The sequence below is a fragment of the Urocitellus parryii genome, chromosome 16 (assembly GCF_045843805.1).
Source record: "Urocitellus parryii isolate mUroPar1 chromosome 16, mUroPar1.hap1, whole genome shotgun sequence".
NCBI lineage: Eukaryota > Metazoa > Chordata > Mammalia > Rodentia > Sciuridae > Urocitellus > Urocitellus parryii.
In genome coordinates, this window is record NC_135546.1 from 13,833,876 (window position 1) to 14,104,938 (window position 271,063).

At 41.6% G+C, this 271,063-nt stretch overlaps 5 protein-coding genes and 1 long non-coding RNA gene across 30 annotated transcripts; 4 read left to right on the top strand and 2 right to left on the bottom strand.

The window, feature by feature from the left end:
- The first annotated feature begins 15,729 nt into the window (after positions 1-15,729).
- On the top strand, positions 15,730-40,296 carry Thumpd3 (THUMP domain 3 tRNA guanosine methyltransferase). 5 transcript variants are annotated; one of them, XM_026383103.2, is made up of 10 exons: positions 15,730-15,786; positions 17,433-17,721; positions 18,989-19,066; positions 27,405-27,878; positions 30,042-30,172; positions 31,883-31,952; positions 34,615-34,730; positions 38,685-38,795; positions 39,729-39,852; positions 40,014-40,296. In XM_026383103.2, the coding sequence occupies exons 2-10, from the start codon at positions 17,467-17,469 to the stop codon at positions 40,164-40,166; spliced, it is 1,512 nt and encodes a 503-aa protein (XP_026238888.2). In that variant the 5' UTR covers positions 15,730-15,786; positions 17,433-17,466; the 3' UTR covers positions 40,167-40,296. The 5 variants fall into 5 exon arrangements, with proteins under 5 accessions (XP_026238888.2, XP_026238889.2, XP_026238890.2 ...); XM_026383104.2 differs by having other exon boundaries at positions 15,785-15,803; XM_026383105.2 differs by lacking the exon at positions 15,730-15,786 and adding an exon at positions 15,815-15,876.
- Positions 40,297-44,281: 3,985 nt separating this feature from the next.
- Positions 44,282-51,170, bottom strand: LOC144250586 (uncharacterized). Its single transcript, XR_013342515.1, has 3 exons — positions 51,113-51,170; positions 47,279-47,348; positions 44,282-45,622 (listed from the first exon to the last, which is right to left on the bottom strand). It is a non-coding gene; the product is annotated as an uncharacterized LOC144250586 (long non-coding RNA).
- A 169-nt stretch (positions 51,171-51,339) lies between these two features.
- Positions 51,340-127,817, top strand: Setd5 (SET domain containing 5). Of its 16 annotated transcripts, none has more exons than XM_026382954.2 (25): positions 51,340-51,652; positions 79,022-79,081; positions 82,315-82,501; positions 87,527-87,632; positions 87,959-88,167; positions 88,506-88,564; positions 89,079-89,257; positions 90,211-90,249; positions 93,569-93,811; positions 94,281-94,429; positions 94,816-94,933; positions 95,800-95,909; positions 96,796-97,045; positions 97,474-97,557; positions 98,326-98,583; positions 99,975-100,295; positions 100,702-100,944; positions 106,285-106,408; positions 113,940-114,187; positions 119,545-120,015; positions 122,915-123,213; positions 124,361-124,494; positions 124,963-125,051; positions 125,122-125,172; positions 125,353-127,817. In XM_026382954.2, the coding sequence occupies exons 3-25, from the start codon at positions 82,431-82,433 to the stop codon at positions 125,959-125,961; spliced, it is 4,464 nt and encodes a 1,487-aa protein (XP_026238739.1). In that variant the 5' UTR covers positions 51,340-51,652; positions 79,022-79,081; positions 82,315-82,430; the 3' UTR covers positions 125,962-127,817. The 16 variants fall into 16 exon arrangements, with proteins under 16 accessions (XP_026238739.1, XP_077649543.1, XP_077649542.1 ...); XM_077793412.1 differs by lacking the exons at positions 51,340-51,652; positions 79,022-79,081 and adding exons at positions 83,322-83,546; positions 87,052-87,244 and having other exon boundaries at positions 82,415-82,501; XM_077793415.1 differs by lacking the exons at positions 51,340-51,652; positions 79,022-79,081 and adding exons at positions 83,322-83,546; positions 87,052-87,244 and having other exon boundaries at positions 82,415-82,501; positions 88,016-88,167.
- A 17,728-nt stretch (positions 127,818-145,545) lies between these two features.
- Lhfpl4 (LHFPL tetraspan subfamily member 4) lies at positions 145,546-173,209 on the bottom strand. The gene is made up of 3 exons (XM_026383129.1): positions 172,804-173,209; positions 148,912-149,148; positions 145,546-145,646 (listed from the first exon to the last, which is right to left on the bottom strand). The coding sequence occupies exons 1-3, from the start codon at positions 173,207-173,209 to the stop codon at positions 145,546-145,548; spliced, it is 744 nt and encodes a 247-aa protein (XP_026238914.1).
- Positions 173,210-193,879: 20,670 nt separating this feature from the next.
- On the top strand, positions 193,880-242,022 carry Mtmr14 (myotubularin related protein 14). Of its 6 annotated transcripts, none has more exons than XM_026383073.2 (19): positions 193,880-194,142; positions 195,374-195,522; positions 203,257-203,365; positions 210,432-210,507; positions 210,843-210,903; positions 212,724-212,846; positions 214,800-214,873; positions 218,985-219,055; positions 219,622-219,696; positions 223,905-223,971; positions 225,416-225,501; positions 225,746-225,822; positions 226,060-226,096; positions 228,282-228,352; positions 229,058-229,116; positions 229,282-229,420; positions 230,131-230,310; positions 238,005-238,160; positions 241,159-242,019. In XM_026383073.2, exons 1-19 carry the CDS (start codon positions 193,987-193,989, stop codon positions 241,340-241,342), a joined length of 1,950 nt encoding a protein of 649 aa, XP_026238858.1. In that variant the 5' UTR covers positions 193,880-193,986; the 3' UTR covers positions 241,343-242,019. The 6 variants fall into 6 exon arrangements, with proteins under 6 accessions (XP_026238858.1, XP_026238862.1, XP_026238861.1 ...); XM_026383077.2 differs by having other exon boundaries at positions 238,010-238,160; positions 241,159-241,248; XM_026383076.2 differs by lacking the exon at positions 238,005-238,160 and having other exon boundaries at positions 241,159-242,021.
- Positions 242,023-245,565: 3,543 nt separating this feature from the next.
- Positions 245,566-268,746, top strand: Cpne9 (copine family member 9). Its single transcript, XM_026383069.2, has 20 exons — positions 245,566-245,633; positions 246,177-246,217; positions 246,347-246,393; positions 246,477-246,580; positions 247,035-247,071; positions 247,538-247,614; positions 253,836-253,899; positions 254,009-254,112; positions 254,260-254,364; positions 255,782-255,823; positions 256,139-256,214; positions 256,322-256,375; positions 257,024-257,085; positions 257,921-257,967; positions 258,382-258,563; positions 258,835-258,962; positions 264,994-265,096; positions 265,627-265,684; positions 266,355-266,428; positions 268,425-268,746. Exons 1-20 carry the CDS (start codon positions 245,566-245,568, stop codon positions 268,608-268,610), a joined length of 1,659 nt encoding a protein of 552 aa, XP_026238854.1. The 3' UTR covers positions 268,611-268,746.
- The last annotated feature ends 2,317 nt before the right edge of the window (positions 268,747-271,063 follow it).

Consider the following 271,063-nt stretch of genomic DNA (forward strand, 5'->3'; position numbering starts at 1 on the left):
ATCCCTAGATCAGAAGTATCAGCATCACTGAGAATTTGTTAGAAATGCAAATTCTTGGTCCCACCCCAAACCTACTGATTTACTCTTGAGATGGGGCTCAGGAATCAGGAATTTATAAACCTGTGTTTTCAAATGTGTTTCACAAGGGCCTAAGCCAATGAAATACTCCATCAAAAAGCCTCTGTGAAAATACAAGTCTTGGGAAATACTGCATATTAAGGTACATTAACATCTCAAAGCTATGAATCATCTTGCAGGGTTCATAATTTTGGCAATCCTGGCATTTGATCATAGAACCTGTTTCTTACATAATACTTATTATTTTCCCATGGAACCAAAGTTTCACATAACACTGAGGAGTACAACTCTGAGCCATGAAAAGATAATATAGTTTTGGAATGTGGAAAGGGCCATGAAAAACAAGGTAAGAGAAAAGTGACAACAGTGTGTAGTGATATTAAAGGAGGAAAAGAAGCTGAGTGTATAACACAGTGGTTGAGCACTTGCCTAGCATGTGCAAGCCCTGGGTTCCATCCCTAGAACTGAAAAAAAACAAAACAACAACAAAAAAAAAAAGAAAGAAAGTGAGTGAGGACCTAGAAGCAGAGAGCCCAGCAGGAAACCTTCACTTCAGAGGCTTGCCTTGAGAGGGAATAGGGAAGAAAAGGAAGATGGTGAGATATTTTATGGAAAAGTGCTTGCATATATGGATTATAAATAGAAAAGAATGGTAGAAAATTTGGGACCTTATAAGTAAAAGAATAAATAGCCAGTGATGAAGAAAAAAAATGAGGGGCTTGTAGGCTTAGTGGTAGAGCGCTTGCCTAGCATGTGTGAGGCACTGGATTTGATTCTTAGCACCACATATAAATAAATAAAACAACCAAAAAAAATTTTTTTTAAGTTTTTAAAAATGAAAGGAAAGACTGGTTCAGGGTCAAAATATGATATGTTGAGCTGGGGATACAGCTCAGTCATTGCACTTGCCTAGCATGTGCAAGCCCTGGGTTCCATCAAAAGAAGAAGAAACAGTCTTTTCCTTTCTCTTCCATATTGGTTTGGATGTGAGGTGTCCCCCCAAAGCTCCTGCTAATGCAGGAATATTCAGAGGTGAAATGATTGGTTGATGAGCACTCATCAGTCCATCCTAATTTGCATAGACTAACTGGGTGGTTACAGTAGGCAGGTGGGGTGTGGCTAGAGAATATGGGTCATGGAGGCATCCCTTAGGAGGGTTTATCTTCCCTGCAGCCCCTTTCTCTCTCACTCCCCAAGCCCACCCGCTCTCCCTTTCTCTCCTTCTTGGCCACCAAATCCTGAGCTGATTTTCTCTGCCATGCTCTTCCACCATGACACTCTGCCTCACCTCAGGCCCAGAGTGATAGAGTCAGCCAACCACAGAGTGAATCTCTGAAACAGTGATCCCAAAATATGCATTTCCTCCTCTGAATTGTTCTTGTTGAATATTTTAGTCACAGCCACAAAAAGCTAACTAACACAATGATACTGCATGTGCTTAGCATTCATGAGGCCCTGGTTCAATCCCCAGAACCATATACACAAAGAAATGATATGTTCAGTTTTCAATATGTTGGGTTTGGAATCATGGTAGACAGAGAGTCTGTAAGAAATATCCAGTAGTTTTTGGAATTCTGAGATTGTGTAAGAGTTATCAAAATTTTAGATTAATTTGGGAATCATCAGCATAGATTTGGAAACTAAGTCACTATCACCCTTTTCTCCATTTCCCTCATCCATGCCAATCCCTTTTCTTTAAAAAGGGATTTGTTCTGGGGCAGGCATGCTTCAGGTCTTCTTGAAAAGCCTCAGAAAAAAATCACAAAATTATATTCATTCCTGATCACCACTCTGAGCTCCATGGTGGTACCCAAGCTCCATTAGTTCAAGGCTTATTTCCTTGAACTTCCTGCTAATGGTGGAAGGCATTCCTGAGATATGCACGAATTAGCTTTGGAATTGCCCCACATTTATGACACACAAGTCAACCAGGCACTGATATGTCACGCTCTCCTTGTTGCATGCCAACAGTAACCTCTACTACAATGCCTACATATTATATAATACCAAAGCTCAAGGCGTCCCACACCAGCAGCTTATGACAAATTTCACAAACTTAAAAAAAAATGCTTGCAATCTTCTGGATGCTTGTACTCATGAATATGTTGAATATTATTGTCAATCAACTCAGCAGTTACTTACCAAGTGCACTCTGTGTATTTAGCCGGAAGAAACACACAGTCTTTTTCTTTCTCTTCCATGTTGGATCTCTGAAGTCACACAGTGTCACATTTGAATCCTAGCTGCAACCCAGCTGCATGAATTCTGAACAGTTGCTTAACTGCTTCAGGCCTTGGTTTTCTTATCTACAAAAATGGGATAAAAATGCCTTATTCACTTATTTATGCATCTAAGCATGCACCCATTCAACAGGTAGCTTTGGGCTCCTCCCATGTATCAATGGCAATGCCAGGAGTTGTGTCCTCTCACAGTGGCAAAAAACACATGCATGATCCCTGCAGTCATGGAGCTTAAATCTCACCAGATTCTTAGGAAAAATCAAAGAAGATAATGTATGAAAATTACAAGGTACAATGATACATGTATAGAAGGCACTTAATAAATGCTAGTTTCCTTCCTATAGACCAAGGGACACAAATTCAAATGCTTATGGTGGCTAACATAAACATGTATTGCAGTGGGGACTCTGGCAATCTTATCTGAAGAGCTCACGTCTTCACTAACTGACAGTGATTCACTCAGCATCAGCGAAGGGATGAGGGTCCAAGATTCTTCCAGTTTTTAACGATAAGCAAGAAAAAAAATCCCTATCTTTAAATGTTGGCATCTGTGGTGGTGCACAACTGTAATTCCAAAGGCTCAGGTGGCTGAGGCTGGAGGATCACAAGTTCAAAGCCAGCCTCAGCAACTTAACAAGGCCCTAAGCAACTCAGTGAGACCCTGTCTGTAAATACAATTTTAAAAGGGCTGAGGATGTGGCTAAGTGGTTAAACACCCCTAGGTTCAATCCCTAGTACCAAAAAATAAAATAAAATAAAATGCTGGCAACTAATTTCAAATCCAGAATGGACCAAATAAAATACATCTGACTATGAGGCATGGTGGTACATGCCTATAATCACAGGAACTTGGGAGACTAAAGCAGGAGGATCACAACTTTGAGGCCAGCCTAATCAATTTAGCAAGAGACCTGTCTCAAAATAAAAATAATAAGGGTAGAAAAGCTTTAACCCCCAGTATTGAGGGGGGGGGGGAATCTGGTGTAGGGAACACGAATTTGCAAGCTAAACCTGAGAAGTCAGGGCATTCAAGTAACTTCCAATTTAAATATTCTCTGAGACATTATGCAGGAGGGTTAATGGACTCTCAAGTGAAATCCTTATTGCACTCCAGCTCAATCTCAATCAATCAGCCTAATTCTTTTCATGCTCCGCTGAAACAGGAACCTGGAGTGACAGGATCATTATCACTAGAGGAAAGGAAAATCTCACCATGGGTCATCAGCTTGCATCACAGAAATGACTGTAAGGGCTAGAAATGAGGAAACAAGGGAAGATGCTCAATAGAGAGCAGGGAGGCCCTTGCAGTTCAGGAACCCAGTTGTGCTCATGGGATTTAAAGGTGTCCACTGAAGGGATAATCCCAATATACCATGGACATTCAGTCAGCACGCTGAGGTTATATTTTCCCAGTGTGACATTGTTTTCCCACTTCCTTCATCTCTGACTCACTCTTTCCAGTTCAATCTATTTTGTTTATGGATTTCAAATCTGGCACCATTTCCCTGAAGAGCTCACAATTTCCCTCTGTCCTCTCTTCCTCCTCCTGCTTTAGAGGAGGGCAGATGGACAATCAACAATAAACAGATGCAAAAAAGATAGGGATATTTGCATTGTTTCAGTGTGGGGCTTTAAATGAAGCTGGCCTAACAGACAAAAAATGAGCTGCCTCAACCCTTCTGGAAGAGTCTAAGCATTGCTAAGTCTTCATCTTACTTTATAAATCTAAGTAATTATAATTGTGTGCAAGAGACCCATATCCCTCTTGAAAGTGTTTCTTATATTCAGCCATATGACAGTAACTGAGCATTCCACAAGACAGAGATGATCCTCATAGACCTTAGTCAGTCCAGAAGTCCATCATATGCCCTGGGAAGACCCACATCCAATAGTCTTCTCTCACCTTTTGGTAAGTTTCAGGAATAACGAACCTGGTATCTAGCCCCATTCCTTGATATGCATAGGACACAAGAGTCCTATGGAAGAAATTCTGAATTCAACCCAGAACTGAGATATATGATCTTTTGAGATGAACTGCGGAACCCTAAAAAATATATAAAATAAAAAATAGGCTAGACTGTCAGAAGAGACAATGGGACCACTAAGGGAAAACTGCCATAAATGAAGGAGTCTGGCAGGGTATTTTTCTTAACCTGGGCTACCATAACAAAACACTGTAGTCTAGGTGGTTTAAATAACAGAAATTGTTTTCTTCACAATCCTGGAGACAGGAATTCTCAGATCAGTGTGCTAGCATGTTTGGATTTTAGTGTGGGCTCTCTTCCTGGTTTACAGAGGCAAGTGTCCTCACAGGGCTGAGAGAGGGACAGAAAGAGAGACAGAGAACCTTCTTCTTTCTTATAAAGCCAGAGTCCTATGGCATTGGGGCCTCACCCTAATACCTCATTTAACCTTATCTTCAAAAGACCATATCCCCAGATACAGTCACTTTGAGGATTAGGGATTCAATATATGAATAGGGTGGGGGAGGGGACATTCAATATTAGCAGTGGGCTATACAGAGCAGCATTATGTGAATATTATGGTTGCCTGATTATTACCCACCCCAGTATGATTGTCTTCCCACCCTTCACACTCAAGTACTCTTTTGCTCTGAGAAAGAAAAACCTGAAGTATAACACAGAGAACTGTGTCACTAGGGCTCATGAGAAGAAAAGTGTTTCCCAGCTGCTTATGGAGATGAAAAAATACAGGAGACTGGCATTCTAGGAAGAGTTGTTGGGAGAGAAGAGGTCGGCAGCAACACAGGCTCAGTCCACGGGCAATGTGTAGACTGTCAACTAGAGGAAGCTGGCACACAACATGGAAAGCAGTAGGACAAAGAAAGAGAGCTGATAACACTTGGAAAGGCGAGTGCAGCACAAGAGTCCTATGGAAGAAATTCTGAATTCAACCCAGAACTGAGATATATGGCTACAGACATTGTAGTCAAAGAGGCGAAAAGTCAAAAAGACAAGAGCAGCAATGCCACCCAGAAGAGCTGCATCTCTGATGGCATCTGAGAGCTTCCAGTCCCCTCTTTGATTTCCTAAAGCCTTCTCACTCCCTTTCCTAGAGAGAATCCTTTGAGAACAGCCTCTTAGGAAAAAGACTAGGCTTTCTTCTAATCATGGATTATGGCTATAAATGTCACAGATATATTCACCAGCTGGGCAGGCCACAGGACATTTGTGCCACCTGAATTTTCCTATCATCCTACCAAGCATACATTCATGGAATCCTATTATTCCAAGCTGCCTGAGAACCTAACACTTTGATAACAATAGTAGTAGCTCTTGCTGTAATCTGAATTACAAGTAAAGTAGAGCAGCTAAAATAGATATTGTGATTGTAGTTTATGAGAATGAAAATGACTTTGCAGGAATCTGAGTTTGATGAGATCCTATATATGGCTGCCAAAAACCTCTACATTGTCAAATGTCAAGAACACTTCAGTACTTAACATTACTTGGCTTTTCTAGTATCTGCTATTGTCAACAATTTCTTTATTGCTGACATCTTCTCCTAGACTTCCTTTTTCCTCTGAACCTCTCTGGCCACTTTTGATACACCATGGACAAGTATGGTACAGATGAAAAGGAGGAGGAAAAGAAAACTCTTTTGAGTATGTGCCTGTGGCACAGGAAGGATTTGCCTTAAGGAGAATTTAGAAACACTCGGCTTCCCCAATTGCAAACACAGTTAATTGAGGGTTAAATTTGCTAGGGGGTACACTTACTCCTGAACTTTAGTCACAATTCCACCAGGAGACAAAAGAAACTCTAGAATCTACTCCTTTGCCATTTTTCTCCTTTGCTGTGCCTGTTGCATGGTTTATTCACAGGTTTCATAATAAGCTGAAATGAAAGCGAGCTTGAACTGGTCCAACTGGTCATTCTTGCTGACCTGGAACCCAGACTATCCTTCTAGGTGCTGGCTTAGCTTACCACTCCTCTTCAATCTTTTCAGTAGCCTCCTTTTCCTTGTCCCACCCCTGAACTCTGGCTGTCACACAGCATGCCTGCCCAATTCTTTACTGTGTACTATCCAAGCAGCCTTAACAATCACCCCAGTTTTAACATGATAAATATTGATGATTAACATCAACATTTCCCTATTTTGTATCTATCTATAGCCCAGACACCTCAGCTCCAGACTCATGCACTACTTATTAGCACAGGTCCATAAAACCCTCAAACTGCCCATCTCCAAACGTATATATTATATAAGATATATTATCTCCTTCCACAATCCAGTCCTCCTCTTGTATTCTTTTTCTTGGTCAACTGTACCTCCATTAATTTAGCTAACAAGCCAGAAAGCTATCATCAGAGTTGGCTCTGAGTTTCTTTAAATGCATATTTGAAAGCATAACAAGGACAGCAATGAGTCACGTTGGCTCTTTTGAAAGACCAATTTTATTGGACATGAAGGTGTGGTATGTTTATTGTCCTCATAGGACTTCTGAATATGTCTAAATCAGCTTTTTCTTCTTTGCCCACACCACAATGACCTTGTTTCTTAATTGCAGTGTCTTTTGCATAAACCACTACAATAATTTCTCATCTAATCGCCTTTATTTATATTCTTCTAACTGCTGCCAAAGTGATCTTGTTTGTTTTAAGCATATGTAACTACCTCTTTCTTTTTATGGAATACACATTTATTGTTGACATTTCAGAAAAATCCTTACTAGAACAGATAATTATTTTTAGCATTGCCTTATATATACTACCAGCCATTTTCTATGAATAAACATACATCACTGTTTTTTTGTTTTATTTGTTTTGGTATGGGGGATTGAACTGAGGGGTGCTCAACCACTGAGCCACATCCCCAGTCCTATTTTGTATTTTATTTAGAGACAGGGTCTCACTGAGTTGCTTAGTGCCTCATGATTGCTGAGGCAGACTTTGAACTCGAGATCCTCCTGCCTCAGGCTCCTGAGCTGCTGGGGTTACAGGTGTGCTCCACTAAGACTGGCAAGGCATACATCTTTAAATGAAAAGGATTATATCATGTGTACTCATATGCCCTAATTTTAAAAAATCAGTCTTGTAAACAATTTTTCTATGTCATTGTCTCCTTGTTATGATTATTTGTAATGAAAACATAGTATATTATTAGATGAAAATAACATTTCTATAATCCCATATTATTGGGACCTTCAGGTTTCTTTCTATATTTCCTAATATTAAAAAATACACTTGGAGCTGGGGTTGTGGCTCAGTGGTAGAGCGCTTGCTTAGCATGTGTGAGACACTGGATTCAATTCTCAGCATCACATATAAATAAATGAACAAAATAAAAGTCCATCAACGTCTAAAGAAAATACACTGTACCTCAGCAAAAGGGAGGCACTAAGCAACTCAGTGAGAAGCTGTCTCTAAAAAAAAAAAAATACAAAAAAATAGGGCTGGAGATGTGACTCAGATGCTGAGTGCCCCTGAGTTCAATCCTGGGACCCCCCCCCACAAAAAAATACACTGTAGCCGGGAGCAGTGGTGCATGCCTGTAATTCCAGCAGCTTAGGAGGGTTATGCAGGAGGATCATAAGTTCAAAGCCAGCCTTAGCAAAAGCGAGGTGGTAGGCACCTCAGTGAGTCCCTGTTTCCAAATAAAATACAAAATACGGCTGGGGATGTGGCTCAGTCGCAAAGTGCCCCTGAATCCAATCCCCAGGACCAAAAAGAACACTGCAATAAACATCTTTGTACATATATCTTAACATATTTTTCTCCTAGGATTGGAATTTCCAGGTCAAGGAGGCTGCATATTTTTAAGACTTTGAACCTCTTGCCAAATATTCTCCCAAAAAGGTTTTATCTGATTATTAAACTTTCAATATTAGAGTGATCATTTTAATGTACAAATCTTTGCTACTCAGAGATCTGGAATAAGTTACAAGTTAAATTCAGAAAATCAGAAGAGGCTCAGGAACAAAGCTGCCAGATGGGTGCAGTGATGCCCCCTATAATCCCAGTAACTAGGGAGGCTAAAGCAGGAGGATTGCAAATTCAAGGCCAGCCTCAGTGATTTAGCAAGACCCGTTGCACAATAAAAAATATAAAAGGGCTGGGGATGTAGCTCAGTGATAAATTACCTCTGGGTTCAATCCCCGGTACAAAAAATGAAAGAATGTCTCCAAGCAAAGTTATAACCCATTAGAATCTTCTGGATGAACTGTGAAAAGATCCAAAAATGCATGTGTTTTCTTCAATTATTAAAGCAAATGCCAAGCAAGGCTAAACGACATATTTTTACCTATGACTAAGTATTTAATAGCCTTTAATTATTAAGGGTAATTAAAATTTTATATTCACACACACACACAAAAGTGCAGTACTGCCAATTATTGAAAATTCTACCTTCCACAGAAAGTTTGGCAAGATGCAAATTTCCTGCTGCACATGTGAAAACATAGGTTGCTGGAGTTTCCATAATTTCCAATATGAATTTTTTTCTGTAGTAATCCAATGTATTTTGAGTTTCAACTGCAGCCCTCTTATGTCACACGTCAAATAATTTTGTTTTTCTATCTTTTGGTCATTTTATTCCTGCATAAATACTACAATATTACTGTTTAGAGTTGTTATTTTGTTCTTCTCTCATTTTTAAATTTTTTTTTATTTTTTTAATTTATTTTTTTAAAGAGAGAGAGAGAGAATTTTTTTTTAATATTTATTTTTTAGTTTTCGGCGGGCACAACATCTTTGTTTGTATGTGGTGCTGAGGATCGAACCCGGGCTGCACGCATGCCAGGTGAGCGCGCTACCGCTTGAGCCACATCCCCAGCCCTCTCTCATTTTTTTATTATCATTAAATTTTTTTCCCCATCAGAAGCAGAATTGATGAGATAGGCATATCTTGGGATCTTTTGGTCCAATTAAGTAAGAACCAATGGTCTTGATGCTTCAGAATCTCCCTTTCCTGGTTTAGGTTGGTTGACTAGATTTATGATGTTGGTTAACCAGTAAAGAAGCATAGTAAATAACTGCTTGTAAGATGATCAGATGGTTGGAGGGAAAAATGAGCTGAAAGGGGTCATCCTGAATGATGACAGGGTGACTCAAAGACTCACCTCTTCTACTTCCAATTCTCAGTTTTAAAACACCAGTCTTAGGTAACAGAAGAATATATTCAGGACTCTGTTAAGCATCAGCAGGGTTAAGAAATCTGAGCTAATTATGAGTATAATCTAAACATAAACAAGGCTGTGTTGAGAACTGCATTAATACTATTCTGTACTGGGCCCAAGCTACTCAGCCAGGGGCCAGAAGACCCACAATGTTCCTGATTTGAATATGAAAGACTAGCAGGAAAGAGAAGCCAGATCTTCCTACATGAGTTACTACCCAAGGAAACTGAGACATCTGTAAAATTGGTTCCTGTGATAAATTCAAAGCTTCTTATTTTTCCATTTACCCCTGGGAAGTCATGCTTTCAAAATGTACAAGATTTACCTTGACAAGCAACCTATAAGAGGACATGGAGGTCTGATTTCTACCAGCCCAGCTTGCATTTCTACAAGGATTCTGTAATGTTATCACCCTGAGAAAGAACTAGACCACTGCATGTTAGTACATTTCCATTTCCTTATGTAGAAAGAGGAGAAGAGAAAATTGGTTAAATTAGTCCTATTTGATTCTGCTCACATTTCTACTGCCAAGAGCAGCATGGTTACTCACCAACAGACACTAGAAACACCCACACGCTTGCAGACATGTACAGTCAGGCATTTGTTAGGTTTAATAAGCTTGCAATTTTCACTCATGTAGGACTCTGATTAAAATATTCACTAGCACCAGAACTGGACTCACCTCAATGGCAGAATTTTATAATCTAGAGATGAACTAAAGTATACAACAAGATGTATATAGGTCATATGTGAATATTATGGTTTTATTTGCTTGTTTGTACAAAGAACTGAGCTATATCCCAGGCCTTTTATTTTTCATTTTGAGACAGGGTCTTACTCAGTTGCTTAGGTCCTCACTGAGGTTAGCTTAGAACTTGCAATCCTCCTACCTCAGCCTCCTGAGTTGATATTACAGGTGTGTGCCATCATGTTCAACCTGTGTAAGAGACTTGAGCATCTTTGCATTTTGGTATCCGTGGGTATCCTGGAACAAATCCCCTGCAATGCCTAAGGATAACGTATGTTTGATCTAAGTATGCTGATTCCTTTACCCTAAGTCAAGCAGTATAGTTGTCCCAACACAATGTCTCCACGGCTGTTGCAGCTCAATAATCCTGAGCCTTTGTGACTTTATCATCGTCCCTGCTGACCTTGCTTCTGATCCTCCTTTGCCCTGGCCCCACAGTGCTGCTGCATGAGCTCCACTACTGAGGGATCCTGTCCCACTGTTGACACTCCTTTGTTCAGTTCTTGAACTTCCTGCTTCCTTTTGCAGCTGGCACTTCATGCTAAAGACCTGGTGGCTGCCTATGTTTATCTGCAACATTTTTCCTTGCTAATGCTCTTATAGTTCTTCTGATTACACAAAGGGAGAAGGGAATGAAAATTTCCCAGGTTCAGGACATTGGCTAGATTTGTCACCTATACTAATGCAATTCCGTTCATGCTTTCTGTGCTTTGAAAGAACCACATGCTTCAGCATAAGTAGCCACTAGGTGGCAGGGGTGTTTCACTACCAGCTCATTTTCTTTTCCTGAGTTGTGATTTCAATTACTGCAAAAATATAATTCCATTCAAAATGAATGAGTTGCTTTTTAAAAAAATCAACGTATTTATCAATATGCAGTTCAGAAAGAACCAATAAATTTCAGACATTTTCTTTAAAACTCACTGTAATGTCACTAATTACAACTTGAGCTCTCACAGAGGTTATATTACTGAAGTTTTTACAGCCATTGGCTTAAAAGGGCATGGGAAAAGTAAATACCAGGACTTGTTTAGGGCACGGCCAAAGCTGATTGTTTTACCCTCTAGTTGTTAACAACCCACAGGACAAAGGTCTTTTGGGTTAAAGGTTCATGGGCTCTTAGGCTATCATATCATTAATAGGATTGTGGACACATCTCTCATTTCTCAATGAGGTCCCAAAAGGGTTGGGGGGATGGGGCAGGGAGATGGAATTTCAGTAGCTTATTGAAAGAGAAGCAGGTGTAGTGGCATCCCTTCTTCCAATTACATCCCCACAGGAATCCAGCCTGCCAAGTGGGCTCCTCTAACAAAATGGACTGAAAAGTACAAAGAAAGGAGGAGAGGTAGAGGAAAGGCCAAGAGTGCTAATAAAACCCTTACCATATACTGTGGAGGACCAAGAGATGCTGTCTGAGGTCGACAGAACAAGTTGTTTAACCTATCACTTACACATATAAATTTAAAGTAGAGGAACAACCTGTATTGGGATTTAACTATAATGGCAGAAGAAGGAAGGGGGAGATAGAAAGCAGCAAAGTTAGTAGGCTAAACCTTAAGTATATAACAGAGTCCATAGAGAATAACTAAAATTGAAAGAACCAGAAATAGTACCTCAAGTATGTTATTTGAAGACAGGGAGGTGATCACCAAATGAACTAAAAGCAAAAGGCTAACTGTCCTTGTTTCTGGAGAAGGAGGATGGATCTGGGCAAGGAAATGGCTGTACAATGTGAGGACTTCTTTTTCTTCCTCCTCCTCCTCCTCCTCCTCCTCCTCCTCCTCCTCCTTCTCCTTTGTTTTAAGAATTTAACCTTTATTTTTTTTTGTTTTATGTGGTGCTGAGGATCAAACCAGGGCCTCACCCATGCTAGGCAAGCACTATACCACTGAGCTACAACTTCAGCTCCACACTGTGACTTTTTAAACCATGTGTTTTTTTTTTTTTTTTTAAATCTTAAGAAAGGGCTGGGCTGGGTGTATAGCTCAACACAGAGCACAACATGTCTGAGGCCTTGGCTTCAATCCCCAGCAGCAACACACACACCAAAAAAAGGCAATAATAGAATAGATAGATATCAGTGTAAAATTGATGTCTAGGTCCTTGGGAATAGCTTTCACTGAGTTTTTCATTTGTGTCAATACAAACTATGATATTTAAACATTTGTTTCCTTGGGGGTCACTTCACCTTTATGTAACCACTACTGTGAGTTAGAAAGAAATTAGAGGTTTCCATTTCCACACCTGTGTTATGAAATTTGTCAAAACCCAGCATTTTTCTTTAACTAAAGATCCATTTTAGTCAATATTTTCACAACAGATCGTTTTGGTCTTTCTGATTTAAACTAAAATACTACTGTGCTTTGCAATAAACCCTAAAGAGCAAATATGTCCATTTATAATGCCTTTGTGGTATTTTGGCCCAAGTTCTTTAGCATGCAACAACCTGAGCACTCTAGACCAGCAAATCTTCGAGGTGTGATCCTCAAACTTCCCGTTTTTATCTTCTTTTCAACCCCCCCCTTCAATCCATTAGCAATGACCAGCTAATCCTTCAAAATACACCAGCATTTGACAATTTTCATCACACCCAACCCTAATATTCTAGTTTAAGCCATTATCATTTCTCATTTGGACCACTGAAATAGCCTAACAACTGTTTAAAACCCAGTCTCAAGCCATTCTTTAGGCAGGAGCCAGAGTGATCCTTTTTAATTGTAAAGCATTATGATAATTTGTAAAACATTGGCCTATCTGAGGTACTCACTTCATTTCATCTTCTACCTTCCCAGACTTATTGACCTCTTGGCTTATTACTAGACTTTGTAGAGCATGTTGCTTCCCTTGGCCTGGAGTATTCTTCTCCCAGATATGTAAATGGTTCACTCTCTCATTTCTTTCAGGCTTAACTTTGTCAACTTATCAAAAAGGTTTTTGCTGACCTCCTGTCAGAAAACTGGCATTCTTGTCCTTCTCTTCAGCACTCTACCTCCATCATGACCTTGCTTAGTTTTCCTCCTTAAAACTTTATCACAGAAACATACATGTTTACTGTACTGTCTTTTTCATTAGAATATAAGCTCTAGGAGTTCAGACACTTAGTGACTTCTTTTTTTCATTGCTTATCCCCTGTGCCTAAAACATAATAGATCTTCAACAAATTTTGTTGATTAAATGACAGTCCCAAAGTAATACTAATGGTGGATACTGTGCCTTAATGCAACATTTCCCCAAGTTTGAGACTTGTTTGTAGGACATGATTTTAGATAGTATAAAGATATGCATTAACTAACACTGAATCAGGTCAAGAGAATATTTTCAATGTTTTAACCCCTCAGTATGTCAAAAAGTTCTCTCATTTAATGCTAGCTTGATGATTTATCTTTTTTGGGGGGCATGGTAATGGGGACTGAACCCAGGGGTACTCTATCAATGAGCTACATCCCGGCCCTTTTTAAAAATGTCTTACTTTGATAGAGTTTCACTTTATTTCCCAGATGGCCTCAAACTTACAATCCTCCTGCCTCATTCTTCCAAGTAGCTGTGATTACAGGTGTGTGTGACTATTCGGAGCTTAATAATTTATCTTTAAAAAATAGAGAATAGGTTTTAAATTTTAGAGCCTACTAAGAGTCTTTTGCAAGAACAGTATCTGGTCAGAATTTAATAACCCTTTTGTTTTCATTTTATTTATTTTTAATGGTACCATCTATTTTAAATATGTGCTTAAAAATGTGTTAATCTCATTTGAAACTCCCAACAATTCTAGGGTGGAAGTATCATTTTGCAGATGAGGAAAACTGATGGTAAGTGTTCCCTAACACCCAAGTTTCCTCTTTCATATGTTGAAATAAAATTCACATAACATAAATGTGCTATTTTTAATATTTTAAAGTATAAACTTCAGTATTTCTTAATATTCACAATGATATTCAACCATCACTACTATCTAATTCCACAATATTCTCATCATCTCAAAGAAAACTCCATACTCTTTAGCTCAAATGCCCTCAACCCTAAGCAACCACTAATCTGCTTTCTATCTCCTTTATTTGCCTATTCTGTACATTTCATATAAATGAAATTATGAATGTGGTCTTTAGAATATGGCTTCTTTTATTTAATGTGTAATGTTTCCAAGGTGCATTTCGCTGTGGCGTGTACCTGTATTTTAACCTTTCTTTTGACTAAATAATATTTAACTATGTGAGTGTACATTTGTCCATTCATCAGTTCATGTATATATTCACTGTTTCCACTTTTTGGCTGCATGCATAAAGCTAATGGGTCTATTTGTATGCAAGTTTTTGCTTGAACATCTGTTTCTAGTCCTCTTGTGCTTTGCCACCAAATTACACCCCCAATTCTTTTCTATTTTTTAGTTTGAGACAGGGTTTCACTAAGTTGTTGAGTCTTGCTAAGTTGTTGAGATTGACCTTGAACTTGCATTCTCCTATCTCAGCCTTCCTAGTCACTGGGAATAACAGGCTTGTATTACTGCACCAAGTTTAAATTTTTTGTCAAAAATCTTAACTGATTCCTAGTGTGGTGAAAACATTTTGCATTCCCACCAGCAATCTGTGTTCCTCCATTGCTCCATATCCTCACTAGAAGTTGGGTTGTCCAGTTTTTGTTTTTCAGTTTTAGCCTTCCATCCGGTATTACATTGTTTATTTGTGTTTCCCTAATAACTAGCAACGTTGAGCATTTCTTCATATACTTATTGGCCATTTGTGTATCTTTGAAAAACATCTAATACAAGTCTTTGTCCAGTTTTTAATTGGGTTTTGTTGTTGTGGAGTGAAAATTTCCTTTGAAAATAAGCTAACTTTTGGGAGGGAATTGTAGCTCAGTGGTAGAGTGCTTGGCTAGCAAGGGTGAGGCACTGGGTTCAATCCTCAGCGCAACATAAAGATAAATAAATAAATGAATGTATGTGTTCATCTAAAACTAAAACAAATTTTAAAAAAATTTAAAAAAAATAAAGGTTAAATTCTTAAAAAAGAAAACGAGCTAACTTTTTAAAAAATGTTAAACAATACCTTCACTGTAAAAACAGTTAAGGCGATACAGAAATCAGGAACTAGTTTGAGCAATACTTGCTAAGAGATTAAGAGCAAGAATTCTAGAGTCACACTCTCTGGGTTCAAGTCCTAGCTCCATCTCTAAATTGTTGCGAGTGGCATTTTTTGAGGGGAAGAAAGATATTTAACTCCTTTGAGACTCAGTTTCTCTGGCTTTAAAACGGGAGCGGCCCACACACTTCACAGTGGTTGAAACTGAAGAGATGGCGCATGTGAAACGATAATGCAGCGTTAGCACAACGAAGAACTCCACAAACGCTACCTACTGCTCTGACAAGCGACAAAGCCCTTAGCTCTTCCCACATAGTTTGCGGAATATCTCGTCCTCAGTCGCATAGAGTTTTCTACGCAAGCCCGTTTCTCCACGACCTTGTCCTGGCGCCCGCCCCTAGTGGAACCGCCTTGACCCGCGGCCCGACTTCCGTTTCCGGAGGAGGTGAGGCGACTTCCGGCGGCGTGACCTGAGCGCAGGTCCCGCAGGGTGACGGAGCCGGAAGGGTCTGTACAAGCGGCCGGTAACCGGGCGGCGGGTGGAAGTGGCTCTGCAGCCTCGGGAGGGAGGGAGAACCAGCTGTCGTCTTAGCGGGGGTGGGACTTCAGTCCTGTGTCTTGGCAGATCCCATCTTACTGCTTCTGCCTGGCCTTCACCCTTCCGCGGGACTCGCGTCCGTGGGCCCAACGGGTGGGAGTAGAGAGACGTGGGTTCTGCTCCAGTCTGCGCCACTGGTTAGCGCGCTCTGACCTTTGACAGGACACGTCTTCTCGCTGGTTTCAACTGTCTTTTATGTAGAAGATGCAGATCCTATTCACAGTAATACTTCTTTAAGAGCAGGAACTGACTTGCTAGCGTTCAACACTATCGCCTATCCTTGGCACAGCACAAAGCCTAGATACTCTTGACAGATTAAGTTGTTTTGAGTCATAAACCCTTTGAAAATCTGATGAGAGATATCGATCCCTCATCTTAACTCCTCCCTCGCCCTCTTAGCATACACCCATGCTCAAGTACAGTAAATTTGGTTTACTTTTTCAGATATTTCAGAGATCTGTCTATCCGTGGATCCCAGAGTCAGGCATGTGGTAGGCTTTCAAATATTTAATGTTATTAGTAAGTGTTCAGTTATTCTTTTAAATTCATGGGTCACCGTATACTTCACAAGAGGGAGGATGATAGGTAACTCATTAATAAGTTTTAATCATTGACCTTAAACTGCTACTCTCACTTAAATCTCCCAACAACTTAGGAGAGAGATTTATTTAATTCTCATGAGCTTGGGATAATTAACTTGCTTTAGGTCATTCCTCCTATGAATGGAAGAGGCAAGAATTCAAACCATGTCTATCTGAAACTTCAAAGCCCTGTGTTCTTAATTGCTAGCTAAAAGGACAAGATTGAGCCAGGTGTGGTGGTGCATGCCTGTAATCCCAGCAACTCAGAAGGCTGAGGCAGGAGGATTTCAAGTTCAGGGTCAGTCTCAGCAATTTAGTGAGGTCCCAAGCAACTTAGTGAGACCCTGTCTCAAAATAAAAAATAAGAAGGATTGGGGATGGGCTGAGGTGTAGCTCAAGGGTAGAGCACTTGCCTTGCATGCGTGAGGCACTGGGTTTAATCCTCAACACTATATGATAATAAAAAAGAAACTGTGTCCATCTACAACTTAAAAAATATTTTTTAAAAAAAGGTTGGGGATGTGTCTCAGTGGTTAAGCACCTCTAGGTTCAGTCCTCCAGTACCAATACATAAATGAATAAAACAAAGGACAAGATATAAAAATATATTTCGATGTGCTGTAGCAGCCTCTATTTCTTTTGTTAACTATTATAGTTATGAGATGACTTTAATCATCATAGATAACCCCAGACTAAACATTGAATGCTGTGAAATACTTATCTGTCTCCTTTTCTTCCATGGTTCCTGTATTGCTTGTTTAATAATGATAGCATGTTTTACAACCTGTACATTATGCCATTATATATTCTACTGTTTTAACTTTGGTGAATACTTAATCTATGCATTGACTGAATATGGCTGTATTGGTTATGTTGCCTTGTTCCTGCCCCCAAAACAGATGTTTTTTATTATAATTGAAATATGAGGTGATTTATGTTTGGGCTTTATTTCTTTTTCTGTACTGCTTTTAAAGGGATTGTATTAGTGACCTTGGAGTCATTGCTGACATGTCTGACATTCAAGAAGCTACTAACCAGCTCCTGGATGTGAACCTTCATGACAACCAGAGATCTGTACCAGTGACAGAAAGTAGCATCAGAAGTGAGTCCAAGAATCTCCATGTCACTATTGGAGCCACTGTTCCTACTGGCTTTGAACAAACAGCTGCAGAAGAAGTGAGAGAGAAATTGAGGTCACCATGCAAAATCAGCAAAGACCGGGGCAAGATATACTTTGACATTCCAGTGGAAAGTCTGGCTCAGGTTTGAATGAAGCAGAATATAAAATAGTTATCTAAATTGATCATTTTATGCTTATTTACTATAGACCCCTGCTCTTCTTTGCACTTTCCTAGATTAGGTGATTTCAAAATATCACTGCATTTTCTGTTTGGTACTGATTTGTAAAAGTCTCACTTTGTTTTTATTGTATTCTATATATTTATAAAATTCATTTCATAAATATATTTCAGTTTGCTATATTTTAGAAGTGACAGCAGCAGTTTGAGCTGGTTGAATTCACTGAAAAGAATCCTATGGAACTTAGGAAGAAATTCTGAATAGCGGCTATACTTTTTTTTATTTATCTCAGCATCTAGTTGAGATTTATAATTTGGTGATAAAGCATAAAAGCAGAGGTTTTCCTTCAACCTGTGTCAAAGATGTTTTTGCTCAAAAGTAATTAAGAATCACTACACTGAAGTGAAAATCAGCAAATTACTCACCTACTGTAACAAAAGCCATGATACATTTCATTACTACACAAGCAACATGAGGGCATGAGTTGTTATCTGTTTTTTTTTTGCCAGTATATCCCAAGCACTAAGTGCCTGGTATATAGTAGGCACCCTGGAAATATTTGTGGGATGAATTGGCAATCAAGAATTTTTACATCTAAATTTTAGTTAATACCCTCAACAGCTTCATGAAGGTAGGTACTGTAGTTGACTTCATGATTAAGCTTACGAAGACTGAGTACCTGACCCACATTCAACTGGTCATTGCTGAGCTGGAGCTTAGATCCATGCTCTTAGTGACCGTAGTACATGGTATCACCATAGAGAGCCATGAGGGAAAGATGTAAAGCTTCACTTGATTTTCTTCATTTTTCCTTTTTCCCCAAAATTCATGTTGCCCACATAACAATTCAAGCTTCTATCATTTGATCTGTCCTTCTCTTTCTCCAAGGAAAAGCAGAAACTGGTAGGTAACTGAACAGATGGAAGACTAAAAGATAGGGCATTTTTTAAATAAAAAATATAGATATCAGGATGGGATTGTGACTCAGTGGTAGAGCACTTACCTAGCATACATGAGGCACTGGGTTCGATCCCCCGCACCATATAAAAATAAACAAATAAAATAAAGGTATTGTGTCCATTTACAACTAAAAAAATATTTAAAAAAATATATGTAGATATCAAGTGCTTTAAAACCATTGTTCTAATTTTTAAAATATTTAATTGTTGATAGCTTGTGTTACTCAAAAGCTTTTTCAGAAATTAGTTTCTAACAGTTTTTTTCTCCCCAGGTTCATTGTCTGAGATCAGTTGATAATTTATTTGTGGTTGTTCAGGAATTTCCAGATTACCAGTTCAAAAATACAAAGGTAAGCTATCCTAAACATGATAACTGATTTTTTCCATCTTCCTAAAAGACATTATTTCTACTTTTTCACAGTCTGTCTGTCGTTTAATATTACTATTGCTCTTTGTTTTTATTTTATTTTTCTAGTACTGATAATTGAATCCAGGTCATTTCACATGCTAAGCACATGCTGTATCATTGATCTCTACTCCCACCCCTACTTTTATAATAAATAGTCAGACTTTCTTTTATAGCAAGAATTCAGAGATTTACTGACAGTCCATCTCAAAGTTTGCTTTTAAAAATCAGTATTGAGGCTGGGTGCGGTGGTACACATGGCATAGGCCTATAATCCCAGCAGCTCGGGAGGCTGAGGCAGGAGGATCTTGAGTTCAAAGCTAGCCTCAGCAACAGCCAAGAGCTAAGCAACTCAGTGAGACCCTTTCTCTAAATAAAATATAAAATAGGACTGGGGATGTGGCTCAGTGATCAAGAGATCCTGAGTTCAATCCCCTGGTACAAAATTAAAAAAAAATTAGTATTGAAAAATTATTTGACTTACCCAAGATGTAAACTTTAAATGAGCTTTGCTAACACATACACACACTCATTTCCAAAATAAAATTGGTTCCACAGTGAGAACTAAAGAACAAGTGATAGTTTGTGCCATCTACAAATAACACTTCCTCACTATTCTGTTTTTTCCCTGTTTTTTTCTCTAACTTCATTTCTTAAAATAAAATCAAAGTAATATTTAAACACTCCTTCAGTTGTTAAGACAACAGCCTTGTCTTCAACATGTATTTAGCATCTGAGTCCTAAATATTCAGCTGCTGCTTAAGCTGAAGGTTGAAAATAGATTGCAGTACAGCTTTAGATTTTTTCCACATTCATTTTTGGTCAGGTTTCTAGAGTCAGATGCTTAAATACTTTTTTTTTTTTTTTTATCAATGTTATTCCATGTCTTAGAATTATTCTTTCTTAAAACAGCTGTGAGTCAGGTACTGTGCTGTACAACTGTAATCTCAGCCACTAGAGAGGCTAAGGCAGCAAGATCACAAGTTTGAGACTAGCCTAGACAATTTAGTGTCTCAACAACTGTCTCAAAATTAAAAATACAAAGTCTGGTGATACAGCTTAGTAGTAAAGCACCCTATGATCAATCCTTAGTACTACACAAAACTAACAACAACAAAACCCAACTGGGAGGGTCGGGCATGGTGGCTCCCAGCAGCTCAAGAGGCTGAGGCAGGAGGGTCACAAGTTCCAAAGCCAACCTCAGCAAAAGCCAGGCGCTAAGCAACTTGGTGAGACCTTGTCTCTAAATAAAATACAAAATAGGGCTGGAAATGTGGCTCAGTGGTCGAGTGCCCCTAATTTCAATCCCTGGTACCCCCGCTTCACCCCCTACCAAAAAAAAAAAACCCAACTGGGATATGCTGCTTAAAAACCAGTCACACTGATATGAACATATAGTCTAGAAAAAAAATAAAACTAGACCTTAAAGAATTCACACTGAAAAACAGATTAAAAGTTTATTAACTACGAATGTACATTCAACCCTAGTAACCTTCAGACTTTGGTTAGTTATTGCTAATTGAATCATACCTATGAAACTAATGGATAACAGACAATCTATAGACAATTTTTGCTGCTAAGTATTTTGAAATTTTGATAGTCAATACTATACATACATACATGTTATCAGGTGGTTTTTGTTTTTTGGCTTTTTTTTTTTTAATTTATTTTTTAGTGCAGTAACTGGGTATTGAACCGAAGGCCTTATGCGTGCTAGACAAGCATTCTTCCACTGAGCTAAATCCCCAACCTTAAATAGGCATTTTTGAAAATCTATGTTTCCACATAACTTAACTAAGGCATTATTAAATAATAATTTAAAAGAAATCCTTAAATTCCTGCATTTTTGCATCCTAAAATTGGTATCGCTCTGGGCAATTTGGATCTCTAAGTGGAGGTGAATTTGATAATTATGGAATATTCTACATGAGTTAGCTTTTCAGAGTTGCCTTGTAAGTAACTGCAGAAAAGGTTCCTGGTAGAAGTCTCCAAGGAACAGCAGTAAGGATGAAGGCAGATTTTCGGAGGTGTGCAAAAGAAACTTCTGTGTCTGACCATGAAATATTATCAAGCCCTTCATTTTGTGAACTTCAGTCACAACATACCCGGGTAAAACCTCATTTTTAAACATGTGCTTCTAGCTTTCATGCTATTGACGATTGAGCTTTTTCTTTTTGAAGACTTTGCAGTATTGGGGACAAAACACTGGGCCTCACACATGCTAGGTGAGCACTCTACCTCTGAACTGTATCCCTAGCTGTTTTCATTTTATTTTCAGACTGTGTCTTAATGAATTGCTTAGGTTGGCTTCCAATTTTTGAACCTCCTGTCTCATCCTCCCAAGTAGCTGGGATTACAGGTGTGTGTGTCATTATACTTTCCCTTATCTTATAAAAAAAAAGCCTGTTAGTTTAATCATGAGTTCTCTAATTATTCAGATATCATGAATTTATTAGTTCCTCCCTTTTTAAAAAAAATGTTTTTTTTTTTGTTGTAGATGGACACAATATCTGTATTTTATATATTTTTATGCAGTGCTAAGGAACAAACCCAGGGCTTCACACACTAAGCTACAACCTCAGCCCCTCCCTCTCTTTTTTTTTTTTTTTTTTTTGAGAGGAGCAAGTCTATGATTTATATGAGTTGTTTTTTGCGGGGGAGTGCTAACCAGGGATTGAATTTAGGGGCTCTTGACCACGGAGCCTCATCCCCACCCCTATTTTGTATTTTATTTAGAAACAAGGTCTTGCTAAGTTGCTTAGTGCCTGGTTGTTGCTGGGGCCAGCTTTGAACTCATGATCCTCTTGCCTAAGCCTCCTGAGTCACTGGGATTATAAGCATGCACCACTGCGCCCGCCCTTATATGAGTTTTTAACAACTAGTTAATACATATACTTAGAATGCACTTGTATAAAGACTGAAAGGATTTCAGTGGAAAGTCTTTGTCCCTTTATCCCCATGCCATGAAGTTTCCTCACAGTAGGCAACTGCTATCACCAATTTCTTGGGTATTCCTCTAGAGATATTTTATGGATATATGTATTTCATTTACTTATTTACTCAAATGGAAGCATAGCATACATACTGTTTGGCTGTGGTTTTGTCACATTTACATTATACATTTTGCTTTCTATTTTTAAAAAATCTCTTTATGCACTTTTTTTTTTTTAATGTACTCAGGTTCTTTATTTTGATTTCTTTTCTTTTCTTTTTTTTTTTTTTTTTTTTTTTTTTAAGAGAGAGAGAATTTTTTAATATTTATTTTTTAGTTTTCGGCGGACACAACATCTTTGTATGTGGTGCTGAGGATCGAACCCGGGCCGCAAGCATGCCAGGCAAGCGCACTACCGCTTGAGCCATATCCCCAGCCCTTGATTCCTTTCTTGAGCAACTTGTTTTTGTTTTGTTTCTATCATGCATGTGTTTTCTAATAGTTTACAATATTCCTGTCTGGTTCAGGCCATTACTTTTATAAAGTCAACTTGATATTTTGTACTTAATCTACTAATTTTCATGTGTTTTTTTTTTATTCCCTACTAAGAGCAAAGATGAAATTGATTATTTTTCTCTTCCCTCTACCTTTCAACTTTATTATTTTTCTTAGTATTGACCTTTATGCCTTTAAATATATTTTATTTATCAAGTCTAACTTCTGTTCTTTAACCTTAGAGATGAGGAGCGTAGCATGCTTAAATTATTTCTCATCTTCTTTCACAAAAACCCTTCCAACCACATGCCAATTTATAATGTTTACCTTCTGTTTTACAGTTATAAACCCCACAATTTTTGGGGGGGTTGTTTTTAGTACTGTAGTTAAATAGATTAGAGGTGCGTTCCTACCCTAGTTATATTTTTCTTTTTTATCTTTTGAATGCATGCATGAAGTCAGAAATGTTTGTCTTTGACCTTTATATTTGGTTAATAGTTTGGTTATAAAATTTGGAATTTTTTTCCTTAAAAATATTATGGTCAGGGGTGGGGTTGTGGCTCAGTGGTAGAGTGCTTGCCTAGCATGCATGAGGCACTGGGTTCGATCCTCAGCACCACATAAATGTAAAATAAAGATATTGTGTCTACCTAAAAACTAGAAAATAAACATTAAAAAAAACTATTATGCTTATTCTCTTCTAGCATTAAATGTTTCAGTGGATCATTCAGGAAAAACTGTTACCAGCTGGGCACGGTGGCACACGCCTGTAATCCCAGTAGCTTGAGAGGCTGAGGCAGGAGGATCTCGAGTTCAAAGTCAACCTCAGCAATTTAGTGAGGTGCTAAGCAACTCAGTGAGACCCTGTCTTAAAATAAAATACAAAAAAGGGTTGGAGGTGTGGCTCAGTGGTTAAGTGCTCCTGGGCTCAATCCCCAGTACCAAAAAAAAATTTTTTTTTAATTTAAAAAACACTGTTACCAATTTCTTGTGTTGTTTTATGGATATGTGTTTAATTTACTTTTTGTGTGTGTGTGGTGCTGGGGATTGAACCCAGGGCCTTGTGCACGCAAAGCAAGCACTCTATGGACTGAACTATATCCCCAGCCCTCATTTACTTATTTACACAAATAGAAGCATAGTATACTGTATCTTTGCTCCTTGAAGGCCAGATTTTTTTTTTTTTTTTTTTTTTTTGGTAGCTTCAAAGTCTAATAAGTTATTGGAGTGTGTTTCATTGTTGACAGTTCCTTATCAGGATACATTAATCCATTTACATTTCTGGAACGTTTTCTTGATTAATTGAATATTTTTTGTTTTATCATTTTAAATCCCTTTTTTAGGGAAACCAGTTATACATATGTGGGATCTCTTTTGACTCTATTTTATATTTATCATTTTCTATCTAATTCTTTTTAACTTTTTTGCTCATTGTCATTTAATTTGCTTTGCTTTCCTCCACACTCTTTACTGTGTTTTCAGTGGTATCTTTTCTGTTTCTTAAATATTTATTTTTTAGTTGTAGTTGGATACAATATCGTTAATTAATTAATTTATTTTTATGGAACCCAGGGCCTTGCCCGTGCCAGGCGAGCATTCTACCACTGAGCCACAACCCCAGCCCCATTCAGTGTTATCGTACATGTGTTACTGTCAGTATGGTCTGTGCTAGTTTTATTTTTTCTATTCCACTTTTAAGTATTTTCTTTGAGTTCCATTTTCTTATGGTGGCCCTCCTCGTTTTCTTTCTGCTTTTATATCTCTGTTTTGAGCTCATATTTACAAAGGTATTTCCTCATTTCATGTTTTTGATGTCATTGGTTTTTTTTCCACATTTTTTATTTGTGCATTATAATTGTAATGTCATTGTGTTTGATCAGTTTTATCTGCTCTCTGGCATTACTGCTTTTTGACTGCTGTTTGTTTCCTGTTCATGTTTCCTCTTTTTTCCTTTTATTACTTTCATATAAGTCCTGTGCTGACAGGTTTTGATAATTGCTTATCTTTTAGTGAGGGAGTTCCTCTTGGACCTGCTATGTGTAAAATGTTCTTGTGGTGGGAGAAGCCATGTAGGTGTTCCAGGCCAGAGGGAAATCTTTCTTGTCAGACACATAATTATGGGTAAATGGGTTATTTTCTTCTTCTTCCTCTTCCTTTAAAAAAAAAAAAAAAAGAGTATGGCTTTATTGAGGTATAATTTCCATTCCATTGAATAAGCTTTTAAACCTTACTTCTCTTTAACCTCAAGGGATCAGCAGGGTTATTCATAAAGCACAGCACAATTGCCCTCTGTATATCCAGTTTGATTCAATCAACTATAGGTTGAAAATATTTGAAAAATGTTGGGTTCTTTACTGATAACAACTATTTACCAACTATTTATATTTTATTAGGTATTACAAGTAAGCTAGACATGACTTTAAAGTGTACAATAGATATACATAGGTTATGTGCTAATTTTGTGCCATTTTACAAACTGTAGAGTTTGGTATGTGCAAGATCTCCCTGGCTCTACCTTATCAACAGACTGATTCCAGCAATTATAGCATGTCTGTGAGATCTTTGTTCAGCTAACATTTTTCTCCCCTGCTATTTCTTGGTACAAACGGAGTTCAGTAAAGCTCCCATGTCCTTCTTTCCAGTTATTTCAAACAAAATTTGTTTGCTACCTGCTTTGTAGACTGTGCTTTACCCTTTGTCTGAGATCTGTAGACCTCCTCACTCTCCATGTCTTCCTGTACATTCTGTTTCACCTTTACTGCCCTTAAAAATCCTTGTGTTTTATTTAGTTCAAGGTTATAAATACTGCATTGATTCAATTCAGATAAGAGTTACAGGGGCTGGGATTGTGGCTCAGTGGTAGAACACTCGCCTAGCACGGGTGGGACCTTGGTTCGATCCTCAGCACCACATAAAAATAAAGGCATTGTGTTGTGTCCATCTACACCTAAAAATATATATATATTTAAAAAAAGATAAGAGTTATATTTGCTTTTTCTTTTAAAACAGTTTCTAAAGTTCCTAAAGATTCTATGACACCATGTTAAACCAACCAGTCCTCTAGAGGCCCATTATAATAAGAAAGTTATTTGGGGCTGAGACTGTGGCTCAGTGGTAGTGTTCTTGCCTAACACGTATGAGGCGCCCAGTTTAATTGTCAGCACCACATAAAAAATAAAGAAAGGTGTTGTGTCCATTTATAACTACAAATATTTTTTAAAAAAGAAGAAAGTTATTTGTAAGTAGAATTGACTTTGCTAACCCTGAAGTTTGATATTGTGTCAGCAGGTTTCAAGTTTTGCCAAATCACAGTTCTGTTGGTCAGCAATGATTTCTTTCTACTTTGATCTTTGTAACATATACTGTACGAGATGCAGTGGCACACGCCTGTGATCTTAGTGACTGGAGAGGCTGAGATAGGAGGATCACAAATTCAAGGCCAGCCTTAGCAATTTAGTGAAGCCCTAGGAGACTTAGCAAGACACTATTTCAAAATAAAAATGAAAAAGAATTGGGGATTTGTTTCAGTGGTTAAGCATCCCTGGGTTCCCTCTCATATAAAACAACAACAACAACAACAAAAAAAAAACCCATTAATTAATATTATAATTATTAATATCTGTGCTGTGTAATAGAACTTTCTGATGGAAATGTTTTATATGTTTGTGTCCAACATGCTAACCACTAGATGTTAGTGTGTATAATGTGGCTAAAGTAATGGAAGAACTGTTTAATTTTCTGTTAAGTTTAAATCATTTAAATTTCAGTAGCTACATGTGACTAGTGGCTGCCCTATTGAACAGCATTACTGTATACTTCCCATTTTAACTTTTAATCACATATAATTTAACAGCTGTTTATTGACCACCAGAACTGTTCTAGGTGTGTGACTTATAGCAGAGGTCAAGATAGATAAAGTTCTTTCCACCATGTACTTACATTCTGGGAGGAGCCTTAATGGTGAGCAGTACATAATCCTAGTAATCTTTACAGTGCTCAGCACTGCAAGAAAATAAAACAGTAAGAGAATGACTTGTAAGGACTTCTTTAAATGGAGCAGGTCTCTCAGGATGTGCCTTTTAAGTTTAAGTAATGAGAAAGGGGTCTACAATGCAAAGAGACCATGCAAAGCAAATATCTTCCAAGCAGAGGTAGGGAGAGAGAGTTAGACCTGAAACGTTGTAAGAGAAATAGACAGAAGTCAGAGTAAGTTGAGCTTTGTGACAAATTTAGATTTTCTTTCAGTGGAAAGCTGTTGAAGGGCTTTAAATAAGAAAGGGGTATTGCTAGACTGTTTAAAAAGTTGACTCTATTTAAAAATTAGAACATTTTTTAACCACATAAGTTTTTTTTTTCCTTTAAAAAAATTTTGTTTTTTAAAGTAAATACATAATACAACCTAAAATTCAAAAATTCCAAAAGGAAGAAGAAGATAAGTGTCATCCCTCCCCTGCCCTTCATCTACCTACCTCTACTCTTCAGAGATAATTTCTCACAGCTTAAATTTTAATAGTTTCTTACTGCTTAAATTTTAGCCACAGGATTGTGGCTCAGTAGTAGAGTACTTGCCTGGCATGTGTGAGGAACTGGGTTCAATTTTCAGCACCACATATAAATAAGTAAATAAAATAAAGATCCATTGACAAATAAAAAAGTATTTTAAAGAAAATTTTAAAATTAAAAAAAAGAAAGAAAATTTTTACCTTAAAATCCTGCTTCTGATCTAGCATTTTGTCTTAGGCTACCCTTCAGTGGCTTAATATGTATGTTTCCTTGTCATTGAGATTTGAATTTGCTTAATTGAAGTCATTATTTTCTGAGAGAAATGAGTGGGTTTCATTTTTGTCATTTATAGGAAGAAGTTTTAAAGGATTTTGAAGACTTGGCTGGAAAACTCCCATGGTCAGATCCTTTAAAAGTATGGAAAATGAACACCAGTTTCAAGAAAAAAAAAACAAAACGCAAGAAGATAAATCAAAATTCCAGTAAAGGGAAGATTGATAATGGACAAGGAGACAAATTAGATGAGAGAGATGTTAAAGAATTCACCAACAATGATTTAGATTCACACATCTTAGACTATTATGAAAATCCAGCCATCAAAGAGGAGGTATCAACATTAGTAGGTGATGACTTGGCATCATGCAAAGATGAGATCGATGAAGGCTCAAAAGAAGAAACTGAGCTTCAAACACTAAAGTTTAGAGTCACATGCAACAGGGCAGGAGAGAAACATTGCTTTACCTCAAATGAGGCTGCAAGAGATTTTGGGGGTGCTGTTCAAGATTATTTTAAGTGGAAGGCTGATATGACCAACTTTGACGTGGAGGTAGGTGCTGGCTCTGATTCAAGAAGATTTTTGTAGATTTGTAGACAAACTAGTATCAGGGGCAATTAGGCAGGGAGGATGTGGTTACAAACAGTATGTGCTGTGGAGAACCATAGATCTAGATCCAGATTTTGACTCTACAGTTATATAAAATTGGACGAGATTGAGCTTGTTTCATATAAAGCCAATACACCTTTAAGGTTGCACTGAAGGTTAAACAAGATAATGCATTTAAAGTATTTGGTGCAATACCCTGGTATATGTTAATTGTTCATTAGATGCAAGAAGTTATCAAGACTCAAGTTTTCCAATTTCTGATCTAATGCTTTTCCTCCATCATGTGGATTATCAGATTGTAAAAGTCAACTAGAATTTTAAGAATGTGTTTTTTGTGTCTGGTTGTAGAGTTTTGCTATTTAAAAAAAGAAAAAAATAAATAAAATAAACCTCAACCTCAAATCAGAACATCAGGACTAATAACATTCATCCTAGAGCCAGCTCTCCTTTCTTAAATTCTGCTAGGTTCCCCTACCCTGATACCTCTTTTTAGCATGCTTAGTCTCTTTGTAATTACCCAGTGGGTAATTCTTATGTGGGCAATAGGAACTACAGCTTTTAAAATCTCTGACAAATTAAAAGGCCCCTAACAGCTTACATTTTTACCAAGATGTCATTTCTGTTACTTTTGGGACATTTGAATCTGGGGCAAGTCACTTACTGCCTTTGTTTTTTGTTTTTTTTTTGCATGTCAGAGAACAATTCTCCATAAAGCTGGCATGAGAATGAATAGGATAACTAAAAGAATGATGTCCAAAAGTCAGCAAGGTAGCTCAGAGGACAAATTCTGAAGCCAGGCTACCTGTGTTTAAATTTCAACTCAGTTGCTATATGATTGTGGGCTAGTGACCTGGTATCTTTGTGCCTCAGATTCCTTATCTAGCTTGAATGGGTGAATATGAAATGAGGTCATGAGGATAAATTATGTAGAATAGTGCCTTGCGCATAGGAGTGTCAGCTGCTGTTATTGGTAAGATTATAATGAGGAAATTTTAGGTGAAAGATTGGGAAACATTTTTATTTGTAGTTTGTTAGGAAATCATATGGCAAAAATAGTACATTGGAGATCATATTGCTAAGTGAGTCAGATTTTTGAAAATACTAAGAAAACAATAGATTATAAAGCAAATGTTACACTGTTAATCTGGGTGAAGAATAATTAGGAGTTCATTATGCTAGTGGTCTTGTAGCACTTCTGTATGTTTGTATGTTTGAATTTTTTTTTTCAAAAAAGTTAGGAATTTATATTTAAAAGATAAGCCTTCACAATTCATAAACATTATAAAATGGGAGAAAATCTGGTTATAGTCAATTTATAAATACAGAGAATGAAAAGACTAAAATAAATTTTAAAATTAATCACAACATACTATATTATGTGAAATTTAAAAATTGCTGAAGCTAATTTGTAGTGGTGAGTATTGACTAGGAAGGGGACAAGGGGATTCTCCTAGGATGTGAGAAATATTCTATATCTTCATCAGGGTATCAGGGTAGCAATTATGTAGTGTATATATAGGTAATAAAAACTCACTGAGCTGTATACTTAAGACTCATGTAGGGGCTGGGGTTTGGCTCAGTGGTAGAGCACTTGCCTAGCATGTGTGAGGTACTGAGTTCGATCCTCAGCATCACATAAAAATAAATAATTAAGGGCTGGGGATATAGCTCAGTTGGTAGAGTGCTCACCCTTGCATGTACAAGGCCCTGGGTTCAGTCCCTAGCAACACACACACACACACAAAGTTGAAGTAAATACATAAAATAAAGCTATTTAAAAAAAAAAAAAAAGACTCATGTACTCTACAGTGTGCAGAGTATACCTCAAGAAAAAAGTATAAAAGCCTCCAAAGTATCAGTAATAAGAAACTGGGGACTATGGCACATTGATGTAATCCCAGCCAATCAGGAGGCTAAGGCATGAAAATCATAAGTTTGAGGCCAGCTTGAGACCTTGAGTTTGAGATCCAAACCCTGTCTAAAATAAAGAAGCGCTGAAGGTGTAGCTCAGTGGTATGGCCTCAATCCCTAGTGCCACCAAAAAGTCTTAATAAAAGTACAGTTTGAACAAGCTTGAAACTTACTTCTGACCTAACTTAATTATAGGTTCTCTTGAATATCCATGATAATGAAATCATCGTGGGAATTGCATTGACTGAGGAAAGTCTCCACCGCAGAAATATTACACATTTTGGACCTACAACTCTTAGATCTACTCTTGCCTATGGGATGCTCAGGTAAGGGAATGTATTTTTTGCTGTACAGATCACAAGTGGCACCTTCCTTTATATTTTCCCTTCAAAACACTGATATATTTTTTTCTTTCCTTTCGTAAGGTGTTGGAATTTAGTGGATAATGAAAAGGATTAAAAAAACTAATAATCTGTTTCCTTCCTTAATATCTAGTATTGACTCCTTGTAATATTAAAAATATCATTTAATCAGTTTCTCAGTTTTCTTGATTGTTAAATTAGGGTGATTAGTTTTCATCTGCCTCTTGAATGGCACAGTTACATTTCTGTTTAGAAAGGATATACTGTATGTTGGGAGATAGAGCAGATTTTGTTATTTCATTTATGTGCAGTAAAGCAGATGAAAGCAAAGATTTTTAGAATGTGCATAATGTGTAACTGAATCTAGAAATTTTATTCATATTTTTAAATGTTACACTGAACAGCAATCCAGGAATCATCCTGGAATTTTCCAGTTTTCAGAGTGCAAGACCTAGTTTTCCCTTTCCTTGGCCATTTTCCTTTTATTGAGTGCTTCCTTCCACCACTCAGACATTTATCTTTTCCAAACTTCTGATTTTGAAACTACAAAATGGGTTTAATGTGGAGACTTTTCGAAGGATTATTAATGAAGATTAAATGCAGAAACATATTCAAGATATCATTGTGTATGTGTGTGTGTGTGTGTGTGTGTGTGTGAGAGAGAGAGAGAGAGAGAAAACAAGTTTTGTTTTTTTGCAGTGCTGAAGATCTAACCCAGTGCATGCTAGGCAAGCCCTCTACCACTTAACTATGTTCCCAGCCCTCAAGATACCTATTATATGCAGTGCCTTACATGTCCTAGTGGTTAAATGACTATGTCCTTCCAATCTTTGCTTCCTCTTTTATTCTGCTCCTCATATTTCAGCACAGTTGGAACATATCAGTTCAATGACAATAATAGAAAACTGGGTCCATCTGATTAAGGAAGAGTTCCTAACCTTCATTCATTTAACAGACATTATTTACCACCAGGTATTATTGTAGGAGCCAGGGGTACAGAGAGTTATTTTGGGTGCAAATATTATGAACTTAAGTAAACTACTTTAGAATAAATAAAGTGATGATTATATCAGGGGATAGGCTGTTATAAGAAGTCATGTAGAATCCACCCCAAAACAAAAGACAAACAAAAAACCAGAAAGCCATGTCTTAAGAATAGAAACTAGATTATGGAAAACCCCCAGAAACCTAGGCAGCTGCTTTTATCTCTCCTGAGAGCCTGTGGACTCTTGACTCTGCTCATCTGGGCACATTGCTGCTCCCTCATATAAATATATATATTTCCCATTTCAAATGACCAGCCTGTATTACTGAGGGCTTCTTACTCTTTATTCCAAATTCTTGGAAGAGAGGATGTGAGTGACGTAGTTCATCAGCAATGGGTCTGCCAAAGACTCTGTTCCAATATGTTGAGGCATAGGAACAAGAAGGTAGAGCTGCACCCAAGAAGCTATCTTAGGAGGGATATAATTACCATGCATGAAGTAAGTAATGTCACAGAATATAAAAAGATTAGAAGGACAAGAGAATGGAAGAGAAACTTAATGTAGATTGGTGTTCCTTCAAGCTACTGTGATAGGTCCTTAATCTTTTAGCTTTAGGAATCATTGTAGAAGCCTTACCTTTTGGTTGAGCCTCTTCTCATAGGCTGTGTTTTGTGTTTTTATTCTCCAGGCTTTGTGCACCTCAACCTACTGATATAATAATTGATCCAATGTGTGGAACAGGGGCAATACCAATAGAGGTAATAACTTTTCTTTAGTTTTTAGATGAGCATGCAATCTGTCCAGAATGTTATTTAAAGTATCCAAGGACCAAGAGACCAGGTAGTGATATCTACTGACTGGATTACAGAGAAGGCTGAGAATTATAAGATGGTGAGCGCCCTTTCTGTAATAAATAATCCAGTAGATTGCACACGAAAAGATCGTTGAAGGCATAAGCATAAAGTGGAGGAAAGCATTTTTCATCTCTACATAGTAAGATTCTTCTTTTAATCTATTTATGTTCCTGGAGTGAATAAGTATAGTGTTTAAAAGGGAGATCTACTGGGATGTAGCTCAGTGGTAGAGCACTTGCCTAGAATGCACAATTCCCTGGGTTCCAGCCCAAGTGCTGTGGGGAGCATGGGAAGCAGCGGTATCTATAAGCATTATTTGGATTTTTCTGGGAAGGCTGACAAGGCTGCATACCAAATGCTCTTAAATAGCTTTCACAGTTACTGTGATGTTGAGAAGATACATAAAAACCACATAAGGCAAAGCAAGAAATGAAAAGGTATTTTCTAAGTAGAAAACATTTAACAGAGTTTCAATGAATCAATATCATGTATGCATTTAGAAAAGATTTAGATGGACTGTGGCTGTGGCTCAGTGGTAGAGTGCTTGCCTAGCATATGTGAGGCACTGGATTCGATCCTCAGCACTGCATTAAAAAAATAAAATAAATAAATAAACAAATAAAATAAAGGCATTCTGTCCATCTACCAAAAAAAAAAAAAAAAAGATAAGATTTAGAAAAGGAAGCTCACAGTAAAATAATTTAACCTGTGTGAAACATAATAAATTCTTCCATATAGTATATCAAAAGGCAGCCGGTAAAACTGCAGGAAGATCCCATAGATTCAATGAATAGGCAGAAACTGGACAGATAATTAAGTTCAAAGCAACCCACAAAGAGAAAAATAATCCAGACCGTAATTAGAAAATTATATATCCATGATTTGGGAGTTAAAATCCAGGAAGGAAATCATAGTAGTGACTATATGCTCTGCTAATAACAGCTAGAGAAATTACTCTTGAGACCTGCATAGAGAAAAACCCAAGAATAATTTGGGAGCCAGGCGTGATAGCACATGCCTGCCTATAATACCAGCTACTTGGGAGGCTGAAACAGGAGAATCAAGTTCAAGGCCCACCTCAGCAATTCAGCAATATTAAAAATAAATAAATAAATAAAAAGAACTACGGATGTAGCTCAGTGGTAGAGCACCTCTGGGTTCAGTTCCCAATACCACCAAAAAAAAAAAAAAAAAAAAAAAAAAATCTGAAACAAGACACAGTGGTGTTCTACAGTGTTAAACCATGATGTCTGTAAAATATCAGGTAAGGCTACTATATCAAGAAATGTACCATAGAGCTAAAGAACAGAATCAAAATGAAAGCAAAGAATTTTTTTGAGCCACTTCCATGTAGACATAAGGTACCAAGGTACAAGGTAGGAAAACCTAAGCTGAGGTATGATCAAAGTGAAAATTGTAAAAGGATTCACAAAGTATAAATGCAGATTTGTTTATGTAGAATATTTGCTTTAAAACTTGGAAGTACTATAAAATGCATCTTCTTCTGAAGTAGAAAATCCAGATTCACTTTTTTCAAAATATATGGGGTAGTCAGAATCATGTGAAAGACGTTTTAGACACTGTAGGTTCCTTCTACCTCCCTGCCCACCCAAATTCTGGCATACTTTAACATCCCTTTTGTTTCAAGTCATTGTAAGATTACAGACTGGAGTTGTCATTACTCCAAAATGTCTAGGCAAAATAAAGTTATGAAGTACTGTATTCATGGAGGGGAGGTGTGTTTCCATTCACAAAGGATATAGTGTTCGTTACTCTCTGATTTCATGTTCTGTTAATTTGCGTAGAAACATTGTTCAGCCTCAGCCTAGGATAGTATATCACCTCATTCCACAAATGATATGTGACAGCTTGGTATATAAATACCATGTTCTGCTGTAATTTTAAAATTACAAAATCCTTTCAGTGATAGAGTGATTATCATTCAGAAGCTATCTTGCTTTGATAATGGCACTTTATTTTGAAACTGTTAAAAGTTTGAATAGATAAGATTAACTCCCACAATCCAAAATGGTTATGGGTTTGGTCAGTTCTGTTTGGACAATTTTTTTTACACCATATTTATTCAGGGACTATAATGCCTTCTGTTTACCTGATACTGCTGATTGAGGGATTGAATAAAACACTAGTTCTGTCCTAGGGATTTACAAGTTTAGTTGGGAGGCAGACAGATATGAACAATTCGAAATGAAACAAGCACTGTGGTAGAGGTATGTACGCGTGCTTTTGAAGGGGTGCTTGAGAAGATAGTTGGGAAGTTGGGGTTGATATTAGAGGGTGTGACATTTGAACTGGGTCTTAAAAGATGAATAGGAGTTCAGCAAGCAAAGAAAGAACAGGAGGCATTTCTAGCAAAGGAACAGCAAAATTGACAACAAGCTTTGTTTTGCCACTTCAGAAAAGCACTGGGTTGGATTGTCTTGTTTATTGACAATGACTAAAATAATTTCCCCTTTGATATTTGTGTGTGTGTGTGTGTGTGTGTGTGTGTGTGTATGTGTGCATGTGTTTGTTACTTCTAGTTTAAAATACACTCTTGTCTTTTTAGGGGGCAATGGAATGGACTGACTGTTATCATATTGCTGGTGATAATAATCCCCTGGCTGTGAAAAGAGCAGCAAATAACATCTCATCTTTACTCACCAAGAGCCAGATGAAAGATGGGTAAAATTTTAATTTACAAGATTTTGTAGCATCTAGGAAATTACTTTTCATAATGAATTATGAATTCCTGCAATGGATTGTAACCTTGCCATTTTCTAACCTTTTATGTCTGTCTTCCTTTTTCTTTCCTTGTTCATACATCTATTTTCTCAAAGACTACTGTATAGATTCATTTCATTTTCTCAAGTTTTTAAATACATGTGTTTTTACAGTCTATTTTAAATGACTGCATAATATTTCATTATTACAATTTAGCCTATCTCTATTATTTGGGACTTCAGAGAATCTGAGTTGTAAAAAGACCTGAAAATCATCCCCATGATTTCTATGACTGACCTTTTTTTTTTGGTACCAGGGACTGAATCCAGGGGTACTTAACCACTGAGCCATATCCCCAGCTCTTTTTGTTTTATTTTGAGATAGGATCTCCCTAAGTTGCTTAGGGCCTCACTAAATTGCTGAGGCTGGCTTTTAACTTGTGATCCTCATGCCTCAGCCTCCCAAGACACTGGGATTATAGACATGTACTACCATTCCTGGATCTCATCCCCATGATTTCTAAATGTTCTATAGGAGATTCTGACCAGTGGCCCTCTATCCTGCTTAAATACCTCTAATCACTCTGCCCCTGAAGGCTGTTTATTTTGTATTGCACGGCCAAGTACTAGTCATTTCTTTTAGTGAACGTTTCCCTGTATACCTTTCACAGATTTGCTTTTATTCTCCCACTTGAGTCCATCAAGAAAAAATTATCTCAATGTCACATCATGACAGAAATCAGATATATGAAGGGCTATAGCCCACCCCCCAAAATCCTCTCTTCCTTTAGCAAAACATTCTTAGGCCCTTCAACCATATACCTTTTCCTCCCTTTCTTAACATGTGTATTCCTCACTGTTCTTAAGGCTAAGAGATCTAAGATCACATTTGGTTCTTTGTAAACGGCTTCTTACTAAACCATGCCTTTGATATTCTTGGTTTGGAAGTCTGTTTGCCTTTGGGAAAATTTGTCTGTTATCCTTTGAGATGTATGTAGTTTAAGTATCTTAGGCCCTAGTCTACTACTCCAAATTCCATTTGATACCATCTGTGTCAGCTTTTCATCATCTTTTGAAAGTCTTAGGTGAGTTGGGAAGAATTAGTTGTAATAATCACTCACTTGGCCTATAGTTTCTTACCAGAGGCCTCATCATAAGTCTGCTTCTCTGGTCCCTTCTGTGAATGTCCTTCATTCTTTGGTAAAACTGCAGAAGGTAATGAATGGTCAGCTGATTTGTTAAGTCTTACAGATGCTCCACATCCTGAATATATCACACAGGAAGTCATTATATCCCACAATTTGCCTTCAGAAACAGCTGCCTCCATTAATAGTGTAAGGTTTATATTTCTAAGTAGAAATCAATGTTTTTTAAATATAGTCATTTTATATAGATATTCCTAATTAGTACTGTACATGGTATAAGTCTGATACTATTTTATATCTATATGTTGATTATTTCCTTGTCTGATTTTTTTTCCCCCTGATAAAGCTTGCTAGTCTTTTGTTCTTTCATACACTATTTGTTCTTTGGTTTTCTTTTTTTCTTTCTATATTTTTTTTTAAAAGAGAGAGTGAGAGATGGAGAGAGAGAGAATTTTCTTTTTAATATTTATTTTTTAGTTCTCGGCAGAGACAACATCTTTGTTTGTATGTGGTGCTGAGGATGGAACCCGGGCCGCACGCATGCCAGGCGAGCGCGCTACCGCTTGAGCCACATCCCCAGCCCCCTTTATTTATTTTTAACATTTTTGGTCCTGGGGCCAGAACCCAGGAGCTTAGGCTAGACTAGCTCTCTCCCACTGAGCTATATCCTCAGTTGTTCTTTGGTTTTATGCTAGTGCTTGGGTTTTTTTTTTGGGGGGGGGGGCAGGGGAGTTGTAGATGGACATCGTGTCTTTATTTTATTTGTTTATTTTTTAATGCCTCGCACGTGCTAGGCAGGCACTCAGCCACTGAGCTATAGCCACAGCCCCTAGTGCTTGTTGTTTCTTTTTTCTTTTTAAAGAGAGAGAGAATTTTTTTTTAATATTTATTTTTTAGTTTTCGGCGGACACAACATCTTTGTATGTAGTGCTGAGGATCGAACCCGGGCCGCACGCATGCCAGACGAGCGCACTACCGCTTGAGCCACAAGTGCTTGTTTTTTAATCCCTATTTCACATTTACAGTTTTTGTTTTCCCCAAGTTGTACATTATGTACTATTAATCTTTTTTAATTATGAAAGGTTTTATTCAAGCTAGTTTTATTCTGATAGCTAATGTTAACCATATCCTATAGTTTTATAATTATTTTTTTTACTTTCCAAATCTTTGGTGATGCACTTGTCTCCCAAGTCATTTAGGACAGTACTTTTCAAACATTAATATATATATGAATTACTTGAGGATCCTGTTAACATTCAGATTCAGCAAATGTGAAATGAGACCTGAGATTCTTTTCTAGCAAGCTCCTGGGTGATGCTTATGCTACTCATCTGTGTACCAACTTTGAAGTAGCAAGTTTAGATCATTTTATATACACAGGTTTCTTAAAACTCTCTTATTATGATGAATGGATTCTTATGGTACACTTTTTTTTCATATTAGGTTTTGAGGCTTAAGCATATCAATTTTTTTCCAGACTGATTAACATTTTAAACAAATTATTTTTCTTCAAGTTTCTGAATATTTTATTGTTCAGGTTCTCTGGACTTTGACTTTTTGTTGATTTAGCCTATGCATTTTATTAATTATCTTAACTTTTACAATCTTTTGGTTATAACACATATTTTCAATAACTCTTTTTTCATTATGTAGGTTTGCCTTTATTGAATTTTTGTAAAATTGTTCTTATTCAGTATTAAAACCCTCAATTTCTGCTCATAATCTTTGATTTGCTTTAGTTTTTAGCCTGTGCATTATTGCCTATTAGTTTCTTAAAAGTTTACTTTATCTTAATGGGGAAGCTTTAAATCTTTTATATTTATTGTGATATTCATTCTGGCTTCCATCATGTTTTCAGTCTTACTTTTCTTCTTTGGTTTTTTTTTTTTTTAATTTTTAATATTTATTTTTTAGTTCTCGGCAGACACAACATCTTTGTTGGTATGTGGTGCTGAGGATCGAACCCGGGCTGCACACATGCCAGGCGAGCGCGCTACTGCTTGAGCCACATCCTCAGCCCTCTTCTTTGGTTTTTTAAAATACAGCATGAGGGGCTGGGGATGTGGCTCAAGTGGTAGCGTTCTCACCTGGCTGCGTGCGGCCCGGGTTCGATCCTCAGAACCACATAAAAACAAAGATGTTGTGTCCGCCGAAAACTAAAAAATAAATATTAAAAAATTCTCTCATTCAAAAAAATAAAATAAAATAAAATACAGCATGATGCATACATTTCTTCTTGTTTAATATTAAAATAATTACATGATTACTTATTTTCTATTTATGTACCAATTTTATATTTATGTCTAATACTACTAGATTTATCATACTTTATTCTTCAGATGTTAACTCATAATCTTTCTAGTGGTAATTTTTTTCCCAGTTTATCTGTTTCATTAATAACTATACAAGTTATGTAATTTACTGCTTTCAATGCTGTAAATTTGTCTCTTGAAGTTCTTTGTGACAAGCTCATTTTCCCCAATCTGTTTTCTTGAATTGTATATGAAACAGATGTCGACATCTTTTGATCAGTCTTAACCATTTTTTAAATTTACTTGTATATTTTCCCTTTCAGTCTTTATAATAGTTTTATCTTATGACCAAATGCTTTCTTCCTACATTTAAGATTATTGATGTTCTCATTGTTATTCTTAATATTTTATACTTTGCTATGAAGTCTCTTTTAAAGAAAATTATTTTTAAATATTTCATTACTTCAGAATATGTTAAAGCATATTAAAGCACCTATATTCCTTCCTTTGTCTCCACAGCAAACCATCCTGGGGTTTGCCCATTGATGCTGTGCAGTGGGACATTTGCAATCTTCCATTGAGAACTGGTTCTGTGGACATTATTGTAACAGATATGCCATTTGGAAAAAGGTAACAACTTTTGCCAGGCTTGGCAGTGCATGTCTGTAATCCCAGCTATGAGGAGAGCGGGAAACGAAGCAGGAAAATCCCAAATTCAAGGCCAGCCTGGGGGTGACATAGTGAGACACAGTCTCAAAAATAAGATTTAAAGGATTAAGGATGTAGCTCAGTGGTAGAGCTCTTGCTCTTGCTTGTTTTATTTCACCATTTTTTTCTAGTCCTCATTTGTCTTCTAAATTTCAACTTGAGCTTATTCTAAGTCAGAATATAAATTTTCAGTTCCTTTTAAGACTTAGAGGAGCCATTTTTCTAACTGAATACTTTTAATATGATGACACACCCATTTTGTTTCTTCTGAGAATTCACGAATATATATTAACTACATTTTGATACTGCCCATCACAGGAGACTCATTTTTTAAAATTACCTATAATTTACTTCCTGTTGAATTACATAATCATACTTCATATTAAAAGGATGAGGAAGACTTGATTCTGATTGTCCCTCAGGAAAAACGATTTGTAACCACTAGTTTGGTTTATATAGTTTGCTTAATATATCAATTAAGAGGACAAGTTGTCACTTTTTTTTCTGTTAAAAAATATGTACAGGGCTGGGGATGTGGCTCAAATGGTAGCGCGCTCGCCTGGCATGCGTGCGGCCCGGGTTTGATCCTCAGCACCACATACAAAGATGTTATGTCCGCCGAAAACTGAGAAATAAATATTGAAAATTCTCTCTCTCTCTCTCTCTCTCTCTTTAAAAAAAAAAAATATGTACAATTCTAAGTTATCTATTTTCATTTCACTGCCATATAATGGCAAAGCTCTATCTTCTAAAAGGCAACTATCATCCTTCAGTATGCATGAAATTTTGTTCAAAGTCTTAGATATTTATCTTTTGCAATAGTAAATGGTTGGCTTATCACACTTTCTATTATAGGATGGGCTCCAAGAAGAGAAACTGGAATCTTTATCCAGCTTGCCTTCGAGAGATGAGCCGTGTCTGTAGACCCGGGACAGGCCGAGCTGTTCTACTTACTCAGGACAAGAAATGCTTTACCAAGGTGCCTATGGCAACTTTAGGATCTTAAAGTAAACCTGGCATATTAGTTTGAGTAGGATGTTTTCTCTTTCACTAGTGTTTCTTAATTGGCAACTAAGATCCCTGGTTACTTTAGAAGCAGATTGTCAGCCTGATTATTTTATGTTTTTTGTGTGCACACAGGCATTATCTGGAATGGGACACTTATGGCGAAAAGTGCATACAGTCTGGGTGAATATTGGGGGTCTTCATGCTGCAGTTTATCTTCTGAAACGTACACCCCAAGCTTTTGTTCATCCTGTGGAACAAGATGGAGAGAGAGGAACTCCTTGGTAATGCATAGGATGAAGATGATTAAGAGTATTATACTTTTCAACACTGGGAATGTCAGCATGAAGAACTTTAGAGAAAAATAGTTATTAACAAAAGTGCAGTCTACTATTTAAACAAGTCGAAAGCTCTTCTCCTTGGTTAGCAAAATACAAAGTAATGTAATATAACTTTAAAAGAAAACATATTCCTTGGGGATATTTTGAAAAGGGTAGCTGTGCAATTAGTATTTTTCTTACACTGCTTTAAAGATGATTAGGGAAAAGCCTACCAAGGTACTCTAGGATCTAGGTTTTAGAATGTTTTATTTTTGTTGTGTCAAGTGGAAAGCCACCTTGGCCCAAAGGCAGAGAACATAGTAATCTTAAAATAGTGTCTTAAGCTACATCTTTCTACCTATGCAGCTTTGCTATTTAGTAGCTCAGTACTCTTTACCTGAAACTCAGAAAAATGAAGCACTATTACATTTTGTGAATAGTATTTGCCCCATGACAAGATGGAGTAGACCTATAGGAAAATTTACCATCTGCCTTAAAAATTAAAGTATGCATGTTATCCAGATTAATATACAGAACTAAAACAGAGGGGGAGAATTTATGAAAGGGTTTGCAAAGACACTTTACTGTTTTTTTTTTTTTTTTTTTTAACAGTACCAGAAACATAGATAGCTGAGGTGTGGGACCTACAAGCCAAATCAGTTTACAAGTCTGTTGTTTTTCAAGGCAACCATAAACATGTCTTCAGTACTTTTTTTGTTGAGAGAAAAAAATTAGTCTATGTTCAAATGAAAACTTAATTTATGGGCCATCTAAGTTTGTTATTTCCTCGTGGATTATTTTTCACATTTAGTTGCTTTTCAACTCACAGGAAGTTCTTCCTGAGTTTTGTGGAAAGTGAACCTCAATAGTCAGTCCTAGTAAAATGGTGCTTCCCTGGGATAAAAAGTAATTGAGGTTTTATGTGGAATTCTTTTACAGTGCCCAGTTTATTTTGAAATATCTGGCTGCATTCAGCTTATATTTTCAGTGTCATTTTAGTAATGTGATAATACTATTCCCTTTTGATGTCTCCATTTAGAATAAAAGGACAGTATTCTTCGAGAGAACTGTGTTCATTGTTTGTTCTTGAATTGGAAGTAAGACATTTTTATAAAGGTTTTATATCCCACACTGGCATTTTTACCATTTCATAGCTGCATTATAAAAGGGTTGAACATTAACAACTTTTCACCTGTGACACACCATTTAAATTTCAAACTAAGCTGGTCAGCAGCAGTCCACAGAACCAGAAGGTACAAGGACTGTTTTCACCACTGTTTACCAAGTACCTGCCACAGAGTGGGCATTTAATATTTGCTCAACAAATAATATTTCTGCATATTAGCATAAAGTAAATATATCAGCTTTGTGTTTGATTCATCATAGCTTTTTTTTTTTTTTTGGGTACTGGGGATTGAACTTGGGTACTCAACCACTGAGCCACATCCCAGCCCTATTTTATTTGGAGACAGGGTCTCATTGAGTTGCTCCTCGCTTTTACTAAGGCTGGCTTTGCCTCCCCAGCTGCTCAGATTACAGGCATGGGCCTCATAGCTTTAATTCTGTTAAATACTGTAGTAAAGCCATGGCCAGACTTTTTCAAGGTGGTGCAAATATATGTAGGCAATAATGTCACCTTCTTCCCTAGTGTTTTGTTATAGGGTGACCAGAATAGGGAATGGACTGAGGATCCCAAAAGCCCAGAATTGATGATACTGCTACCTACTTAATAGTTGTTTAAGAGAAAAATGAAAGGGACCATGGGAATGTGAAGAGATGGGAAAGGAAATCTATAATAACCTGAAAATGAAGTGAGTCAGACACCAGATATTACATTATTGGGAATAAGCCAATATTATTTGAGGGTAAAAAACAATGTAAACATTGAGAAAGATTTTACAAATCTAATGAGGATGGTTATCTCTGGAGATTTGACAGTGTACTAGAGTGGTTAAAAAGGGAACAACTGCTGGGCACAGTGGCGCATGGCTGTAATCCCAGCATCTCAGTAGGCTAAGATGAGAGTTCACAGCCAGCCTCAGCTATGGTGAGGCACTAAGCAACTCAGTGAGACCGTCTCTAAATAAAACGGGGCCGAGGATGTGACTCAGTGGTCAAGTGCCCAAAGTCCAATCCCTGGTTAACACCACCACCCCCATCGGCAAAAAAAGGGAACAACCACCTATAAAAAGACTTTGAGCAAACTGCAAAAACTGAGGACTTAGCCTGTAAATTTCAGATATGAGCTCAGGCCTGCACTGCAGGGATCAAAAGATAAATTGAAGACAGAAAAGGGGAACTATTATGAAAGGTTTATTAAGTACCAAAAGTATAATAAAGCCTGTGAGTACATAATATTCATTAGTGACATAGGCATAAAAAAGGGAAAATTATTTACCCATTCTCAGCATAGCCTTTTCCACATTCAAGTGAGGTGTCCTGCATGAAGGTCAGTGGGGATATAGTCAAAGTGTGACAACTGAGGGGGGGGGCGTAAATTTAATTATTGCCCCTTGGTAGGTTAAAACAAGTTCAGAATAAACACCCAAGAACATGTCTGTATATCAAATTTTAAAATGTGCAATGTGAAAAAATGTCAGATGCTTCATAATAGGCCTACCATATTACCCCTTACCCTTTTGTCCCGGGGTTAACATGTTTGCTAATCAGTTGTGAAGTTACAAGTTACTCAATGACAGATTTATAGTAGAACCAGTTTTTTACTAGGAAGGATAAAGGTGCTTAGTTTTTCTCAAGCCCTGAATTCTTAATTTGTAACTGCCTATTAGCCTTGTACATCCCGTCCCAAAATACACTTTTCTCAGAAACCTGCTCCTTGTCCTAGCATGCCCTTAACACAGTCATCCATGCATCTGTTTACCATGTGTATTACAGGCTAGGACAGCCACTTTTCAATCTTGTGTGGTCTCAGGCAGGATCCTTCCATATTCTTAAAAATTGAGGGCCTCAATAGCTTTCTTAACCCATATTTTACCATTAGAAATTAAAAAAAATTTAAATATTATAGCATTGATTTTCATGGCAGTAACTATTTTCAAAAGTAATTAGAAGAGTGGCATTGTTTTACATTTTTTGTAACTAAGTTTCTTAGGTCTGGCTTAATGGAAAGCAGCTGGATTTTTATCTTCTGCATTCAACTGATTGAGACATTGCCATTTTGTTATTTTTGTATTGGTTAGCTGGAAAATACAGGCTGAATTATGGAAACTCCCAGAAGTTGGCCCGTTTCACTATATAGTACCTAATGTCTTCAAGTATCAGCATATAAAAGCCCAACTGTCATGCTGAGAGTAGAGACAAGTTTTCTCAAAATTCTGATTTTCACTTCAAAGTTTGATTTTAATTGCTGTTGTTTCCTGAACAGGCTCACTTCTTCACAGTAGCAAACTACAAATAACACTTGTCATTCTTTCAAGTAAAAAATGGCGCTCCAAGTAAAACATTCAGCTTGCAACACTATTGCATGAGTAGTGACAACCACTGTACAAAGTACTTTATGCAAACTTTACATTCCCTCATTCATACCAACAAATTATACTGGTCACAGTGGTACACACCTATAATCCCAGCTATTTGGGCTTCAGAGGTAAGAAGATTCAAGGCCCAACTTTGTTAGGACCAATCTTGAAAAGAAAATTTTAAAAAGGGCTGTTATATAACTCATCATAAGACCACTTGCCTAGCATATGTGGGCCTCCCCTGGGATCAATCCCCAGTAGTGGAGTCCACATTTAACAAAATAATTTTATTGTTTTCATGTGAAAATTGGCTTCTGGGGAGGGAAGACACAGGGGGGGTCTATGTCTCTAGTTCTTTTGAGACAGGGTCTTGCTAAGTTGCCCAGGCTAGCCTCAAACTCCTAAACTGTTGATAGTACAGGCTATGCCACCATACCTAGAGAAAGTGGCTTTTTAATCCTTTTGGTTTTATTTTAGTGATGCATGGCAATGAAGGACTGACTACCAGTTTTATGTAATTGCCTTAATTTGTGCCCACAGTTTTACTCACTGTTGCTTTCCCACCATTAGTGCAAATGTCAACAGATAATTGTTCAGGATAAAGCATGAGATTTAAAAAGTAATTCCACACTTGGACTATTTTAGGACATGTAGTGTTTATTACCACACTTCCATATAAAGGTTATCTTTGATTACCTGATGCCGAGCAAATACAAGTAAAATAACAAGCTTAGCCATGTTTATACATCGTAAAGTGCAAGTACACTTCCACATAAGAGATTCAGAGTTCACATCTGCACACAAATCTTTAATATGACAAGTTGCTGTAAGGTACAAAAAAGGAACTACTATAATTATTTCTTATCATCTAGCAGATAATTAGCAACATGCACTATACCTCTTAAATTTCTTAGCTTTTTTGTATGTTTTTCCAGCCAATACAATGCAATAATTTACATCAGAAGCTTTTTCATTTCTGGTTTGAAACCTCTAATGATTTTTGTTTTCTTATGTCAACATTTAAAATATTCAATACCTTTCAAAAAAAACAAAAACAAAAACAACCAAGAACCACCAAAAAAACTGCAACAGTTTGAATTAGTTTCAAAATGACTCTACAACATAGGTGGTACCAACACTATACAAATTATTCTATTTCATAAGACATGCTACATTAAATTATCTCTAAAGCCAAACAAAAGACAGCTTTCATATTTTTATTTCATATAGTTTCTTTGGTCAGTTCTTCCCTCCTTCAAGTCAATTTGTGTTTAAATCATAGATGGTGAAAACTGAGGCTTGAACAAGTAGCCTTATCTTTTTTGAGCCTTTCAGTACAAATTACTAAATTCTAAAATAAGCTGTAGTTCTAAAATTTGGAAGTTTGGAGAAAATATTTAAAACATTGCAAAAAAACAAGATAAGATGTATGGGGCTGGGGCTGTAGCTCAGTGGTAAAGGACTTGCCTCCCATGTGTGAGGCACTGGGTTCGATCCTCAGTACCACACAAAAATAAAGATACTATATTTTCATCTACAAGTAAAAAAAAGAAAAAGAAAAAAGATGTATACCAAATTTAAAAATGTGCAGTGTGAAAAAAATGCCAGGATTTTCTAAGGCACAAGTAAAATGACATGATTTAAAGACAACTGCATGACATTGAGGTTGTAGGTTATAGAACATATAACCTAAAAATTTCTTTTTAAAAAAAAATTCATACCTAAACCTACCTGCTTGCCACCTTAGAAAATTCAAGTACATATATCATCATTCATGAATTAACATCCGTGACAATGTCATCATACACCATGTAGCATCTGCATACTTTCAAGAATGTGGAACAATTTACAAACACCATGGTATTATGAAAAGAATTTTCCTCCTTTTGCTTAGGCAACAGGGACACAGCCATTCATAAGTACTGTCTTGCCCTGAAGAGGCAACCTAAAGTAGGGGAGGAAAAAGATCAGTTACTCTCTTAATTAAAATTGTGAGAAGAGTTATGATAACAATCAAAGAGGAAGACCAAAATTGGTAGGAATGTGGGCATCAAAACTTTCCTTGAGAAGTCATTTTCTTCCTTTACTGACACATTTCAATTACAGAGAATGGTGGATTTTACTGTAATATATTCGCACATAAAACCAAATTTATCAATTTTAACTTTCCCTACCCTGCATCCCTTAAAATTTGATGTTTTGAGACCATTCTCCTTCCCAGTGACATTTAATTACCAAATCCTTTAACTTCCTTTCCATTGCGACTGCCATCACTCCTAAACCAGATCTTGTCTCACTTCACAAGTGTGAGCTTCTATAAGAGAACCTCCAAAGTGGTCTCTCTGCTTTCAAATATCTGTATCCCTACCACCCCATCTTGTATTCTATAGCCAGAGTAAACTTCACAAAAGGTTTCCAAGAAAGCAAGAGAGTACAAGTTGGTTAAGAACACAGATGGTTAGACGGACCAGTGTTTTCATCACTGGCTCTCAACTTGTTACCATGAGAAAGTTGTTAAGCATAAGCTTTAGTTTCCTACTCTGTAAAACAGGATTTTATATATGATGACCACACCAAACACATAGTAAATAATTCAGCACACCACTTCATACATAAAAGGCACTCAATATTTGCTTCTACCTATGTTTCCATTAGCTTTTGCCTATCACACTATTTATTTTAAGAAGCAGTACCTGATTTCTGGGATAAAACTTACATGAAAAGTATATAAATAGGAATGGCTATGAAGACTGTTGAGTTGACTAGAATGCATACACTAGTTGGGTGAGAAAATAACCACTTCCACAAACATGATTTGGGTATGCCCCAACAAAGCAGGAAAAATTCATCTGGTTTAATAATGACCTAGATAAAATATTCCATGCTCATTAGCAGTTCTCTAATAACCCAATTTCTTACTCCATCAAGAATGGGGAGTGGAAATCTTTTGGAGAAGTATGTCCTCTAATATAAATTGGAGTACTACTAGATAAACAAAATCAAGAATTCCCAACCTAAAGTCAAGACTCCTAGATTTGTGACCTACTAAAGTGCTCTTAATTAAGATTGGCCTCAAACTAGTCTTTTATCTTTGTGAAGTTGATCCTTATCATATCCTGGATTAACAACAATTGCAAATCAATTATGTAACTATACCAAATTCCTTTTCATTAAAAAGAAAGAAACCCTCAAGCCCCCAGAAAACTTTTACCATTTTTCTCTAGAGTCCAAGTATTTTATAATTTCATAAGCTTTTGTCTTAGGAGTACAGGAAATAGTATACCACTGCTTCAAAAGGAGATAGCTGGTTTATTTTAACCAAAAAGTCCAAAGGAAATGAAGCACAGGAAGAGGATGACTACAATGGTTAGTACAAGAGACCAAAGGAAGAGCAGAACAGTGGACAGATGCATTCAGAGACCACATGCTATCAGTTTCCTCTGTGAATAGAATTTGGGGAGACTTAAGTATGACCTAAAGTATGACCCTAAAGTTTCCAAGATAAAAAGAGCCTTGCTTCCATGTTTTATGGGTTAAAATTATTATTTGAAAACTAAATTCATTGGGGCTGGGGATGTGGCTCAAGCGGTAGCGCGCTCGCCTGGCATGCATGCGGCCCGGGTTCGATCCTCAGCACCACATACAAACGAAGATGTTGTGTCCGCCGAGAACTAAGAAAAAATAAATAAATGTTAATATTCTCTCTCTCTCTCTCTGTCCCCCTCTCACTCTCTCTTTAAAAAAAAAAAAGAAAGAAAACTAAATTCATAAATAAAAATCAATAAAACCAACATTTACTGAGTTCCCAACTCAGAATTTAGGCACTGGGGAAATCAGACATATCCTTGAAGAATGTAATTTAGTGAGAAAAACATGAAAATATCTTTTAAATTTTAACTTTTCTTGTTAAAAAAAAAAATTACTATTCTTTGCTTTTCAAAATGTTCTCCCTTAGTGGGGCAAAGTGGAGGAGAAACAGTTCAGGTGAGAAAAATTTTGAGGGACAAAGTACATGGGAAACATGTTATCTATTTTTACAGGTAAAAAGGCATAGCCCTGCAGTTACATCTTTACAGTAAAGAAATAAACATGAGCAGTGGTCCATGCCTATAATCTCAGCAGCTCAGAAGGCTGAGGCAGGAGGATCACAAGTTCAAGGCTATTCTCAGCAACTTAGTCAGAGACCCTCTCAAAATAAAAAGGGGTGGAGATGTGACCCAGTGATTAAATACCCTTAGGTTCAAAAAAAAAAAAAGCAAGGCAATTATTTTTGTGTATACTGAAGGTTTGAAGACCACTGTCCTAAAGAGAAATTTTAAGAAAACCCCCCTGCAATGTGTCTTACAATATACAAAATGAAATTTACAAGATACACATTAGCACATAAAAAAAATTTTTAGTATTAAGATACGCTGGCATTTATACATCCTCTGGATCAAAATTACTTTGGAGGTTACAGATACACTGTCCACGGTGGCAATTCTAACAAAATTTAAATTTTAGTCCTTTAGTTCTCCTAGACAATGTTAATCTCAGGTACTAGCAAGAACACAACAAGCACTTGAAAGACAAATAAAATATCAAACTTTATTAAAAACGTTCACATGCTGCTCACTCCATTTTACTTAGGGTTGGCTAAACATCAAGCAATATAGTAGTTTAGCAGTACAAAACCCAACAAGAGATTGGATCCTCAAGAAGCTCAGCACAGGTAATCATGTTCAAGCCACAATGACAACAACAAGAAATGCTATGACTCAATCAAGTATAAAATGCTAAAGGGTATCTCGGGGGACTGGCTCATATAACAATAGATCCTTCCAGACAAGTGTATCTGTTGTCTTAAAGGGTAAGGTGCAAATAGGACTAACATTCCAGAAGGAGACACCCTACAAAGATGCATGAAAGTGTCATAATGACTTGGGCAAAGAGCAAACATCTCTGTGTAAGTTAAGATGTTTGATCTGTGTATGTGGAAAACAGTGACAATAGAAAAAGCAGCTTAAAAAAATAAGGTTAGCAGCCAGGCACAGTAGTGCACACCTGTAATCTCAGCAACTTGGGAGACTGAAGCAAAAGGACGGCCAAGCTCAAGGCCAGCATGGGCAGTTTAGCAACGCCATGTCTTAAAAAAATTTTAAAAAGAGAGAAAAGGCTGGGAATATAGTGCAGGCCTAGCATGCACAAGTCCCTAGGTTCAATATCCAATACTGCAAATACAAGTCCAACTTGGGGTCCCTGTGTGTCACATTCGTGAGAACTAAATTCACCATGTAAGTAGTAAGGAGCAAGTTGAGTTTCAAGTCTCATTTTCCTGTTCTAGCATGGACAACTGTCTAGCAATATGTAGGATGAACCAAAAGATGCTAGTGCAGGAAGACACACCACTTTGGAGGCTATTATAGTGGCAACTGAACTTAGTTACTATCCAATGAGAACAAATATAAAGGGATGAATGAGTGGTATTCAAAAGAGAAAAGCAGATGTTGAATGCTGAGCCTCAGGTACAATTCTCAATAAAGCAGTATTCAAATTAGATGAACTGTGAAGAGGCCCAGGGGTAGAATCCCAACTAAGGGGGGAAAAAAGTAAAATAAAAATGAAGGAAAACATTCCAATAAAGTGCATCAAGGAGGAAGACTGCTGGGTATGAGGGAGGCTCCAGTTCAAGCCTAAATTTGTGGTGGAACCAATCTGTCTGGTTTCATGACTCATGAAGCTACCTACCTAAGATCAGGAGAGAAAGCCAGCAGTATGTGTCTGGAGACTGGATGAGCAAGTATAACAATGAAAAAAATGGGACCAAAGTCTTAGAGTTACTAAAATGCCTGCTAGGACGGATATGGAGGAAGAGAGGGAAGCACTGGGTTCTGAAGCAAAGGCTAAAATTTTACCATTACGATTTAATCCGAGATGCTGTACTTTGGTGGTTTAGCAAGGGTCTCAAGTGGGGTAAGTAAAAACTCGGGTGATCATACCTTTAATCTATCTCTAGGAATAATACTCCAGAAAGACCTTAAGTAGTAATAACCCGCAGTCTCACTGAATAAAATTAACCCCAGGCGAACGCCTAGGCTCCATTTTCCTGCTTCTCCCCTAGTATAATTACCTCCTCAAACAAACTCAAATCCGTGGGAAGACTCGTCCCTCAAATCTTACACCTGCTCAATTCCCCAGCAGGACAACGCCCAGGCACCAGATCAGCTCTTCTGCCTAGCCAAAAGAATCCCGCCCATAACCGAGAAGCGACTCGACATGGAGGCGATGATGAGATCACGCTGTGGGGAGGGGGAAGGGCGAAGGGATTCTTCTAGGCCCAGGGCGGTTCTTCCAGGCCCAAGGCGGTCCTTAGAAGACCGGAGGCGGCAGAACTCCCATAAAGGTATTGCGGCAGCTCCCCTCCCCCTACCGAGAAGGGTGCGGCCTTCTCCCCGCCTCCTCTACTGCAGCTCCCCCAGGATTGCAGCGCGCCCGCCGATTTTTGGAGACCATGCGCCTCCCGCCCACAAGCCAGTCGGACCGACCCCCGCTCCTTCCCCCACCCCCACGGGTGTCTGGAGCTGGTCGGGCTCGTCTCGCCCCCCTAGCGGAGGGGGCCCGGGGCGGAGCCGTGGTTGCCACCACCCAGAAGCCTGGGTCCGCAGCCCGCCCTCGCCTCCAGCGCGCGCTTCCTGCCACGTTGCGCAGGGGCGCGGGGCCAGACACTGCGGCGCTGGGCCTCGGGGAGGACCATACCAACGACCGCCTTCCTGCCACCCCCACCGGCCCGCGCAGTGGTTTCGTTCGCTTGGGACTCGAGCCAATAGCAAGGGCTAGTTCTCCCAGCAACAGTAGCCAATCAGATGATGAAGCCGAGCAGGCGGCGGGTAAACCGACTCCCCTAAAAGAAGGGGAGGGTAAGAGGACCCCACACAGCAGCCACTTTCACTGACCCTCCCCTTCCCTCCCCTCCCCCTGCGGGAGGCCGACCGCGCCCGCACGTCCACCTCTCTTCACCCCACCTATCTACTCGCCCCACCCACGGGGCAATGCGAGAGTCACCAGGCGGCTGCGCACTCTGGAGGCTGTAACTGACAGGGGCTTTACTCCAACCAAAACACGCCATTTGTGTTTTCACACACGGCGGGAGGAGAAGCGACCAATCAGAGACAAGAGGAGAACCGGAAGCGCTCCACCCTCTGCAGAAGCAATGGCTCCGTCCGGCTTCAAACCTTTTCCGCTCCCTTCTCCCTCCCCCTCCGGTTGCCGCAGGGCGGGCCGACCTCCCGCCCGTATCCGACCGACCACCCCCTTCCCCTTCCAGCCGTACAAACGTTGTGCCCCCGGCATCTCGCGGGAGAAGACGACTTCTCCAGCCATAGTGGGGCCACTTCAACCACCCATCCCTCCACCCAGTCCACCGGACCTCCCTCCCACCAGAGTTCCGCTCCCCTACCTAGCCGAGGCTCTCTGAGGAGCCGGAGCCCCAGAGCACAGCCTCTTCTCTAGGCGGCCCCGGCGGCTTCCGCTGATTGGCGGCGAGCTGGCCAATGGGTATGGGGCGGTGGGTGGAGAGGCCAATGGCGCGGCGGGAGGGGGCGTGTCCCGGGTGCCCCTGGCGCCGGCGCTGGGAATCCCCGTGCGGTCAGTGGCGTTTCCGCTCGGGCAGCGGGCTGAGTGAGCTGCCGCCGCCGCCGCCGCCGCCGCCGCTGGGGGAGGGGCGGCCGCCGCCCGCCTGCGCTCAGAGACTCACGCAGCCCCAGTCCCGCCAGTCCGCCAACACAGTAGTGCCGGCCCCCCTCCCTCCCTGGCCCTTCCCCCTCCCCGCCTTTGGCTCGCTCCGCCTTTTTGCCCCCCACCCCCACCTCACGGGTACGGGCCATTCCCGGCCAGGAAACGCCGTGGCGCCGCGTTGGGCCTAACTCGAGTCTTGCTGCCTCCCGGGAGTGCCGTGCGCCGCAGCCCGGGCCCAGGCCCCGGCAGCGCCTGGGACAAGGTAAGGGTCCGATAGAAAAGAGACACCAACCCTCACGACCGGGCCCCGGGGGGGGAGGAAGGGTCACCTCCTCCGTCTCCCCGGACTCGCTCTCTTCGGGACGTGGGCCTGGCTCTCCCCTGCACACAGCAGGAAGATGCTACCCCTTCTCCTCTCCTCGCCACCCCTACACGTCATTGCACCCCTTTTTCCAAGGGAAAAAGGCTCCCCGTGCGATCGAGTCGACCCCACTACCCTTTTCATGTCTTTCCTGGGTCAGGACGCTTCCCCTCCCCCCACGCCTCTTCACCCCTTTTCCTGGGAACTGCCTACTCCACGTTTACCTTTTACTTGAACATAGGCCTCTTGCTTCTCTGCTCTCAAAATACACGGGTGTACTTTTTTCCCCCCTCCTGTCCGCGAGCCCCCACCTCCCAACCCCCGTTCTCGAGGCCTTGTGACAACTCTCATAGCTCTTGGGGGCCCCGATCTCCCCTCCATGGTCTCCCTGGATGGCTTCCCTCTGGGTTCTGGGTCCCCACCTCCGATGGCTGCTTTCTATGCCACACTGAAGATATTACCTTTGCCACCCCCACCTCACATTCTTGGGCTTCCTGTGGCGTATACCCCTCTCTCCCAGAGATATTCCCCCATTGAATTTGTTGGGTTTCAGGCCGGAGCTGAGCCAGATTTTGTTGTTTTCCCTGCCTTGGGCGTGGAAAACGATCTTTTTAGAACGTCTTTAAAGGCAGAAAAATTTGCCCTTTATGAATTCTGTTTCTCTCTGCGTGCAAGTCTAGATGTGAAGTGAATGGTGGTGGGGAAAAGCCCTGGTTTAGTAGGTGAGGCGCGTGAGAGGGAAAGTTTTAGCTGCTGGGAAAGCCCCTTCTATGCTAATTTATTCTATAGAGCTCCTTTGCTTGTGTCGCGTAAGGAATAAGTAGTCTTTCTCCTGGATACTGATGCTGCAGCCAGCTCTGCTGGTCTGGGTCAGGGGTGCGTGTATGACCTGCATTTTCTGCTTTCTCATGTTACTTGTGCAATGTGTTCACCAGTACTCATTTCTTGTCCAGAGCTCTGGGTTCCACTGGGCTTTGTCTGTACCTGAGTTCATTTCTCCAATTTTCCTTGTGCTTATTGTACTGAAAGAATCCCCAGGTTCTCTCCTAATTTCCTTCATGCCTTGGCTTAACAAGTTGTTTTTAATGTCATATTTGTGACCAAGGTCATATTTATGTTTCTTAGTTGGGCATATGTTTCATAGCTATACTTTTGATTGAGAAAGATCTAGCTGAGTTGAGTGTTAGGAGCTTTTCAGGTTAATGTTTATATGCTCTGCATTTGGGGAAAAGTATTTTTAATGGTTAATTTTATATTAATGTTTTTAGGTCACTGAGAAGAATTAAAAGGGGATATGAGCTAGGACTAAAGCAGAGAATTCTCACATAATCAGAGGTTTCTGGGCCTCTTGGAGGACACAGGAATTTTTTTTTTTTTTTGGATTTCTTCCAGTTTTCTCAGGAGGATCATTAGTTCTCTTTTGTAGCCCAAAATTCTGGCCCGTTATGGGATTAGAGTCCTTAAGGTTTACTCACACTGTCATTATGTGTAGAAAAATGAATTATGTCCTTTGGTAGGACATGACACAAGGGTCTGTCTCTAGCTGCAAATTTAAATTCGACTGTTGAGTGCTTGGAAAATTGGCCTTCTAAAGACTACACTTTAATCTTTACTCCTAAATTACTGACTTGATTAAAACGAATATTTAGAATTTGATAAATGTTTATTTCCCAACACCACCCTTAATAAAAGTCCTCAATTTAAAAGGGTGACCTTAGGATTGTTTTTTTTTAAAGCATAATTCTAGCCCTTCTAGAATGGATCATCTCCTCCACCGCCGGCCCCCCCCCCCCGCCCCCCCCCAAAAAAAAGTGTGAGGAGTGGGGGTGGGGTAAAGAGAAGGTTGTTCCTGTGTTGGATCACAGGGGTGAGTATACAAGGCAGCAGCAGCTGCTGGCTCTGGAGCTCTGGTTGCTACGTGAGAAGCTTGAGTAGTGCTGGCTGCTGTCTCCAGGGAAGGACAGCAGTGCAGCGTCCATTAATGCTGTTGGCTGCAGGGAGCTGCACTTAGGCGATGGCTGCCTCAGGACTGAGAAGAAACCTTGCTTTCCTGGGAATTTTCACTGCTGAGCTGGTTTGCCTTTTATTGGTGGGGAGATGAGAATTAGTAATTCATAATCTATCCATTTATGGATTTCAGTTTTTGGAAATTGCATCATACTTAAAGACTTTCTTGATTTTTGTTTGTTTGTTTGCTTTTAGGTTTGGGGGTTTGGGGGCAGATTTTTGTTCTTAACCTGGGATTTTATGCTTGTATAAAATTAAAAGTTCCATCAGAGTTTTGATTTTTTTTTTAAATCCATTTAAAACCAATCAAAGGTCTTTGGGGGGGGGGGGTTCTTTTTTCTTTTTTCCCCTGCAGCTGGCGTGTTTTTTGACCATCTCTTTAATCATTGAGTCAATTTTGATTTTTGTTGTTGTTAGGTATCTCCTTCCTTCCGTTGAAAAGGCCATTTTTATCTTATTGAATAGATGTTTTGCTAGACATTTTGCTAAACTTGGAAATCTTAAACTGTAAAAAGAGATTTCATTTTGGAGTTTTTTCTAGATACAGTTTTTTAAAAAAATTATTCATATGTAGACATCTCCAGGTTATATATTTTCTTTGGTGTTTGACCAACAAATTTTGATGCATTTTATATATATGTTGGACATCACAGGGATATATCTTTGGCCATAAAACATCTGAAATATAAGACAAACCAGAAGAAATGTTAAGAAATTGAGTAAGTCCAGTTCTGAATACTGAAAGACAGCCTGAGTCCCTGACGTTGTCTCCCTTCCCCCACAACTCCTGAACATTAGGATGATCTCTGATTAAGCAGAACAGTCTGTCGAATATGGAAGTACTTGAGGGAGAACTACCACCCAAATATAGCACTGACTGCATGCAGTACTTAACATATGCCCAATGTGTTACTCCCCCCAACCCCATGCAACCTATACCTCTTTTCCTCCAAATTTTGATTTGTGCAGTTTTGTGTAAATGTACTTAAATCCCACAAACATCTATAATTTGTAGTATGACTGTGGCATTTGTGGCAGGGAACCAGAAAGAATGGAAAGCATTTTTGTCATTCACAAATGTGGCTCATATTGTTTTTCCAGTGATAAAAGCAAGCCTAAAATCAGAGCCTTTAATGGATAATATTTTAGGTGGTTCTAATTCTTATTACTACCATATATATATATATATATACACATATATATATATATATATATATATGATGCTATGTCAGATAAATATAATTTCGCTAATTCTGACTGGCTTATTTATTGAAAATACAAGTGTTTTAGTTTACTCCTATATAATATAAATGTTACATAATAAAATAATTGCTTTTTCACTTATACTTCTGGTTTTTGGAGCCCACTGTGGTCTTAATCATTTTCTGAAGAATCATAGAGGACATTTTTATAGAAGGATTTATTGAATTGTATATTTGATTTTTTTTTTTTTGACATATTTTGATAGTGTTTTGTGTCCAGGGACAACATGCTTTCAGAAAGTATTCTGGTCCTTTCGAGAGCAGCAGTGGCTATTTCGTTTTTGGAAAAAAAACAATATAAAATGCAGATGTGCAGTTAACCACTTTTACTTTATCCTCCACTTATTGAAATACCAGGAAATATTAGGCCATAGTTAACAGTTAGTGATTTGCAAACATCAAAGAGAAATTAGATGATGAGTAAAATACAAATCTTTTATAACTTTTGGTTGAATTCTGGTGATTAGTAGTTTAGTTTGAAACTTAAAGGCATAGGAGTGAATTTTGATTATAAAAATTGTGTTTCATTTGGGCTGGGGTTGTGACTCACTTGTAGAGTGCTCACCTAGCATGCATGAGGAACTGGGTTCTATCCTCAGCACCACATAATAGCAAAATAAAGATATTGTATCCACCTAAAAGTAAAAAAGAAATATTTTAAAAATTGTGTTTCATTTATTGAAAAGTAAAATTTGATAGGTATGTAAAACAAAACAGTTTAGCTCTGCAAAATGTGTAAGATAACATATATAGTAAAATAACTGGTAGTTGTTTATAATTTGATTTAAAATATCCTTTCAGAGTTACTCCTTAGAAAGTAAATGTAACATGGTCATCATAGGAATTTCTCTAACAGGAAGATCTTGAAAGGCAGAGAAAATGTTCTTTCTTTCCCTTACCTATACTTAATTTTGTTGTATCATTTAGCATTCTGAAAATTTTCCTATTGTGTATTCAGTTATAAATTGAGACAATGCCCAGTAACTTTGAAGGCTGGTGCTATTAGAAAGCATCACTGTAGAGGATTCTCTTATTTTGATAAAATGTATTATTAACACTTAATGATAGGAGCCATGACACATAATAAAGGAACAATGAAGCTGTCTTAGTCTACTTTATGTTGCCCTCACTGTGCAAGAAATTTGTAATCTCATCCTACCTCACTCAGGTTTTCCATCATACTGATTTTGTTTGCTGAATACCTGGGGGAGTATCTTACTTAATGTAATGTCACATTAAGTATCTTTGATATGAAGAAGGGGAAATGAATTCTGTGCTTCTTGTAATCTCAGTATTTTTAAAACACTAAATTACTGGTCAGTTTTGCTTGATTAACATGTATGTTGCTTCATTTCTATTCTGTGCTCTTCTTGTCTTTTAAGGATTCCCAGAGTTTTGATGGCAAATTGAAGAAATCATCATTTCGTTAGTTACATACATACACCCAGAGCAGAGGATGCATTTTGGCTTCTGTCATGAATTCACTGAAAAAGCAATGGCTATAGGAATTCATACAGAATTGGCTTCTGTCTAGGGAATCAAGTTTTTGATTTGTGCAACCTAATCAGGGGAAAATACTGAAATCCTTGCTGCTCTGTTTGAGAAATAGATGGAAGTATGGGAGGAGCCAGAGACCTCTGCAGCAGGATTTGGTCTGAGTAGAAAAGGAAGATTTTTGTTTCAAATTGCCAGCTGCTTATGTCAGACTGACTCCCTTATTATGCCTCCAGTAGGCCTGTCAATATGGCCAAACAGCTAGATAAGTGCGGGGCAGGACAAAGGGCTCTTTGCACAGCAGGGAGGCAGTGTTAGTGGGGGAGGGGCAGGAGGTAGAAAAGGCAGGAGAGGAGGAGGTTCTTTTTCCTGGGAGATCATTCAGTTTGGCTTACAATTAAAGAAATCATTTTTAGTTCCCACTTGAGTATTGAATTTATACCAACTACATACAGTTAACCCCAAATTTCACGTATTCCAGAATATCTGATAGGGACCCATACTCTCTTCCAAGGAAAAATAAGTAAATAAAGCTTTGTATAGGTTAAAATAAAATCAGTCCCATCTTGTCCGCCCTCTCAAATACAGGTCACCTCCTAATCAACCAAGTCTAGAGCTTGTGCCAGCTGAATTCTATTAAGAAATGGAAAAGAATATCCTGAGTAAAACTCATACTTCAGTATACACTGTGTTTATCGGGGCTGGGATTAGACCAGAACATGAAGAATAATTTGTTTCCCTTTGTGAAATAGTTGCATATTGTTAGCTCCAGTTTTATTTCAGTAATATGGAAAGCATTGTCTAGCTTTCATGCTTACTGAGGAAAAGGCTACTTACTATTTTCACCCTCTTCCCTGTTTTGGAGAATTCATATTCCCTAGGGATTACTCCTTCCCCCCCAACCCCTTTAGTGTAGGCTAAATACTGTTTGATAGATTTGTGCTAAACTCCCAGCTGAAGGCTAGGGTGGTTGCATCCAGTTTATTAATCTTAATATGAATCATGGGGTTAGATTACCTGACCCTCTGAAGTAAAATCATGAAATATTTCAAAATTTGGGTTACTGTTGAGGTTTTCATTAAAATGGTAAAAGGATCAGTGACCTGAACAATATTTTTAGTTACTTTTAAAATAAATTTGAAACAATACAAGTGTGCTTGTTCTTTTTTTAAAAATTGCATTTATAAATTACATAGAAATTATTTGGATTGCAAAAGGATTCCTCCTTTGTAAAGCAGCATATGAATGTATATGTTCTTATATATTAATATTTGATTTTTTTATAAGTAGCTCGTTTGAGCTCAGTTTTCCAAGAGCACATCTGTTGCTTAAATGAGATACCACCTGTATTGCAATGTTATTAAACTAGTCTTAAAGTTTTCCTTTCTATACATATTGCATGAAACACCAATTGAGATGCTAATTTCTTTTTATGGATTAGCAAAGAGATTGTTTTAACCTGATATATTCTTATTCTATTTAGCAAACCTCACAAAGTTTATTAGTCTTGCTAGTTATAATAGATGTAACATTTTGACCTGAAAAAGGATATCTAAGTAATTATCACTATTAGTGTCTCAGTAAAATAACAACAACATTAAGGTGAAGTTCGGTGAACTATATTAAATATTATTACAGATATTTAGAGTAGTCATTTCTTTATAATTCTCTGGGTTATTTCCCTAGATTTGTGGGACTAAAATTTAGTTCAAGCCCTAGTCTATAGCAGACAATTATTGCTAGCATTAAGGTGCACATCCTTTGAATTTTCCTAAATAATTTAAATTCTCTTCAGAATGGCTTGTATTAACTGAATCCTGCTAGAGGCCCTAAAAAGTTGCTGCCAAAGTGAGAAAATAGGGGACCACCTCTTCATTCTAAACATTTTAATGATGTATGGCTCCCCAAACAGCAAATCTCGTTTTTAATAAGACCTAGCCATCAGTAGGCTAGAACAGAGGTGAAACACACTGTACTTCATCTTGCCTGTGCAGCTGCTCCACCTTATTTCCTACTATTATTATCCCACTACGCCTCTTCCCAGCAAAAAAGAAACTAGGACAAAAGGGGGGAAATTGGATGGGCTAATATGATTTTTATTAAGTTGGATTTATTTATATATACTTAAATATAAAGCTAATTTGGCCTATTGTTAAAAGTCTGTAGTAGAATGTACACCAGAGACATGAAAATTTGTGCTTGTGGGTTTAATATGAATTGTAATGCATTCTGCTGTCATACATAACAAATTAGAATTTTTTAAAATGTGGGGGAAAAGTCTATGGTAAAGATATTAAAACTTTAGTGTCCTCCAATTTCTTGATAAACCATTTGAGATTCTTAACCTTTTACAGAAAGAAAGGTTTTAAGCATAATTTCTACTGGCTCTTCACACCATCATTACTACCAGATGCCACTATTAGTATTATTAGTTTGAAGAAAGGTGGAAGCCGTTCTATAGACTAAACTTGCAGTTTGTGTTGAATTTCCAAATAATTTGTGTAACTTAGATATATGACTAAAATAAGATTGAAAAAATTAAACCTTACTGGGCTCAGTGGCTTGGGAGGGTGAAGCCTGAGAATTACGAGTTTAAAGCCAGCCTCAGCAAAAGTGAGGCACTTAAGCAACTTGATGAGACCCTTTCTCTATATAAAATAGAAAATAGGGCGGGGGATGTGGCTCAGTGTTTGAGAGTCCCTGGTTCAATTCCCAGTACCAAAAAAAAAAAAAAAGACGTTTATATAAACTAGCCCTGTAACCTTAGTAGGAATAAAATAGCTATTGGAATATAAATTTTTCATACCTCTGAGTTCTTCAAGCTGTATAAATTATCCTTCCAGCCTTTTTTATTCAACACTACCCTCAAAACATTTATTCTTGTCTTCTGATGCTGAGATTTTCCCCTCCCTGCTCTGGAAATGGGAAGACTCAAAACCCAATAATCTAATAAGTGTATGCACTGCAAGATGATTACTTCATAATTCTTAGATATAATGATATGATTAGGATGTTCTAGTATCTGTTAGCATATTGAATAATGGTCTCGTGTTAATTTTAATACATGTTTGGGGGGGGTTCTAATTCCTCTCCTGTTAGGATCTTTGGGCTTTGTTGAATTTTCTGTTTCCTACCACCATCCTCTGTGCATGCCATAACACATACAATTTGTACTTTCACAGCTTCTGTGAAGAAGGAGGATGCTGTACAGTTAATAATCAAATATTGGGGCACTCTTGGTATCCAAGAAAGGTTTTACTTCTGAGGAAGAAGAACCTGGAAGGACCTGTTGATAATTAAACTGCATTTATATTACATTTTCCTTTGTTATGAACTGTTGAGAGTCCATTTTTTTAAATGTGTTCATTATAACATTTGGGATAGAATCATTAGGGCACAATTTTAAAAAAAAATAGAGAAGGACTTTTGAGGCAGTGTGTGATTAATTACATGCTGAATTTAGCATTAGATTGTATGAAAGCATAAATTTTTATTTTCTCAGTTTCTATGGTACAAACTACTATAATCATGGAAGCAAATACATCTTTATACCCACAGCCTGAGAAATACCAGATGGAATGCCTTATAAAAAAGAAGAAAAGAAAACAGGACTGGGATGGGATTTGTAGCTTAATAGTAGAGCACTTGCCTAGCACATGTGAGTCTCTGGGTTCAATCCTCAGTACCACATAAAAATAAATAAATGAAATAAAGGTAAAGAGGTCTGAGGGAATTTTAGGAGCACATCTAAAATTCTGAAGCCCTTTTAAAAATGTTTTTGTTCTGTCTAGACAAATTTTGTTTTATTTGTAGCAAATAAAACTTTCGTGTTTTTGTTGTTGTTGTTGTTGTTTTGTTTTGTTGGTGCTGGGAATTGAACCCAGGGCCTTGTGCATTCGAGGCAAGCACTCTGCCAATTGAGCTATATCCCCAGTCCTTAAAACAAAATTTATGTTAACATCTAGAGCTCAAAAGTTACTGTAGCCATACCACTTAGACCTAGGTCTCTTCATTTGAAACCTTGGACTTGGTTGACCTGATCTATATGTTTTTACTTCAGTCTTCCTTATTTAACCCCTACACCATTAAAATTTGAAGTGTTGCTAGGAATAATATATCAGTTCATAAGATGAGTAGGAGTCTGGCTAGGCCATTTGTGGAGTCCCCTGGGAAGACATGTATTTTTAGACAAGTGAGACTCTGGGTAGGTGTAACCTTCCTCTTAGAGTTTATCATGAACTGTTGGTATGAAAAGAAATGGCTGGAAGTTTGAATAGTACACTGAGCAAGAAGTAGAAATCCTACCCTCAAAACATTTATTATATATATTATATATATTATTATTATTATTGGAATAACTGTGTGACAAGAGAGATGGAAAGTCAAATTTTTTGTCAATTCTGTTTTGCGAGTTTTCTCTTAATTCTATTTCACAATAAGTTGGATATCTTTGGTGAAAATGATTTTTAAAAACAATTTTTTATAGATAGTATCTTAGTTTCCCTGGAACAGTCCTGGTTGATGCCTGCTACTTTAGCATAATTAGTAATAGCACCCCTTTCACTCTTAAAATATGTCCCAGTTTGGACCATAAATTATATGCTTACCTTAATTATAGGTCTTCATGGAACTTTTAGTCTCCACCTAACAATCCAGTTTTCTTCATGAAGGAGTTCAGATTCTGGAGTCTCCTATGTGCTATGATTTATCTCTTGGTCTCTATGAACCCCCATTTCCAAATGAGTAATTTTTAGAATGCCTTTTCTTTCTCCTTTTAGTTAACTTTATGGGAAGAAATTGATACAGATTTGATTCATCTTTAAATTTTCATTATGAAAAATTTCAAATAGAATAAAAACACTTCCTTTGGATTTTATTAAACTATTAGTTTAAAATATATTTGAGGCCTGGCTATATATTTAGGGCTAGTACATATGCTTAATACATGAGGCTCTGGAGTCAGCATTCCAACCCCCCACCCCCAATAAATCCACTTGGTTAAGATAAAGGCTATATACATTGCAGATAATTGTTAAGTTTTGATTCTTTAAGCTTTCTTCGTGTGTGTGTGTGTGTGTGTGTGTGTGTGTGTGTGTGTGTGTGTGTGTGCATGCTTGCCTAAGAAATTTATGGTTTTGTAGAGTTCCTAATCTTCAGATTTAATAGGGTCCAGTTTTATTTAGATGACCTCTCTTGCCTATACTTCATGTAAATTAGTGACTAGATAGGTTACAAACATACTTTATAATAGTATTTGTGTACTTACATTGAGTTTTATAGCGTGTACCTGTCTATGTGATGTTAGAGCTTTTGTTTGTGTGGGTTTTATCTGTAGATTTGAAGATGAAAACTATTTCCAAGGGTTTTTTTTTTTAATTACTTCTTTTTAGTTGTAGATAGACACGATACCTTTTTTTTTTTTTTTTAATTTATTTTCATGTGGTGCTGAGGATCAAACCCAGTGCCTCACACATGCTAGGCAAGCAAGCATGTGAGCTACAACCCCAGATCTCCAAGTTTCTTTCTTTTTTTTTTTTTTTTTTTTTTTTTAGTAGTATTGTTTTACATCTTTGCAAATCTCTTTAGTATCAGACTCGATCTAAGACAGCTGCCTTTTCCATAACTGCTTCTGCCTCTAATATGTTGTGATTAAGTTGTTTTGGTTAAAAACTATGAACAAAATCTGGCCTTGTACAGATAATATAGTTAAAAGGAATGAGGTCACATATCACCTGAAAGAATCTAGAGGAAGACTTCAGGATTCTCAAACCACACTATCAGGATCACTGCCTAGATCCATTTTCTCCTTTATACTTGCAAAGTGATGATATATTGCCGAGTGTGGTGGTGCATGCCTGTAATCTCAGCAACTCGGGAGGCTGAGACGGGATAGTGAGTTCAAAGCCATCCTCAGCAACAGAAAGGTGCTAAGCAACTCAGTGAGATCCTGTCTCTAAATAAAATACAAAATAGGGCTGGGGATGTAGCTCAGTGGTCGAGTACCCCTGAGTTCAATCCCTAGTACTACCCCCAAAATGTGGTGATATTATCTCTTCTACATTTATTTTCTGGAATATTCACATATTATTTGACTACAGAAGGCAAGATAAGTGCTTGTCTTCTACTCCCCACCCCATTCTATTTACCAGTTTTCAAAATAATCAGTAATTCAGCAAGCTCCAAAGGTGATCTGTGAAGTATTATTGTGTACTCATGGTTTAAACATGTTTGATGTGTTATAATCTCTGCTGTTACTATTTTTGACATTCAGATTGTCCTGCTTTTGGCTGTTGGATCTTAAGTCCTTTCAATTCATTCTTAATATGTCTCTTCCCTTGTTTGTTTCCTTGCTCTCTAGTATAGCAAGATGTTCCAGGATCATTTTGTACATATTCTACCCCAAACCTGAAACCAACTATTTCTGCAAAAATTCCTAGTTTCTTTTAATGTGGTCTACGGACCACAGTCTGTGTACTAGGAATGTTCATTGCTCTTGGATCAGTACTTGTTTCTACACCTTTTCAATGGTCTGAGCATTAAAAATGTTTTCTTTCATTTTTAAAATTTCATTTGTTAGTGCTTGATAATTTCCATTTCAAATTCAGTAGTACATAATGTTTATGTAAACTGATGTTTCTCCCTTTTCCTTATGCCCCCAAATCCTGGTTTCTACTAACACCAATGTAAGTTTTCTCGTGCCACAATACACTCAAACAGTTTAGAATGGTAGGTCAATGTGATTACTGAAAAGTGGGTTTTATTTATTTATTTATTTTTGCCCTTAGGGTAAATCCCTTTAGAGATACTCAGTCAAATTACAGTGTTTTGAAATCACTTGGAATGGTTCTCTGTGTTTTTGCCACCAGCTTGATATACAACAAGAGTAATTTGTTTCCTTGTACTTTCAGATTTTTCAGGGACTACTTTTTGTTTTGCAATTATGTAAAATACTTAAATCATTACTAAGTGCAATTTACAAAACTGGATGTGGTCAGAAAAATCTAGCTGCTTTCCTGATTTCTTCCACCTTGTTCTCTCCCTCTCCTATATGTAAGATTTACAAATTCCTCTTGAATATTCAAAATGATATTTTGTCATACTTCTAACACAAGAAACATTTAAGTTAGTTTACTTAAAACTATGTCTTCCTGGATTTTTCAGTAACTGGTATCTTTGTTCCGTGAAAGAGGAACATGGGTTTTTTAAATTCATTTTTAGGAAACAGAATGTCTTGATTTAAATATGAATTTGAGATAAGAAACTCCTTTCTCCAGTAAATTCTCTTTCTAAATGCTAGATCATATTTCTCTCCTGTTTTTAGGCATACCTGGCAAACTGGTACTACTTTTAATATAGTTTATCAGTTAATATTTCTTGAATAATTCACCTTAATTTAGATGTTATTTAGAAAGGATGTCATCCAGCTGGGAGCAGTGGATCTTGCCTGTAATCCCAGCAGCTGGGGAGGCTGAGTCTGAAGGATTACTGTTGCAAAGAAAAGAAAGAATGTCATCTCTTATTTTGTCATGTAAAATTTAAGATACTTGATTTTGATTTTGTTTTTTGGTGGTACTGGGTATTGAACCCAGGGGTGCTTTACCAGTGAGCTATATTCCCAGTCTTTTTAATTTTTAAAATATTTTTATTAGTTGTTGATGGACCTTTATTTTAAGTAAAATAAAATAAACAAATGTTTGCTTATACGTGGTGCTGAGAATCGAACCTGTCTTAAACATACTAGGCAAATATCCTATCACTGAACCACAAGCCAGTCCTGCCTTTTTTCATTTTTGAGACAGGGTCTTGCTGAATTAATTGCCTAGGTTGACCTAAAACTTGGATCCTCCAATTTTAGCCTTTAAAGTAACTGGGATTACAGGCATGTGTCACCCAATCCTGCTTCAAACTACTTGATTTTATAAGCTTTAAATACAAAGTTGAATATTTTAAAATATTTTTGTTTTTTGCAGTACTGGGATTCAACCCAGGTGGGCTCTACCATTGTCTACCATTGGGATCCTCCACTTCAGCCTCTCTAGTAACTGGAATTACAGCCATGTGCCACTGCACTGAGCTAGATCTTTTAAACTCATGAATTCATTAAATTTGCCTTATTCTTGCTAACTGTAACATCTTTTTTTAAAAAAATATATATTTTTTTAGTTGTAGATGGACACAATACCTTTATTTTATTTATTTTATGTGGTGCTGAGGATTGAACCCAGTGTTTCACATGTGCTAGGCAAGGTCTCTACCACTGAGCTACAACCCCAGCCCCTAGCTATAACATCTTAAAATTACAATACCATATTTCAGCAGTGTAGTATAGGATAAAAATACTGAATCAGGATTTGTCAAATGGTGAAAAAATAGTGATTTATAAGAATGTGAGTGTTCTGGAATTGGATAGATCTTGGTTCATATTCTAGCTCTGGTTTTCTTACTCAAGTTTCTTACCAAGTTTAATTCTTTGACTTAATAGGAATTAGTACCTTCCTAGTAAAATAGTTATGGGCATTATATAAGCTAGTGCATGGAAATGGATTGAGGAAACAGTTACTGTTACAAAATAAACATCCAGTAAAGGTTAACTTATTTTGGTGGTTGATATTATTGTTATGAATATTTGATTACTCTTCTAAACTCTATATGAATCTTACTTAGAATAAATAATGTCCAGATGCTGTAAACAGCAGCTGATTTTCATGACTCCATGGGTTATATGAAAAGAACTAATTATTAACAAAGGATAATTGTTATTTAACTGAAATTTGTTTGAGGCCTCAGACTATAAATATGCCAGTGCTTATAATATAAATGTAATCACATTTAAAAATTTAATAGAGAAAGGAACTTTAAGGAAACAAAGCTCCTTTTCATTCTTCAAACTTTAGAAATTATTATTTTAAATAGTTTCATGTATATTAACCAGTTATAGAATTTATTTTAATTTTCTAATTTTAGCATCTGCCTTTTCTTTCTTTTTTTTTTTAATATTTTTTTAGTTGTAGATGGACATAATACCTTTATTTGTATGTGATACTGAGGATCGAACCCAGTGCCTCACAGCACAAGTCTTGCGTTCTATCACTGAGCCACAACCCCAGCCCCCTGCCTTTTCTTTTTTTAAACTATATATATTTTAGTTGTTGATGGTCCTTTATTTTATTTATATGTGGTGCTGAGAATCAAACCCAGTGCCTCACACATGTAGGCAAGTGCTCTACTACTGAGCTATCACCCCAGCCCTAGCATCTGCTTTTTTTAGTGCCTTCAGATAAAGCTGTATAAGACCAGATTACTCGTGAATTCAAGTTTTTGTTTTTTATAATACTTTGAGATTAGAGTGAGATTGAGTAGTGCTAAAATGAATTCAGGTTGGATGATGGTATTTTAGATATGGGAATAGGAGGTGTAGCAATGGACCAAATGGTGGACTAGACTCCCCCTCTCCCCCCAAAAAAGCCTGGATCTAAAATGCACATTTCTTTTTTTAAAAAATATATGTTTTAAAGGTATGGTGAAATATTTATGGATGAAATGAAAGGTTGTTTGGGATTTACTTTAGAATGGAAAGGAGGTAATAAATGAAGCAAGATCAACTGTTGAAACGGTGATAATAATTAAATGGAATTCTGTATATAATTTTATTTTTCTGTTGGTTTGAAAGTTTTTATAATAAAAAACTGTAAATTTAAAACAAAAATATTCATAGATGTGACTATGGTGGGTCCTGATAAAGGAGAACTCTGTAGTGATGAATATAACCAGATGTTTCTGTGTCTCTTATTGGTACTGCTTTCCCTCTACGCCCATTTGCTCTCCTGACCATCACATAATATTTACAGTGAAAAATAGAATAGGTGGCAAAGATACATAATGACTTTTAAATTTTAATATTTTTTAAAAGCCTATGCAGATTTTGGAAAGCATTCCTGGCCAGAAGGTTGAGAAAGCAAATTATTATGTGTAGCTTACAATAGATTTCGTTTCATGAAATGGTTGAATATTTGAAAAGATTATAAAAATGTCAGATCAATACCCAATGGTAAAGATTTACCTAAGAAAATTAACCAAACACTTGAGTAAGGATATTATTCTGCAGTTAGTAACTACTTTTAGTAGCCAGTTGTTACAGGACTCCAACTATAGATTCCTCTTCTATACTTGATAGGATTGCCTTGGAAGCAGGAAAGTAGTTCTGCCTTCATCATGGCTTCTATTCTGTTTCTCCCTCTTACTCTAATGCAGTATACCAAAATTGGAAGTCTGCAATGTACTGAATATTTTGCTAGGTTCTTTTATGAACATTATCTTGCTTAATTCTCAGGACAGTGCTCTTAGGTGGTTTACAGTATAAACAAATTGAATCATATGGTAAACCAAATCTGGTTGATTCCAGGATCTTTTTATTATACCATATCTCCTACCATATTTCTGGAATCTTTTACAAACTCTACTGATAAAATCTGTCCTTTCCTCTGCTCTTGACTTTGGATATTGCTACCCCCCTGTAGTTTTGCTCTCTTTTTTTTTCTTCAGGATTCTTTGCCTAACAAGGGCCTTTTGATCCTAGGTTGTGGATAAAGAAGGAAATGATGGCACATTATTGGGGGTTGTTCCTTAGTAGAGCGATTGTAACTTTTGAAGTAGTTAGGCCTCTCCCAAGAACTCATACTTTACCAATTTGTCACTTTGGAGTCTCCTTTAATCCCAGATTGACTGTAGTTGAGGAATGAATATAGAGCAGAAACTTAAAAATTCCTAAAAGTCTCATATCAGATTTTTTTCTTTGTATTTTTCTGAAGAAATGGTTTATAGTCTGTCAGATCTTAACATCATTAAGGACCACAAGTATCCATCCAGCTGGTAGGGTGGGGCGTACCTGTAATCCAAGAGATTTGGGAGAGTGAGGACGATCACAAATTTGAGGACAGCCTCAGCAATTTAGGAAGACCTCTCAAAAAAGGACAAGGGATATAGCTCAGTGGGAAACTGTGGGTTCAATCCTCAGTACAAAAAGATAAAAACTACATTTATCCTAGGATTTGGTTCCTAAAATAGCAACAAGTACCAGAGTCAATTTAATTCTTCATTGACCCAAAAAATGACTGGCTTTGATCTTTTGGGACAAACATCAAACCACTATGAAGCCCACCTGTGAAAGCAGTTTTTGTTTGTTTTGTTCATTCGTATATATGAAATTGTCAGTGGACCTTTATTTTGTTTATTTATATGTGGCACTGAGGATCAAACCCAGTGCCTAACACATGCTAGATGAGCGTTCTACCACTGAGCCACAACCCCAGCCCCAGTTTGTTGTTGTTGTTGTTGTTGTTTTAATCAAAGAAATGATTTATGAATTAAGCTTCTATTTTGGAAATTCAAATAATTTTACTACTAGAAATTGAGTCCTACTTAGTTTACTTGTATAGACTTGGTATTGATGCACACTCCATTGTCCTTGATAAGTTCAGATATTTTTAAAGGAAGTGAAAAAAGGAAAGCACTAATAACAGATCTAGAAGTTAGGAAAGACTTCCTAAAAGAATTTGTATTTCAGGAGAATAAGGAGTGGTTTCTAAGGTAGTACCTTTGTAATGTAGCAGGCTGATTGCCAAGATAAAGCAAATATTGTCTCCTTTGAGCAATTCACCAAAGCAAGTCTGGTAGAAATTCACAGGTGTGTGTGTGCTCACATAATAGCTAAGAAGTATTTTAAGTCTGAAATCTGTTAGGAAAACAATAAAAAGCCAGTTTACACCCAAGATTAATCTTGGAATATTGGTACAAGAACAAATGAAAGACTAATGGGGTTTTCTTCTTATTTTCATACACAGAGTTGGGAAAGAGTTAGAATTTTAAATGTTAAAAGCAATCATGAATCTTGGTGGATTCTTAAGAAATCCTAACTTCATTGGTCATGTAATTTTTTTTTTTTTTTTTTAATTTAGACATTGCTTTTACAGAAGAGTTTCATGGTGGCTTGTCACTAGACCCAGTATGTCAATGGTGGGGCACCTTCTGAGGCAGGGATCATAAAAGAATCCTCTGCAGAAATATTGTTAGTTTTCCATAAAATACTTTTTAAGTGGTTTTCTAATCAACAGGTAGAATTGTTTACACTTGAAAAAAAAATCGTTTTCTCAAAAAATATTGGAATCCACTGCTTTTTAGTTATTAATGGTGGTCTATCAGACATTTGATAGAATCTGGAGCATGGAATTTTTTTAAGTCTGTGTTTTTACATTGGTTACTAAGTGTTCAGAAACAGTCATATTCAACACTTGAAAATATTTCATCCAGGAAAAAATGAGTTAATAAATAGGTGTTTTAATGAAAAAAGAAAATAGATAATGGATAGAAATCTTAGAATACTTTGTGTTTTACTCTGTCAATTCAGTGCTAGATTTCTGACATTGCCTAGGTTCAAAATCTGCTATGACCAGAATGCCAACAGAGGTGATTCTAGAAAACAGTAAAATCAAAGGGAAAAAAAAATTTTATTGGTTGTTCAAAACATTACAAAGCTCATGACATATCATCTTTCATACATTTGATTCAAGTGAGTTATGAACTCCCATTTTTACCCCAAATACAAATTGCAGAATCACATCAATTACACATTCACAATTTTTACATAATGCCATATTAGTGACTATTGTATTCTGCTGCCTTTCCTATGCCCTACTATCCCCCCTCCCCTCCCCTCCCATCTTCCCTCTCTACCTCATCTGCTGTTGTTCAATTCTCTCTCAAAGGGAAAATTTAACATGATATGTGGTTATGTTTATGTTTTGTATAAGAATTTGAAGCAACTTACTCTGCCACTTGTATTTATTAACAAAAAAAAAATGTTTTATCAGTCTCCTGGGGCTAATTTAAGTATTAATTGTTGACATGAGTCCCAAATACAGATGTATCAAAGCTTTAAGGTAATTTTTTTATATTAAGTTCTGAGAAATTTTTGCAGTCCTAAGTTAAATATTTTTGTTGCTTGGATGATTGGAACTGTTGAAGGTCTTGGGTGACTACAAGCCACTAGCTAGTTCAGATATCTATTTTCATGGGCTTCTAGGAAAATAATGTGCTCACCATTCCAAAAATTGCATGGTATTCAACAACGTGTTTGAGTAAATATGGGCTACTTTTGCCTAGGCAAAACTTAAATGTATATCAGTGTTTAACTTGTTTATTGTTACTTTTTAAATTAGAAGTATTGTAAATTTAGTCACATTATCAAAACAATTTATGGTGATATACTTGGGTAATAGATTGTATAGGGTTGTATATTTGCATTGATGGTGATTTGGTCCTATTTTTCAATAACTGGACTTAAATAACAGTTAAGTGTATAATCATCACACTAAACATTACTCAGCAAATTGTGTGGTTTTGTAATCCATCTGAACTTTTGCAAAAGAATGATGTGATATGCACAACTGATATTTTGAAATTTGCTGTAAAATAATTCGGGCAGGGGTGGGGGCGTGTATGAGCCTGGCCATGGAGTTAATTGTTGGTTAAACGTAGAGAACATAGAGTTGGTTGCAGAGTTGTCTGGAGTTTTATAATTGTTTGAAATTTTTTATAATACAAAAGTTTGTTTTGTTTTTTTTAAGATGGGGGAAACACATCCAGCAGGATGAATACTGTGAACAAAATTTTAAAGGACAAGAAACACGTTAATAACTAACAAAGAAGGTCTTGTTTCATTTAAGCAGAGGAGTTTGAACTAACTCAATAAGTACTAAGGGAACCATTGTAGACTTCTGAGAGTGGAATGATAACAAAGATATGTTCTAAAAGGGTTAACTTAGAAGAATGTAAAGTAGATTGGAAGGTTGAGAATCTGAAGGAGTGAGACCAGTTCACTGATAAAATGCAACCTTGAAATCATTACAAGAAGTTGAGAATTGTTGGTGAATGGATTGTTTTAAGACAAATTGTGAAACACTTCAAAGGAAAGTAGTTCTGTATGCAGGTTTTTCATTCAGGTGCTAGAGCCAGCACAGCAAAAAGGAGGATTCCCCCCAACACAGTCCTTTTGGCCAGAACATGAATTTGAACCAGGGAAGTGTCAGGTGTCATGGAGGAGTATGTTAAATGAATTTATGGCTAGGTAAAAATTAGGTCAATATTTTGGCTGTGTCCTTTAATCAGTACAGATAAGCTTCTTATAGTTTCTGGGTTTCTTCTCTTTCCAGAGTTGATTAAAAATGAAGAATATTTTATACCCCTATGGCAGAAACACTAGAACAGAGTCTTAATAATCTGTTTGGAAACGAAGAGCTTAAATCTTCTAGTTTACTTGCTTTTTTCAGTCAGAATTCTACAGATTGCCAGCTAGATTACAGATGGCTGGCATAATTTGTTTTTTCATTACTGGAAGAAATTTAGAGCTGGTTGCATTCTATCAAAAGAATTATAAGTTATCTCAACTATAAGAAAAGACTTTGTTTCTGAAATATTGCTTCATATAACTTTATTTTGAAGATCCCAACAAAATTAAGGGGGGAAAAACTGAGGTCTGCTGCTAATTATTATGGAAGAATTTTAGAGGAAAGTACCGCATCAGAACAGAAATTGTTTTTTGTTTTGGGGAGGCTTTTTTTTTTTTTGGCAGTACTGGAGATTGAACCCAGGGGTGCCCTACCACTGAGCTATATCCCCAGACCTTTTTATTTTGAAGACAGGGTCTAGCTAAAGTTGTTGAGGCTGGCCTCGAATTTGATATTACTCGTGCCCCAGCCTCCTAAGTTACTGGAATTATAGGCATGCACCACAGTGCCCTACTCAGTTAGCATTAGTCTTTAAAAGTGAATCATGGGGGCTGGGCCATAGCTCAGTGGTAGATGCTTGCCTCGTATGTGTGAGGTTCCATCCTCAGCACCACATAAAGATATTGTGTCCATCTACAATTTTTAAAAAATTTTAAAAAGTGAATCACGGGGCTGGGTATATGGCTCGGTGGTTGAATGCTTGCTGGCATGTGTGAGGGCCTGTGCTTGATCCCCAGCATTGAAGTTGGGGGCGGGAGGTGAGTCACATAATTGTTGAATTTACAGTTAATTTTCATTTCAGGGTTTTCTTTTAGAATGCAGAGGACCTTTGAGGGAAAAAAAACTGTACAAGGAAAGTTAGAATTGAGATTATTTTAGACCTTATAAAATTTAGCCTTCCCTTATCAATCAAGAACTGAATTGTTTATGAAAATGTAAAATGGTTTTAACTTTCTGGTGGTTAGTTTCATTGGTACTAATAAACATGTTTATGCCATTGTAGTGATTGCACTTACAGAAATTTATCCTCAAGAAGTGTTTGCGCACAAAATGAAAAAGAAATGTTTGTGCATATGAATAAAGAAAAGGATAGGAGATAGAGGTATAGCTCAATGGCAGGGCACTTGCCTAGCATGCATGAGGTTCTAGGTAGGTTCCCTAGCACCACACACACACACAAAAGGTAAATACCTGGATGTTTTAATATAGCGCTCTGTGTATTATGGGAAATTAAAAACAGTTCAAACATCCACTTGCAGAGAATTGATAGAAGAGAATACTTTGGCATAATTTAAGGAGGAGTAGATCTGTACATGTTTATACAAAGATGTTTAAAAGCAGGTTATAGAACCAGTGAGGTTACTTTTTTCTTGGGAGCCACTCAAGAATTTCATTTCTGCTTTTTGTTCTTAGAATGTTGTTGTTTTTTAAAAAAATTATTTATTATTTATATGTGACAGTGGAATGCATTACAATTCTTTTTTTACTTTTTTAGTTGTAAATGGATACAATATCTTTATTTATTAATTTTTTTTATGTGGTGCTAAGAATCAAACCCAGTGCCTCACACATGGGAGGCAAGTGCTCAACCACTGAGCTACAACCCCAGCCCCGAATGCATTACAATTCTTATTGCACATATATAGGACAATTTTTCATATCTCTGGTTGTATACACAGTGTATTCACACCAATTTGCGTCTTCATACCAGCACTTTGGATGATAATGTCCATCACATTCCACCATCATTAATAACCCCGTGTCCCCTCTCTTCTGCTCCAACCCCTCTGCCCTACCTAGAGTTTGTCTATTCCTCCCATGCTCCTGCTCTCTATCCCACTATGAATCAGTCTCTTTATATCAAAGAAAACATTCAGCATTTGGTTTTTTGGGATTGGCTAATTTCACTTAACATTATCTTCTCTAACTCCATTTACCTGCAAATGCCTAGAATATTGGTGTTTTCACATTTGTTATATATATATATATATATATGATGGACCTTTATTTTATTCATTTATTTATATGCAGTGCTGAGATCAAACCCAGTGCCTCACACATGCTAGGCAAGCGCTCTGCCACTGAGCCACAACCCCAGCCCAGCATTACGTTTCTTTACTGCTCTTTTCTTTGCCACTTGATCTGCCAAGAATCACAGAATATGTGTGGTCAGAGTCTTCTGTATTTTGAAGATTTTTTTTGCCCCTTTGCCTTCATTGTTTATACAAATTTCCAGGAGACCAGTTAGCAGTGAGCTTTGTCAAAACAGCATAAGAGATTTAGAAAAGAATTTGTTTTTGACTCTTACACTGGTAAACCGTGGAGTGGGTTAGGGTTTCTGGGTGGAAGGAATCTACTCAGTTATAGAAACACATTTTATGGTTTTTATTTTTTTCCCCTTCATGTTTATAAAAATGCAATACTTGGCACATAGGCAAACCTAAAGAGTTTTCAAATTGCCTACCCTCTCCTACTTTGGATAGAAGAAACATCTTAAAATAGCAATTAACATAGTTTTTACATGCATAGTAGTTATTTCATGTTTGTTGAATGAATGAAGGAAGGAAGGATTTTTTTTTTAAGAAAATCATTCTTTTATTTTTTTCAACATGGCAAAACCCTATATGAAAGGCTGAAGTGGGCGAATCCACACAGCACACAAGGAAAACACACAGAGCTAATGCATTTTCAACTGGGAACCAGTGGTTTCCAGTTCTGAGTTAAGTGTACAGTCACCTGAAGGGCTCTTTTAATTTCAAAAAGAAAAATAATTGCATTAAAACAATGTAAAGGAAAGATGAATTTTAAAAGGCAAATCTACATAATGTAAACTCAAGGTGCCAGGCACAGTGGCGCAGCCTATAATCCCAGTAACTAGGGAGACTGAGACAGAAAGATCACAAGTTCAAGGCCAGCCTCAGCAACTTAGCAAGACCCTATTTCAGAATAAAAAATAAAGAGAGCTAGGAATGTAGCTCAGTGGCAAAGTATCCCTGGGTTCAATCCACAGTACCACAAACAAAAAAAAAAAAAAAAACAGCAACAACAATTCAAAGTTACCTAAGGAGAGCCAGGAATTTTGAGTTTATCTAACAGCACCAAGAAATAAAAACAATTAGTTTTAATTCAGATATTGTCAAAAGTAAGTAGTAATTGCTTGAGTAAAGTTTAGACATTAAAATCGCCTTAACTTTCTTACACGTTAAATCTTTTTTTTTTACACATGCTAATAAGCAAATGCCCTCCTACTGACCTTCACCCCCAACCCCACAAGTTAATCTTTTTCTATTCTCTTCATCCATAAAATAATGAATTATACTCTAAACTCTCAAACTCTGGAAGCCTTTGCCTAAACTTGTGAAAGTATAATGGATATTAATGCCCTATGAATGTACATAATCACCTTTATAAGTAAAAGTGATCTTCATTTCAGGGTTTGAAAACGAAAAAGGTTTAAATTCACAGAGGCAACCAAGTGTAGAGAGGTATGAGGGTTCTCTTCCTACCTAGTGGGGTACATTCCTGGTAAGAGTCTCCAAGGGGGCTGGAGTTGTGGCTCAGTGGTAGAGCACTTGCCTAGCTTGTGTGAGGCCCTGGGTTCAATCATCAGCACTACATAAAAATAAATGAATGAAATAAAGCTATTGCGTCCATCTCCAAAGCATACTCTGAGCCTAAGAACACAGGATGTGTATTCTTAGCTTGTTAACAATTTTAAAAAACTAAATTCTTCAAGGGAATCAACTGTATTTGATAATTAGAAGATTTCTTCCTGATTCTTGTTAAGCATACAAAGAGTCTAAGCATTATTGATTAGTTTAGCAGTAAATATTTAAAATCATAGTATTTAGTTCTATTACTTGTACATAATCTTAACACTACCAGCATTCCCCCTGTCTCTTCCAAGTACTATTGTGTATGACTTGGTCTCCGTAATATTCATTACAAATGAAATTTTTCATTGAGGAAGAAATTCTTACTATGGAATAAAGTGAGTTTTTATTTTAATTGACTTTTAATTATATTCTATGCTAGTAAACTCCAGAGTTTTTATAGACCTTGGTTTATTATGCAAGCCCAGTAGCCCCTAGAGTATAATTCAAGCAAAGAAACCAAAGGATAAACTGTTTGTATAGGAGAGAAGAGGTGGGAGGCAACAAAAAAATGTATATTTGCTCTACCTTACTAAGTCATGATGCTTCTTTGGACTCTTAATGTTTACCCCAATCATTGTTTTTTCTTCTTTTTCTCTTCAGCTCTGAACTCCTAGATCTTTTACCTGCATTCACTTGCTTCAGATTGTAAGCCTATCAGTTGCATGAACTTTTTTACTGCATCTCTTAATGCTTATTACCTTTCTCTCTCTCTTTTTCTTTTATGTCGTTTTGTTTTGTTTTTGTTCTCATATTTCCCACATTGTCTGCTCTAGCAAAATTAAATTCATGCTATTGGATAAGAATAGAGAAGAGTGAAAATCATTTTTAGCTATATTCAGGTTATGAGTAGCTCGTCTTCACACACTTAAAAGAGACAAAGCCATTTAAATTTTTATTTGCTACAAATGCTAGTCCATGTGCACATATGAGGCAGCCGGACTGTTATGCTTTTGTTGTACAGATGAGAAAACGGAGATGATAGACATTACATAAATTGTGTTAGCCACTTGGAATAACACTTCTTCCAGGCTAAAAAGCTATATATTAGGGCTGGGGATGTGGCTCAAGTGGTAGCGCGCTCGCCTGGCATGCGTGCGGCCCGGGTTCGATCCTCAGCACCACATACCAACAAAGATGTTGTGTCCGCCGAGAACTAAAAAAAAAAAAATATTAAAAATTCTCTCTCTCTCTCTCTCTCCTCTCTCACTCTCTCTTAAAAAAAAAAAAAGCTATATATTATGATACAACTGTGGAATTTTTCCTAGCTCCAAGTTCAGATTGAGATGGAAAATAAGCATATAGACTATATAATATGTGCATTTGCCACATATATTTATGTTTACTTCTCAAACAAGATATCATGTAGGTAAAAATGCAATTAAATATTTATTGCATTTTGAGCTGTGATTTTAAAATTGATGGTAAAAAATCATCATTCAGAAAAATTCCTAATATTCTTTCCCCATTCTCCTTTTTACTGTTTTACAAAATTAATTGTAGTTGGACATAATCCCTTTATTTCATTTATTTATTTTTATGTGGTGCTGAGGATCATACCCAGGGCCTCGCACATGCTAGGTGGGTGCTCTACCACTGAGCATTAATGACTGCCCTTTGACCCCAGTTGAATTTTTTTATGATTTTTTTTTTCTTCATGAGGAAATTTTATTTATTTATTGGCCTATTCAAGATCTACTTTAGAGCTCTTATATGTAACTATTAATTTTGCTATTTAATAGTCCCAGATATAGGGATAGTCCATTGGACTGAATACATTTATTTCAGGACATGTCTTAGACGCTTGTGTTATTGTTAAATCTCAATTTAAGGGCTGTTGGTTTCAGAAGTGAATTTTGGTTGGTTGTAGCTTCAGATTACAACCAAAGTGAGATTTGCTACATGTAGGGTCTTTAAGAAGTAAGAAAAAATGCCTTGTAACAATATAATGTGAAAAACCTTATATCAAAACTAGAAAACAGGCCTAGAAATGAGAATTCAAGGGAGGATTTTTGCTTACTCATGTATTTATTTTTTGCAGTTGGCCTTGCATATATTAGGCAAGTGTTTCTACTGGAGCTCCAGCCCTGGAGATTTTTTAATTGGGGATATTTTTTTAACTAAATTGTGGTTAACAAAATGAAAAAAAAAATATTGACCTTCGTGTAAGATCAGAAGTGATATTGTAATATTGTTGCTCCTCAGTCATTGTGAATAGCATTGTGAGATGATGTTGCTTAATCAGCTTTTTGTGTCAACCTAAGCAAGAATACATTTTCTTCATTTTCCTCTAATAAGATGCCAGTATTTAACGTTGAATTCCATATAATTTCAAATTTATGAAATGTACCTCTCTGATATCAGAATTAGTGTGTATATTTGTCTTTATTTTGAAATCTAATAATTGAATGCTAGGTTTCAGTGGCACACTTTAGAGAAGCTACTACCTCCCAAAAGATTTTTCTTATGAGAGAGAGGACTGTTAAGTGTAAATTTTGTATGTAATAACCTTACTGTTAATGTTTGACAAATTACAGTATATAAAAGTAAAAATGCTCAGTGTTTTGTTTTAAGTGCAAAGTAGATACATATTACAAAGCCAAAGGAATTAAAAAGAAAAGGACATTTTGAGAAATTACTTGTTCTTATAGATATGAAAATATATTCACTTATGTTTCATCGGAGACTGCAATTGAGGAAGAGATTTGGCATTCTCATGGTTTATGGAGAGAGCTGATCAGAAATTGCTCCTTGGCTGAGTTGCTGTCTGCATAGGCTGTTAACAATTGTTTCTCTGGCAGCAGATCTTGTTCATCAGGATTGCATCATTTCTGGGATAATGGCCAAGGTCCACAGCCTCAGTACAAAGACTGTCTGAAGCATATGAGGCCTGTTCTTTTTCTGAAGCGGCACTCCTCTTCCTGCCAGTCCTCTTCACAGGATTACTGAAGCAGACTTGTTCTGAATTTCTTTCATTGGATTGGCTGTTTATTGGACTCTTGTCTCCCAGCTGCTTCCGGCTCACCTGTCTGATGCAATTTTTCTTCTGAAATCTCTATTGGAATTGTTGTTAAAACACTTTTGTTTGTCTTCTGTTAAGGTGACCAGATAGATTGTATTGGTCTTGGGCTTTCAGCAAATCTTATAGAAAAGAGACTACCATGATAATAAGGAAATTATTGGTCATTTCTGAACCCAATTAAAAAGACAGGGTAATTATCAACCACTTCTGGCATGTTCTATTTAACATTCTCTTCCCTAGAAGCGGCATGTAGATGGTAACTACTTAAAACAGTAGTCATTACTAGGACAGGCTAGTTCTGTTTATGAATCCAAGAACTTATTATTAGTGTTTATGCACTAATTATTAATTAACAGATAAGAAATTGAAATTCTGATGCATTAATTTTTCTGCTACTATACAATCATTTCTCTTTCCCCTCTTGTCCTTTCTCTTGTTTACTATTGCTAAAGGAGTCTACTTCTTCCTGAGTATGCTCTTAAAAGAATGATTTATTTTAAAAAAATCAAATCCATAAAATATCAACATAAATAAAGTGAATTGCTCTATTGCTTGGTAACTGGAGTACGGTGAAAGCTTTTTTCATGTTTATGATAATTAGTATTTCAGTTTTTAATAACTCATTCTGGCTAATGTTAAACTTTATATTTTGGAGAAAACACTGAAATTTTATAAGGAATACTGATCTTCGACGCCGCCGGCCCCCCACCCCCAAAATCTGGCTCATCTATTTTCCTTCCCTTTGGGAATATTAATTAAAGCTCCATTTTTCAGCATGTTTCCATTATGGCATTCTTTACACATACAACTGATCCCTTTTGTCATTCTTTTCTGTAGGATAGATGGAATAGAATGAGAGGAAAGTAAAGGATAATATGAACTTAAAACTTAATAGGTGGCCGGGCACAGTGGCACACACTTGTAATCCCAGGAAGCTGAGGCAGGATGATCATAAGTTCAAAACCAGCCTCAGCAACAGCAAGGTGCTAAGCAACTGAGTGAGATCCTGTCTCTAAATAAAATACAAAATAGGGCTGGGGCTGGGGCTCAGTGGTCAAGTACCCTGAGTTCAATCCCCAGTACTTCCCTCCGCACCCCACTCCTGCCCCCCAAAAAACTTAATAGATGTTTGTAGTCTCTCATCTGGCTGGAAAGTAAATTTGACAGTTTTATTTATTTATTTTTTTTTAAAGCTTCTTGAGTGGAATGGGTCAGCAGAGGAGAGAGACAATCCCTTGGGAAATGGGAGAGAATTCTAATTTGAAGGAAACAGAAGGATTAGCCAATGACATAATAAGTGTTTATCACTGCTTAAATACAGTTAATTTCCTTCACCACCCTTTATTTAGTATCTGGTTGTACAGGAAAATGGGTTATGCAGGTTAAAGGACAAACAAATGTATTATTGGATAAAATGGATGGTAAACAAAACCAGAGGAAATGTTATACAGAAATGAAACAAAATTATCATTAATATGTCTGTAGAATTCCATTCTCTGTTCATTCATGTTATTTCTTCCTATGCTAATTTGTGTCTCAACTTTTTTTAGGTCTTCAGAGCTACTGGCAGATAATTTTGGGGGACTTCATATTCAGAGGTCTATATAAAGGTGACTGACCCAAATTATTAATTTGTTTTATTTCTTGCATGTAATGAATGCCGACATCATGATACAATAATGGTGTTTTTAATTTGCTCATGAAATATCTCTTGAACCTTCTTTATATGTCAGTTGGGTTTTGGCAATTGGAAATACAGTCTGATGAAATAGACAAAAATTCTTATCCACACAGTTTATGTTCTGGTAGTAAGAGACAGAGTAACAAGTAAAAGGTATCTTGAAATTGTTCCACCTAGACACAGTTAATTTTTAACCGCTCTCTCCAGTACACATCTCTAAATTATATGTTTATAGATTAATAATTGCTATGACTGCTGAGCTTGATAAACTAAGCAGGAGTCTGTTGTGTTGGTATATAAAAACTAGAGTATTATTGCATCTAGATGATCTTTTAGAGGGCCTTCAGTGAGCTTTTTATCATTGTTATTATTATTTTTAGTTGTAGATGGGCACAGTGCCTTTATTTATTTATTTATTTGTGGTGCTGAGGATCAAACCCAGTGTCTCACACATGCTAGGCAAGCACTCTACCACTGAGTATTTTAATACCTGCATTTTACCTAATTATATAGAGAAGGAACTATTTTCAGTAGTTTTTTTGTTTTGGTTTGGTTTCTTTCTTCCTTTTTTTTTTTTTTTTTTTTGGTACTAGAGATTGAACTCAGGGGCAGGCTACCACTAAGCCCAACTCTGCTTTGTATTTTATTTAGAGACAAGGTCTCACTGAGTTGCTTAAGTACTTTGATTTTTGCTCAAGCTGGCTTTGAACTCATGATCCTCCTGCCTCAGCCTCTAGGGCTGCTGGGATTACAGGCGTGGGCCCCCATGCCCAGCTATTTTCAGTGTTACATAAGAGAAATTTGAAGTAGTTATCAGAATTTGAATTAAGCCTTGTTATTATGAAAGCATTATTTGGAATGAGTTGGCCAAGCTAGTGGAGGAAGGATCATATAAAATTAGACAAAGGGAAAATGAAGGAAATTCACTTAATTTTTTTTTAATATTTATTTTTTAGTTGTAGTTGGACATAATATCTTTATTTTTATTTTTATGTGGTGCTGAGGATCGAACCCAGGGCCTTGCATGTGATAGGCGAGTATTCTACCGCTGAGCCACAATCCCAGCCCCACTTAATGTTTTTTAAAGTTACTTATCACCTATCAGAAGTCACTGTGTTGGGGCTGGGGTTATGACTCAGTGGTAGATCACATGCATAGCTCGTGCTAATAAATAAATAAATAAAAGGTATTGTGTCCAACTACAACTATATATATGTGTGTGTGCATGTGTATTATTTTTTTTAAATCACTGTGTTAGGATTTCTTTAGGGAATGTAGAAATCATTATTTATTCCTGGAGGAAATATTAGGTAAATTAACTCTTTCTTTTAGTATGTCTCTTTAAAATTAATGTCAGAAAAAAAAACCTCTGTCTAGGTTTATAAATTGTCCCCCCCCCTTTTTTTATAGGCATACGATAATAATGACTATGCCAGAGGGTCCCCCCCCTCGTGTTGAGTAACCCCTCCCTTTTTTTAATGTCCTTTTCAGAAAATATAACACGATTCAGATTCCTTTTAGTGGTCAAGGGGGATGGTGCGATCATTATTAGATTCTATTCTTGTTATGTGGTAAGGCAACTTTGGCCTTGCTTTTTTTTTTTTTTTTTTAAAGAATTGTAACCAAACTGTGCCCTTTTGGGCTTATTTGGTAAGTGGTCTCTGTTTTGACATTGCAGATTTCATTTCAGTTTCCCAGTGGCTTAGAGGATATGCAGCCATAATCTGTTTAGATATATTGCTAGGGAAAGGAAACATTTATGTGTAAGCCTGGCCCAAAGGCAAAAAGTAAATAAGTAACTTTTCTGTTGTGAACCATAAGGAAACAGTAGATAGAAAAACTTGACCTCCTTTGCATTTCAATTTCCAATCTAGCATTGTTATCTCCAGTTGGGTAGTAACATGTATATTGCAACACCTGGGGAGTCATGGATTCATTGGTGAGAGCCAGCTTTTTGATATCCTATGGGCCAGGGAAAACTTCTTGGTTTGTAGCTAACTATTCTAGCATTCTAAACTAATGGCTCAAAAGTAATGTTATCTTCATGTGTTCTGAAAAATCTTTGCCTCATTCATAGTCAGATTTTGTATTCAGGTCAGTCAAAATAAGATTTAGACATCTCAAATCAACTTACCATTGAAAATCTGAATTAACCCCCTGGATTCATTCAGAGTCATGTACTTTTTATTCCTGTGGTTTGGGGGGTATTAATAATTGTTTAGCTTTTCTTCTTATTTGTCATGAATTGATATGTATGTAGTCTTTTTTATAAAAATCCTTGTTAACCTTGATCTTCTACATTCACATAGACTTTCCTCCATAAAATGCTTCTGTGGTTTTGTCCTTTTAATTGTTTTATACATTGATATAAAGCCACTAATGTAAAATAGTACAAATTTTCCCTTTTGTACCATACTTCCAAATCTCTTACTATACTTTTTTTCCCTTTTTTCTCTTCAGAAGTTTGAAAATCTTTCTCCTCCCAAATTCCACTGGTTTGTGGTCACCAAGCCTTCAGTCCTTTTTTTCATACACAATTCTCTAATCTCTGTCATGAAACAATATTATTTGTAGTTATAGTTTTTTTGTGCTGCCCCTTGAGAGATGGACAGAAGATATATATACACACATACACACACTCTTTTTAAAACAATTTTAAGTTCTCAGCAAAACTGAACCAAAAGTATATAGATTTCCCATTTATTCTCTGCATTCATACATGCATAGCCTTCCCCGTGGTTTATGTTTTTATTTATGTCTAGCAGTGTATATTATCTTCCAAATACAGTCCTTAAGATAATTGTATCTTCCTCCCAAATTACAGTTAGAATAAAAATGGTTTGAAAGAAGGAAGAAAGTGTTCTGTGACAAGAATGCAGGAAGAAACAACTGTATCCAATCAAATACAAACAAGTTGATCTTTTCTATCTGTAAAACTTTGTTTATTTGTGGCGCACAGTTTAAAGGAAGACCTTGAATTTTTTATAGTATTTATTTTATTTAAACTAATGCATTTGTAATAACCATCCTATTTCTTAAAACTTATTTGTTAGATCCTGCACTGCTGGGGGCCTTATCAAAACAATATAAAAATGTTTAATAGCATTTAGGGTAAATTTAATGAACTACCTAGTTACAAGATATTTTTCTTTCCTGTGGCAGGATTCCTCATGTCCATAACATGTTGGCTGAGGCTCTGGAGCTCACCCCCACTCTCAGAGTGGTCAGTCTCCATTAATTGGATCCCTTGATTTCCATTTTCTGCTGTGTTTGACGTCATGAGCATTGCAATCCCTCTGGGAGTCACCACACCAGATACATCCTACTCAGATATGGCTGCTGGATCAGAGTAAGTGCTACTTCCTAGATAATAGGTACACTACCAGTTTGTATGGAGACAGTTTTCTTATGGTAGTTAATAAGATCTATGTATTATTTTCTTAACCAAAGTGTATCCCACTATAAATGACATTAGACCTTGCCCTTTTCTCCCCTAGAAGCTGGAGGAAAAAGGAATTAGAAGGGGAAGGAAAGGAGCTTTTAGGGAAGGATTTGGGGGTAAATAATTAATAGAATCAAAGTTGCAAAGTAGTGATTGCATTTTCCTTGTTTTGATGGGTGGGGAAGATTGAAATAAAGTAGGTGTCACTACCTGCTTCCATAGAGTTAATGATTATTCTGATGGAGCGAGATAGGAGGTGTTCTTTCCAACTGATTTCCTTTGAAGGCCTCTTCCTATGTACTTCTCATTGTTCTAGAGTAAAGGGGCTTAAACTATGTGGGCAGGTTGCTTAGACCTTCTGATTTGGGGGTAGAAAATATGGAGAGCAGTATCATCTGGGTGTTTTTTTTTTTTTTAAATAATATTCATTGCCTAGAAAGAGGACCTTCAAAATCAGTGGTACCAAACTTTTTTTTCAGCTAAGAGCAGCTTTAGGAATTCAGAGTTTGTCGAAAAGCCCAATCCCTAAAATAAACTCTCAGTTCTTGAAGAATTTAAATGCCAAATGACAATGAAGGTAGGCCTTCATTATACAACTTTATATCACAGTTTTAAAAATTTTAGTCTTTTGTATCCCTTCTCTTTTAAGTTGTCCAAGATTCCCCCTGCTCACAGATTCCCCTCTTGTCCTTTTACCTCCCTTGTACCCAATCTTCCTTGCTTACAGAAAGGAAGTGGAAGCCCCCTACCTTTCAAGACGAAGTGGCACTACACCAGGATGTGAAAGTCCAGCGAAAGAGACCCAAGGGGCCTAGGGGGCAGCACACCCCCAGAAGCCAAGTCTATTCCAGGCAGTACCAGGGATTAGGGTCTGGGCTGGAAAAATCCTGGTGTTTTGAATATGTTCAGGTCCAGTTCAGACTCTTGATCCCACAGCCACTTCTTGAGTGAGGTGGGTGTTGCTCTAATTCCCCTGTTTCTCTTGCCATTTTCACAGTTCCTGGGGATTCTTCCCCTTTCAGCAAAGCAAAGCAACTGTACCAGAATTTTGGGTTGAATGGCATCCCTCATTAATAGTGATTTTCTTCCTTAAAAACTGAGAATATTTATTAAAGAGCATGTATATTTCTTCAAAGCCACTTATTGTTAACTTGTCCATTACTGAGTTCCTTAACAAGGAAGAGTTAAGGGCTGGGGATGTGGCTCAGTGGAAGAGTGTGCTTGCCTAGCATGCACAAGACCCTGGGGTTCAATCCCCAGCTCCAAGGTGGGGGGTGGGAGGGAGAGGAAGATTTAAAATAAAGCTACCCTAAGAAGTAGTATATAATAACCTGGGGTAGTCTGGAATTGAAAGCAAATTTCAAGTCTATTCCCATATAAAAAGGATGAAGGAGGGTGGGGGACGGGAAAGAGTGGGTTGTGTTCCTTCTAGAGCTTTTTTAAATTTTTGTTTTCTTTTGGTTTTGGTGGTTGTTGTTGTTGTGTTGTTGTTGTTGTTGTTGTTGTTTGCATGCCAAAGAGATTAGTTATTCCATTATCTGAGACTTTCAATTTTATAATTATTTCCCCAAATAAGGCCCTGTCTGCATTAGTAGATAGCTCAGTTGTATAGTGTTTGTAGTTTTTCATGAAGTCAGCTACTAACCTGCTACAATATAACAGACTGTATAAGTAGACAGCATTGACATTTGTGAGAAATTTCAACAAAAAGGCTAAATCAGTAAGTTTAGAGTTAGTAGATAAGGAAAAGATGCAAAGCAGTTATTCTTACAACTGATATTTTCCCCAGAGTAAAAAGATAACTGCCTACAAATGTTGCTGGGGAATCCAGGAGTGATTGCAGAAAAGAAAAATCTTCTGGTCTGTATATTTGAATGCAGTGTCATGCACTAAGATTTCCTGAACATTTTCATCCATAATCTTCAGACAGGTTTCTGATACTATGGTCAGAATTGATGTCATACCTATCCCTTTTATAGGTTTACAAAGGAAGAGGACATCAATAATTATCTTTTTAATTATTCTGCTCAGTTTTAATAACACTTGTTAGTGTTTCAACATGTCTATCCCACTGTTCTATACACTCTCTAGGATTAAATCTGGTATTAAGTGCAACATAATACCAGAGTCAAAGACTAGACCTCACCTCATAAGTTTTAAATTTAATGGCAGCAATATACAATACGTTGGGGCTGGAGTTGTTGTTGTTTTGTATTGCTTTGTTTTTGAATATGTATAGGAGAACTTATAGATGTAACAAAAGATACAAAGGTTTTTTTCTTTTTAATTTCCAGTTTTTCCCAAACAGAATTTCAGTCATTTTCTAAGAGGTGGCCTAATAGTGACAGGTTGCATATTATACTTTGAGTACTATTAATGGAGTATATCTGTTGTTAGCTTGGTTTCTATGTATGTGCCCTACTGTTAAAACAAATCACTTACTGAAAAAGAAAGGCTGCAGTTATGTTTGCATGAATTGGTTGGCCAGTAAAAGAGATGCAATCCTAATAATCCAAACTTTTAATCTATATTTTAAAATATAGTTAAGAACTGATGTATATGTTAGGGAATGTTCTAGACAGTCCTACAGTTACCCATTAACATCTCACTCTGTATTTAAACATTAACCAGTATGGAAAATGCAGTTTCTTCATCAGATGAAATGAGTTTAAATTTTAGATTTGATATGCATGGCAATATATTAAATGCTATGCTTGACTAGAAAGTGTTGTATGGTAGGATGGCCTGTTAACCTCCACAATATACATTTTATTTTTATTCCCTAGACTTGCACGTGAAGTGCATATGTTCATATTTACCCAGTTTGGAGATGGGTAAGATATAACCAACATAGCTCCATCTCCATGGCCATCTTTTATTTCATGCAACTTTCGTTTTTCCTGTCCCCCCCAAAAAAAAACCATTTCTAATGAACAGCTGTCATTTTTCACCCATGTGTTTAATAGTACAAAATCTCCTATATGAAATATGTACAACTCTATGGAATATTTGTTTGTCAAGTAATGTACCTAGTAAATTTACTATGTATAGATTCATTACTCTCTTTTAACTGTCCATCATAGAACTAAATTCTACCTTCATTTTATTAATGCTTGTCTGCCTTTGGTTTCATTTAGGAAACCCCACCTGTTTCCTAATACTCAGAGCTGATTGCCTCTCAGTAAGCCATGTTCAGATCATCTTTTTCTCAAGAATACTGACCTGCATTCTTGATGTACCACACCCTGCCCCCAGTTCCCATCTTGCAGACACTGTTAAATAATAAAATGCATGCAGTTCACTAACAGAGAATACTTTCCTATGTCTAAAGTTCTTCTTCATCTAGAAATTTCCTTTGCTGTTATTAATATGATCCCTTCTCACAGTTTTGGAGCATAAAACTGGGTGAGTTGGATGCATATCTCAGAATTTTCTTTTATCCCTCACTTCTCAACTGATGTGCCAAGTTGGACTGCATACTTCTTTTTTCCTGCCAAATATTGTATATTGTATATCCTGAGGCAGGAAAAATGTCTATTATTTGAAGCAAACGTTACACATTATTTGATTCCCTAAAAGTCCAATTGATCTCTGAGGTTGAGTTATTCTAGTCCTTGGAGTGTCTGTCTTATGAATCTCTGTCCTAATTAATATAAATTATAGATTATCCATTTTCATCTCTGCTGAGTAATACAACTATGTTCCATAATTATTCCAATTTCCCCCAAATCTTACCAGGTAACAAGTTAAAACTGAGGTGGTTTTTTTTCCCCCCCCACAAATATTATTTTATCCTTGGCTACCTGTGCCTTTTTATTATCAAGTAAAGGCTTACACTAAATTTCTAAATTTGAATACATTCAAAATTCAATAATAATAACAAATTGTGCTTGAATCGTTTATTTTTCACTCAATCAGAAAGATCCTAAACCAGGTTTCTCACTAAACCTGGTTAATAAAGGTCTCAAATAATTTTCTTTAAAGGTAAAATGTTATCCTTGTTTCCAAAAAGACATAATAGAGAGGGTGTAGGTTTTGGAATCAGGCACTGTTTTCAGTCCTAGCTCTGTCAACATATGATCTTGGGGAAGCCATGTACTCTAACCTTCTCAACTCCCTCTTCTACAAAAATGGGGTGCTGTTCACCAAATTTAGTGGTTGCAGAATTTAAAAGGAATCAACAAGTATAAATCAAATGTTAGGCAAATTACAAAATAGTTTATACAACTGTTACTATTTGTCACCGGTCTAATGTAACTTATGAGTTTAGATTTAATTATTTTGAAGTCCTAGGGTATTGCCATGCAGCTGTTAAATAATTGTGTTCTTTATATGCTTGCATGTCATTGGTGAATGAGAAATTATTACTCTAATATGTGAAAGGTGTTTGGGGGTTCTTCAAGATGAGAGGTGTGATAAATATAAGATGCCATTGTTTTTACCTGTACTTTCTTCAGGGTATCCTGTCTTGGTAGTGAATGGAAGAGGGCCTGGTCCCTGGGGCAGTGCAGAAGGCACTTTCATCATCTCACTCACTGCAAATGTCATGTGAGGTTTCATGGAAGTATTAAGAGATCCAATTAAGAAGAATAGTTCTGAGTCTAAACCAGCCCAGAGTGGCTTCTCTAGGGGAAACTCCCCGCTCAGCTGGTACGTTTGTGTTTGTCATTAGGGACACCTTGTATCCCAGGTGCCTACCTTGAGACATCTGCCTATACTGGCTTCATGTTACACACAAATTCACATTCAGTAACACTCCTACTGTTATTTATAGGCTTAGTTATGTTAATCAAATTGTTTCACTGAGTTCTCTCTCTTATTCTAGTGGCTGGTGGTTGTGGAAAGAGGAGGGGTTAGAATGGGAAGTTAACTATTAGTTTAAGGGAAGATTAGGTGTTATGCTATCATGCATTGCTTTTCGCCTTTGTGCAGCCCTGAATCTGTGGAGGCTAGTCCAGCAGTTAATGAGAAGAGCGTGTATTCCACTCATAATTATGGGACCACTCAGAGGCATGGGTGTCGAGGACTGCCTTATGCTGTGAGTATGCATTTGTTTCTCTCCAGAGCAGTGATCTTCCTGGAGTGTAATCCATTCTTACACATTGTGACTTTCTTGAAATGTTTATATGCAGCATGACGAAGTTGCCCCTTTTGCACTTCCCTGCCTCCAGCGGACGTCTAGCCCTGCATCATTGTTCTTGTTTTTATGTCCCAGTTGACCTTGGCATTTTGTTTTATCACTTTCCTGGTTGAAGCCAAAAAACGAAGGGTACTACTTTCTTCTTTCTTTCCATATGTACCATACTTTAGGGGAGAGAGGGGCCAGTGTTTGGACACTGTTGATTTAAAAAATCTTATTTTCAGGATCATAATTACGGAGCCCCTCCTCCTCCGACACCTCCTGCTTCTCCCCCTGTCCAGACGATCATCCCTCGTTCTGACCTGAATGGCCTGCCGTCGCCCGTAGAGGAACGCTGTGGAGACAGCCCGAACTCTGAAGGAGAGACTGTTCCTACCTGGTGTCCTTGTGGTCTTTCTCAGGATGGCTTCCTTCTCAACTGTGACAAGTGCAGGTAAGATCCTGTTCCATCTAAATTCAAGCCTGGGTTGCTGGGATTAGGGTTTCTTATTAGTAGGGAAAAGCTCAAAGTATTCTTTCTTGTGTTTGTTAATGTAGATGATTCCTTAGTGCTCCTTGGCTCGAATTCTCTGCACTAGGTGAGAATTGCTGACAACAAGGAATGAGAGATTGATGTTAAAGCTATTGAATTTGATATGAAATTTAATGTCCTGGAAACATTTGGTAGGTGGGAGGGAGGGGGTAGTCTGTGCAGAGACTCTTCTCCCATGTGTGCTATGATGTGCTGCATGCTGTTGGAAGGACTACTTTAAGTTTATTTTCCCTCTTTAGGGGAATGAGCAGGGGGAAGGTTATTAGACTTCATCGGCGGAAGCAGGACAACATATCAGGTGAGCAGAAGATGGGTTGTGCCCATGTTTGATGTGTAAATATTCTGTGATTTCAATGTTCTCTCAGTAATTTGTGTGGTGCTCAGCTCTTTTTGTGGAAAGAGGCACAAGTATTTTCAAAACTACTATATAATGCTATCATGGAAATGACATTAAGTCCTATAGAGATCAGAGTTATTTCTTGTGAACATCCCCCACCCCCCAAAAAAGTCTTTTTCTTTCCTTTTTTTTTTTTTTTTTTTATTGTCCCATCTTAAATTATTATCGATTGAGGCAATGGAGCTTGGAGACTATATTCAATCTCCCTTTTTATTCAAAGGGAGAAATAGGTTTAATATAGAACAGAGTGTGTATGCTTAAAGCCAGTGACATAGAGAGGATCTTATTTTCATAAGGAAAAGATCTTATTTTCATGTTCCTTTACAAATGATAGAGTACATACCTAAGAAATAAACTATTGTTAGTACACCTCTAAGGCTTGTGGTATCTGAAATGTGAAATCATCTTTTTTCAGGTGGGGATAGCAGTGCAACAGAAAGCTGGGATGAGGAGCTTTCTCCTTCCACTGTGTTGTATACAGCAACACAGCACACACCTACAAGCATCACCTTAACTGTTAGAAGAACCAAACCCAAGAAGCGGAAAAAGAGTCCAGAAAAGGGTCGTGCAGCACCAAAGACGAAGAAAATCAAGGTATGGATGGTGAAAATATTCTAAATAGAAATATTTCCAAGGTAGCTCAAATTTTGGAGCAAAAAATGCACCAAAATACTCTTAAGTAATTTGATCTAAGTGTTAGAGGGCCACTTTTGCTCTGCTTACAAAAAATCAGATAATCTGTGTTATGTACATATAGACCAACCTCTCTTCTACCACATCATACCATCACCACTGGCTCAAAGTGTGTTCTACACCAACACCCATCCCAGGTATGAAATTCCAGCCTTACCTGGCACAAACCAGTACGTATTGCAGCCTTGAAGCTAGGCTTCCACTATCCTTATAATATCCCTGACTTCCAGCCCCAAAGGAGTCTGAAATTCTTGTCCTGTTTACATGCCCACCTCATGTCATTGGGTTGATGGGTTTTCCTCATTAAAAAAAAAAATCACAAAACTAAATTCAGGAAACATCTCTTGAATGGTCTAGTCTTCCTTAGTGTTGTGGTCACTTTCCTGTATTCTCAAGTAAAAAGCTTCCAGGAGAAATCTGTTCTGTTTTGCTTGCTTTCTTCCCCATCACAGCAACTTTGTTGCTCATAGGTTACTTGCCCACCCCTTGTTAAGGGGATTGGTCTTTGTTTCCTTCTTAATTTCAAAACTGGTAAATCTGCAACTTACGGTTTTTTATTGACTTTTTCTCTTAGTGTCAGGGGTGCATATAGGATTTAAATGGTGCATGTTCTTCCCTGTTAGTTTCCTAGCTCCACAATAGAAATTATCAGAATTAGTTTCAGAGTTCATTGGCTGTGAGCTATACCCCTATTCTTGAAAGTACTTTTGGGAATTCCGTGGTATTTGTTAGGTAGAGAAAAGGGGGCAGAATAGAACACTAGTTCCTGCTTTAGTTTTAGTCTCAAATAGGTTTAACTGTCATTCTTGGTACCAAGTTTTGTTTTGTTCTACTTGTTTTCCTCTTTGGGATAGGCATTTCGAGAGGGATCCCGGAAGTCCTTGCGGATGAAGGTAAGGGGTAATCTTCCCTGATGCTGTGTTTTACTTCACTGTGATCTTGCATTTTGGTCAGCTTCTTTTCCTGACATCGATGGTCTGGGAATCTTGGAGTCTGCTTTTCACTAGTTTGTAATTGTTGCCATTCAGTTTTCATAGAGCTTTTCTCCAAAGTAGATTTTCTTGGCCATTTTCTGAAATATTTTCTCTTTCTGTAATTAGCCTTCATTTATTAGTTTTTCATTAGCTGCTTTGCTGGGGGGTAAGTGACATTTTGCCAAACAAAATGAGGCTGGTGTATTTTGTCACTGTGCTTGGACTGAATTTCAGGAGTGAGATTTTTGTGGTAATGATAGAGGATTTCTTGTGCTCCCACCCTGGCACCAAGTAGGCTTAATCACCAGTTCGACGAATAACTTGTCATTAGCAGCAAAGTTATATTGTTGATAGTTGATCCTGTTGGAATGACTTACTGTTGAACTACTTCTTCTTGGCTTATCTGTTTGGAAAGGACTCATGTGATGCTAGTGTTGCTTTTCTTTATTTATCAAGTAAAAGAATTTATATAGTGATTTTATAAAAAGGTTGGAGGACAGAAATTATGTACAGTGTTTCAGAGGACTTTTAGGTACTGGTTGACAAAAAGTTTGCTATCTAGATACTGTCTAGTATCTTCTTTTATCTATCCGATATGGCTTCAAAGAATTTATTAGAATCATGTTCTAGTTTAATTCTATTAGTATTCATATCCCTAGCTGTATATATTATATAAAAGCAGGATTTTTCCGATTGGCAGTTATATAGCATAAATATTAAAGTCCTAAGATAAGCTTCATTAGAATTACTTTAATTCATGTGTAAATTAAACAATATGATTGATGTTATATCAAAAGTTACAGATAGGGCTGAGGTTGTGGCTCAGTGGTAGTGCACTTGTCTGGCGTGTGTGAGGCCCTGGCTTCGAACCTCAGCACCACATAAACGTATAATAAAGATATAGTGTCCACCTAATACTAAAAAATAAATATTTTTTTAAAATAAAATAAAGGTATTGTGTCCATCTACAATAAAAAATATTTTTAAAAAAGTTACAGGTGACATTTATCTAAAGTTCTAAGGCCTCAGCTTGTAGAGATGGGAGAGGACTTAGCCACAGACTGTCAGAGACCTGAAATGTGGTTTGAGATACAACTTAAAATCATTATTTGCTTGCTTAGACTTACCTCCTATAAGGAGCCAAATTTGTTTTAACTCATATTTCATTTACTAAGAGGGGATCTTAAATAGATACTTGGGGCAAACATATCCCTAGTCCCTGCTGCAGAGCTCTTTTCTCTTGTCAGCCAGGTACTGTAATTCACTTTCAGAGACTTAAAACCTTTAGAAAACTGTTGCCTTGCTCACTCAGAAAAGTAGATATAAGTCCCAAATTTTGTTTACAAAAAATCAGTTTCAGGAGGTTGACAGCTCCAAAGACAAGTTAAAATTTAAACAGAAAAACAGTTCCAGTGTTTTGATTGTTATCTTATAATTCTGAGTTGCAAATTTTGTGCTCAGAATTAATTGACTTCATCAAAGATTCAGGTAGAAAGATGCTGTAGGAGGGGGAAATTTTTATCATTTGGGTTTTTAAACTGAAAGTCAAGAGCTTTCATAGTGGAGACTTGCCATTAAATTAGTGTCTGATTGATGCTGTTGACTTTTCAGATTAAGTAATTCTGTGTTGTAGAAGGGACTATTTTTCACATTGTATGACATTTAGCAGCACCCCAGCATCTACCTAGTAGGTGCAGTAAAACAAACAGACATGCACACAAAGAATCGTAATAACCAAAAATGTGTTTAGTGTTGCTGAATGTCTCCAGAGAGCAAATTGCCCCAGTTAAGAACTACTGAGAGAGTCGGCTTAATGAACAACAGCTAATACTGTAGCAGAGGCTTTCAAAATACAGTAAGTTACCAAGTTGTAAGTTTAGTGATTGATACTGAATGCTTAATCTGGAAATACTTTCTGGGCATCCTTAATCCCCAATTTTATGCAGCCTTAAGTCAAGTTTCCCACCATTCTTGCTCAGCTCCTACTAATAATGTCAAGTTAGGTGATACTTCTGTTCACAGTCTGTTGGCTTTATGTGTTTCTTTTTTAGTTGTTTATTGTTTGGTCTTTTGGACCCTAGTGAAAATATAGAAAACCATGGTGTTTTTGTTGATTTATTTTTACATTTTCCTGTTTCTTGTGGAAAGTCCATCAACAGCAGTGTAACAAAAGTGGCCAAGGGAAGCAATTGTTATAGTAGACATCAGTGTGTTCTGTACCATGCATGGAAAGTATATTTAATTTTGTTATGCCTGTTTTGGGAAGTTTAGTGTGGACATAGGTTTTCATGTAGCTTCAGTCACTACAGTATCTTTTCCTTCTAATCACCACTAGCATGGCATCATCACTATCAGTGTGTTTGTTTTCTGTCAGCACCTCAAATCTTAAACACCATGGACAAGAACATGTTTCATACTTAAGCTGTGTCTCTATAGTTCAGGTTTATATACACAGTTCAAGATCTGTTGCTAAAAAGTAATAATCTTTTCTTAGTACTGTCACCATAGAAAGCAATGATTTTCCTAGAGGACTATGGGAAAGTACCTTCCTCTCAAGACATTTTTTTTTTATAGTCCCCCTGCCTACTTCCCTCCTCACTTCTCCTTTTCAGACTATTTAGAATGTGACTATATAAATTGTTTAGAGTATTAGAAAGATATGTTACAAAATAACTTTTTCTGTGGGTGGTAGCATGGTGATTGATTGATTGGGATCACAAGTATATTTAGTATGAACAGTTCTTAATTGTATAATGAAAACATTAAATGACATACAGACAAAATCATTCTTCTGGAGATAATAAAACAAACCAGTTTGGGCTATCACACTAGCACAGATAAATGTTCAATAAGATTCAAAATTTAAGCATTTTGATAGTTTGCAGTGTCTGTACTGTTCCTTTTTATAAAGATTTTCTTATGAACTTGATGTAATTCTCTTCATAAGATAAATGCAATTTTTGAGACTTAAAAATGGTCATAAAATAAGTGATGGCCTGCAACTGTGATTTAGACTAATTTTTTTAAGTGGGGAAACCTCACAACTCATTGTGAATAAGACTTTGATAAAAGCCAGATCCTCTGACTCCCAGTCCATTTTTATTTTATGCCACACCACCTGCCAAGAGAATTTTTTTTTTTTTTTTTTTTTTTTAAACTCAGCCTGTCCACCCCCACCCACCTTGGTACATTTTTATGCATGGACTATACTAACCTACCTGACCTTTGTTCTCTGCAGAATTCTCCCTCTGAAGCACAGAATTTAGATGAGAATACAACTGAGGGCTGGGAAAATCGGATAAGACTATGGACTGATCAGTATGAAGAAGCTTTCACTAATCAGTACAGTGCCGATGTACAGAACGCCCTTGAACAACATCTACATTCTAGCAAGGAATTTGTGGGCAAACCTGCTATTTTAGACACTATTAATAAGACCGAATTGGCCTGTAATAATACAGTTATTGGTTCCCAAATGCAGGTAAGGAACAAAGGGTTAATTAAAGAAGTAGAGATTTTTTTAGAAATCTCAGGAAAAGGCATGGATTGCAAATATTCTTTCTTCTAAATGTAAAAAGTTATAGAATAACAAATTAGCCAACTGTATCTTTTAACAAAAAAAAAACAGGTTATATTTACTGGAAACTATCTGGATACATATTTTTAAATTATCTTTATTAATCAAAAATAAATCAACATAGGAAATTTTACACAGCCCTAGGAATTGTGTGAGATTTATAGAAAGCTAACCCTCATTCTTATTTTAGAGAAAGAATCACTAAAATCTTAATCGTGGGTATTTCTTTGATCTTTTCTTCCCTTTTCTGGGTAGCAGGTTCATTAGTTGGGGCATTTTTCCTAGAAAATTTGAGCTTATATCAAATTCAAAAATTTGTCTACTAAGCTGCTGTTGCTATTTTGTTTAATGTTAATACTCTGGTTTTATTTAGTTACAGCTGGGAAGAGTCACTCGGGTTCAAAAGCACCGAAAAATCCTGAGGGCTGCAAGAGATTTGGCTTTGGATACTCTTATAATAGAGTACCGCGGGAAAGTCATGTTACGGCAACAATTTGAGGTCAATGGGCATTTCTTCAAAAAGTAAGAACATGGTTTGTTGAGCATTGAGGGCTAACATGGTTCTGGCTGACCAGTATTGATATAAAACTCTTCCTGGTTGATAGGTTGCTTTTGGGAAAAAGATAACAATTCAAATAAGTTCATGCCTGTTTGCTATGTGTAGTGAAGTGCAAATAAATCTGCAAATTGTTTAATGTATAAAGTGGTGATGACTCCTTTCCAAGTCCAGCATTCCTTGCTTTGTGCTTGTACTTTAATCAAAAGCAGACAAGCATGTGATGTTTTCCAAGTTTAGGCATTGCAAAGGACTGCTGCTGCTTCTGTCAGCATATGCTTCATATTTAGAGTCATGGGGTGGCCTTTTTATTTTGTGTTGAGAATTACAGGAATTTTAATTATATCCCTAGACCATATCCCTTTGTGCTCTTCTACTCAAAATTCAATGGTGTAGAGATGTGTGTGGATGCCCGTACTTTCGGTAATGATGCTCGCTTCATCAGAAGATCATGTACACCAAATGCAGAGGTAAGATATCTTTAACAACTTCCATTTGAATGGAACCACCAAAGGACAAGTTTACTGAAGAAGCATTCTGAAAACCACCCAGATAAAGGTCTGTAGCTAATAGTTGTAATATTTAATTTTAAAAGATGAAAATCAAAAGTAATACTGCTTTTACATTGGTGGGATTGGGGCAAGGAATGGATTTTCTTAAAGCAGGAGAATGAGAAAAAGTAAGTTAGGGTTTCCTAAGAAGAAAAAGGTAGACTGGATAGATAAGAAATTAGTTCGATTATGTTGAAGTGGTCATGTGGGGGAAGATATCATTAGGATCAGCTAAGCTATTTGGTTTCTTTCTTTTTTTTTTTTTTTTTTAAGAGAGAGAGAATTTTTAATATTTATTTTTTTAGTTCTCGGCGGACACAACATCTTTGTTGATATGTGGTGCTGAGGATCGAACCCGGGCGGCATGCATGCCAGGCGAGCGCGCTACCGCTTGAGCCACATCCCCAGCCCTTTGTTTTCACTTTTATAGATTTGAGAAAACAGTGTTGTAAGATTCTGGATATTTCTTGAATTCATTACTCAGTGCAACCAGATCAAATACATCAAGAATATCCACAGAGCTTAATTTATAGGATGAGGAATTTTAATTGTCTGGTGGAACCAGAAACAACTTTAAAATAAGAACACCCCCCCCCCAATTTCTAAAGGTTTCTCTGATTATTTCAAGAAATATCAGGACCTTACTGTATAATAATTACATATGAAATAATGAAGTTTACACAGACTATTATAACTCTAAGTAAAATTATTTGGTAAAAGCATTTTTCCTCTTATGAGAAAATAATAGTCTATGATAAATCCAACCTTGAGCTATGTTCATACAGGTGCGACACATGATTGCAGATGGGATGATTCATCTATGTATTTATGCTGTTTCTGCCATCACCAAGGATGCTGAAGTCACCATTGCATTTGATTATGAGTATAGTAACTGGTAAGACCCAAAAAATTTTTCCTAACATGGATCACCTTGTGTTAGATATTAAGCAGTTTGACTCTATTTATGAAGTCTGCTTTCATTCCTTGCCATTTTTTGGTTTGATCTTTTCACAAATGATATATTTTCTACCTGTGAAGGAGAAGACCAACTGAAGATTCTTTTTAGAGATTTTGATACTTTCTTTCTAACCATTTACAAGTCACCTAACAAAGGTGGTAACTTATGGCTCTTTAGCAAGAATAGAGAAAAAGGTGTATGAGACACTCCTGGAAGCTATATGGCATGTGTTAGTGTGAGCAGAGCACTTGTGTCAGGAGCCACACAAAATAAGACAAAGATTCACCTCATTTACTCAAACTATGTAATCTAGCTGTATATGATAATATATTTTTAAAAAAACAGATAGCAAGTCATAGGTGAATATGTAATAGGTTTTATAAAGTAGATGCTTTTTCTCTTTTGGTTGTTTTGGACAAAATCCAAATTATATGGTAAACTCATATTGCCCAGGAATAAGAAAAAGCAAGATTAATAATAAGTAGTCATTCAAGTAAAAGTGAAGGCATAGTAATGATGAGCATAACAGAAGTTTGGCCATTTCAGACTCTTACTGATTGACTATCGAATAGCATAAAAGCAATTGAGAATTAAATTTAGCGGGTACTTTCTTTTCTTTCTATAGGCCATACATAGGCACAGAGTGGGAAATATATAGAGAAACAGAATATTGAAGTATTCTTAGAGACACTCTAATTTTTTGATCTTATTTAAAGATAATTCCAGAGGAAATTATCCTGCTGGTGTTTCAAAAGAATGAGTGGTGATAAACCTGATTTTCAAGGATACTGAGACAAGTACATTTTTTGTTTCTTTGGAGCAGTAATTATAAAGTGGACTGTGCCTGTCACAAGGGGAACCGGAATTGCCCTATACAGAAAAGGAATCCAAATGCTGCAGAACTGCCACTCCCACCTCCTCCAACCCTCCCTACCATCGGGGCAGAGACCAGACGTAGAAAAGCACGACGGAAAGAGCTGGAGATGGAGCAGCAGAATGAGGCTTCAGAGGAGAATAATGACCAGCAACCACAAGAAGTTCCAGAAAAAGTAACTTTATCCAGTGATCATGAGGTAATCTCCTCTGGTCAAATTATGTGGTATCATTCCTTTCCAAGAAGTTGATCCCAGGTTTCCTTCATTTTTAAGGAAGCAGTAGTATACACTTAATAGCTATATATATCAGCATACATCTGCATTCATTCATTTTCTTGTGAATATCCTTTCAATAGCTCAGTGTTAAGAGCCCTTACCTAGTAATTACAAGGCCCTGGGTTTGATCCCCAACACCAAAAAAAAAAAAAGAAAAAAAACCTTTTAGCTACTGTCCAGGTTCCATTTGGAGAATGAGGATTATCATCTGTTTGCCATGTGGCCTCACATGAGTAACAAATGAAAGCTCTAGAAATTATTTCTGGGCAATTTTAAGCTACCAGAATAAAATTGATTGATTTCCCCCACCCCAGTTTAAGAATATAATTTAATATTGCTTCTATTTAAAGGAAGTAGACAATCCAGAAGAAAAACCAGAAGAAGAGAAAGAAGAGGTTATAGATGACCAGGAGAACACAGCTCAGAGCAGGAGGGTGAGTGCTGTCTAACATCCCTTTGCTTCTATTTTCTTTCTCTACACATAGGTGAACACACGCATGCATGGAGTAGTTGTCTGTTGACCATCTAATCCTTGCCTTAAGAGGTTTCTTCATAATAATCTTTTTAGCCGAAAACTCAGTGGTTAAAAACAAGATGTGTTGACACTGTTTTCTTCTGACTTAGGAATTTTCTTGTTTTTTATGGAGTTTTTTTGGGTTCTGGGTTTTTTTTTAAGATGTAGATAGACACAATACCTTTGTTTTTATTTATTTTTATGTGGTGCTGAGGATCGAACCTAGGACCTCACACGCAGTAGGCAAGCACTCTACTGCAGAAAATTTGGTTTTGATGACTATTTTCTTACATGTTAAAAATTTTTCAAGCTGAGGTTGTGGCTCAGTGGTAGAGCGCTCACCTACCACATGCAAAGCCCTGGGTTCGATCCTCAGCACCACATAAAATTAAATAAATAAAACAAAGGTATGTTTCGAACTACAACTAAAAAAGAAATATAATTTTTTTTTTTCCAAAAAGCCCACTTGGCCTTTTAAAAGAAAGTATACTTTGGTTTGCTTTCTTTTATACCTGTTACCAGCATTTAAAATAAAAAGTTAGTTTTTAGTTACTATGTTCTCAAAGATATGTGCTATCTTATTGGTAGTTAAGTAAGTTTCTATAAATTTACATTAATAACACTTCTGAATTGACATTCTCCTATTCCTACTGGGGCTTCCTTCTATACCAATGCTATTTCTTTTTAGACCCGAGAGGATAGGAAGGTTGAAGCCATTATGCATGCTTTCGAAAACTTAGAAAAGAGAAAGAAACGGCGAGATCAGCCCTTGGAACAGAGCAGCCCTGACATAGAGATTACTGCCACCACCTCAGAGACTCCTGTTGGAGAAGAGACAAAAACAGAAGCTTCTGAATCTGAAGTTAGCAACCTTACTTCAAATGTTTCCATCCCAAGCATCCCACAGAGTATTGGAGTGAACACCCGGAGGTCTTCCCAAGCAGGGGTAAGAGATGAAAAGACCAGTGCTTAGGCACCTTTGCTCTTGCTAATGCCCATTACCTTTTTTTTTTTTTTTTTTTTTCAGTTTTCAATGGACACAACATCTTTATTTTATTTTATGTGGTGCTGAGGATGGAACCCTGCGCCCAGCACATGCCAGGCGAGCACATTACCGCTTGAGTTACATCCCCAGCCCACTTTTTTTTAAAATATTTATTTTTTAGGTGTAGATGGACACAACACAATGCTTTTTTATTTTTATGTGGTGGAGGATCGAACCCGGGGCCCGCCCATGCTAGGCGAGCACTCTGCCGCTGAGCCACAATCCCAGCCCCTGCCAATTACCTTTTAACCTATCTTTTGGATGGTTAAAATCCGTGTTTTGGGGTTTGTCCTGTATCATAGTAAATAACGGCACTTAACATTTTCATCAGTTGATTTATGGGGTTCAGGGAAACAGGTAAATTCAGAATTTGAATGACTAAATACCTTCATGCTTCAGTGGAACTTAGTACTTTTTTTGCTAGATAAACTGTTGGTGGTGAATTTATAAAAATCATTTGGTTTATAAGCCAGAGGTGGAACTTAGTGTTAGAATGAGTGCTTAGCATGTATGAGGCCCCAGTTTTAATCCCCACCACCAAAAAATAAAATTATTTTGAGTTCTCTCATGTACCTTTCATAGGATTCTCAAGATAAACCCTTTTTTTCCTTCCTTCCCCCAGCCATGAATCTAAACCTTAAGCTGAGACCTCATTGTCTAGGAAAGAAGTACAAGGAGGAATTCTCTTTCTGCTAAGAACCCTAAAATTAGGTGTTTCCCTTCAGTTGACTTATGACCTATTTTATAGATGCTTATCAGAAATAGAAATAACTAACCCAGATATCTGTTCACAACCTCTTTAGTTAATTTAAATGTATAAATTTGGGGGTTTAAAGAACACATTTTTAGGGCTGGGGTTGTGGTTCAGCAGTAGAGCACTCACCTAGCACATGTGAGGCCCTGGGTTTGATCCTCAGCACCACATATAAATAAATAAAATAAAGTTATTGTGTCCAACTAAAACTAAAAAATATATTTTTTTAAAGAATACATTTTTTTTTTAAAGAGAGAGAGAATTTTTTTTTTTTAATATTTATTTTTTTTAGTTCTCGGCGGACACAACATCTTTGTTGGTATGTGGTGCTGAGGATCGAACCCAGGCCGCACGCATGCCAGGCGAGCGCGCTACCGCTTGAGCCACATCCCCAGCTCCTAAAGAATACATTTTAAATGACTGTTTCCAAATCCTTATTTTTTTACCAGTAGGCATTCAGAATGCTTAAAGAAGAAATTGGATAGAATGTTTACTGATAAGAATTTTTGGTCAGCATTTGACCCTGATGTTGTTACAGGATGTTGCTGCAGAAAAACCAGTCCCCAAACCACCTCCAGCAAAGCCTTCCAGACCCCGACCGAAGAGTCGAATTTCTCGGTACCGGACCAGTTCAGCCCAAAGACTAAAACGTCAGAAGCAGGCCAGTGCACAACAGGCGGAGTTGTCACAAGCTGCCTTGGAAGAGGGAGGAAGTAACAACTCAGTAACTCCTACTGAAACTGGAAGTATAGACAGTTCAGGAGAAAACAGGCAGTTAACAGGATCTGACCCAACTGTGATATCAGTTACTGGATCTCATGTTAACCGTGCTACATCTAAGTACCCCAAAACCAAAAAAGTAAGTCATGAATACATCTTCATGAGTCTAGTATGGCGGGAGGTGTGTTAATAAAACACAAGTACCTGTAATCCCCAGAAAAAAATTAATCTCAGTGTTTGCTAGATCACAAGTTCTAGATAAAATCCTTTAATGAGGAAGCCTCAAGCCATTCTACTACTTTTTGTTCCCTTATTTTTAGACAGAACTTAAATCATTGGTAACTGAAACTGTTCCTCTCTTAGTGGACACAGAGAGGGTAAAGGAAGATAGCCTTGTGTTCTGAATGCCCAATTCATTCTCACTGCAGCTGTGGCATCTGTCCTAGTTTCTAGATGAGGTTTGTCTTTGTGAACTGCACTACTACTGCCTCTGGCTTTTCATCTGCAGCATTAACTAATGATCTCTCTCCTTTTTTTAACCATAGTATCTAGTTACAGAATGGCTGAATGACAAAGCCGAGAAGCAAGAGTGCCCTGTTGAATGCCCTTTACGTATCACCACAGACCCAACTGTACTAGCAACAACGCTGAACATGTTACCGGGTCTTATTCATTCCCCATTAATTTGCACCACCCCCAAACACTACATTCGTTTTGGCTCACCCTTTATGCCTGAGAGGCGTCGGAGGCCCCTTCTGCCTGATGGCACATTCAGCTCCTGTAAGAAGGTATGTCTGTGTTTATGTAATTGTTTTTTTGTTTGTTTGTTTTGTTTTGTTTTAAGGCAGGGTGCCTAAAATTATAATATATTTAACACATACTCTAGAAAGCCACTGTATCCATGTGCGCTGATAATGAGTTAATTGTTCAACATGAATACTGATAAATCAGGAGCCAGTGGGACTAACGTGAAATGTATACTGTATTTTTGGTTCTCAATTTTGTGAATATTCACTGTTGTCTCTTTTGGGAGCCTTTGAGGTTCTTGTGAGAGCACACAGCAGTTGATGATTGGGTAGGGAGGGGTATGTTATGTCTGTGCTCTTGTGTTACTTGTTAACATCCATTTGTGATTACTGTGTGATTGGCCCCCAGATACTTTAGAGCACTATTGAATGAGTAAAATTTGATAAAATTGTGTTTAGAATTAATTCAATCACTATTATCACTTGGAGGAGGTTAGAGGGAAAAGTCCTGTTGTGTTTGGCATAATTCCTGTTTCTTGATCAAATGACAACAGGTTGGACTGTCTATTCCCTAGAGAATATGGAAACTATTGTAAAAGATTCTTTCTGCCTCTCTCTACCTCTCTCTCTTTCTAGTTACCTAGTGTTTTTGGATCTAGTGGCAGCAGTGTTTGTGGTTGGTTGTTTGGGGAATGTGCTTTCTTAATTCCCAGAAGCCCTACATATTTTTCAAAGGTGTCTCTCAGGATTAGATCACTCCCTCAGACTTATTATGTCGTGTCAGTGTTTCTAGAAGTATAGGACACCTTTTCATTTGGTCTTTCTTTGAGGTAGAGTTCTGTTCCCTGGAACACCCTTTTCTCTTATCCTCAGATCTGGATTCAGGCTGCCTTCCTCAGTGTCTGCCATTGCCCTCCTCCACTGGCATCACGTACATGAGGATGCTGCATGTAGATTATTTGGTGTGATGAAGTCTCCAACTCCAGGCAGGTCTTCCCTGACTTCTCCAAACTTAAAGCTTTTCTCTTTCTCCAAAGAACAGAAATTATTTCTTGGGGGGTGGGGGGAGTGAAAGATGAGCCAAAGTACTGTGGGATACGGAGGGGAGGAGGGCAACAGGAATATGTACATAAAGGAAGGGCACTACTGCTGGATGAGCAGCATGTGCTGCACTGTCTTTTCTTAATTGTGCGTCTTACCTAAGTATTTGAGTACGTCTTGGTTTGTTTGGGGAAAATCCCAAATAGAAGAAATCATAAAGAGAAATTTGGTCATAAGATCCTTGCCAAGAGGGTTTATAAATAATAAAGTAACAGGAGTGACTTTCAGGTGTCAAAAATAAAAGCAGTGATGACTTTCTTTTAAAAATAAGTAGAAAATCTCTGAAAAGCTTTTGTACAGGAAATTTGCCTCAGTAATGAAGGAGAACTGGGTCTCCAGGGAAACTTTCTTATACCAAGTATGTCACTTAGGAAGAATTCTTTATCTTGGGTCTTAGTGATTATCTGAGGAGAAGAAAAATGGTTTGCCATGTAAAAAGCATTATGATTATACTTCTGTAAGAATTAGAATGCTGCTAGCTTTAGTGTGGGATACAGAACTGAAAACTGATCCTTCTTCTGTATTTAGCATTGCTTAATAAGATTAACAGCTCAAAATCATAAATGCATTTGTAAGGAGTGTTTAAAATTAGAAATGGGGTAGATATCGTCTTTAAATGAGGAGCAAGTTGAGAGATGGCTTAATATATTTAAAATAACTTGTTCTGTGTTTGGCTGGACATGGTACTAGATTTCTAAGGATGTTGGCTGCTAAAAGATTCTTTCAAGCTAGTTGGTAAACGCTCTTGCTTTGGTCTTTAAGAGGGGTTGGCATAAAGACTTTGTTGTAAATAATATGAACTAGCTTCTTGAAATGCCTTCTTGATAATTATGATGCTAGGATACAGTCTTTTTGTGCTCAAAGACAAATTAAACTCTTACTTTTCCAAGTAGCAGAAGCCTTTAAAGACTGAAAATGTGTGTTTAAAATTGTGACTTCACATTCAGTAGAAAATCCATTTCTTTGAGCCCTTTTGACCTGGTTGTGATTTAAGACTTAAATCTGAAAGCTCATCTTTCTATCTCCATTGACAGAAGAGAAAAAAAAAATCCCATTTAACTCAAATTCATATTATATTCTCTAAATGCATCTGACTATCCTCGTTCTTGAGCCTCTTTGATTTTGGAGGGTGGATGGGTATGTGGGTTGGCTGGCCAGCCAGTTGGTTGTTTGGTTTTTGTGGTGTTAGGGATTGAAAACAGAGCCTTGTGCATGCTAGGCAAGTGCTGTACCACTCAGCTACAGTCTCAGCCTTCATCCTTAGTCTCATTTTATACAGGCTATACTTAAGCACTTTGTATGTGTCGTGATCAGTCTTTAGGGAGACATTAGATTGTACATTGAATTATCATAGCAATGGGATCTTAAAATTATTTGTTTATATCTAAATTAGTTAAGATTAAATCACTGCTTTAGAATTTATTATAAACAAATCTATGTTAAAAAAACATGCAGCTTTTTTGTGGGCAAAATAAATGAAATTGAATCTTTTAGCTAGAAAATGAAGTCATCTTTATCCTAGGTAGGGATGGAGAAGAGTTATTTTTAGATTGGTTAGAAACACATCTAGTTCAAGACCTAAGAACATTTCCATGATTAAACCAAATCATAATAAATTTTGAAAATCCCTCAGAATATAAGTTAAATGAATAAATGAAAAAAAAACTACCTTCCATGGGATTAGTTATAACAACGCATATTCCTAATAGGCTCACTGTTTAATATCTGGTTAAAGAATGTAGACCTCATAAGTTAAAAATAGTATGAGACAAATAAAAGTCTGATCTATATATTTGTACCCAGATTATTAGAATATTTGTCAGAACATTTATTGATATCCCTGGAGTGTCTAAATCAAATTAACAAATAAATGACCAACAAATCTTTAGTCATTTTATACATTTTATCATTTTCTATAAAATCATTTAGTCTCCTCCATTTCTTAAAAACCTACCAGACTAATGAAATGCTTTACTTGTACATTGGTATTTTATTGTATATTTTGAAGGATTATTAATGTGTGTGTCATTAAGTATGTGTTGAAATTTCATTGAAAAAATACTGAAAATTTGTGTATGTTATCTCACTTAACCTTCATGACAACCCTGTGGGTTTGGTATTATTGGGCACAGTTTAGATTCAGAACTTTTGGCTCAAAAAAACTTGCCCAAAATTAAGGCATCTTGTTTATTGGTACAGCCGTGTTTCAACTCAGGTATTGGGATTCCAAAGCCTGTTACTTCCTTCTTCTTTCCCCATAATAATGCTACCCTTTCTCACCTATCTTTGACTTTTCCAAAAAAAAAAAAAAAAAACATTTTTTCAGGCTGGAGTTGTAGCTCAGTGGTAGAGCACTTACCTAGCATGGGTGAGGCACTGGATTTGATCCTCAAATTTTTCTCCTTAATATAGTTTCAGAGAAAGGAGAAATGTTCTTTAGTAACCAAATAGAAGTTGGTGGGGGGGGGGGTGTTCTGAAATTAATAAGGGTGATTGGAGCTTGTTAGATACAAAGAAGTGTTCATGTTTCTTTTTTTTATACTTGTCCTGAAATACTATAAGAATCTTCAATAGGGGCAGGGACTGGGGCTATACCTCAGCAGCTGAGCACTTGCCTAGCATGGGTGAGGCACTGGGTTTGATCCTCAGCATCACATAAAAATAAACAAATAAAAGAAAGACATTCTGTCCATCTACAACTACAAACAAAAATTTAAAAAAAAAAAAAAAGAATCTTCAACAGGCCAAGGAAGAGAATAGGTTTGATCATATTTGCTATGTTTAACCTTATCAACTGTGGTAGCATCTTATTCCTAGAATACCCCTGTTTTTCTTTTATGTTCCATTTTTGTGGTCATCAGATCCAGAATGTAAAAATTTTTTGTGGGTACATCTACTTGACACTATAAAAAATTAACTTCTAGAGGAAAGCTCAGGAACCACCAAATGAGTGCTGTCATCTTCTCTGAGGGAAAAAAAAAAAAAACTTGTACAAAGGGTATCAAGGACAAAGGATTTTTCACTCACGTCTTCCCAAGTCAAATTTTCTCCTCTGTTAAATGAATGCTTTAGACAGGATGACTCTAAGATCTCTTTTCAGCTCTAAAGGTATTCTGTATGTAAGGGAGTTTTTGGTCTTGTCTTTTCAGTGATCTGGTCATATCCTAGAATATTAATGAAATTCAGATGACCCTTGAGTCTCTTATATATTCATTCACTCCTGTCTCCTCTATATATTGATTCACTCCCATCTCCTCATGTTCACAATTTTATTTTTGTTTACATTTGGCAGACCACAGTGACATTTACATCATAAGTTTCTAAAGGGAAAAATCTATCAGAATTGTTCTCTTTGGTGGAGAGAATATTTGCTTATCTGTAATACATGTTCTTTAAAGGTGTGAAATTTATTCACCTTTGCTCTTCCCATTTGAGGGAGAGTCTAACTTAGAAAATTATGTTTGTCAAAACTCAGTCTGTCTTCTGTCGGGAGGGGAACCACAGAACAGTGAAGAACCTACAACTATGTATCTTAAGAGATACATTATAGGTAATATATGTTCTATCTTCCACAGGATATAAATTCTTACTATCCTAATTTTTGTAGGCTTACAGTCTAACCTAAATTTATTTCTCATCAATTTAGATTCCAATATTCACTACCAAAGAAAGTAACTTATTTAGAGAGGTCTTCTTTTTGACTTTTGATTTTTCTGGTGATTTGCATTATTCCTGCATAATTTAACCAAACTAATTGATTGGGGGAAGCTCAGGTTATTCTACTTCTGAGTAAGTCTTTTGGTGTGTAGTAAAGAGCTATTTATTCTCATCTAAAGTCTTCCTGTGAATCTTTTATCTCTTCAGATGTCCCAGCATAGAGCAGACAACTCATAAGAGATAAAACTTTATCTTCTTTCTAGGCACATATTTCTGTGTTAGTTTTGTTCCGTATGACCTGACCAGTCTCTTAAATAAATGTTAAGATTTCTTCCTTATTTCTTCCCATTTACTCTGTCTTAAGCAGTATGATAGTTGGAGTTTTTACTTGTAATTTTTTTTTTCCCTTAATTTCTTCTGGTAGAGGAATTGATCGGGTAGTATTCTAATACAGTGAAATACAAAACTTATTTTGGAGATTGAGATTTGACATGTTATTGAATGAATGTGTTGGATTGCCTCTCCCAGCACTTGATGTAAAATGACCTAGTTTAGTGTGTTTAAAATAAGTACTGAAAAGTTTTAAGGTGTTATTGATAATTCTCTGATTTTCCCCCCTTATAGCGCTGGATAAAGCAAGCCTTGGAAGAAGGGATGACTCAAACACCTGTACCCCAAGAGACTAGAACGCAGCAACTATACCAAAGTAATGAGAATAGTAATTCTAGTATCTGCAAAGACAATGCAGGTATGTATCTAAAACCTTTCTAAATACATGATCAATCATTATTTGAGGTCCACATTAAAAATTTCAGAATTCGTACTCTGATATAAAAAAAGAAATAGCATGTTCTCTAAATAGTTACTTTACATCTGTCTTTACAGAGGAAGAGAGAGATCTCAAGTCAGGGATCAGTTTTCCAAGGACGACAAAGAAGGAACTAGACAGTATACAGATAACAGCAGAAATGGTTATAAAAAAGGTTAGATACATTTAAAGTAGTAAGTTTAGGAATATATATTTATATTTATAAGGGGGGGAAGGCAAGAAAGTGAAATACTAATATTCAGGGAAAAATTGTAAGTGTTTGAGTTGGGGGCATGGTTGAGGGGCAGAGGATTAATGAAGTAAATATAAGGAATTGTTATTAATTGGTTGTTTTCAAGTGAACTTGTATAATTAGTATAAAATATTTAAGAAGACATGGCTTTAAATTCAACTTAAGCTCCTTATGAGTTTTTGAACAATATGGCTATGAAAATTCCACCACTGGCTTTCACAGGGACTCTTGAAGGGGTTCTCTTTGAAAGCACTGGTATATTAACTTGTGGTGACATGTTAACTTATTCAGTACAGTCTTTTTAACGAAGTTTCTCCTGTTCATGTCAACTGAAAAAATATTGCAGGTCCGGGGTATATTTCAGTGATAAGAGTGTGTGCTTTTAACCTTTGCCATTACCTGGCACCAACACAAAAGGGGAAATTTCTTTGTGATTTCCATAAGTTTATCTCTACATCCGTTTTCTGAATGTTACTCAGTCAAAATATCAAAATAAATTAGATTTTCAAGCTTATATAAAGCTATAGCTCACAAGATAATATTCCAGATTTTCATAAAAATCTTTTTTATATTCATAAACTTGTTAGATAATTATAAATTTGAATTCAGTTAAATAAACTTTTACTAGTAACATTTGCTTTATATTAAAAGTCTGCTTTTAGCTGGGCACAGTGGTATGCTCCTGTAATCCCAGCAGCTCAGGAGGCTGAGGCAGAAGGATCAAAAATTTGAGACCAGCCACAGCAACTTAGCAAGACACTGTCATAAAATAAATTTTCAAAAGGACTGGGGATGTACCTCAATGGTAAAACATTCATGAATTCAATTCTGAGTACCCCATCACCCCACAACCACCAAAAAATATATATATATATATATATGCTTTTATTTGGATTTTTAAATTTAGGGTTGAAAAACTGGGCCACCACTTTTTAAATTATTGACTTAGTTTATTCTTCTCTCCATAGATTGGATTATACCTTGTGAGTTATGAATTAATCCATGTATAACATAAATAATATAAAGAAATCATTGGCAGATTTCCATCAGTATTATCAATTTACTGGCAGGTTTTTTTCAGGGGGTGGGTACCAAGGATTGAACTCGGGGGCACTCGGTCATTGAGCCACATCCCCATCTCTAGTTTTATTTAGAGAGAGGATCTCACTGAGTTACTTAGCACCTCACTTTTGGGGAGGCTGGCTTTGAACTCACAATCCTCCTGCCTCACCCTCCCAAGCCTCTGGAATTACAGGCATGTGCCACCATGCCCAGCTACTGGCAGCTTTTGAAGTTTAGTTAGAGTAATTTAGGTGAAATGGTCTATGTGTGTGTGTGTATGTGTGTCTGCTGTGCATTATGTAGGTGTATAAGTAAGATTAGAAAAGGAGATTATACCGCACTTCATGTCCTGACTTGGCAGAGACTTAAAGGAAAAGTGCCTTGAAAACTAGAAAGTACATGTTTCTACATGCCCTGTTTAGTGGAGAATTAAGACTATTAGTTATCAATGCATTTTTTTGAGCTTTTGCTCTAGTCTGTAGCAAACAGTGGGAGGATTCACTTAAAATTAACAAACATAAGGAAAAAAATTTATAAATTAAGCACTAGGCCAAGCATGGTGGTGCATGCCTATAATCCCAGGGGCTTGGGAGGCTGAAGCAAGAGGATTGCAAGTTCAAAGCCAACCTCATCAATTGAACAAAGCCATAAGCAACTGTCTCTAAATAAAATCCAAAAAAAGGACTGGGGTTGTTGCTCAATGGTTAGACGCCCCTGAATGACTTATATTGCTAAAAGTTAGTATAAATACTGAGGAAATATTTGTTAGAGGTTTTTTTGTTGTTGTTATTTTCAAGAATACCAAAGAGAGGCTGGGGTTGTAGCTCAGTTGGTAGAGCATTCGCCTTACATGTGTGAGGCACTGGGTACGATCCTCAGCATCACATAAAAACATATAAATAAAATAAAGGTACTGTGGGCTGGGGATGTGGCTCAAATGGTAGTGTGCTCGCCTGGTATGCATGAGGCCTGGGTTCCATCCTCAGCACCACATACAAAGATGTTGTGTCAGCCGAAAACTAAAAAATAAATATTAAAAATTCTCTCTCTCTCTCTTAAAAAAAAAAAAAAAAAGATTTTACATTCACACTGTTCTCATAAGCCTTCCTTCCGTGCCTGTTGTCTTGATTTAATTATCAGACTGTGTTCTGCACACCTCCCTTCTTAAACTTACTAAAGACTGAGGTGTTGGGTCAGGCTCTTTAATTTTAAAAAAAATAATAAATTAAAAAAAAGGTACTGTGTCTGTCTACAACTAAAAGAAACTTTAAAAATACAAATACCAAAGAGACGTTAATAAGGGAGACATATCAATATAGTGAAAAGAATCAAATAGACCTTTATTTGAGAATCAATACTGTCCTTTACCAACTATATGTTGTTGCTAAGTGTTTCTAAGCTTCATCTGTAAAATGAGAATAATGATATTTGCTTTATGGGGCTAATATGAGATTGAATAGCACATAAAATGCTCAAGACAGTATCAGATCCGTAATTGTTACTCTACACAGAGTATTCTTTCTTGTCAAACATGAATACTAGTTACATTAAAGATTCTGAATTCCTAGGGCTAGAGTTGTAGCTCAGTGTAGAGTGCTTGCCTAACACATGTGAGGCACTGGATTTGATCCTCAGCACCACATAAAAATAAATGAAGTAAAGACATTGTGCCCATATACAACTTTGAAAAGGTATATTTTTTTAAAAAAAGACTTTAAATTTCTAAAAGCTTAAATGATGTAGCAATAGAACTAACTTAAAGAGCAAAACAGTAGGGCTGGGGATATGGCTCAAGAAGTAGCGCGCTTGGCTGGCATGCATGTGGCCCGGGTTCGATCCTCAGCACCACATACAAACAAAAATAAAATATTAAAAAACATTCCCCCCCTCTCTTTTTTTTTAAAAAAAAAGAGCAAAACAGTATAGTAACAGTTTTAAATTAGATTTGTGATCTTAATTAGCACTTTAAGTCTGTATTAAAAGAAAAGTATATGATGACCAAATGTCCTAGGGACCACTTCTCTCAGGAATGTAAACATAGTTTAATACTTGAGAATTTATTAATATAATTCATTTGTTGGTCAAATATGGAAGGAACAGTAATAACACATTGGCTATTACAAATTTAATAATAAAATAGCATGCTTGGTTTTAATCTATGTAAAAACAGTTGCCAATTATAAACTTCATTGTAAAAACCATTTAAGCCCTGAAGTAGGTTATCAAATTATCCCACTGTTATTATTTAACATATCCTGGCACTGTTAGCCAAAGAGACTACTCAAAATAAAAAGAATAACAGGTAATAAAAGTACTGATAAAGAAAGGGTGCATGTGTTGTTGTCATGTACAAGTAATATGATCATCTGCCTAGAAATCCCAGGAGAATTAACTTAAAAAAAAAAAAAAGTACTAGAGATCATAAAAAGAGAGAACACTAGAAAATAAACCTGAATGAAAGTTAAACAGTTGAACCTGGAGATAAAGAGAGAACCCGCTGGTATTTTTATAGTCTTGGGGTGGGGTGTCAGACACATGTTCCTGATTATCAGAGGCAGAAAATCAAAGAAATGAATGATTCATGCATTTGACTAAGTGAAAACATAAAACATTACATAGCAAAGACAATATTTAAATAAAATTTAAAAGCAGGCAGCAAATCAAGAAACTGCATTTGAAACATTTTTTTTCAAAGGATCAGTATCATTATTTTGGGAGCCTGTAACAAGTCAAGAAAAAGACCAATGAAATGCAGGCTTAGGTACATGAGCAAGCAGTTTTCACAAGAATAAATACAATTTTAGGCGCTGGCGTTGTGACTAAGTGATAGAGCACTTGCCTGGCATGTTTGAGGCACTAGATTCAACTCTCCAGTACCACATTATAAACAAATAAAATAAAGGTCTCCCAACAACTAAAAAATATATTTTAAAAGAGAATAAATACAATTTTAGTAAACATATGTGAACATTCTTTTGGTTTAAAAATCCTTCATGTAGCCATTTGTCATAATAAAAAGAAAGAAAAAACAATGAAACAAGTGCAGAAAATACGTAGGAGTAAAATTTTTGTTCATTGAAGTGTATTTATAATAGCAAAAAAATGAAAGGTACTTAAGCTGATAAAATTTTGTTAATATTAATGCCATGCAGCCCTTAAAAAACTGAATTACAGACTTACTTCTTTTCATAGCAAGGTTTTTACCATGTTTTTCTGAGTAGAAGTAATTATTAAGCAGTGTAAGACAGGAGTCATTAAGACCATGTTAAGAAAGAAGGTTTTAATGCAGTGCATTAATTTGTGAGTATGATTTCAATTTTTGTGTATTGTTACATATATAATGTTTATATATATATATATTTAAAATTTTAGTTATAGATGGACTCAATACAAAATAAAGATTTTTTTATTCATTTTTATGTGATGCCTAGGATCTAACCCAGTGCTTCACACATGCCAGGCAAATAAATACTCTACCGCTGAGCTACAATCTCAGCCCTATATATATATATAATAATCCTGAGAAGTACTTGAGTGAAGTTTTAGAAAACATTAAAGTACAAATAGATTTGACCACGTAAAGTTTAACAACTGGGCTAGGGATATAACTCAGTTGGTAGAGTGCTTGCCTTGCACACACAAGATTCTAGGTTCAATCCCCAGCACCACAAAAGGGGTGGGGGGTAGGGATATAACTCAGTTGGTAGAGTGCTTGCCTTGCACACACAAGATTCTAGGTTCAATCCCCAGCACCACAAAAGGGGTGGGGGGTAACAACTATTATGCAACAAAATAAAATGAAATTAAAAGGGAAGGAAAGTAAGTAATCAAAGACTGGTGGCCTATAAACTTCATAAGGGGAAATGTCAGGTCTGTTTTTTACATTAGAATGTCATAAGTACTCAGTAAATATGTTAAGTGAGTCTCCTGTAGACTGATTCGCAGGCAGTAGTTTTTACCCAAATTTTCTAGTTTTTCTACAATGAACTTTATCACTTCACTTACTTGACTTTAATAATTATCAGTGTTGGACCTAACAGAACAGAGGTCTTTTTATTATTTAGTTATTTATTTGTTTGTTTGTTTGTTATATAAGTCTCTTGAAATATTTAAAAACTTATTCTGAATGTAATCCTTGTGTTACATGTTTGTTTTTTCCTTTTCTAATACCTAGGCACTTTTTTTTTTTTTTTTTAAGAGAGAGTGAGAGAGGAGAGAGAGAGAGAGAATTTTTAATATTTATTTTTTAGTTCCCGGCGGACACAACATCTTTGTTGGTATGTGGTGCTGAGGATCGAACCCGGGCCGCACACATGCCAGGCGAGCGCGCTACCACTTGGGCCACATCCCCAGCCCATCCTAGGCACTTTTTTTAAAAGAGAGAAAACTTAGTATCTAGGAGAAAAAAAAGGAAAACATGAATATACTTCCAGTGTAGGAAAATAAAAAAAATTTTGAGATACCAGAAAGAATATAAACATCTTCCATATTTTTGCATTTATTCTTCTCTCTGCATTTAAATAGGTTACCCTAATCTGTGCCTTATACCTCTTAACTCCAAATAGTTTCCCAGTTACCAGTTTTATTCTAATCATTAACTGCTGACCCAAAACTTCTACCTGAAGTCCTGGTATAGGTTCACTCCTTTCACTAAGCTTTGCGGATGTAATTCAACATAGTGGTTAAAGTGTAGACAGGAGGGCTGGGGATATAGATCAGTTGGTAGAGTGCTTGCCTCGCATGCACAAGGCCCTGGGTTCAATCCCCAGCACCACAAAAAAATAAATAAATAATAAAATGTAGACAGGAGCTAGATTACCTCGTATCTCTGTACATGCAGCAATGTCCTCCTGTTTAACATGGGGTGACAATACTACTGGATTTATAGATTTGTTAATATTAAATCAGATATTTCACATAAAACACATGGAACAGTGCCTAGTATGTAAAAATCACACACAACACGTTCCCAGGCTAGACTTGAACTCCTAGGTTCAAGCAATTATTTTTCTCCGTTTTTGGTAAAGGAGATTGAACTCGGGGATACTCAACTACTGAGCCACATCCCCAGCCCTGTTTTATAATTTTTATTAGTCTCACTGAGTTGCTGAGGCTGGCCTTGAACTCAAAATCCTCTTGCCTCAGCCTCTGGAGCTGCTGGGATTACAGGCATGTACCACCACACCCGGCTTCTCTTACAAATTTTTAAGCTCTTGAAAATAGAATATGTGTTGACTATCTCTCTCCCCCCCCCTTACCTGTGTCATTATGCATCAGTGATTTGCATATAGTAGGTGTTAAGTAAATTCATGGCCATTGTTAAATCAATCAATGAATAGAATTAGGAGTATGTATTTTCCAGTAAGTAGGCTGCTTTGTCCTGAAAGGTCATTGACATATGTAGTGTAGTAATTTGCTTTTTATGTAGACTGAAGAAAATGGGGTTAGCCAAATGAGAAAAGGAGTAACATCTAGATTTTTTTTTTTAATGGTTGAGAGAAATATTTATAAAAATCAATACACACTTTTAACTAGAGATTACATCCATATCAAGGAACCATGTATGCCTTTTCTGCTCAAAATATTATAGAACCATTGAAAGGGGGCACAAATACATAAGAAAAGGTAAACGGCATATGCAATTTGGCACGCCAATAGTTTTAGTTGGTGATGTGGCAGTTAAGTAGAGGGTGATTTTAACAAAGTAACACAGATTTAAAATTTTTGGAAGTTTGGTGTGATAGGAAGAATTTCTCTTTTGCTCTGATACAGTAAATTAGTTCTGTGTATCAGTCATATGAATTGTCAGATTCAGAGCTGGGTGTGGTGGCCCACATCTGTAATCCCAGCTCCTTAGAAGGCTAAGGCAGCAGGATGATGGGCAGCACAGCATGGGCAACATAACAGACCTAAGTGTCTTCAAAAGGAAAGAACTGTCAGAGTAATTTGAATTTCTCTGAGAGAGTGCTTTAAGACTTATTTTCAGTGCAGTTGTAATTCAGAGTTTCTGTGGGTTTTTTGTTTGATTGCAGGAGTTAATTTAATGAGATGAGGCAAAAGAGGTACAAGTCATTATAGGTCAGAGATTAATAGCTTGACTACAGAGCTTCCCATTAAGCTACAATTCATCTCTCATGCGAGCTTTGTATTTCACAGACTTGTTGAGCCCATTAAAGAAATGGAAGTCTCGATATCTGATGGAGCAGAATGTTACCAAGTTACTTCGGCCTCTGTCTCCGGTCACACCACCCCCTTCCAGTTCAGGCTCAAAGAGCCCCCAACTGACCGCACCTGGCCAGACTCACCCAGGAGAAGAGGAGTGTCGAAATGGATACAGCCTCATGTTCTCGCCAATCACGTCTCTTACTACTGCTAGTCGCTGCAACACTCCTCTGCAGTTTGAGGTGATTTGGGTTTGGTTTGGGGGGTGTACTAGATATGAAAAATCATCATTTGTACCTCTTCATTTCAAATATAATGTCATTTCAAATGTTTCTTTACTGTCTTCCTTCCCCATCTCACCAAGAGAATGGAAAATCTCAGGGTCAGTGTGGCCTGTTAACCTGGTAGCCTCTCATCTTGGCAGCCCCTGTACTTCTCAGAATAGGAAGAGTGCTACCACAGATCACATTCATTTCTCTTTGGCATGCAGTTCCTCAGTCTCCTTAACTTTAGGTATTAGCATGCTGGATCTTTATACATCTTTACTGTATACTTTGGTCAAAAGAGGTTTCTAGGTGCCTGTAGTAACCATTAGTAGCAGCAGCCTGAGAGCTTAGATTGTACTGATGGGTTGTGTCTCCATGTAAATGGGTGAGGTGTCTTTGCAGGTTGTTTGGTATTTTCATTGTAGCCTCAGTGAGCAGATTTAGAAAGCATTGGAGAATGGCTTATGGCGATTGTCTTTTTGTTTTTGTTTTTTTCCACTCCAGGTTACTTTCCCTTCTTGTTTCAATGCTTTAGGAATGAAAAATGGACACAAGACTAGCAACATGCATTTATAAAAGTCAAATTTGTTACATTCACTTCTTTGGATTAAGTTAGAAATCTATACCTCAGCTGTTTCAAAATGTAATTCTGAATCATTTTAGTATTCAAGTTTGGGTGGCAGGTTTGAATAGAGTCCATGCGGTTTTTTTTGTTTTGTTTTTTGGTTTTTTTAACTCATCTTTTGCATGTTGCTTTCTTCTGTAATTACATTAAATGAACACTATTTCTTCTCAGAAACCTTTTTTCTGACCACTAAACGTACTTAGCTTTCACTTCTCTAGAGGTTGTTTTTATCATTAAATGTTCTAACCAATCCCACCCTCCCTATTAAGCCTTTTTGAGAGAGTAAAGAGTAAAAATAGCTGGAATTTTTGTGTTTACTCAGAAGGAGAAAATAACATTGAAAGCACAGCTTTGTTCTGTACCTTACTTTAGATCATAATATCTTACTTTTGGAACAAAACTTCCTGGAGCTGGGGTTGTGGCTCAGCGGTGGAGTGCTTGCCTTGCAGGTGCGAGACCCTGGGTTCGATCCTCAGCACCACATACAAAAATAAACAAGTGAAACAAAGGTGTTGTGTCCAACTACAACTAAAAAATAAAGATTTAAAAAAAAAAAAAAACTTCCTTTTGGTGGGGGGGGGGACCTCCTGGTTGTGTTTGACCTTTCTAGAAAAATTACTCTTTATCAAATTCCATATGGTATTCTTGTTAGGGAATTTTAAGGCAGCAAATTCAAAACTTTTTAATTTTATTTTATGTACTTGCAGTTGACTTTTCATTAAGCAATTTGAATTTTATAATAATAAGATATCATGAGAGGAGCTTGGGTTATAACTCAGTGGTAGAGTTCTTACCTAGCACATGTGAAGCACTAGGTTTAAATCCTCAGCACCCCATAAAAATAAACAAAGGCATTATGTTCATCTATAACTAAAGATATATATATATATCATGAGAGAAAATTCTCTCTGGAGGCCATTAGATTATATGAATATAATAGCATACTTTATCAAGGCAAATTATATTATTATAAGTGATATTACAGAAATTAGAAAGTAAGTTTTCCTCCAAAACAAGCAGTCAGTGCATTCTGTATTCCTTATATTGTTTTGAATAATTGTGAAACACTATACAAACACAAGGGGTTTTTATTTATTTAAAAAATTTAAAAACTCAAAAATCATTTTAATGAAGCAGAATACCAGGAAGGAAAGAAAATATTAAATAGCAAAAATTCCACTGCAAGGTTCCACTGTTGTAAAACTTGTGATTTAACTAAGGAAATTTAGCCTTTCTCATTTAAAAAGAAGAGGAAGGGGCTGGAATTGTGGCTCAGAGATAGAGCGCTCGCCTAGCTTTCGTGAGGCACTCGGTTCGGTCCTCAGCACCACGTAAATATAAAATAAAGACACTGTGTCCATCTATAACTGAAAAATAAATATTAAAAAGAAAAAAGAGAAACTTTACCTCCCTGACCCATCCTTATTATGATACTAATGGCCACACTCTATGTATATTCTAGTACAGATAAGTAGCCTTTTGTCCGTGAAAACCTATGATAAAGAAATATCAAAAAAAAATATTACAAGTAAAAAAAACAGCTTACTTTGTGGGAAAATATTTTTGAAAAGGGAAGGATATTCAGGAGATAAGTGAGGAAACTCCAGTGCTGAGGTAGTGGGCCGGTGTGGGGGACAGCATCTAGAAAGAGAAATTAAAGTAACATTGGGAAGGCAAGCTTAATTCACCTCTCCTTTCCACTAGAATAACCCTTCCCTTCTCTTTCTGCTCTCAGATCCGTACTCCACACAGATACTAGCCACCATCCACTGAGTAAATTTCACAGCTAAAAGCCTGCTCTGCTGAAAACAGCATCATTAATCCTACCCACTAGAGCATAGGTCAGCCACCAGGGCCACACTTGTCCAGAGTCCACAATGTTGGGAAATCCTTTTCTCACCCCAGCCCTTGCATTCTGAATCCTTGTCACAGTCGGCACCATTACTTTCTTTACATGTCATTTACATCTACCTATCATGAGCCCACTGCCTAGTCCCTGTTGTTGGGCGAGTGCTGCCTCAGGTGAGAGTGCTACCCTGTATAGATTCTAGGTGAACATACATGTTTTTTCTTTTTTTTGCTGTGTTCCCTGAAGTAAAATGGATGCTAACCAAGATAATATTGTTAGAAGTGCTCCGGTCCAATTAGATTGTGCCAAGAGCTAAATCCAGCTTGTAAGTTAGGGATTTCATCACTCACACTTCCTTGGGCTCTCATTCAAGAGAAACTGACCAGTCCTTGTTAGTCCTCAGTTTGCTAAGATGTTCCCCTGGATAACCATGGTGGCCTGAGACATAAGACAATGAAGGAATGGGATGATCAGAAGGGATGTGGGTGTATGAACAAGGTTCCTCTAAGAAGGAATAGGGAGTAGGATGCCTTCAATAACAAGTACTAAAGGTTGCTAAACTTTCTTCTGATACAAAGAAATATATAACCCTGTAAAATTTCACCTAACTCTTTCCTGATAGTATGCTTGAGGTGTTTACTTACAGCATGAAACATTATAACCAGTTTTTCCTTAAATGCTTTCGAAGACCCCAGGAAGCATTTTAATAAGTCATTCTATCCATTTAGATGAATTCTGCAGTTAAACATTTCCCCGGTGCATTCTTATCCAACACCTCCCCTCCTCCCCAAGTTGTGGCTAACATCTATGCTTGCTTTATTTTTTGTTTGTTTTGTTTTGCTTCTTGACTTGGAGTAGATGAATAACAAGATGCTTTTCCCTCCTCTAGAACATATCCTCCCCTGAGAGTTCCCCTGCGCATAGGCCCGAGTCCCTGTCACCCGAGGTAGTTATCACACCATCTCAATCACACTTGGAGGCTGAGAGTGAGTGTGCATGAGTGTGTTCCTGAGTGTATGGGGAGGGCTGGGGGTCTGAGTGAATGGGGAGATGGGCTGGAGGGCGGCCGATCAGTCACAGCAAGTTGAATGAATCTTTCTTCCTGTGTGACTGTGACTACACAGGATTGTTCATGTAGATAGAGGAAAATTTAAGCAGCCATGTGTATGTGATGGGGTTGATCTTTGTTGTTTGGGGGAGGGGGTGGCTGAAGAATTCTATTAAAGAAGAACAGAATTAGAAGTTTAATGGATGCTGAGTATGTGATAAGAGCCTTGTTAAAGTCATTAATAAATAAGGTCTCTTTGTTAACAAATAAGGAAAGTTGGTAGGAGATGTCTTTTAATATTTATTTTCTTAGGCAGTGTATATTGGAAGAGTTGGACAGTGACTTATGCCTTGTTCCAGGGTTAATCTGACAGCTCTATGTAACCAGACGTTTGGGGTTGTGGTTGATAGATTAAAGAAGCTTCCTTAGGAAAGTTATTCTGTCTCACAGCTTTCTTAAATCTTCTCTATAGCTTCTTAATGGGTGTGTAAGGAAACTTGAGTCCATGGCTTCTGTGTCATAGGCCTCCCTCCATTCTGCAGTGGTTGGGATATAGTTGCTGTACAAGTGGTATCTCTTAGAATATCAGTTGAGTGTGTTTTTCAGAAACCTTAATGCTATGGAAATGCCAAAATCAGATTTTAGTGCTAGAGTTTTTATTGTACGGTTTGGCTTAATGTAGTCATCATTAACCCCATGAGTCTACATGGAAACTATTTCCTCTTAAAGAGAAAGTCTCATAACCTTTCAGAATCTACTGAAACTTTAACCCCACTCACTCACTTCCAATTTAAAAATTAGGGCTAAAGTCCATGAGAGTTAGCCAAACTCTGCATCTGTCAGATTTTATAAAATCAGTATGAAACTGGAAAAGGGTTGTGTTCTACTAATGTAGCAGGTATTTTAACGATCTTGTTAGGAAAGTATAGCTCACTCACTTTCTCCTCAGCTGGTTGTTAAAAATTCTAAGTTAATATAATTTGGAGACTGACATGGTGTGGCATTTGGGGTTTTGATACCATGCTTTGTAGACAGTTAAGCTACAGTTGGCCTAGTGGTGGTAAATCTTGGTGTTAGAGCTAATGATAACCAAATTGAAGGTGAAGTTTATTTTTGGTACATTTCAGCATTTCACATGCTCTGCAATGTTGAGCATCAGTGGTCTTGTGATATGTTTGGCATACATTAGAGGATAAAGAAAGAATTGAGTGGTCAGGAAGTTGTATAAGATGAGAAACACTTATTTAACAGTGAAAGTGAATGAAGAACTGGTTGGTTGATGTCTTTAATGCCATTCTCCTTTACTGAACCAGTAGCTTAAATACTTGCCTTTCTGTCTACCTTCTACTTTTCTCCACCTTTTTCCCTACACCCACCTTCCATCAATAGTAAAAATTAATAACACCAAAAGCCAGTTAATCTTAAGGTACCTGTGTAGTTTGCATGGGGCTCAGGTATATTCCAAATTATACCACCAGTCCCTTATAGTATAGTGCACAATGACTCAGCAAACCTGATGAAAGGCTAAGCAGGCAAAATAGACACATTTGGCCAGTTACCTAATTCTAACTTTCCCAGTATTCTCATCCAGAAAGACTTTAAAGCATTTTGGGAAAGGCCAGGATTCTTTAGTAATCTGGCCTGTATCTATTGCTTTGTGGAACTTTCACCAATGTTAATGGCTTTCTCTCCTCTACTTCCATCCCTCTTTTCTTTCCTTGTTCACCTTTGCCCCTCTCACCTCCCTTTCTACCCTTTGACTTTTTCCTTTCTCCCCTGCCCTATGTCTCCGTTGATTTTTATTCTTTCAGCTCTGTCACCGAAAAGACCTGGATTTGACAAAAGTAGGATACCTTGATTCCAACACTAACAACTGTGCTGACAGACCTTCCCTGCTCAACTCAGGTCATTCTGACCTGGCTCCTCATCCCTCCATTGGGCCCACCTCAGAGACTGGCTTCCCAAGCAGAAGTGGAGATGGACATCAGACCCTCCTGAGAAACTCAGACCAGGCATTTCGGACAGAGTTCAATTTGATGTATGCCTACTCCCCTTTGAATGCTATGCCTCGAGCAGATGGATTATATAGAGGGTCTCCCCTAGTAGGGGATAGGAAGCCTTTACATTTGGATGGGGGATATTGTTCCCCAGCGGAAGGGTTCCCCAGCAGATATGAACATGGCTTTATGAAAGACCTTTCTCGTGGATCCCTGTCACCTGGTGGTGAAAGGACCTGTGAAGGGGTCCCATCTGCCCCCCAGAACCCACCACAAAGGAAAAAGGTAAGTCATGTTACAGAGCCCCCCACTCCCCAAAACCATTAATCGAATAATTCGGTGGATATTTACCAAGTTCCAGGTGCTCAGGCTTCTCATATAAGTAAGACCTAGTCTCTATCATACCTAGTGAAAGTCAGTATATTTTGGTGAGTATTATAAATATTCAGGGCTGGTGACGTAGTTTGGTGTTAGAGCACTTGGCTGACATGCATGAGGACCCAGGTTCCAGCCCCAGCACAAAATATAATAATAAATATCCAACAAATTTAAATATCTGTTATGTGCCATATATTTGCTAGACAGTTGAAAGGCTAACACAGTGAAAAGGAAAAAATTTAGATTATTCAGCACTTCCCAGGTTTTTGACACTGTGATGAAGCAATTTACATTCATTTTATCCTAACCATGTCCTGTGAGATAGGTGATTTCCCATTTTGCAGATAAAGAAACTAAGGCAACTTGAAAAACTAGCCCATGGTCACTCATAGTAAATGGAAAAATCAGGACACTGTCTAATTCCAGATTGCATGCTTATATTTCCACCTTGCTAGATTACCTAGATTCTCCCCTAATAGCTTATAGAAAGTGAGAGTGAGCTTTAGAGATAATTACATTAATAGTGAGATGGATGCTCCAAAGGAATTATTCACATGTCGTAAGAGCACAATAGCTGAGGAACTTGGCCTAGTCTGATAGGTAGAAAGTACTTTGAAAATAGGCATGAGGTCTTTAGCCAGTTTAAGGGATTGAGGTAGAGTGAGAAATTGCAGTTATTGCTTTGGTTGAATCTCGAACAGGAAGCAAGAGTCAGGCAGCCAACAAATGAGGGTGAAGATATTGTAGTAGAATGAGCAGAGCAAGTAAATCTGTGACACTCCACTAGGTCAGCAGCAGGGGTGCATTGTGATACAAACAGTTGAATGTGGTTACAGTGTCAGGTAAAAAATAAGAGCGCCCAAAGAAAGGTAATGAGATTAGCAATGCCAGGAGAGCTTATACCTGTTCTAGAAATCACAAAACCTAAAGTGTACTTTTTGTATCAGTGGTTCTCAACTATGGGCATTTGAAAATGCATGGGAGTACTTTGTGGTTTACACAGTGACTTGCATTTATTGTTCAGGGCTAATGATGCCAAATTTTCTGTGTGGCAAAAATACATGCTTGTTGCAAACTTAGTGGCTTCTTGTATTTTTATTACAGTGATAATGCATTACCAGAATTTATTATTACTGGCTTCTTTCCAAGATTATGTATAGTAATGCATGTAAACAATTATCTTTACTATCAATATTTTTACAGTTGGACAGAAAAATGAGAACCCTTAGGGGATAGAAGGAGTAGGAAATTCAAGCAGGTAATTTTAAATAAGAGAGTAATGGGTTTCAAAGACTGGCATGAATAGTGCTGACTACCAGAAACAAAAATAACCTGAATTTCTAGTTTCATTTATTTATTATGCCCAAAGGTGATTGAAATTATTATTCAGAATCATTTCTGAAAATGTATTGGGCAAGTGAAGTATACCAAGTTTTTGTGCAGTTTGGAGGGTTTTTGTTTGGTTGGTTGGTTCGGTTTTTTTGTTGTTGTTTGTGGGGGGCATTTGTTTCTAACAGCCAAATAAACTTGGTCTCTACCCTCATACAACTTACAGTTTATTCAGGAATTGGCAAGACATTGTATAGCATTCGACATAAGCAGGTGTGGTACATCAGCAAAGAGGCATGTGCCAGGGAGGCAGGAAATAGGGTCTATTGTGGCACTCAAAAAATAATGAGTGGGCTGGGGTTGTGACTCACTGGTACAGTGCTTGCCTGGCATGTGTGAGGCCTTGGGTTCAATGTTCAGTCCTCAGCACCACATAAAGATAAATACATAAAATAAAGGAGATATATAGATAGTTTTGTTTTAAGAAAGAAAGAATGAGTGAGGCAGGTGATGGGGACACTGGGGAAGTTTCCAGGTAGGTATAGGTTTTCTAGAGGTAACTTGGCTAAATTATAAACTGGTAATTTCTTCTCTTTTTATTTTAGTGTCTCTATGTATAAGACAAATAATACTAAATCTCTATGTCTTGAAAAATAAGAGCATATTTAAAACCTCAGAACATTGGCTTTCTTTTTTCTTTAACACCTAACTCCTTAGATTTGTAGTCAATGAACAATAGCCATCAAAATCTCCTGGAAGGCCAGAGTCCTGAGAAGCACATACCTATATTACCACCTACTTTAGAATCTGAGGCAGGAGAATCCCAAATTTGAGGATATCCTGGGCAACTTAGCAAGACCCTGCCTCAAAATAGTATTTTAAAAGGGCTAAGCAGCTGATGTGGTGGCACAGGCCTGTAATCCCAAGCGAACCCTGTAGATTGAAGCCAGAGGATCACAAGTTCCAGGCCAGCCTCAGCAACTTAGCAAGACCCTGTCTCAAAATAAAAAGTAAAAGACTGGAAATGTAGCTCACTAGAGTGTTTATCTGGTATGTGCGAGGTTCTGGATTCAACTCCTAGCACCCCCCAAAAAAGAATCACCTGGGGAGACTTTCTGTAATTATACAAGCTTTCCATTTTCTAAGTATTCCCATATATGCAAATAACTATCACACACTTCTGTGATGTGTAATGGTAATCTAACAGGTTTTCCTGGAAAAGGTTGCAGTCTGCTTGATGAATACGTTATTCAAAAATGGCATCTCCTAGACTGTTCTCTTCCATTTACTGATTTCTGTCTCAAATTTGTAACTGCTCAGAACTGTCACACCTAGAAAAAGTTGTCATGTTTGGTACCTGCTTTATTTGCACGGCTTGACCAATGGTTTGTTGGGGTTCCATCTTCTTTCCCCGTTGCTAGTACTCCACTAATGATATCCAACTAATGTACTGTTTCTTTCTTTTTTTTCTTTCTAGGTATCCCTGCTGGAGTACCGTAAACGGAAACAAGAAGCCAAGGAGAATTCTGCTGGTGGGGGAGGAGACTCTGCACAGAGCAAAAGCAAGTCTGCAGGAGCTGGGCAGAGCAACAGTAACTCTGTTTCTGACACTGGTGCCCATGGTGTGCAGGGATCCTCAGCCCGAACCCCATCGTCCCCTCATAAAAAATTCTCCCCATCTCATTCCTCAATGTCCCATTTGGAGGCAGTAAGCCCATCGGATTCCAGAGGCACTTCATCTCACTGCAGACCTCAAGAAAATATCAGTAGTAGGTGGTAAGTTTATATTTGATGCTTTATAGTTAAATTCAGGAGGGAAGTATACCTCTAGAATCATTCCCAATTTGATATTAAGTATTTGGGAGCACTTTATCTAATAGCACAGCTGTCTAAGAGTGCTATCTGTCCTCCTCAGCTGATTTAATAGTATTAGCTACATTTCTAGCCATACAGAAGCAAAGAATTACCAGCAAATCTATAGAGTAGCACTCTTAGACAACATACAGCTATGGATGGCCTTAAACTATTTTGTTTGGTGAGCATTAACACTGCCTCACCTATTTTCTCAGTTCACGTAAAAGGTAAGTCAGGAGTCCAGCCAAGTTCCATTTGAATTAGCAACAGATATCTGTGTTCCATGCAACTAGCATATTCAGAACAACAAAACATTCTAAAAGAACTTATCTGGTTTAGGGGAGACCGCTAGAAAAGGAAATAAGCTGGGTGTGGTGACAAACACTTAACAAATCTGGCTACTTGGGAGTCTAAAGCAGGAGTTCAAGGCTAGCCTGGACAACTTAGTGAGACCCTATTTCAAAATAAAAAATTAAAAGGATGGTGCTGGGGATGTAGCACTAGAGTTCAATCCCTAATATGGGGAAAATGGGAGAAAAAAGTAAATAATACTGGTGACAAGATCTGAATATCAGGGGCTGGGGATGTGGCTCAAGCGGTAGCGCGCTCGCCTCGCATGCGTGCGGCCCGGGTTCGATCCTCAGCACCACATACCAACAAAGATGTTGTGTCCGCCGAGAACTAGAAAATAAATATTAAAAAAAAAAAAATTTAAAAAAAAAAATCTGAATATCAAAGAGTAAAATAGAGAATGAAACACAGACATCTTAAACTGAGTCTGAGAAAGAAAAAACATGGCTCAAATGATTATGTTCATTAAGAAACCCTTTATTAAACTGCTACTTCGCTGTCAGGTACATAATTTCATAGAGGAGCAAATTTAGCATTTCAAAATGGGGACTTAAAAAGTTGATATCTTTAACTCATTTTTTCCCTTTATTTCTTCATCCTTAAAAGTGATTTTTCTTTTGAGAGAATATATTGTACAGCCTATGTGAGAGCTTCATTTGTTTTAGACTCTTTGACTCATAAGTCTTCTGGCTTAAACTTGCCCCTCTCACCTTTGCAGGATGGTTCCCACGTCAGTAGAAAGACTTCGAGAAGGAGGGAGCATCCCTAAGGTCCTCCGAAGCAGTGTGAGGGTGGCCCAAAAGGGAGAACCCTCTCCCACGTGGGAGAGTAACATCACTGAGAAAGATTCAGGTGAGTCTATGACCGCCTTCTGTCAATCAGGTTGAGGGACACATAAGCCAGGCTCTTCACGGTTTATGCCAAATGCTAGGGTGAGGTGAGTCAGTTTCTGGCACACTTGGGTTCTGCTATTTGCTAGGCTCCAGCTCAGTCTTGCTCTTTGGGCCTACATCATTTTGTAAGGTCTAGCATTGCTTGCTCTCTGTCTGCTCTTTTTTCCCAAGGGATACCTTTCTGTAACTCTCATCTCTCCAAATTCCTGGAGCTCCACCTCGATGAAGGATGAAGAGAAGGAAGGAGACGGGAATCAGATCAGGCATTTAAAACATAGCCCATAATTAACCACTCCTTTTGCCCTTCTGGCATGCTGCACTCACTCAGTTTGTCATAGAGAGCAGCATGGGTTGGTGATGGCATTGGTGATTTGGCTGTTTTCTCTCTTGCTCTGAGATGCCAAGTTGATTTTATAATACCTTCTAGACCCTGCAGATGGAGAAGGCTCAGAGACATTGAGCTCAGCGCTCTCTAAAGGAGCAACTGTTTACAGCCCTTCCAGATACAGCTACCAGGTAAGTTGAGAAAGTGCTGATCTCTGGGTAGAAGAATATATTCTCATTTCTGAATGTTTTGTGATCCAAGCCATCCTGTACAGGAGATGCTGGTGTTGGCATTGACTCAGCAGGCTTGGAAGTAAGTTGTTTTCTGCCTTCCCTCAAGTATAAATCATACCACAAACGTAAATAAGGTGATCAGAGACAAAGAGTTGGCTGCCTTTAGTATCAAAAAAAAAAAAAAGTTATAAATGTGAAGATCACAAGCCATTGAAGAGACTTGTTCACTTCCTTATGCTTTCCTCCAAACTCTTTCTAGCTCCTGCAGTGTGATAGTCCACGGACAGAATCACAAAGTCTCCTTCAACAGAGTTCCTCTCCCTTTAGAGGACATCCCACCCAATCTCCAGGATACAGTTATCGAACTACTGCACTGAGACCTGGAAACCCCCCTTCTCACGGTTCTTCTGAATCATCCCTCTCTTCTGCGTCCTATCCCAGCCCCGCCCACCCTGTGTCCACAGACTCGTTGGCCCCATTTACAGGGACACCAGGGTATTATAGCAGCCAGCCACATTCTGGAAACAGCACTGGCAGCAATCTTCCCAGGAGGAGCTGTCCTTCTAGTGCTGCTAGCCCTACCCCACAGGGCCCCTCAGACTCACCAACCTCAGACTCGGTTTCTCAGTCCAGCACAGGAACTCTGAGTTCCACCTCCTTTGCTCAGAACTCTAGGTCGTCATTGCCATCAGACTTACGGACTATCAGTCTGCCCAGTGCTGGGCAGTCCGCTGCCTACCAGGCCTCCAGGGTATCTGCGGTTTCCAATTCACAGCACTACCCACACCGTGGGAGTGGGAGTGTGCACCAGTACCGACTCCAGCCACTGCAAGGGTCAGGAGTCAAGACTCAGACAGGACTTTCCTAGGGCTTCTGGACATGGGCATACAGAACTGAACAAGCCCATAGCTGCTTCCTTCCAGCTGCCTCTGGATCCTGGGCCGAGCATATTGCTGGAGGAGGGGGGTACAAGATGCCAGAGGATTGGGTCTGGTCGACAAGAAACAAGACTTGTGGTCCCAACTGGCCTCTGGCCTTGGAGAAAGATGTAAATCTTGTCTGAAGCAGAGACTATAAAGAAGTTTCTCCCTGCTGTTAAGGGTACATTGTTGACAAGCAAATGGTGTTTTGGTTAGTAACGGTTCTAAGTGCAATGAGTTGTGTTGAAGCCTCTGTCTCCCATCCTTGCCTGTAGCCTGTAGTCACTTGTGCAGTGAGGACATCTTTTTAAATAATAAAAAAAAAAAAAAAATTAAAAAAAAGTTTTTGTTTCAAAGGAAAAAAAGTGAAAAGAGCCAATCTCAAAGCCCCAAGCCATCTGAATAGTGTTAGGGTTTTATGCACTTAAGAATAAAGGTAGGTATGTAAATCTTATCCCTAAGACAACCATTCCAAAAGCAGATATCTGGCCAAGGTGTGTTCACCAAGTGTACTCCCTACCTTTGTCTTAAATCACCAGGAAATAGGCAGGGATAATAAAGCTTGGATCTTGCTCCAACTGAGGGATGCTTGGCTCTCTGAAATGAGCTTGTGGTCAGCTCTTGATTATTTGGGAGCCGACAATCTTCTATTCCTCCTTCCCAAGCTGTTACACAGCTTAGTAACCCATGGAGTAAGTAGACAGAAGTGGAATGAGAAGTGAGATGGGCCAATTGCATTGCTACTTAACAGCTTTTGGCAATAGATTTGATTAGGAAGGATCCCAAGTGGTCTGGGATTTCTTTGAATTTTATTTTTTTCTACTCCCAACTAATCAGGAGTTGACGATCCCATGAGCAGGACCGCCTCCATGATTGGGGAGCATGCACTTGTGACTTGCAGGGTAAGAATGGGAAGATAGGTTTGTGGAGTGGCACCGACAGGACTGTGATTGTGTGTGGGCCTGCCCCACGTTTCTTTGGGGGATGCTTATGTGAGAGTGGGCCGGTGAGGGAGTTAGCAAGCCACCCACACCCCTAACACTGTTCTGGATGAGACGAGAGCAGACTGGCTTCTCCCCATCAGTGCATTGTGCCTGTTGTACACCCCTGGAGGAGCCCTGGAGCCAGCCCAGGTGGGGTACACAATCTTTTAAAATTCCATACGGTTGCCAGCTTATTTCTTTCACTTGTTTACTGTAATATCCGGCGTGTTTTTATTTATCTAATTTTGTATTCAGTTATAACCATGGTAGGGGTAGTGAGTATATGACAGGTGTGATCCCTGGTGCTGCAGTGGACCTTACTTCTTTTCTTTTGGACAAGATAATACTGTGAGTCTCCCTCCTTCCCTCTAATTTGTTTTCTCCTTTTTTTAACCAGCCTCTTGCATCCCTTTCTTTTCTATCCTGTCCTACAACTATCATATGCACAGTCTTCTCTCTTTGTGTGTGACTGTTACAAAATTTCACTTTTCAAAATTTGAAATCAGGTGTTTGCTCAAATGAGGGGAGATTTTTTTTTTTCCCCCAATGCTGAAACTTAAGCAGAGTACTTTTCTTTTTGTTGTTTCCCCCACAAACCCATCAGTCTGGGAGAGCGTTGGGAGTGGAAATCATGTTGCCTGGGATGCCGGTTTCTTTGTATATTATATAAAACGTATGTAAATGTCTCTCCATTTGGGCTGGGGTTTGCATTCTCCCCTTGGCTATTAACCAAGGGGAGAGGCCAGCGGGCAGGCGGCCCTCACCCTGCCTGGCACGTGCAGAGACCCCAGCCACTCTGTGTGGGCAGGGTGCTGTCAAGACCAGACCTCTAGGGGGGGTGGGGGCGGGGGGTGGGGGGAACTCTTGGAAGGGAAGAAGTTTCACTTCTTTCTCAAGTGGAGTGTTTACACCTTGCTGTAACATTTGAACTTTCACAAGAGATGTAATAATTTTGATAATAAAATTCTTAACCATAATAAAGTTGAGAACTTTTTTTTGTTAGTCCTATCATCTGACCTTGCCTGGTTTTCCCAGTGTTGTCCTTACCTAATAAGGGCAAGTTGGACCCACATTCAGCAGAATATGCTCTCGGTAGGGTTGTTTTCCCCATAATAGAGCCAGGAATAATGATTAATCTTCCTCTGGCCTTTTATGATGAGGTCAGACCAGTGTTAAAGTAAGCCTGCTATGTTGGAACTGACCTTTGAAATCTCCTTTGAACTGGCATAGTTTCCCTGGCCTTGACCTCATCTGTTTAGCAGATATTTTTTCATTCTCATTCAAAAACAATGCTGGACATTATTTTGGTGCTAAGCTTATTATGCTGATTAAAATGATGGTTGGGTGAGCAAATTAAGGTCTCTCCTAAAGCTTATATTCTAATGAGAGAGAGAACAAAACTAGTATGTAATTAATAGTCTGTACCATGGTATTGGACCCTTTTTACCAAGATGGCACCAAAAGTGAAGAAGGAAGCTCCTCCTGCCCTTGCCAAAGCCAAATCCAAAGCAAACGCTTTGAAGACCAAGAAGGTAGTGCTGAAAGGCATACATTACCTGTGACACTCTGGCTCCAGAGGCAGCCCAGATACCCCAGGCAGGTTCAACCACTATGCTGTTATTAAGTTCCTCTAACCACTGAGTCTGCCATGAAGAAGATGGAAGATGATAACATGCTTGTGTGTGTTTTGAGTATCAAGGCCAACAGTACCAGATTAATCAGCCTATGAAAAAGTTTTATGACATTGATATTACCAACCAAGATCAATACCCAGATTAGGCCTGATGGAAAAAGAAATATGTTCAGCTGGCTCCTGGTTAGGATATTTGAAATATTGCCAACAAAACTGGAATCATCTAAACTAAATCCAACTGGCTAATTCTAAATGTACATTTTAGTTAAGATTCCTACTCCATAGGCTAGGGTTGTGGCTCAGGGGTAGACTTCTCACCTATATATTTTTTTTAAGTACCAGGCTCAGTCAGTGGTAGAACACTTGCCTAGCATGCACAAGGCCCTGGGAATCTTAGGAAAAAAAAATGACTTTTTTTTCCCCCTCCCCCCATAATAGGTAAGTGACTAGGGTAGTTGAAAGGGCCATTCCAGACTGATTGGACAGGAATCACACAGGAGTTGACACTGAAGCTGAAACCTGAGTGATAACGAAAGCAGTCATGGAACAACGAGTGAAGGTCATCCTGGTCAGTTCAATCAGGACGTGCAAAGACTCCCAGGTAGAAAAGGCTTAGTTTTCCATCTGAGATACAGAAAAGGGGCAGGCAAACTTTGTAAGGGGCCAGATAGTATTAGTCTGGGCAAGCCATGTGATCTCTGTTATAACTACTCAACTCTTTTATTGCAGTACAGAGCATCTGTAGACAGTATGTGGCTGTGCTCCAGTAAAGCTGCATTTACAGAAACAGGTAGGTGACAAGTTGAATTAGACTGATAGGCAGTAGTTTGCTGGGTCCTTAATGTGGGGCCTTATAGGTTTAACTTAAAGAATCTGCCTCTGAGTACTACAGAATTTTAAGCAGAAGTGACAGGGTCTAATTTATGGTCTGCAGGTTGTTTAGTTGTATTATACAGTTACTTTGATTTGATCCTGTTGGAAGGACAAATAGAAAAGCTGGAAAACCAGTTTGAAAAGTATAGCAGATATTCAGGCAAGCAACAATGTGGTGGTGGCTTCTACAATAAAGATGGTAATAATGGGGATAAAAGGAAATAGTTGAAATCAAGATAAGTTTTGCAGTTGTGCAGTGGGGATAGCCAGTGGATTAGATTGGCAGTTTTTGCTCTAACATTTGTTTGAAAAAATTTTTACCGAATTCCTCAAAAGTAATCAATTCCTGGGGCATTTTGGAGAAGATGCCCTAAGAATACCTAGCCTAATTCTGAGTGGGATAGGAAGAAAATAGTGTGTGCAGTGTAGTCCTCTTTAAAAAGAAGTTCTGTGTCCATTGTATTTTGTCTTATAATTCTGTGATGAAAACAGGCCAGAAGCTACATTTTAAAGATGAGAATTGAGGGTTAGTGCCATGTTCAACTGTGTGTACCACAGGTCTGCTGATAATTAATAGACCTGTGTATTTTCTGCTTGAATTGGAAGGCTTTTTTTTATTTTTCATAATCATTGAGAAGTGTTCTGAGCTCTATGCAAGGCACTGAGAGTGCGAAGGTATGAGAGTCAACAGCCAGCCATTAGGAATTGATCTCTTGACTGTTATCAAGTACTGTGTGGCTAAGCGCTTTCCTTTTTTTTTTTTTTTTTAATTGCTTTTATTTTTTTAAATACATGACAGTGAAAGGCATCACATATAAAACACAATTTTTCATATCTCTGTTTGTATATAAAGTATATTCATACCAATTCATGTCTTCATACATGTACTTTGGATAATGATATCCATCACATTTCACCATCACGCTTTCTTTTTGATGTGATAAATCTAAACAGATGAACAGCGTTAAGGAAGTAAATCAGCGTAACAGTGGCAACTTGTACATTACTTCACAATTTCCAGAGCTCTCCCATTTTATATGATTATTTATCTCATTCATGATAACAATATGTGGGGTAGGTATTCCCATTTTATAATTTTTTAAAAATTAAAAGAGCCAAACAGACAATTTTGGAAAATTTGCAATTTCCACAGGAAGCAAATAGAAATCAGTAGAGGTGCCATGAAACTTACTGGAAATCACCTATCTGAAAAAGTACAGTGCCCTTTTCTATTTAAGAAACCGTTCTAGGGTTGAGGTTGTGGCTCCGTGGTAGAACGCTTGTCTAGCATGTTTGAGGCACTAGGTTCAATTTTCAGCACCACATATAAATAAATAATGGTCCATCAATAACTAACAAATTTTTTTAAAAATATTTTTTTAGTTATAGATGGACACAATATCCATTTATTTTTATGTGGTGCTGACAATCGAACCCAGTGCCTCACACGTGTGAGGCGGCTGCTCTACCACTGAGCTATAGCCCCAGCCCTAATAAAAAAAATTTTTAAAAATTCTATTCTGGGGCTAAAGTTATGGCTCAGTGGTAGAGTACTTGCCTAGCATGTGTAAGGCCCTGGGTTCGATCCTTAGCACCACATAAAAATAAATAAAGATTTTATTATGTCCAACTACAACTAAAAAATATTTTTTAAAAATTACTATTCTGGCCCTTTCTAGGCACTGTTTGATGATATACAGGGTTCTCTGTTTAGCAGAAGTCATTCTGAAGAAAAAAAATGCACAGTTCTCCTAATGGAGTAGATGATTCTATTTTTAAGCTGCATTAATATTAGGCTTCATAACCTGCTCCATATAAGGCACAGAGGAGATAAAGAGGTTTTGCAAGGGTCCGTAATATACTTAACAGTAGTCAGGCATTGTGGTAAACACCTGTAATCCCAGCTACTGGGAGGCTGAGACAGGAGGTATCACAAGTTCAAGACCAGCCTTGGCAACTTCAGAAGACCCTGTCTCAAAATTTAAAACAATAGAACAAAAAGGCTAAAAATATAAGTCAGTATCCCTGGTACAATCCCTAGTAATGCACTTTAAAATTTTTTTTTTCAAAGACAGGAAGGAAATACCTTAGAGAAAGATAATCATTGAAAGAGGTACTGTTCCTTGTAACTTTTACCTGCTCCTGCACAGATTCTGAAGTCATAGTTTGACTGTATCTCAGACTTCCCCATACCCACCACCATCTCTACCACCGTTAAAGCACACTAAAACTTTGGACAAGTTTAGAATAGATATCCACAGGTACTCCAAAACAATGTGGGCAGGGAAAAACCATCAGATGTCAAAAAACTTGCATGATACCACAATTTGTTTTAAAAGAAGGAATGGTTCATCTAATGGATCTCAAAACTCCAAAGTAACAGGCACTGTCATTGGAAAGCTCCACAAGCCAGTTTTAAAAGCAGCAGCTAAAACTGAAGAATTTGCAGTAAGTCCAAATGATGGTTTTAGTCAGATCTAAGAGACTTGATTTTCTAACCTTTGAAGGTTTCTTCTAGGACAAAGCTTGGTACTGAATAAGACAATTAAAATAGAGATGAGGACTGGGGGTACAGCTCAGTTGGTAGAGTGCTTACCTTGCATGCACAAGCCCCTGGGTTCCATCCCAGCAACAACAACAACAAAAAAAAAAATGAAAGGGGAAATCACATTAAATGAAATTCTTTGAAAAGTAATGAAATTAGGGCTGGGGTGGTAGCTCGGTGGTAGAGTGCTTGCCTCACATGCATGAGACCCTTGCCTTGATCCCCAGCACCACATAAATAAACAAAAATAAAGATCTTGTGTCCATCTACAACTAAAAAAAAATGTTTAAGAAAAAGGATGAAAGTAGGATTGTTCCCTAAAATCTAGAATGCTTTCTCTTTAGAGTAACAATATAAGAATATTAAATAACTCCTGATATTTTAACTTCTCTTACAATTGATTGTTAAGCTCTAAGCATATTCTGTGCTGAATTAAAACACCTATCATTCACACAGTTCATATTTTAATATTTTACCATGCAGCTCAAAAACCTGTCATATATCATACCTATTTTCTGAACGTGTAAAAACCATTTTATCTATATAGAAATGAATGATGGGGTCTGGAGTTGTAGCTCACTTTCAGAGTGCTTGCACAGCATATGTGAGACACTGGGTTTGATTCTCAGCACCACATATATAACAATAAAGGCCCATCAACAAAAAAAAAATTTTTTTTTTAATGGATGATGGGAGGTATCTCAGGGGTAGAGTGTTTGCCTAGCATGCGTGAGGCCCTGGGTTCAATCCCCAGCAGTGCAAAAAAAATAGATAAAAATGAGTATCAGAAAAGGATCAAAGTTGTATCCCAAAAAGTAAAATAATAATAACAGCAGCAGAATAATATCCCTATAAACAATAAAAAAGGAAATGTCTTGGGCTGGGGAGTAATAGATGGGAACTTCCTTCAACCTTATAATAATTAAAATGCATGTGTGGGCTGGGGATGTGGCTCAAGCGGTAGCGTGCTTGCCTGGCATGCGTACGGCCCGGGTTCGATCCTCAGCACCACATACAAACAAAGATGTTGTGTCCGCCAAAAACTAAAAAATAAATATTAAAATTCTCTCGCTCTCCCTCTCTCTCTCTCACTCTATCTTTAAAAAAAAAAAAAATGCATGTGTGCCTAATGATGCACAGCTATAGTCTTACCTGCTCAGAATACTGAGGCAGGAGGATCACTTGGGCCCAGGAGTTAGACTATCCTGGGCAACATAGCGAGACCCTGTCTCAAAAAAGGGCAGGGGGTATAAAGTGCAATACAGTAGCCCCATCTAATTTGTAGTTTCACTTTCTGCAATTTTCAGTTCCAAGAATGTTAAATATTGTCTTGATTCTTTCAAGAGCCCATATTCATATAACTTTTATTACAGTATTTTGTTATAATTGTTGTATTTTTAGTTGTTGATCTCTTGCTGTACCTAATTTATAAATTAAATTTTATCATAGGTATGTATTAAGAAAAACAGATGCTTCTTATAAGGGGGTTATATCCTGATAACTGTATCCTAATTTGAACATAACCAATGTTAAAAATACTTTTAGGCCTGGTACAATGTCACACACCTGTAATCCCAGCAGCTCAGAAGGCTAAAGTAGAAGGATCTGAGTTCAAAGCCAGCCTTGGCAAAGGCTGAGCAACTCATTGAAACCCTGTCTCTAAATAAATACAAGATAGGACTGGGGATTGTGTCTCAGTGGTCAAGTGCCCCTGAGTTCAATCCCCAGTACCAAAACAAAAACTTAGTACACCTAACCTGAACGTCATAATTCAGCCTAGCCTTACATGTGCTCAGAACACTTGTGCCTCGGGGGAATCATGTAGCAAAAATCCTATTTCACTATAAAGTAATGAATGTATTTTGTAATTGATTGAATACTATACTGAAAGACATGATGGCCTACTGTTTAAAGAGTAGTAAATCATACCATCCTAAGTCAAGCTCATCTGTATAGGGATTGGTACTATCTGCAGAATCAGGCATTCACTAGGAGTCTTGGAATGATTTATCACCCATAACAGGGATGGGGCTATAGTATCATTAAAGTTAGCACCTAGGGCTGGGGATATAGCTCCCTTAGAGCACTTACTTAGCATATATAAATATGTCCCTGAGTTCCATCCTCAGCATCACAGAAAACATAATAATAATGATAAATGAGCACCTAAAAAACTAAAAACTTAGGTATCAATTTAACAAAATATGTGCAAGATATATCTGAGGAAAATTACAATTCTTTGAAAAGAACTAAATAAATGGAGAGGTGTCCCACACTCATGGTTGTAAAGATATTATTTCTTCTCATCTATAATTTCAATGAAGTCCCAATCAGAATGCCAGCAAGTTATTTGTGCATACCAACAAACTAATTCTAAAATTTTAAACCAATTCTGACATTACCTGACTTTATTTACTGTAAAGCTGTTAATATTACAAGCTATTAGTATTCAGTATTCAAGCTATTAGTAATGAAGATAGTGTGGTATGAGCAAAACAGTAGGCAAATCAATCACTGGAACAAAGTAAGAATCCAGCAGTATACCCATACAAATATGGTCATATGACCTTTGGCAAAGTAAGAGAGAGTCCTAGAAATTAAAATAGCAGAAAATCTAGATAACCTTAGTCAACAATGACTTTTTTTTTTTTTTTAAGATACAACAGCAAAGGCATGAGCTCACAAGTTCAAGACTAGTCTGGGCAACATACAATATAACAAGACAGGGCTGGGGATGTGGCTCAAGCAGTAGCGCGCTCACCTGGCATGCGTGCGGCCTGGGTTCGATCCTCAGCACCACATACAAAGATGTTGTGTCCGCTGAAAACTAAAAAATAAATATTAAAAAATTCTCTCTCCCTCCCTCCCTCCCCCCCTCTCCCTCCCTCCCCCCCTCTCTCTTTAAAAAAGAAATATATATATATATAAAACAAGACACCCATTTTAGAAAAAGGAAAACAAAAATCACTCTGGCTGTATGTTGTACCACAAATTGGAGGTAGACACAAAGGAAAGTGGAAAATAATTAATCCAGACTGAAAAATATGAGCCAGGTTCATAGATATGGAGAGAAAAATAGATACGTTTTCCTAATTAAAACGTGCTCTGTGGGCTGGGGTTGAAGCTCAGTGGTACAACACTTGCCTAAAATATACAAAGAACTCTTAAAACTCAATGCCAAGAAAAGAACCCAGTTTAAGAACAGACAAAAGGAGGCTGGGTTGTAGCTCAGTGGTAGAGCGCTTTCCTAGCATGCATGAGGCACTGGATTAGATCCTCAGCACACATAAAAATAAATAAAAGTATTGTGTCCATCTACAACTAAAAAAAAAAAAAAAAGAACAGGCAAAAGATCTGAACAGACCATATTGCAGATGGCAACTAAGCATATGAAAATGTGTTCAGCAAAACATATCCACAGGCAATTGCAAATTTAAACAATGAGATACCACTGTACACCTACTAGAATGGCCAAATTCCAAAACTAACACATTTGCTGGTGAGGGTGTATAATAACAGAAACTCACTTCTGGTAGGAATGCAGAATCAACTTTAAAACTCAGTTACATTTCTATATACTAACAAGCTATCTGAGAAAAATTTTTAAAAATCCATTTATAGTAGCATCAGAAACAGTGAAATGCTTAGGAATAAATAAACTGTTGAGGTGAAAGATCTGTATGTACACTGATAACTGAAACATTGGTGGAAGAAACAAATAAATGGATATTCATGGATTGAAAGAATCAATGTTGTCAGAACACCTCTACTAAAAGGTGTCTGCAGTCCATATCAAAATTTCAGGGTACTGATTAGAACAAATAAATAAAAATTTTTAAAAAAAACAGACACATACGTCAATGGAACAGATTAGTGGGACCAGAAACAATCATATGCTCATACAGTAATTAATCTTTGACAGAGGCAAAAAAAAAAATCACATTGGGGAAAGAATAGACTCTTCAAAATATAGTGTCGCCACACTTAGGAGCACATATCTATAATCCCAGTTATTCTGGAGGGAGGCAAGAGGATTTCAAGTTTAAGGTCAGCCCCTGCAACTTAGTGAGACCTTGCCTCACTAATGGATAAAAATAAAAATGGATAGAGATGTAGCTTAGTGGCAGAGCGCCTCTGGGTTCTGTCCCCAGTACCTCCAAAAAGAAATACAAAGTAGGGGCTGGGGATGTGGCTCAAGCGGTAGTGCGCTCGCCTGGCATGCGTGCGGCCCGGGTTCGATTCTCCATGCACCACATACAAACAAAGATGTTGTGTCCGCCAATAACTAATAAATAAATAAATATTTAAAAAAAAGAAATATAAAGTACTATTAAAATTGGATATCAACATGCAAAAAAAAAGTGGACTTTACATTCTTACACCATTCACAAAAATCATCTCAAAATGGATTAAAGATTTAAATGTAAAACCTAAAACAATACAATTTCTGAAAGAAAATAAACATTGGGAACCAACAGAAAGCACAACATTGGTCCTGGCAATTTTTTTTGCATATGGCATCCAAAACAGGCAAAAGTAAAAGTCAAGAGGGACTCCATCAAACTAAAAAGTTTCTGTACAGCAAAGGAAATGACAAAATGTTCTACATTTTGGCAACCACTGGGCAATCTTTAGAATGGAGAAAACTTTTGCAAATCATATCATAAGGGATTACTATCCAAAATACATAAGGAATTCATACAACATGATAGCAAAAAATAAACCATAAATAACCCAATTTAAAAATGGAAAAAGATATTGTGTCCATCTACAACTAAAGAATAAAATATTTAAAAAAGAAGAAGTTCAAGGCCAATCTAGGCAACTTATGGAGACTTTGTCTCAAAACATTAAAAGGGATGGGGGTGTGACTCAAGTGTTAAAGTTCCCCTGGGTTGAATCTCCATTACCAAAAAAAAAAAAAAAAGACATGGCAGTAGGAATGATAGAAGGAATCAGACATTATTATATGTGCATATGATTACATGACCTGTGTAACTGCACCATGTACAACCAGACAATGAGAAGTTATACTCCATTTTTGTATGATGTGTCAAAGTGCATTCTACTGTCATGTATAACAATTAGAACAAATTTTAAAAATATATTTTAAAAAATAGTAAAAAAAATAGTTATTTCATTGAGGAGGTAGGGTTACTCTCTGGAAGCACATGAAGGATTTCTGGGATGGCTAGCAAGATGGCTAGCTGTTTCCTTGATAATGGTTAGGACATTTTAAATTCATTAAGTTGTACATTTGTTTTATGCTGTTTTCTGTATTTGTGTTATATTTATTTTTTAATATTTATTTTGTTGTTTAGTTGGACACAATACCTTTATTTTATTTATTTGTGATGCTGAGGATCAAACCCAGGGCCTTGCATGTGCTAGGCAAGCACTTTTCCGCTGAGCCACAACCCCAGCCCCTGTGTTATATTTAAGCAAGCAAAAGTACAAATAATTGTTGGGAAGTAAACATCAAAAAGGTGTTTACATGGGCTAGGGTTGTAGCTCAATGGCAGAGCACTTGCCTCGCATGTGTGAGGCATTGGGTTTGATCCTCAGCACCACATAAAAAATAAATAAATAAAATAAAGATTGTGTCCATCTTCAACTTAAAAAATAATGTTTAAAATAAAAAAGGTGTTTATATGAAGGAGCTGGGAGGGCAGGAGACTGAGTAGAAAGCTGAATATTTGACCTGAATATTTCCAGGAATTATTATTTGGTACTGAGGATTGAACCCAGGGATGCTTGCCACATCCCCAGCTCTTTTTTTATTTTATTTAGAGACAGGGTCTCACTGAGTTGCTTAGGGCCTCGCTAAGTTGCTGAGACTTACCTGGCCACTAGAAACAGGCCTGGGATGATTTACCAAGCCTGTGCCTAATTTATTCCTGTAGTCCTAAAGCCTCAAAGTACCTGACCACAGTGGGAATTCAGTAAATATACTGTTGAGTCAGTAAATGAATTTGGAGAAGCAGCCAGCCCAGCCTTCTCAGGGTAGATCTGGGTACCAGTAGCCATCATATTCATTCTTTGATCTTAGTGGACTGTGAAGGAGTTTCAAACTAGAGTGCCATTTTAAATTCACGAGTCTGGTAAATTGTACCAATTTCAGGCTCCTGACCCCGTGACTAACCTTCCAAAATGAGAATGTCATCTCCTGGCCTCACCTGTGCTCTCTAGTTAACCCCTGCAGTTCCCTCCCTGCCCCTTCCTTCTCTCACAGCCTTCCTACTGTGTTCTCTGAGCTCTATTTTCTTCCATAGACAACACCACCTCCCTTGCAGGCTGGTCAAATGGCTGTACATTCTGTCATGTCCTGTTACAAAGATGTTCTCCCCAAATCTCCCCAGTATCTTGTCCGTCCTCCAGGTGTTCAAAATCTCCTGTGACTACATCCTCTAGTTTTTCCAATTACTGTAATTTTTGGACAGCTTTGGCAGGTCTTCCCCTCCTCCCCAATTTGTGCCATTTTCCCCACCATTTGGATGGATAGCATAACCAGGGTGCCTCTCATTTCAGTCATCTTCAAGAATCCCTGGAAATAGCCAGGCAAAAGAAAGAAAGAAAGAAAGAAAGAACTGGGGATGTGGCAAGCACCCCTGGGTTCAATCCCCACTACCAAATAATAATTTCTGGAAATATTCAGGTCAAATATTCAACTTTCTACTCACATTCTCCTGCCCTCCCATCTCCTTCATGTAAACTTTTTAGTCCCATAATCCTTCCATTCCATGGTCTCCTTCAATACCCAACCGAGATCCCAAGGTAGATTTCTGAAGTACTCAGGACACTCACCTTCCCTTGTGCCTAATCTCCATCCTTCCTTCTCTGCCTGCCTTCCTTTACTGCCATCACAGATCCATGGTCTTCTATCTTTAGTCCCATTAGCAACTGCTCCAAACTTCCAGGCTCCTCTCACATCCCCTGGGGCATGGGCATATGGAGAAGATGAATGCCATGAGGTCAGTGCTCCTTAAACTTAGCACTTCCTGTAGCTCAAAAGTAACTTACATCTTTCCATCTCCCCAATCTCTTCCTCTTTGTTCCAAGCTCTCTCTCATCTTCCACCCTGGGCCAGTGGTTCCCACTTTCCACCAGACTTGTTCCTTTCAATTTCCTCTTACCCTCCAACTTTCTCTTGCCTGGGAACACTCGGGACACTCCAATATTCAAAGAAAGAGATTCCACAGCCCCCTCGAGGTAATATGCTGAGCCCTGTCCCCTGCTGGCTCACTGTGTATAGTAACTATTTCTTGAATGAATCTCAGTCACTCACATTTCTCCTCCTCATGATACTTGTCAATTATGCTCCATAACTTGTCACTTGTACCCTCCTACTCTCTCTCTCAAAAAACCTCAATATATGGGGTTGGGGATGTGGCTCAGTGGTAGAGTGCTTGCCTTGCAGGTGTGAGGCACTGGGTTTAAGCCTCAGCACTACATAAAAAAATAAATAATAAACAAAGATATTTTTAAAAAGACCTCAATATGGCCTCCTTGTCCCCAAGCCCAGTGGACACAATTTTCAGCCCCTTTTACTAGACCTCTCTGTTTCATTTAATCAGTTGCCCTACCCTTGAACTCATTTCCAAGTCAAGCCCTCTGACTCTTCCACCACCTCCTTTATGGACATTTCTTCCTCTGCTTCTCCTTTGTATCTTTACATCACCCTATAGCCCCTGCTCTTTCCATACTACATAGTCACCCAGGGCAGGCACATCTGCATGCACTTTTGTTTTTTCCTTCAGTACTGGGAATTGAACCCAGGGCCTCTCAACCATGGAGTTGCATCCTGGCCCTTTGTTTTTTATTTCAAGACAGGGTCTTGCTAAGTTGAACAGGCTTGTTATCCTCCTGCCTCAGCCTCCAAAGTGGCTAGGATCACAGGTGTGCGCCACTGCACCCAGTTGCACGCCACTGCACCCAGCTGCACCTGCACCTCTGATCACAGTCATTACCTGTATGCTGATGTTTCTGCCCAGATCTCTCTGTTAAGCTCCCAACTCCATAAGGCTCTGGACACCCATGATGGTGTTCCATGCATGTTTTAAATGTAAAACATCATCTCAAACTGAGATGTGAGATCTTATTCTGCAAATCTTTCCAGTTTCTCAAGAAAAAAAATGGTCTTCTCTATACCAATTTCTCTTTTTTAAAAAATTTTTATTAGTTATTGAAGGACCTTTATTTATTTATTAGTTTAAATATGGTGCTGAGAACCAAAGCCAGTGTCTCACATGTGCTAGGCAAGCACTCTACCACTGAGCTACAACCCTAGCCCTATATCAATTTCATTTCTTATCCCCATAATCAGTCACCAAGTGTCCTCTACTTCCTGAATGTTGAACTTCTTCCCTCTAAGCCCCACCGTCACCACCTTGCTTCCCCCCAAGCTTCTGATTTCTCTTTGATTGAGATGTCTCCCTCTAATCCAGTCTTCTAACACCAAAAACTAAGTGATTTTCCTCAAACGTGAACTCAGTTGTTCCCCTCTCCTGCTCAAAATCCTTCTATGGCTCCCCAGTACTCTTAGGTCTGTACTCCTGAAGGTGGCTTCTGAGCTAATTCAGGATCTGCCCTCATTGCTCTCTCCAAGCCCATCTGTGACCCTTCCTTCCCTCACACTTTACAAGTCAGTTTTCCTGCATCACTTTTAGATCAGCACATGTATACTTACTTCTGCCCCTTAACATTGGTCTCTCTCCTCTCTTCCTTCATGGCCTTCCTGACCCTTGCCTGCCTTCTTGTCCTACAGCAAAACTTTCTCCTAGTCTATCTACCCCACCACATGCACCCGCAGTGCTCTGTACCCAGCAAGTTACACCTTATTTGTATATGTTCATCTCCACAACCAGGCTTACCCTTGTAAGACAGGGTCTCCGTTGTGCACGTTACAACGTGCCACACACTGTAGGAAGCAAATTAAATGTGTTCCCTAATTATGTCTTCCCTTTGAGATGGTCACTGTTGTTATCTCCCCCTTAGTCAGCCGGGATTTAGAAAGAGGTCAAGACATGGGCAGAAGAGTGGAGCCTTGGCGCTGGGGTTGTGACTCAGCGGTAGAGCGCTTGCCTAGCATATGCGAGGCCCTGGGTTCGGTCCTCAGCACCACAAAAAAATAAATAAAATAAAGATATTGTGTCCAACTTCAACTAAAAAATAAATATTAAAAAAAAAAAAGAGTGGAGACTTGTTCGAGTCAGAGTCCCAAGTACAGAATCAAGCCCGAGCCATCACAAGAGTATGCAGAGACCACCAGCTGCCCACTCCATCTAGCCATCTACCGTCCTTTATAATAGAGCCCCAGTTTTATTTGGGTTAACATGCCTACTTAACATTTTCAGCCTTCTCTGTAGCTGCACATGATACAGTATGCATAGGATTCAATCCTATGGGATTTCTAGAAGTCTTCAAGTAGACCAGTAGCCATCTTGGGCCATTCAGGTGGTTTTTTGTTTTTGTTGTTGTTGTTGTTATTGTTGTTGTTTTTTTTGGTGTTGAGGATTGAACCCAGCTCCTTGTGCATGCTAAGTCGATTTGATAGAGACAAGCACTCTACCAACTGACCTATATCCCCAGCATTCCCCATCACCCCCAATTAGGTATTCTTGAGGAAGGAAGCCAGGATTGAAAATGACAACGCAGAAAAAAACAGGAGCCTGGGTTTCCTAATAACATGGGTCATGTTCCGACTTCTTTGGGGTGAGGAGGCTGGATCTCAGTTGCCCAGGCTGAGTGGCCTTTAACTTGTAATCCTCCTGCCTCAGCCTCCCAAGTAGCCAAGGTGACAGGTGCCACCACATCCAGCCTTAGTTTATTTTACCATGACACAAAACATCAAGCCATGGTATGAGGGCCCTGTATATCCAGTTTAATCTCACCACCACGCCCCCTTGAGCCCTTAGGACAGGACTCAGAAACAGCAGTCAGAATGGGTGATATAAAGTGTTTCTTTATTTGAATGTCATTCCACCTGCACTGAAGCTCAAACCCAGCAGCAGCAGAAGGGGTCAGGACCAAAATAAATGGTACCAAACTGGACAATGAACGGCGAGGACACATTCAGACGGAACTTACTAATGGGGTGTAGACGACACCAAGCTACCCTAATGACACAGCACAGGCCCTCAGAGCTCTGACAGAGCCCTGGGGAAGGACTATGGCTCCCTGTTCCTTTCTCAGGAAACTCCAGTCCCTCCCAAAAGCTAGCCCTGAACCAGGCAGGGGCCTGTGGAAGTTTCTAGTGCTGGGAAGACCCCAGCTTCTCCAAAGACAGGGTTTCCCTTTCTTAATTCACACTGGAAGCTGGAGGAGGGCAATTCTCCCTGGTCTCAAGCAGGAATCTCAGAAGGCCAGGGACTCTTTCTATCTAGCCCTATCTAAAGACACTCACCTTATTCACTTCCCAGGCCTAAAAAGGATCTTAATCCTACCTACATTCTCACCCTTTGGAAAGTTTTCCTCCCTAGGTTCTGGTTTCACATCCCATAACCTAGAAGGACTTCACTGATCAGCACCGTGGGCCAGAGACTGAACCACCTCCAGGTTGTGGCTGCTTTCACTCTTCTTGGAAGAATTTCCAGGGTAGAAAAAACTGGATTGTGCCAGATCCCCTGATCCAGTCACAGTTGACACAGGACTCTTTCAGGGACAGAAGGCCAGGAGGTTCTTGGTCAGAGGACTTCCTGAGGTCAGAAACTTGTCTCCTCCCAAAGGCCAAGGCTACTTTGCCCACATAGGCCTGCCTTTCCATGAGGTCTTCATTGCCCCAGGAGAGTCATCAGAGTCTTGTGCTTGGCCAGGCCTCTCCTGGGCTCTTGGCTAAAACATCTGCCCCCACCCTCTGCTGAACTCTTAGGGGCAAGGCTATAGTTTGGCCCCCAATGCAATTTCTGTCCCTTCCCCCTGCTGGACTTCAGCCCACCCAACCTTGCTTTCCTAACCCCAGATTCCTTGGTGCATCTCCAGGTTGCCTCTTGCTCTACCCAGGCCACATCTGGCTGCATGGAGGGTGGCATGGGAACCTCATCAGACCACCCAAAAGGGAATTAGCCTCCCTCTTCCCTACCAACCAGCAGCACTAATCCATGGATAGCAGGAGCCTGGGCTCCTTCCCTTCTGGTTTTGGTTCCCCTACTCCAATCCTTGGAGAGATGGGGCCTTGACCGCTTGGGCCCCAGACCTCCAGCTGCTTGGCATCTGAGGGGGTCAGTTCTAACCTCTCCACAGAAGCACAGGGGTCTGGTGGCACCCCTGGGCAGCAGCTGTCCTTGAAGGAACAAGCTCCCTCTTTCCCACTGTTCTCACACAGCCGCTTTCCTCGTTCCCTGTCACCTTGCTTCTTTCATCCTCTCCTTCACAGGTATGCACCCTGGAAATCTTCTCTCCATTTCCCTCTTCCCCTATTCCTTTTCCGGCATGTCTCTCAGAACCTCCCGCACTCCCTCCACACTCTCGCCACCTCTTTCTTCCCCTCCTCTCCCATGTCTGTCTTCTCCTTTCCCCCGTCTCTAGTAACTCTTTACCTCCCACTCTCCCCACCTCTCTTCCTCATTGCCAATCACTTGCTCCTGGCCCCTCCTGGCCCTCTCCAACTCTGCCCTCTTCCTCTAACACTGGGCTTTGGTTTGACTCTTTGGGGGAACCCACTCCTACCCAAACCCAGTTCCTCCCATGGGACTCCCCTCACCCTCCCATGTAAAACCCTGGTGTCCAGGTTGCCTGCTGGGAAGGCTCCTGTGGTGTGGCTTCAGGGAGGGGGTTGGTGGGGACAGGTTGGGGGAACACAGTGAAGGGCCCAGAGCTTTGGGGGAGTAGGGGTCAGGACTTGGTAAGTTCCAGGTGTCAGGAACCCTCCCAGACCCAGCATCTGACTCTAGTTAGGGTCCAGAGGAAGGAGCCGTGCAGAGGTGGATTCTTGAGAATCCTAACTCTCAGGTCCACATCTTACTGAAATGAATACAAGGGTGGCAAATACATGGCACTCCAGCTGCTTTCCTCCCCTCCAGATGAGGCCACATTACTAAATGATAATGCACTTCCCAGTGGAGCCTGCAGGGGGCGCCACACTCTTTCTCAACAGGAGACCAGGCAGCAGTGTGTCTGGTGGCACACTAGCTAGTCTGCTGCCCTTGACTGACTGCCGAAAGGGGTGGTCCAGGCCCCAGGGTGGAGAACTTCCAAAGCTAGATGGCTCTGCCACCAAATCCACAAGGTAATGAGAGATGTTCAAAAAAACACCCGGAATCCCTCACTAGCTCCCTGCTAAGCCCCCACAGTGGGAGGAGAGGGTGAAAATTTCTCATCTGCCCCTCCACAACACACACGCACGCGCACACACTCACACATACTCTCACACACACATACATACATACTCACTCATGCCTCAGCTCCAAGCACTGCCCATTAGGCTGCAGACCCTGGGCACATCGCAAGGCGAGAGGTGGGCAAGGAGGAGGAAGAGGCAGGGACAGGGTAACAAGGCCTAGGGATGGGGACAAGGGTACCCTGTTCAGAGGTGACCTGCAAGTTCAAGTTATGCAGAAAAGTATCAAAGAGGCAAGACAGTCTCTGCCCTTGGCAGATGCCCAGGGTGTGGGAGGGCATAGGAAGGGGCAGAAGGGGTAATGCATCCCCCAATTCCCCATCTTGGACCCCCCTCCCCAACCCCAACCCCAACCCCGACCACAGGGCCCATAAGTCTGTGCTGTACAAAACAGGCCAGGGTCAAGGGTCCAGTCACCGAGGAGACATTCCAGCCAAGGCCAGGCCAGCCCCAGGTTGAGTAGCTTATAAGTTCCAGCTGCCTCCAGAGCCTGTCTTTTCTCAGATTCTGGGCTGACCAGGGCCACAGTCCACAGCTGACAGGGAATCCCTGTGCTTTCTCCCTTGGCACAGCTCAGATTCCTTTGGGAGTGCTGGGAGCAGGCTGGAATAGAGGCAGAGGAGGCCCTGGGAGGCTGGTGGCACCGGAGCTCTGTGGCAGACATGGTGGAACCATCCTCGGCAACAAAAAAAAAGGAGGAGGAGGAAAAGTCCAGCCCACCTGCCCACCTGGGGCAGTGTCTTGAATAAATTCTGTAGTAGACAGGAACCAGAGAGGCGAGAATACAGCCAAGCAGCAGCCCTCCAGGCTGAGAGAGCTAGAACCACAGTGCCTTCTTCCCCTGGGGATCTGCAGGGACCTCCAGGCTCCAGGCCAGTCTAGAGAGGAGAGGAAAAGCCCAATGGACTGTGGGGTTCGGGCTCCTTTAGGTCAACTTGAGGCAGGAGCCAGGATCAGGCCCCCCTAGGGTCTAGAGCGCCTCTCCCCTCTGCTAGGCTATGGACAGGCCCCATCTTCTCTTCAAAGCCCGGACCTCAAAGGCTGGTCGTAGGTGAGAAGTCGGTCTGAGATCAGGTCTTTTCTTGGAGCCTGAGTGGATGGATGAGAGAGCAGGAGACAGGACAAGCTGAGGTCAGGCCAATCCCTGGGCTGTGATCCTGGCTTTCAGGGTCCCTGTGAGTGAGCCACGGGACAGGGAAGGACTCCCCATCCAGAAACGTCAGCCCCTGGCCGCAACACAGAGCTCACTGTAGAGCCCACAAAATCTAAAAGAGAGAGGGAGAGATGGAAAAAGTCAGAGACCACCAGGCCATCAGGGCTCCCCACAGCCACTCCTCAGGCCAAAAGTGAGGGAACACGGCACAGGCTATGAAATGCCAATCAAACCACTGACTAGCAGGATGATGGCCTTGCACACGCCATCCAACCTAGCCCTAAGCCCCAATTTTCTCATCTGTAAAATGGTGGTAATAGCTTACTTCACAAAGTAATTCTGAAGGGTCAAAAGAGACAGTGTCAGGTAGGCCCAGTAGTGCACACCTAGAATCCCAGTGACACGGGAGCAGGAGGCTGAGGCAGGAGGATCGAAAGTTCAAGGCCAGCCTGGGCACCTTAGCAAGACCCTGTCTCAAAACTTAGTAAGCGGGGGCTGGAGTTGTGGCTCAGTAGAAGAGCACTTGCCTCGTATGAGTGAGGCACTGGGTTCAATTCTCAGTACCACACATAAATAAATAAAGATCCAACAACTAAAAACTATTTTTAAAAAATAGAAAAGGGTGGGGAGAGCTGGGGATGTGGCTCAGTGGTAAAGTGTCTTGGGTTCAATCCCCAGTATCACTAAAAAATTTTGAAAAAAAAATAGTCAGCCAAGGACTTGGCACATAGTCAATCTTAGAAGTTGTGGTAATTTATTTGGGTTTTGATTTTTGTTCCTCAGAACCGAACTGAAAGCCCGGCTCATTTTGAACCCCCCATGCGGGATGGAGAACCCCAGCCCTGAATGAAGGCAAAATGGGGCTCCTCTTTGACAACTGTTAAGAGCATTAAGGAGAAAGAAGAGAGATCCCCAGTGGGAACTGGCCCTGGTCAGCTCAGAGTCTTTTCTTCAGAAGGGGCCCACAGCAGTCTTGGTCTTGCACTTTGAAAATCTGCCACCAAAGGGCAGGCCCTGACCTCACACCAAGACCACAGAAACCCCTGGGGGAGACAGTTTTGTACCAGAAGGGGGTCTCTCAGGACAAGTTAGCAGATCAGTGTCCCAGGAGGATCCTGAAAAGGGAGCAGAAGGTCTCTTGCCTCACCAGGCTGAAGAGCTTGGACTTTAGACTAGGGCCTGTGTTTTAAATACCACTCTACCATTTAGGTGACCTTGGGCAAATTACCCCACCTCTCCAAACCTGGGCTTGCTTTCTCCTCTGTAAAAGTGCTCCTGATGCCTGTCTGATGGGAAGTGGGGAGGACTGACAGTGTTGGTGAGCAAGTTCCCCATATGTCAGACCCTGCTCTTCTCTTTGCAGACACAATCTTTCTTCTTTACCTGACAGCCCTAGGAGGTGGCTCATTTTATGTAGTTCAGAGAACTAACATCACCCTCATTTTATGGAGTTCAGAGAACTAATACTCAATGCTAAGTAATTTTTAGGGCCAGCCTGCTTCCAATTCGATCTGCCTTCACAGTCTAAGACTTCTGCCATGATACCAATTGTCCTCTCCTACCAAATGAGGGAGCATGGTGCATACATTATCTCATTTAATCCTCACTACCATTATTTCTATTGTATAGGAGAGGAGAGACCCTCACCCCCCAAAAAAGATGAGTATAATTCATGCAAAGTGCTACACATAGATCTGGCACATGCTCAAGGAAGAGGGTAACTGTGAAAATTACTACCCATTTTCAGAGTAAAGAATGAACACCCAGACAAACACACAGATGCAGTCTCCCAGCTCTGGGGGCAGGCAGACCTCTGGATCAAAAGACTGTGCTTGATACCACCCCTTTAAAGAATCATCTGGCACTATCATTTTTTGTTTTGTTTTGGTACTGGGGATTGAACCCAAGGACACTTTACTACCCAGCTACATCCCCCAGCCCTTTTTATTTTGAGACAGAGTCTCATTAAGTTTTGTTGAGGATCTTTCTAAGTTTCTGAAGCTGGCCTTGAACTTCTGATCCTCCTGCCTCAGCCTCCCAAATCTCTATTATTATAGACACGCACACACTATGCCTGGCTTATAATTAAAATTTTTGAGCATGCAATTCAACTTCTTGAAATTCCAAGGAAACACTTGAACATCTGTATGAAAAGGCAGAACAAAGGTGTTCAGTGTAAAATTGTCAATAATAGTGGAGACCTAAAAACCTCTATAATAGTCTCTGAAAGAAGAGTAAAATAAAGTGCATACAGTTGCTTCATCTTATGTTATGATGTGTGTACACACACAGAAAAGGGTCTGACAAAGGCAGTTACCCTGAGACTCTGGCTTTATGTGTAAATTTTTTCTACATTGTATTTTATTGTTACTTGATATATAAAAAATTTTATACTAACCTATAATATACTAATATAATATATAATTTATTCATTACATAGATAGCATACTGTCATAACCACCTATGAACCACACCATTCAACTGAAGGAGGGCTGAGGTTGTAGCTCAGTGGTAGAGCACTTGCTTACCACATGAGAGGCATGGGGTTCAATCCTCAGCACCATATACAAATAAAACAAAATAAAGGTATTGTATTCATCTACAACTAAAAATATTAAAAAAGAAAAAGAAAAACTGGAGGAGCACAAGTTTGAGGCCAGCCTCTACAACTTAGTGGGACCCTGTCTCAAAATAAAAAATAAAAAGGGCTGGGGTATAGCTCAGTGGTAGATGCCCCTGGGCTCAATCCCCAGTACAAAAAAAAAAAAAAAAAACTATAACTCTACCAGTGATTTGCATATACCTACATGCCCCCATCTCATGCTCCAGATTCCTCCCCTTCCATCCCAACCACAGATAACCACCATCCTACCTTTTGTATTTATCATTTCTTTGCTTTAAAAAAAAAAAAAAGACACATACTGTTACCATATGTTTAAACAATAACATTGCTTCGTTTTGCTTGGTTTTGAGCACAATAATTGTATCATTCTGTCATCTTCTGGGATTTATTTTTTCCTCTCAATATTATGCTACCCAAATGGACGCTACCCAGATGCATCCATTCTGTTACAGGTAACTGAAGTGGGTTCATTTTTACATGGCGGAGGCATCCCCCCTGGGTCCTGGCCATGTAGCTGTTCTTAATTGTTTGCTGCTGTGAACCTGCTGTTTTCTGCATTTCTAAGGGTCTATACTCTGGGGTGGTTTTGCTAGGTGGGTTTGCTAGGGCATGAAAATGATCAGATCTGAGGGATTTCATCTAGCTGTTCTCAAACTCAATGTGTCGTCTGTAGCGTTTCTGATTTTTGCACGACTGGTTCTTTGACCTGAAATTGCCCCAACCCCAGGCCGCAGCCTTGCCCTCCCGCACTCACCCTTATTCTCCTGCTTGAGCTCCTCCTGCAGCAGGTCTGTTTGCCGGTTGCCCAGCACGAAGGCGAGGAAGGAGAGGATGAGGGCGTTGAGGATGCCGATGATGGCCAGGATGTACGCCCAGCGCACCGAACAGTCCCCCAGGGAGTACTTCCCTGTCTTGGCCCCGCACATGTCCCGGATGGTCTCGGCGTCCCAGCCGTCGGGGAAGATCATGCAGCCCAGGACAAGGCACAGAGCTGGCGGCAAGAGCCGGGCCCACCGCCATGGTCAGGAAGGGAGAGAGAAAGAAGGGATCGTTACTCTCTAGATCCTGGGGACTCTAGAAATTCCCTTTGTCTGGGTGCCAGTGCTGCTGCTCAGCCCACCAATGCCAACACTTGTTAACAAGTCCTGTAGGTTCCAGAGACAGACATTGGTACAAGGAACTTTCTAGAACCCTCAAAGCGTTCTCCCTCCCCTCTAAAATCAACTCCTCCACCAGAAACCTTCTGGGAAATGAGAAAATAGCAAGCCTGCCCTGGTGGCACATTCCTATAATCCCCTCATCTCGGGAGGCTGAGGCAGGAGGATAGCAAATTTGAGGCTAGCCTTAGCAATTCGGCAAGACCCAATCTCAAAATAAATAATAATAATTAAAATGACTGGAGATGGAGCTTTAGTGGTAAAATGCTCCTAGGTTCAATTCCTAGTACCAAAAACTAAGGAAAAAAAAAAAAAAGAAAGAAAGAAAGTAGTAAAGCAGTCTCCTCCAGCTCCCTTTAACATCCTAGCTAATCTTAAATTCATACCATCTCACACCCTGGCCTTTTTTTGTTTGTTTTTTTGTTTCATTTTGTTCTTGTTTTGTCTTTCATTCAACTATTGTTTATGGAGCCATTTCCCTTTCATTCAAGATGCTGCAAATAACCAACCCGGCAACTGCGCTAGGAAAACAGGACACCAAGTGCCAACCGCAGGGCTGAACCTAGTTCTTTCTCTTACTAGCCGAGTGAATTTGAGGGCGCTGCAGTGGCTGAATGGACCTGTTTCTGCCAGAAAACTAGAAAACACAGTATTTGCCTCGCAGGGTGGTGAGGAAGGAACGCTTATAACATATAGGACAGAGGCAGGCATTCATACAGGCAGTATTTTTTGAGGGCCTACTGTGTGCGGGTACCAGACAAGTTAGGGGAAGGGGCATTTAGATTTGTGTCCCATGGAACTTTCATTGGGGGAGTGGAATATTACAGCAAAATGGTTAAGAGGGCTCTGCTGTTTGCCAGATGTGTGACCCAGAGTGAATTCCTTCAGCTTTGTGCCTCGGTTTACAGATCTATAAAATGGGGAGAATGCAGATATCATCAAGTAGTTGCAACAATTACAGGGGGAATAACAAAGTGCTTTGCATCAGTGTTAAACATAAAGGATAAATGTTAGCTGTTAGTAGTAAAACTAGTCATAACGATTAAAATAATAATTATGCAAATAAATAATGGGGAGTGGTTTCAGGTGAGGAGGAAGAAACTAGCCAGAAAAAGGGAGAAGGCCGAGGGGACTTCTAAATAATTCCCTGGTTGGCATCCACCTGCTTTTGGTTAAGCGACCTACCTACTTTACCTCTGCCAACCACAGCCTTGATGCTAAGGGCCATCTCTTCCAGCACTTAGACTGGGTTGGCTCAAGCCTGTGCCAATCAGCTCCTTGATTTCCTCTAGTAACAGCGATTGGCCCTGAGAGGGGCACATGCTGTATCACAGGCCAATCAGAAGCTTGGGACTAAGGCTAAGGTGGAGACTTGTCTCCTCTGCAGAGCTGACCCTGCCTGACTATTGCCCTGTTACATCTGTCAGTCGCGCCAGCCTCGGGGTCTCTATGTCTAAGATCTGAAGGTTGCACAGGGCTCTGTTTGGAAGTATGGGGCCCTCGAGGCCAAGAGTGTGATTAACCTTCCTTTCAGATGACAGCGATGACTATGGGTGGTGGTCAGTTCTGTCCACTGTGTATGTGGCCCACCTGGTATCCAGGGTGGGAAGGGGGCTCTCAACTTTGCCACTCCCTCATCTACTGTGCAAGGCAGTGCTCCCCAGGCCCCAGACTCCTCAAGCCTCCAGCAGAGTGGGACCCCTCTTCTGCAAGAAGCTGAGGGGATTCTACTCCACTCCCTAACATGTGCTCCTCATCCTGATGCAGGGCTGCCCAAAAGTGACTGGATCACACACAAATTCTAGGGGGCTTTGTCTACACTCCTCCAAGGCAATCTCTGATCTACTGGAGCTCACAGTCCCTCAAAGACTGGGAAAAGAGATCCAGGCAAAGGAAATGGAAAATACGGAAGCCCTAAAGCAGAAATGAGTTGAAGAATTAAACAAGTCTTGGGCTGGGATATAGCTCAGTTGGTAGAGTGCTTGCTTGCCTCTCATGGACAAGGCCCTGGGCTCAATCCCCAGCACCACAAAAAAAGAAAAAGAAAAAAGAAATAAATCTGAAGATGACCATTGGACACTCCAATAGAGAGGCAAGTCGGGAACGCAGGGGAATGGTTTGGAGGGTCAAATTTGGTTGCTGTGGGCACTTGTGGGTATTTAAATTCCTGAGATTGAAAATTATGGAAACTGAAGGGAAGGTGCAGGACTCAGCCCTGGGGCACTCCTGCATTGACTGTGCGGGAAGAGGAGGAGCCTACTGGGAAGGATTGACCATCCCTCTCCCCACAGACCTCTGACACTTTGCCAGACCCCCTGAGGCCCTACTGCAGAGGGGAAGAGGCCCAAACACACAGGAGCAGAGGAAGAAAGAGTGGTCTTATTACCTGTCCTGCACTCAGCCCTCAGCCCTCAGCGTCTCCCAGCCCTACTGAAGGTGCTTCTGCCTTCCCATCCCCTGCCTCTGAGTCTCCAGTGAGATGTAGTAGGGAAGAGCCTGGGCATGGGCACAAATCTACACTGGCCATCTACCTGTCCCTCTCCTTTCCCTCCCTGCTCTTCCTGAGCACTACAGTGGCAGGCCACAGCCACACAGTCTGTTTTTGCTCGCCAGAGCATCCGTGTCTCCATGGAAACCGCTCCTGTATCCCAGCACTCTAGCCTTCCAACTCACAGCTTAAGCTTACTGCAGGGAGACCTCGGGTTCCTTCCCTGCACATTGTGTTTGGTCCTCCCTCGCTCTTTCTCCTTCCCTTCCCATCTCCTTCTTTGTCCATACGCCGGACTCAAATCTGAGCTTAGACTCTCCCTTTTGTTTATGTGTCTCAACATTTAACATTCATTCAGCACCCCCCCTCTTCACTTTCCTTCCCTCTATTTATCCCCTCACCCTTTCTCTCTCCTCTCCTTCCTCTCAGTTCATACATTCCACACTAAATTTCTGAGTGCCAATTATGTGCCCTACAACTATGCAGTGTCTGGGGCCACAGACCAGCACCATGTCTGAGGCCTGTGCTCTAAAATTCAATCACGTTAACACACAAATAGAATCGTTATACATGTCAAGAGTGCTTCAGAGGAAACCAACTAGGAGCTGAGACCCAAAATAACACTGGTGGCTGGAGAAAGCTGGAGCATTCCTTTGTCCTCCTCTGCTCTGTAGGATTTCAAATGGTGGCTCTTGGCCCTGAAAGGCAACTCCAAGAATGGGAAGCACCCAGAAGTCAGACAAAAGGAGAAAGGTCAAAGCTGGTTTTCCTTGCTGAGGGTGGTGATATGGGCCTCTCAGGAAGCTGAAACAGGAGGATTGCAAGTTTGAGGCCAGCCTCAGCAACTTAGAGAGGCCCAAAGCAACTTACTGAGATCCTGTCTCAAAATAAAAAATGAAAAGGACTGGGGATGTGGCTCAGTGGTAAAGCACCTCTGTGTTCAGTACACACACACACACACACACACACACACACACACACACACGGTTTTCCTTGGACCTGGAGGGAAAAAAGAAGAGATCAGGCCAGGCAAGTGCCCAAGAGGCTCAACCATCAAGAGATGGAGTGTCATAGTCAGGAAAGACTCCAGCATTCCCATTTGCTGGATGAAGAAACGGGCTGAGGTCTTTGGGTTTCAAGTTCAAGAGTCTTTTGGAAGTTAGGAGCTGGCAGAAGAGCCAGCTGACAACAAGATGCAGACACAGGTGCAAGATGCAATGGGGCAAGGCTTCTCAACCTCAGCATCTAAGTTCAGGTTGGAGAACTCTTTGTGGTAGTGGAGTCATCCTATGCACCCTGAGATGTTTAGCATCATCCCTGGCCTCTGCCCACTAGATCCCAGTGACAATCCCATGTTGTAAGAATTTTGAGAATGTCTCCAGACATTGGTAAATGTTCCCTGAGAGGTGATTATCCTTGGTTGAAAACCACTAGTGTAGGCACAGGAGTCTTAGGATAAGGCCCCTCCTCCCTCCAGTAGCTCCACAGTCCACAGACTGCTCCAAACAGCAGGTATTATGGCAAAATTAGATTAATAAAATTAGATTAATAAAATTAATATTGGGGAGACTGACTTGTTCTGGTGAGAAGAGTAGGACCCTGCCAACAGCTTTTCATCTGGTGACTGAGCTCCTATCAGATGTCTAAAGAAGAGATTCTGAGGATGTGGGTCGTGATGGCTGAGGAAGCCAGGCATGGTGGTGACACCTGTAATCCCAGTGGCTCGGGAGGCTGAGGCAGGAGGATCTCAAGTTCAAAGCCAGCCTCCTCAATGGCAAGGCCCTAAGCAACTCAAGAAGACCCTGTCTCTAAATAAAATATAAAATAGGACTGGGGATGCAGCTCAGTAGTCGAGTGCCCCTGAGTTCAATCCCTAGTACCAAAAAAAAAAAAAAAAAAAAGGCTGGCAAAGCTTCTACTCCAGATCTGAAGGTCAGCAGTGCTCAGGAGACCCCTGACACCTCCATCCCTGGGGAACATCAGAGAAGGATGTGAACGCTGTACCCCAGAACCAGGAGCTCATCGAGAAGAACCGGGTTTGGTCTGGAATCTGCTGGACAGGTTACTGGAACAAAAGTGAATAGGTCATAGGGACACAAAGCTCCTCATCTGGTGACTGAGCTCGTATGAAGTGTCTAAAGGAAGACAATTTCTGAGAAGGTAGGTCATGATGGCTGCTGAAGTTTCGACTCCAGATCTGAAGGTCAGCAATGCTCAGGAGGCCCCCGACACCTCCATCCTGGAGTCTTGTTGAGGAAGTCTGTTCCTGAGTGGATAGAATGAAGAGTTGGGCCTACTTTTTCTTCTAGTAGGCACAGGGTCTCTGGTCTGATGACAAAGTCCGTGATCCACTTTGATTTGATTTTTGTGCAGAGTGAGATAGAGGGATTGAATTTCAATCTACTATTTATGGATTTCCAGTTTTCCCAGCACCATTTGTTGAAGAGGCTATCTTTTCTCCAATGTATGTTTATGGTGCCTTTGGCATGAGATAACTGTATTTATCTGAGTATGTCTCTGTATCTTCTATTTTGTTCCATTGGTCTTCAACTCTATTTTGGTGCCAATGCCATTCTGTTTTTGTTACTATAGCTCTGCAGTATAATTTAAGGTCTGGTATTGTGATGCCTCCTACATTACTTTTCTTGCTAAGGATTACTTTGGCTATATTCTAGGCCTCTTATTTTTCCAAATGAATTTCATGACTACTTTTTTCTATTTCTATGAAGAACGTCATTGGAATTTAAATGGGAATTGCATGAACAGACCGCTTACAGAATGGGAGAAAATCTTTACCACCTACACCTCAGATACAGCATTAATCTCCAGGATATACAAAGAACTCAAAAAACTTAACACCAAAAAATAGATAAATAACCTACTCAATAAATGGGCAAAGGAACTGGATAGACACTTCCCAGAAGAAGAAATATAAAGAGTCAAAAAATATTTTAAAATGTTAAACATTTCTAGCAATTAGAGAAATGCAATTTAAAACTACAGAGGTTCCATCTCACTCCAGTCAGAATGGCAATTATCAAAAATATAAGTAACAATAAATGTTGGCAAGGATGTAAGGGAAAAGGTATACTCATACATATCTGGTAGGAGTACAAATTGGTACAACTACTCTGGAAATCAGTATGGAGATTCCTTAGAAAACTTGATATGGAACCACCATTTGACCCAGTTATCACACTCCTAGACTTATACCCAAAGGACTTAAATCAGCATACTACAGTGACACAGTGTCATCAATGTTTATAGCAGCTCAATTCACAATAGCCAAGCTATGAAACAAACCTAGGAGCCCTTCAAGAGATGAATGGAGGGCCTGGGGATGTGGCTCAAGCGGTAGCGCGCTCGCCTGGCATGCGTGCGGCCTGGGTTCGATCCTCAGCACCACATACCAACAAAGATGTTGTGTCCGCCGAGAACTAAAAAATAAATATTAAAAATTCTCTCTCTCTCTCTCTCTCTCTCTCTCTCTCTCTCTCTCTGCTCTCTCACTCTCTCTTTAAAAAAAAAAAAGAAAGAAAGAAAAAAAAAGAGATGAATGGATAAAGAAAATGTGGTACATACACACAATGGAATATTACTCAGCTATAAAGACGAATGAAATTATGGCATTTGCCAGAGATTGGATGGAGACTATCATGCTAAGTGAAATAAGCCAGTTCTAAAAAACCAAAGGTCAAATGTTCTCTCTGATATGTAGATGCTAACCCACAACAAGGAAGGGTAGGGAAGGGAAATATAGAAGTTCATTGGATTAGACAAAGGGGAATGAAAGAAAGAGAGGGGAGATAGGAATAGGAAAGACAGTAGGATGAATCAGAAATAACTTTTCTATGCTCATATATGAAAACACAACCAGTGAAACTCCACATCATGTTCAACTACAAGAATGGGATCAAAATTGTAATGGGTTGGGGGCTGGGGTTGTAGCTCAGTGGTAGAGCACTTGCCTAGCATGTGTGAAGCACTGGGTTCGATCTTCAGCACCACATAAAAATAAATAAATTAATTAATTAAAGATATTGTATCCAACCACAACTAAAAAAATCAATATTAAAAAAATGGGGCTGGGGTTATAGCTCAGTGGTAGAGCATTTGCCTCTCACATATGAGGCACTGGGTTCCATCCTCAGCACCACATAAAAATAAAGACATTTTAAAAAGAAGAGGAATGAGAAGAATGTTTTTTTTTTAAAAAAAAAATAACATTGAATGCTTAACTATGTGCCAGGTTGCTAAACTCCTACTAGTCATCATCTCATTTAATCTTTAAAAAACAATTATGAGGTGGAGAAAAATATCACCCTCTTTTCTGAGAAAGCCAAAACTTGGAGGAATTTATTCACTGTCTTATCCAATATCACTCAGTAAGTGGTGGGATCTGTATTCAAGTCCAGACAAGTCCCTATTTTGTGTTTTTATTTTAATAGACTTACTTTTTTTGTAGTGGGTAGGTGGGTACCAGGGATTCAATTTGCTTTTTAAGTAAAAGTGAGTCTAGCCAAGGGCAGTGGTGCATGCCTCTCCAGTGGCTCAGGAAGCTAAAGCAGGAAGATCACAGGTTCAAAAGCAGCCTCACAACTTGTTGGGATCCAGTCTCAAAAAAATAAATAAAAAATAAAAATAAAAGGGTTGGGGATGCAGCTCAGTGGCAAAGCACCCCTGGGTTGAATCCCTAGTATGGAGAGAAAAATAAGTAAATTTAATCACTTTCAAAGAAAAAGAAACCAAAATCATTTGCCATAAAAAGAAAGACACTATAAATATAATGAAACCAAAACAGTGTTCTTAGTTTCTAGTTAGACACTTTTCCCTGACAAATGCGCTGAGGGCTGATCTCTTTGTTTAAAGGACTATTAGTAAGTGTGAGAGGAGTTGAAGACACATTAGCACCAAACCAACACCTTCTCTCCCAAGTTATAAAAGAAGGCAAATGGAACAGTGTGCACACTGCAGGCTGCCTGGTGCCATCCAGCAGGTCCCATACTTGGGAAACACATCCCACCTGTCCTGCCTCCACAGGAGGCTCAGCTCTGTCCTTTGCAGTTTTAGGCAAGCTCAGTTTACCTCTCTGCCCAAATTTCTTCACGGGTAAAATGAGGATCACAACATCTGCCCTACCCATTTCACAGAGCCTTTGTGAGGGGTAAGAAACAGCACGGCGAATTCTTTTTTCTTCTTCTTCTTTTTTTTTTTTTTTTGTACCAGGGATTGAACCCATGGGTGCTTGACCACTGAGCTTATTAGGGCCTCGATAAATTGCTCAGGCTGGCCTTGAAATTGCAATCCTCCTGCCTCAGCCCCCTAGCAGCTGGGACTTGGGTGTGTGCTAGTGTGCCCAGCTCCATCCATTTACTTTTTTTTTTTTTTTTTTTTGTAGTTGTAGATGGATGCTTTTATTTTACTTGCTTATTTTTGTATGCAGTGCTAAGGATCGAACCCAGTGCCTCACATGTGCTAGGTAAGCACTCCACCACTGAGACACAGCCCCAGCCTCTCCATCCATTTACATTTAATCCATATGCATCTTAGTGTGTTCCTTGAAAGACAACATAAAATTGGGTCTCGGTTTCTTCTTTTCTTTCTTTCTTTCTTTTTTTTTTTTTTTTTGTGTGTGTGTGTGGTGCTGGGGATTGAATCCAGGGCCTTGTGCATGCAAGGCAAGCACTCTACCAACTGAGCTCTATCCCCAGCCCCTGGGTCTTGTTTTTGGATCCATTCTGACAACCTGTTTTTAATTGGTGCATTTAGACCTTGCCATTCAAAATGATTACTGATACTGCTGGACTAATACCTACCATGTTTGTTATTGGTTTCTATTTGTTGCCTTTGATGTTTATTCCTGTTTCTCTCTTCGGTTATCCTGCCTTTTTTGGTTTTAACTGAACATCATATGTAATATCATACATACTTTGGTTTTCTCTCCTTTAGAATATTGTTCATTCATACATTTATTTATTTATTTATTTATTTGTTACTGGAAATTGAACCCCTGGGTGCTTTACCACTCAGCTACACCCCCTAATCTTTTTACTTTTTGAGACAGGGTCTCACTAAATTGCCAAGGCTGATCTCTGACTTGTGATGCTCCTGCCTCAGCCTTCTGAGTCACTGGGGTTACAGGAGTGCACTATTGGACTCAGTTCTAAATCCATAGTGTTTCAAAAAAACACTATGAAGCCAGGCATGGTGGTGCAGGCCTGTAATCCTAGTGGTTTGGGAGGCTGAGGCAGGAGGATCACAAGTTCAAAGCCAGCCTCAGACATGGTGATGCGCTTAGCAACTCAGTGAGACTCTATCTCTAAATAAATTCAAAAATAGGGCTGGGGATGTGGCTCAGTGGTTGAGTGCCCTGAGTTCAATTCCCAGTACCAAAAAAATAAAAAAAAATACTATGATTTCGTGGGTCGTGTGAATACCTTGTAATATCAAAATAATCCCAACTCCTCCACCTGTGCCCATATCACTGTTATTATTCACTACATATATATGCACCCACACACATATATTCATGAATACATTGTCGCTATCATTTTAAACAAACTACTTGTTACATCCACTAAGTGTGTGTATATAACTTTTTTTTTTTTTTGTAGTGATGGGCATTGAATTCATGGCCTCACACATATAAGGCAAGCACTTTGCCACGCCCTTTTAAATTTTTAGTTTGAGATACATCTGGCTAAATTGCCCACACTGGCCTTGAATTTATGATCCTTCTGCCTCAGCCTCTGAGTTGCTGGGATTATGGACACCTGCTGCAGTGATCAGCTTTCTCCTTCATGTTTGTTTTTTGCAATACCAGGGATGGAACTCTGGGCTTCATACATGAAACACAAGCAAGCACTCCACTGTTGAGCTTCGTCCTACTCCTTTCTTATTTTTTATTTTTCATTTTGAAATGGCATCTCACTAAATTGCTGAGACTGGCCTTGAAATTACAATCCCCCTGCCTGGGATTGGAATCACAAGCGTGTTCCACTCCACAAAGCCTCTCCTTCACTTTTTTTTTTGGGGGGGGGGGGCAGGTCCCAGAGATTGAACCCAGGAGCACTCAATCACTGAGCCACCTCCCCAGTCCTATGTTGTATTTTATTTAGAGACAGGGGCTCACTGAGTTGCTTAGGCCCTTGCTTTTGCTGAGGTTGGCTTTGAATTCGCCATCCTCCTGCCTCAGCCTCCTGGTGGCTGGGATTATAGACCTGTGCCACTAGGCCTGGCCTCTCTTCCCTTTTTTTTTTTTTTTTTTTTAGCCTTAGGTGGACACAATATCTTTGTTTTATTTTTATGTGGTGCTGAGGATCGAACCCAGTGCCTCACGCATGCCAGGCAACACACTACTACTTGAGCCACATCCCCAGCCCCTCTCCTTCACTTTTGAAGCATAGTTTTATAGGGTATGAAATTCTAGGGCTAGGGGTATAGCTCACTGGTAGAGCATCTGCCCAGCATGCTGGAGGCCCCAGGTTCCATCCCCAGCACCAGTCTCTGCTGCCTTCCCCCCATTCCAAGTGATTCCATCCCTTCCCAGCCCACCCCTTTCTGCTCAGAACAGGTAGTCTCTCTCAGAGCCATCATTCCGCAGCTGCTCACTGGCCTCCTGCTACTGTGACTCCTCTCCTTTTCTGGCTCCTCCTCCTCCTGCCTCATAAGGGTTGGTTTCTTGAGCTGTTTCCTCTTCTCCTTCCACACACCCTCCCCAGGCAATTCCATCCTCACTCAGATGACTCCTCACTATGATGATGTCCATCTCCCACCCGGGACTTTCTGCTCAACTCCACACCAAAACACCCAGTTGCTTGTTGAACCATTCCTCTTGCACATCCCACACGGGCCTCAAACCCAACACTTCCCAATCGTGGTCCTCCTCCTTCTTCCCCTGTGAATGTCACTTCAGAGACCCAATCATCCATGCAGGAAACTTGGTGTCACACACAGCACCTGCCTTGCCCTCACCCCCAACACACACCCATCATGCTCCTAAACAGGTCTCCCATCTCTCTTCTGCTTGCCCACCCCCAGCCCGAGCATGGCTCTCCTGGACCACTGTCACAGCCTTCTTCCTGGATTCCCTGCCTCCAGTCAAGCCTCCATCCAGTGCATCATTCTTCACAGAGGCTGCTTGAGACATCTTTCTTTTTGGGGGGCAGCAGGGGTACCAGGGATTGAATGCAGGGGCCTCAACCACTGAGCCACCTCCCCAGCCCTATTTTGTATTTTATTTAGAGACAGGGTCTTACTGAGTTGCTTAGCGCTTCACTTTTGCTGAGGCTGGCTTTGAACTCTCAATCCTCCTGTCTCAGCCTCCCAAGCTGCTGAGATGACAGGTGCACAGCCTGAAGCTCGAGACATCTTTCTAAATCCACATTAGCCACACTTGCACCCTTTGAAAGTGACTGCACTGCCTAAGGACAATCCTGACACCAAGGCACAGCTTCCAAGGAGCTTCACAGTGGGACCTCATTACTTTTCCAGGCTCATCCCCTAACTGGTCCCAATTGCCAGCCTTTCTTTTCTTGTTCTACCACTGATTTGATTCAAATCATAAATCAACAACTAATAACAATTGTGAACATTTATTGAGTGCACCCACTGTGCCAGGGTATGTACATATACTCATTATTAATCTTTAAATAGTCTCATGAGGTAATTACTTATTTGCTATGGTTTAAATGTGCCCCTGAAAAGTTCATGGGTAGGAAACCTGTTTCCTAATATGGAGGTGCTAGGAACAGGGACTTTTTTGTTGTTTGTTTGCTGTGTTTTTGTTGTTGTTGTTTGGAGGTACTGGGAATTGAACCCAGATGCACTCTACCACCAATCAACATCACCAGTCCTTTTTATTTTTTATATTGAGACAGGGTCTCACTTAGTGAGACAGGGTCTCACTAAGTTGCCCAGGCTGACCTCCAACTTTCCATCCTTCTTCCTTAGCCTCCCGTGTAGATGAATTAAGGAGTGTGAGCCACAGAGCCCAGCAGCCCATCAATTTTTTTACAAGGGTAACAAGATCATTTAATGAAGAAAGAGTAATCAACTGGACACCAGGGCGTGTGCCTATAATTCCAGCAGCTCAGGAGGCTGAAGCATGAGGCTCACAAGTTCAAGGTCAGTCTCAACAATTTAGCCCTGAGCAACTTAGGGAGACCCTGTCTCTAATTAAAATATAAAAAGGGCTGGTTAAGTGCCCCTGGGTTCAATCCCTGGAACCAAAATAAAAAGAGTAATCTTTTTTTTTTTTTTTTTTTTTTTTTTAGAGAGAGAAAACCTTTCAATATTTATTTTTTAGTCTTTGGCAGACACAACATCTCTGTTTGCATGTGGTGCTGAGGATGGAACCCAGGCCGCACGCATGCCAGGCGAGCGCCCTACCGCTTGAGCCACATCCCCAGCCCAAGAGTAATCTTTTCAATAGATGGTTCTTAGAGGACTAGATAACCAGGTTCAAAAGAATGAAAATGGACTCCTATCTCTTACCATACAAATAATTAACTCAAGGGATTGGGGTGTGGTTCAGTGATAGAATGTGTACTCGGTATGCACAAAGGCCTGGGTTCAGTCCCCAATACACACACACACACACACACACACACGCACGCACGCACGCACGCACGCACGTGCACATACACACACAGACAAATGCACACACACTGAAAATGAGTCAAAGACCTAAATGTAAAAATCCAAACTACAAAACTCTTAGAAGAAAACAGAGAAGTAAATCTTTGTTACTCTATATGGCAGTGGATTCTCAGAAAGGACACTAAAAGGCACAGATAACAAAAGAAAAAAATAGATAAACTGGATTTTGCATAAATTTAAAACTACTGTGCTTCAAAGGACAGTCAATATGCTAGGTATGGTGGCAAAGGTCTGTAATCTCAGCAGTTGGTGAGGCTGAGGCAGGAGGATTGCAGGTTCTCTGACTGCCTGGGCAACTTAGTGAGACCCTGTTTCAAAATCTAAAAATTAAAAAAAAAATGTTTCTATACAGAATGTATTTTTTTAAAAAAACATACAACTCAAGAAGACAAATAACCTATATTAAAAAATGAATAAAGGATATGAATAGACATTTCTGCAAAGAAGATACACAAATGCCCAATAAGTACAGGAAAACACTTCAATAAATGGTGCTTGGGCAACCAATGATTGAGGAAATGCATATCAAAACCAGAGGAAGGGGCTGGGGTTGTGGCTCATAGGTAGAGCACTCGCCTAGCATGCTGGAGGCACGGGGTTCCATCCTCAGCATCACATAAATGTAAAATAAAGATATTGTGTCCACCTAAAAAAAAAATAAATATTTTTAATAAAAGAAAGAAAGAAGGTCTCTGAAAAAAAAGAAAAACAGGAATTTGGGGTAGAGTTGTGGCTAAGCAGTAGAGTGCTTGCCTTGCACGTGAGAGGCCCTGGGTTCAATCCTCAGCACCACATAAAAATAAATAAATAAATAAAGGTATTGTGTCCAATTACAACTAATAGATAAATATTAAAAAAAAAAAAAAACCAGGGGCTGGGGATATAGCTCAGTTGGTAGAGTGCTTATTCACATGCACAAGGCCCTGGGTTCAATCCTCAGCACCACAAAAAAATTAATTAATTAATAATTTTTAAAAAGAAAAAACACAGGGATAGCTGGGTCAAATGGTGGTTCCGTTTCAAGTTTTCTAAGGAACTTCCATACTGCTTTCCATATTGGTTGCACCAATTTGCAGTCCCACCAGCAATGCATGAGCATATCTTTCCCCCCACATCCTCGCCAATGCTTATTATTTTTTTTTTTTTTAGAGAGAGAATTTTCTAAATTATTTTTTAGTTTTTCAGCGGACACAACATCTTTGTATGTGGTGCTGAGGATCGAACCCGGGCCCCAACGCATGCTAGGCGAGCGAGCTACTGCTTGAGCCACATCCCCCGCCCCTCCGCCAACGCATATTGTTGTTTGTATTCTGACTTATGAGAGATGAAATCTTAGAATAGTTTTGATTTGCATTTTTCTAATTACTAGAGATGCTGAATATTTTTTCATATATTTGTTGATCAATTGTATATCTTCTTCTGAAAAGTATCTGTTCAGATCCTTAGCCTGGAAGACTTAAAATCAGCACACTATAGTAACACAGCCACATAAATGTTTATAGCAGCATAATTCACAACAGCTAAACTGTGGAAACAACCTAGTTGCCCTTCAGTAGATAAATGGATAAAAGAAACTGTATATACACAATGGACTATTACTCAACATTAAAAGAGAATAATATTATGGCATTTGTAGTTAAATAGATGCAGTTGGAGAATATCATGCTAAGTGAAGTAAGCCAATCCCAAAAAACCAAAGGCCAAATGTTCTCTCTTATAAGTGGATGTTGATCCATGATGGAGGGACATGGGAAAAATGGAGGAACTTTGGGCAGAGGGGAGAGGAGGAAGTATGAGTGCAGGAAAGGTGGTGGAATGAGATGGACATCATTACCCTAGGTACATGTGTGACTGTACATATGGTGTGACACTACATTGTATACAACCAGAGAAATGAAAAGTTGTGCTGCAGTTGTGTACAATGAGTCAAAATGCATTCTGCTGTCACATATACCTAATTATAATAAATAAATTAATTAAAAAAAAACAGGGAGACATCCTCACAGCCAGTAGGATGCTATAACCACAAATTCTAACGGTGATGATGAGAATATGCAGAGAGAAGAAACTTCATATATGAATGTTAGGACTGTCAAGAGGTAGCACTACTTTGGAAAGCAATCTAGATGTCCCTTAATTTAGATGTTAAATATTCAGTTTCCAGGGACTAAGGTTGTGGCTCAAATGTAGAGCATTTGCCTAGCATGGGTGAGGTTCTGGGTTCAATCCTCAGCATGAAAGAAAGAAAGAGAGAGAGAGAGAGAGAGAGAGAGAGAGAGAAAGAGAGAAAGAAAGAAAGAAAGAAAGAAAGAAAGAAAGAAAGAAAAGAAAAGAAAGAAAGAAAGAAAGGCTAAATTCTTGAAAAAGAAAATGCAGTTGCCATTGACTCAGTGATTCTACCTGAAGGTACGTAGCCAAGAGAAATTAAAGTGTGTAACCACACAAAACCTTGTACACAAACGTTCACTGCATCATTTACAATAGTCAAAAGGTAGAAACAACCCCAATGTCTATCAGTGGATGAATGGATAAGCAAAATGTGATATACCCATACAATGGTATATTATTTGGCACAAAGAAGAATGAAATATTCATACATGCTACAGCATGAATGAGCCTTGAACACGTTATATGAAGTGGGAGAAGCCGGGCACGAAAAACTATATAACATGAAATGTCCTGCTAGGCTTGGTGGCACTCACCTGTACTTCCAGCAACTCCAGAGGCTGAGACAGAAGAATTTCAAGTTCAAAGCAAGCCTCACCAATTTAGTGAGGTCCTAAGCAACTTAGTGAAACCAGTCTCAAAAAAAAAAAAAAAAAAAAAAGGACTGGGGCTGTGGGTCAGTGGTAAAGCATCCCTGGGTTCAATCCCAGTACCAAGGAAAAGAACATGAAGTGTCCAGAACAGGCAGTGTAGAGAGGAAGTAAATTAGTAGTTGTCAAGGAGTGGGGAGAATGAAAAGCCAGGAATTAAGAGGGCTTCTTCCTGAGATAACAAAAATATCCTGGGGGCTGGGGACGTGGCTAAAGCGGTAGCGCGCTCGCCTGGCATGCGTGCGGCCCGGGTTCGATCCTCAGCACCACATACCAACAAAGATGTTGTATCCGCCGAGAACTAGAAAATAAATATTAAAAATTCTCTCTCTCTCTCTCTCTCTCTCTCTCTCTCTTTCTCCTCTCTCACTCTCTTTAAAAAAAAAAAAATCCTGAAATCGATTGCAGTAACGTTGTATATTCTGTGAATATACTAAAAACCACTGACGTCTTTGCTTTGTATGCATAAATGGTATGACCTATGCAATGTATCTCCAAATCGAAGTTGTCACTAAAAATGGGGTGGAGGGGCAGGCAGTGTGGCTTCTTCCTTTATCTTGCTTCGAGGTCTCCTGCCAGCATGCACATGAACAAGCTCCAGTCACCCTTCAGATGAGAGACCCTGAGTCAGAACTACCCGCCCCCATCTCAGCTCCTCCAAACTCCTGTGACGCATGGAAACAAAGAGAACAAATTCCTGTGACTTTCAGCCATTAAGTTTTGGGGTGATTTGTTATGCAGCCATAGATAAACTTATATACAATGTTACTATATGAAATGCTGACGTACTGGGTATATATGAAACAAGAATTTGCATTTGCTTGTATATTTATGGAATTTCCTGGAAATAGATAAGGTTGTCTCTGGAAGAAACAATGGGAGATGAGGGTGGGAAGGAGCCATATAGAAATGTGTATCCTTTTTACTTTGTTTATCAAGTATTGTGTTAACTTTTGCAAAAAAGTCAATGAGAGTCTGGAAAAAAATTAACAATTAAAAAAAAAAAAACTTCAACTATCTGCTACTTACGTCCAAACTCTAAACTCCTTTCCATGACTTAGAGGGTCTCTGTGATCCAGCTCCTGCCCACCTCCCTGGTCCCAACTTCTACCTTTCCCTTCCCTAATTGCGTGTAGTTCCCAAAACACACCAGGCTATCCCTACCTCCATGTCTTTGATCAGACCGAGAAAGGTTTGCCTTTCTCTTTCCACTCATCCTTTAAGATACAGCTCACATTGGGGGTGGGGGTGTAGCTCAGTGGTAGAGTGCTTGCCTGGCATGTTGAGTTCCTGGCTTCCAGTCCCAGCACCAAGGGAGAAAAAAAAAAAAAAAAAAAAAAAGGAGGGGGTGTTCGTCTCAAATGTTGTTGCCCTTTTTGGAAGATTTCCCTGGCTGTCCTTAACTATGTTAGAAGTCCCCTTCGTGTCCCCAGAATACCCTGTTAAGAGTCAATCATTCTTTGTGCTGCACCATACGGCGATGACCTGTTTTCTTTCTTATCTCTTCCATTAGATGATGAGGTACCTGGGAGGAAGACTCTTACGCAGGATTCCCAGAACCTAGCATGCCTGAGAGACCTTTGGTAAGTGGTTGATGTGAGAAAGAAAGGAATGGAGAAAGGAGAGAGGGAGAGAGGCAGAAATGAAGACAGCAGGGAGAATTGAGGGAGGAAGAAAGGAATGAGAGAGGAAAAGAGGAAGAAAAGGAGGATGGGAGAAAAGAAATCCCTCAATCTGCTCAGCAGGGTCATGCACATACTACAAAGCTTTACTGAGTGAATAAAATTCCAAACCTAACCTGAAACAAAACCCGGGGACCTGGAGAAGAATGTGGATGTCTATTGTAGTTATAGTAATGAGCACTCCTGTAATTGCTCATCATAGCCCAGACCCCTGGGGATTGAGGGCACACAACTGGAAAACTGAAAGAGGCTCACCTCTGGATCACACCAGCCAGCCCCTGCTCTCGCCTCCCACCTCCAGTCTCCCCAAGCTTCCATTCCATCTCATGCATTCTTTTATCAATTGATTCATGGGTTGGCAGCGCTGGGAATTGAACCCAGGGCCCAGTGTGTGCCAGGCACACACTCTGCCACTGAGCTAAGAGCCACATCTCCAACGCCTCACCTCACACATTCCATTCTGTGCTGCGATCCCAACACCAGGGCAGCATCTGGCCTATCGTAAGCACTCAACATCAAATAAATCATGGTCAGAATCATCACCCTCTGGATGGACAGGGGAGGGGCCTAGTTTCAAGTCTCACTCCATGACCATGAACTTGTCTCTTCTCTGTGGGACTCAGGTCTTTCATCTGTACAATGAGAGTTGAGCAAGCTGACTGGTAGGACTAACAGTTTAGTTTGCAACTTCTCAGGCCCTTTGATCATCCCTGCAAGGGCAAACTCAGAGCATCAGGGACTCCTCCCAAACTGTTCTTCATAAGAATAACAGGGGCCATTTATTGAGTGCTTACTATAGAGCAGAAATCATACTTAGCATTTTACACCCATCATTTCAGCTATTTCTTTCCATTACACTTTGAAGGTGTAATAAATATCTCTAAAACAAAACAAAACAAAATCTCTATTTTACAGACTTAGAAACTGAGATTCAGAGAGGCACACTGGCTGATCCAAAGCCACATAGCTGGTAAATGGCAGGGTACAGGTTCTATGTCCTCTGTTCTTTTTAGACAACTACCTGACATTGCCCCCTCCAGCCATGTCCATACTTCAGCTGGAACCTCATCTTTGCCAGCCTCACCCAGCCCACTTGCAATGTTTAGTACACAGAGCTCTAATTTGTAATCTCTGTATTCCCAGTTTTCCAGTTCAGTGGTCAGAACAGGGTCTAGATCCATTTAGACTTGCACTGTTTCAGCACCATCCTCTACTTGATGTGTGACCTTGGAGCAAGTTGTTTTTTTGTTTGTTTGTTTTGTTTTGTCTAAAGACAGGATCTCATTAAGTTGGTGAGGCTGGCCTCGAATTTATGATCCTCCTGCCTCAGCTTCCCAAATCGCTGGGATTACAGGCCTGTGCCACCACATCCAGCTCAGAGTAAGCCATTTTAACAGATGAAAATTAACACACTGAATTTGGAAATGTCAAACACAGAAGTTGGCACCTTGTACGTTCTCAGTAAATGGCAACAACCAGGTAAACAAATGGCAGAGACATCCTGAGAAGCCCTGAGAAACTGAGTCTGAAGTACATAAAGAGCTACCAGGCTTTTCTAGCCTCTACTCAATATTCTGGCAGAACTTCCTGCCACTGTCTGTACCACTCTTACTCTGTTAACCAAAAGGTCTGGCTCTGCAGTCAACAGATTTAGATTGAGTCACAATCCTGAGTCCACTATTTACCACCTGTACGACCTTGGACAAGTGACAGTCTCCTCTTTGAAACTCAGTTTTCTCATCTATAAAATATGAATCACACTACCTGATCCACAGGAGTGTTGTGAGGGTTAAATCATATCCATGTGAAATGTTTAGCACATCATTCTCACATAGAGTAAAGGCTCAGAATTCATTAACCATTTTTCGTGAGCTAGAGTAGTGGTCACAGTAGCACGTAACTGCCTGATAATTAAAATGCAAACTCCCTAACCCAGCACACAGTGACCCTCATACTCCTTCCTGGCCTCTCTTGCTGCTCCCCTACACGGATGCTCCACTCAAGACAAATGTGGCTTCCTATCTCTGAATTTCCACCATGATCTTCTTCTCTGTTCTGAATGCTGCCCAATACTTCATACCTGTCAATGGCCTCCCCAGCTCCGGTCTCATTTCCCTCTGTTGTTCTGGGTTTCCACAGCGCAGCCTGACACGTGTTAGGGCTCAGACTGCCCAGGGCAGGAGCTTCTGTCTGCAGTTGTCTTACCCATGGTTCCTCTCCCACAGCTGTCACCTTTGATTTACCTTTGTGGAAACTGACTTTTCTCCATCAGTAGTCCATCTGTTGGTTCCAGGGATAGGCACATGCTCAGGCCTTAGAAAAAGTCACCATGACAAAGAGGTGGACACTTGGCAAAACTAGGCTAATAAGAATCACCCTGGAACTTTTGCTAGAATCATTCTTTTTCCACAGGGTTGGGGTTAGCAATGTAAATTCAGAGCTGCCAGTATTTGCCACCTTTGAGAAGGAAGTGAACTTAAACTGAGCCAAAATAGAGAAACCAAGAAATAAAGTGAGACAGATTCTGTATGGCATTATTTGAGCATCTGGATCCATCCATGCCTGAAGCCAGATACTTTGGCTTTTTGTTTGCTTGTTTCATTTTGGGTTTTGGTGGGTGGTTTTTGTTTTGGTTTTTGTTTGTTTGCTTTGTTTGTTTCAGTACTGGGGCACTTTATCACTGAGTACCTCCCAAGTCCTTTTTTTATTTTTATTTGGAGACATAATCTCAGTAAGTTATTGAGGCTGACCTTGAACTTGCAGTCCTCCTGCCTTAGCTCTTGAGTCCTGGGATTACAGGAGTACGCCACCATTCCTGGAAAGCCAGATACTGTATGTGTGTGTGTATGTGTGTTTGTGTGTGTGGGGGGGTACTGAGGATTGAACCCAAAGCCTCTTCATACATGCTAAGCAAGTACTTTATCCCTGAGCTACATTTCTAGTGGTTTTTTTTTTTTAATGGACACAATATCTTTTTTAAAAAAGCACATTCTTTTATTTTTTTTTTTTTGGACACAATATTTTTATTTTAACGTGGTGCTGAGGATTGAACCCAGTGCCTCACACATGCCAGGCAAGTGCTCTACCACTGAGCCACATGCACAGCCCAAGCCCTTTTTATTTTGAGAAAGGTTCTCACAGAGTTGTCCTGGCTGACCTTGAACCTTGTGATCCTCTTGCCTCAGCCCTCTGAGAAGCTGAAATCACAGGTGTGCACCACCATACTCAACAAGCTAGATACTTTTGACCCCCAAAATATGTATGCCAATAAATTCTACCCTCTTCATTTTAATTTATTAAGACAGTTTGAGTTGAGTTTGTCAGTTGTCACTGCAAGATTACCGACCAATGCAATGAACCAACTAGACCATAAACTTTCTGAGAGTATGGATTGCATTTCATAGACTTAAGATCCTAGAGGTCAGGGAGAATGCCTAATGGATTGCACCACCTGGCACCCGGATGATCACAGAATAGGTGATGGATAAACAAAGAAATATCTCTTTATATTTTCCCAGGGGGTAAATGCTCTGCATTTAGAAGATTCTAAAACATGAAATAAGAGTTCACAGGAAGCTGGGCATGGGGTGCATGCCTATACTCCCAGCAATTCAGGAGGCTGAGGCAGGAGGCCAGCCTGTGCAACTTAACAAGAATGTGTCTCTAAATTAAAAAAATAAATAAATAAATAAATAAAGTAAAAGGGCTGGAGATGTAGCTCAGCAGTAGAGCAACCCTGAGTTCAATCCCCAGTACTTGGCGGGGGGGGAGTTCACAGGAGCAAGAATCACATAACATATGACACAAAGAAAGCCCCTTGCTTCTCTGTAGTTCCTCTGGAGATAACAGATTTTTCACTTGCTTTTCTTTTCTTTTTAATTTTTTGTAGTTGTAGATGGACCGCATGTCTTTATTATGTGGTGCTAAGGATCGAACTCAGTGCCTCATATGTGCAAGACAAACACTGCCACTGAGCCACAACCCCAGCCCACATTCTGACTCTTCTATGACACAAACAAAGCCCCTTGCTTCTCTGCAGTTCCTCTGGGGATAACAGATCTTTCACTTTCTTACTTCAGCAGGATTTCTCCTGCTTAAGCAGGAGGATCTCAAGTTTGAGGCCAGCCTGAGCAACTTAGACACTGTCTCAAAATTTTTTATAAAAGGGCTGGGGGTGTAGATCTAAATGGAACGATCTTGGTGAAAGATCTTGGTGAAAGGAGCTGAAAAAGATACTTTAAATCAACTAATCTAACTGCACCCACATCCCCCTTGTACAGATGAGAAAACTGAGATTTAAACCAAAAAGATCTAGCACTGGTGAGACACTGGCAGAGTCAGCCAAGAGCTCCATTCCCATGACTCGTAGCACAGTGCTCTGGCCTCTGCACTGGTGTCACTTGATTAAGCAAAGTGAATCAGTCACTTACCAAGGGAATTCAGAAGTTCTCTGAGCAAAATGGAATAAACCGTTCAACTCAGCTTCTCAACCCTCAGGAATGGGACAGTAACACAAGGGAAACAGTGAAGAACCCCAGGGTCTTACACCCCATTTACTCCTTTGCTGGCCTTGTAGACCCTCATTTCTCTATACTCAGCCTCCTCTCTCTCAAGCAGGGAGAGGAGAGTAGAGTATGAAAGAGATGATCGCTAAGATCCCTGAAATTCAATGATTATGTGGGGTTTGTTGGATAGTTCATCAAATCCCCAAGATTAAACCTACACAGATTACAGAGAATTTGAAGGCCAAACAGTCAGCAACCCATCTGCAGACTCCAAATTTAGGCTGATGAATGGGGGGGGGTGTCCAGCTGACTGTATACTCTTCCCAGCTTGCCTTTGGAAGAATTATAGAATGGAAACACAAAATATCATCTGTCTCTGGGTACCAGTGAGAAATTTGGAAAGATATTCCCCACATCCTACAATTCTCCTCTCTTCAAAGATTTGAAAAGAGCCAAGCACAGTGGTACACACCTGTAATTCCAACTACCTGAGAGGCTGAGGCAAGAGGATCACAAGTGCAAGGCCAGCCTGGCAATTTAGCAAGACCCTGCCTCAAAATAAAAAGTAAAAAAAAAATAAATAAATAAGGGACTGGGGCTGTGACTCAATGATACAGTGACCCTGGGTCCAATCCCCAGTACCAGGAGGAGAATCCACATTGAAGTTGAGTGGGATGAGATGGATTTGAAGCAAGTCATTAGAATGTCCACATCTGGGCTGGGTGTGGTGGCCCATGCCCGTAATCCCAGTAACGCAGGAGGCTGAAGCATGAGGTGTGCAAGTTTGAGGCCAGCCTCAGCAACTTAGTGGGACTCTATCTCAAAATAAAATAAAAAGGACTAGAATGTCATTCAGTAGTAGAGTGCTTGCGTTGAATGAGAGAGACCCTCGTTCAATCCCCAGTACTAAAAAAAAAAAAAAAAATCTACATCTGAATATTCACTACTTTCTTCAAATCAGTCCTCTCAGGAGATTGTGCGGTTCTTCCAGTGGGTCAATAATTCCTCCCAACATTTGTTAAGTCCTCTTGAGTAAGGGAACCAGCCTCATGACCTTGTCCTCATATCTTGGCTTTCATCCCAAGTGACAATGCTTAGTTTGATCACCCATCATATTCCAAACACCTGACCCTGAGTGACTTCCAGCCATTTCCAAATATCACATTCCTCCTTTAAAAGATGGGGGTTCCCCCTCAATGGAGATGTTCAAGAGAATACACCCCGTGCTACACAGCCAGCTTCCTACAAATGCTTTGAACATCACCAGCAAGCAATCTCTTTTGCAGGGTTGAACACTTGTTGAATGTTTTGAGGTGTTATTGTAAAACTCTCTCTGATTCATGATTATCACATTTTCTCTTCTCTTTCTCATCCCTGGAGGGCTCCAACTTTATCCTAACCTCACCAGTCATCCTTCCCCATCTTGCCCTTCCTGGCCCCACTTTCCCCTGCCCAACTCTCTTCCCTATCTGCAATTAGGCAAATGTCCAAGTTGCTGAATCTTCAAAATCTGTTTTCAATCGAAAGGTGGGTGGGGACAGGGGACTCTAATGGATCCTGGAAAACTGTCTCAGCATTTCTCATTCCCAAAAGGCCTTTTGCTGATACTTGGGGCAGGATGACTATCTCAGCCAAACACATCAGAAGGTCACAGGGACTCATTTCCACCTGGAATGGCACCAGAACACTTCCTGCCAGGGGAGTGGGGGTTTTAAAGAATAGAACTGTCCCTCTGGAGATCCCTGTTGTTAGATGCTGTCAACTACCCACATCTCTAGGACTGGACAGAAACCACAGCCAGCCTCCCCCACCCCTTGTTACAGAACTTTTTTAAGTTTACCAGATACTCTGATTTGTCCTCTGGAATCCTCTCCACTGTTTACAGACAGATGAAGAAACCAAGCCTCAGAGAAGCAAAGTGAAACACCCAAGTTAATGTCAGCGGGTTAAAGGTCCAAGTTAGAGCTCTTGATTCTTTATGTCTCATGCTTTTTTCAACATAATGTAAATAGAATACATCTAGAGAAAGCCCTGATTCAGAAAATTATTTCCACAAAGTCGGCCAACAGAGACTCAGAGACGACAACATAATGCTAACCCATCAATAAATGCAATGTGCATATATATCCACGCATGAGGACCCAAATACCCAATTCTAACACTCTCCCCGCTGCCTTAAGGTGTCTCTCTCATTAAATCTCCTTCCCTAGAAGCTCCTGAGGGTGGGCCAAGGATGTATCTCAGCACAGAGGAACAGAATCTCTCTCTGACTCCTCCAGAAAGGAGACCCCAACCTTGGCGCCTGTTTTGGGGGTTCCGACCCCGCCCCCTCCCCTACCTGCCAAGAGTTGCATCCAGGCGCAGATCTTGTAGACCGTGGCGGTGTTGCAGAAGAAGAAAAGCGCAAAGCAGGTGATGCAGCCCAGGATCAGCACCATGGAGAGCAGCACGAAGAAGGCGGCCGCCTTGAAGGCGCCGGACGGGATGGTGCTGAAGTCGGTGAAGGAGCCCCGGCAGGTGAGCTCGCGGCCCGCCAGCCCGCTGCCCACGCAGTAGTGGAAGAGGCCGAAGTAGCCAGGCTTGGGGGTGCTCACGCTGTCGCCCACCCAGTAGGGCTGGATGAAGACCACCACGTTGATGATGGCGAAGCAGATGGTGAAGATGGCCCACAGCACGCCGATGGCCCGCGAGTTCCGCATGTAGTGCTCGTGGTAGAGCTTGGAGGCCTCCTGCGAGGGCAGCATGGTGCCCGGGGGCGGGGCCGGCGGCGGCGGCGGCAGGCGGGGGCCGCCGGCCCGGGACAGACCGCTGGGCTGCCGGCGGGAGCTGGGGACGCACGCGAGAAGCCGCCCTCAGTCAAGGAACTCGCGAGGGCGGGGCCTGGGGCGGAGCTGGGGGACACGGGGGCTGGTGTGGGGGAGCTAGGAGGGGGTCATGAGAGTGTTGGGGCGGCGTCTGGGGGGACTGGCAAGGATCTCCTATTCGGGGGCTTAGGAAGCGGTCATGTGAAAGTTGGGGGGGCTGGGACGAGAGTATGGGAGTTGGAAGACGGGGGAGGCCAGAAAGTGGTCATGGGAGAGTTGGGAGGGGGTTTGGGGACTGGCTTTGGGGGTAAGGAGAACCATGGGGACATGGAAAGGAAGCTGGAGACCAGAATTAGAGGATTAACGGCGGGGGTCGTATATAGAGAGCTCGGAGGGAATATGGGGGCTGCTATTAGAGGTAGGAGGTCGGTATTGGGTGCTGAAAAGGGGCTATGGAAGGACTAGGGGCTTTTTTTTGGGGGGGGGGAGGATGTACGGGGCTATCAGAGGGCGATTAGGAAGCTGATACTGGTGCCGGGGCAGGAAATGGGGGCTGGTGAGAGGTCTAAGAGGGGGAGGTGGCCGAAGGTGGCATTAGGATGAGGCTAGAGTGGTGTCGGTGCTGAGACCGCAGGATCTGGGCACGGGGCGGGGGGGGGGGGACGCTCCTCAGAAGCCAGGGCTGGATGTTGGCTGGGGGAGCCCAGGATTGGCGGGCCAGGACTGGAGAGAGGGGCTTTCCAGGCCACAGGGACCAGGGACCAGGGCCAGCAGGCTGCCTGGGGTGCTAAGGGCAGGTGGTAGGCAGGGACTGTCCCCAGGACGCTGGGGAGCAGCAGGGCCCGGGCAGGGCCGGCGGTGTGGGGGGGGTGGCTGCCCCGCGCCCAGGCCGGGCGCGCGCGGAGGCTGCGGCCGCAGGAAATGGATGCGGGGAGACCAACCTGGGCCCGGTCCGGGGTAGCAGGTCCGGGACTGGCACGGCCTAGGCACCGGGGCTCGGCACTCCAAGCAGCGGCTGCCTGGGCCCAGGCGGCGGCCTCTGCGCGGCCTCCATCTTGCTCGGGTTTTCCCCGGGGCGCGCTCCCGCGCCGAGGCGCGCGCTCTCGTGCTCCGGCTCAGCGCGGTGGATGCGCGCTCCCGCACGGGCGTGCGGAACCGAGCAGGGAGGAACGGGGGATGGGCCCTCTTGGTTCTGGCAGCCAGAGGGAGGCGCGGGCACGGTCCCTGAGGTCTCTCGGCCAAAGTAGCAAGCCCCCTCCGTAGTAGGGCTCCTGATTCCAGGGACTCTCTTCTTCCAGTCTCGAGTTGTAGGGCTGTGTGTCCCCACAAAGCCCAGGGCAGCGGGGGAGGGGTCGAACGAGATATTTTTTGATGGGGTTTAAACTGAATCTCTTGCTTCCAAATTACTTCCTCTACAACCTATTGCAGTGCCTGAAGTCACACCAGTATGTTCCAGTCCTTTGGGTCTTGGAGGCGTTGAAGGTACCCAGAGTCTCCTAGGAAACTGCCAACACCCCTGGGAGAGGGAACCCCCTAAACTGTTAACAACCCACGCCTGTGGTGGGGATTCCTTGCCCGCTAGAGCAAGGAGCTGGGCCTAGGGAAAGGGACCCAGGGCAAATACCAACAGATAGGAAAGAAAGGGACTGGAAAATTGTTGGTTACCCTCTCTTGCTGTCCCCAGCGCCTAGCCCAGTGCCAGGCAAGAAGTGGACACACCACAAAGATCTGTCAAAGAACAAAATATCAAGGCCTGAAAACTCCCCAGGAGCATTAGGAGGAGCCAGTTTGAAGCCCAAGCCCGTTTGAATCATTTCCTTTCCTGTTCCAACACAGCCTTTAGCTTAGGATCTGTCAAGATGACCTGGGTTCCAACCCAGACAACCCAGATCATAAGTAGCTAACACTTGTTATCTCTGAGACTTTGCACTTAAGGCTCTCTGAACTTCTGTTCCCCATGTGTAAAGTGAACAAATTAAACACCCTTTTCAAGGTAGGTGTGTGTGTGTGTGTGTGTGTGTGTGTGAATTAATTCATGTTAGTGAGTCCCAAACACTGGACTCCACACAGGGTAGTTCTGTCTGTTGAAATTTACATCCATCTTAAAAAAAAAATCATATTAAATGACCAAATGTTGTTTCTCCAAGTGGGAGGGGAACTCACTATGTACTTCTTTCTTAGTGTAAAAATTCATTTCTTTTAAGAAGAGATGGTGATAGCCAGACTTGTTGGCACTTGGGATCCCAGTGACTTGGGAGGCTGATGCAGGAGGATCACAAGTTCTAGGCCAGCCTTAGAAACTTAGCCAGACCCTGTCTCAAAATAAAAAATAAAAAGGACTGGGGATATAGCTAAAAGGTAGAGTGTCCCTGGATTCAATCCCCAGTAATAGAAAAGGATGAAAGGAAGGAAGGAAGGAAGGAGGAAAGGGAGGGAGGAAAAAATGAAAGAATGAGAGAAAAAAAATCAATGGTAGTGATAGTTAATGGGAGTTTGTTTTTCATTTAACATCCTTATTTGGCAAAATAAGAAATAAGCAGCTTTATTTCAATTCCAAGTTTCAAAAAAAATTATAAGTCCATGAAATCCCATAATTTGGGACCTCAGACTCATCTGAATCCATCTTACATAGGGCCTGAAAACAGGTCCTCAATAAATTTGGTTTCCCTTCTATTGGTTCTTTAGAGAGTGCAACCTTGCTGACTCCTGTGAGCTTTGCTATCTCAGAATCATAAGCAGGAAGAGTTAGGGAAAAAATCTTGTTCCAAACCTTCTGCTATCTTACTGGTGAGGAATTGAATAATCCAGAAAGAAGATCCAGCTTGTCAGACTGATCAACCTAATTCATTAATTTATTCATCCATCCAATAAATATGTGGGTTCCTTTTGATGTGCCAGACAGAAGCTCTATGCACTGGGAAGAAAGTAATGGGTAAAATAGATATGTGGAACTCACAGCTTCAAGCAGGAGATAGAAGGTGCTGGGAAGAGGGAGCAGGGAAGTGGTCATCCTCAAAGAGCATCTCCGAGCCTCCTACTATGTATGCTCCTGGTTTGCACACTGCTCTGAACATACCAAGTTACTCCTCACTTTTACTCCTTACTCTTGGGAGGCTGAGGCAGGAGGATCATGAGTTCAAAGCCAGCACCAGCAATTTAGCAAGGCTCAGTGAGACCCTGTCTATAAATAAAATACATAATAGTACTGGGGATGTGGCTCCGTGGTTGAGTGTCCTTGAATTCAATCCCTAATAACCCCCCCCCCCAAAAAAAAAACACTTTTACTCCTTACTATGCCATGAATCATTGCTTTTTCCAGCCTATTAAGCCAAGGTAGGTAATCCTGGAAAAAAACACACAGGAAAATCTACTGCAAGTTCTTGCTGAGATGGGACCCTAATTTCTCTCTACAGATCAAAGGCCCTCTGTGAAGATCCATCCATAAAACTTCTGACAATAGTGCTGCCAGGCGCAGGGGCACATGCCTGTAATCCCAGTCACTTGGGAGGCTGAGGCAGGAGAATTTCAGGTTTGAGGTGAACCTCAGCAGTTTGGCAAGAACCTGTCTTAAAATTAAAAAAGAAAAAAAATGGAGGGGGTGTCTGGGATGAAGCTTAGTGGTGAAGTACCACTGGATTGAATCCTCAGTACTGAAAAATAAAATAAATAAATAAATAATAAAAATAAAGGGGATGTAGCTCAGCCTTGCATTCCATTTCCAGCTGGGGGGAGGGGGAAGAGAAAGAGAGAAAAGAAAAAAGAATTTTCTTTCCTCTTCACTCAGTCTCTGGTTTTGATAGAATCTCACACACACACACACACACACACACACACACACACACACCATATTTCTCTCCAGAAGGAGCCAATGGAGCCAATGATCAAGCCAGGACAATGAAAATACTAAATTATTCTGGATACAATGACTGGTTCTAGGTTTGGTCCTCAACTCAGGCCACAGAGTTGAGAGTTCTAGCCAAATTATTTGTTGAAGTTTATAGGAAAGAGGTGCTGTCCTTCTGTTGGGTTTGATGTGAGCCACAGCTATTGGTGGCCACCTTTGATAGGCTAAGCAGAGAGCTTGTCTAAGAATAAGGTCAATACAGAAAAAAGCTAAGAAGCTGAGTGGTGCTGCATACCTGTAATCCCAATGACTCAGGAGGCTGAAGGAGAGGACCACAAGTTTGAGGTCAGCCTGGACAACTTAGCCAGACCTTGTCTCATAATAGAAAATAAGAAGGATTAGGAATGTAGCTCAGTGTTAAATCACCCATGGGTTCTATTTCCAGTACCCCCCCCCCAAAAAAAAAGAAAAGAAAAGAAACAAAAGTAAGAAATAGAGTTTGAACACTCAGATCTGTCCAAACCTACTTCAGGATTGTTCTGTTGGGGTGAGCCAATAAACTCAGTTCTGTTTAAACTACTCCAAGTTAGATTTTTGTTTTGTTTTTCTGTACTGAGAATTGAACCCAGGGGTACTCTACCACTGAGCTATATCCCCAGCCCTTTCTTTTTTTTTTTTTTTTTTTTTTTATTTTGAGACAGGATCTAGTTAAATTGCTCAGGCTAGCCCTGAATTTGCAATCCTTCTGTCTTAGTCTCCTGAATTGCTGGGATTATGGGTGCATGTCACCACACTTAGTATGAGTTAATATTTGTTGTTGTTCTAATCAAAATAGACCTAAATATACCTATATTCCTCCAAAAGTGAGAACAGGAGCTTACATAATGTATTATTTATATTATAGAAGTATGTCTGAATAAATGAGTTACTTCTCATGTATCAGAACCACAAGACCAGGAATGAAGGCCTGCCTCTGGCCTATGGCCCGAGACACTGCTACTACCCTTCAGAGCCTTGTTTTATTCCTGGGGGGAAAAAAAAGTACATGTCCTTCTCATGGATGCTGTGAGGACAAAAAGAGATGGTGGATAGAAAAGATCTTTGTAGGCCGCATGTGATGGCACATGCCTGTAATCCCAACATCTTGGGAAGCTGAGGCAGGAGGATTGTGAGTACAAAGCCAGCCTCAGCAACTTTGAGGCACTAAGCAACTCAGTGAGACCCTGTCTCTAAATAAAATGCAAAATAGGGCTGGGGATGAGGCTCAATGATCAAGTGCCTCTGAATTCAATCCCTGGTACCAAAAAACAAAAAAAAAATCTTTTGTAAACTGAAAGAGACTATAAATGTGATTATCATTAAATTTTAATTATAAGTGACTGAGCCAAAGGGTAGGAAAAAAGTGATGATCCTGGAGATGCACTTGCTGAGCTGTGAGTAGATGGGACAGGATGTGTCTGCACTTTAAAGAGTGAACTTGGAACAGTTATGGAAAGCAATGTAAGAATTCTCAATAAGAATGGTATCTTACTGACTCCAGGGAGGGGTGCGTCCATAATGAATCATAGGATCAAGATGGGAGCTATACATTCCCAAGGCAAGGATGAGAACAGGAGCCCAAGGGTACATCTAGCCAATATTCTAGTAATGAAAGATGTGTGACTTGCTAGATAGCCCATCTCAAAATAAATTTTAAAAATGGTTGGAGATGGGGCTGGGGACATAACTCAGTTGGTGGAGTGCCTGCCTCACCCGCACAAGGCCCCGAGTTCAATCCCCAGAACCACAGAACAAGACAAAAAAAAAAAAAAAAAAAAAACAAGGTTGGGGATGCCAGGCACAGTGGCACATGCCTGTAATCCCAGGATCCCAGTGATTTGGGAGGCTAAGACAGGATTGCAAATTCGAGGTCAGCCTCAGCCCTTAGTGACACCTTCAGCAACTTAGTGAGACCCTGTCTCAAAATTAAAAAAAATAAAATAAAAGGAGTAGAGTTCAGTGGTAAAGTGCACTTGAGTTTAATACTCAGTACCAAAAAATGGGGAGTGGAGAGAGGGACAGGAGTCAAGGATGAGAGCAGGGGAAGGGAGTAGAATGGAAAATTCTGAATGATTTATATTGGCCTGTGGAATTTACTCTTTACTGATATATGAAGCCTCCAAAGTTTTTAATGCATAAAAAAGATTAATTTGTGCTTTTGAGGATTAAAATAGTTTAGGCAGCTTGTAAGGGATCAGTCCTTAAATGTGTATATGAAGCCATCTGTACATGCTGAGATGGAAAAGCTGTTAGATTTGTCTTCCCAGCATTCCTTTCCCCTTCTTCTGGTGATAGTACCCAGCTGCTTTTAGGGAACTACCCTTCCTCCCTCTGGGTCATAAGAGTGGGATGTGTGTCCCCAAGCCTGCCAATCACATGGCTCCACTCACCTGGCTTTGTTGTCATGGCCTCAGGAAGGACAACTGATACATAGGAATAAATCAGATATCTTCCTGGAGGAAGAAGGGAGAGAGGAAGAGACTGACTCAGTTCTTCATCCCTGATCAAAAGCTGTAAAGATTCTATCCTTTTAGTGTGAAGATGATCCTGTCCATGATCACAGGAAAATCAGAAGGTGGGTTGAGAGATGAAAAGATTGCTTCTTAGTTTCTATAATCAAACACACATAGATAAGACCTTACATATTTAATATAGTTGCCCCTGTACAAATGGAAAAAATTAACTTTAATCTATCTATACCAATATGGCTTTTTTTCTTTTTTCTTTCTTTCTTTTTAGAGAGAGAGAGAGGGAGAATTTTTTAATATTTATTTTTTAGTTTTCGGCAGACACAACATCTTTGTTGGTATGTGGTGCTGAAGGATCGAACCCGGGTCGCACGCATGCCAGGCGAGCGCGCTACCGCTTGAGCCACATCCCCATCCCATGGCTTTTTTTTTCTACCAGGAATTGAACTCAGGAGTGCTTAACCACTGGGCTACATCCTCAGTCCTTTTTATCCTTTTTACTTTTTTATTTTGAGACAGAGTCTCATTGAATTGCTTAGGGCCTCACTAAGTTGCTGAGGCTGGCTTTGAACTTATGATCCTCCTGCATCAGCCTCCAGAGTCACTGAGATTACAGTTGTGTATGTGCATATATATATAGATTTATGTAAAAAGGTCAATAAGAGCAGTATGTTATGTATCAATAACAGCAACAGCTTTTCCAGTCCTGGAATAAGTCATCTGAACAAAATTGTAGAGATATCCAATACTAAAATGGAGAGATTCTTGATGCTATCCATGGGGTGGTCAAAATTATCCCTATCTTTCTCTGATTTGTTTAAGTCTGTGAGTGTGTGTGTGTGTGTGTGTGTGTGTGTGTGTGTGTGTGTGGTACTGGAGCTGAACCTACAGGGCCTCTAGCACTGAACTACATCCCTGGCCCTTTCTATTTTATTTTGAGATGGGGCCTCACTGAGTTGCCCAGGCTGGCCTTGAACTTGCAATCCTCCTGCCTCAGCCCTCTGAGTCACTGGGATTACAAGCATGCACCATCACACCCTGCTCCCATCCCGGTGATTTATAAGGATCAGACTTGAGGACTCCAACTGGGCCTAAAACATTCATCTCCAGGTCAGAAATAATCAGAGTGGGGCTTGTTATTAAATAATCTACCAGACAGGTCCTTGATTAGCAATACAAGTGAAATTCCACCAGACTGTCTCTGGGGATGCCACTGAGCTATTAAATTGAGGGCATAAATCAGTCTGGCCAGAGAATTAATTCCCTCTCTCACTGAGGCAACTGTCCTGAGAGAGATGTTCCCTGGGGAACTCAGCCTCCTGGTTCCTATTTTCTGTGGATAAGATTCCAGAAGCACCACATATTGCCAAAGCACCTAAACTACTCTTTTTCAACATTCCACCTACCAAATTCAGCTTCTGCCTTCCCTGTGAGACTGAGAGAGCAAAGCTCAAGGATCTCCCTAACCTTGGTCAATATTGATTCTAAGAGCCCTACACAGTGCCTGACATATAGTAGCACTCCATAGATACCTGAAAAATTAGTTGATTGTTAGACCACTGACAATGTGACCATTCAGTTGCCCCCAAATTGTCTCATGTATGCTCAAGGTATTTAAAATTCCCATTGGTCAGATTAGAACCAATGAGAGACTATATTAGGCCATTTTCTGTTTCTATAACAAAATACATGAGGCACATGCTTTATAAAGAAAAGAGGAAGCTGAAAGTCCAAAATGAGCTGACCACATCTGATCAGTTTCTGGAGAAGTTCACTTGGCTGGGTGACAATACAGAAGAGAAACACAAAGAAAACCAAAGGGATTACATGGTGAGACAGGAAGTCAGAGAGAGGTCAGAGGAACCAGTCTTGTTCTTTTAGTAACAATCCACATTCATGGGAACTAACTGAGCTCCTGCAAGAACTACATTAAACTGGGCATGATGGAATAGTCTGTAATCCCAGCAGTTAGGGAGCCTGAGACAGGAAGATTAGGAGTTCAAGGCTAGCAAGGGCCACCTAACCAGACCCTGTATCAAAATATTAAAATGGCTGGGGGTATAGCCCATTGGTAGAGTGCCCCTGGGTTCAATCGCCAGTACAGGGAGGAGAAAGAGAAAGAGAAAAAAAAAAAAGAGAGAGAGAGACACACACACACACACACTCTACATTATAGCCCCCAATGGCCAACCATCTTTCACTACTAGTCCTTAGCTTTTAAAGTTTCCACCACCTCTTTTTTTTTTTTTAATAAGCCAATTCTTTTTTTTTTTTTTTAAAGAGAGAGTGAGAGAGGGAGAGAGAGAATTGGCAGACACAACATCTTTGTTTGTATGTGGTGCTGAGAATTGAACCCGGGCCGCACGCATGCCAGGCAAGCACGCTACACCTTGAGTCACATCCCCAGCTCTCCACCACCTCTTAATATTGCCACACTGGAAACCAAATCTTCAGCACATGAGCCTTTGGGCGATGCTATGGTTTGGATATGGTTTGAATGTATCCTCTAAAGGTTCATGTGTTGAAATTTAATCCCAACATCTTGAGGTATAAAGAGAGTGGAAATGGGCAGGGGCTGTAGCTCAGTGGTAAAGCACTTGCCTTACATGTGTGAGGTACTGGGTTTGATCCTCAGCACCACATAAAAATAAAGATATATTCAAGAGAGAGAGAGAGAGAGAGAGAGAGAGAGGAAACAATTGGCCTATACCATTTAGAGGAAGGCTTTGGAAGGTGAATAGGATTAGATAAAATCATCAGTGTGCAGGTCCCATATTGAATATTGGTGGCTTTACGAGAATAAGGAAGGGCCGGGGCTGTAGCTCAGTGGTCTGCCTAGCATACGTGAGGCACTGGGTTGAACCCTTTGTCCCACATAAAAATAAAACAAATAAAATAAGGGCATGTTTTCCATCTACAACTACAAAATGAAAAAGGAAGAAGGAGAAGAAAGGAGGAAAGAGAAAGGAGGAAGAGGAGGAGGAAACCAGTGCGGTGTTACTACCTGTAATCCTAGTGATTCAAGAGGCTGAGGCTGGAGGATCACAAGTTCAAGGCCAGCCTTAGCAATTTAGTGAGACCCTGTCTCAGAAAAGAAGAAATAAATAAAAAGGACTGGGGATATAGCTCAGTGATAAAATGCCTCTGGGTGTTTAATCCCCAGTACCAAAAGAGGAGAAGAAAAAGAAGAGCATGTGTGAGGCACTGGATTCGATTCTCAGCACCACATATAAATAAATAATAATGGTCCATTGACAACTAAAAAAATAAATAAAAATAAAATAAAAAAAAGAAGAAAAGGAACCAAAAGACACACACACACACACACACACACACACACACACACACTCATCTTCTTTCTTTTTTAAAATATATTTATTTTTTAGTTGTAATTAGACACAATACCTTTATTTTATTTGTTTATTTTTTATGTGGTGCTGAGACACGTGCTAGGCAAGCACTCTACCACCAAGCCACACCCCCAGCCCCTCATCTTCTTTCTTGCCATGTGACTTGAGGATAGTCTGAGCCACCTTGGAATTATTCCAGCAAGAAGGCCATCACCAGATGTAAGCCCAGAAGATAAGCCAAAACACAAAACAAAACAAAACACAAAAAAAATCTTTATAAAGTGACATAGTATTTTGTGTTTGGAAGGCAAAAGACAATGATACAGAGCAACAAACCATTTTCAAATCCTAGCAGGTTTAAATATTGTCTGCCAGTCTTTGAGGGTTTACCTGGAGCATTGACTTCTGTTCCTTTGGTCTCCTTAGGCCCCAGCTCTGAGGTTGTGGCCTCAACACTGCTGTTCCTCTATACTAGATTAGAGTTCTCCTTCCTTCTAGAAAGCAGCCCCTTGATCCTGGTTCAACTCTAGAGGGTTCCAAATATCACAAGCACATGCACGAAGTTTTTGTAAACTCGCACGTGTCATTTGGGATCTGGCCACTCTGTGCTGGCACCTTTCCACCCATAACCCTATAAATGTCCATTTATGACTAAACCCATTTAGGGCTTCAGGAACGTGCTCTTCCACATTTCCAAAGAAACGATGATATCACATTCAAGTGATTTTTTTCAGCAGGTCCTTCCACTGCTGATATGCAAGACAGATGCTATTGAGTGGCAGATCACTTGGAAAAGAGAAAAGACAAGTCAATTAATTTGTCAAATCCCTTCCCTCGGATGGCATGAAATGTGACAGACTCTGGCACAATGAAGCATTTGTTCCCCAGTTGTGTCAGGTGTTCAGTGTCGCTCTGTTTTCCATATTGAACTTCATGGTTCCAGAAGTTCTCACAGATTAGTGCTGTATTCGTCAGACTTGCACATGGTAACTGTAGAACAATTTGCAACTTTTTTCTTTTTTTCTTTTTTTTTTTTTTTGTAGCAGGGGTTGAAACCAGGGATGCTTTATCACTGAGCTACATCCCCAACCTTTTTGTTTTATTTTGAGACAGGGTGTCACTAAGTTGCTTAGGGCCTAAGTTGCTGAGGTTGGCCTTGAACTTGCAATCCTCCTGCCTCAGTCTGCCGAGTCACTGCAGGACTGTAGGGACAGAACAACAGAAAAATAACTAATTGGTTAATATCAGATCAGGAGTTCTTTTGTGTAAGGATTAAGGCAAAGGAAACTTCTTTATGAATTAAAACAGGCCTATTTGGGAAATTTGACTATTATTTCTCTAATCCTGATTTCTCAGAAGGTCAAATAAATAGCTTATTTTCAGGAGGGTGACTTAGCTTGAGTGACTTCATTTTCTTTTTTTCTTTAATTTTTTTTTAGTTGTTGATAGACCTTTATTTTATTTATTTACATGTGGTGCTGATAATTGAACCCAGTGTCTCACACATGCCGGGCAAGTGTGCTTCCAATGAGCCACTTCATTTTCTTTTCTTTTCTTTTCCCCCTCATTACTGGGAATTGAACCCAGGGATCTTGTACATGCTGGATAAACGCTCCACCACTAAGCTACATCCCCAGCCCTCCATTTTGATTTTTAATCTGGTCTGTTGGGGCCCAGTGTAGAAGCTTAGTTCTATTTTGGCCTCCTATAATTTTGATTTAACATGATAAGCCCATGATATAATTTTCTCTTTCAAAAACAAAACTACCCAGGCTCAGTGGTCCATGCCTGTAATCCCAGTGACTCAGGAGGCTGAGGCAGGAAGATCACAAGTTTGAGGCCAGCCTGGGCAACTTAGCTGGACCTGTCTCAAAATTAAATAAAGAAAAAACTAAAAAGGACTTGGGATTTGGCTTAGTGGAAAAGGAAGGGAAGGGAAGGAAAGGAAAGGAAAAGAAGGAAGACAGAAAAAAAACTGAGTAATGAACTTGAGCATTCTTTGGTGGAGATAAGTAAGAATGAGGTCTGATATCCAGTGACAAAAACCAGTGTGGTCATAAATTTTGCAAGTCCATTGGTATTTCCAGGTTACAAAGCAAACTGGTCAATCTAGTCTTTCTAAAACCTCCCACAGTACTGTTAGATTCTGGAAAGCTGTTCCTTTTGGCAGATTCAATTTCTTTCTTTCTTTTTTGTTTTGTTTACAGTACCTTATAGTATCAGGGATTGAACTCAGTGGCACTTGACCACTGAGTCACATCCGCAGCCCAGTTTTGTGTTTTATTTAGAAACTGGATCTCACTGAGTTGCTAGCGCCTCACTTTTGCTGAGGCTGGCTTTGAACTCGCAATCTTCCTGCCTCAGCCTCCCAAGCCACTAAGATTACAGGCATGCGCCACCGTGCCCAGCTAGATTCAGTTTCTAATGTGATTTCTGTGTGGCATTTGACCCAGTCAGTAAAATCTATAAGCCTCTATTTTGACCATTCTGTAGCCAATTTGATTTTTATGTTGTCAGCATCATGTTAATAAAGAACTTTATCCACGGTTGGATCAGATTGAGGACTTTTGAATCCTGTGAGCAATCTTTTTTGCTGTGGATCACCCCACCCCACCTCCAACTTGCAATCCTCCTGCCTCAGCCTCTCCAGTTACTGGAATTACAGGCATGTACCATGCTGCTCAGCCCTGTGGTCAATTTTATCAAAATCAGAAAATGATGCATTAGGAATCACATAGCACCACCTACGAAGTTCTGCTGCACAAATCTTAAACCTGAATATATTCCACTCTAGGGTTAATATCTGCTTGATAGACTTTACAGGGGATAGAAAAACAAGATGACAATGTGGGATGCAAAAGTCACAGGTAGAAAGTGGCAAATCCTGGGGAGAAATGATTCTGTTTCTTCAACAAACAAGGATAAAAAGGGGGAAAAAAGAGAGAGAAGAAAAACAGTGGGAGAATCATGGAATAAAAGAGTTACGAGATATATCCAATGCAACATTTAGATCTTGTCTGGATTCTAAAATTTTTAAATTTATATTTACATTAATGATGATGATGATGATGATGATGATGATGATGATTGCAATCCTGGGAATTGAACCCAGGGGCATTTTACCACTGAGCTATATATCCTCAGTCCTTTTTATTTTAAATTTTGAAACAGAGACTTGCTAGGTTGCTAAGGCTGACCTCCAACTTGTGATTGTTCTACCTTAGCCCAAGTAGCTGGGATTACAGGTGTGCACCAATACACCCGACTTTGGATGGATACCAGCTCTGGTGCTTAGGCTTGTGGACAGCCTTCTTGGCTACTGTCACTCCCTCCTTAAAACAGAGTTCTCAGGGGCTGGGGCTGTAGCTCAGTGGCAGAGCACTTGCCTAGCATGTGTGAGGCACTGGGTTGATCCTCAGCACCACATAAAAGTAAACAAATAAAATAAAGGCATACTGTCCATCTACAACTACAAAACAACAAGAACAACAACAACAAAAGAGTTCTGAGCTGGGTATAGTGGCTCATACCTATAATCTCACCTACTTGGGAGCCTGAGGCAGGAGGATGGCAAATTCAAAGCCAGCCTCAGCAATTTAGCAAGACTGTCTGAAAAGAAACAAACCAACAAATAAAAAGGTCTGAGGATACAGCTCAGAGGTAAAGGCCTCTGATTTCCTTGCCTAGTATGGGTGGGGGGCTTTTCTTCATTATGGAAAGGTTCCTTAGTAAAAAGGTAAGCCAGAGAATAAGAAATGAGAGAATGAGAAATGATATTTGCAATACCTAAATTTCAAAAAGGGACTCATAACCAGAATATCCAAATGTCATCTACAAGTCAATAAGAAAATACATCACGTGGGGGCAGGCCCCAAATTTCTTAATAAGACACCTATAGCACAAGAGTTAAAACCAAGAATCAACAAATGGGACGAATTCAAACTAAAAAGTTTTTTTCTCAGCAAGAGAAATAATATGTGAGGTGAATAGGGAGCCTACATCCTGGGAACAAATTTTTACCCCTCAAACATCAGATAGAGCTCTAATCTCTAGAGTATACAAAGAACTCAAAAAGTTAAACAACAAAAAAGCAAATAACCTAATCAACAAATGGGCCAAGGACTTGAACAGAAACTTCTCAGAAGAGGATATACAATCAATCAACAAATACATGAAAAAATGCTCACCATCTCTAGCAATCAGAGAAATGCAAATTAAAACTACTCTAAGATACCATCTCACTTCAGTAAGAATGGCAGCCATTATGAAGTCAAACAACAATAAGTGCTGGCGAGGATGGAGGGAGGGGGGAAGGTACATTCATACATTGCTAGTGGGACTGCAAATTAGTGCAGCCAATTTGGAAAGTAGTATGGAGATTCCTTGGAAAGCTGGGAATGGAACCACCATTTGACCCAGCTATTCCCCTTCTTGGATTATACCCAAAAGACCTAAAAAGAGCATACTACAGGGTCACAGCCACATCAATGTTTATAGCCGCACAGTTCACAATAGCTAGAATGTGGAACCAACCTAGATGCCTTTCAATAGATGAATGGATTAAAAAATGTGGCATTTATACACAATGGAATATTACTCAGCACTAAAAAATAACAAGATCATGGCATTTGCAGGCAAATGGATGGCATTAGAGCAGATTATGCTAAGTGAAGTTAGCCAATCCCTAAAAAACAAATGCCAAATGTCTTCTCAGATATAAGGGGGGGTGACTCAAAATAAGATAGGGAGGAGACGCATGAGAAGAAGACTACCACTAAATAGGGAAGAGAGGTGGGAGGGAAAAAGAGGGAGAAGGGGAGTTGCACGGAAGATGGAAGGAGAACCTCATTGTTATACAGAATACATATATGATGTTGTAATGAGAAAAAGAAAAAAAAGTGTGTCACATTAGATTGGATAGAAAGAAAGGATGGGAGAGGAGGGGAGGAGTAGGGAGGATAGGAAGGGCAGCAGAATAGAATAGACAATATGATTGATGTATGTACATTCCATGTATGTATTATATGTCAAAATACATTCTGCTGTCATGTATGACTAAAAAAAATAAAAATTAAAAAAAAAAAAAGAAAACAGGTAGGGCTGGGATTTGGCTCAGTGGCAGAGCGCTTGCCTCGCTTATATGAGGCACTGGGTTTGATCCTCAGCACCATATAAAAATAAATAAATAAAATAAAGATATAGTGTCCAACTACAACTAAAAAGGAAGAAAAAAAAATACAGATAACCCAAATAGAAAATTGAGCAAAAGATGTTAAAGTGCTACTCAAAGGTGTATATTTAAATCAGCAGTAAATGTGGAAGAGGTGATCAACTTCATTAATCAGAGACATGCAAATTAAAACCAAAATTAACTATGCTGAGAGAAGCCAGATGCAGAAGAGTACACATTGTATGATTCCATTTATAGGAGAGTCTGGGGACAGAAAGCAAATCAGTGGTTGCCTGGGGATGGGGATCAGAGGGGTTGGCTGGAAGGAGATTCAAAGGAACTTTATGGGAGGTGATAACAAGTATTCAATATCCTGATTGTGGTGGCGATTTTATAATTTGGCAACACTTCTCAACATGTACCAGTAGAGTGGGTGTATTTTATCATACATACTCTGTACTTCAGTAAAGTTGATTTTTTTTTTTTTTTTTTTTTTTGGCTGGATATAGTCCCATGTGTCTGTGGTCCCAGCTGCTGGAGAGCCTGAGGCAGGAGGTCTCTAAATTTTTTAGAAGGTATCTAAAATTAAAAATAAATAAAGTTAGTGTTTTATAAGCCCAATAAGATAACCACTACATTCTCACCAGAGCTGCTAAAATGAAAATTACCACATGGTGGCAAGATGCAAGCATGTGGGACTAGAAATGAACACAACCTCCAGGGAAAACTCTGAAAAACTTATACACACATTGACCATCAAATCCATCAATTCGACTCCTTGGTAGATACCTAGGAGAAATGTCTTATAGGCTTAGGCTTAGCAAAAATATCTACCAAATGGGGCTGGGGATGTGGCTCAAGCGGTAGCGCGATCGCCTGGCATGCGTGTGTCCCGGGTTGGATCCTCAGCACCACATACAAACAAAGATGTTGTGTCCGCCAAATACTAAAAAATAAATATTAAAATTCTCTCTCACTCTTTCTTTAATATATATATATATATATCTACCAAATAACTCATAAGATCATGTAAGGATGGCCTTAGGCCATTTTAAAACTCCAGTCTCAGTAGGCACACCTAACAGAGCCCTCCAGTATGGCCCTCAGGCACAAACAAGTCACTTCTCCCCACCCTGACAAACTCTGAGTGAAGTCTCAGGCAGACTGTCCTTGCCAGATAAGAGGGAAAGGCACCCACCAAGAGGGAAAGGCAAAAAGATCAGGGTGGGGACCACCAGACCAGATGTTTTAACCCCAGGGTAAATGACATCACTAAGAGACCTGCTGGCAGCTGATAAGGATTGAAAGAGGCATCAAAAGCTCCAAAATTTGCTATAAATAATGGAGCAAATGAACAGACATTCAGCCAGCTGACACTGAGGCACCCAAGCCTGAGAGCCTGATGAGGACCTGGATTAACATCCCAACTCTTCTCATCTGCCTAAACCTCTGTATTGTTCTTTTGCCCTCAAACTCTACAGCAGCCTCTTAACTCTGGTGAGAAATGGACTTCTCCCTATGACTGACTGCCTTCTCAGCCAGCCGTCAGCTCCACCCCAGGAGAGGCTTGCCTTGGTTCCTGACCTGATCATGGTGGTCTGAGTTAAGTGTGCATCTGCTGGACTTAAAGCATAAGGCTTGAGACTTTTGATCTGACACTTGAACTTAGCAAGCAGAGGGAATGTCTGTCATGAGCTTTTCATGATTAAATGTGTTTGCAGAACTTAGAATTAATCTAGAATTGTTTGCTGTGAATTGATTATGTCTATTGCAGTGCCTAGCATTAAGGATTGTCGTTTTCTTGATTAAGAACCTATAGAGTGAAATTATATTGAGTGATTTGAGTGAATAAAGCATTGACTAGGACAGAAGCGTGCGGACATTCTTTATTTCTCCCCCTGGACAGCGTAAGTCGCACCTTTTGCCCATCATGATGAAGCCAGATTTAAAGTTAGGTAGCCAGTGTAGTTAGGTAAATTTGGTCTAATATCGAGTGAAATCTAAAATGGAGGCCATGCTGGGAATGACTCAGGAAAAACACAGGACAATTCATGGAATGTTAATGAAGTCCTGAAGAGGCCCTAGGCCAAAGTCCACCTGGAAGAAGTATTAATGAATAGCCCCCAGCAGATTTGAAGATAGCCCATCACAAAGAAGTGATAATGAAGTCCTTCCTGCTCAGACTACTTCTTTGGCCCACCTGTGTCCCACCCCTCGGGCCTTCCAACCTACATTCCACCACTGAAAGAACTATAAAAAGGGGAGACAACTGCACTTCCACGGATTCCACCTCTTGGATCCCCTTCTTCCTCTGGGAGAAGTCTTTTCTGCTGTCCTTTAATAAACTTCTAATTTCTACTCTGACCTTGCCTCGGCGTGCGTCTTTGGTGTTATTCTTCAACATCAGGGAAGCAAGGACTCGTCACGGGTCAACAGCGGTAACAATGACAGAGCATTATTATTATATTATTATTATTTTGAGACAGAATCATGCTAAGTTACACAGGTTGCCCTCCAACTCTTGGGCTCATGCTATCCTCCTGCCTCCCAAGGAGCTGGGACTACAGGTGTGTGCCATGTTCCGGGCTACATTCATTTTATTTATTTTGTGCAATGCTGGGTTTCAAATGCAGGTCCTCTTGAATGACAGCTGTACATTCTACCACTGAGCCACACACCCCAGCCCTAGATAACTTTTTTTTTTTTTTTTTTTGGTACCATCGTTTGAACTCAGGGGCACTCAACCACTGACCCACATCCCCAGCCTTATTTTGTATTTCATTTAGAGACAGGGTCTCACTGAGTTGCTTAGTGCCTCACCACCATTGCTGAGGGTGTCTTTGAACTCTCGATCCTTCTATCTCAGCCTCCCAAGTCACTGAGATGACAGGCCTGCACCACCATGCTGGGCCCCACAGAACTATTTTTATTAGCCCAAAACATATAAACTATATAAATGTCCATCAGCAATGAAACAAAAAAAAATTGTCATTTTTTTTATTCAATGGCATAACACTGAGAATGAACAACTACCATTACATGCAAAAAATAGACTAATCTTAAGAACATTATGTTGAAGGAAAATAACTAAACACAAAAGAATACACATTATGGGGCTGGGGTTGTAGCTCAATGGTAGAGTGCTTGCCTAGCACATGTGGGGCACTGAGTTCAATCCTCAGCACCTTATATAAATAAAAGAATGAACGAATGAATGAATGAATTGTGTGCATGTACAAGTAACAGAAATATTTTTTTTAACAGAAATATTTTTACATAAGAATTCTCTATTAAAAAAAGTACACATTATGATTTCATTTGATTAAAGTTCAAAAACACAACTAATATATGTACGAAGGCAGAAAAAGCTTTGTAAACTCAACAAGCCGAAACAACTGTTTACCTGTCTGAGATTTTATTAGCGGGTCTGTAGTGGCCAGTTGCAGAAAAGAAGTGGGTGGAGAGAGAGAGAGAGAACCCCCGAACAGGGTGTTGATATTTATGGGCTCAATGCGGGATGAGGAGGAGCAGGGCGAGTAGGCTGTTACTTCTTCATTGGCCAAGAGTTCGAGCCACTTCAGGGATTGGAGGTGCGCCATTCAAAGTTCGAGCCATTCACAGGGATTGGAGTTGATGGTTCGAGGGCCATTCAGTGCATCCTGAGCGCTCTGGGCACCATCTTTACCAACAATATACACTATTAGAAGTCAAGATAGTGATTATCTAGTTGGGGAATGTGTAGTGACTGACAGTGGACAGGTATGATTCATGTTTTGCCTTGTTATGCCTCTTGTGAATCTGAGAAAAACCGGTGTTTTAATTATGATTAATGGGACTGTATTTTGACAGCACTAACTCCATACTGAATTTTCTCTAGTAAAACAAGCTTTGAGCCAAGTGGCAGCTGACAGTTTCACTTGATAATCGGTTGACTGATAGCCACAGGAAAACTGTGTGCAATAGTTGATTTCCTGGAACTTTCCCTCCAAAAACTGACACCTAGAAGTTGAGTGAATAAACCTTCTGGAACCATAAATTCCAGTTCCTTCATACTGCTCACTAAGATGCCACTCTGGGGACGGTTATTTTGCAAAAGCATTAGTTGATCAACATCCTGCCTGAGTGAATAAAACAAATCCTTTACTTCATTGCTGACAACTGGTGGCAATTCAGACCCATTCAAGTGTCACTTTGAATGGACCATTTTGGTCCTGACCATTTTTGGCCACTGACCATTTTGGATAATTTCACTGTGGATAGTGTTTGGGTCCTTACCAGTGCTCTGTGCTTGAGGAATTTTCTTTTTATCTATTTTGCCTATATTTTCATATATTCCTTTTACTTGTTTTTGCTTATTTTATTTTTGTGTGTCTTAGGATAAACCGATTCATTTAGTTTGTCAGTTCATGGAAGAACCAGGCACAGAGGAACGCTGCCTGTAATCCTAGCAACTCAGGAGGCTAAGGCAGGAGGCTCACAGTTTGGAGACCAGCCTCAGCGATTTAGCAAGACCCAGTCTCAAAATTAAATATAAAAAGGGCTGGAGACAAAACTCAGCGGTAGTGTTGCCGAAAGCTCGTCCTTGTCCCTAATGGCAATCCAATAATAAGGACATGGTTTTGAGAAAAAGGGGAAAGGGTTAATGCTTTGCCAGCAAAGAAGAAACATCAGGGACTCCTGTCCCAAAGGCTGTGATTCTGCCCATCAGCAGGAACAGGGAGGGGGCTTTTAAAGAGATGATTCAAAGGCTAAATTCCACTAGTTCTCTGTTGGAGTTGTAATTCACTTGTTAATTTGGGAGGCGGTCCTTTCAGAGATCTTCTGGTATCATCCCTAAAGTCTGATAGTGGACCTGTACTCAAGGATAGCTAAATCTGCCTAGAATGGGGAAGAAAGGTAAACCAGTTTCCCCAAAGATTAGGGGTCGGAGAGATTAGGGAGAGAGGAAGAGAAAGAAATATGTCCATTTTAAACATAAATTGCAGTGGCAGAGAAGCAAGGATTACATTCAAAGCATAAAGTGGACCACTACTACAGACAGTAGAGCTCCCCTGGGTTCAATCCCCAGTACCCCCGCCCCCCCCAAAAAGAGGGGGGAATAATCCCTTGACAGGGAAGAATTCATTAATTAGGAGAGACTGGCATTTGCCAATTATTGTTGAGCACTGTGGTGGATACATGAGGTTCCAGTATACTACTGTCTCCCCTTTCCTGAATATTTGAAATATTCCATTAGAGAGAGAGAGGGAGAGAGAGAAAAGAATACAGCGCTTTTCATACCTTCTTGATTCCTCCACAACATAGGATTTCTTTATAAAATGTGGTTGGCCATATGGTGCACTATGCTCATAAGGACGTTGTGAAGAGCAGTGGCGGAAAAGTGCTTTATGAAATGCTGTTTTGATATTAGTTACTACTGCTATTATGGTTGCCCAGGCTAATTTGGTGCCTTCCCTTCTCTCTATAATGGTTCATTCCACTTTTCTCCGCTTTCTACTGGTTTCTTCCTACTAGCCCCTCCCGCCGCAGTCCCGATGGTTCAGCCCGGCTTCCCCGGGGGAAACCCCGTGGGGCGGAGCCCCAACAGCTGCGAGTGGCTGCGGCCCCCTCCCGGAGACCACTTGGATCGCTCCGCGTCACGGGTGGGCCGGTAGTCGTGGGTAAGGCGCGAGTGCCGGGTTCTGATTGGCCAGGACCAGAGTAAACATCCGGCGGAGTGGGGCGGGGCCGGAAGTGGAAGAAGAAGGCGGCGGCTGAGGCGGTTCGCGAGGTTCCAGAGTAGCAGTCGGTGCCGCCAGGTGCCATGGGCCCGGCTGAGGCGTATTGAGGGGACGTGGGGCTGGACCATGGCTGGCGCTCGGGCCGCCGCCGCCGCCTCGGCAGGGTCCTCAGCCTCTTCAGGCAACCCACCGCCTCAGGAGCCGGGGCTCGGGGAGCTGCTAGAAGAGTTCTCCCGGACTCAGTACCGGGCCAAGGACGGCAGCGGGACGAGCGGTTCTAAGGTGAGCACTGAGGCACGGAGAACTGGAGCAGACCCCTGTCTTGGGAAGTTAGAAAGGAAAGACTGAGGTCCGAGGGCACAGGAAAGTAGAAGTGAGACTTGTCTGCTGAGGAAGAGGGTAGAGAGGGAACTTCTCTGGGTCTGGACCCGGAGAGTAAGGGGCGGGCTTAAAAATGAAAAAAAGGAGAAACTAGAATCCGAATGAGCAGAGGAAGGCGGTCTTTTTAGTTTGAGACTAGGGGTTTGGAGGTCAAGGGTCAGAGCTGAGGGACCTGGAGCAAAGGTTAGAAGAAAGCTAAGGAATGTCATTATCCTGCTTCTGGTGCCTGGGGGATGGGGGTGGTTCAGGGCAAAACCACCACATCTAAGTAAAAATAGGGAGAGGATTCCTCCAGGTCAGAGGTCAGAATGAAAGGGCAGAACCGAGCCAAGAGATGGACTGCCAAGAGATGGACTGCTGAGTTGCCTCCTTATAAGGTCTCAGCATGACTTAGGCCCATCCCTTTCCTTCCCCTATAGAGCAGGAAGACAACCCACACTCCCTCTCTGTTCCTTTATCAAAAGAAGGTCTCAATTCCTCTCTTTTTTTCCCCCCTTGGGATTTCCCTCAGACCTTCCACTGCACCTGGGCTTGATGCCGCTCCAGGCCTTCTTATCACTTGTAAACTTCTTGAGATGTTACAGACTTATGTTTTTTCCCCTCTAATGGACCTTTCTTGAACTGTGAACAAAGTGAACAGCCTTAGGGGGAGCTGTGCCTTCTATTTTTATAAGGAAATGGTGTGTTATTAGACACTGTCTGAAGTTCTTATTGATTACAAGGACTAGAGCTTCAAGGTACTAGTCTGAAGCTGGAGAAGAGGGAATAATCTGTCACCAAGGGTAGGTGATGGGTTAGTGACAGGTTTTGTAATCTTGAGAAAGATATATTTTATGTGTTGTCATTTCATTTGAAGCTAATGAAAGTTGTGATCCTGCCCCCCAAATGCTGAACACGCACAGTTTTTACATGTAATATCAGTGGGTTTAGGGTCCTTCCTGAAGTATGCCATATGGGTTAATGAACATGTAGGGTCTGTGAGCTAGCATCATGATGTCTATTCATAGCACTGAATAATAATAATAATCACAGAGGCACATGTCATTCTCAGTGACCTCTCAAGTAATGGACCACATAAATATGACCCAGAGAACACCAGAATCTTTTTCATGCTTAAATCTCCTCTGTGCAGGTTGAGCGCATTGAGAAGAGATGTCTGGAGCTGTTTGGCCGAGACTACTGTTTCAGTGTGATTCCAAATGTGAATGGGGATATCTGTGGTCACTATCCCCGACACATCGTGTTCCTGGAGTATGAGAGTTCTGAGAAGGAGAAAGACACGTGAGCATCATGTGATCATAGTATGCTTGTTGGGAGATCCTGGAAACTCATCCCTGGGGACAGGAAGTTGTTGCTGGGCAGGGCAGACATACTTTCTTGCCATGTTAAGAATAACTGACATGTCGGGTGTGGTGGTGCATGCCTGTAATCCCAGAAGATCTAGAGGCTGAGACAGGTGGATCACAAGTTCAAAACCAGGCTCAGCAATGGCGAGGTGCTAAGCAATTCAGTGAGACCCTGTATCTGAATAAAATACAAAAATAGGGATAGGGATGTGGCTCAGTGGTCAAGTACCTCTGAATTCAATCAGTGGTACAAAAAAAAAAAAAAAGAATAACTGGCAAATTATTCTTGGCCAGTTAAGAATAACTTCAGGGTTCAGTAAATTAAGTTGGCAAGTTGTAACAGCATAGAGGAATTGGGAGTCATGACCCTGGATTTCTCTCACTCTTTCTCTAGAGCTCATTGTCCTGAGACATTACATCACACTTCACCTCTCTGAACAAATTGGGTGTTCTTTTCTTTCTTTTTTTTCCAAGAGTATGAGTGGGTGGTGTGCTGTCAAGACAGGCTTAATAGTGTTTGCCATATGTAGCCCTTAAGAACCTCAAGTTTAGAGTGAGAATGCTTGAGTTTATATACTGGATGCCCCATTTGCTGGCTATCGCTAACCCTGGATAAGTTATTTAACCTCTTTTTCCTCAGTTTTCTCATTGGTAATTCCCTGCCTCATCTTAATTAGTGCTTGCAAGGACCAATTAAACTTCTAGAAAATTTGCTAGTGCAGTTCCTGATGATAAGTAGTACTAATTCAAGCCTGACATGTTTGTTGTAGGAATTAGAAATAAGAGTTACATTAGTAGGCACCAAGACCTGAGTGTTTTTTGTGGGATAACAATTCATAGGAGAGTAGACATGAAGAGCCTAGTGTAGGAGATGCCCTATAGGCAGTCAGTAAATGGTCACAGTTGTTTGACACTAATGACAGGACTGAAGTTCAAGGTTTGCTCTAGAGTTTCTTCTCCTAACTTCCCTGCTTGCTACTGATCTTGCTGCTGTCTTATATTTCTGTATGGACAAAGTATCAAGATGAATGCTATAGCTGACTCATGGTATACAGTGCAACCAGTCCTCTCTATATTAAAGTATGGCCATCTGTGGGCCCGAGAACCTAGTAGAAGTGTAGAATCCCAGGTCCCAGGTCTGTCGAACCAGAATCACAACATAACAAGCTGTCCAAGTTATTCAAATACACATTAAGGCTTGAAAGTGCTACTGTAGGCAAACCAAGGAGAATGGTGAATCTGCCTTTTGTGTGTCTGGGAAGACCTTATGGTAGGGGAGCCTTTGCAGCTGCCATTAGAAGGATGACTAGAATTTCTCTGAAGTTCCTTAGGGACTAGCTTATATAGGGTCTTGATCATCAGGCCAAAAGCGGGACTTGTGGATCATGTGTGTTAGTGGTTTTGTAGCAGTATCCCCTGAGCACACATTAAGAGTACAAATTCTAGGGCTGGGGATGTGGCTCAAGCGGTAGCGCGCTCGCCTGGCATGCGTGCGGCCCGGGTTCGATCCTCAGCACCACATACCAACAAAGATGTTGTGTCCGCCGAGAACTAAAAAATAAATATTAAAAAAAAAAATTCTCTCTCTCTCCTCTCTCACTCTCTCTAAAAAAAAAAAAAAAAAAAAGAGTACAAATTCTAGGGCTGGGGATGTGGCTCAAACGGTAGCAGGCTCGCCTGGCATGCGTGCGGCCCGGGTTCGATCCTCAGCACCACATACAAACAAAGATGTTGTGTCTGCCGAAAACTAAAAAAAAAAAAAAATATTAAAGAAAAAATTCTCTCTCTCCCTCTCCCTCTCTCTTCAAAAAAAAAAAAAAAAAAAAAGAGTACGAATTCTAGCTGCACTTGGAGGCACACACCTTAATCCCAGCTACTTGGGAGTCTAAAGCAGGAGAATCAAAAGTTTGAAGCCAGCCTGGAAAACTTAGTGAGACTCTACCTCAAGATTAAAAGAGCTGGGGTTGTGGCTCAGTGGTAGAGTGCCCCTGGATTCAATCCCTAGTACTACCAAAAAAAAAAAAAAAGTACAGATTCTAGAGCCACCCTGGTCCTTCTGAATCAGAGTTTCCAGAATCTGCCTTCTCAGAACTCCCTAGATACTTACATGCTGTAATACTGCTACTGTGGGCCACAGGGAACCAGAAAATGCTTACAAGCAGAGGAACAGCCTGCTCAGTTTCCTCAATCTTACAGTGGGTATTTCTCTTAAGAGTGCCCGACTCATGAGGTCTGCTGGGGTTCCTAAGTAAATGAATATATTAAGGCCTCTTTATGAAGGTTATAGAAAGTATGGTCACCTTCCTCTGTGGGGATCTCCAGTCCTAAAGAACTGGGCTTTGTTAAGGCCCCTTATTTATGGTTCTTATCTCTTCCTAACTCCTTCCAGAGTTAGGTAAACTTACCTCCTATGATCCTTTAGCCTACAGTTGCTCAATGAGGACTTTTCTTTTACCTTGCCCTTCCCCTTTTTTCTACTCCCCTCAGGGCTGGCTGGCAGTTTACCTCTATCCTGATGGCATTCTGATATTAAGCCCAGCTCTCTACCCCTGGGATCTTGTTACAATGCAGAATCTGATTTCACTACTTTTGAGGTGGGGATGTTTTCTAACATGCTCCCAGGTGATGCCAAATAACAGTAGGTGGAAGAACTTGGTCTTGGTCACCTCAAAGAAGCTTTTCCTGGAAGGCAAACAATTTCATTGCTGATTCAGTCTAGCTCTTAAAGAGAAGGAAACTAATATTTGTTGATTAGCTACTGGTTGGTAGGTGTTAGGGTCTCATACATTATGCTGCATCCCCCAAGAAGACAGTATTGGCCCATTCTGCAGAGGAGAAAGTTGAAGCCCAAAGAGGCAACTTGCCTCTGCTCAAGATTACCGAGGTGGTACATGGAATGGGGTTAAAAGCTGGATTTCCTGACTTCTGCTCTGCCTTTTCTGCTTGTCTGCTTTTTATTCTTTCACCCTCACCTTGTCTAGCGGAGCCTTATTCTCCAGGCGGGGACTACTGTACATCATCTTCACTCTAGAGGAGTTACTGGAGTTTGATTTTACTTTTCACTCTTTGCAAGGCCTCACACTAGTAATTGAGGTTATTTTTTGGGGGGGGTGATACCTATTTGTTGGAGGGGAAGGACTAGAATTGTTTGCTTCTTTACATTTGGTTTTGGTATTACTGTGATACTAGCTTAGACTGAGTTAAAAATGGTAGAACTGGATTCAGGAAGTGGTTTGGGCTTGATAGTGAACCTCCGTAACTCTGTTTATTGTCTAGGAATAGAAGCCTGGTCTGGGGTCTCTGGACCTGTGATTGTTAGCAAGTGTTCATGGAGCTGCTACAGTGTAGTAGGCCCCAGGAATCCAGCCAGAGGCCAGATAGATGAAGTCCTTACCCTTAGGTCTGGGGATAACAGAAAAATAAGCAGTAACTGTATAATAAGAACCAGAATAAGGGGAAGTACAGATGAGGGTCTAGGGGACAGTGGCTAAAACCCTTGGCTCAGTGGCCACCTGCTATGGTTTGGAAGTCAGTTGCCCTGTTTACCTGTTCTGTGGCCTTGGGCTAGTGATTTCATAGTAACGTGTTTCATCTGTAAATGGGGCTAATGATATTAAATAGTAGTAGCAGTAACATTTACCTCAGGAAGTTTGGGGCATGTGTAGAAGGGACAGTCAACATAGTTTGGGAAGTGTGGGGGCTGTTGTGTGAAGGTTTGCCATTGGAAGTTAAGTGACAACAACTTTTTCTTCTTTACTTGAAAATAGTTTTATTTGTGTGTGAATAATACTGAAGAAATATAAAATCCAGCTGGGTGTGGTGGTGCATACTATAATACCAGCAACTTAGGAGGCTGAAGCAGGAGAATCCCAAGTTCAAGGCCAGCCTCACCAACTTGATGAGACCCTGTCTCAAATAGAAAGAGCTAGGGAGGGGGTGTCTCAGTGGTTAAACACTCCTGGGTTCAATCCTTGGTACCACAAATAAGTAAGTAAGTAAATAAATAAATAATTCAATAAAAAATAAAAATTTAAAGAAACCTCACTCCTTGGTAACATCTTGCCAGAAATTTCAGTGCATATTTTGCAGACATAAATATGTAAGTCTACATTTATTCATTCACATATGAGTATCATGTGCCAGATACAGCTTACTGCTTAGCACTACCATAAAAAGACAAGAGTTAATAAAAATAAAAACAGGAACTATTGTGAGAACAGAAATTGCTTTGGTTCTTTGAGTGGGGAAACCAGGCAAATAAACCATTAGCTAATCTAAGAAGAAAAAATGTGTCTTTACATTTAAAGATAGCTCAAAGCCCTTGAGAGGGAAACAGGTGTATTTTCCACCTGGAATTAAGGAGGGTTTGCTGAGTGAGAAGTAAGGAGAATAAAACGCAGTTTTAAGGCATTTAGGATTCAGAGGAAGTTACTGGTATGAGCGAGCGAGAGGCAGCTGCAACAGGTAGAGCTGACCAGGTGGAGAAAAGATTCTGGAGCACCCTGTGGATGGGAAGAGGGGTGCTAAGTACAGGACTGTACTTGCTCTATTGGATATTCTTAGAATCAGAGTTTAATGAGACAGTTGTCTTGTTAGACTGAGGTTCCTTTTTATTTCATAGGTACACTGAGGGAGGGAGAACAATAACATTCAGGTGCTTGGGGCTGGCTGGCAGCTCTGTGCCACCCTATAGGCACTTTGCAAAGGTACCCCAGGATCTGTAGGTTGGTCATTCTTTCCCCTTCCTTCAACAACAACAAAAAATTTTAGTTAATAAAAATTGTATCTTGGGGCTGGGGATGTGGCTCAAGTGGTAGCGCGTTCGCCTGGCATGCATGAGGCACTGGGTTCGACTCTCGGCACCACATAAAAATAAAATAAAGATATTATGTCCACCTAAAACTAAAAAAATAAAATAAAATATATTTTAAAAAGGGGCTGGGGATGTGACTCAAGTGGTAGCACACTCCCCTAGCATGCGTGAGGCATTGGGTTTGATTCTCAGCACCACATAAAAATAAAATAAAGATATTGTGTCCACCTAAAACTAAAAAATAAATAAATAAATAAATATATATATATATATATATATATATTTTTTTTTTTTTTTTTTAATTGTATCTTAAGGACTAGGGTTGAAGCTCAGTGGTTGTGCGCTTGCCTGGCATGGTGAGGCACTGCATTTGATCCTCAGCACCACACAAATAAATAAATAAAACAAAGATATTGTCCATCTACAACTGAAAAAAAAAAAGTTGTATCTTAAATTGGACCTCACAGAAAAATACACATTGGAAACCCCCTTATCTCCTTTCCAAAACACTGAAACTGTTTTAAAAATCATATATATATATATATATATATATATATATATATATATATATATATACACACACACATACACACATACACAGACACACATACATACATATACACCAGTGATTGAACCCAGGTATGCTTAAACACTCAGACACATCCCCAGCCCATTTTATTTTTCATTTTGAGGGAAGGTCTCACTAAGTTGTTAAGGGCCTTCCTGAGTTGCTGACACTGCTCTTGAACTTGTGATCCTCCTTCCTCAGCCTGCTAAATCACTGGGATTGCAGGCATGTGCCACCATACTGACAAAATCTCTTAAATTATTGATCCTCTTTTTAACTTCAATTTCAGACCCTACCACTTGTTAGTTTTTATATTGCCAAGTCACAGTTTGGAATAAAAAAAAATACAATTTTACAAAGAATTCAACATTTTTTTTCCAGGCCAACTCAAATTTCTTTATTTGAGTCTTTAGGACAAAATATTTGTAAAAGACATATCTAACAAAGGGCTCTTAAAATATATAAAGAACTCTTAAAACTCAAAAATAAGAAAACAAACAACCTGTCAGGCATATACCATGTCCATAATCCCAACTACTCCAGAGGCTGAGGCAGGAACATCACAAGTTCAAGGCCAACCCTGGGCAATCAGCAATGTTGTTTTTTTTTTTTTTAATTTTTAATATTTATTTTTTAGTTTTTGGTGGACATGACATCTTTATTTGTATGTGGTGCTCAGGATTGAACCCAGCCCCTGCGCATGCCAGGCGAGCGCGCTACCCCTTGAGCCACATCCCCAGCCCAATCAGCAATGTTTTTAAAACTATTTTTATTAACTTCAACAGCATCCAGATTCACGTAATTAAGGAACCACAGATATGGGAGTTGCTGACTAAATCCTCCTCAAACACATAAGGATCCCTAGAAGGATTGAAATGTGAAAGGAATTAAACCCTTATAGGGCTTGGTCTGAAAAGCATTATTTTTTTTTTCTGCACTATTGAGGATTGAACTCAAGGACATTCTACATCTGAGCCATATTCCTAGCCCTTTTTGTTTTATTTAGAGACAGTGTCTGGGGCTGGAATTGTGGCTCAGCAGTAGAGCGCTCGCCTAGCATGTGAGGCCCTGCATTTGATCCTCAGCACCACATAAAAATAAATAAATAAGGGTACTGTGCCAACTACAACAAATAAATAAGTAAATAAATACAAAAATACATAAATAAATAGTTAGAGACAGTGTCTGGCTAAGTTGCCTAGGCTGGCCTCCAATTTGAGATACTCCAGCCTTAGCCCCTCAAGTTGCTAGGATTAGAGTATGTGCCACCACACATGACTAAGCTCAGCTCTTTTAAGGAGGGAATATGAGCCCCTTTCTTCCCTTCTATGTGTGTACTTGGATAGCTGGCAAAGCTTCTCGCTGTAACTTTTCTGCCTCTTGTCTCTGTCACTGCCAGAAATTCTGACTAACTGATCTAGGACCTCTGTTACCTGATGGTACTGAGGATAGACCCTTATTTTAGGGAAATATGATTTTGTGTGAGTGTGACTTGCTGGAGCTCATTTCTAAACCTGAATCTTTCACATTCTAGGAGCTCCCTTATAGAACCTGGTATATTACATCTCTTGTGCCATAGGTAGCTTTTCTTTTGCTTTCTTTGCCCAGCATTTTTTACCCTTTTGACACTTTGGGCACTTAAAGATGGTTGCAATGAAACTGGCTGGCACATGATCTGTAATCTCATCTTGCTCCCTAAAAGATCACAATTATGGCCTTGTGGTTTCCAGAGTGTATAGGTACTAGGTCTTACCCTGGAAGTGAGGTAGTAGACACTTTAGACATAGTCATCTGTCAATTTCCTATGCATATTTCTGTCTTTTACATATTATGTCTTCGGTTCTTTTTTTTTTTTTTTAAATCATCAAGGTTCTGAAATCAGGATAACTTTAATACCTACAATTAGCACTTTTTTTCTCACCCTAAAAAACTTAATATATCAATGATCTAAAATTTAAGAATTAGGGGGCTGGGGATGTGGCTCAAGCGGTAGCGCGCTCGCCTGGCACGCATGCGGCCCGGGTTCGATCCTCAGAACCACATACCAACAAAGATGTTGTGTCCGCCGAGAACTAAAAAATAAATATTAAAAATTCTCTCTCTCTCTCTCTCTCTCTCTCTCTCTCTCTCTCTCCTCTCTCACTCACTCTTTTAAAAAAAAAAAAGAAAGAATTAATAGCATTTATTAGCTCTCCAGTGAGTATTCTTATACATGTATGTAGACCTTTTGCCCGTGGCAAAGTGCCCATGTGGAAGCCAGTCTGACCTGCCTCTTGCCTTTGTGTTAGGTTTCAGAGCACTGTGCAAGTGAGCAAGCTGCAAGACCTCATCAATCGCAGCAAGATGGCCAGGTGCAGAGGACGGTTCGTCTGCCCAGTAATCTTGTTCAAAGGCAAGGTAAGGCCCATCCCACATCCCCATGCTCTGAGACCCTCTTCTGGAGTAACTGGTTTCATGCAAAATGTAGTGTCTTTTTGTTCTCTGCCAGCCAAGGGTGGGATGGTTACTGTATCTGGTGCTGTCAGAAGCAGGCCAGAGAAACAGATCACTTCTGATTCAAGGATGATTTCAGGTAGGGAAGGAATCTTTATAGCCCCACCTTGTGTTCTGCCCTTTTAGCTGTTTGGACAGTTAAAGAAAGTTGGAATGTTTTATAGCCATGTAGACCATGAACCTTCATCTCACCCTTCTCCTTGAAAGATTAGATTGTGACTCTGGTACTTATTGCTTGTGCAGGGCCTCAGTTTACTTTACTAGGAAAGGAGGATAATAATCATACCAGCATTAAAGGTTATAGAGTAGATTAAATCAAATGAGATCAGACTTCATGGTTTTTTCATTCTTTCAGTCATGCAGTTAACAAACTGTACATAGCACCAGCCAGTTTCAGGCCTTGAGATGTGTCAGCTTGTAAAGCAGACAAAATCCTTACTCTTATGGAGCTTGGGTTCTAATGGCTACAATTAAGTTGGCTTCCTAATGTGGTCTCATTTTTGCTACTGGGGATTAAATCCAGGGGTGATTAACCACTGAGCCACATCCCCAGCACTTTTTATTATTATTATTATTATTATTATTTTAAATTTTGAGGGGCTGGGGATGTGGCTCAAGCGGTAGTGCGCTCCACTGGCATGCGTGCGGCCCAGGTTCGATCCTCAGCACCACATACAAACAAAGATGTTGTGTCTGCTGAAAACTAAAAAATAAATATTTAAAAAAATAAATAAATAAAAAAATAAATAAATAAATTTTGAAACAGGGTCTCACTAAGTTGCTGAGGCTAGCCTTGTACTTACAGCCTTCCTCCTCATCCTCCTGAGATGCTGGGATTACAGGTGTGTCAGGGAACATCCAAATGAAACAAAGGCTCAGAATAGTTAAGTAACTTCCCCAAGTTTATTTTACATAGCACAAGAGCTGGTATTTGAACCTATCTTCAATACCATAGTGCAGATGAAGGTCATTTGGTGTGGTGTAAGGGGAACTCAACAAAGAGAGTTATGTGATGTGGACTGACAGATTGACCAGTGGCCTCTAGAGAGAGTCGTGTGGCTTGAGAGTGTTGGAGGACAAGCAGGATGCTTACTGACTAAAAGGGGTAGGAGGGTGTCCCAAGCAGGTGATACAGCATTGGAGAAAGCATGGAGGTGCAAAGGAGAGATAAGCAGAAGGCCTTCATGACTAGAAAAGAGAGTATTCTCTTCTCCAAGCAGGGAATGGAAGGGATTGAATGAGTGAGGCCAAATGCTGCCAGTGCAGAGAGCCTAGAAGAGGGAGAGAAACAGGAGTACAGCCTATGCAGCAAATCTCTGAGTGCCACACTCTCTCCAGTAGTGCACAGCCTGCAGCTGTAGTTACCCAGCCTGATTGACCTAAGCAGTGGGGAGGAGAGTGTGTGTTGGCCTAGTCCTGGGGTACCTTTTTTTGTGTAGCAAAAGGGCGGGTGAGAAAGGGAGGTAGAAAAGAAGTTTCTGTTGAAGACTTTTTTTTTTTTTAAGAGAGAGTGAGAGAGAGACAGAGAGGGAGAGAGAGAGAGAGAATTTTAATATTTATTTATTTTTTTTAGTTCTCAGCGGACACAACATCTTTTGTTTGTATGTGGTGCTGAGGATCGAACCCAGGCCGCACGCATGCCAGGCAAGCGCGCTACCGCTTGAGCCACATCCCCAGCCCCCTGTTGAAGACTTTTTAGGGCAAAAGTATATGTGGATGCTAGGTCTCAGAAATTGATCTTCATATAGCTGTTTGTTACCACTTGAGAAAGTTTTTGTGTTTAGAAGTTACGGGGTCTTCAGTTTATAGATCATTGCTCTGTGGATCACAGTGCTTGTCACTAGAAATAGGAAATACTTGAACCAGTGTTTGCTCCACAGAACAGCAGTGTAAGGATAGGCTTGTGAAAAGCATTTCATCAAATAAGGAGAAATACTAAATGGTAGAGCTGGCTTAATCTCTGACTCCAGATTTATAAAATTCGTTGGTAGACTGGGGATGTGACTTGGCAGTAGTGTACTTGCCTAGCATGCACAAGGCTCTGGGTTTGATTCCCAGTATCACTAAATGGATGAATGAATAAATTTTAAAAAATGCATTGGTATACATATAGTGACAGTTTAGAAGTCCCTCAGTGAAGATACCCATGTGGCTCTGGCTCTGTCTATTCTGGAATTCCTCTTTGTTCTGTGGATCATGTGACAGGAACTTTGCTGAATGCATTTGGGAAATGCCATGCTAAATAGTTCCAGATTCTTGAGATTTACCCTAGAAGGGGAGTTGTCTGGCAGATGGATAGCCCCTAGATTTCAGGTGGGCTGTAAGGAAAGAGCCCTAGGCGCTAATAGATCACAGAGATGGCAATGAATTTCTACCAGGGAGTTTGCTGTGCAGTCTAAGCCTGAGGAGCTTTTGGCATCCTAGATGTTCACAAGGGCTTTGTGGTTAGTTCTGCTTTCTTCTCCCTTTGCACTTTCACATCCCAGCAGTGTGATGCTATTTTTCTCTTCACTTTCCTTCTTCTTAGCTCCCACCAAGTCAGTGCCTAACACCTGTGTACATGTATTTTTGTTTTGATTATGTGGTGCAACATCTATTTTGTCATGTTATAATTCCATTGGGCAGAGGCCTTGTCTCCCTGCTGTCCACTGGCACCTGTCTTCCTGCTATCCACTGGCAGACTGTCTGTCATGTAAGTGCATGCTTGGCAGGAAGATGTGGCTCTGAATCAAATAGTAGTGGTCCTTCAATTAGGCTCTAGAGAGACAGATGAACAAAATGGTCCTTGGGGCTGACAAAGTAGGAAAGGCATTTGGAGGGAAATTAGAAAGGACAGGAGCATAGGGCTGCTGCTGTGAGCTGGGGACCTGCTTCTCAGATGAGTGGCTCACAGCAGGCACTTGTAACTCGCTCCAAGGGTGGCAGTATAATGATCAACATTACTTTTGGAGCACCTTCTTTTCCCAATGTAGGGAAGGGAGAGAGGTATAAAATACTTGTTCCCTGCTTCCTTCAGAACTCGGTTCAGTGTGCTACTGTGACTGAGGAAGTAAATGTTTGATTTTATTTTATTTCGTTCAAATTAAATTAGTGTGAAAGCAATGTAAAAAGAGTTTTTTGTTTATTTGGTTGGTTAAAATGAACTTTATGGCTGGGCACAGGAGCACAGGCCTATAATCCCAGTGACTTAGGAGGCTGAGGCAGGAGAATCACAAGTTCAAAGCCAGCCTCAGCAATTTAGCTAGCTCCTAAGCAATTTAGCGAGAAACTGTATCAAAATTTAAAAAAGATGGTAATATGGCTCAATGCTTAATTGTCCCTGTGTAGAATCCCTGGTACCAAGAAAAGAAACTTTTTGGGGGCTAGGGATGTAGCTCAGTGGTAGGGAACCCCTATGTTCAATCCCCTTAAAAAAAACTAGGACAATTCTTTCTTTTTTCTTTTTTTTTTTTTTTTTTGTATTGGGGATTGAACTCAGGAGCACTGGGCTACTGAGCTGCATCCCCAGCCCTATTTTGTATTTTATTTAGAGACAAGGTCTCACTGAGTTGCTTAGCATCTTGCTTTTGCTGAGGCTGGCTTTGAACTTGTGATCCTTCTGCTTTAGCCTCCTGAGCCACTGGGATTACAGGTGTGTGCCACTGTACCTGGCTTCATCTTTCCTTTTGTTTTCTCCCTTAAAAGGTAGGACACAGGTCAGTCACTTTTATTTTTTTGCTGTTTTTGTTTTTTTTTTTTTTTTTTGGTGGTGCTGGGGACTGAACTCAAGACCTCATGCATGTTAAGCACATGCTTTACTACTGAGCTACAGCTCCAGCCCAGTCACTTTTATTTTGTTTGCCAAAGTTATTTATTAGATTAACAGATTCTTGAGTGCTATTCTACATGTAGAATTGGAGGCCATTTCTAATTAGGTAACTGAAGAGCATTCGTAGTGTGTCTTGTTAAGGTGCAGAAATGATGGATCATGATTTAGAGTCATTAGGCTTTGGAGCAGGCATTTCGAGTTAGACTCTACCATGGTAGAGTAGACCTTCTGCCACTTGAGGCCTTTCTGAAGAGTTTGGTACTCACTCAGGAACTTAGCCAACTCACTTTTTCTTCTTTATCTGACTGTGAGTGTGTCCTAATAGGCCAGGTCTGGCTGAATGGCTATCCAAAAAGACAAGGACAACAGAAGGGGTTTAGGAGAAGAATGGGAAGCAAGAAGGTCTGAATGCTCAACAACCAAAGAGATGATTTGTAACTGCTCTGAAAAGATTTAACAGATAAATTCAAAGGAAAGTGAGGCAGATCCCAGCAGTTGAGATGAGGGTGGAGGGTGAGTATGACCTATGCCAGATGGATGGCTGCACCCCTCCTGTCACCCTACTCATAGGGATCAGAAATCTCCTCCATGGGAGTCTTGGGGGTTCTCTACCTGGGGATTGTCCCTCTTTGTTGAAGCTCTCCATCTTGCTTCTCCAAATTACTTGGCTGATTTTTAAAAAAAATTTTTTGTAGTTATAGATGGACAGAATGCCTTATTTTATTTGTTTATTTTTATGTGGTGCTGAGGATCAAACCCAGTGCCTCCTGCATGCTAGGCAAGCACTCTGCCACTGAGCTACAGCCCCAGACCCTACTTGTCTCATCTTAACCAAGAGCTGGGCTGGGTTCCTTGATGGACAAAGCTCTGGAAATGTAGGTAAACTGTGGTATGTATGGTTTTTGTTTGTTTTGGAGATAATTGATAATTTTTATCAGTTTTCTGTTTTTGTTTTTGTTTTATTAAGGATTAAACCTAGGGCTGTTTTACCACTGCCACATCTGCAGTCCTTTTTATTTTGAGACAGGGTTTTGCTAAGTTGCCCTGGCTGGCCTTGAGCTTGTAGTCCTCCTTCCTCAGCCTCTTGAATCACTAGGATTATAGGCATGTGTCTCTCTACCCAGCAGTTTTCATCAGATTGTTAAAGTGGTTTTAGATCCAGAAAAAGGTAGGTGAGGGTGAGGCCCCCTCACTTCCGTCCACCCCTAGATCTTCTCCATAGGCTTCCAGGCCAACCTCCATATGAGGAAGGGTTGACAGGTAAGTGCATGCTCAGTGACAAGATGCTGCTCTAGATAAAGCAGTAGTGGTCCCAGGCTATGATGAGGGGAGTCAGATGAACCAAGATAGTCTTTGGAGCTGGAGTAGTGGGAAAGGAAGAGATATAAATAGGTCAAAGCACCCAGCCTCCCAGGTTGGATGCAGGCTGCTTTCTATTGCCTGCTCCCACCCCCAGGGAGATCAGAAGATGATAGTGGTTCCCATGCACATCTTTTTTCTGTAGCAGCAAACTCTTTCCTCCCCTTATCTTATAGGAAGAGAAGAAGAAGCCTTTAGATAGTATTTTGGCCATTTGTAGATATCTGTGTTTTTTGGTGGTGGTGGTAGGTAGGGTACTGGGCATTGAACTCAAGGGCATTCAACCACTGAGCCACATCCCCAGCACCATTTTGTATCCCTGAGTTCCTTAGTGCCTTGCCTTTGCTGGGGCTGGCTTTGAAATCGTGATCCTCCTGCCTCAGCCTTCCAAGCCACTGGGATTACAGGCATGTGCCACCACACCCGTCTGTCTCCTCCGTTTTTGTTGTGGTTGTTCATTAGTTTTTTGCCAAGTGCTGTGAGTCAAACCCAGGCTCTTACTTACATGCTAGGCAAGCATTCTACCATTGAACCACATTTCCTAGCCCACTTTGCATCTCCAGATTGTGTGACTTCTGCTCTTTTCTCACAACTTTTCCACTCTCTACCATCCTGGGGCTGTGTTCTCCCAGCCTTTTGCCAACTTGCAGATTCCTTATCTCTTGGAACCTCCTCCCATTCTCCCCAACTCTACTGGATCTTATCAGATACAATTTATTTGAAGGAGTGGACTTACATTTAAATACTGAAGTACACATGGTTCCCTGGTTTCTGAAATTCTCTAACTCTTAAAATGATTCCTTCAGTGATAAGGAAAAAAGCAAAATAATATCTCAGCACAATAATAGGATCATAATTCCCCCCCCCTTTTTTTCCTTGTTTGTGCTATGGAGATTGAACCCAGGGGGCCTCTACCACTAAGCTACATCCCTTTATTTTGTATTTTGAGACAGGACCTCATAGGCCTTTAATTTGCAATCCTCCTGCCTGAGCCTCAGTCACTGTGATTACAGGCACATGCCACTGGACCCAGCAATAATTTCTTCTTTTAAAAGTTGTAAAAAAGTATAGCTGAGTGGCAGAGTGCTCATAGAGTGTGCATGAGTCCCTTGGTTCCCTCCAGAGCTCCATAAAACAAGCCAAAAAGCCACCAAATATTTGTTCCTTAAATATCCTCCCTGCATTGTGTTCCTTCCTTCTAAAAAGTTCCAAGTAATAAGCACACAGACTTTGGAGGTAGTTGGTTTTGGATCAAGGAGCAACTTACCCTTTATTTTATGACCTTGTTCATTCCTTAGCCTCCTGCGCCTATTTCTCTTTTCCTCATCAGTGAAGTAATAGCAGTGCCACCTACCAGCCATACCTTCCTCATGGGCTGGTTGTAAAAGTTCAGTGAGAAAATGCATGAATCTTTCAGTACTTTGTGTACTATACCCAATAAATCTGGAGAGGTAAAGTGGGCCTCTGGAAAATTATAGAATACTATGGGCTAGGGAATGTGGTTCAGTGGTAGAGTGCTTGCTTAGCATGTGCTCGGGTACACACAGACCAGCCACCAAATGTCCATTACTGTTGGTAACACTTTGGTGCCTCAGATTTGAGGGGAAGCCTCTAAATAAGACTGTGTATTAAGTTCCAGGCATCCTTGAGACTGGCTGTGGTAGCCTTGATGCTGATAAAAACTTTGGGGAATACACCTTGACCCATTTTGTTCACCTAGAAGAATCCAGCGCTCAGGCCTTCCTTCAGTTGATTATACTTCAGAAAACCAGCTGACTCTGAACATGTTGTTTTGTCTCCCAGCACATTTGCAGGTCAGCCACGCTGGCTGGATGGGGGGAGCTCTATGGACGCTCTGGCTACAACTATTTTTTCTCAGGTGAGTTTTAAGCAGCCTCCTCTGGGACTAAGAATGAGAATCTAGTTCTAGAGTCTGGCTGCCATGGTCACAGTTGTGTAAGGAGGTGTAAGTGAGCTGGGTGGAAACCAGGGCATTCCTTTCTTCAGGGACCAGGAGACAGCAGGAATGCTCTTCAGAGGTAAAGCACACTGTGAGACTCATGGGCACATGGTGCTGGGAGAGGGATGTGAGGACTGTCCATGGGGTAGAGACAGGTGGTTCATCCAGACTTGGCACTGTGGGAAGGAGGCTGGTCAGGAAGCCTTTTGTGGAAGCCACCTGCCTCTGTGCTGACAGACTGCTTTCTCTGGCAGGGGGTGCAGATGATGCCTGGGCAGATGTGGAGGACGTCACAGAAGAGGATTGTGCTCTTCGGTCAGTGCTATATGGTGGTGGGTAGAGACTTGGTTGGGGATGGGGTGTCTCACCAGTGGCAGCCATGCTTATACTGACAGTGTGTCATCATCCTTGGTCCCTGTGAGTGGATTGCTCTTTCCTCTCTTCTACCAAGTCCATGCCTTGAAATAGTGCTGTTGAAGTCTGTTCAGTAGTTTCATCCCAAAGCTGATTACTGAATGCCTGATCAGTCTACAGCTGGAATAAAGGAACATCAGGATCTTAGTCAGAAGGTCACACCCCTGGGGTTCCTGGAACTGCAGGTCTGAGATAGGCCCCAGACATCTATATTTGTTGTTGTTTTTACTAGCATTGAACCCAGGGACGCTTTACCACTGTGCTGCATACCTAGCCTTTTTAATTTTTATTTCAAGACAGGGTCTCACTAAGTTGCATAGGGCCTCGCTAATTGCTGAGGCTGGCCTCCAACTTGTGATTCTCCTGCTTCAGCCTCCTGAGTTGCTGGGATTAAGGTGTGAGCCACTATGCCCAGCTACCCTCTGTTTTAAAGCCCCATAGAGATTCCATTGTGCAGTTAGGGTACCAGCTCCCAACCTGTCAGGTGTCACATAGCACAGGGAGGGGGAAACACTTCACACAGAATCCTTGTATCCCAACCTGGAAGTTACATGCGGTGACTAGAAGTCCCACAACTGCATGATTGTTGCCTTGAAAAGAGCTTGATACAAATCAGTGTTTTGAGGGAGTGTGTTGGTTCACACTCTTCCTGTCCCTTTTCAAATTTTTATCTATCTATCTACCTATTATTTATTTATTTGTGGTGCTACCCAGAGCCTTGTGCATGCCAGGCAAGCACTCTACCTACTGAGCTATGTCCGCAGCTCTCAATTTTTTTTTTTGTTTTAAATAGCAGTATTAGATATTTTAGAAAATCACCTTTGCATGGTTGGCACCACGTGGCAAGTCTGTAACTTGTGTGAAGCGTCTCTGGAATGCATGTGAACACTCTAGTAAGGTCAGCTGCCCAAATCATGGATTGGTGCGGGAAAAGTCATCTTGCTTTGCGCCAGTTTTGCTCAGTAGCTCTGAAAGCAGTGGCTTTGGCTTGTGCACAAGAATGTTTGGCTCTCTCCACTCAAGATCAGGTGACCTCTGCCTCAGCCAGGTCATTGGCAGCATGCACTGTTGGTAAAGAGACTGCTAGGGCCACAAAGCAGTGGACATTAAAAACTAAATGTGATGGCAGGACTGTTTACTTTTTATACTTCTGTCTGTATCTGCTAATGGCTGATCAGAAGGTAGCCTGGGGATTAGAAAAATGTTATCTTTCTACTTGCTTCATAGGCTTGCTAAGTACAGAGAATTTACTTGCTAGTATTTCACAATCACTCGATAAAATAGCTCTACAAAGTCTCTCTCTCCAAGAATTTCAATCTGTTATATTATGAGCGAGGCATGTGGCTAAAAATGGTCCTAAATGGGGGAAAGGGAGGGGGTGGAGGAAGATCAACTCTAATAGAAGCTCAAAGACTCTATCAGCCACCAGCTCACTTTTCTTTAGATCTGAGATTATCTTGAGTCTCCTGGTTCAATGTCAGGCAGTGCCAGAAAGCCCTTTCCTGTTCTGGCTGAAAATTGCTCCCCTTTGAAATGTGTCCCAGAGGTGGGGGTAATCTCTTAAAAAGTCACCTTTCCTGCACCCTCCGCTTGGCCTCTGGAGAAGAGTAACTCAAGTTCTGGCCAATGACACCCATACTTTCATGAATGAGCTCCCCATCACTGAACAACTCTTGAGTGAACATGCTTTGTAACTTCTCCCTCTGGCTCTTTTATTTCAGAAGTGGGGACATGCATCTTTTTGATAAGGTCAGAGGCTATGACATCAGGTTACTTCGGTACTTGTCAGTCAAGTACATCTGTGATCTAATGGTGGAGAACAAGAAGGTGAAATTTGGTATGAAGTAAGTATGAACACCTGCCTCAGAGTGGGTAGAAGTGATGTGTTCACAGCTTACAGGGCTGGCTGTAGTATGTAGTAGGTGTTGCCTGCTGCCCTCATGTCTAGATCACTCTGCAACCTCTCACTCTGTCTTCAAACAGCTCTGTGAGGCAGGCACCCATGTCTCTCTTTTATATGGACAAGAAAGAAACTGAAGTACAGAGACTAGGTAACTTGCTCAAGGTTATTTAGTTTTGACTGTGGGAGCCATTGACTAAGTGCCTCCATTAGACACTTTTATTTTTATTTTTCCCCTTTGGCTCTAAAGTATGTGCCATCCTTGATATATTAGAATCTCTTTTAAAATGGACCCCAAAATTTAGTGTGTACCAAATATTTCCTTCATTGACTACGTTTACATTAAAATACCCATGTGAGTCAGGTATGGTAGTACACACCAATAATCCCAGCAACTCAGGAGGCTGAAGCAGGAGGATTGCAAGTTCAAAGCCAGCCTCAGCAATTTAGTGACTCCCTCAGAATTTAGTGAGACCCTGTCTTAAAATAAAAAGGGCTAGGAATGTGGCTCAGAGGTAAAGTGCTTCTGGGTTCAATGCCCAGCACTAAAAAAGCAAAATATACATATAGACCAAATTTTTATATACAGAGGCAAAACATTTAAAATGGAACCTTGGGGCTGGGGCTATAGCTCAGTGGTTGAGCACTTGCCTTGTATGCATGAGGCACTGGGTTCAATCCTCAGCACCACATACAAAAATAAATAAATAAAATAAAGATTTTTTTTTAAATAGAACTTAGGGGGGCTGGGGATGTGGCTCAAGCGGTAGCACGCTCGCCTGGCATGCGTGCGGCCTGAGTTCGATCCTCAGCACCACATACCAACAAAGATGTTGTGTCTGCCGAGAACTAAAAAATAAATATTAAAAATTCTCTCTCACTCTCTCTTTAAAAAAAAAATAGAGGGCTGGGGATGTGGCTCAAGCGGTAGCGCGCTCGCCTGGCATGCGTGCGGCCCGGGTTCGATCCTCAGCACCACATACCAACAAAGATGTTGTGTCCGCCAAGAACTAAAAAATAAATATTAAAAATTCTCCCTCCCTCTCTCTCTCTCTCTCTCTCTCTCTCCTCTCTCACTCTCTCTTTAAAAAAAAAAAAAATAGAACTTAGGTTAAGATAATGAAATTTATGGAGTTTTCTCAAAAAATTTGTTGGGCTGGGGGTGTGGCTCAAGCGGAAGCAATCTCGCCTGGCATGCGCGGGGCGCTGGGTTCGATCCTCAGCACCACATAAAAATAAAATTAAGATGTTGTGTCCATCGAAAACTAAAAAATAAATATTAAAAAATTCTCTTTCTCTCTCTCTCTATCTTTCTTTTTAAAAAATTTTGTTTAACTTTTTTTTTCCAAATATCTTTTAATTCTCCTAAAAGGTCTTAGAAAATAAGTGACACTGATGCTCAAGTCTGAGTTCAGCTTCCTAAGGACATATTGCCCTACCTGCCTCCACCCTTTGTCAGATGGTCCCCAGTGATTTTTCAGGTGCCATTGTTCACTCTGTTTAAAAATGGCCTTAGTGAAAGTTAGAGAAGGCAGTAGAGCAGAGGGTTTCCCCAACGGATCCCTTTGGGATGGCAACCTTATTTGACTCTCATCTCCCTCTGCCCTACCACTCATGTTCATGGGGCATGTGTGGAAGGTGGTCTTGCAACCTCTGGTTGTGATTGAAGTTTGCTGCAGTGTTGGAAGGAGAGGGAGCTCTCACTGAGATGTTAGAGTCAGGGCAAGGAAGTAAGGCTTTTTCATTTTTCAAAGTAAGCACTGCTGAGGGGAATGATTCTTAACTCTGAAGAATTGTTTTTTAGCACAAGGTACATTTTAGGTTGTTAAATATTCATTTAAGGAAAGGTGTGTGTCTGTGTGTTGTGACCATAACTCATTGTGTCCTTGTCCTTTAGTGTAACCTCCTCCGAGAAGGTGGACAAAGCCCAGCGGTATGCCGACTTCACTCTCCTCTCCATCCCGTATCCAGGTAGGGAAGCCCTTTTCTAGTCAAGGGACAAGCTTCCCAGGCCTCGGGACCCTCAGAAGCCAGAAGCAAGCCTTCTATTCTTATATACATTGGTATCCTGGGAGCTTTCCAGGGGAACTTGTGTTAGCCACTGTGGACATTTGGCACCCATTTACATGTACTCACACTTACAGTGTGATGGTGTCCTGGAAGGAACTTTACCCATGGGGTCCAGGATGCGAGTCCTGGCAGTGGTGCTCAGTAGCCACAACCTTGAGCAAATTACTTCACCTTTCTGAGCCTCAAGTGATAGTTGAAACTTGGAAAGGTTTAGCTCAGGGGTTTGTTGGAAAGATTAAATTATGCATATCCAAGTGCTCTGTGCACATAAAGTACTATTGAAGCACATGTAACATTACTAGTACATCAGCAAATGTTCACATGACTCAGGCAAAGCTGTACTGACGGTGCAGGAACACGTAATTGCTCTGTGTCCCCAGTGACCGTACAGTGGTCTCCTCATCCTGCAAAGCATTCTGGTGTCAACAAAGCTGCATGTGCTTTGTTGAAGAGTGCATGCCCCGCTGTGGCCAGGGCTGCATTCTCTGTATTGGAGACAAAAGCCAAATTGGATCACTGCAGCTCTCTAGACAGTCATGCCTGTTCAGCAATGGGGGCCAAGGAGCCAGAGCATCAGTGCACAACTGAGCCCACAGCAAAGTGTGCTTCTTCCTTGGAACCTCTGTCCTGTTTCTCAGCACTGGCTTCAGTTTTGGCTTATACCTCATCTCCTCAATCTTGGAGCCACAGCAACGGCAGGCTGGCGACAGCCTCATTAAGAACTACAGGTTCATATAGTGCCTTGTAGGGGAGAGCATCCTCATCCAGTGCAAGTTGGTGGTATTCAGAATCATCCCCTGGTGGCCTGGTACCCTTAAAGTGGCTCCACCTAGGTCTCATAACTTTTATGTACCAGTTTAGTATTTGGTACCATGAAAGACTGGGCATGATGGCTGGCCTGGCACTTGTGTCCTTGAATGAGGCCCTGAACATCTCTGAGTTTCAGTTTCATCCTTCATAGCATGAGGATAATGGCACTTATTTCAGAGTAAAGTGCCTGTCCTGTCTTAACAGATGCTCAGCAAATAACAGTAAAATGGGAAGAAAGTCTCCAGAAACCTTCTCTTCCCTAAAAGTGACTTTGGCCCAATGTAGATTGAGATGGTGATGAAGTGGGCTTAGTGGTGTCAGAGCCACACTGGCAGAAGGTGAGTGTGTGCACCAGGCCCTCAGGTTTTCATACTTGACTCCCAGGAAAGCCTAATGGATGCCAAGCCTGATCTATCCTCTGTAAGCAAAAGGGTTGTGCTGCTTGAGGATCCAGGCATGCTTTTTAATTTTTATTTTAGTTCCACATAGGACTTGGTTAGGAAAAATAGTTCTGCTAGAGGTATAAATACAGAAAAATAGTGCAGTACTATTTTTGCTGTAGTTTGGCAACTTGTTACAAAATGCCCCAAATGTTAACAACTTTTGACTCAGGTATTTTTTTTTTTTGATGATGTTGTTATTATTGTTTTATTTAGAGGTGAAAAGTTTATTTTGGGCTGATGGTTTTAGAGGTTCAGTCTATGATCAGGCAGCTTCTTTGCTGTGGGTCTGAAGTGAGGCAGAACATCATAGCAGAAGACATAGTGGAGGAAAACTGCTCAACTCATGGCAGCTGAAAAGCAGCCACTTATTTATTTTCTTTTTTGACAGTACTAGGGATTGAACCCAGGGTTGCTCTACCACTGAGTTACATTTCCAATCCTTTTTATTTTTTACTTTGATCAGACAGGGTCTTGCTAAGTTGCCCAGCCTGGCCTCAAGCTTGCAGTTCTCCTGCCTCAGCCTCCTGAGTCACTGGGGATTACAGGTGTATGCCAGCACACCTAGCCCAGTTATTTTCTTAATCATTCATTATTAGGCCATAATCCCATTGATTTGGGGCTAAAGGTGTTCATCATGATAATAAAACCAGGAACATGTTTGTTTCATAATCCTTATGGGCTCAGTGGTAGAGCACTTGCCCAGCTGTTATAAGGCCCTGGGCTTAAGAGCAAAATCCCATTTCAAACCAAAACTAAAAAAAGAAGAGGAGCTTGGGATATTGCTCACTGGTAGAGCACATGCCTAGCATGTGGGAGGCCCTGGGTTCTATCCCCAGCACTGCCAAAAAAAGAAAAATGAAAGAAAACAAAACAAAATTAACATTACCAAAACCAAGTCATGAAATGGACTTTGATGCCATTTAAGGAGTCTCAGTGGGGCCTGTAGTAATTGCAATAGTATCAGTTCTGGCTTTGTGTAACTCATCTAGACTAAGACTTGCCCTTGGAAATGAGAAGTGGTGAGAGTATACTTCCTTCTAGACACCAAAATAAATGGGGCCAAACCTTACTGCCCAAGTTTACTTCATTTCCTCCTGAGTAAATTGCTGCTGTCACCCTGCTCTTCGTCCCTTCCCTCTGGCCTACTGGTGCATTCAGAAGCTGCTCTGGTAATAAACATCAAGCACTGCCCTAAGTACCAAGTCTATTTTAATTCTGTTTTCTCAGAAACTGCTTCTGCATCATGGGCTCTTCTGAGCTCAGCCTAGGGCCTGCAGTGTTGATTTGAGCAGCCAGAGTTTGGGAAAAACAGAGCACTTCACTGGGCCCTGAGAGATAATTGGTAACTCTTCTCAGCCTGGGCTCATAAGCTTTATCTGGTATTTATAATTCTTCTTTGTCCGGGTGAGGCACCACAGAATAGGCTGAAGTGTTACTGCTGAAAATTATTTCTTGACTCTTCAGACAGCATGAGGCCTGGGGGATTAGAGTGAAGCAGTGTGTGTGGAATGAATGCGGTGCTGAATACACGGGTGGGTCCCCAGACCTTCCTTTCCATAGGGACCCGTCCATTTTCCCTGAGGCACAGAAACACAGCGTAAGAGTTGCTGTAGAGGTACTCATGGATTGCTTTGCTCTGTGGCCACTTCTATAGAATTGAGACAATTTCTCAGTTGCCTTCTGAGATCTCACCAGACTTGGCAGTGTTTCCAAAGCCATGTATCCCCTGAAGTCCGTGTGGGCCCTAGTTGAGGAACTGAGAGTAATTGCAAGAGGCTGCTCCCCAGTGCCTTCTCCCTCCCTATGCCTTTGTATAGGCAGCAGCCAGCTGGTGGCCTAGCTGCCCCTTGTGCAAGGGCAAGCTGAAGCTGGGTAAACCTCATTTCCGGCTATGCATCTGACTATACTGCTGGGCTGGCTCTGTGGGCTTTACAGTGGCAACATGGTGACAGTGGTGTGCCTCCGTGGAAATGCCATTTGTACCAGGCCAGTGCTCACTGTTTTATATGTATTGTTGTTTTTCTTCCTTGATTGTTTTACAAATATGGAAACCAAGTCTTGGAAGATGTTATTCCAGCTATTCATAGTTACAGGGCTGGGTGAAAAGCTGAGATTTAAAGTTGGGATTCTGCCAAAGCCCCATTCTCACCAAAGTTCCCCTCTATTCTGGAGCCTTGCCCTTGTGGAGTTTCTCAGGATTTTTCTAGCACATTGTGCAGAAAGTACCTCTGCCTACTTAAATGGAGGTAGAAGTGTCTCTGCCTATTAGGTTTCAGGCACTGTCCACTGTCCACAATCTGTCCAGTATATCAGGACATACCACACTAAAACCTGTGAGGTTGTCCCCATTGTAGAGATGAAGAATACTGCGTGGTTGCTGACATGTGTCTCTGAGGCTCCCATTGAGAGCCAGGCTTTTGTCTGCTGGGGTTGGCACTGCAGACACTTGTAGGACAGACGGACCTTCAGTGAGGGAGAGCAACCATGCCCTTGAACACAGATGCAGAGAGTGTTCCAAAGAAGTATGAGGGCAGGTGGTGTGTTGTGGAAGGACACCGGGACCTGCTCCTGGCTCTTGCCTGCCCACTCCTGCTTTCACTGCCAGCAGCTTTGACCTCACCAGAGCCACCAGCACAAAGAGTTGTGTGAGCTGCTGACCCCTCAGTCTCTCAGCAGTCAAGGCCATGGTTTGGCCAGCAATGTCTCAGAAGACTCTGTGCTGGGACAGGAGGTGTTGTGACTCTGCCCTTCTTTTCCAGGCTGTGAATTTTTCAAGGAATATAAGGATCGGGATTACATGGCCGAAGGGCTCATATTTAACTGGAAGCAGGTATGAACAACGTTGTTCAATTTGGATCTTATGTTTCTTTGTAAAGGAAGACTTTCTCCTTTCTCTTTTCTCTTTTCTCCTTTCTCTTTTCTTCCCTAAATGAGTCTCATTATATCTCGTCTTCTCTTTGTATATGCATGTAACATTCCATCTGTGCTTTCCTCTTTCCTCTTAATGTCTTTCTTTCTTGATCAGGATAAGATAGAAAAGTCCCTCTCTCCTCCACTCTCTTTGTAAGGGCAGAGAGCAGAGTTCTGTTTTTTCTCCAGTCAGGAGCAGCAGGCCCAGGAAACTTGATGGAGATTGAATATAGATTATTCTTGCTTATTTCAGCAGCCAACTTTTATAAATGCCTGACAGAAGCATTCCGCTCAGCTGCAGAGATCTGGTCACTCTGATTTTTAAACTGTCAGTTCCAGAATAGCGTATGCTTCTGGCCAGGAGAAGGCTAGCACTGTGGAGGAACATCCTTCATGTGGTATCACAGCTTTAGGGCCATGACCTTTCTGTTATCACAGCCTCTTGGGGAGCCAGTCTATGTCTCACAGGTGTCATTCTGTCCCTAGGACTACGTCGATGCCCCCTTGAGCATCCCCGATTTCCTGACTCACCCTCTGAATATTGACTGGACCCTGTATCAGGTGAGGGGCCTGATCCAACAGGCAGGATAAGGGGGTGGGGGGTAGTCAGGGGACCCCTGGGCCTGCCCCACAAGACTCTTGTGGAGATAATGCTGGCACCTGACTGTCTCACAGCCCAGGAAAGGAGGAGTTGCACTCAGTTAACTCTCTCTCTCCTGGTTTGCTCTTGGCCCAGAAAATCAAAGCTTTCTGAACATGACTCATTGAAAGATTTGGATCTACCAGGAGTTCTGTTTCCAGGGGATCTCATAGAGTCTGCTTTTTTTTTTCCCCCCCAGATTTGAGCTTTAGTGACTTTTTTCATTTTTCCTTTTAAAAAATTTGTTAGCGAAAGAGCAGAGCCGCCTGACCTCATTTGATTATAGAAACTTTAAAATTACTTCCATTATGTTTTCCTCTGTTGCTGCCTGCCACAGAGGGGCCCTAGTCTTGCTGGATAGACCTGTCTCTCCACCCTGTTGAGCCCACAGAGGCTAAACGCTTCCAGTGGTCTGGATTGCCATCACTTCAGACAGCACAAGTAGCCTTTCCTTCCCCACATCCTGTCCCTGTGCCTGGCTGTCCCCTCACAGCTTCCTCTTGTTTGGCTGACATACTGCCCTTCAGATTTGGCTCAGTGACAGCTTCAGGAGGACTCTCCTGATCTGCCTCCTTTCTCTCCCATCCTTGGCAGGTTGGATGCCTGCATCTACCTTCTCATTAACCCCCCTGGGAACATCTATCATGGAATTTTCCACCAAGCTTTAGTCACCAAATTGGAGATGTGCTTCTGTGAGCTCTAGGAGGATGGGGACCCATGGTTTATGCATCCCAGCACAGAAACAGGCAGAGAGCCTAGAGAAAGGATGAGCCAGTGACCCAGTAGAAACATCCTGCCTCCCTACGTATTCCTTTGTCCCCATGTCTGGCCAACTCCTAGCCCCCAGGTCTCCTTTCTCAGAGAGGGCTGCATGTTAGGCAGCCAGTTGCCCCACACCTTCTTGTTTTGTCATCCTGATGGCAGGGAGTCTGGAAAGGCCGGGGCTGTCTTTATCTTATCTCGGGATATCACAGGGTAGCTGCTTCACAGCTGTCTGAGAACAGGAGAGTGATGCCAGGTCTCCCCTCATAGGTATTTCTGTAAGAGAAGGGGCCTCAGGGAGGAGAGCAGACCAGTGTTCCTTCTTACAGTCTGGAAGCCTGGAGAAGGAACAGATTTAGGGGGTGGGGGAGGGTTGTCCCCTGGTCTCAAGTCCCACACTGTGCCTAGAGGATTGAACAGCCAAAGGAACTACAGGTTTCCTTTTTTGTTTACTGTATGTAGAGGTCCAGGTAGGCCCTCCCCAAGCTGCCCTCTTCCCTCTGGCACCATTTTCCCTCCTTATGCAGGTGCAAACTGGATCTGGTGAGATACTTACCAAATAAGGTGTGGCTGCTGGGCTCCGAGCATGGGTCCTGCCAAAGGGTGTTGCCTCTTTGGGAAGGAGACTTGTGTGTGTGAGCAGGAGCTCTGCTTAGTAGACAAAGCTCTGCTCAGCCAGCTCAGCTCTTGAGCAATTGACCTCACTTTCCCCTGAAAGTGGAGTTGGTGATACCTATGTGGCCAGGCCCAAATGTGATCACTGTGAAAGTGTCCTTTGCTCTGAAATGCCAGACCAGGTTCTCATGGTAATGAGGCAGCCAGCACTAGCTAGCTAACTCGAGGGAGTGGACACTAATAAAATTCTAGGCATGGAAGCTGCAGGGCTGAAGTAGCGGAGGTGGCTTCCTCCTCTGAGGCACCTCTTCAGTGCTGCCCAGCCAGTTTGTGTCATTGGGCCTCCTGCCACTTGTCATCTTTAGCAAGGTGCAGGCCATTTCTGTGCCTCAGCACTGGGGCCCCAGGACTCTAATTCTCCACCTCCATTATCCACTCCAGGAGTTGACACTCTCCATTGACACATCCCATCAGTTCCCTAAATCGTTGAACCTGGTGGAACTCCTCGGTCCCCACCTCTGTCTCTTGTGCACTGGCTAGTCCAGGCCACTGTCACCTCTCATATCTGAGCATAGGTTGCATTGAGGAATAACTAGGAATAGTACTAATGAGAGAGCCAATCTGGCAGATAGCAAGCACTCAAATGATAGAGCAGGGCCATTGTTGTCACCCCGACTTAAAAACCCACCACTTTCTATGTACCTCAGCATATAGCCTCAAGACCTTCATGTAACCTGCCAGCTTCATGCAGTCTGGCCTGGCTTGCTCTTAGGACTCTCTAATTCTCTTCCTGCCTCATTGAAAGGCCTCCTTTGAGCTTATTAAAGGAAGGGTGCTGTCCCTGAGTTTTATATGCTGTTTTATTTGTCAGAAACATGTTTTTCCTCTCTCTTCTCTTGCTTATGCTCTCCCATGTCACCAACTCCAAAAGGCCCTCCCTATTGGTTCTTATGCATTAGGCTAGGTCTGCAGAAGGCAACCCCATAGGGAAAATAATTGGGCTTGCTCTTTGAGGGGTGAGTAGGAGTTTTTCCAGCCAGGAGAAAAGATACTCCAAGTACAGAAACAAGCAGAGGCATGGTGCTTACTTGGCTTTGCTCCCAGAGACTGGTGGATCACCTGGGATGAGTCAGAGGTTAACCTAGGTTTTAGCACATCTCCAGACCCTCCTTGTATGCAGCAATCCCCAGACTTCAGTTTCTTACTCTGTTATTGTAGCACCTGTCCCTGTAGTGTAGATGTGACTGGAATGTGGACTTCAGAGTTTAGAGGGGCTGGTTTCCTCCTTTAGCTCAGCTCTGTGCCCTTGGGCCTCTCCAGCCTGTGGCTCCTCCCACCAAACTGGGAACAGGCTGCCTCTGCCTCTCCCTGACCATGGTGTGGTTATTGGTGTCCACAGAGCTCCAGCCCTCTGGCCTTGCCCTGCCCTGGCTGCTGCAGTCCCCCCAGCACACCTGACACACGCCGGGCCTTGTGCTGCATGTCTCCTGCCTCTATCCTTCTACTCCTGCTCCTGGAGCCTCTTGAGAATCCAAGCAACAAAGGAATTTATTGGCAACAGTGTGTCTGACACATTGAGCCAGACAAGTGGAGACCCTTGTACTCCTGCCAGTAATGGCATTGTTAATGCAGCGCTGCAGCAGCTGTCTCCTGAACTGCTGAAAGTGGGTCAGAACTCTCCGGGGGCGTGGGAGGGTCAGGCCAATAAGCCTGGTTTAAATTCCTGGGAAAACCATTCCAATTACAGGTGTCGTGTTCCCCTCCTCCTGGGAAGTGCTCTCTTGCTGGCATGCGCCACCCTCTCTGCACAGCTCCAGAATGCTGATAGGCAGTCATGTCCTAAGAGAACAGAGGCTGTCCCCAGCCAGGGAAAATGGCTTTGCAGAACTGGGTCAGCCCCCTCAGTGAAATCCCAGATTGGGAGTGGGCTGCTTCACATTGCCTGGTCTAGAGCTCTGGCTTGGACTTGAGTTGGGCTCTGCTCTCTTTATGGTTTTTGCTCATTTCTCATCTCCTACCTCAAGGGCCTCCTATTAGAAAAGGTCTTGTCTGCTAAACAGATTGTGTTTATTCATCAGAAGACAATATGCAGGGCAGGGGGCGTGGCTCAGCATTAAGGTACTTGCCTGGTATGCAGGAGGCCCCTAGTTCAATCCCCAGCACTGCAAGGAAAAAAAAAAAAACACACACACATACACAGACTTTGCAGCAAATAGCAGTAAAAAGTGCATGTAACATGTTTGAGAAGGTTAATATTCTAGTTGGTTCCTGTGATATGATGGCAAATGAAAAATTGCCTGGCCATTTGAGATATTGGCCATAGGCTTAAAGCTCTTCATATTCCTTCATTGACACCTATGCTGGGCACCTGAGACTTAGGGAACACTAAAGTACAGGGGGCTGTGGGTCTGTCCTTCCCCTTCCTTGCCCTCAGAGCAGGTTAGACATGTTGTAGTTGATTTGGATGCAACAGAGTAAGGGAGTGCAAGGAGCTCTCGGAGCTGGGGGAAGAGCATCTTGGATTATCTGGAATTTGAGACCTGTGGCTGCAGACCAAAAGCATTATGTGCTCATTGCTCCAAAATAACACTTAGCATTTTATTTATTTTTTATTTTACAGTGCTGGAATTGAACCCAGCATCTTGTGCATGCTACCACTGAACTATACCCTCAGCCACTGTTTTATTTTTAAAATACTTCCCAGTCTGAGTTAATATGTCCCTATTCCCCTTTCCTTTATCTTGTCCAACAGAGTTGGGACCTGGTGCAACAGACACAAAACTACCTGAAATTGCTGCTCTCCATAGTCAACAGTGATGGTGAGTCTCATCTTCCCTGAACCCTCAAGCCATTGTATCTTCTGGGTGTTCCCAGTTCTTGACACCCAGGCTGGAGTATTTTTCAGAGTTGCAAACCCACCATTTGTATTGAGGGAGAGGGATTTGGGGGTTCCCTAGAATCCCACAAGGCTGGGTGGGATTTGTCCATTGGCATCCTTAGTTCTTAAAACCCTAGAAGTCAAAATTATCTTATTAGCATCTGAGCCATACATGAGGCAGTGCACTGGCTCAGGTGGCCTTTGAATTGTGCACATTGGATTGTGTCTGAGGCTAGAATGGGCCTCTAATCCAAAAGGACAAGACTTGAGATACCCAAATAAGTACTGGCTGCTTATCCAGTGCACCTAAGCCTGTGGAGGGCCTGTTCTTGGGATACCGGTTGGGTGAGCCTGTTTTGTTCAGCATCTCCAGAGACAACCCTTAACTTCCTTGGTAGCAATCAGGACTTCTGCTTCCTGCCTGAACGAGTAGAAACGTATTGGCACATGGAACTGAGAAGGCCTGTGAGCAGAGCCAGATGTCTAATGAATATCATAAAGATTCTCTCTGCATTTCTCAAAATCACCATCCCGTTAGCTTCACGGCTGGCAGCTATTCCACACTCTTCTGCTGCCTTAGTTCCCCAGAGGGGAGAGACATGCTCATTGGTCCAGTTTGGGTCAAGTGCCGTGCTTGAACTTGATCACTGTGCCCAGATAGGGTGTGTATTTAGAAAAGAAGGAAGAAAAAGTCTCATGCTGTTCCCTGGAGCTGGGCAGTGGCTCTGGCTGGGGCAGTGCCATCCCTCAAAGGGCTTGTGGAGGTCGTCTCAAGAGTTTGGGGAGCGGGCTGGGGATGTGGCTTAAGCAGTAGCGCGCTCGCCTGGCATGCATGCGGCCCCGGTTCCATCCTCAGCACCACATACAAACAAAGACATGTGTCCGCCGAAAACTAAAAAATAAAATATTAAAATTCATTCTCTCTCTTTAAAAAAAAAAAAGAGTTTGGGGAACTGGGTGTTGGTCCAGAGTACTCCACAGTTCCTATAGCCATGCACAATGAAGAGTTTATCTTTATCTCTCCCAAGAAAAAGAACAAAAAAGCTCCTGCCTCCCCCTAAGTACTTGTGTCCACCCGCCAAATGCTGGGCAGGGACCTGTAGTCAGCACTACCCAAATTCCCTGGGCAGTGTGAACTGTCTAGGGTGAATACCTCCCTGGAGGCACACCAAGGACTGCAGCCAGGAGAAGGCTGTGGCAGACCAGGACAGCTATCCCCTAGCTGTCCCTGTCTAGGCCTAGTCCTTGGAAAAGCACTAGGGAGACCCCTGGGGAAGATGGCTCTGGTGGCCTGGCTCCCTCCCCTAGCCAGTGTGGTGGTATTCCCTTCTCATCAGCCCCTGTCTGGTTCTCTTCTGGGCTCCTGTTCCACGGTGTCTGATTAGATGACAGCGGGCTGCTGGTGCACTGTATCTCAGGCTGGGATCGGACCCCCCTCTTCATCTCTCTCCTGCGCCTTTCCTTGTGGGCTGTGAGTATGAACGGGCTGGGCTCTGGGGTCTGGGAGTATTCAGAGGCCCTGGTGTACATTTGTCTCCAGGATGCAAGATCAGGGGTGAGGGACCCACTCAGCAGGTGTTGTATTTAGCCCTGGTCTTAGGGTTGTTGGTCATCCTGCATTGTCACCAGGTCTGTGACTGTGGGTCTGTTCCTCGGCTGAGGAGGTTCATCACCGTACGGCAGTTCTGATCTTGTGCCCACATGCTATCTTCCAGGATGGGCTCATCCACACGTCTCTGAAGCCTGCTGAGATCCTCTACCTAACTGTGGCCTATGACTGGTTCCTCTTTGGGTAAGCTTTGGAGGAACATCCTTGGAGGCTTTGGGTGGGATGGTGTCTCGGTGACTCTTTCTGTAGTGAGTGATGTGGCATCTCCCATGACAGGGGTCCCTTGGAGAAGGGCTATAGATGCACATGGGCCCCACTCAGTGCACTGTTGTCAAAGATGTGTTCTGTCCATGATGACCAGGTCCCCCTCAGCCCTCATCTTGGTGCTGCTACCTTTGACTTTTTAACTTCCTTTTTCAGGCACATGTTGGTAGATCGGCTCAGCAAAGGAGAGGAGGTGAGTGCCGTACAGAGGTTGTGAGCAGGGAACCGGGCTGACACAAGAGACAGAATGACAGTCTGCTTGCATGCCACACTGTATGGGCCATGCCTCAGGCAGCATGGAAAAAGCAAAAGCATAGTGGCTGCCCCCCACCTCCATACTGGTCCTGGGGTCTCCCACACAGTGGAGAAAATGCTGGGTGCTCAGCTCTGCCAGCGTTATGTAGCCCCATGTGGCCTTCAGGTGCCACTTCTCTCCACTGTTTACTTGTTTTCTACTCTTAGCTCTGAAACCAACATGCAAGTCCTCTTCCTGTTCCTCATCCTTCCAGCTGAAAAACAAGCTCTCTGTCTACCTATCTCTCCCTCTCCCCCCTACCACCCCACCTTTTCTTTCTTTTTTTCCCCCCCCTTTTGTACCAGGGATTGAACCCAGGGGTGCTTAACTACTGAGCCACATCCCCAGCCCTTTTTTATATTTTATTTAAAGGCAGGGTCTTGCTGAGTTGCTTAGGTCCTTGGTAAATTGTTGAGGCTGGCCTTGAATTTGCAATCCTCCTACCTCCGCCTCCCAAGCCCCTGTCCCTGGATTACAGGTGTGTGCCACCATACCTGGCTCTGTCCTTCCTTATCCCATTACACCCACCTCGTTCCTTTTCATCCCCAAGGTGGTCTGAGCACACAGTCCTGCCTGGAGCCTCACTTCTGGGGCCTCCTGCAGGTCCTCTTCCTGTCCTTCCTCCTCAATACCTTCTTTCCCTCCGTCCTCTGTTTCCACCATCTTTTCCTACTGAGCATGCTTGTTTCCCCAGTAGCAAACCTGGAGCCAGACACCAGTGTGCCCTGTTTGTCTTGATTATTACCTGGGTGACCTTGGGCAACATGTTTATCCTTGAGTCTCCTTATGCCTCATTGAGAGACCCAGATGCCCAGCATGGAAGCATCCACAGGGTTAGTGCTTTCTCTTCTGCCCCTGTCCTACAATCTTCTTAAAGCATCTTTCTTACCCTGAGCCTTTCTCCTTTTTGGCATCTTATCTCACACCTCCTTCTTTTGTTCCTCCCTCTCAGCTGCTCCTCTCCCTTCCAAATCCCTTCTTCTGAGCACTTATCGCATCTGCCAGGGCTGCAGAGCTCATAAGCCTGTTCCTTAGAGGCCTCCAGGAACTTTGTCAGAGGCAGTGACTTCAGCATTGAAATCTGGGTGGAAGGCCTCTTTGTACCCTCTCGTTAAGGGACTTTGCCTTGCCGGCACTTCAGGACGTTCTGTCCTCCACGTCATCTCCCTCCTCCCTCCAGAGCAAGCCTGAATCTGCCTTCAGAGACTTGGGCAAAGACAGGGCTGAGCTTAAACCCTTGGCTTCTGAGCAGGAGTGACACTTAAGCTGGGAGGTTGGTCTTCAGAGTAGGCTTTTCTCTTAGCTCCCCATCTCTTAGCTCCCCACACCCTGTAGACACTGAATCTTTAAAACAAACAAAAATTCCAGGCCTGTGAGACACTGTTGTCCTCTCTACTGCCTTTGATGTTCACAGAGCACATCTGACAGTGGAATCTGGTGAAAATACTTTTTAAATTTTATGTAACACAGCATTTTCACACTGGTCTGACCTTGACAACCTTCTGCCTTTGAGGAAGTTCTATGAAACCCTTGCCTTTACCTGCCTGAAACCTAAGAATTGACCCTTACAGCTCGTCAACAGGGCAGGCTGTGGGCCACTCCGTGGCTGTCCCCATACCAGTCATCCCAGCCTATTTCTGGGCACCTCCCCATTCCATGGGATCCATTCCCTTCCCTTGTGTTCCTGCTGTGTCCATTAATCCCCTGCCCCAGATCAACTTCCCTGTCAGCCTTTCTCCTTAGGCTCCTAGAGGTAAGGAAGGGAAAGATTCTGTTCTCTCATCCTCCTGGACAGTTTGAAGTCTCTGGCTTGACTCTTCACACTCCCAGGAAGGGAACATATTCCTTTCTGCCATAGACCAGCCCAGAAGCATGTGGCAAGCCCTCCTGAGCCCCTCTATCACCTGCCCCACAGCTCTTGTAGACCAGAGTATCCACTGGGATCCCTAAAGTAGGCCACTGTCCAGCAGGAAGATTGACCAGAGACAGTGCGCTGCCCACTCCTGTTAGATCTGCCACCCCGACACTTCTTGCAGGGAATAGCCATCTTCTCACTGAGTGCTGTTATTTGTCTCCCCTTCAGATTTTCTTCTTCTGCTTCAATTTTTTGAAGCATATCACCTCCGAGGAGTTCTCTGCTCTGAAGACTCAGAGGTAAGCAGAGGAGCGCTGTTCCACCATAGGAGGCCCTCGCTGCCTTATTTCTTCCCTGTGTGTTGGCAGGCTGCTACCCGGCTGCCTTCCCTCTGAGGCCAGGGTCGGGTGCCTGCTGACAGCCCCTGAAGGAAGAAGTCTTCCACGGGGGGGGGGGGGGGCATGTTGGGGTCACACTAGCAGAAAGGCTCTGGGGTGATGAATATCCTCTGGTGACTAAGTTGCTGTAGGGAAAAGTCATCCTAGGGACAGACTCCTAACTCCCCATGCCTCTGAGCTGATTTTCACTGCCCCAGACCTTTGCAGGAGACTCTCTGTGCCCACAGTGAGGCAGAAGTCTGCATTAGGAGCCTCTCTGAGCCTACAATGAGGCAGAGATCTGGGAAATACAGGCAGATGGACTGGCAATTGCTTTAAGGCCCCTTTGAGAGCTGATGTCTCTTCTGAGTTAATTTGCCTTCCTAATCCAAACTTCTAGTATGTTGGGCCAGACTTGAGCTCTCAAGGGCCAAGCAGATTTAAGAGGAGGCCAGCTATGCTCTCTGGGGAATGTGTGGTAGACAGAGCAGGTAGGGTACAACTCTCTGTAGGTAGGACTACTCCATGAGTTGTCCGTGGACTCTGGCTGCTTTTCAGGATGGGTGGGGTTGGGAAAGAAGAGACCCCAGCTAGAGCTGGCGTTCCCTGCTCTGGGTTCTGTCACAGGAGGAAGAGTTTGCCAGCCCGGGACGCAGGCTTCACTGTGGAAGACATCTGCATGCTGAGTGAGTCCTGGCCCAGCCGCTTTTCCTTCCTCAGCACAGCTTTCTGATTATAGACTACACAGGAACCATTCTAGAAGTTTCTTTGTCCAGCTGAATGGTGGAAGAGGTGAGGGATTGGTAGCAAGAGAAAATGACACACTGACCAGTGGCACTGGCTTTTTTCAGGACGAAGGGACCGTGGCAGCACCACCAGCCTTGGCAGTGACTTCTCCCTAGTCATGGAGAGCTCCCCAGGAGCCGCAGGGAGCTTCACCTATGAGGCCATGGAGCTGATTCCAGCAGGAGCACAGACTCAGGCAGCTTGGTGAGGGGCCAGACTGGGACCAGGATCACTCACAGCTGTGGCCAGGGCCACCAGCCCCAGGGAGCCAGGCTAGAGTCCCAAGAACAAAGGAGCCTCTGATAGGAGGCCTGAGAGCTCGGCTTCATCTCATGCTGTCTATATTGGGCCTCAGAGGCCAGCCATCTGGTTGGTGAGGGGCACTGCCTATGGTGGCCCCAGAGCATAGGGGCTCCCTGTGGGACCAAGCAGCTGTGGCCAGCAGGAGTAGGAGGCTGGTGTCAGGCCCTAGAGGAGCATCCTGCACCATGTGTGTGTTGGGGGTGGGGGGGTGTTAGGAAAAAAGTAAAATGCCATTGCAGGTGATGTTTATCAACTGGGAATTTGTATGAGGGTCACTTCTTTGTGAAGGAATCTGAGACCCTGGTGATTCCTTTCCTACACAAGTGGCTCAGGGTTTTATATAGCATTTCCGGGGATGGAGAGAGGCAGTCACTGAGCTGTTAGTTAAGAATGATTTTCTGGTATGTTCTCTGAGACTGGTAGGCCAGTGTAATTTGAATACCATGGTCCCTCAGTAAAGCCCTAGCTCTGGTTGCCTGTGCACCTGAGCCTAAGGGAATGCCCTGTTTGTATCCATTCCTTCAGCACTGTCCTAGAATAACGAAAGCAGGCCCCAGGCACAGGAACAGTATCAGGGTGCCTTGGCCAGTAGCCCCACTCTCCCGCCACAGGAGGAAGAATCACTCGTCCTCTCCACAGAGTGTGCTCTGGAACCGGCCACAGCCCTCCGAGGACCGCCTGCCTTCCCACCCGGGGCTGGTTGAAGCCAAGTCTTCCAGCTCCTCATCTTCAAACCATTCTGACAACTTCTTCAGGATGGGTAGCAGTCCGCTGGAAGTCCCCAAACCCAGGTGAGGCACTCCCAACGCCCCTGCTAGTGGAGGTGGCTAGCCTCCCCATAACAAGCCCGGAGGTGGGCTTCTGGTACTTGAGCTGGTGTCTTAGGTGGGATTCCTGTGTGAGGCCTGCAGGCAGTAGACCTCAGAGACTGGGGAAGTGGATGTGGAGAATTTGGCAGGTGTAGTATTTGGAGAATGTGTTAGTGTCTGGGCACAAAGCAAGGGCTGGTTTATAGAGAGGTTTGAGATACCTTCCTGGAGCATGTCTCAAATCCAGGGGAATCTAGAAAGTATAGTGGTTGGATAACACAGACAGGGAGTTGGGGCTACCTCCACATATCCCCTTGGGTAAATTCTACCTGCTATGGACTGCCCATTGTGACTGAAGAGATGGATCTGGATGCTCTAGGTCCTTTCTGGCTCTCACATTCCATTACAAGTTGGTTGGGCAATGAAGAGAGCAAATGCTAGGAACTGGACTAGAAGTGTGTAACATTGACTAGCCATAGGTGATAAAACACATCTGAGAAAAGAAGCAGCTCAGTCAGACAGGGTGAATGCACCTGAGATATGGCCAGAGTGTTCTGCTGGGGTTGGCGCTTCTTGAGAGGTTGAATCTGAGCACCGGGCCAAAGGCCTAGGATTGAGGAATGATCTGGCACTTGGGGAGAGCATTCCCTAGTTGACTCTGAACCACATTTTTCATTTCGTATCCCCAAGGAAAGAATGCTGTGAATTGCTTTGCTTTTGTTTTTGTTTTAAACTAGGAATTGAACACAAGGGTGCTCTACCATTGAAGGGCATTGGGTTGCCTCACATCCCCTAACCTTTTTTTATTTTATACTTTGAGGCAAGAGTCTTCCTAAGAAGCTTAGAGTCTTGCCAAGTTGCAGAGGCTAGTCTTGAACTTGTGATCCTCCTGCCTGAGTTACTGGGATTACAGGCAGGTGCCACTATGTCTGTCAATTGCTTTTCTTTCTAAAACTTTGAGAATATCTAGCCGTTCTGGAAAGAAAAAAGCAATGTGGACTTAAGAGAACTCAAATAGTTCCAGTTGAGGTGGGTGTGAGTTCAAAGCCAGCCTCAACAATTTAGCAAGACCCTAAGTAACTTAGTGAGACCCTGCCTCAAAATATAATATAAAAAGGACTGGGAAGCTAGGGTTGTGGCTCGGTGATAGAGCACTTGCCAAGCATGTTTGAGGCACTGGGATCGATCCTTAGCACCACATAAAAATAAACAAATTCTAAAAAAGGGGTGAGTGGGGACTAGGGATGTGGCTCAGTGGTTAAGCAACCCTGGGTTCAATCTCCATTACAAAAAAAAAAAAAAAAAATCCAGTTGAAAGGGACTTTTAGAAGAACGGGCCTAAGCTTTGAAGTCTATCTCAGATTCAGGTCCTTCTGTGCCACTTAATGTACATGTGATTTGGGGACTCAGTTTCCTCCTTGATAACAGGCCTATTACAGTGAAAATCATCTTAAAACTTCTGAAACCCTCCTCCCATCACCACTCTCTGGGTGCTTTTGGACAAAAGTAGGCAGTAGAGGAAGAGCAGCCTTCACATGGAGGCAGCTGGTGAGTTCCAAGCAAGGTGGAGGCCCTGACTGCTCCTACTGAGCACTCACCCCTGCAGGAGAGCCCTTCTACTCAGGACACTGTCTGCAAGTGCCAGAGCTCAGTCTGTTTGAGCAGGACCACAGCCTTCTGCCCCACAGGAGGTGTGGTGGCTGCAGCTGGGTGCCTGCTTATATCCTGTGTGTGGAGTTGGCATGTGTGCCTGTTGCATGCCCCCATGTCTGCCCTCAAAGCTGTTCTGGGGCCGTGGTGGCACTGTGGGGTCCTTGTTCCAGGCTACAGCTCTTGCTCATGGTCCCTAACTCCATTTCTGCCTGTATAGGGTTATTGGACAACTGGGGAGGAGACCAGGAGCTTTCTCTTAGCATCTGGCTCCCACCCCAGTCCTAACTCCCCTCTACAAGGAGTCCTTCAGCACCATTCCCACACCTCAACTTTTTGTCATCCCCTTCTTCCTGCCAAAGGATCCCACTTTCCAACACTGTGACAGTTTCCTTCAGTCTCATGAGTGGTCATCTCCAGCATTGAGTAACTTGAACTTTAGTTTCTGGTACTGGGGATTGAATACAGGGATGCTTTACCACTGAACCACATCCCCAGCCCTTTTTATTTTGAGACAGTCTTGCTAAGTTGCTGAGGCTGGCCTTGAACTTGCCATCCTCCCACCTCTCCTCCAAAGTCACTAGGGTTATAGAAATGTGCTATCACACCCAGGTAGAATGTGATAGACTCTTAGACTAGTGGTCTAGTGGCCACCAGGGTCCCTCCCTCTGGAGGCTCAGGAGGGTTTGGGGTGTCTACCTGGCCTAATAACTCTGCACGGTGGGGCCAGGCCAAGGCCAGCATGGCTGGACCAAAGTACACGCAAGGCTCTAAAAGGCGAGGGGCAGGCTGTTGCGAGGTATTTGATCCTTTTGTGGTCTATTCTGGGAGTGGCTGCCTAGAGCTTGGTGGGGCTGGCCAAGCAACAGGGTTCTTCTGAATTAAATGTCTGTTAGCTAGAGGTGTTTTATTTTTTCCCCAGTGCTGGGGCTAGAGCCCAGGGCCTCATGTATGCTAGGCAAGTGCTCTACCTCTGAGCCACACCCCCAGCCCCTTGCCAGAGGTTTGAAAGACTAGATTATTTGGATTTGGAGCATTCTAATTATGTATTTCTATTAACATTAAAATTAATTTAGTCTCTTTTATCTTGAAGTGCCTGAGGGATCCTGTCATTAGCTTTTGTGCCTCTTAGGCAACAGTAACCAATCAGGGCTTTAATGCGGGAGGAGGAGCTGTATGGAAAGAAACCTGTGCTGAAGCTGTTCCCCTCACAATGTGAATTCTCTGGTTTTTATATGCTCCATATTCCCCAGGCCTGTCTTTTAAAGTCAGGCTGCCCTAAGAAAGGAGCCAGAGAGGTTTTGTTCCCTTAAGTCATAGGTGTCTTATGGTTGGGAGGAAAGTTCCGTGGGGTGCTGATTCCTCTCAAGCGCCAACTCCACATCCATCACTGGGAGAATTGGTGGCCGTTTGGTATTATTAGCTGCCACTGCAGATTAGCCACAGGGCTAGGGAGGTGCAAAACTAATGCTCTACGCTCACATGCCTCCCCAAGCGCTGGTCAAAAAGTCACCCTGCTGCAACCCTGCATGGCTGGTGTCAGATGTCCTTTGGGGGAAGGGCAGTTGCTAGCCAGGGTTTTCCATGCCGAGGAGGGATGGTGCCCTCACTGAGCCCAGTGTGAAGCCACACTGACTGAGAGCATGTGGACTGGGCTGAGGGACACTCACCATTCTGGTTGAATAGTTAAGTGGCAACACAGGAATCAACCTCAGCTACCCAGTTAGCTGCCCTCAGCCACTGTCCCCTGCCAGCTTCTCATTGTAAACAGTGACCTCTGTTCCAGACTGTCTGTATTTAGCTGATTTTTTTATTAATTCTTTGTAGTTATACCTGACAGTGGAGTCCATTTTGATATAATTATACAAGCAAAGAATATATTTTATTCTAATTAGGACCCCAGTCTCGTGGATGTACATGATGGATAGATTCACTGTGGTGTAGTTAATTATGAGACAGGATCTCACTAAGTTGTCTTGAACTTGTGATCCTCCTGCCTCAGCCTCCCAAGTAGCTAGGTTTATTGGTGTGCACCACTGTCTTTATGAGGCAGAGAAGCCAGGCTACTCTCTGCCACACCTGAGTTCCAGCTCCAATCTGACTGCTCTTGCCTGGGGCTACTGCTCCAGATCTGACTGGAATGATGAGAAGCCTAAAGGCAGTCCAAGATTGAGACTTAGAAGAGAAAACTTGGGGCCCCAAAAGACTTCTCTGAGGCTGCCACAGGAATATAGAAGTCCTTGGTGGGGATCCAGATGTAGTGTTTATAAGGCCAGGCTGGGGGAGGCCCCATTCCTGATGGGCAGAGTGGTTGTGGGGCCCTCATCAGGAACCATCTAAGGTAGACTTGGAGATTGGTGTTGAGGATAAATTAATTAGATGACACATAGGCTCCCTCAAAGCCTAGGATTGCAGGAGTTGATTCAAACACAAATTCCCTTCATGACTTTAGACATGTCACTTGATGACTTTGAATTTTTATTTTTTCATCTACGTAATTAAAGGCTTAGAATAGGCAACTCCAAGGTGCTTCCTAGCTGTGTACCTTCAGGCCTTCTATGGCAGTCTTTTCAGTTCTGATGCGTTCAGATGCAAGTAATAGAAAACTAGTAATAGTAATAGAAAACATCCCAAATAGTTTAAAAATAAAGGAAACACATGGAAAAGTCCAGTGGAAATGCAGCCATCAGATTCAGCTTTATCAAGGTTCCTGCTCCATTTCCCTGTGGTTCCTTCCCTTGCCTCCTTCACATTCCAGCTTGTCCTCTGGCCATCTTCCTTCATAACCACAGTATGGCTCCCAGCACCTCCTAGGACAATGCCTAGCTTCCTTTCTCAGATCTTTTCTCAGGGTCTTTTTCTAAACATGGATTAAAAGCTCTGTGCTTTACTTCAGTTAGGGGCAGTGCAACCATCCCTCAGCCAGTTCTTGAGGCCCTGCACTTTATTAAGAAGGAAGGTCAGTAATATTGCCTAGGATGGACTTTGGTCACACCTGATTGCAATCAGTTTTCCCCTTCCCTGCTGTGTAACTTGGAAAAACTCACTTCCCTTCTGAGTTCACATTTTTTTGTTTGTTTGTTTAATTCCATTTTTAAAGTAGGAATAATGATCCTGGTCCCTGTAAGTTTGGGTTAAATGAGATAATGGAGTGAAGCATCTTACATATAGTAAATACTTACCTTTCCACAAATGTCTGGTATACTAGCTGTAGTTAAAGACAAATACTCTTTGGTCATGAATCTGAAAGCCTGATCCATGTCAGGGCATTGGGCAGCTGGGTGAAAGGCAAAGCAAGGCCTCCACCCAGACCCCCTTCTCACATGGGTTTGGCCTGCTCTGCTCATATCCATGTTCTTGGACCTCTTTCCTGAAGGACAGGCATAAGACACCTGCTGTAAGTAGCCTTCTGCAGGGCTTCTGGCAGGAGGTGAGGAGCTAAAGCTCTCTGCACACTGAAAAAGAGCCCAGGACTGTATCCAGCTAAGGGAAGGCAGTATTGCCAGCAGCCACCCTCCTGGGCAGTTTTGAGCCCCTAGGATGTGGGCAGATGCTTTCTCTAGTACCATTGCCATCCCTACCCCCATTTGAGGGTTGCTCAGTCACATGTTCTTTATAGACCTGGAGTAGGAGAGAGGAGGAGGCAGAGCCATTGCCCACTGGCTTAGGAGCACAGGGCAGAAGAGCCTGGGGTCTCAGTAAAGTTGGCAGAGTTAACCTGTATGCTCCTCCCTTCCAATATGAAAGTGGTGTCTCTCCTCCGGTGACTATTTCCAGTATCCCACAATGTCCCCACTTGCTAGCTGATCCAGATGTCTTTTTTTTTTTTTTTTTTTTAATATTGTTTTAAACATTGATGGGCCCTTATTTTGTTCATTTATTTATACGTGGTGCTGAGAATCAAACCCAGTGCCTCACATATGCTAGGCCAGCGCTGTACTACTGAGCCACAACTCCAGCTCCCAGATGTCCTTTTGAGCACTCCTGCTCAGCATAGCCTCTTGCTCTCAAATCCAGGAGCTGATTGGTCACTCTGCCACCATTCTTTGACAAAAGCCTCAAATAGGAAGATTATTCTGGAAGCTGAGTTCATTCTTGAAAAATGTCAATATCTACCAAAGGTGACTGCTCTCTGAGAGCCACTGGGTCCCGTGGGGTCACACACCCTCTGCTGCCTATGCTAACCAGTTGTCTGGTTCCAGTTGGCTTCTTCCCTGTGTTGCTGCTGGGACACTGGGGAAGCAAAGGGAAGTGACTAACCTGGGGCCAGGAGTCCTCAGAGGGAACCTGGCTAACCATATCCTGGTGACTGTGGATCCCCTTGGGCAGTTTGTTCTTGAAAGCCTGTGGGGAGGGGCAGAAGAAGTGTCCCCGGGTTCCCTGCCTCTGGAGCACCGTGTCCTCCCCCGGCTTCCCCTAGTCAGCAGCCCTTCCTTTCCCTCCACACTGGTTGCTAGAGACTATTTTCTCACAAGCTGCTGAAACTGGAAAAGACATTCTACCTACAGTTTGAATGATAGATGAGACTGATGAGCCAGGCAGTGCCTCAAGAGGGGTTGCCCTGGCCAGAGGCCCTGGTGGCCTGGAGGAAGCCTAAGGCAGGCTCTTCCCGGGAGGCTTCTCCTTGATTTACAGACTGCCTACACCCCGCTAGGCTTCTCCATCTAGAAACAAGGAAACCCTGCTCTGTCAGGCCCCAGGGGCTCAAATCAGGTAACAGCCTGTCCCATGCTCTTTCCTAATGGTGCCATCACACACGTCTGGATTGTCACTGGAATGATGAATGTTGCAAGTCTGTATGTTGCTGGGGGTTCTGACTCGTGGCAGCTTTAACGTAAAAAGCCATCTGTTCTTGTTCCTCTCAAGGTGGTTCTGTTTCAGGACAAATCTGCAATCAAAAAAAATCTCTTGCACTTACTAGCTGTGGGACCCTGGGCAAGTGTCTTAATCTGTCTAGGCTGCTATTTCCCCAGCTGTAAGGAGATGGTTAAATATGTCCAGAGCTGCACTCAGGTGGCAGTTTCTTGGGGGTAAGGCTAGCCCAAGGACTAGTGGGGGCTGCCACTCTCAATGCCAGCCAGCTCTGTAGGCCAAGGTCCCCAGCCCCTACCACAGTGTGTGCTTTGGCCTCTCAGTGGGTCCCTGCAGGAGCGCTTTCCACTTTTCTTGAGTTAAAGAATAAAGGGTCGAGCATCAAATAGGATGCCCCTCTGGGTTCCAGGAGCTGGGGTAGCTGATGGAAAGGCAGGGCTGATGTCTTCCTCTCTGACCCCACCACACCCAGGACAGAGGAGTTGGGTTGTCTGGGATTGAGGGAAGGTGCCATTGGGGGCACGACTTTGTCCTCTCAGCCTCCATTAGAAACAGTTCTGATGAAGCAGTCAGGGTGCCTCCCTGATTCACCTTGCCCTCTGGGCATAGCCAGTGAGTTTGCTGGGTTGATGCTTCTGAATACAAACCATGGCTCCCAGAAGGCACTGCACAGGAAGGGGGTACCTCAGGACTCCCAGCCTCTCTTGAATCTAGGTCACCACCCTCCACAGTCCCCATGAGGCCTGTTCTCCCTCTTCCCTCATCAGATCTCGGCAGCTCTGGGTTCTGTGTTGCCCCCTTGTAAATCTGCATGTCAGAGTGGTGGGCCCCTGCTTCCCTTGTTTCCTGGGGGACCAGCCTTGCTCCCTTCCTCTTGGTGCTATTGAGACTGCTTGCTATCTGGGCCCAGGCAGGTATCCACCCTGGCTCTGGATCCAGCTCACCTCTCCCCATGCTTTGCTCTGGTTCTTTTGCCTCTGGAAGTCTTCAGAATGCACTGTGCGCACAGCCAATCCTGCCTTACAATCTGCGCTTCTTTCTTGGTCACTACTTATCCAGCTTTGTTTGTTCTTTTGGAGACAGTGGTTGGCTTTTGGACACTCCAACAGATCCCTGCAGCTGTGGCCCAGGACACCAGCCCCCTCCCACCAGGGCCTCTCTCTGAGGCATATGACTGACTGCATCATCTCCCCTCTCTCTCCTCTCTGCCCCAGATCAGTGGACCATCCCCTGCCCGGATCCTCTCTCTCCACAGACTTTGGCAGCTGGCAGATGGTAACGGGCTGTGGCAGTATTCAGGAACGGGCTGTCCTGCACACAGACTCCTCTCTCCCTTTCAGCTTCCCGGATGAGCTCCCTAACAGTTGTCTGTAAGTGTCTTGCTTGAGGCAGGATGCTTCCCTGCCTGTATCAGAAGCTGGGGAGCAGTCAGGAGTGCTGCTTAAGAGTGAGGCGAAGGCCAGCCAGGGAGTTGGCTGGGTCCCTGCCCCTCCCCATTTGCAGCTACAGACCCCAGGTGTAAAGGAGGCCCATGGGCTGCTAAGGAAGTGCATTGGGTTCCTGTTCACTCTTCCCAGCCACCAGAACCCATCCATGGGTGTGTCGGGTGCACCCTGAGGGAAAGCTGGCTGGACTGTGACTATGGCAGGTTCTATTTCTGTCCAAAGCTTCATCTGACATGCACATCCTTTGAAAGCAGAACAGTGGGGCAGGAAGGTAGGTGTATGCTGGAGGCAGAGCCAGAATGGCACTGGGTCAGCCTGGTCTATGCTCCTCTAGGCAGAACCAAAGGCTGCTTGCTATCCACTGCCCCCGCCACCTTGTCTTCCACTTCTGCCTCTGGGCAAGAAAGAGGATTAAATGGGAAATAGATCCCCAGCTTGTGAAACGCTCTTCTTTGAGGGCTCCAATACTGGGCTTCTCACTCTTGTAATGCAGCCCTCAGACTTTAACAGCTGTTTTGGGGGAACCCCCTGACCCCTTCCTGCTCTGCGACTTCATGGATATCAGGCAGGAGACAGCCTCTGGTGCCCTGGGGAGCAGGGCCTGCTCCTCAGATGTGGCCTCCCTGGGGGTTCCTCAGAAAGCCTATCCCTCTCCTCCATTCCAGGTGCTAGGGGCTCACCCTACCATAAGTACCAGAATTCAACTCTGCCCTCCCATGCTGGCAGGCTAGAGGAGTTGGAAAGGAGGAGGAGCGTGGGATCCCAGCTTCAGTCTGACATAAGCCAGCCAGACTTTGTAATTCCAGAATGGCATTCCCCTGTCCTGGCCCTGAAGCTGAGAAGTCACTGAAGGGCTTCCAAGGCCACTAGGCATTCAGCTTCCTCTGCAGCCAGGCCCCTAGGCTAGAAGCAAGTTCTGTTAGGTTTCTGAAGGATAAAAAAAATATTTGCCTATTTCTGTAAGGACTTCCTCTTCAGCCCAGCTGACCGCAGCGCCATCTTTGGAGGAAGCCCTGCCTGCTCTGCTTGATTGCACCCCGAAATTCCCAGGGCTTACCCACTGAGTCAGGCAGCTCCAACCCCAGCCCCAAGTACCCAGCCCATACCTGCAGATCAGGCCTCAGGCTGTACTCTTGAGCTCCAGCCAACCTGCCAATTCTAGGAAGTTCCTAGAGGACAGCTAGACCCCGCTTGATCTCTAAGGCCTCCAGGATCCTTGGTTGGGTTCCAGAGCAGCTCCTGGCAGCAAAGTCGCATAGTATGTGGGTTCAGTGACTTGGGCTTTGTTCACAGAGAAACTAGTTGCTATGCTCACCAGCTGTGTCTTGAGGTCTTGGCCTTGACTTCTCTGAGCCCATCAGCCCAGCTCTTGAGGAATGGTGCTGCGCTAGCACCATGGCCTGTGATGTATCCCCAAGCCAGTCATGTATCTTTTCTGGGCTCCACTTTTCTTGTCTCTAAATAGGTTGGCCTCTGTCCCTTCTACTTCCCAGAAGTGGGGGGGCAGTGAGAGTGCATATGTGTGGACCTTCAGATATTCTTTGTGAAGACAAACTAGTCTATTTCTCCACTTACGCCATAAGGAGCAGCTGAGGGGACACACGTGTCCTCCAGCTGTGAAACATGACTAGAAAATAAAGGTATGGGGATGGGGGTCAGCTCAGTGGCAGAGCACTTGCCTAGCATACATGAGGCCCTGGGTTCCATCCCCAGTCCTGAAAAAAAAAAAATAAAAAGGTCAGGTGCCCTCAGGTTCGTCAGTGTTGCTCGCAGCGTGCAGGAATCCAGCATTGGCTCATTTCTCAGTGCTCCCGCAAGAGCTGTGTGACTTTCCCAGGCCCCATAGCCTGCTGCTTCTCTCACACATAACTCCTACCAGTGTATTTCTCTAGGATCCTTTTGTCCTCCCCATACTGTCATTTATTCAGACCTCCATCTGTTCCCCCAAGCCCTGGGGTACAAGTCTTTTGGGCTTCAGAACTGGGGACATTGCTGCTGCCTCTGACTGGTTCCCAGGGAGGGATTGCCCAGGAATTGGTTTCTTGGGAAGAAATTAGGAGTAAGTGCTGAGGTAAGATAGGTCCATGTCATGTAGGTGTGTGACTCCTGGAGAACAAATTTAGGTGCCTGGCTTTGAGTCCAGAGATTGGGTATGGTTCATATCTTGGACCCCTTCTATTAAAGACTGACCCTTCAGAATGTCAGACAGCCTCCAAGGAACTCACACTTTGATAAATCCCCATTTCTGTGTACTGTTTCCCTTCTTGACCTGTAATCCCAGGGCAAAGAGAGAAGGGCTTTCTATCTTCCATCTGTGATCAGTGCCCCAGGTGGCCAGGGGAGAAGAAAGAGATGGAATTAGAGCAGAGTGTTGGAAAAGTAGGTGTTCTTCCAGCAGTGTGTGAGGGGCCACAGGGACTAAAGATATAGCTAGGGTCTAGGTGTTTCTAGTGGGAGACCCTGTCCCAGCCAGGGTAGCCAGCAAGTTTTCCCAGGGTGTGTCAGATCCTTGCCTCAGGAGGGCTGAGGCCTGCTGCCATATCCTGGGGATCTCCTTCCTGCCAGGTGTAAGGCTATGTCTCACCTTTTTTTTCCAAGGAATAGAAGCCAAGAGCTGTGAAACTCAGCTTCTCTCTGATCACAGTCAACACAGGGACAGTTATTTTTCCAGCAGAAAGCCCAGGTCAGTGCTCCAATAAAAGATGCTGCTCTAAGGTGGGAAGAGAACCTCAAAGTGAGAAGAATGGCTAAAGGAACCAGCACCAGATATTTGGAGCCTGAACCACAAGGGTAACATGACCATGGGGTAGATCCTGGCTCTGTACAGTCGGAAGCTCAAGGATAGGCCATGTGGAGAGAGAATGAGGACGTTGGGTCCTGTCCTGGGGTAATACATTCATTTTCTGTCCCTCCTTCCCCATAGGCTTGCAGCTCTGAGTGCCCGGGAGACGCGGCTGCAGGAGGTGCGTTCAGCCTTCTTGGCCGCATACAGCAGCACAGTGGGGCTTCGGGCAGCAGCCCCCAGTCCCTCTGGGGCCATTGGGGGCCTGCTGGAACAGTTTGCCCGTGGTGTGGGACTGCGGGGCACCAGCACCAACACCCTGTGAAGCAGCCAGCCCACACGTTTCCTGCTCCTCTCTCAGCTGAGCCCTTAGTGGAATCAAAGCCATGCCTGGCCAAGGGGTCCTGTGAGGTTGGGAGAAAATCTCACACCCCCTCTCCATCACATGCACAGCAGTCCCAAAACTGAGCAGGGCCAAGGACAGGGTTTTCCAGCTCTCAGCTACCTGACATGACCACCACCCCATCTAGTCACTGCCTCCCACCCACCGGGTCTTGGCCAGAATTCCCATCAACTCTCGGAACTGCGTGGGTCTCCCTGGGGCCTGTGGAGGCCATGACTTCATAGGGGATACCACCCTAAGTTGTCCCCTGGGGAGGAGGGGCCACCTGCACTGAGAATGAGGCTGTTTGACACAGATCACAAAATAAAATCAGAGTCTTTGAACAGCCCTTGTCTTGCATCCTCTTCCAGTTGCTCTCTTTGTAGAGTTGTTGGGAATGTTCTCAGTGTAGAGAAACACCTCATGTAGAATGGAGGGGGGCCAGGTGGAGAAAGAGGGGAACTAAAAACTTGGATGTACCCTTAAATCATCTTTTTTAACCAAGTTAAATGACAGTTTAATGGCTATGATAACAGGCTATGCCTGTAACAGCGCTGACAACAAGATCAGCAAGTGACTAGTCTTCCCTCACTTGTAGCCATCAAATAAAGTGAGAATTCTGAGAACAAAATGAAATTTAAAATTCTAACATAGGTTCGTCATGGATTTTTTTTACATTAATTATTATTTTTACATTTTGGCAATACTGGGGATTGAACCCAGGGGTGCTTTGTCATTGAGTACCACAGCTAGCCATTTTTAAGATTTTGAGACAGGGTCTCACTGAGGACAGCTGAGGTCTCAGACAGGGTCTCAGCTGAGGCTGGCCTTGAACTTGAGATCCTCCTGCCTTAGCCTCCCAAGTAGCTGGGATTACAGGCATGTGCCATCATGCCCATCTTAATTACAATTTCTTAAATATTTATGTTCATTGCTGATTTCATTAGTGTCCTGCTTGCCCCATGCTGGGCCTGTCCTCTCTTCCGAGTGACTGCTGAATACACCAAACACCACTGCATACATCATGTAGGACCAAGTCCCACAGGGTTGTCCTTATAGCAATCTTACGAGCATATAAAAGGTCTGTCTTGCTCCTCAGACATGAGCAACTAACAATCTGCTTTGCAACGTGAACTATGAAAGCAGCAAGAGAGGGCTGGGGTCATGCCTCAGTGGTAGAGCACTTGTCTCACATGTGTAAGACATTGGGTTCGATTCTCAGCACTGCATATAAATGAATGAATAAATAAAGGTCTATCAACAACTAAAAAAATATTTTTTAAAAAATGCAGAGAGACTAACCCCCTGGTGGGGCAGCTGGCCCTTGACTGCAGAGTTTACTTTTCTGCAGTGTGAAATGAGGGTGGAGCACAGAGTAGCTACCATTTCAAGGTGCACCTCCACAGGCTCCTACCACTTGTTTCAGTGCCACACAGTCCTCCTGGAGGGTACAATTGGAAGCCATGCCCTCAACTGAGAATGGGCACCCACTTCCCAATAGTCACAGCTTCCTTGTTGGTCACTCAACAACAATCTACAGTCATGATCCACTCACTTTCTCGAAGCTCCTTATAATACCACCGGTTGGCACAGTGCAGTGGCACATGTCTAGCAGCTCAGAAGGCTGAGCCAGGAGGATCACAAGTTCAAAGCCAGAAGTCCCTAAGCAACTTAGACCCTGTCGCAAAAAAATAAAAAGGATGGGGCTGTGGCACAGTGTTAAAGCACTTCTGGGTTCCATCCCGGTAATTGCAATAAGTTCTCATCAAGCTCATGACTCTCCACAAAAGGTTTCCAACATGTACACTCTGCTCGCATTCATGTCAGTCACTTTAGAGCCACAGTGAACGAAGCCCTTCACTGTAAGGGTGGATGGGGATAGTGGTCCCAAGCCATGTTGTGACTTTCTGAGTCACACCTAAGCCTCAGCTTAGATATAAGACAACTCACTCTTGCCTTGGGCATCCTAGCTTCTGCTGTTGTGTGGAGCCTGGATCATGGCTGTTGCAGGCTCTTCCTTCATGAAGCTAACACATGAGGTGTTTCCCAAGCTGGTGTTTCCCAGTCCTGTGGTGCTGGGGCCTGCACCTGCGTTCACCACAGCCTCCATGTGCTCCAGCAGCCAAGGATGCCAACTCATGAACAGTGACCACCTGCTCTTTGGATAGATTCTTGTGCTTTTTGGTAGTCCCAACAAGGATGCCCTCCATGGCTACTTGAAATCAAATGTGTGGATGGACAGACTCCCCTCCTGTGCAGCATGGAACATGACTTCTTTACAGATGTTGGTGCCTCTGACTCCTGGTATCAGCTCCTCCAGCATCTAGGAGTAAAAGCAATTGGCTTGAGTAAGCTTAGGCTCTTCAGGTGCCACTCCCTGGTGGCTCTCCTTTCCTGCAGTAGTAGATCAATGGAGACATTTCAGCCCAGTCTCCAGGTCTTATCAGAGCATTGTCATATAAACATTGGCTCAACTTGACACCAGTTTTATGGTTTAGATATGAGATGTCTCCCAAAAGCTCATGTGTGAGACAATGTTGGAATCTGGGCATGGACCGAAATCTCTGAAACTGTGAGTACCAAATAAACTTCCTTCTCTAATTGTTCTTATTGGGTCTTTTGGTCACAGGGATGAAAAAGCTGACTAAAACTGCCAGGATGATGGATGCCATGTGAGGTGCCCATTCCAGAGCAGACAAAGCAGTGACCTTTGCTGGGTGCAGCCTCGACACTGATTTTCTCCTACAGCTTCCCCTTTTATGGACTCAGGAGTGGGAGAGAGTCCCCCAGGCCCACCTAAAAAGGAGCACTCCCTCCTTTCTTGTGCCCCTAACTCTTGAGCTGCAGTAGTAGGGCCTGCGCTCCCCAGCTGAAGTGGGAGAAGTGGTTCACAGGCTTGAGTGGACCCTGGGTCCTTGGGGAGCCAATTTGTCTGCACAGACTCCAGAGCTGCTGAGGTTTAGCCGTAAGGTTGCTGGGATTGGAGGTCTTCATCTTTTAGAAGGTCTGAGGCAGCGTGGCCTGGTACAGCCCCTGCTCCAAGGAGCTGCCCTTGATGGAGGGTCTGGCTTCTTGGGTTCTGGAAGCAGCACTTGGTGTACATGTCCAGTGAGGGAGGGCCTGAGTGACCACTACCCTCCTTTATATGTGGGCTGGAGTAGACTGCATCATGACAGTATCAAGAGGATTCAAAGGCATGAGCAGAGGGTTCGTACAGTCTTTTAAAAGTCACCATTTCCTGATCTCTCTCCTTTTTATTTATTTATTTATTTTTTTGTGGTGCTGGGATGGAATCCACGGCCTGGCACATGCTTGGCAAGCGTGCCACATCTGAACTTCACCCCAGCCCTCCTAACACGAAAGAGGTCATCAGTGTGAGTATTCAAATGTCAAGTAATACCAGTGCACATTTATTTATTTAAACCTTTATTTTATTTATTTTTATGTGCTGCTGAGAATCGAACCCAGTGCTTCACATGTGCCAGGCAAGCACTCCACCACTGAGCTACAACCCAGCCCCCCAGTGAACATTTATTGAGCACTTTCTCTGTGCCAAATCCTTCCCTTGGGTTATCTAGATAAAATTTTACAGTCCCCCAAGTAACTGCTATTATGACCTTTCTTCCATCAATGAGACCAAGCCATAGAGATGTTGAGCAACTTCCCCAAGGTCACACAGCTAATAAGAAAAAATGTAACTTTTCATATTCAGAGACCTAGTTAAGCCAGGATTAGGGAGAGGGACATACAGTTTGTTGAGGGAGAAACTCAGGAAGAGACGAAGACCCCAACACCCACCAGTTACCCCAAATAGTTCAGAATCACGGACAGTTCCGGGGGGCTTGGGTTTCAGCATCCTAGAGAGGCAAGTCTCCTAAAGTGTAGGTTGCAAGTGGGGTCTAGGTAATTTTCCCGGCCAGCTCCCGTCTGCTCCAATGGGGCGGGGGCCGCCCGCAGGGCCGGGCGGGGCTGTGCTGCCATCTGGAGCCACTGCTGCCGGCGGCCACTGTCAGGGAGCAAGCGGCGGGAGCGCACGCAGTGCTGGAAGGAGTGCAGTCGCCGCCGCTGCGGCGGCACATGGGCCGGCCTCGCCGCTGTCGCCGCCGCCCCTAGCCCCGGCGGCTGGGGTCTTACAGCCTCCCGCGGCTCCGGCCACAAGACCGGCCATGTCTCTCGGAGGAGCCACCGAGCGCAGCGTCCCAGCCACCAAGATTGAAATTACGGTGTCCTGCCGGTGAGCGGGCCGCGCTGGGGAGGCTTAGGCACTGGCACTGCCCCAGCTGTGGGTCTCAGCGCAAATAGAGGCTAGACTCTGGGGGGAGAGGCAAGGGGACTATAGGATCACGGCTGAAGATGGGAGTCGCTAGCAGGATCGAGGAGGGCTCTCCTTGGGCAACCCCACCCCACAAGAGGGCTCAGTCTACTGACTGGCTCAACGGGTGGGTCGTTGGGATCCGGTAGGAGCTGGGCCCCAGGAGGACAAAGTTTTGGGGTGAATCCCCTTTTCTGGGTTCTTGGAGACAATGTGGGCACGTATGCATCTAGTTCGCAGAGGTTTGGTTCCTGGGCAGAGGTTTCTGGTGCTGTCCAGAGTGCTGACAGCGCTGACGACCCCCACCCCACCCCCATCCCCGCAACACACTGAGGTGTAGTAACGGAGGAGGTGGGTGCGACTGGAGCCCCATGCCTCCTCCGGATGCCCGACTCGGGGCAGTGTCCAGGCGGTGGGCTTCAGAATGATTCACCCTCTGTCGGTCTGTCTATCGCTTTTCTCTAGGAATCTGCTAGACCTCGACACCTTCTCCAAGTCCGACCCCAGTAAGGCTCCAAGACTGGGAGGGGAAACTTGGGATCCGGGTGTGACTCAGGGGGCAGGTGGGGGCAGCGGAGGGGTGGGAGGGGTGCGGGCCGACCTGATGTCCTTCCGTCTTCCGCCCCCACCCGCAGTGGTGGTGCTTTACACCCAGACTCGGGCCAGCCAGGAGTGGCGGGAGGTGAGTCCAACAGCCCCCTTTCAGCCCAGAGCCTTTCCTGTCCCCCGGCGCACCCCGGGCTGATCCTCTATACCCCCGCCCAGTTCGGACGGACGGAGGTGATTGACAACACGCTGAATCCAGACTTCGTGCGCAAATTCGTCCTCGACTATTTCTTTGAAGAAAAGCAAAATCTGCGCTTCGATGTGTGAGGCCCCGCCCAGAATTCTGGCTTGACCCGCCTCCCGACCTGGATCCGCCTGCAATTCTGGCTGGTCCCGCCCCCGCCTCGCCTCGGGGCCTGGCTCCTCCCCCAGGCCGCGCTGGGTCCCACTTTGAACTGCTCCACTCTAATCTTAGTTCGCCCCCAGGCCAGATCCAGTCTCTCTCACTCTACAAACTCGGCCCTGCCCCTATCCCAACCAGTAATTTAGTTCCACCTCGGCGGTGGCCCCCTACCACATGACTCCGCTCCCAGCAGCGCCCCCCCCCCTTGGTCTCTACCCAGTCCTGAATGCAACCCTAACACCTGTCCCAAACGAGATCCAAGTTGAATTCCGATCCCAGGCTTCCCCTCCCTCCACCCAGTATTAGCCAACAAGATCCCTTTCTGGCCTCTCTCCCTCCTAGCCCACCCCAAGCCAGTTCCGCTTTTTCCCCAGGTACAACGTCGATTCCAAAACCAACATCTCCAAACCGGTAAGCGAGCGTCCCCTCGTGGGCTGGCAGGGCGCAAAAAGGCACTCAGATGTATTCAACGACCTCCCCAGAATTTTTCCTACCCCTCGACCTACCCTCTTGAGGCCCCTAATCTACTCTCCCTGCCCTCTCCTGCTCCTGCCTGGGTTTCCTGCTCACGCCCCTTACTCACTGCTTCTCTTCCTTCTCGGCCGCGCTGGGACCTGCAGAAGGTGAGGCTGGAGAGAGCAGGACAAGGGGATGGGATGGTATTGTGGAGAACGGGCTGGGACCCGTTACTGACCAAGAAGCACACCTGGTCTGCAGACCTCTTCCCTCCACGATCCATTAAAGCACACGCAGGGCGGTGGCCTTGCAATGCTTCACCGCCTCAGAACTACCCTGGTCAAGTGCAGCTGCGTTCCCAGGACCGGGCTGGGATTTGGGGCCCCTTCCCCGTCTTGCTGACTCCGGTGTCTTGGCACAGGATTTCCTGGGACAAGCGTTCCTGGCTCTAGGAGAAGTGATCGGAGGCCAGGGCAGCCGCGTAGAGCGACCCCTCACGTGAGCTGAATGGGAAGGGATGCAGGGGAGAACCGGGCACCACCAAATTTCCCTCCCTAGGAAACTGCTAATTGATAATCAGTGGAGACTGCGATTGCCCCTAAGGGGAGCTTTCACCAGCTCCTATCAGGCCCCTGAGAAAGCCTCATCTCTAGAGCTGTGCTAACATCAGTCTCAGGCCTGATATCCTCTATCATTGTCACTCTTTTTCTAAACCTGATTCAACTTTTTTTTTTTTAAGAGAGAGTGAGAGAGGAGAGAGAGAGAGAGAGAGAGAGAGAGAGAATTTTTTTTTTTTTTAAAGAGAGAGTGAGAGAGGAGAGAGAGAGAGAGAGAGAGAGAGAGAGAATTTTTAATATTTATTTTTTAGTTCTCGGCAGACACAACATCTTTGTTGGTATGTGGTGCTGAGGATCGAACCCGGGCCTCACGCATGCCAGGCGAGCACGCTACCGCTTGAGCCACATCCCCAGCCCCTCAACTTTTTTTTAATATTTATTTTTTAGGTGTAGATGGACACAACACAATACCTTTATTTTTATGTGGTGCTGAGGATCGAACATGGGCCCCGCCCATGCTAGGCAAGCCCTCTACCCCTGAGCCACAATCCCAGCCCCTCAACTTTTTTTAAAAATGTTTTTGTTTGTTTTGTTTGTTTTTGGTACTGGGGGATTGAATCCAGGGTGCTTAACCACTGAGCCACATCCTCAGCATTTTTTATATTTCACTTAGCGACAGGGTCTCAGTAAGTGCTTAGGGCCTTGCTAAGTTGCTGATGCTGGCTTTGAACTTGTGATCCTCCTGTCTCAGCCTCCTGAGCCGGGAGGATTACAGGTGTGCACCACCATGCCCAGGTCTTGATTCAACTTTTAAGATCCACTTCCCAGCCTCTCTGCACTGGGAAGCTTCCTCTGACTAAATCAAATCCTCAGCATCTCCATTACATTCATGATGTTGTTTTGAATACCACGCTATTCCAGGCTCCAGGGATCCCCCATTCCACAAGTTCTACTGGGCACGTACTCCATCAGCCACTGTTCAAGGGGCCAGAGTTGCAATGATGAACAAAAAACAGGAACGTTATGCTCTAGTTGGGGGTAAGGCATAGGAAACAGTACAAAATAGACATGAGTAGGTAAATTACATATGAGGGAAGGCAGAGTAGAGTGGAGTAAGGGGGAATAGCAATGTGGGGTAGGTGGGAGGTGCAGTATTCAGTAGGGTGGTCAAGAAGGCCTCACAGACTAGTAACTTTGGAGCCACAACTTGATGGAGGTGAGGGAGTCGGCAGAGAAAAGCCTAGAATTCAAAGAACAGGGGGAACCTGGCTGAGGTGGTGCACCCCTGTAATCCCAGCAGTCCAGGAGTAGGAGGACTGCAAGTTCAAGACCAGCTTCAGCCACTTCACCATTTAGCAAGACCCTGTCTCAAAATAAAAAATACAACCCACTGCAGCTGTAACGCAGTGATAGAGCACTTGCCTAGCATGGATGAGGCACTGGGTTTGATCCTCAGCACCACATAAAAGCAAATAAATTAAATAAAGGTTAAATTATTTAAAAGATAAAATAAATAAACATAAAAAGGGCTTGGAAGGTGGCTAGTAGTAAATTGCCCCTGGGTTCAATCTCCAGTACCAAAAACACCAAAGAAGGGCAGAGAAAAAAGAGTAGCTAGAGTTGAGGAAGGAGGTGGCAGGAGGAGCTGGGATTGGAGAGTCACCAATGGGCCTGCCAGCCACTGCAGGGACTTGTACTGTGAGAGGAGGTCACTGGAGGATTCTGAGCAGTGGAACATGCTTTGACCATGCTTTCAAAGGGTGACCCCACTGCTGGGTTGAGAAGGAACTTGGGGTGGACAGAAGTCAAAGTAGGGAGCCAATCAGAAGGCTGTCATAGTAATCCAGGGTGGTAGCAGTGGAGGAAGAGACAGATGGTCAGGTTCTGGGTGTGATTTGAAGATGGAGCCAACAGATTCCTGACGGATTGAATATGGATATGAGAGGAAAAGAGGAATTAGGATGAGACCAAGGCCTTTAACCTGAACACCAGGAAAGATGAGTTATGCCACCACTTGAGATGGTTGCAAGGGGAGGAGCCAGCTGGGGGGAGGGATTCAATCAGGAATTTAGTCTGCCCTGTTAAATTTCATAAGTTCTATTAGACATGGAGGAGAGGTGTCAAATATGTCACGTGAGTCTTAGATGTTCTTTTAAGGCCATAAGACTTGGTACCTGTTACCTGAATATCTTCTTAAAAGAAATAGCTGTTATTTGTTTTTTAAATATTTGTAGTTGTAGAAGGACACAATACCTTTATTTTTATTAATTTTTATGTGTTGTTAAGGACTGAACCCTGTGCTTCTTCAGATGTTAGGCAAGCACTCTGCCACTGAGCTATAGCCCCAGCCCAAGAAATAGCTGTTATTAATGCCTTTTTGTTTTCCTCTGAGCATACACTACTGAATGAGTATAAAAGTTTGGGGTTTACCATGTGAGTCTTGCAGCTCTAAAGATATTTTGGATAATCAGTTATGAGCGTAATTTCTGTATAAACAGCCTTAAATGGAATATTGTTTTAAGATCATACTTCCCTGGGCTGGGGCTATATAGCTCATCAGCAAAGTGCTTGCCTAGCATGCGTGAGGCACTGTGTTTGATCAGCAGCACCACATAAAATAAAGGCATTCTGTCCATCTACAAGTATAAATTTTTTTTAAAAAAAAGATCATATTTCCTGCCCTCACAAAAATAGCCATGTTGCAATGAAACTGGTAATTTTAAAAAATTGTTTATAGACTTTTATTTTATTTATTTATATGTGGTGCTGAGAATCAAACCCAGTGTCTCACACATGTCAGGCAAGTGTGCTATCGCTGAGCCACAGCCACAGCCCCTTTAATTTTTTTTTTTTAGTTGTAATTTTTTTTTTAAGAAGGGTGATGGGGGTATAATTGCTCAAGGGCAGAGCATGCACTTAGCATGCTTGAGGCTCTGGGTTCAATATTGTGCAAGGAAGAAAAAAAAAAGGAGGGGAGAGTAACCAACCCTGCCAAATGCTGCTACCAGTCAATAAAATGAGGATTGGGAATTGGCTGCTGTATTTAGGAATATGGAGATCACTGGTGACACTGGTGAACATTTTGGGAATTTTTTTTTGTCTGGGGGGGGGGTTGGTTGGTTTTGCTTTAGTACCAGGGATTGAACCCAGGGCACTCTACCACTGAGCTACATTCTAAGCCTTTTTTATTTTTTTATTTTGAGACAGGGTCTTGCTGAGTTCCCAGGCTGGCCTCAAACTTGCCATCCTCCTGCTTCAGCCTCTGGAATAACTGGTATTACAGGATGGTGAAAGAAACCATGCCAGCCTGACAAGTTAGTTTTGAAGGGGAGGTGGAAATTAGAAAGGTTTAGAAGAGAATGGAAGAAGGAACTAGGAGTGAAGGCCTTTTTCTTTTCTCTCTGAAAAGAGAGAAAAGAAGAGGTGGCTGGAGCAGGAAGTGAGGTCTAGAATAGGTTTGACATTTTTTAACATGAGAAAAATCACACTTTTTGTTGATGGGAATGAACCAACAGATACTGAACAGTCGATGCAATAAAAGAAGGGAGAGCCGGGCACAATGGCACAGCCTGTAATCCCAGCAACTCAGGAGGCTGAGGCAGGAGGATCCCAACCTCAAGGCCAGCCTCAGCAACTTAGCAAGACCCTGTCTCAAAATAAAATAAAATAAAAAGAGGGCAGACTTGCTGGAGCGATGTCCCTGTGCAGACAAGATGGTATGGGATAAAGTACACGGCAGGGGGATAAAGAGGCACAAGCACCGTGCATTTATAGCAACCGTGGGAAGGCACAGTTGTGTGGGTGAAGACACTGGTGGCAGGGGAGGTGTGGTGGTGGGTGGACTTTCTCTTCTGGTTGCTTCAGTTTTGTCAGTGAGTAGGAAACAAGGTCACCAGCTAAGAGTGAAGATGGTGGAGGAGGCTACAGAGGTTTGAGGAAAAAAGAGAGAAACTTCCATCCACATAGAAAGCTTGGGGACATGTAGTATGACTATCAGGCAGCATTAAGAACCTTCTTCTTTGTGGTTTTTTTTTTTTTTTTTTGGGGGGGGCTTAGGAATAGGACCTAGGGCCTGGTACAAGCTCAGCAAGTGCTCTGCCACTGAGCTAAACCCCCAGCCCTTAAGGGCCTTCTTGTGGTGCATGATTTTACATTTAAAAATGAGACCAACTTGGGCTGGGGCCAGGGACTGTGTAATTCCAGAGACCTGGTAGGCCAAGGCAGGAGGATTGCAAGCTTGAGGCCAGCCTCAGCAATTTAGCAAGGCCCTACGCAACTTAGTGAGACCATGTCTCAAAATAAAAAGGGCTGGGCATGTAGCATAGTGGTAAAGTGCCCCTGGGTTCAATTCCTAGTCCAAAACAAACAAAGTAAGTATTAAACACACACATTTGGGATGGGGGGTGTAGCTCAGTGGTAAAATACTTGCCTAGCATGTGCTATGCCTTGGGTTCAATTAAAAAAAAAAAAAACTAGCATGATGGTGTGTTTTCCCCTGGCCATGTTCAGTTACACGGGTGCAGTGTGGGTTAGACAGTCAGCTGGATTCTGCCAAATAAGTATATCAAGGTGAGGGAAGAGCCAGAAGCTGATGAAATCAAAGAAACCGCTTGACACTCTCATCTGAAAGATGGGGAAAATCTTACAAGCAAGTTAGAGATAGGGCTTGAACCTCCTGGCCCAGCTTTCTTTCTCCACATTTTGGGTGTCAGGGATCACTGGCCCATATCAACAAGATCCCTTTCTGCTTGGGAAACCAAGACAAGTGGGGAATATGCATTTCTGTATGTACCCTGTAAACATATGGAAATGTCCCTCCTGGGGTCAGAAGAGGACAAGGCTTCCCTTGTCTTTGTGTGTGTGTGTGTGTGTGTGTGTGTGTGTGTGTGTGTGTGTGTGTGTTTGGAGGGATAGGTACTGGGTATTGAACCCAGGGGTACTCTGCCACTGAGCTATAACTCCAACCCTTTTTATTTTGGTACAGGGCTTGCTAAATTACAGAATGTCTCCCCACGTTGCCCAGGCTGGCCTTGAATTTGTATTTCTCCTGCCTCAGAGGCCTTCTATGTTGCTGGGATTACAGGTGCTACTGCACCTGGTCCCAGTGACCCCCCTTTTTTGGTACTGGGGATTGAATCCAGGGGTGCTTTACCAGTGAGCTATGTCCCTATCCCTTTTTATTTTTCATATTAAGACAGGGTCTTGCTGGGCATGGTGGTGCACATCTGTAATCCCAGCAGCTTGGGAGGCTGAGACAGGAAAATCACGAATTTAAAGCCAGCCTCAGCAAAAGCGAGGCTCTAAGCAACTGAAACCTTAGAGCCTCGATTTTGCTGAGGCAGGCTTTAAATTCGTGATTTTCCTGTCTCAGCCTCCCAAGCTGCTGTGATTCTCATTTCATAGAGGAGAAAATTAAGGACCCAGATACTCATATATCTTCAGAGCCTATTACAGGTGGTCTTTAAATAAAATACAAAAAAGGGTTGGGGATATGGCTCAGTGGTTGAGTGTCCCTGAGTTCAATCCCCAGTACCAAAAAAAAAAAAAAAAAAAGTCTTGCTAAGTTGCCCAGGCTAGCCTCAAATTCGTGATCCTCCTGCCTCAGCCTCCCAAATTGCTGGGATTATAGGCATACATCACTATTTCCGGTTTCCCCTCATCTTTTTAAATTTCATTCTTCATTGTCTTCAGAAAACAAAGCCACTTTGACCTAAAAAACCAAACTTTTGTCCCTGGTTCTAGATAGAAAGTCCTCTTCCTCATTCAGAATTGTTATACTCAGAACTGGTCATCCACTACTATGACATTCCACGTCCTGCTGAAAGCTGAGGGCAGAATCTAGCAGAGCTGTCCCAGAGCACCTGGGACACAATAGGTTCCAGGTTCTGCTTGAAAGAACACAACCACTTCCTATCTATAATACTTACAAATTGCTTTTCCTTCCATTCTCTTATGAGATGTCCCCCTTGGTTAAGTTAGATCCTTCCTGAGTCAAAGTCAGGTCTTCTCCCACAAGATCATCCAGGACAGGGGGAGACACATTTAGGGGACTGTCAGTAAATGGCAGATGGAGTCCCCTGGCCCATCTAACCCTCAAATGGCTGCCCCAGTCTTTGTCATCTACCCTCAGTCCTCTCACTAAGAGGCTTTTTCTGCTTCCAGGGGTGTACCGGGCAAGAAGTGTGGGACCATACTGCTGACTGCAGAGGAGCTTAGCAATTGTCGGGTCAGTAGGGGCCACATGCTAGATGCAGGAGCTCCCTTCTCTACCGTTAGTCCCTTGAGCGGACTGTTTGAAGGCTGGGTCTCAACAGCCCAACTTTATCCATCCCTAGGACATTGCCACCATGCAGTTGTGTGCAAACAAGCTGGACAAGAAGGACTTCTTTGGGAAATCAGATCCCTTTCTTGTGTTCTACAGGAGCAATGAAGATGGCACGTGAGTCACAGCTCTCACAGGTCTTAGGCGAAGTGTGGGGCACATGCTTGACAAGTGGGACTCTCAGGAATCTCTGAAAGTGCTGGGCCCATCTCTGGACTCAGTGTTACCCCTAGGGCAGGATCCAGTACTCCTGCTTTCCTCCAGGTTCACCATCTGCCACAAGACGGAGGTTGTGAAGAACACACTGAATCCTGTGTGGCAGCCCTTCAGCATCCCCGTGCGGGCCCTGTGCAACGGAGACTATGACAGGTCTGCTTCAACATGAGTGGGGACCAAGGGGACCAGGATATAACAGTGAGGTTCCTGGGCCCCAAGGCATTGGAATGGGTGAATGAAAGAGCACATGAAGAAATGATGGATGAGCAGATACATGAATGGATGGTCAGATGGGTGGATCACCTGGTGAATGGTAGATGGGAAGGTGAATGAATGGGTGAATGGATAATGGGACTAATGGGTAAACTTGTGGATGGACAGGTAATGGATGGGTGATCAAATGGATGAGCTGATAGATGGATGATAGATGGGCATATGAGAATCTGTGGATTATTAGTGACAGATGGATGAGTGAAAAAACAGGTGTAATAGAAAAGGATAAATGGAGTGACAGGTGGATTGAGGGTTGGACAGATGAATGAATGGTAAACGGATGAATGGGTAGATTAGTGGATGAGTTAGTCGGTGGTGGGTGTAAAGTAGTAGGCTTACCAAAGAAACTAATGAATGGGTAGTGTGAAGATAAGTGGGTAGATGGGAAGGTGGAAGGGTGGATGGGCACACAGATAGAGATACATAATTGGATGGTTATGCAAATGAATGGATAATCAAATGGACAGATGTTACGTGGTTGGGTGTTTGGTTGGGTGGGCGAATGGATAGACAGGTGGGTGTTTTGTGTAATAAGAGACAATGGATGGCTGTATAGTTAGGTGGACAAAGAGATGGAGGAAGAGGCAGTTGAATTGACAAAAAGACAGGCAAATGAATGGCTAGGTGGGTGGCTAGATGATTGGATGGACTGACACATTGACAGACATATGTGATGACTTAAGCATGGCAGTTAAGAACTAAGTCTTTGGAAGGAGGATGTCTGTGTTTAAATATCAGTTCAGTTACTACCATGAGGTCTTATTAGCCAAGTGACTCTTTTTTTTAATATCTCCATTTCCTTATCCAAAAGTGTGAATAATTATTTTACGAAGAGTGGTTGTTCAATTAAATGAGACAGTTTGTGAAAGTGCTGAGAATTATGCCTGGAATACAACAAGACCCATCAATGGGGAAAGAATACTAACAGTGGTTCTCGTAGCACAAGTAGTCATGATGTAATTGATGGTGGTTTGGTGTACGCATGGACTCAGGGGGGAAAGATGGTCAGAAGATTGAAAAATGAACACATTGGGGCTGGGATTGTGGCTCAGTGGTAAAGCGCTTGCCTGGTGTGCATGAGGCACTGAGTTTGATCCATAAATACCACATAAATATAAAATAAAGATATGATGTCAACCTAAAATAAAAAATAAATATGAAAAAAAGAAAGAAAAATGAACACATTGGTGGAAGGACAAACGGCTGGGTTGAGGTGACTAGTGTATGGTTAAGTGACTGGGTTTGTCTCTGGGATTTAACCTATACATCCTGCCTGTATTTACCTTATGCATTTCAGAACAGTGAAGATTGATGTGTATGACTGGGACCGAGATGGAAGGTAGGAAGCTCCATGTGTCCCTTGCTCCTGTACTTAATCAGAGCAGTTCCCTAATTATATGTGGTACATTTGCCAGGAACCCCAAAGCAGCCTTGGGAGCCAGGAAGGGTGATGAATCGATGCCAGGGTCTTGGTACAGCTGACCCCTCAGTTGTCTCTCTGGTGCTGTCTCCTCCTTTTTCTTCCCCGCCTGGCCCTACCCCTACAGCCTTGCTGTCCAAGTAGGAGCTTAGAATAGGGGGAATAACTGGCGGAGTTCAGGCCTGGCTTCAGACCAGCACAGCGGCTGCTGACCCACCTCTGGCCTCTTTACAGCCATGATTTCATTGGTGAGTTCACCACGAGCTACCGGGAGCTGAGCAAGGCCCAGAACCAGTTCACAGTATATGAGGTGAGAATCAGGCTGTGCAGGGTGACCTGGGCCTCTGCCCCTGTGTGCTCGGCCTAGAGCTCCCTCCATGCCCATTTCCACTGTCACTCTTACTTTCCTCCATCTAGGTACTCAACCCTCGGAAAAAATGTAAGAAGAAGAAATATGTCAACTCGGGAACAGTGAGTGCTCCCTAGAGTTTCAGCCCCCTTCGGGTCCTCCTGTCTCTGTCCCAGTGACAAATATTAGGAGCAGGGGGAGGCAATGGGCACAGATCACTTGGATATAGTAATGGTGGGTACAAGGTGGCTCTACTTAAGTTTGTTTTTTCTCTCATCCAGGAAAATTTTTTCAATTTTTATACTTTTGCAAAGTAAATTAAAAAAACACCTTAAATTAAGTTTCCAAATTCAATATATTTTTGGAAATCCAAATATGTTTCTGACAGCTTCCCCTTTTTTTTTCTTACAGAAGGGGGTGGGAGATAAGCTGGATGTGGTAGGGCACACCTGTATTCCCAGCAACCAGGGAGGCTGAGGCAGGAGGATCCCAAGTTCAAAGCCAGCCTGGGCAACTGAGTGGGAACCTTGGCAACTTAGTGAAACTCTTGTCTCAAAATAAAAATGAAATGGACTAGAAATATACTCAGTGTTCAGTCCTCAGTACCAAAAAAAAAAAGGGGGGGGGGAAATGGGGGACAGGGTGGGGCAGGAGTAGAATCATGTGCCTCCCAGCAGGAACCTCTCTCCAAAGCTTTATGAAGCTTCTCTCCCTTCTGCTGCCCCAACTGCCCTTTCCAGAGTGACAGGGCCGCCTCTTCTATCTCACAGGTGACGCTGCTCTCCTTCTCTGTGGACTCTGAATTCACTTTTGTCGATTACATCAAGGGAGGGTGAGTCAGACCAGCTGTAGGCTGAAAGCCCCGCAGTGGGTTTTCCTATCTTTAAATGGTCAGGGCCCAATGAGACTGTAAACTACTCAGCATGCTAACTTGACTGTTAGGTAAAGTGCAAAGTGTGGTCCCTCTGACTTTTCTTCATGGGGTTGCCTTTTGTCCTTATTTCCCACACCCCCTATGGATGGCTGCCAGATCAAGGCTCACCACTGGTGGCCCCAGTAACCAAATGCCTTTCTATAAAAGCTATGGCTAGGGATTCAGGATGGAGCATGTGTTTGGCATGCACAAGGCTCTGGTTTTAATCCCCAGCACCTGGAGGGGGAATGGGGAGCAGGGAATGATGGCTAGAGAAGAAGCAGAGTTCAAGAGAGGGAAAAGCTACATAGACTACAGGGGACATTTTGCTCCATTCAGAGGAACTAGGCAGACCTGGAAATGTACTTTGCTTCTCTGAACCTCACTTTCCTCCTATGTAAAATGGAAAGTTTAATCACTACTTTGGGGCTATAGTAAGGGTTAAATTAGATTACATGTACTACACTTGTCACAGATAAATGACAAGGGGCTAGATAAGTGATAAGTGGCTGGATAAAATAATATGAGGTACGATGGGAAAGTAAGAAAAGCATTCAATTCTTCTACCCAAAGTGGGGTCCATAGTTGCACTGATAGCATGCCTAGGGAGTTTGTCACCTCCACCCAGACTGCCTGGGTCAGTATCTGCATTGAACACGAGCCACAGGTGAGCTGTATGTATAATAACATCTCAGAATTGCTAGTGTCATAGCTGTTAGTCCCTCACTACTCTATCCCTGAACTTCTGCAACAGGACCCAGCTCAACTTCACAGTGGCTATTGACTTCACGGCTTCCAATGGTGAGGCATGGATGGGGGAACAAGGGATGGGAGGATTCCAGGGGAGTCCTGAGGGATTGGGCTCACTTCCAACTTGAGGATAGAAATTTACCCACTCAGCTGGGCAAGGTGGTGCAGGCCTGTAATGCCAGTGGATGCTGGAGGCTGAGGCAGGAGGATTACAAGTTCAAGACTAGCCTCAACAATTTAGCAAGGTCCTAAACAACTCAGCAAGACCCTGTCTTGAAATAAAGAGTAAAAAGGGCCGGGGATGTGGCTCAGTGGGTTAAATCTCTGATACCTAATAATAATAATGAGGGAGTATGGGGTAGAGGGTGGATAAATGGATAGATGGATGGACCCATACAAGGATAAGCAGGTGAACAGGTGAATGATCCAGGTGACCATGAGGCTGAGGCTCTTGTGTCCCTACAGGGAATCCCCTGCAGCCTACCTCCCTGCACTACATGAGTCCCTACCAGCTCAGCGCCTATGCTATGGCCCTCAAGGCAGTGGGAGAGATCATCCAGGACTATGACAGTGACAAGCTCTTCCCAGCCTATGGCTTTGGGGCCAAGCTGCCCCCAGAGGGACGGATCTCTCACCAGTTCCCCCTGGTATGGTATGGGTCACAGACTACACTGCGTGCCCTGGTGTCTGGACCACACAAGTTGACAAATTTCTTCTATGTACATTTCTTTGAAGGGTGAGGGACTTCAGAGGAGCAGGGAGCTGTGAGAGGGTGGCAGAGCAGGGAGGGAGGGCAGGGCTGGGTTTAGAGGGGTGCATGAAAGGAACTGGTGGCAAAAGGAAGGGGTAACCTGGGATCAGAGCACTCCTGGGTGTACCCTGGTTGGGCTCAGTTTGGCAGGACATCTTCTTTGGCAGAATAACAATGATGAGGACCCCAACTGTGCGGGCATCGAGGGCGTGCTGGAGAGCTATTTCCAGAGCCTGCGCACTGTGCAGCTCTATGGGCCCACCTACTTTGCTCCTGTCATCAATCAGGTGGCCAGGTAAGGGAACTGGCGGGGGCTAGGGTCAGCGATGGGGCACAGATGGGGGACTGCCTCCCCAAGTTCACTCTAAGGTGAACTGGGTTTTAGAGATTAGGAGAAAGTTTCAGTGTAGGGACAGGCCTTGGGACAACAAGGTTACTTAATAACTTATTGTGGGATAGAGAAGGTGTCAATAAACTACTCCAGCTTTGTCTGTGGGAATGAGGACCCTGACCTTGAGTCGGTCTTGACTTGGCGTAAGGAAGGAGACTCTGCCTACCCTGGTGGAGGCACTGGTGTGAGATCCTTGCTCCACCTCTCACTAACCACAGGAGCGTAAGCAGCTTAGCCTTTTTAAGTACCTCCCTTTCTTTCTTCCTTCCTTCCTCCCTTTCTCCTCCCACCCCCACTTTCTTTCTTCAGCTCCCATTTCTTTTTTTTTTTTTTTTTTTTAAGAATTTATTTATTTATTTTAGTTCTCGGCGGACACAACATCTTTGTTGGTATGTGGTGCTGAGGATCGAACCCGGGCCGCACGCCTGCCAGGCGAGCGCGCTGCCGCTTGAGCCACATCCCCAGCCCTTCAGCTCCCATTTCATTTTTGTGAAGTGGTGTTATAATGGATCATAGTAGTGACTTCTTTCTTTTTGGTACTAGGGAATGAACCAAGGGGCACTCTACCACTGAGCCCTTTTTTTCTTTTTCTTTTTCTTTTTTTGGTGGGGGCAGTATCAGGGATTGAACTCAGGGGCACTCGGCCACTGAGCCACATCCCCAGCCCTATTTTGTATTTTATTTAGAGACAGGGTCTCACTGAGTTGCTTAGGGCCTAACTTTTGCTGGGGCTGGCTTTGAACTCACTATCCTCCTGCCTCAGCCTCCTTTTTCTTTTTTATTTTGAGACAGGGTCTTGCTATGTAGTTGCCAAAGCTGGCCTTGAACTTGTAACCTTCCTGCTTCAGCCTCCTGAGTAGCCGTGATTATAGGCGTGCACCACCATGCTAGGCAGTAGTGGTTTCTTTATAGGGTATTGAGAGGTTAGGTAATAACAACAACAACAAAATCATTAAGGTTGGGGCTGTAGCTGGGTGGCAGAGTGCTTACCTAGTATGTGTGAGGCCCTTGGTTCAGTCCTTAGCACCACTTAAAAATAAACAAATTCTGTCCATCTACAATTACAAAAATAGGGCTGGGGATGTGGCTCAAGCGGTAGCGCACTCTCCTGGCATGCGTGCAGCCTGGGTTCGATCCTCAGCACCACATACAACAAAGATGTTGTGTCCGTCGAAAACTAAAAAATAAATATTAAAAATTAAAAAAAAACAATTACAAAAACAATTTTTAAAAAAATAATTAGATAACCATGTAAGAGGTGGTCTATCCCATAGTAAGTGCTTAGTTAATGGTAGATTTAAAACTCTCCAAGTTTTCAGGATAAAAATATACAGAGCAGACAAGTGCAATGGCACATGCCTGTAATCCCAGTGACTCAAGAGGATTGCAAGTTTAAGGCTAGGCTCAGCAATTTAGCAAGATCCTGTCTCAAAATAAAATAAAAAGGGCTGGAGATGTGGCTCAGTGATAGAGCACCTCTGGGTTCAATACCTAATCTCTCTGTGCCTATCTCCTCAAAATGAGAATAATAATATCTTCATGGCAGGGCTACTTGAGGACTGATTAACACATACATGTCAAGCACCTTGAACAGTACCTGTCACATCATAAGTACTGTAAATGTCAGCTGTTGCTGTTGCTATTATTATCATTATTACTATGCAGAGGCCACCTGCAGGGTGCTCAGCTCTCTGCTGAGGCACTGGAGATTCACAGATGAATCAGACCTAGTCCCTGCCCTTGGGAGTCCCTGCCTTGTTGCAGGAGATAGAAATATAAATAAATCATTACCTTCTGTAGGCCAGAGCTTCCCAGACTTTTCTAGCAAGTCACCTGTCAGCAAAGGCAAGAGACTATATCCCCCTGGGGAAATCTGGAGCCACAACCCAAAGCAGCCAGACTGAGAATCTCTTTGAAGTCTCTGTGTTTAATTTTTAAAATTCATGCAAATTTGCTGTTCTTCTCACATTGCATGTTAGCTGTAATTTCTCTTAAAGGTGTTTTAAGTTCACTTCTAGTTATCTAGATTTATCCACCAAACCAAACAGTAGGATGGAGGAGCTCCTTGGTGCCCTCTGGGGTTCGGGAACCCTCTTAGAGGAGCAGGCAGTCAATCTTGGTGGCTGTACCCTAGAGGAGAGAGGAACAGGAGGAGGAACAGAGGGGACTGCTCAGCTGAGTCTAGAGGGAGAGCCGAACATTACGAGAGAAGAGGAGTAGGTAGTCCTGGTGGAAGGAATGCCAGGTGAGAAGCACAGGGGCACATCAGGGAGCGCTGATCTGACTGTAGAGTGGATCTTCCACCCTCCAGGGAGTAAGCCAGAAATGGAGAGTGATGGCATCCAGAGGTTGGGCTCTAGTTCAGTTGGTCAAGAATAGGCTTGGACTTCAGCTTCATCACCTGTTGGGGATGCTACTTAGTATTGCTGAATATCGTTTTCTCATTTTAAAAATAGGAATAAAGGTGGAAGTAGTGGCTCAAATTTGTAATCCCAGTGATTTGGGAGGCTGAGGCAGGAGGATCACAAATTCAAGGGCAGCCTCAGTAACTTGGCAAGGACCTAAACAACTTAGTAAGACCCTGTCTCAAAATAAAAAATGAAAAGGGCTGGGGATGTGGCTCAGTGGTATAGTGCCCATAGGTTCAATTCCCGCCACCAAAAAATAATAATAGTAAATAAAATAAAATAAAAATAGGAATAGGGCTGGGGATATAGCTCAGTGGTAGAATACCTGCCTAGCATGGATGAGGTTCTGGGTTCTATCCCTAGTTCAAAAATAAATAAATAAATCTAAAACGAGGAATAAGAGCTGGCATGGAAGCACATGTTTGTAATCCCAGTGGCTTGGGAGGCTGAGGCTGAGGCAAGAAAATGGCAAGTTCAAGGCCAGCTTCAGCAATTTAGCAAGACCCTGCCTCAAAATTTTTAAAATTTAGAACAATAAGGGCTGAGGATATAGCAAAGTGGTAGAGCACTCCTGGGATTAACCTCCAGTACCATAGAAAAATAATAAATTAATTTTTACTGCCAGTCTGCAAGGTAGACACCCTTTTTATGTACTGGGAATTTAATCCAGGAGCACTCTATTTTTTTTTAATATTTTGTTTAGTTGTAGATGGACACAATATCTTTATTTTATTTATTTACTTTCATGTGGTGATGAGGATGGAACCCATTGCCTCATACATGCTTGGTAAGCACTCTACCACTGAGCTATAACTCCAGCACCCACAGCCCTTTTAAAATTTGATTTTGAAATAGAGAATTGCTAAATTTGGCCTGAACTTGAGATCCTTCTGCCTCAGTCTCCCAAGTCCCTGGGATTATAGGCCCTGGGTTTTATCTCCAGGCCACAAAAACAAACAAATCCCTTCATGAGAGGACCCTTGTCCTGGGTGCCAGCTTTATCACTCCTCTGTGGTTCTTCATGTACTCCTAGAATATGCTGTGTCTTTGCACTTGACATCCTTTCTTTCTGGAACACTTTTCCCTCCCTGCCATCACCCTATTCATTTTTGAAGTCCTGGGTCACCTGGCACATCATCCAAGCCCTAACTTCAGTTCATCTCAGTGGTGCAAGTGTCTGCCTGCCCCAGGACGAAATTCTGTTCTTTCTACCTGTGCAGCATGGAGCTTGATGCTGACACATGGAGGGCGGACAATGACTATTTGGGAAATGAGCAAGTGAGGAGAGAAAGCAATAGGCTTGGCTTCCTAGGAGGATGAGGCCAGAATTTAGGAAGTGGGCAGGGGCTGTTAAGGAGGATCATGAGCATGAGGATTATGACCCACTTCCACCTGGGGCCTTGGACAAACTGAGCTGGAGCTATGTGAATTCTGCACTCTGCTTGTCATGCCTGTTCTGACTTCTTGAGATTAGGCCCAAAAGAACTTTAGCTGTGATGAAAACGGTCAATAGTCGTGCTATCTTATATGGTAGTCATCAGTCACATATGGATATTGAACACTTGAATGGCTAGGGTGACCAAGAAACTGAGTTATGAATCCTATTTAATTTCATTAATGAATTAATTTGCAATTAGTTAATTCCTTATTTTGGGTATTAGGGACTGAACCCACGGGACACTTTACCACTGAGCTACATCCTCAGTCCTTTTAATTTTGTATTTTGAGACAGGATCTCCCTAAGTGGTTGAGACTGGCCTGGAACCTGCAATCCTCCTACCTCAGCCACCCAAATCATTGGGGTTACAGGTGTGAGCCACTGCATCCAGATAACTTCATTAATCTAAATGGCACAGATCTATCCTTTCTAATCCAAGACAGGAAGTCGAGAGGCCAGGGTCTGCTTTCCCTCAATCTCAGTCTCCTTTTTTTCTTTTATATTTATTTTTTAGTTTTAGATGGACACAATATCTTTATTTATTTTTATGTGGTGCTGAGAATCTAACCCAGTGCCTCATGCATGCTAGGCGAGCGCTCTATCACTTGAGCCACATCCCCAGCCCCTCCTTTTTTTCTTATATGTAAAATAAGGGGACTAGACTCATGCTTTCTGAAGTCTTCTTCAGATGGAAAACTCCTGAAATCAAAGATGATGTGTGAGAGAAGGAAAAGGAGCATTCCAAACAGCTGTCAGACTATAGGGAATGGATGGAGTCAGCAGGGGAGGAGGAGAGAGGGAGCAGATGAGAGCAGAAAAGAGAAGCTTTCAGCCGTCAATCCTGGTCTTATATGAATATCAAAATCTTCCCAGAGATCCACATGTCATGGCTCAGGACTATAATCCTAGCTGCTCAAGAAACTGAAACAGGAGAACCTTAAGTTTAATGTCATCTTGACCAACTTAGCAAGACCTTGTCTCAATGTTTAAAAAAATAAAATAGGGCAGGAGGTTTCGCTCAATGGCGGAGAGCTTACCTAGCATGCATGAGACCCTGGGTTCCATCCTCAGTACTACAAAAAAGAAAAAAATAAATCTTCCCAGAGGTTGATAAAGCCTGTTGTGATGAGTGGTCTGGCCCCTGGGTCCCCACAGCCACACAGTCCACTCTGTCACCCTAACTTCCTGTCCTTCAGACAGGGTGAACTTCCTGCAGTCCCACCACAGAGCTGCTGGTCCATGCTGTACACTTTCTGCCTGGAATGGTTCCACCCTTCACTTAGCCTCACCTCCATCTATTTTTTAAAATATTTTGTTTGGTTGTATATGGACACAGTATCTTTATTTATTTATTTTTTTATGTGGTGCTGAGGATAGAACCCAGTGCCTCACAAGTGCTAGGCAAGGGCTCCACCACTGAGCTACAACCCCAATCCTCACCTCCATCTTTAAACATCACTTCCTTAAAGAAGCCTTTGCTGGCCTCCAGGACCCTGTCAGGATCCCCTGCTATGTGCTGTCCGAGCAGCATCCCCATCATCACAGCGCTCATCACAGTGGTGATTTTTATTTGTTTTTTTGGTACTGGGGATTGAACCCAGAGGTGCTTTACCACTGAGCTACATCCCCACCTTCTTTTATTTTTTATTTTGAGACCAGGTCTTGCTAAGTTCCTTAGGACCTTGCTAAGTTGCTGAGGCTGGCCTTGAGCCTGTGATCCTCCTGCCACAGCCTCCTGAGTTGCTAGGATTATAAGCATGTGCCACTGAGCCCAGCCACAATGGTGATTTTACACCTCTTTGTGTAGTCTCTGGATCAATGTCTGTCTGTTCCCTCCAGTGGGCTGACAGGAGGATTGGCTCTTTCCCTTCTTATGTTTCTATATTTCCTGCCATAGTAAGTGCTTAGTAAATATTAATGGGGAAGTGTCAGTCAGGGGCAGGCATCCAGGTCAGGGAAAAGAACACAGGCTTCAAAAGCCCCTATTCTTGCCCACTGTTCACACTTTGGCTGTGAAAACTATGGGGCTGGAGTGTCCCCTTGGCCTCTCTGACTTTCAGCTGAATTCTAATCTTGGTCTCTCATGCAGGGCTGCAGCCAAGATCTCTGATGGTTCCCAGTACTACGTTCTGCTCATCATCACTGATGGGGTCATCTCTGACATGACACAGACCAAAGAGGCTATCGTCAGCGTGAGTCTGGAGGAAGGCTTGGCAGGGAGGGATCACTGCCAACACTGTGATGGAGTTGAGATTTCTATCCTCCTTGTAATATAACAAGTTATACCTGCCAGTTTCATGGATGCTGGCAGAAGATACAGCATCCATGAAACTTTGTTATTCCCAGCAAAAACAGTAGCTGGAGTAACAGCCTTCATGCTGATTCTCTAAGTCCCAGTTCCAGTAGGATGATGTGAAGATGGCCAGATGATACATGGAATCACTGCAGGCTGCATTATTAGAATTTAGGGAACATGAATCTTTTATAATGGGCAGGAGGCATGCTGCCCTGTGTTCCAGTGGGAGACCTTTTTCAAATTATACTGGATAGAAGAGACAGTGTATCTTTCAAAGCCACTTGACATATACACATCCTTAAAAAATAGTCTGGAACAAAGAGAATCAGAGCCTCTACTCATAAGATGTATGGGGAGAATTATCTCCCAACAGTCACCTCCCTTATTATAGCTGCTCACTTCAACAATTCCCCTCTCTCCCTATAGGCCTCCTCGCTGCCCATGTCTATCATAATTGTGGGTGTGGGACCAGCCATGTTTGAGGGTAAGATGGAGGGTGTCCATTAGTGGGACTAAGAACTGGGGTGATGGGAAGGGTCTAGGCACTGACCTGATTCACCAAACAGACAGGGTGAATGACCTGGTGAAACCTTGGTTGAGTCACAAACCTGCTCATTTCCTCTTCATAACTGAGTTTGGAGATGCCAATACCAATATTTTTCCCCTGCTGCTCTGGGGAGGATTGAATGTGTGGGAAGGCACAGTAATATTTGTAGTAGTGGTAGCTGTAGTAGCAGTAGTAGTAAATAGTAGTAGTAGTAGTAATAGGGCTGGGATTGTAGCTCAATGGTCGAGTGCCTGCCTAGCATGTGTGAGGCACTGGATTTGATTCTCAGAACCATATATAAACAAATAAATAAATAAAAAAGGTCCATTGGCAACTTAAAAAAATTTTTAATAATAAAAATAACTCTAGGGCTGAGGTTGTAGCTCAGTGGTGGAGCGCTTACCTTGCATGCATAAAGCACTGAGTTCAATTCTTTGTACCACACATAAATGGATAAAAGGTCTATCAACAACTGAAAAAAAAGAAAAAAAATTTAAAAATATAATAAAAACTCCTAATAGCGTCTAATATTTGTAGGACTTTAGCATGATGATTTTGAAGGGGTGGGATTGAAGAGGCCAATCAGCTTACAGTATTGTTTCTGCAGCAATGGAAGAGTTGGATGGCGATGATGTGCGTGTGTCCTCCAGGGGACGCTATGCAGAGCGGGACATTGTCCAGGTAACCGTGGAGAGATGGTAGAGCTGACAGGCACAGTGGGAAGGAAAGGCCAAGTAGGAAGTTTAGGAAGTTACTACTTTCTTAGTCACCTTCCTTTCTCATTCATTGAATTTTTTTTTTTTTTTTTTTTTTTTTTTTTTTTTTTTTTGGTACTAGGGATTGAACCCAGGGGCACAATATTCCTGGAGTACATTCCCAGCCTTTTTTTTTTTTTTTTTTTTGAGACAAGATCTTGCTAAGTTGCTGAGGATCTCAGTAAATTGCTTAGGCTGAGGCTGGCCTTGAACTTGTGATCCTGCCCCAGCTTCCTGAGTTGCTGGGATTACTGGCCTGTAACACAGCTCCTCTGAACACATTCTTTTCCAGAAGTTGGAAGGTTGCTGCCACCTTGGTGGATCCCTGGTGCAGGAGATCCCCAAGGTACCTGCCCTCTAGTGGAGGCAGCTGGTAATAACCACATAGCTAAATATCTGATGAAATTGTGATAAGTGCTCAGAAGGAATAAATAGCAAATGCCATGTGACAGCCAATAACAAGAGATCTGACTTAGTAGTTGGGGAAGGCTTCTCTGAGGAAATGACACTTGGGCTGAGTCCTCAAGGAAGGTGTAAGCTTACAGACAGGGAAGCAGTATGTCGGTAGGCCTGGGGGTTCAGAGCAGGGTGGCAGGATCACACTAAGTGACAAGAAGGGGCCTTGCCCTTCACAGTGAAGATCTGGGGCTTTGTTCTAAAGCTTTTGAAGGATTTCACATAAGGGAGTGAGATAGTCTTATCTTCACTTTAAAAGGATTCCTCTGGTTGCTGGTGGAGGGTGGACTATGGTAGGGTTACAGAAGGCAGGTAGACTGATTAGTGAGAAAGCCTTGGAAGTGGCAGAGATAGTAAAGATCTGAATGAGGGCGGAAGCAGTGGGGATGGAGAGAAGTAGCAGGTTCAAAAAAATCTAAGAAAATGTCACCAGATTTGATGATTTGATTAGATAGTGACAAAGAGTGAGGGTAACTTCAAAGACGACTCTCAGTCTTCTGCTCACCAACAACTGAGTAATGGTCTCATTGACTGGGAAGGGGAAAGCTGGAGGAGGAGATTTTGGCAGAAAGAGCTAGAATTCAGTTGGGAATACACTGAGTTTGAGGTATCTGTGACAACTGAATGAGGTGTGAGCAACTACATATTTGGCTCTGGACTTTTAAAAAGAGGCTGTGACTGAGTGCTGTGGCCCACACCTATAATCCCAGCTACAAGGCAGGTTGAGGCAGGAGGCTCACAAGTTTGAGGCCAGCCTAGGCAACTTGGTGAGACCCCGTCTCAAAAGAAAAAAATAAAAATAATTTAAAAGTAATTTTAAAAATAGACGGGGTGGGTCTATGTTTCTTAAAAAAAAAAAAAATCTTGGATTGACTCATCAGGGAATAGTTTTTTTCTTCTTTTTCACTTCTCCTTCCCTTTATTAGGCTTTATTTGGCAGAAACAGCTAGAATTCAGTTAGGAACACACTGAGTTTGAGATATCTGCTTCCCTCTTGCTCCAACTCCCTTCTCTGGGCCTCCTTGAGAGTGGGATGTGTCCAGGAGGATGATATCCAAATGTAACAGAAAGGCAAAGAAATGTATGGCAAGACATGGCCTGGAAATTGTTTCTGCCTGGACTGATTTGGCAACATGGGGCTCTAGTGACATTAGCAAGAGCAGTTTCAGTGGACTGTGGGAAGCCAGACTGGAATGGATTGAGAGCAAATAGAAGGTGAAGGAAAGTGGGTGGAAGGCTAGGGACGCAGCACAGCAGTACAGCATGTGTCTGGCATGCACAAATCTCTGGGTTCATCCCTCAGCACAGAAAACAAAACAAAACAAAACAAAAAGAGGATGGGGAGAAAATGAATGTAGACATCTGTCCAAGATTGGGGGAAAAAGACGCTGGAGATTAGAGATGACACCTCCTTACTATCTCTTCCCTGGTCATGGCCCACACCTTCCTGTCTGTGCCTATCCCAGTTTGTCCCATTCCGAGACTATGTTGACCGATCGGGCAACCAGGTACTGAGTATGGCCAGACTGGCCAAGGATGTACTGGCTGAGATCCCGGAGCAGCTGCTGTCCTATATGCGTACCAGGGACATCCAGCCTCGACCCCCACCCCCTGCTAACTCCAGCCCAACCCCAGCTCCAGAACAGCCCTGAGGAGTCCACATATCCAATGTCTAGCAGTATGCTTGCCTGTCACCTACTGCGGAAAGCCAGAGGCACCTGGAGCCTTGGAGCCCTGGACCTCCTTGGGAGTGCCAACTAGGTGAATCAGCGCTGGTGGAAGAGCCCTTCACCCCCTCAACTGAAGAAGGGCCTGGCACTATCACCACCTGCCTGACTTCATGCCAGTAATAAATATGATATTTACTCTACTTCAGTCTCATGGGTCTTGGAGAGCAAGACTAGAGGACCCTGGATCTGGGGCCACCCCAAGAGGGAGGGATCAAGGACATCTTCAGCTGGGTTAATCCCCATACTAACCCACATTCTTCCAATCACTTGGATTTTTCAACACTTTATGAAATAAGCAAATGCTGGGCCAAGTGGTACATGCCTATAATCCCAGGAGCTCTGCAGGCCGAGGAGGAAGATTGTGAGTTCACAACCAGCCTCAGCAATTTAGCAAGGCCCTGAGCAACTTAGGAAGACCTTTTTTAAAAAATAAAAAAGGCTGGGGATATGGCTCAGTGGTTAAGTGCCCCGGGGTTCAATCTCCAGTACCAAAAAAAAGAAGCAAACGTGGTAAAATACTTGCCTAAGCATGTGTAAGATGCAAGATCCTGGGTTCAATCCCCTCTACTGCTCAAAAAAGAGAAAAGAAATAATCAGAGGCGCATATCTTTTGGAGGTTTCTGACCTCCAAAGTGGTTGGATTTAAGATGATTCTGTGTCACTCTACTTTGATTCATTTATTTTGAAAAAAAAATTTTTTTTTGAGACAGAATCTTGCTAAAGTTGCCTAAGGCCTTCCTAAGTTGCTGAGGCTGGCTTTGAAGTTGTCTTCCAGACTCAGCCCCCCAAGTCACTAGATTATAGGCATGCACCACTATTCTGAAATTTTTTTTTATATTTTATTTTTTAGTTGTAGTTGGTTTAGTTATATATCTTTATTTTTTATTTTTATGTGGTGCTGAGGAAGGAATCCAGTGCCTCATGCATGCTAGGCAAGCACTCTATCTCTGAGCCACAACCCCAGCCCACTATTCTGAAATTTTTGAACTAATAGCTAATATTTTCTTTGCACATTCACTGCATATTGGATACTGTGCTAGGTACTTAATAAGCATCAACTCTTTCTTAAAATTTTTTTTAGTTGTAGATGAACACAATATCTTTATTTTATTTATTTATTTTTGTGTGGTGCTGAGGATTGAACCCAGTGCCCCACACATACTAGGCAAGTGCTCTATCACTGAGCCATAACCCCAGGCCCAACATCACCTCTTTTAATTCTTGGGATAACCCTGAGAGAGAAAGAGGTGCTAAATATTATCCCCATTTTATACATGAGGAAACTGGCACTGAGGATAAGTCACTTCTTTTTTAAGCTTTTTCTTAAAATATTTTTTTAGTTGTTGATGGACCTTTTATTTATTTAATTACATGAAGTGCTGAGAATGAAACCCAGTCAGTACCTCACAAATGCTAGGCAAGTGCTCTATCACTGAGCCACAACCCCAGCCCCATAAGTCACTTCTGTACAGTAATTCATCAGTATTTGAGTTCAGACCCCAAAATCTTAGCTAGCCACCATCTTCCTGAAATCTCAATTTTACTGTGATGTTTTATGGGAAACATTAAAAATGAAAATATGTGCAAGCTGTGTGTGGCCCATGCCTGTAATCACAGTAAGTCTGAAGGAAGATTAGCAGGAGGATTGCAAGGTTGAGGCCAGCCTCAGCAACTTGGCAAGACCCTGTCTTAAATAAATAAATAAATAAATAAAATAAAAAAATAAAGGCTAAGGATGTATCTAGTGGTAAAGTTAGGCTCAATTCCCAGTACACCCCCCAAGTGCATTTTGGGGAGTTGAATGCAAAGTTTGCATTGTGATAAAACAGAAGTTGTCATATGCTCCAGAATCTTAGAAGACCCTTTCATCCTCTTAGATAACAAAACTATTGAAACCCTGTTTAACAAGGATGTCTTCTGGCATCCAAGTTCTCTAAAACCCCCAAGAACTGACAACAGTTTTCGAGTTCCGTTTTACAAGATGAGGAAGAATTTAACAACTTGTCCACGTTCACATAGCTAGGAAGTAGCACAGTCACATTAAGTCAGCTATTATTTATTTTGGGCAACGGTGAGGAATCAAACCAAAGTCCTCATGCATACCAGGCAAGCACTCCATTTCCCAGCAGCTCTTCCAAAGATCTTCCAAACAACCTGCAACTATGCTGCAAATCCCTGCCAACCTATCAGTTTCCCAGCCCCTGGATCCCACCACTTTCGCACCCACCAGCACCCTGCACTTCCCCAAATGCGACTCCCCTCAGAATCACACCTTTCCTCCAGTCCCTCTCTTTTACCTTTTCCAAGCTCGTTCCCTTTCCTTCACTCCCGCCGGTTACTCTATTCCGTCCGCCCTTTCCCTCCAACCCCGCCCC

Bases quoted from the DNA above. Each gene is read 5' to 3' on its own strand.
- Cpne9 (XM_026383069.2), top strand. From the start codon at position 245,566: ATGTCTCTCGGAGGAGCCACCGAGCGCAGCGTCCCAGCCACCAAGATT. The intron at 246,394-246,476 runs GTGAGTCCAACA...ACCCCCGCCCAG, and splicing joins CCAGCCAGGAGTGGCGGGAG to TTCGGACGGACGGAGGTGAT. The intron at 265,097-265,626 runs GTGAGTCTGGAG...CTCTCCCTATAG, and splicing joins CCAAAGAGGCTATCGTCAGC to GCCTCCTCGCTGCCCATGTC.
- Lhfpl4 (XM_026383129.1), bottom strand. From the start codon at position 173,209: ATGCTGCCCTCGCAGGAGGCCTCCAAGCTCTACCACGAGCACTACATG. The intron at 149,149-172,803 runs GTAGGGGAGGGG...TCTTGCCGCCAG, and splicing joins CTGGATGCAACTCTTGGCAG to CTCTGTGCCTTGTCCTGGGC. The intron at 145,647-148,911 runs GTGAGTGCGGGA...TCTCTCTTTTAG, and splicing joins GCTCAAGCAGGAGAATAAGG to ATTTTGTGGGCTCTACAGTG.
- Mtmr14 (XM_026383073.2), top strand. From the start codon at position 193,987: ATGGCTGGCGCTCGGGCCGCCGCCGCCGCCTCGGCAGGGTCCTCAGCC. The intron at 219,697-223,904 runs GTGAGGGGCCTG...CTTGTCCAACAG, and splicing joins TTGACTGGACCCTGTATCAG to AGTTGGGACCTGGTGCAACA. The intron at 229,117-229,281 runs GTGAGTCCTGGC...GGCTTTTTTCAG, and splicing joins GGAAGACATCTGCATGCTGA to GACGAAGGGACCGTGGCAGC.
- Thumpd3 (XM_026383102.2), top strand. The intron at 27,879-30,041 runs GTAGGTGCTGGC...ACTTAATTATAG, and splicing joins TGACCAACTTTGACGTGGAG to GTTCTCTTGAATATCCATGA. The intron at 39,853-40,013 runs GTGCCTATGGCA...GTGTGCACACAG, and splicing joins ACAAGAAATGCTTTACCAAG to GCATTATCTGGAATGGGACA.
- Setd5 (XM_077793412.1), top strand. From the start codon at position 87,153: ATGGAAGTATTAAGAGATCCAATTAAGAAGAATAGTTCTGAGTCTAAA. The intron at 100,945-106,284 runs GTATGTCTGTGT...CCCCCCTTATAG, and splicing joins CATTCAGCTCCTGTAAGAAG to CGCTGGATAAAGCAAGCCTT. The intron at 114,188-119,544 runs GTGATTTGGGTT...TTATTCTTTCAG, and splicing joins ACACTCCTCTGCAGTTTGAG to CTCTGTCACCGAAAAGACCT.